Source organism: Mesocricetus auratus, unplaced genomic scaffold, assembly GCF_017639785.1.
Source record: "Mesocricetus auratus isolate SY011 unplaced genomic scaffold, BCM_Maur_2.0 Super-Scaffold_100024, whole genome shotgun sequence".
NCBI classification, from domain to species: domain Eukaryota; kingdom Metazoa; phylum Chordata; class Mammalia; order Rodentia; family Cricetidae; genus Mesocricetus; species Mesocricetus auratus.
In genome coordinates, this window is record NW_024429205.1 from 20037821 (window position 1) to 20309966 (window position 272146).

Below are 272146 nucleotides of genomic sequence, written 5' to 3' on the forward strand. Positions count from 1 at the left end.
AGCTCTTTGGTAGCCTCAATAATTTTTACTGTATGCAAAGGGTCCTAAGGCCAGAATGCCTAGGAAATGCTGCATTAGGAAAAACTACTTCTCTCTATATATCTCTGTCTCTGTCTCTCTCTCTCTCAAGTATGCACACTCAGTCTTACATTTTTTTTACTGTTGTCTCTAGAATGTTCTCACAGACATAGGTGTGTCTCCTAGGTGACTCGGAATCCAGTTGACAACATAGACTAATCATCTTGCGTACCTCAAAGCTAAAGCTTCTCGATAATCCATGAAACATAAAACCATAAACACAGCACATAAAAAATGAGCACAATATCTAACTGTAAAATTATCTTAATAATTTATGTCAGTATTCTATGTCATTCGGTATTAAGTAATCCATGGTTATTAATTAACACTTAGATTTTTGTCAAGGGTTTTAAACTACCCAAATATTGTGGTAAAACTATTCAAGATAATATCTACAGAATTCAGTTGCTGTTGCTGTAAAAGCTTCTAGATATTCCTGACTCACAAGCATGTATGGTACCTGGAACAGCTGTTGTGGCAGACCAAGAGCACAAGTAGGGGCTGGCATGTAGCTCAGGCAGAGAACACTTACCTTGAATGCACCAGTCTCTGGTACTACCTTATTGATCGGTCGGTTGGTTGGTGATTGCACGTGGGACAGGAGATAGAACCCAGGACCTTGCACATACGAGGTAGGTACTCTACCACTGAGTTCCAATTCCAGCCCAATGCAGCAGTCTCTGAGTTCCATCCCTAGAATCTCTCTCTCTCTCTCTCTCTCTCTCTCTCTCTCTCTCTCTCTCTCTCTCTCTCTCTCTCTCTCTCTCTCTCTCTCTCTCTCTCTCTCTCTCTCTCTCTCTCTCTCTCTCTCTCTCTCTCTCTCTCTCTCTCTCTCTCTCACACACACACACACACACACACACACACAAACTGTACCTAACAATGAGTAAACCCAAAATCTACCGGTTCTGAGGTCAGACGTGTTTTTCTTCCAGTGAGCGTGATTGTCTCAATTGATTTGTGCCGCAAATAGTCACACAAACAAGAAGAAATTCTGTCACCTTTCAACAGCAGAATACAATACAATCGCTATCATCCCTCTATGGGGATTCTCAAACACTCAAGCTGTAAACGCACAATTGCAGCCATTGTTGTCCCCCGAGAATAACACTGGTCTGGTGGGCATGAGAAGCAAAAGAAAAACAGAATCTGTAAAGAGGGTGATGAAGGAGAAGCCACTCCCATTTGCGCTTGGGAGTGTGTTGACCTGAAGTAGACATGTTTCCACAGGCTCCTGTGTTTAACACTTGGTCTCCAGCCCGTAGCTCTGTCTGATGGGATTCTGAAACCTGTGGGACATGGGGCCTCGCTGGGAGATGTAAGCTCCTGGGGACAGCGTTTGAGGAGTATACCTACCTCTGATCCCAGACTAAAGTCCCCTACTTCCTGATCTACCACGATGTGAAAGGCCGCTGCCTCACGGTCCCACCACCGTGGAGAGAGCTGTCCTGGCCACCTCACCCTCCTCATCGTGGAGGTTGTGCCCTTTAAACCATTAGCCCTGGGAAATCTCTCATAAGTTGTCTCTGCCAGGTATTTGGTCCAACAACAAGAAAAGTAACTGGATATAGAGACAGACTGTACTGGCAGCCCTTAGGTGAGCTCCTCTGGACTTCACTGGACACCTTGGAACGACCTCCCACAGCCATTGAAGAACAATGGCTAACATACACTTTTTAAATGACAAAATTGTGACTCATGATTGGTTCGTAATATATCAGGAACACATGGGCTATAGAGAGATGGTTCAGCAGTTAAGAGTGTTGTGCCCAAATTCTGAACCCCCAAATCACCAAGAGGCCCATTTCGATGCAAAAGTAAAGAGTCCTTTATATTAGTTATTTAACAAGCTAACCCCATTAGCTCGGGCCCTTCTCCTGCCACCATGGCGGATGGCTGGAGAAAAACCCCAAGCAACCTCGAGGCAGCGTAAGGGGAGTGTCTAGGGGTATGAAACAGTCTCAGGATTGGTGCACTTCCAGGTTTGGGTGACCCGCCCTGTGTTGATTGGTCAACTGGCTGTTATGGCCCATAGGCCCTCCCGGGGCAGTTGCTATGTTCTGCAGGTCACTGTTGTGCACTGTCTGTGAAGCACACCCAGAGCCATAAAGCACAGCCCTGCCAGCTAACTTCTGATTGGCTCCTTGCCACGAGGAGGGCATCTGATCTTAGTGACCAGGACAGGAGCCGCAAGGTCATGCAAGCACATGGTAGCCTGTCATGGCTGCTAAAACAGGGAGGCTGGTCACTACAAGAGCACTGGTTGCTCTTCTAGAGGTCCTGAGTTCAATTCCCAGCAGCCACATGGTGGCTCACAACCATCTGTAATGAGATCTAGTGCCCTCTTTTGGCCTTCAGGCAGACATGTAGACAGAACTCTGTACACATAATAAATGAATAAATCTTTAAAAATGTTTTTAGCCAGGCGGTGGTGGCACACGCCTTTAATCCCAGTACTCGGGAGGCAGGCGGATCTCTGTGAGTTCGAGGCTGGGCTGGACCGACAGCTTCCAAAACAATACAGAGAAACCCTGTCTCGTAAAAACCAAAAAAAATGTTTTTAAAAAATATATAACAGGAACACATATCAAAGACGTACATAACTGATGGATGAGGTGGGGCCCTGCTGCAGACTGGTGTTTGTGAGACTACAGTTGGGACCAGTCCCAGGTCTGCTCCTGAGTGGGGGAGGGGAGTGGATGAGGGAAAGGCTAGCTAAGAGAGTTAAGAGTCAGAGACACAGAACAGCTTTCAGGAGGGCAGTTTCAGTCCATACTGAATGCACCTCAGTTTACTCATACACCATCTTAAGTAACCAACTAAAGGTGGGGACTGTGGCAGAAGACTTCTATTATCATGTATAACGGGCAAGTAGCAACTACTTCCCCTAATCCTAAAGACACTAGGTACTGCTAGGCTTCAGGCGCCTCATAGCTGCACTATCACCAGCCTTCAGGGTGAGAGTAAACCCCCCTGGGCCCAACTCTATTGTCATTAGATAGCCGGTCACCCCTGAGGCCCGGGCATCCTGTAGCCATTAAGCTAATGTCTTAGAGACAATAGAAGCAAGTTGAGCTATCTGAACTTGTGGTAGGACGGAATGGATTTCCAAATAGTGTCCCCACAGAAACCCATAACTTATACAAATTGGGTCAGAGAGATCCAAAAGACAGAAAGCTGGAAATACTGAAGAGAATTTGCTAACGGAGGCCAGACTGGCTTCTTCCAGGAACGGAGGTCGGTGTCGTCTTTTCCGGGAAACACTCTTTTGCTACAGACAGGCTTCTCACAATGTCTTCCCTTGCAGAGCTGCCAAGTCTCCAAAGACAAAGAACAGGGCAGGCTCCTAAGAATGGAGGCCTAGGTAGGGTCTTCTAGAAACCTAAGAGCTGTGTTTTTAAAACTCAAAAGACATCAATTAACTTTAAGAGCACAGTGTGTTGAGCCCAAGCATTCCAATGCGGAATCTCTAATGATTTATCGTATGTTGGGGTGGGGAGTGGAGCACTTTTGACCTGTCTCTGTAATTCAGTGTGTATCAGACTTGTCATATTTCAAGTTATCATTGCGGCTAGCCGCCTGATGACAAGTACCATGAGACAATGTCTCATCCCAACAGAAGGATCCCCAGTCATCATTTGCATAGTCAAAAGCCATTCAGATTTTTTTTTATGGAAAAAAATGAGTTAAGACAGAAAGGTTTTTTTTGTTTTTTGTTTTGAGGCTAAACAAGTGCCATTTAAAATATAATCTCAAACCGGGCGTTGGTGGCGCACGCCTTTAATCCCAGCACTCGGGAGGCAGAGGCAGGCGGATCTCTGTGAGTTCGAGGCCAGCCTGGTCTACAGAGTGAGTTCCAGGACAGCCTCCAAAGCCACAGAGAAATCCTGTCTCGAAAAACCAAAAAAAAAAAAAAAATTAAAATATAATCTCATTTTTAATGAGAAAAAAATTATGCTAAGAGAATAGAGAAATAAGTTAGACAAGGTGGCTCACACTTAATTCCAGCCCTTGGAAGTCTGCATAGGAGGATCAGGGGTTCAAGTTCAGCCTTTCTAGGGCATTTAAGACCAGCCTGGGCTACATGGGACCCTGTTTGTAAAAAAACAAAAACAACAACAAAAATAAGAGCACTGGGAGAGAAATGCGATGCCAAAATCTTTGTTGTGATTCTCTCTGAAGGAGGGAACTGTAGGTGTGGAATTTTCCTTTTTTTTTTTTTTTAACATCCTCTATAATGTTCCCATAACAAACAAACCTGCTTCTACAATAAAAAGAAATCAATAAAATGCAATTTTGAAAAGACTACATTTTAAAGCTGCCAGACTGGGGCTTTATTTACTATGAGCAAATTGTAATGCAATATCAGGCCACAAGCTCCCAAGCCATTTATGTTTCTTGAACATTCTTTGGGAGTTATTCTTAAACCTGGGACCCTATGAGAAAAAAGTCTCCACAAATGATGAAGCCTGGTTCTTTGCATGAAAACAGAACACTCAGGAAGAGCCGGGACCTACAGCAACATGGATAAATGCTGCTTTCCTTCCTTCTTCCTGCTTTTGACCACACACAGGACACGTAGCCTTTGAAGGCCAATGTCCCATTCTTGACCATCTTCACCCATGGGTAAGCCATTGAAACACGAATAGCAAAAACCCAGAGACAGATATTGGAGTTCGAACTGAAGACCAGAGAAGCAAAGCAGCCAACCACTAGAGGGTTCTCATCTTTACCAATGCTCAGACAGAAGGGGTGATCCACTGAACTCAGATGGCATCTCCAGATTGCACTGCTCTCCACCAGCCTCAGAATCCTAGACTGCTTTTTGAGACTGCACTGAGCTCCTTATATTCTCTCCTGTGCTGGGATTAAAGGCGTGCGCTCTGTTTCTCTTTTAGACTGATTCACACTTGTGTAGCCCTGGGTGGCCTTGGACTCACAGAGATCCATCTGCCTCTGTCTCCTGAGTCCTGGGATTAAAGGTGTGTGCACCACTGCTCAGTTTCTATGGATATAGCTAGCTTTGCATTCTGATCCTGCAGGCAAGCTTTATTAAATCATAAATAATCTATCACCCCAGGCTATTCTGGTCTGGGACCTGACCTCTAACCTCACATGGACCTCTTCAAGTGTTAAACATTCACTCTGGGATTTATTTTATCCCCCAGTATTCTGTCCTGTGAGCTAAGGGAATAAGGGGCCCTCCTATTGTCCCCCACAGAATCCTGGACCCAGAGCAATTCCTTTCTCACAGAGAATTGGCCCTCAAGACAGAGATCAGGGTTACGGTGCACGCTGAGCACATCACAAACGACTATGAATACTTGTTGGGATCTGGACCTGATGGAGCACACCTATAATCCCAACACTCAGGGGACCAGCCTGGGCTACATAGTGAGATCACATCTCAAAACAAACAGCTTCCTGGTGAGTCCTGGTATCAGCCCCCACCTCTCTCCCACTAGCCAGCTGGTAAGAATATCTCTCCTACCAATGGTAAAAACAGTTCTTTTCCAGCCTCGTGTTCTCTTTGACCACATTAAGTCAATGCAGGGCTGTGTGGGACAGAGCTTGGCACACACAAAGATGCCCTTGGGTTGGCTGCTTGTGTTATTTGTACACAAGAACCCTCTCTATCAAAAGAGGTGTCGAAAGGGGAGTCTTATGTTTTCCTATGAAGAATGGCACCTGGCCTTCTCCAGTCGTCATCAGAGAGGCTTGGGTGCGGAGACCCGCAGCCAGACAGTATGTGGAGAGAGAGTCTAAATTGGAGGTTGCCGTCGGGTCCTTCCCTTATTGCTCAGGGAACCCTGCAGAAGTGGGGTGGAGATTGGAGTCAGAGGGGTGGACACTAGGAGAACACAGCTCACTGAATCAACTAAGCAGGGCTTACACGGGTTCACAGAGACTGAAGCAGTAAGCACAGGGCCTGCAAGGGGCTGCGCCGAGTCCTCTGCATATGTTATACCTGTTAGCTTGGTGTTTGGTTTTTGTGGGACCCTAACAGCGGGGCGGGCTTTTGTCTGGCTCTTTTGTCTGCTGTTAGGACTCTATTACTCCTATCTGTTGCCTTGGAAGTCTGGGGGAGGGGGTCCTGGGAAGAGTGTAGGGAGGGGAAACTGTGATTAGAACTTTTGTATGAGAGAATCTATTTTCTATTAAAAAAAAAAAGGTTGGCACTTGTGGTTGGTTAATATGAGTTTGAATATTTCTGGACAAAGCAAGGTCAATGACATCCTTGACAGCAGAGTCACACTTGGCACCACCATCAGCCCCTGCCTGGAGCGCAGTTTCTGAGTCAGGGGAGAGGTGTTCTTCCCCCAGGACACCAGAAAAAGAAAGTGAAGCCACACAGGTTTAAGAAACTCATCTCTAGCAAGAAGGAAAGGTAACTCAACATAAGATGGACAGACAGACCACACTCATGCAAGAAAAATAAAACATTATACCTATAACATATATTGACTCAAAAATGGACCAGAAAAGCCAGGTGCAGTGGTATATGCCGGCAGAGGCAGGCAGATCTATGTGAATTGAGGCCAGCCTGGTCTACATAGTGAGTTCCGGGACAGCCAGGGCTATAGAGAGAGACTCACACTAAAACAAACAAACAAAAAACCACAAACAGATAAACAAAACAAGAAGGACCAGTGATATAACTGTACAGTGTAAAGATAAAGAACCACAAAGTCACATAGAATATTTAGGTGACTATGGGTGAGTGTGAGTGAACTAGTTATTGTGATGTTACAAAACACCCAACAGACACAAATTAAGGAAAGAAAGTGTTTATTTTGCCTCCCAGCTTGAAAATGCAGTAAGCTGCAGAAGGAGATGGCTAATCACATTGCTGGGCTGACTTCTTCATTACTGTCCTCACTGCTGTAGCAAAATACCTGAAGCATGCAATGGGAGGCAGGGAGTTTACGTGGGCTCTCGGCTTGAGCCCTTTGCAGGGAGGCAGGGGCATCAAGAGCAGCTCCGGCCGCAGTCACACTGCTCCACACCTTACACTTCGTCTACACTGCACCCACACTTTGTCCACTCTGCACCCACACTTGGTCCGCACGGTATCCATGGGGAGAAAAACCCCTGCAAACCTCTTCCCTGCCACAGAATGGCACTTCCCACATTCAAGACAGGTCTTCCCGCCTGAGTTAAAACCTTTCAGCAAACACTCTAGGTGTGCTTCCAACATGACTCTGGAAGCATTCAAACTGACAGTGAAGATTAACCATTGCAGAGCATTAAACTAACCATGTAGTAATAGTTTCTTGACTACTTTAAAAAAATAAAATTTTATAAACTAATCAAGAGCAGAGGCCGGCTTTCCAATGTCCTCAGCCCCCAGGGGGCTAATGAGGCAGTGTGCTGTGGGTGGGACAGATGGAGGACAAAAAGGTGATTAAAGATCTGCCTCAAGCTCCCTGTTCTCTGATGTGATCCTAAGAGTTGCTTTCTCGCCCTCATTATTATTCTTGCTTAGTACACAAGCAAATTTTGTTGAGGGAGAAAAGAGTGGAAAACAAAGCTTCATTATCCTCATCTGTATAACGTTGGCATTGTAAGAGCCAGCGATTTCTTGGTTCCTTCCGACTCCAAGACTCTCTGTGTACGTGAAAGAAATACAAGTTTTGAGTTGTGGATTTCAAATACCGGGCTAGACCATCTAGAATGACCCTGCGATTCTTCCGTGATGTGGGTTGCAACATTCTGATTGGAAAAGAGGATGAGCTTTTATTTTAAGTTTGCAATTGAAAAACTATGGTAAATAAAATCACACCACAGGCTAGAAGGCCTTTAGTTTCTGGAGTGTTCTCAGCCTTTCAGACAGTGATGACACACTAGAACTAACTTTAATGTTTTCATTAAACACCCACCTCCAGCCCCTCTGGGTCCTCTCTCCTATGTCTCCTGTGTCAGGCTGCATGGCCTGAGTCTCATTTCCCACTGTCCTGATTATGTATCCGATTGTTTGCTATGTGGCAATTGAACACAGGACTTGCTCTTACTAGATGAGAGCTCAACCCTGACACTGCCCATCTCACCCCTGCCACATCTCGTACAGACCTTTATGCCTTCTCTTCGTGCTTCCTGTGTCCTATCTTCCTCTCTCGAGTTTCGTTTTTTTCTGTTTTCTTGTCCCTGTTTTGGCTCCCGCTCTGTGACAATGACCTAGATACAGAGGTTTTGGTTCTCTGCTCACAGTTATTTTAATTGCTAGATAGAATTGAAAGTGTTCTGCACATAGGGTTGTTGCTGAGAAATGTGTGGGAACAGAAGTTGACAACAGCAGGAGATGAAGAACCTTTTCCTGGAGTGGGATTGAAACAGGGTCTTTGTGTGTAGTCCTGGCTGTCCACCTCACCAGGAACCAGGCTGCCCTCAAACGCAGAGATTCACCTTCCTCTGCCTCCTGAGTGCTGGGGTTGAAGGTGTGCCCAGCAGAAGAATCTTAGCACAGCTTCTCACTGTCCTGGAGACCCCTTTCCCAGAAGCCAGAAGAGAAACAGAAGGGGATAGACTTGTTTGCAGCTAGAGGAATGTCAATAAGCCATCCAGGAATCATGTACTGTTTACTCTGGAGAGTCAGCCTCCCGGGTGGGAGGGGGAGGAAGCTGCAAGAGCAGAGACTGGTTTTCCATCAAGCAGAAGTCCTTTGGAATTATCCTTCTGCTCCTCACAACAGCGTAACTTTCGGGGCGTCTCAGAGTAAGCTGACCCGGTAAGAAATGAGTGCCTTTACCTCACTGTGTGGAACTCTAGGACAGAAGGATGTGCGGTATACTGACTGACGCAGCTCGTAGCCAGAGTTTAAGTCCTTCCTCCTTTTATGACAGCCCCCAACGTGTTCCTTGTTCTCATTTGTTGTAAGGTTATTTCAAACCCAGTGCATGTGGACTTGAAACACCTAGTACCCTTGGTTTGTGGGTCTGGCCCCAATCTTTGCCTATTTACTTCTCTCCCACCACCTCCACTCATGGATGGTCTTGACTTCCATGCGGAGGTCCTCGACTTTCTCCCAAACACCCCTAGGTTCCTCCATCCACAAGCTCATACTGCATCATCCTGGACTCTCAGAGCCCTGCTCAGAACCACCCATCAACTCAACAGCCACATAAAACATGGCTCCTCCATTCCATAGCGATGGGTTCAGAACCGGCTTCTCCTCACCTGATTTCATCTGCTTTATCTGACCTTACATAAAGAGTGCTACATACAGTACGTCGGTCACACCAAACTGACAGTTGTGGCTATTCCTGTAGAAGAGACATGTGTTTTTATATTCCTCACATTGTTCCACAACTTCGAATAAATAGTTACATTCGTGAGTACTCACTCTGTGTGCCAGACGGTGGGCTATGCCCTTTATACAAATCCCCTCATGAAATGCATGTTGTCTCTGGGATGCATACAAAGAAGCTAAGGCTCAGGATGGGCTCCTCTGCCAAAGTCAAGTATTCAAATCCAGAGAAAGGCGATTCTGCGCTCAAATTAAATAAAAGAGAATAAATTAATCAAAAAATGAAATAGCTAAAAATCAGGTACTGAGACTACCTGAAACCTCAGGTTTGGGTAAGATTTTTTATCAGTCTTGTAGGCCAGCTAGCAGTCTGAGAAAGCAAGCATTCAAATAGAGCCCAGCTAAGCTGCAGAAAATGCTTACTGCCACTAGGGAGCTCCCTCCACCTTAGGCAACGGGTGATTAGAGGCCCTTGATGCTCTGAACTAGCTGGGTGATTAACTACACTTTCCAGAGGCTCAATGCATTTTGCAAAAATTTCCTGGGACAGTTGGGGAGACCATAGGCAGGGCCCCAAGCTGGAGCAATTTTCTCAGACACATCCCAGGCCCTCTAAGGTTAGAGGGGTTTTGAGGATCACCCTAAACTTGACTGGAAGTTCTTTGCTCAAGCTTACTACCAGCACATATAAGAGAGAAGGCAGGAAAAAAAATTCCTCTCAGAATTGGAGAGCAAGTGGAACAACCCCGCATCTCCTAGACCAGCGGTTCTCATTCTCAACCCAGGGGTCAAAGGCAGATGTTTACATTATGATTCATAACTAGAGAAATTACAGATATGAAGTATAATCATTTTATGGTTGGGGGGTCACCACTCACGAGGAACTGTATTAAAGGGTCGCAGCATTAGAAAGTTGAGAACCGCTGCTCTAGATGCAAGCCTATGTGGCCCTAAACTCATCCAGAATGGATCGCCCACTGGGACCCCACAGTTTGGAGGACTGGGGTTTCGTGAGCTGTTGCGCATTTTGTTAAAATTCAGTGGATCCGGCTCCCTCCAACCGAAGTTACAAAGTACGATTTTCTCTGAAAATCAGAGAAAAACAACCCAGGAAGGCAACCGGGGGATTTATACCCACATCCCCACCCGCGGAACCAAGGGGAGACTGCAAGGAACCCTCTTCTTCAACAGCAGTGGGAGATCCCCAGGAATCCAGAGCAGGGGTGAGGGGCAGGATCGATGCTGCATTTCAACACGGTTTTGCAACATCTTTGGGGTGACATCAAATTCTGAAGCCATATTTAAGCTCCCACCTCAACTGGGGACTAACAAGGAGTTCGGGGAAATGCTTGGGTGTGGTAGGTTAGTTAAAGGAGAGGGGTTCCGCTGGCCCCTTTTACGGGATTGGTTTTGTTTGTTTGTTTGTTTTTTGTCAAATCAAGTGTATACAAAGGTGAAACTGGGCAGGGTGAGGTGGCGTACTTCTGTAATCCCTTCACCAGGAAGACAGAGACAGGGGGATCACTGCAAGTTCTAGGCTAGCGGGGGCTACAGAACAAGACCGTTAAAACAACAGGAAATAAAACAAGGAGAGGTGACGCTGAAATGAACTGAGTTTAAAACACAAACGCACGCGCACGCATGCATACACACACACACACACACACACACACACACACACTCCAGAGATTTCACTATCTTCTAGAGGAGATGTCAAAAATAGTATAGGCATCTTGAACCTGGCCGCTGTGCAGGACAAAACTGTACACATCCAGAGAACGAGCTGTGGGTTCGAGACCTCAGATCCGGCAGGTGCGAACCGAGGCGACCCAGAGTGACCTTTCTGGTGGTCTAGAACAGTTTTCCTGTACCAATCGGCCACCCGCTCTCTCCAGCCTGCAATCCCGCCGGCGTCAGACCCGGTAGCGCGCTAACCCGGTGGCGCAAGTGGGGACCCGCAGCTTCGGAGAGCCGCCGCCGCCGCCGCCGCATTGTTTCAGCCCCTCGGGTGGGGTTTTGCAGGGGAAGGGGAGGCGGTGTGTCCTCGGGAGCCGCCCCAGACTCTCCCAGGGGACCCGTACATCTGCGCGCCTTAGCGCCGGGGCTTTGTGGAGTGTAACTAGTTACCATGGGACCCGAAAGGAACGCGGAGAATGGCGCTGGGAGGGCTGGGGGCTGTAGAGGTTCTGGGGCCGTGCCCTCTGTCCCCTCTCAGACCCCGGTCCTGCAACGGGGACTGTCGGGATATGTAGTCCCAAAGGCGGCAGCCGCTCGAAGGATGCGGGACGCTGCTGGTCCCGCCTCCCCCTAACCTGCTAGTGTGAGGTGGCGAGCGCTGGGGCGGAGCCCTCGGATCCGTGATTGGCCCAGGCGGCTCCCAGCCCCCACCCTCCTCCCCACCCCCGCTCGCCACTCCGGACTCCAGCTCCAGGCGCGCAAGGCGGCCACCGAGCGAGCGCGCTAGCAGCCGCTCCAGCCCCGTGCATCCGCAGCTACCCCGCCGCGGCGAGACCCGGAGACCGACCGTCGGACGGACCCGCGTAGTCGCAGCATCCTGGAGGAGTGGGTGATGGCGAGAGGAGGGTGGTGGGCTTAACCTTCCCGGGCTGGAGCATCCATCCCGCTGTCTCTGTTTCTCCACGAAGCGCACAAAAGGGAGGGAACTGGGATGCGCCTAGGCTCCCCGGGCCGCGGAGAGAGATGTTTAGGCTTGGGGTAGCCATTCGGACTAAGGTGGGGCACTAGTCCGGTTCTTTGTACGCCCACCGAGCTCGGCTTGATGCCTTGCGTCGCCTTAAGGCGTTGAATGTGTGCTGGGGAGATTTGCAAATAACTAGGGTGAGGAGGCGGCCAAGTTGAAGGGATTCACGCCGAGCACCCAGTAGTCGCGCTGCCGTTGCTGGTCGACGTACGGTAAATGGCTAAAAGGGTGGGACTACGGGGGCGGGGAGCGTTTCATTAGTGGCCAACCTGCCCTTCGGGATGTCCCTGGATCGCCACTGTCCCCGGTTCCCACCCACCGCCCAGATACACCTCCTTGGTTCCTTTCGCCTCCGGGTTGAGATCTGCCCAACCTGGACCAAACCCGGACCGTCTGTATCTTCTGTCCCGCTCGCAGCAGAGCGGAGGCCTTCGAGGCACCTGCGGGAACCACAAAGGCCTCTTGCATCTGCCCAGCCCCTAGCGGCGCGGCCCTAGGTCCCTCCGCGGGAGCCCCGTCGCCAAGTCCGCCGCGCAGCATCGATCTTGGTGGGCGAGGGACGTCGACGCCCCGGGGCCTGGGGAGCTGGCTGGAGGCTAACTGCGAAGGGGACAAACGGGGGGGCGGAGGCCTGAATTGGAGCAAAAGAAAACCGGGGAGCTGGGTGGGGACAGGTGATCGAATCCGAGGGAGGAGGCGGCCGTGGCTCGGGAAGGGCTGAGAGAGGTGGGTGGGGGGTGGGTCTGAAGCTCCGCGCAGGTGGCGCGAGGCGAGGCTGGTCTGAAGAATGAAGAGGGGTGGAGAGATGAGGGAGGGTGGAGACCTCCCGGGTTTGAGGAGAGTAGACAGGCGTGGGGAGGGGGCTGAGGTTGAGCGGGGGAGGGGTCCCCCTGAAGGAGGGGCGAGTCTTTGCCTGAAGACCCTCAGCTCTAGGCCAGTCGCCGTGGGGCCTGAGATGCTGGCTGGGCGTGGTCCCTGGACTGGGAAGGGAGCTCCGGTGGCGGGTCCCCGACGGGGCTGGGCTGGCTCGGCTAGGAGCTTTGTTTCTAAGCTTGGAACAACCCATGGGGACTCGTTTAGTATTTTATGATAATCCGCAGCGCCCCCCGGCACACCCTGTTCGCGCTTAGCTGAAAGGCTTTGCCCAGTGGCAGATGCTGCCCGGGAGGCGGATGGGGGGGCGGCGTCTCCCGCCCCGGAGACCCCGAGAACAATAGCCTGTGTAGTGTCCTCCCGTCGTCGAAGCAAAGACCCCCGCCCCATAATTCAAGTGTGAGGTGTTCTGGTGCAGAAAACGCTCGCCGAGAAACCTCGGAGCACGTGCTGCCTCTGGGGTTTGCCTTAGGGCACCTGGTACCCCTGGGAATTCTGAATGGGGGTCGCATGTTTCCCCCCGGCTATGGAGCCCGGGGACAGTGTGCCCCCCCCACCGCGGCTTCTAGTGTCGCTTGGGCTGCTGCGTGTCTCTGTCCCCGCTGTACGAGATTGACGAGTTCAGATAGTGGCGCGGAGCAGTATGGCAGCGAGGCAAGTCCCAGAGGCCGAAGGTCTCCTTGGTGCAAAATAGGCTTTGTCTGCCCAGACCGCCTGAGCCCAAGTCTGGGGGCTGCTATGCTTCCTAAATGAGTCCTCAGGGCTGGTGAGGTTTGGGGTAAATTAGGTAAACCTCAGTGGTGGGGATTACACGACATGGGTGCGGCTCTTGAGTTTTAGAATTTGCATCTGGGGACTCAGTGCTTCCTTTTGCCCGTGACCACACCCAAGCGAGAGCTTCTTTTGCAGATTTCACCCATATTGTCTGTTGACCTAAGGGTGAGTTGGCTATCATATAGGTAGAGGCTCTTTGCCCATAGGAAGACTGATGAACACAGAGTAAACACGCTTCAGTCTGAGCGCCCTCTCAATTGCTGGCTGGCTAAGCACCTTGTGTGTCAGCTGTAGCGCCCTGACATGCGAACGAACAGTCAGAAACCTGAATTCTGTTTTGTTTGTTTTTTGTTGTTGTTGTTTTCATTGTTGTTATTTTAATTCTATGACTAAGTTAAAGGTGAATCTTAGGCACAAAGTTCAAATTATCACCGATTTGCAAAAGACAAAGAGCAAATCAGACATGTTTTTACTGCAGCGTGAAAGACTAAATGCCAAAACATCATATAACTGACATTATTTAGGTTTGCCGTCAGAATAACCCATGAGCCTTTTGGCCCTCCTAACCCTGCCTTGAAACCTGGGGGTTTTCATTCCTAGCCAGTCTGTGAATTAAAATGTGATATGTCAGTGGAGGTAGATGGTCATCACCTCCAGACCACCGCTCCAAGGACCTAACTACAGGAAATCAGTCAGAGCTCTATGGTTTTAGAAGCTGATGGTTTGAGGTGGTGCATCTCGGAATTTACAAGTCTCCAAAGGCTAGCTGGAATGCTGCTCACTGGATGTTTTTTTTACTATAGTTTTACTAAATCTTAACACACACACACACACATATCCACATGTATTCATATCTGAATACGTTTAATCCTGGAATATGAAAAACTAAAATTTTATCATTGCAAAATTAGAAATCTGACAAGACAAAGCTTTTCTTGTGAAAGAAACACTCTTCCCCCCTTTTCTCAAAAGGAAAAAAATGTGAGAGGAACCCTTTTATTATTGGTTTGCTCTTTTTGTAACAAACCTGTGAATATGGTGGTGTGTTTTGGTTGGGGTTTCTGAGGCAGTTCAGCTCAAACTGGCTTCAAACTTGCAGCATTTCTTCCTCAGACTCCCCAGCGACAAACCATAAGCATGAGTCACCCGTGTTGGCCAATCCTGTGGATTTCTCAAGAAGGTTTGGTCCTATGAGGGGGCTCTGTGAACATCCAGCACAGCCCTCAGGAAGAGAGTCCGTGGATGGGGGCGCTGGTGTGTCCAGCTGGCTTCTGCAAGGAGGAGGGAGAGAAAGCAGCCCTCATGCGCATGCGCACGCGTAAACACACACACACACACACACACACACACACACACACACACCACACCACACCACCTACTTCTGCTAAGGCTGCTCCTATGAAACCCCTAGGACATAGACCCCAGGAAGGACAGAGACAGGAGGTCTGTCCCGAAAAGGACTTCCCAGGTGCCATTCTTAACTCTCATTTCCATGAAACCAGGAACTTCAGTCAGGTACACAATTTTGTAGTTGGTCCAGGGACCCCAGGAGTTTTCAGCATGGCCTCTAGGCGACTGTTGCTTGATCTCCGTGAGCTGCACCTGTCTATCCCTGGTAACAGTTCACACAGCAAGGCGGAGTTACACACCTGCATCTGTGATGTCTCTGGTCTCTCCATCTCCACCCTCCTCCTGCCTCCACTTGGCTCGTCTGAGAAGGATTCAGATGCTAGGTGCCTTAGGCAAGTCTCCAAGGCAAAGGCAAACTATGCTCACTGATATCTTTCTTTTCAAGTAGAACTTACAAAAGTAATAGGGGGTGGCATGTTGGAATTTTAAGAGTAGAGTATCTGAGACCCAGTCTGTCTTTTTCTTTTTCTTTCTTTCTTTCTTTCTTTTTTTTTTTTTCGAGACAGGGTTTCTCTGTATTGTTTTGGAGCCTGTCCTGGAACTAGCTCTTGTAGACCAGGCTGGCCGCGAACTCACGAAGATCCGCCTGCCTCTGCCTCCCGAGTGCTGGGATTAAAGGCGTGCGCCACCAACGCCTGGCTCCAGTCTGTCTTTTTCATATAAAAGTAATTTCCAAGGTTCTGATAGGATCTGTATCTCCTCTTCCTTTTCAGAAATGAATGAGTTCATGGGGGCCTATAACCGTCACACAGAACGCTCTGTCAATGTGAAGCGCTGTAGGAAGAAATTGGTACCGTTTGATAGCAAATAACCACAAGTGCGTTTCATTACCTTTTCTTAAAGAAATCAGATGTTTGATTTATTGCACTGCTCGTGGGTAAATAAGAACTCATTTAAGATTGCTTCAAAAATTTTATAGGAAGACAAAAGGCTGAAATGCTAAGGTGTGAATTTTATGAACTTTGCTATGTATGTATGAAAGTTGCTGTCAATTTAGCAGAATAAATTCAGGAAGGTATGGTTATTATTTGTTCCATTTCAGTCTTTGGCACTTGTTTTATTTAAAATAAATTGGCTAACCCTTAGCGTCCCTTGTGCCCATGAAGGATGGTTGTCAATCACTGGTTCCCTTATTCCTTCCACACAGGCCTGTACTTATAATCCAGGCTCAGAGATAGTGTCATTGTGGGAAAGCAGACTCTTAGCCACCGCTGCTATTTCCTGTCTGTCTAGCCTTAGGTGAGTTGTCTTTCAGATACAGTAAATGTAGTTGTGTACCAGAGGATGAGATGACGTAATAGGTGTATGGACCTGAGAGCAGAGTCTGATACCTAACAAGTGGCCCATAAAGATGATGTCACCACCACCACCATCACACTCTCCCCCATAACCCGTGCCCACGACATAACATTCGGAGTCCTCATTTGGTCTTTTATTCCCCAGACAGGCTTCTGCCTAGTGATTTCACTAGTGGGAATGCAGAGGTCAGGGAGGACTCCTGAAGCCCCGCCCTTGCAAATGCTGGGAATAGCGTGACTTTAACACACAGCTGTTTTGAGCAGTTGAGAACATGGAGAGTTTAAGAAGGCTCCAGGGGTGCACTGACCCCAGGTTTGATGAATCACCCCATGTAAGGGGTCAGCCTTCTGTCATGCCCTCCCAAACCATCCAAAGGAGCAATCAAGCCCCTGAAGGGTGATGTCCCCAGGCTGTTTTGTCCTGGGAGGTGGGAAGAGTGACCATGCTTAGTTAATGGTAAAATGTTGGGAATAGCTCTAGTTTTCCAGCTAAGCAATATCTATCCTGGGGCTGAGGAGATGGTAAAGTGTCTTCTAGGCAAGCATGAAGGCCATATTTGGAATCCATATGGTGGCGCACGCCTTTAATCCCAGCACTCGGGAGGCAGAGGCAGGCGGATCTCTGTGAGTTCCAGGCCAGCCTGGTCTACAGAGTGAGTTCCAGGACAGGCTCCAAAGCTATAGAAAAACCCTGTCTCAAAAACAAACAAGCAAACAAAAAACAAAAAGCAATGAGCCAGATCTAATTTGTAATCTGAGGAGACAGAGACAGGTTGGCTCTCATTGACCGCCCATGTTCAGTGTGACTCTGTCTCAGAAAATAAGACAGAAAGTCATTGAAGATACTCAACATTGGCCTCTGGCCTCCCCTGAACGCCCACCCCCATGCGTTTCACCCAAAGTGTATGTGTGCACATCCTCACAAATATGTACATACACACACAAGCATACCCCATGTAAAGAAATAAAGATCTCGGACTTGCAAACACAGTCAAAGCATTTTCTCTATATAGACTAGATCCCATGGTTTTTTACCAGCTTACCAATGAGGCCACAGAAATAAGAAGGAAGTGGTGGTCTCTGCTCAAACCCCAGGAGTCTACGTAAGAGTTTGTGCTGTCAGATTGGCTTGGGAGCTTGCACATCTGGTCATTTGTAGGGCAGGCTGACCAGGCTGAGGGTCCAATTGTACGCTAAAATCGCTTCTTGGTTTTCCTTGGGAATGTCAGACTGTTTTTCTCTTTATTCAGCTGATCAGATGAGCATTGTTCACACTGTTGGGGAAAGTCTCCTTTGCTTCTAACTGGTAGCAGATGAGCACACCCTCAGCATCCATTCTGGGTAACTAAGGTGATGAACTCAATATGTGGACATGGTAGCCTAACCAGGTGACATGAAATCTGCACATTCCCTGCTCTTAAACACTGCCCCAAGCTTAAAAAAAAAAGTACTAGTTTGGTATAAGGTTTATAGTAAACTAAAGAGTTTTCACAGGCACTGTGACACACACTTGTAATCTCAGCACTTAGTAGGTAGAGATAGGAAAATTGGGAGTCAAGGCAGTATATCAAATTCAGGGCTAGCCTCAGCTACGTGAGACCTTGTCTCGAAAACAAACAAAAAAAAACAAAACAAAAAACAGGGCCTGGAGAGATTGCTAGTGGTTAAAAATGCTCGTTGTCCTTGCAGAGAAGTGGAGGTTGGTCCTGAGCACCCACATTAGGCCGATTACAATTCCATGTCCCTCCAGCTCTAGGGGATGCCCTTGCTTGGCTCCTGAGGCCATCTGAGTGCACACACATACAAATAAAAATAAAATAGATTTTTAGAGAAATCCAAAAACAGATGTAATAAATTGAGTGGTGGACCCTGACATTGCACAGACGTATACGTCGCCACATCTAAAATGGGATTTGTTTTCAGCACAAAGTACCGTTCAGACTTAAGCACTTAGTGGGTGATCCTGGGACAGCAACCAGCTGACTGAGCTGAGTTAGATAATATTTCAGGGAATTTTCCCAGCCATTGAGACCTCTGGCTCCTCATTTAAATTTGCAATCATTTGAGCTAAATGAAGTTAAGGTTTTGTGAATGGCCAGTTTCTCTTAGGGAGGAAAAAAAGAGAGCATTTCTGCATCCTGGGTCGAGCATTGTCACTTCCCGCCCCCTGACATCTGTCCGTTTTCGTTGGCTTGGCACAGTGTTTTGGGTCTGTCCCTGCATCAACTGTGTGTAAATGTGTGTCTCCCACGTATTAGCAGCGTCCAGCACTCGGTCACCCCAGGGCCCATTTCCAGGCTGCCCCTTTGTTGATTTCAAACCCGCCATTGGCTTGCAGGAATTTCTCAGGCCTGGGGTCTTTATTCCCTCTCCTATTGTCTGGTCCTGTCTTTCCCTTTGTCCTTCTGCAGCGCAAGGCCCTCTATTGATTCAGAAGCTGCCTCCTTTCTCATTTTTACTAATTTAGATCTCCGTCCGCATGGATTGATTTTGCCTGTTCTGTTATACAACCCAAGTGCCACCACGGATTTTAAAATCAACTGCCTGTTTCTAGCATGTGCAGAATCTGTCCCATCAGAGAGATGTTATATAGATAGACTGGCTTAAGTTTGCCATGTCACCACATGGCAAAGCACATACATAAAACGGCAACTTTGGGAGAGATAGGCAGAGTGGCTGAGAATGTATCTGAAATACATTACAGCCCGATGGTGAGTGCCTGTCCCACATACAAAAGGCTCTGGTTTAAGCCTTAGCACCACCCCCAAACAGTTTTCAAATGGCTTGTGGACCATTGAGGTGACCCAGCAGCTGACTTGCCAGCACTTGCTGCCAAGACTGACAACCTGAATTCAACCTCTAGAACCCACACAGTGATGCGTGCGCGCCACCCCCCCCAATAAAGCTCAAAAAATAAAAAATATGTATGCTTGCTTATGTTTGTAGACATTTTGATTCCAGGGATTAAGCCCAGGGCCTTTCGAATGCTTTGCAAAGTGCTTTACCACTGAGCTATACTTGCAGGCGCACACACACACACACGCACGCACACACACACACACACACACACACACACACACCACACAATGCAATAGATACCAAAAAAAAACCACATAAGTGTATAGTTTGATTTTTTTCTAGCTTAAACATAACAACATACAATAACCATCTTCAAAAGGTCAGATGACCAAAAATTCAAAAAACCCTGCTTCCAATTATTAACATTTCTTCCAAGGCTGATACTCTCCTTTTGTTGTTGTTATTTTGTTTTGATTTTTTTTTTTTTTGGCTTTTCGAGACAAGGTTTCTCTGTGGCTTTGGAGGCTGTCCTGGCACTCACTCTGTAGACCAGGCTGGCCTCGAACTCACAGAGATCCGCCTGCCTCTGCCTCCCGAGTGCTGGGATTAAAGGCGTGTGCCACCAACGCCCGGCTTGTTTTGAACTTTTTAAAGTGTGTGTGTGTGTGTGTGTGTGTGTGTGTGTGTGGAGGTGCGGACAACTTTGGGGAGTGGCTTTCTTAGCCTTCCACCCTAGGCAGGGCCTAGTTTCTTTTTTAGATATTTATTATGAATAGAGTGTGCAGGCCAGAAGAGGGCACCAGGCACCAGGTCTCATTACAAATGGTTGTGAGCCACCCAGTGGTTGCTGGGAATTCAACTCAGGACCTTTGGAAGAACAGTCAGTGCTTTAACCTCTGAGCCATCTGTCCAGCTCAAGGCAGGGTCTGGTTTCTGCTGCTCTGTTTCCACCTCTCATCTCACCTGGGATTCCTAGTGACCGCCACCACATCAGGATTTTGACATGGGTTCTGCGAAGGCACTTAGCTTGCCATACTTGAAAAGCTAGACTTTTACTCACTGAGCCATCTATCTCCCTGCCATCTCCCAATTCACAGCCCAGGTCAGCTTCACCTGTTACTGAACTTTCCCAAGGGGAATCTTACAGTGGACACCTTCCTGAGCGCCTCAAAGTATTGTGACATACCGCCTACTGCCACTGTTTAATTTCCTCGGGTTCTTGCTGTGTTGTATAAATGTGGGAACACCTGTAGTTTATCCACACGTTGTTAATGACTGTCTGGGTAGCTTTTAGTTTTGGGGATACCGTGAACACTCAAGTATGTGTTATCATGTGTGTCTCTCTTGAGTGTATGCTGAAAAGTGGAATTGTTGGGTCAAGGGCATGCTTATGCTGTTGTAGTAAATTGTGTCAAATTAAGATAAATGGTGAGAGGGAGGAAGGAGGGAAAAAAAGATAAATGGTGAGCATTTTTTAAAAAGATTATTACATTTTATTCTGTGTGTGTGTTTGTGTGTGTGTGTGTGTATGTGTACATGTACATGTAAGATGACAATTCACAGAGTTGGTTCTCTCCTTCCACTTTGTGGTTCCCTGGGACAGACCTCTGGTTGTCAGCCTTGGTGCCAAGGACCTTTATGCCATTAATCATCTTCACTGGCCCCAAACTCTTTATCTCTAAGCAAAAAGTAACACCTTAAACTGTGTCTCTTGAGTTCACAGTAGCCTATCAGGAGGTACCATTTCATCCATAGTAATTGATAGGGTTTTTCTTTTTGTTTTAAGATGGGACATCTTTATGTATCCCTGGATGGTCTGGAGCTCACTGTATAGTACAGGCTGGCCTTGAACCCAGAGATCCATCTGCCTTCGCCTCCTAAGTGCCAGGATTAAAGGCATGTGCCCCTGGGCCTGGCTATTATTCTTAAATATGGGAATTTACAAGTACATGTTAGTTTCTTGACTCGATCAACTTCACAAACCTGTTGACTAGAGATTTTTCTTTTCAGTGCTAGACAGGGAGCCCCATGCTTTGTACATGGTTGGCCAGGGCTCTGTCCCTGAACTTCCTCCTCAGAGACTGCATCCCAGACAGCCTGGTTGGCAAGTTGGTCATCAAAGAGCTTGTGAGAAAGTTGGCATACAGTTGTCTGAGGTGGTGCTGAAGAGATGGCTCAGTGGTTAAGAACACTGGCTGCTCTTCCAGAGGACCCAGGTTCAATTCCCAGCACTCACATGGCAGCTCATAGTTGTCTGTGACTCCAGTTCCAGGGGATCTTATTCTCTCTTCTGGCCTCCACAGGTACTTCATCCGGGTGATACGCAGACATAACATGTAGGTAAAACACCCACATGCATAAAAATAATAAAACTTTAAAAAAATTTGTTTGAGGTAATCAGTCAAGATCTACAATAAGAATTTGGAAGGCAAAGGACCGGAGTAAAAAACGCTGATTTTTGTCAGTAAGTTCTATCTAGTGATGCTGTCTCTTATTAGCAGGTAGCACCTAGAACTGGCCACTGTGAGAGAAATGAGACGACCTCCCTTCTGTGGAGAGAGGAGACAGTTCTGGAGCGTTAGGTACATTCACAGTGTCCGAGAACGCCATAGTCAGGAGCAGGACTGAATGCTGGCACAGCCTGGCGAGTTAAGCTTGCTGTAGTTCAACGTTCTCGTCTGACTTTCTTGGACTGCCAACCCTAAATAGTGACACGGAGACTTATTAATTATGAAATAATTATGCTTATTCCCAGCTAGCTCTTATAATTAAGTTAACCTGTGTCTATTAATCTACATTCTGCCACCTGGCTCGGCTACCTCTCCCCTCTCTACCGAATGTCTGACGTCCTCAGTGTCTCACTGGTGTCTCCCGGGCCTGAATTCATTCCGAGTTCCTCTCTCTCCACAGAAGTCCCAGCTGTTCTCTCTTGCCTAGCCATTGGCCCTTCAGCTCTTTATTAAACCAGTCAGAGTGACGCATCCTCACGCCATGTAAGCTTAGTAACCAGGCACTTGAATGAGAACCTGACTGTCCTCAGAGCTAATGTCTGAAACGGACTTGAGCTTCCTCTCTCAGGATGGCCTCTAGTGCTGAGTGCCTGCAGCAGTCTCTCATCCCCAGGAAGGAGCTAGCGCGTGGGGAAGAGAAATGGGGCCTGCTTTTTCATCTCCCTAAGCCTAAGCCTTGGTGAACTGAGGGCTTGTTAATGTCTTCATGGGTTTGTTAGGGGGCTAATGGGATGAGATACTCAGAGCCAGAGTGGTGTTGTAAGTGTTGGCAAGTGGGGGGGTAAGTTGGGGACTTTGGGCAGAGATGTAGGCGCACAATGAGAGGCTTGGGGTGGAGCTGGAGAAAGGCGCCCATTAGAAGCATGATGACGGCCCGGTGGTGGCTGCACACGCCTTTAATTCCAGAACTCGGAAGGCAGAGGCAGGTGGATTTCTGTCAGTTTGAGGCCAGCCAGGTCTACAGAGTGAGTTCCAGGACAGGCTCCAAAGCTACAGAGAAACCCTGTCTCAAAAACAAAACAAGCATGGTGACCATGGTATCGCCCTTTTCACAATGCACAACCCATCCTGGTTCATCCAGTCCCACGAGGCTCTTGCTGTGTTTTGCTGAGTGAGCTTGAGGGATCCTAAGTCGTCCTTTTGGAAAAGGCCCCTGAGCCATCTGACCCATGGTTTTGAGGTTTCTCTCCTGTGCTACACGAGGAGGAAGGCGCCGAGTGTTCACCCCACGCCTCTAACCGAGTCAGCCCGTTGTGTGCTCCAGTGTCAGCTCTGCTCTGTCCCATCCCTGTGCCTCAACTAAGTGTGGGCTCTGGATTAACCCCATGAAACAGCTCTTGGCTCTGGGCACTGTGCCCCATCTCAGTGTTGCTGCTCGGTCCCTGGCCAGGAACAGTGTCGACCGACAGCCTTGACACTCACTGACCCCAGTCCTCTTTCTTGGTGCCCTCCTGAAAGCCTGACCCTCCTCCCTCTTCACTCTTCCACGGAGAGTGAGACCCCTGAGAACCCATTTTCTTGACTTGTCCAGGCCAGCCTGGAATTTCAATACTTTCCTTTTACTGCTTAAAGTCTGCCCTGGGTAGGCAAGAAAAAGCCCAGCCCTAGGAGCCAAGGCCTGGCCTGGAGCAGCGTGTGAATATCATAAAATTGTTCTGTGTGCAATCCCGCGGGGTTCAGTGCGTTCGCAGAGAGGCACGAACACCACCATGTTGTAATATTAGACTGCTTTCATTGCCCAGGAAGAAACCTGAGGCCCAATAGCAGTCGCTCCGCATTTTCCCCCATGCATCTCCTCTCTGCCTCTTTGCCCCCCAGTATAACAAGCATTCTTCCCACCAGCCTGGTCCCAGAGCTGTGTCAGTCCCAAATGAACATGCAGGACTCTGTGTTAATTATGAAGCTGTTGGCTATGGTTTCTTGTCAGCTAGCTCTGACTTAATTATTAACCCATAACTGCTAATCTGAGTATTTCCATGTGGTCTTCTCTTACTGGAGAAAGGATCCAGACATCCTACTTCTCTCTTGTCCTACATGGTGACTGATTGTGCCTCTGTCTCCCAGAATCATCCTCCTCCCCTAGTCCCACCTATCTTGCTTCCCTATTGGACAATAGTGCTTTACTTATCAACCAATAAGACAAACATAAACACAGAAGGACTTCCTCCATCACCCTAGCAACCATCCCTAGCAACCATCCAGCTACTGTTTGTGTGATTTACCCATCCTGGGTATTTCATACAAATGGTACCCGATAGTACTTGGCCTTTTGTGACCATTGCGATGTCTTCACAATATCTTCTTCTTCTTCTTCTTCTTCTTTTTTTTGCTTTAATATAAAGATTAAACACATTTGGGAAAGTGCACACTGTTAAATAGTTGCCCATCAAGCACGATAAGGCTACAATGTTTGTAGCTCAGTGGTCAAGAGGACTTACCTGTCATGTGTGAGGCCCAGGGTACAATCCAGAGAAGAGGAAGAAGAGCCTGGTTATCTGGTGCAGCACTCTGAAAAGGACAACTCATAGGACATCTAGATCTCTTTCTGTCCAGAGCAGGAATAAAGTAGATGGGGACGGTGACCGACATCTAAGTAGCTCACAAAGGAAAAGGTGATTTGTTGCCTGTCAGGCGTGGGTTCACATGGGCCTGTGGAAGTAAGACACAAAGACACTGTAAGGATGAATTTTTAGGGCTGGTGGGGGGCGGGGAGGAGGGGAGGGAGAGGGATCTGGGATTGACATATGAAGCAGGCTTGTTTCTAATTTAAATTAAAAAAAACTTTGAAAAAGGATGAATTTTAGACTTTTCCAGCTGCAGAGGCCTCAGTCTTTGGTGGGTTTTTTTTGTTTGTTTGTTTTGTTTTTTTAGTTTTTGGGGGGGGACTTTTGTTTTTAAATTGTTGTCCAATTCACACCTTTAGCAAGTTAATTTCCATATACCAAAACCTCTTATCTGAGTTCCCATAGGGACAATGGCAGATGCAAGTTCTCAGTTAAGGAGCACCTCAGTTTGCCTGGTTCTCCTCCAACAAAGTTTTACATAGGCTTTATATCTTTAGGAAACTCTGAGACAAGATTTACATATTTCAAAGGGAAGGTACAAACGGAGACAAAAGGCAGATTAAAGCTAGGTGCTAACACTCTGGGAGCAAACCACCAGCAGAACTCTGCAGGAGCTCTCCCTACAGAGACTGTGGTGTGTTTCCATCACTGTGATTGGAGGGGGAAGGGTTTGCCTTGGGTCATGCTTTCAGAGGGTTCATGGTGGGCTGGCTTCAGTGTTGAGGCAGAATATCATGGCAGCAGGAAATCATGGCAGGGGAATCTACTCATCTCAGCAGAGCGGCAAAGAACACGGGAAGGGCATGGACAAGAGAGTCAGTCCATCAAGGGCATGCTCCCACTGACCCTCTTACTCCAACCAGGCCCACCTACTCATCTCAACCCCCACCAATAATGCCATCAGGTTATGACCCCCCCTCCCGTGCATGGGTGGATCCACCGATGTACAGTCACTTCTCCGAATCCCAAAATCTTCAACAAATGAGCCTCTGCAGAGATGACTTCATATCCAAACTATAGCAAAGTGGGTGTGGAGGTGCCAGCTGGAGGGAGCTCAGCCACCTTCTGGGCAGAGACTGGCAGTATGTGGCGGCAGATGACCAAGGGCTGCCACTAAGGACCGTGCTTGCCTGCAGGGATCCAGCCCACAGCTTCACTGAACTGGTGTTGGGATGGTTTGGTAGGGAAAGGGCTCCAGGTAGAGGGATAGATGTGCCATGCCCACAGAATGAGGGGCTGGTGGGACCCATATGGCTGGGAAAGGGGGCTTGAGCAGCAGAGACGGAAGCAGACAAGAGCGGTTTCTTGGCTCTTCCTTGCTGGCATCTGTCGGCTTTCCAGAATCCAAGGCTGCTAGGCCTGAGGGGTGGCCTCGAGACGTGGGACATTAGCAGCGCTTGGCTTCATCTACATTAATTTAGATGAAATTATTTAATTGACATTAAAGCCTGGTCATTGCCCTGAGTCTCTAGACTGTCTTCAGAAAGTGCCTGCCTTTTCCTGTGAATTAAACTCAATGACAATGCCTGGACAAGTTTGGAAAATATCTCCAGTGCCTGTGTGTGTTTTAAAAAAGTTCTGTGCATGCGTGCAATGTGATTATTTCCTGTGGACTTGGATTAAAATAACATCACACATTTCTCTTCCCCTTGGGAACCTTCATTAGGTCTTTTGTGCTTCAAATAGCACGAAGCAGTGGTCTCTGCTGACCGTAGAATCCTGGTCCAGTTAAGATGTAGTAATTCTGTGTTTTACATTTAGGCTGACCTTGGGGTCATCATTTTATGATATATGAATTATATCATAATGGGTATGAATCACAAGAAAGACCCTGTGTGGAAAAAGAGTTCAGAGCCTGGGAATGTAGGTTTCTTGTGTTCGAAGCTAAGCAGTCATCGATGATGGAATGTTTACAAGGACCCAGTGCCAAGTGTTAGCACCCATGTAATCACTGAGATTTCTGTAGCACAGTCCTCTGCCCCTCCAGTCACCACAGACTGAAATGCTGGCAGTCATGATATTCTTGAAGGCAGGGATCCGATAGTACCCATTTTGAGCCTTGTCATCAAGGATGTGGAGGGCCGCCATGTGTGTCCTCCTGCTTAGGTCCCGCCTTTGCCATGTTTGGTCATCGTGTGTGCGCTATGGGTCAAGCCCCTTAACCTTTCTGAACATGATGGGCCTCACTGGTTGCAGCAGGGTCGCTGTGAGAACTAGAAATTAGGTATAGTTAATCCTTCATAGTGCCAGGCTCTGCATCCTGAGATTCAACCAAGTGCAGACCGGAAAATATTTGAGAAAAAAAAATTGTATCTGTATTCAACATGTGCAGACTTCACTGTAATTTCCTACAACATAGCAACTACCTAGATGTTAAAATTATATTAAAAGAATTGTAAGTAGGGTTGGAGAGATGGCTCAGCAGTTAAGAGCTCTGGCTGTTCTTCCAGGGGACCCGGGTTCAATTCCCAGCACCCACATGGCAGCTCACAACTGTCTGTAACTACAGCTCCAGGGGATCTGACACCTTCACACAGACCTATAAGCATGTGAAACACCAATGCATATAAAATAAAAATAAATTATTTTAAAAAGAATTAGAAGTACTCTAGAGAACACTTCCTCTATGTGTATGTACTTGTTTCGTGTTGAGGGTGAGGGTGTTGGTGTGCCTACAGAGGTCAGAGGACAGCTTGCAGGACTGGTCTCTCCCTCCACCTGGCCTTGGCAGCCAGCACCTTCCCCACCGAGTCGTCTGGCCAGCCTGAGGATGTCTAAAGTATACAGGAGAATGCGTAAACACCCTACAGAAGTGTATGCCATTTGTTAGTAAGCTACTTGAGCATCTTCAGATTTTAGCAACTTAGAAAAAGGGTCCCTAGAACCAGCCCTTTTCAGAGATGACCGGATGACTGCATATAAAACATACAATTTGTGCTTGGCGTGTAATAGTGCTGAGCAAACAAACAAACAAACAAACAAAACAAAACAAAACAAAAAACGCTTTAAAGGGTGAGTAGGGGAAACTGTCAAACATGATGTAAGAAAAGACAGCAAGAAGGGAGTGAACTGCCCTTGGATAACCACTGCCAGCAGTGTGCTGACCATCTTTGATGTACCCATTATACAGATGCACACATACACGGTCCATTCTAGTTCTTATTTTAAGATTTATTTTTAAATTATGTGTATATACCTGTGTTTGTGCACAGGTGTCAGTGGAGGCCAGAAGAGGATATTGGATCCCCTAGAGCTGGAATTACAAGTGGTTGTGAGTCACCTAATGTGGATGCTGGGACCAAACTCAGGTCTTCTACAAAGCTCAGTACATGCTCTTAACTGCTGAGCCATCTCATCTTTCTTTAAAAAGAAAGTCTTCTCTTTTTCTTAAACATTAGCACCCACCCTGCCACCCTGAAGTGGTGTCTCAGTCCCTGTCTGTACCATGCACTTGCCAATGTGTATACACATAGATGTGGAGGCAGATGATTTTTGTCACTGTCCACGTGTGAAAATGAACAGTTTGCTTCTGTGCACAGATATCGTAAGTGCCTGCATTGGTTTCCATTTTAGTGACATACACGTCTGCAGTTTGCCTGGCCTGGTGCAGATCTTGTTTACACGTCTAACATTCAAAGGGATGGAGACCGCTGCGGTTTATGCAGCCACTGCCCACTGATGGGCACCCCACCTGATCCAGTTGTCTGTGTTTGACTACAGCAGTGTTCCTGCGGCCGTCCCTGGGGCTGTCTCCTCAGGTTCCAGTGTCTTTATTTCTGTGCTTAAATACTAACAGCACAGCCATGTGCTTCCAGAAATCTTAGCAGAGATCTCCGTCAGCTAAGTCTGTCCTCATGCCAAACCCACACTCATCGCCTGCCAATGTCAGGAATCACCTCAAGGGTGCTTCTACTCGCGTGCCCCTGGCTGCTGCCAAGGTCGGACTGCACAGGTTTAGACTTGCTGCGCTGGGTAGAGCTTCCCAGCCTTCCTCCTGTTTCCACACAGTGTTCCCATCAGTATTTAAGAGCCCAGAGCCGTCACACGGACAGCACGTGTCTTCCCAGGCCACTTAACTGTTTGGTGACTTATTTCTGTGGCACTGTCTCAGTTTCTTTTCCCATGGCTGTGATGGGGGAAACAGTTCATTTTATCTTTTCACAGTTCGAGGAAGGGAAGTCAAAGTTGCCGGAGCTTGAAGCAGCTGGTTGCAACCCAGCTGCAGTCAGAAGTGAGCAATAAAGCTGTGTGTGCTGTTCCATTTCTTTCGCCGTTTGTACAGCCCAGCGTCCCCACCCAGGGAAATGGAGCCACCTGCAAAGAGAACGGGTTCTCCTGCCTCAGTCAGTGCAGTCAGGGTAACTAACCCTCCACAGGCCCATTTCCCAGGTGATTCTAGACCAGCTGTTCTCAACCTGTGGATCACAACCCCTTGGTGGGTGGGGGTCAAACGACTCTTTCACGCAGATACCCTGCCTACCAGATGTTTACATTACAATTCATGACAGTAGCAAAATGGCAGTTATAGAGTAGCAGCGAAAACGATTTTATGGTTGGGGTCACCACAACACGAGGAACTGTACTGAAGGGTCGAAGTACTAGGAAGGTTGAGAACCACTGCTCTAGATTGTCAGATTGACAGTTGATATTATCAGAGGCTTCTTTTACTTCATCAAGTTAATTGTATGGTATCAGGAAGCTGCCCTGTCTTCGGTGGCTTAGGTTTCCAACTCAGAAAGTCTCCTCTGTTCCTTTTTTTGGGTGTGTCATTTCATGAATCATCCTCCTAGAATCTATATTGTTTAGTGTTTTACATTGAGATAAATCCCAGATAGATGACCGACTCGCTGTGTACTGTAAGTTGGGATGCATATTTAATATCCTTCCTGCACAATACCAGGTATGCCATCATTGATTGCATGAGTCATTTAAATGTGCGTGTATGCATAGCTCACAGCACAATCCACGTATCTGCCACCCAAGTGCTGGGATTATAGGCATGTGTCACCAGGCCTATTGTAGTGCCTGCTTTTCTCACCCTGGGCATTGTTCCTTTTCCTCTGTGCCTTTATGACAGGTGTAAAATGTAAGCTCATCTTGATTTGCATTTCTTTGAATATTAATAAAGGTGAGCATCTTTTCATTTTCTTATTAGCTGTCTATGTTCCCGTCTCCCAATAGCTTGCGGCTCTTATTCTGCTTTCTCTATTGGAGTATTTCTTTTCCTCTGGTGATGTATAAACACCCCTGTATATTGCAAGTGTTAATCCTTGATTATATGTTGGAAATATGTCAGAACCAGTGTTTATTTATTTTTATGGAAAGCAGTTTGTAGTACCTTTTGCAGTATTACAGTTTCCCAGTATCATAGCTAAATCAATCTTGTTTTTTCTGGTTTTGGATTCCATTGCAGAAATCTCAATTAAGTTGAAAAGTACTGCTATGTTTTCTTCCAGTCTGCTCTATTTACTTAATTTTTTTTAACGTAAAGTGTAAATCTAATGATGACACTCATTAGCTCAAGGCATTGGCAAACCTTCCCGTTGCTCAGAGTGTTGACCCTACTCTGAGGGTGTGTCTCAAGCCTTGGGGGATGGGCCCTGCCCTTTAGGTTCTCACACATGATATGCACCAGTTGTTGGATGCTCAGTGCCAGATGGCCTCTGGGGCTCCCGTCTGAAATTCCCTTGGTTGGCCTCTCCCATACCCCGGGGAGCTAAACAACCATCAAGTTTCAGGTCAGAAGCATATCCGAGAGGGGGTCCTGTACTCCAGTCAGAGTTAAGTTTGTCCCCACTTTTCTCAGTGCCCGCCTAGCTCATCTGGCTTCCGTCTCATACTGGAGATGTTTGACTATGCATTTCTTCCTACTGTAAATTTCTGATTCATTGATTGTTAATGCTATCTGTCACCTTGTACAATGCCGTCATATGGTGACCTTGTTTGCTTGGCTTTTTTTTTTGTCGTGTGTGTGTGTGTGTGTGTGTGTGTGTGTGTGTGTGTGTGTGTCCTGGCTATGATAAAATACCCAAACGAAACAATCCGAAGGAAAATTTATTTGGCTCACAGCTTGAGAAGACGGCACGTGGCATGAGGGGAAGGGTGTAGTGGAGTCTGTGGCAGGGGAGCATCAGGCTACAGGCTACTTGCTCACATCTCACACATCAGGAAGCAGAGGGCTCAGACCTTAAGCAGGTGACTGTCACCCTCAAGGCTCACCTCACAGTGACCCACTCCTCTGGCCAAGTTCCACCTCCTAAAGGTCCTACAACCTTCCAGAACAGTGCCACCAGCCAGGGGCCATGTATTGAAACACATGGTGCAGAAAAGGGGTCCCCATCAAACTCTGCCCTCCCTGTCTCTGAAATCTGGATTGCAGTTTAGCAGGCTCAATACCAGCGCAGTGGAGAGATCCACATACCAATTGGAGTATTCATGTAATAGCAATGTCATACTTCAGGTAAGCAGTAAGGGTCTGGCTTGAGCACAGGGGGACAGACGAAAACCATTTGTTTAGTAGGCAGTAATGAGCGTAAAGTACTTGAGTACCACGCTGGGTTTGAGGTGCCTCCTAAATGGTCCACATGAGAAAGCATCCATGTGTCAGCCCATTAGCACCGTCCAGACCTTTGATTACTATACAATTGTTTAGAATTACTCCCGCTCTTGCCCCTTTTCACAAAGTGTGTGACCTTGCCTGGTCATTATCTGTGGAGTGAAATTAGCATCACCCACGGCCGGCTGTGACTTGTGCGCCCTGAAGTACCATGCACTAGAACCGTGCACAGGGCCAGCTCTCGGCTCTCTGCCGCCCCTTACCAGTACAGGTTAGTTGCCATCTCCTGACGGAGTTAAGGGATCTCAAGAAAGAAAGTAATAGTTAACTTTTAAAGTTGTCTTTATTTATTTAACTTTCTAGACAGACCCTGGCTATGTTTCAAGATGTCCCCCTCCCCTCTTTCCATGAAAACATTTGATCCCTTCCTAGCTCTGTCCCTTCCTTTCCTGTTCTGTGGGCCACCTAATTAACTCTGCGCCCTCAGGCCTGACTGCCATAGACATGGCTTTTCCGCCTCCAGGCAGCCGGAGCCAGCCAGCTGACCATCCTAAGACCAGTCTCCCTTCACATTTTTATCCATGGCCGTACACCGGCTGCCGCTGACACCCCGTGGGCTATGAGTCTCTCAGAGCCTCTGTTGCTGGTTCTGCACTCCTAGACTTTACCCCGTGTCTTGAAGTAGCTTCCTCATCCCAGACCCACTTCTAAGCCCACCTCCCCCAGACTATGAATGTGCTTGCCACTCCAGCTTCTTCAAAAGAAAGGAGAGCATGCCTGCGGTGGTCCTCTCCCAAGTCCTTGGCCCACCACTACTCAGAACTCTCAATGAGAAGCTTCTTGACCATTTCTGTTGGCCATTCTTATGGCCAGCCCTTGATGCATGCAAAGCCCTATCACGCTGGCTTATCCATCCTTCAGCCAGGGTTTAGTGAGCCCCTTCATTACTCTCAGTAGGATGAGGTGAATTCAGCAAGGCTCCACCGTCAAGGGACTGCAAGCCTGGCTCGACCTTCCTCAGCCACGGCAAGAGTCACCACGATTACCTCAGAGGGCTCTTGTGAGACTTACTGAGGCTGACAATGCAAAGATGTTCAAGAGTTGCGACGTGCTGCTTTTGCTGATGTCACTTGACGGCCACAGAGAAATGTTCAGAGGGCTGAAATCAAGCCGGACGCTCCTGGCTCTGCCTCATGCTGAAACCTCTCCATTTCCTCACACGCCCTCAGAAGCCTGGGACTCTTCACTCTCTCCCTCTTTGTGTCGGGACCCATCCTCATTTTAAATGTTTAATGAATTGTGTATAAGAATTCATTTAACAGGCCAGCCTGGTCTACAGAGGGAGTTCCAGGACAGCCTCGAAAACAATACAGAGAAACCCTGTCTCGAAAAAAAAAAAAAGAATTCATTTAACAATTTGAAGACTAACTCAAAGCCGATGTCCGTGTCTCTCACACCCAGGTGTGTGGTGAGAGGTCTTGAACCCACCACCATGTTCCAGTTCCATCTGAGTCTAGATTGTTTTGTAAGGTAGTCCAGGCTTATGGTATTTTTGTAGTTAGGAAAACTTGGGTTTGGTTTTTTGTTTGTTTGTTTGTTTTGATTTTTTAATGATTTATTTACTTTTTGTGAGCATTGGTGTTTGCCTGCATGTATATCTGTGTGAGGGTGTCAGATCCCTGGGAACTGGAGTTACAGACAGTTGTGAGCTGTCATGTGGGTGCTGGGAATTGAACCTGGGTCCTCTGGAAGAGTATCCAGTGCTCTTAACCACTGAGCCATCTCTCCAGCACTGGGTTTTTTGGTTATTGTTGTTTCCTGCTTGTGACTGTCAATCTCAGAACCTAGGTCTCAACTTGAGAAGAATCCTTTGCCTGTCCCTCCTAGCTTGTGACATCTGGCCCTCCATGTGGCGGCTGGCTTTTGGGAAGCAGCCACTTTGGAGGTCTATGAGCTGCAGCTGCTTCCTTCAGATGGTGCGGGTGAAATTCTTTCTGGGTCTGGAGACAGCTGGCGGGGGCCCTGGGTAGCTCAGCAAAGCTGAAGAATCTGCCAGGGATCTGGGAGGGGACTTGGTTGGAAGTGACTGCTGCTCCCTGGTGTTGGGTGTTCTCTGGCTAAAGCCTCAGTCAGGGGACTAGAGTACTTGTCCCTCATGCATGCATACCTCTGTCATCCCCAGAGGACCAGGAATATGGGGTGTCATCATACTTATATTTCTTCACAATACTTGACCTCTAGACATTTAGAAGGAGCCAGGGTCTGCCTATGTGTTCATGGCAGGACCCAAGGATGTACAAAATGCCCATGGGTATCAACATACAGTGAAGTCAACCTGTCCCAACCTAACCCACCCCCAGTACACACACACGCACACACTCACATACACTCTCATATGCACTCACACACACTCACACACTTTCAGGCACACACACACACACACACACCCGTTGGACTCTGGCTTTTGACAGCTGCCGGTTTCTTCCCGGGCCTTACAGCAAAGTTAACCTTGCTGCACAAGTGCCCTGTGATCCGCTTCTTCCCACCCTCTCACAGCTAATCCCTGGGAATGTGGCTCCTGTCCTTTTCACACTGCTGCTCCTAGCTCATCAGGGCCAGCCGCACTGATCCAGGCCAATCCAGATGAACCCATGGGATTAAAACCTCTTACTTGATCTTAGCCTGTTAAGGACTCCGTGCCCTTGGGTTTGCGACTTGTTCCTTTATCTCCTCCCTAGCCTGGGTGGACGGGAGGAGGCAGCTGCTCTTGGGTGAGGTTCGCAGCAGCTCCTTTGCCTTGAGTTCGCTTTTAAACTTTTTCAAAAGCTAAATACCTGGCCCAGCCATCACACAGGCATCCTAGGAGCAGGGGGTTCTCTTCCTTCAAAGCCTCTTAGGGTGCTGGCTCTAATCCCCATCACCTTGGGCCCCTCCTACTTTCTTGGTAGTACAGTGACTCAGGAGGGACAGTACTACAGATAGAAATGCTTTGTGGTCCCCACTTTCCAACACCCTGTGCCATTCCTCCCCCTGAATGATACACACCGTCTGTAGGGCTGATGCTGCCCAGCCTCCAGGTTACAGAAAGAGGTCCCAGGGACATTATGAGCGCTCTTTATTAGCCAGTCTGAACTATAAATATCTTTGTGGGTACAAAGAACCCAAGATGATGTCACATACTGAATGTAAAATTTGCCGCAACTTCTTTCTAGTTGTTGTGTCCAGGTATCCCTTGTCTATGTGGTCTTTCTTTATGTCCAGATCCCTGGTGTCCAGGTCCCCAACTAGTCTTTGGAGGTCCCAGACAAAATATAAAAGAGCTGCCCTTTGATTGGTCCTTCCAGTTCCCCTCCCCGTGGTGAGGTTCTAGTTGCAGAATCCCTCAAAACATTTTACATGGGCCTCCCAGCTGACCCAAATCAGGCCTGTCACTCAAACCAACTCTCTTGGGTAGACTCTGGCTTGGGGCTCCTGGAAAAGCCCAGTTATCTGAGAAAATTAACAGAATAATAAAATTTGTTTCAGACAAGATGTGTCCCTACTGCCTGTGGGACAATCCAGAACAGTATGGTGGGTACCTGGATAATAAGAAAATGAGCTCTCATTGACATGGAATGGGATTTGGGTCCCTGCTTGTTTAAGAAAGGAAGAAGAAAGAAAAGAGGACCAGGGTTGGTGAAAAACTCAGTCTAGGGCAGGTGGAGTCTGTGGAACATCAGGGAAAAGAAGACATAGGAGCGGAGTCAGCTGTGGCTTTCTCCTTCTTCTGTGATCACCTAGTTGCCACTGACACTAAGGAGTACTTACCTCTGAAAAGGAGCCTCCAGGACTCGTCGATGACAGTGCTGAGCCTGCAGGTCCTCCTGTCATTACCTGTACGCCTTACTTGTGTGTCATCAGCTTTATTCTACACGGTTTTAGTTTGACGCTGGAGATTGGCCCCGGGGCCTCCCACGTGTTAAGTGCATTTTCTACCACTGAGCTATACCCCAACCCCATAAATATCATTTAAAATCTACTCAACTGTTGACTAAAATTATTAGGAGTTAATTACAAATCTTACTGTGTTTTATATTAGTTAAATACTATATGTATATATATATATATATTGCTTTCTAGATTTAGAAATCAATTTCCTTAAAAATAATTGGGGCTGAAGAAACAGTTCAGTTGTGAAGAGCACTGGCTGCTCTTGAGAGGACCCAGGTTCAGTTCCCACCACGCACATGGCAGCTCACAACCAGGGGATCTGATGTCTTGTTCTAATGTTCATAGGCATCAGTCATGTACATGATACACAGACATACAAGCAAGCAAAACACCCATACATGTAAAATGATTTGACATTTTTAATTTTTTAACTCAGCGTTCCCCATTTACCTCTAAGTTCCTCTCTGGTTTTCATGATCTTTCAATTTGTTTTTGTTTTGTTTATTTTTTATTTTTCCGAGACAGGGTTTCTCTGTGTTACTTTGGAGCCTGTCCTGGAACTAGCTCTTGTAGACGAGAGATGCGCCTGCCTCTGCCTCCCAAGTGTCAGGATCAAACCAAGGGTCTCACATACTAGGCAAGCTCTACCGCTGAGCCGAACCCCAATCCTCACACCCTTTGAGGATGACTCTTCCAGGGAGAAAGCTACTAAATGCCATCTCACTGTTGCTTTCTTTTGTGCTGATTAGAAGGAAAAAAATAACTGCAGGTTTTCTGTTCATGTTATTCCGAAACAACTGTGTCGTCCTTTGATCCTGTGGCAACTTAGCACCGCACCAGCCAGCTCATGTTGGCTTCCAATCGAGCTTAAATCCCACAGGAACTTCTTGCCTTCTTTCTTTTCCTTTCTTCCTTCCTTTCTTCGTCCTTTTTTTTTTTTTATGTCTTAAGGGCAAGTTATATGGCAAACCACATTCACTCTCCCCCCTCACTTTGCAAAACAGAAGCTTTATTAAGAATCATTACAGAAAAGTGGAGAAAACAAGCGAAAGAGACACACCCCAGAGTGGGCAGGGTTCCCAGGGGAAGAAAAATGTCCCCACACACTTTCGTGTGGAATCTCTCAAAAGAGGAAATGTGAGCCAGCCAATGCCTGTTAAAAATAGGAATCTATGTGTTAAAAACCAGTGCCAAGTTCGCGTTGAGGCCCTTGTGCGGGAAGGAGCCCCGCTGAACCCGTGTGCAGCCTCCAGCTGAACTGCTGCGGTATGGGGGCGGGGTGCTGTGCGGGGCAGACGGTGCAGGCTTCCCTTGTCTGGCGCCTCCCCACAGGCACAGGGAGCTGGAGAAGGTGATGACAGAAGCAGACAATTCCAAAATGCAGGCTTAGGGTCGGCATTTCCTTGCTGAGCACTGCCGCCTTCGAGGAGTCCAGGGTGTGTGCATTTCGTGGCTGCTGCATTTAACCTTGACTGTTTCTGCCGGCAAGATGTTGCCAGCGCTGCTTCTGCTTTAGGAACGCCCACCGCCCACCCGCAGTTTCCAAGAGGCGGAGCTTCTGCTGTTCAGCAAGACTGTTGCTGGATAGCGGTAAGGGTTGCTATTTTGAACCCACCCTGAAGAGGCTCTCTCTGAAAGACTTCCTGCCCGGATCCCAGCATGACATGTCCCCTTAGCACTAACCCAGGACTGACTGAAGAAATGCAGATGCCACAGAACCGGGGAATCTGGGGATGCAAGCTGTGTGCAGTTAGATAAGTCTTGGCACATCAACATATGCGCCATCTTGCTGTTGAAGGCCTCACTGCCTCTGAATAAATTTAGAATTTTTCAGATGCCTCCACTTGCAGAGGACACTACCATGTCCCTCCTGGTGAATCCTTCTTTGTTGATAAAAGTCCAGAGACTGGAGGGGAAGTCACACCAAACCGGACAATAGGTGCAGTTCCAGAATGCCACGCCGTATTCTTTCTAACAGCTGTAACTATCAGGCATTTTTATCATTTCTGCCTGAGGCAGACATGTGTTCTAAATTCTTTTGCCTGAATAGACAAATAAAATTTGTGTTGTTGTTAAATGCACGGGCCAGGAGCCTCTAAATGAGGTGACATTTATTTCAAGGCCCAGTCGTCCCTTAATGGTGATTAAATTATAATGCTCATTTCTGCCTAACATGTTATTTAGTCTCTTCAGACTGACAGAATGGAAAAAGGTGGAGTTGGTGATTTGACAGTTCTGAAGCCTGGGGGTGCTGAGGTCGAGGTACCCACTGATTTGGTGTTTGATGAGGGCTCTATTCCTGGCTCCTGGGAACAGATGTGTTTATGCTGTGTCCTCACCTGGAGGAAAGTGAGAATGAGATGCTGGTCTCCTGTTTCTTCTAATAAACAAGCTAATCCCATCTATAGGGGTTTCATCTTGTAACCTCACTGCCTCCCAGAGGCTGCGTCTTTAAGTGCCATCCCCAGCCCAGGGCACCCAGGTTTCCAGCCTGGGACGGAGCACACAGCGTGCACTGTATAGCATGGTGAGCCAGACGTGGGCTCTGTCTGTGCTGTTGCGGTGTGATTGGGGAGTAAGCTGGTGATCCGGTAAAAATCAATGCTACGTTCTGTAGTTTCTGTGTTCTTTTGGTCGGAACCCTCTGACTAGAATGCTGCCTGGATCAGGTGGCTCCCCCAGAGCAGAGGGACAGGATAGCCAGGGACATTGATGGCACTGAGGAGCATTATTACAATGGCCTTCGAATCGCTCCCTTTTGGGGACCCTCCAAAAGGGTCCATTCAGTCCCAAACCTTTCCTCATGCAGATGATTGGTAAAGCTGTGGAGAGATGCCAGGAACGAACGAACGTGCTTCATGTTTAGCTTAGCAGGGCCGAGCCAGGCAAGCTGCTGGAACAGGTGCTAATGAGGTTATGGAGGAGGTGAGGAGCCTAATGAATGTCAACAGCCAGCAGCCAGCGGGAAATAGAACGGCAACACTGACTTGAACATGTAGAAACCTGTGGGTGGATACTGACACAAGTCACGAGGCTTTCCGGCCATCAAAGACAGCTGGTCTCACCCTGGCAGACTGGAAAAGGCACCCAGTTTAAACCAGTATCTGTCAGTGTGTATCTCTTTACCTCTCAGTGCCTCTGTGAAGTGGTTACCCGTGTCTCCCTCCTAAAGTAGGCTGGATTTCTTCAGAGCAGGTCATGGGTCTTTTCCATAGTTGTATCCAGGAAAAAAAATGATTAAAGAAATCGTCTCCGGATGCTTGAGCAGGGGAAATGTGTTAAACAAACTTGCCTTGGTAGTATCTGAACAAGGCAGGGCAGGTTGAGGGTGTTCCGGGATAATGCACCTCCTGCAGCTCCTGGCGCTGGGTCCAATCCTGCCTCAAGGCTAGTCTGTGGGTAATGCCTTAGGGGCTCCACTGGACAGCTGTAGATTTAGGGACTAGGTCATCCCACTTCAGTAGGTAGCATAGTTTAAGGCTTAGAGTGTGTGCATTTACATTTGTGTGCCAGGGATGCTGTAACAAAATGTCACAGACTGGGTGGAGCAAACAATAAAAACTTAACTCGCTTCTAGTTCTGAGGCTGGAAGCCTGTAATTTGGAGAGGGCCTACTTGATAGATGGCTACCTTCTCACTGTGTTTTCATATGAGACTTTTCATGTTTATTTTTTCTAACATCCTTAGAAAGAAAAAGAAAAAAAGACCATCTGTTCTCTCCTCTTACAAGGGCACAAATCCCATCAGGTCAGGGTTCCTTAATCCTATTTATAACCTCATTTCATTTTAAAGATTCATGTCTAGATACAGACATCTGCCCTTGGGGGATAAGGCTTCAGCGTATACATTTGAGGGTAGGGAGACTTGGGGGGGGCAGACAGATGAAATCCTGAGTAAATATGTATTGTTGATACCAAGATGGCCATGTCAAGGACCCCAGTGCCTCAGACTCACGGAAATGGCAAGGTCTCCCCACAGTCTGTGTGCGAATGTTGGCAGTATGCAGTAAGTGTCAATCCTAGCTCCATCCTCCTGTGGGTAAGTAATGAGTGGAGGAATTTCCCCTCGGTGGTTCTAAGTGCAGTCCAGCCCGACTATCCAAGACTTGCCCAGCCTTGTAGGACTGGTGTCGCCAGGCCATGGAAAATGTTGGATTGCCTGCTATCCTTCAGGGGAGCTGTCAGGGCTACATTTGCCTTCAGGGATTTCCAGCTGGGAAGTAGGGAAAGAACACGTGTTTAGACAGTGGCAGCCCAGAGAGAAGGTCAGGGAGCACTAGAGTCCTGTGCACAGCACTTCTGCTCTTCTGAGAAAGGATGGCATGCACTGAATTCCGCCAGCTAGCCTGATCAGCTTACATTGGTGCAAGCCTTTAGTCTCTGGAGGCAGAGGTGAATGCGTCTCTGAGAGTTCAAAGCCAACTCAGTCTACACAGGAAGTTCCAATTCAGCCAGAGCTACATAGAGAGACCCTTTCTCAAAACAACAACAAAAGCCCAAACAACAACAACAAAAAACAAAGCAAACATATGAACATTCAGATTATAAAAGCAACACAAGTTTATTGATTATAAAACATTTTGAAAATAGTGGGCCCATGACGAATATCATAATCACCTGGGCGTCCAGGGCTGAGTTCCCGCTACTAACTTCCCTTCTGCTTGCCCATCCTGAAGCTGAAGTGCACCCCTTCCCCTGGGGTGTGTGTGACCTTCAACAGGCCCCCATGGCCCGTCCCTCCAAAACTCCGGTTTCCTCCTGTTCACTGAGGCTGGCACTTCCTGCTGCGTTCGCTCTTCACAGGGTAGCACAGAAAGTGCTGGGCTCTGACAGTCACTGCTACTATTGCCCTCCCAGATAGTGCTCTTGGCAGAACTCAGAGCAGAATCCCCTGTAAGCTGTCCCTGCCTCGTCCTTCCGGTTTCCTGCCCCACACATGCGCTGTGAGCACCAAGGCAAACCAGTATTGTCCTCTAGAACAGGAATGTGAGGATGGAGCAGCGTCCCAGCATACGGGAGCCTTAAAACTGCTTGGAAAGGCAAGGGATGTGTATCTGCACCTCCCCCCCCCCTGCCACCATCATTTTGTCACAAAGACCAGTCTCTTTGTCACAACTGAGCTTGGCTCTGAAATGAGAGAGAAGGGAAGAAGGCAAAAGAAATTTTGACCTGAGTACTTTTCCCATCACCTGAAAACCAAAACCATTTTCAGATTTTTGTTTTTCGAGACAGGGTTTCTCTATAGCTTTGGAGACTATCCTGGAATTCACTCTGTAGACCAGTCTGGGCTTGAGCTCACAGAGATCCACCTGCCTCTGCCTCCCGAGTGCTGGGATTAAAGGCGGGGGCCACTACTGCCTGGCCATTTTCAGAATTTTACTTACAAAGTTAAGACTCCAGTTTTCAGAGAGTGGGACAAAAGAGCCCTTGAAATGTGTCTGGCCTCGACAACAGGGCTTGTTGTTCCCCCCCATCTTCTCCAGTCTCTCCATTGCAGCTCCTCCGTAGCCTGTTTGTCAGTACCTCCCACACTGGGGAGCAAGGTCTCCCCCAGGGTCAGAGGTCAGAGTGATACCTCGTAGGGGCACAGCTGTTACTCCCAGCCACCTGTCTATGTCCCAGCATGCCCCTGGGTAACAACCCGAGTGCCAGTTTCTCCCCAACAGTTCAGGAGCGCCTGGTGGCTAGATTTAGAGGGTACTGGATTCTCTCCTGGGGTTGTTTCCACAAATGCAAGCATAGGCAGTTGACAAAAACATGAGACGTCTGCTCTAACCAACCACATACAGGAGAACAAGCCAAACACTCCGGGTTGCTGTTGAGTCTTCTTGCAAAGAGATGTTTCTTCCACAGATCCAAGACCTGATGAGAGAAAATACGTCTCTTCTTTTACTCTGTTCACCTCACTTTGCTATGTTAGGAGCATGATCTGGTGTCCAAGACCGCCAGATGTTCCAGAACCTTCTGACACTGGCCTGTCCTGATCATGCCGTCAGTAGCTGAGGTCTTTTGTCACTTAGTCACTGGTTTCACATGTTGTCATGGTGAGCTTCAGTTATCTCCGTGACATACCTGGAAAGAGGGAACCTCGGCTGAGGGATTGTCTCCATCAGACTGGCATGCAAGCATGTCTATAGGGCATTTTCTGAATTGCCGATTCTGCAGGGGACCCAGTCCATCTGGGGTGGGGCTGTCCCTGGGCAAGTGGACCTGGGGCGTATAAAAAGGAAGCCATGGGGGCCAGTTCGTGGCGCTCCTCCATACTCTCTGCTCCAGATCCTGCCTCCGGATCCCTGCCTGGAGCTCTTGCCTTGACTTCATAGTGGGCTGTAACCTAAAGCTAAAATAAACCCTTTCCTTCCATTTGCTTTTGGCCATGATACTTATCACAGCAACATAAGCCAAGAAAATTCATGTACCCTCTACTAGATCCTGGGGAAGAGCAGAGCTGAGGACAAAGGGGACTGTGGGATTCTGCTGTGAAGCCTTAGACTATATGTTGGCGTAGAATCCAATTCCATGGAGCACTTGAGTCTGTAGAAGATGCAGGGAGAGTCAGAGGAAGTGTCTTCATAGAGAGGACAGTAGGATGGAGTCCTGAAGGATGAGACATTTACCATGTATGAAAGTGGACTTCAAGCTGTGTATAGTACACTCAGTAGGCAGAGGCAGATGAACTCTGTAAGTTCTAGTCTAAAGAGTGAGTTCCAGGGCATTCAAGGCTGCATAGTGAGACAATGCCTATAAATACATACATACATACATACATACATACATACATACATACATACATGTTTCATTTGAGTTCTAAGTCTCTGGGGTTGGATGTTTGGCCATAGGTGGTTTTTCAACACTTCAACAAGTTTACTACACATTATCAGCCAGTTACCAAGGCTTCAAGGGTAGTAGACTTTTAAGGACTCTCCAGGGGCATGAAGGCCACTGACTCTATATGAACACTGTCATGAGTTAGACAGTCATGGGGGTTTGGAGACCTTGGCTCTCTGAGACATGCCCCAGGAGCCTTCTATACCATGGAGGTCTATAGAGATACTGGTCATATAAGCCAGATTGGTTGACCTGGCTGTTTGGTAGTCACAAATTCTTTAGAAATTTCATCTTTCTCACCTGTAAAATGTGACTCTGAGTGAAATTTTGGGAATAGAATCAAATAGTAGGTATGAAGTTTTAAACTGGCACAGGGTTACATACTTGAAACTCCAGTACTTGGGAAGTAGATTGGAGGGAACAAAAGTTCAAAGCCAGCCAGGACAAAAGAGGGATGTATATATTCAGATAGCATTCTGGAAAGGTAAGAAGGGATGTCTTGGGGGCTGGGGAAATGACTTGGACAATAAAGTACTTGCTCACAATCATGGGGGCCTGAGTTCAGTCCCCAGCACCCATGCGGAAAGCTGGGTGTGGTGGTACACCCTGGGGATTCCAGAGCTGGACAGCAGGGACAGGAGAATCCTGGGACCTGCTGACCAGCCAGCCTACCATAATTGGAAAGCTCCGAGTCCAGGTCAAAGATCCTTTCTCAAGAAACACCGCAAACAGGGTTGGAGAGATGGCTCAGCTGTTAAAAGTCCTAGCTGTTCTTCAAGAGGGCTGGGGTTGATTCCCAGAATCCATATGGTGTTTCACAACTATCCTTAACCCAAGTTCCATGAGATTCCTACAACCCTCTTCTGACCTCCTTGGGCACCAGGCACACACATGGCACACATACATATATTCATACACATAATAAAAAAACCTGTAGGGCCGTGGTGGAGCACACCTTTAATCCCAGCACTCGGGAGGCAGAGGCAGGAGGATCTCTGTGAGTTCGAGACCAGCCTGGTCTACAGAGTAAGTTCCAGGACAGCCTCCAAAGCCACAGAGAAACCCTGTCTCGAAAAACCTAAATAAATGAATAAATAAATAAACCTAAAAAGATTCTTTTTAGAAAGGAAAGACAGTGAGCAGTGCCTAAGGCATGACACCTAAGGTTGACCTCTGACCTCCACACGTGTTTACACCCATGCATGTGTACTCCTACACACTCGTCCATACCTTATATAGCCCAGTCCTCCCAACTTCTGTATTAATGCCGTTGGGTCATGATTCCCAATGAAAACCCGCAATGAGATGGGGGAAAGGCTTGTGATTGAAGCTTCCTGTGGGACCAGTTTTTTGTTTTTTTCAGGCTCTCCATCTCTATTCCCAGGCTGTGAAACCGAGCTCCCAGAGAAAGGGGTGGGCTTCGGTGACTGTGAAGCCTCACTAACCAGAGTCCACTTACCTTCCCTAGGAACATGCTTGCCAATTCAGCCAGTGTGCGGATCCTCATCAAGGGGGGCAAGGTTGTGAACGATGACTGTACCCACGAGGCAGATGTCTACATTGAGAATGGCATCATCCAGCAGGTGGGCCGTGAGCTCATGATACCTGGAGGAGCCAAGGTGATCGACGCCACTGGGAAGTTGGTGATCCCCGGAGGGATTGACACCAGCACCCACTTCCACCAGACCTTCATGAACGCCACGTGCGTGGACGACTTCTACCACGGGACCAAGGTAATCCTCCTCTGTGCCCAAAGTGACTTTCTCCTTCCTGGGACTGCTCCAGATAAGCCACACATGAACCAATACTTCCCAGGGCTGGAGAGGTGGCTCAGTTTACAGCACTGGCTGCTCTTCCAGAGGTCCTGAGTTCAATTCCCAGCAGCCACATGGTGGCTCCCAACCGTCTGTAATGAGATCTGGTGCCCTCTTTCTGGCCTGCAGGCAGAAATGCAGACAGAACACTATGTATATATAATAAATAAGTAAATCTTTTAAAAAAAGTTTCTCTAGGAATCGATTCGGGGGCAATTAGACTAGGGGTTTCAGCGAAATATCCTGGATCATTTAAAAGGAAGAATTTAGTTCTGCTTAGTTGATTGAATTACCCATGGACCAAGACAGAAGCTGACTTTACTTTTATATTGTTGTGTCACAGAACACAGACCTAGGAGGAAGATGAGAATCAGCTAGTGTTTGTTCTGTGCACGTCAATTGGTAGACTTGTTTATGCATGGTAAACTAGATTAAGTCACCAATGTCTGTGACAGACTGTAAAGTCACCTCTAGTTGTTTTAAATAACAGAGAATATGAACGATTCATAGCTATCTTCTGTAACCCTCTCCTAGTTTGTTTGTCTGTGTTTGAGACAGGGTCTTACTACCTAACCCTGGCTAGCCTGGAGCTCACTCTGTACACCATGCCCTGTGTTTGAGACAGGGTCTTACTACCTAACCCTGGCTAGCCTGGAGCTCACTCTGTACACCATGCCCTTTGCTTCTTTTTGTTTTTTGAGACAGGGTCTAGCTCTATAGCTTAAGCTGGCCTCTAACTCAAGACAATCCTCCTGCCTCAGCTTCTTTGAGTCAGCTTAGATAGTAGTAGTGAGTTCTCTTTTTCCTTGTGAGTATCTCAGGCACAGTTTATCACCTGAACAGCTGTGTGTAAGCTACCATGCATTCCCAAACACAAAACCTAGAAATCCAGACTTGAGAGACAGGTAAGTCAAAAGAAAACTACATTTTAAAGAAGAAGAAGAAGAAGAAGAAGAAAAAAAAAAGATCCCCAAGTGGGTGGAGCCCTGGTCATTGCTGCTATTCCTCATCTTTGTAATGAACTGTCTGTCACATGCCAGCCTCTCCCTAGACTTCAGATCATGGTCTAGCAGAGGGCAGGGCCTTTTTGGACTCCTCTGCTCCTCTGTGCCTGTAGATATTTGCCTAGTGAGTAAGTGAGCATTGCTTAGTGATGTGGGTCTTTAGCAGGTGTCAGAATCACAGTAGTGCGGTTTTAAAATGCAAAGCTGAATCAATCCCCTGGGACACACGTCCCCTGTCATGGCTGCCATTCCCTTGGAGGGCCTGACCTATGGAGGACTCACCTCTAATGCATGCTGCCTGAGGAAAGGGGTTGACCAGCTTCTGGCCCTGTGCCTGCGGTTCCATGTCCTACGCGGGCCTGCAGCCTCAAATCCACCGTGGTCCTGACCCTGAATCCCCCAAGCTCAGGACTCTCCCTGAGAGATTCATTTTCGGGGGGGGGGGCTCAGATGTTCCTGCTGTTAAGCAGTGACTGACAGGTCCCTCAAGCCCACCCTGAGGATTCTAGCTGGGGCTTTAGGGACAGGAGAGGCTGGGCTCTGTCTATAGGTTTGTCTATTCAAGGCAAGTGGCCTAGAGGTCTCCCTGGGGTGAAGACATACCCATTTCCAAACCCAGACACTGCAGAGTAGATGCTTGGAAGGGGTCACATTGTGACAGATCACAAGCCCAGCCTCTGTGCTGTGATAAGTAAGATTTTTCCTGGCTCTGAGAACTATCACAGTCTGAGGAAGAAAAGGCAGTGGTCACGCTGCCTTCTCCTCTAATTCCCCCTGCCTTCTGCAGGTGATATTTCACTTGTGAGATAGGAAATCCCATCCTCATAAACCTGGGGTCTTTTTGCAGGCTGCTGTGGAGGCACTCGGGACTTTATTCTTAAAGTCAGTAAATATATCTGGTCACCACCCTGAGCACCAAGGCCAGGTCTATTTTGTTTGTGGTTATTTTCTTTCTTTTCAGTTTTTCAAGGCAAGGTCTCTCTGGGTAGCTCTGGTTGTCCTGGAACTCTCTCTGTAGACCAGGCTGGCCTTGAACTCAGAGATCTACCTGCTTCTTCCTCCTGAGTTCTGGGATTAAAGGTGTGTGCCACCACCCGGCTGTTTGTGGTTATTTTCATTACTAATTTTATTAAGGCACAATGTACACACAGAGGTGTACGTGGACACCCGGAGTCGTCACACCTGAACATGCTCTTGTCACAAGCTCCTTTTCAATGAACCAAGACCCAGAAGCCCTGCCCAGTCTCCATCAATGGTAACTACTATCCTGACTTCAAATACTACAGATTTTTTGATATAACAGTGAGGTATTATTCACAAATCATATAATTCACTATTTAAAGAATACAAGGGGGTGGGGACACATCTGTAATGCCCGAACTTGAGAGACTGAAGTGGGAGAATTGTTGCAAACTTGAGGCCAGACTGGGCTGCACAGAATTGGGTCAGCCAGGGCTACATAGGAAATGTCTCAGAGCGAATTAAAAAAGGTAGATAAAACCAAAGCAGTTGAGCCAGTGGATTTTAGTACATTTGTTACAGATTGGTTTTAAGTGTTTGCCTGAGGCTCTTTATGTAAATGAAATCCAAAACTTCTTACAAGTTGTTGCATGTTATTGTCTGTTGGGTGTCCTGGCTTTGTGGCATCGCACATAGAACATCTGGTCCTCCAGTACTGTTGCTCTGGGTGTTTCTGTGGCTGTCTTTTGGCAGGCGTATGTGTACACAGTGCTGCATGTCCCTGGGGATGTAGCTGCCAGGTCATGGTGTGTTTCACAGGCGTGTTCAGCACTTGTAGATACTGCCCAACAGCTTCCAAACTGGTTAGGCCAACTTCAACCCTAGCAGGTAGTGCAGAAGGCACAGTGATTAACATGACTGATAAGCAGCCCAGTCAGTCTTAGGGCCCATTCTGAACTATGCTCAGGTCTTGAGCCAAGAGCTATAGCTTGCTGGTTGCTGCCTCTGCCTCTGGGAGACCTTCAGTGCTGAGCCGGATGCCACGCTGTCACTGGGCTTTCTCCCAGCCTCACAGAGGTCACAGTGCCCGTCTTTGTCCTCTTTTCCGCGTTGCCTATGGCCAGGGCCTCATTAGCCAGGAGTGACAGGCTTTCCCCTGAGAGCCTCCAACTCTTTATAACTGATCAAGAGCTCTTTGCGTGGCTGTCTGGGCCAGGTGGAAGGGAACCCTTGATCTTTTCCAGGCTACTCATCCATTAGGACAGAGAATACCAGGGAACATCCAAAGGCCCCTGTGGGATTAAAGGCCCCTCGTTCTGCAGGTGTGGGCTGCTGCAAACACCCCCATTCTGTGTAATGCAGTGTTGGAACTTAAATGGAAGATATTCCTCCACCAAGCCATCCTGGTTCCGTGTGCGTGCGTGCGTGCGTGTGTGTGTGTGTGTGTGTGTGTGTGTGTGTGTATGTGTGTGTGTTTTGTTTCTGTGTGTGGTATGCATGTAGGGGTAAGAGGACAACTTGGTGTAATTGGTTCTCTCCGTCACATGGGTTCAAGGGAGGGTACTTATGTTGCCAGGATTGCTTGGCAAATACCTTCCCCTGCTGACCCATCTCACTAGCCTCTAAATGAATTTTTTTGATCCATCTCCTAAGCAAGCCTTCTATGCCTCAGTGTTGCTGTAGTTTTTTGTCCTGCCAGGTCCTGCCGCCACTTCAGCTCCAAATAAACACACAGAGACATTATATTAGTTATTAAATGTTGGCTGATGGCTAGGGCTTCTTACTGGCTAGCTCTGTCTTAATTATTAACCCATTTTTATAAATCTATGGATTTCCACATGGTATTGACTTATCAGAGAATGCCTGGACCTGTTACTCCTTTGTTGGCTACATGGCATCTCCTTGAGGTGTTGCTCTGCCTCTTTTTCCAGAATTCTCCTCATCTCCTAGTCCCACCTATCTTCCTGCGTCTACTGGCCAAACAGTATTTTATTCACCAACAAATAAGAGAAGCACATATACAGAAGGACATCCTCCACCAACCCCAGCCTTCCTATTGTCCACCATTTAGATAACAAAGCCCTTGACCTCCTCAGAAGCTCTGTCTCAAGTCTCCCAAGAAGGGACTACTTCCCTGCCGTCTCCTTCAGTGACCCCCACATCTCCCCTCCAGCTGCTGCTCCTACAGCAAACCTTCTGATTCCCTGTCTCAACTAGACCCTGGTAGGAGAGCTGCTTCCCTGTTGACACTGACTGCTGGGGGTGGGGTGGAGGACTGTGGGTTTAATTATGCCAACTTGGCCTTCATGAAAAGGTTGTACTCCGAATGAATGGCCACCGATCTGCTTAGCTTGACCAGGAAAGACTCATTGACTCTAAGGATGTGGGTTTATAATAGAATCGCAGTCCAGAGGAAAAGCTGTGAGATTGGCCAACGGAGCAGGAGGGATCAAGTCGGCTCTTTTCCTGCCGGTTTGGCAGACCTACTTGGGTCTTGAACCCACCCCCGGTGCATGGCCTTCTCAAAGTTTCCATGCTTAATGTTTGGAGACCAGCCATCAGGCCTGGGAGAGAAAAATAGTTGAAAGCCTGTCTTTGCCAGGAGCATCTGGGAGTCCATTGTGCTGAGTCTGAAGGGAACTCTCTCCAGCACTGCAGCAAGCCGGTGGCAGGCTCTGCCTTGCTCTCCTGCCCATAGCTGCATCGCATGATCCACTATTGTCCTGCCTGCCCCAGGCCCCGCCTCCCCCACGCCACTCCAACCTACAGGCTTCCCCTCAAGCAGGACCAACCACCTGCAATAACCCAGGTTCCATTCCTGAAGCTGTTTCACACTGTGGGGAGGCAGATGTAGGGAGAGAAACATCCAGTGACGCAGTTGTGTACGTAGGAGTGTCCTCTCTGTGGGTACCTCCTGTTGTGCCACCAAGGACAGTCATATGGATGCCTGTCAGTCAGTGGTTCTCATGGCCAGGTGAAATAATCAGTATCAGTTACCTTTTTTTTTCTTGGTTGTGAGCCAAGCCTTTAACAGCTAAGCCATCTCTCCAGCCCAAGTTACCTTATTTTTTTTTAAAAATGTGCGTGCATGTATGTGTGTGTGTGTGTGTGTGTGTGTGTGTGTGTGTGTGTGTTGCCTACATGCATATCTGTGGGTCCTTTGGAACAAGAGTTAAAAGATGGTTGTGGGCTGTCGTGTGGGTACTAGGAATTGAACTTGGGTCCTCTGGAAGAGCATCCCATGCTCTTAATTCCCCAGTCCAAAATCCGTTTTTTAAAACTACAGTCGCCAGCTTTGCCACTAGCATGCTGACAGAGGGGCAAATGTGCGCCTCTCAGAAGTTTCCTGTGTGCTCTCATGCTTCCTACAAAACTATCGTAAGAACCACGGCCTAGGCAGGCTGACGGTCGTCAGTCCATGGAAGCAGCCTCCATTGGAACCATTTGGAGAATATGTTTGTTGGTTGGTTTTTCGAGGCAGAGTTTCTCTGTGTAGCTTTAGAGTCTATCCTGGCACTTGCTCTGTAGACCAGGCTAGCCTCTAACTCACAGAGATCCACCTGCCCCTGCCTCTCGAGTGCTGGGATTAAAGGTGTGTGCCACCAACACCACCGCCCGGCTGAGAACCATTCGGGGAGTTTTTAACAGACACCAGGTATCAGGTAGTAGCCCAGACCGATTAAGTCAGGTCTGCCCCTCCCTCATTTGAATTTTATCAAGGTACCCTGGTGACTCTAACCACTGGCAGGAAGACTGTTTGGGGACTTTCTTGGCTGTTTGGAATGGCGTGTGTCTTGGCTGTGCTATGTTGCCCATCTGACTGGCCCTGCCCTAAGTGCCAAGGCTGACAGCTGAATTCCATTTGATAGCATAGCCTGCCTGCCAATCTTCTTTGCATCTGCTTTTCCACTCACATTCCAGGCTCCTACACATGGGCCCCTAACCTAAGCCTGCCACCCCTATACTTTCTGAGTGCCCCAGACACAGTATTTTACTTCTCTATATTCTCTCTGCAGAAATCGTCATAGAGAAGTGGGCAGCTGGCTAGAGTAGTCATCAAACAGAATGCTGGCCGAGACTCACCCACTTCTTGGAGGTTCCAGAGACAATCTCCTTCCTGTGCCAAGGGCTGTCTGGTCACAGAGACCATCTCCCATGCAAAAGTCAGCATCTACAGGGTTTTTATAGTCAGCCTATGGGGGAAGAGTGCTTGTTGGGTATGGGATAGGCCTGGGGGCTGTTAAGTGGCATAGACATGGACTGTCATATTCTGTCCCTGATGGAGGGTCCTCACTCTCCCTTTCCATCCACTATGGAGGAGCCTATCTGGCAGAGTCCTGAGATACGCCAGGCTCTAATGTGTAAGTGAACTCCCTTAGGTGTTCAGCCTTACCAACATCCTTCCCAAGGAAACCATTTACCTTGGGCAGGCTGGTGTTGCCTCTGAAGTTTCCTCTTGTGAAAGTAAACCTTTTAAATGGCTGCTTATTTCCTTTCTTCTTTTGCCTCGACTCCAAGTTTCTGGCTAATTCTGGCTAAAATAACGTTTCTAATCTGTAAGTACCACAGTAACCTTCCTGCCTGTGAGAATCCAGACTCACGTGGTCTTTATTAATTGATGTTCCTAAGTTCACATATTTCCTCATTCCCATACAAGCTGGGAGAGATCTTGGAAGTCATGTAAGTCCGTTCCCCATTGACCTGGAGACTGAGAAAGGAGAAATACATTTCCTCCCCACACACCTGCCCAATCCCAAAGCTAACTGGATCAGAACACAGATTTCTGAGAATTAGGGTTTTTTTGTTTGTTGTTGTCTGTTTTGAGACAGGGTCTCACTATGTAACCCTGGCTGTCTTGGAACTCATTATGTAGACCAGGCTGGCCTCGAACTCACAGAGATCCACCTGCCTGTGCCTCCTGAGTGCTGGTATTAAAGGCGTGCACCACCACATCTGGTCTTTTAGGTCCTTTTTTCACTAACTCTCAGGAATTCCTTAAACCAGTGGTTCTCAGCCTTGGGTTGTGACCCCTTTGGAGTCAAACTACTTTTTCACAGGGGTTACATGTCAGTTATCCTGCATATCAGATATCTACATTACTATTCATAACAGTAGCAACATTACAGCTATGAAGTAGCAATGAAGCAATTTTATGGTTGGAGGCCACCACAACATGAGAAACTGTGTTAGGTGCAGCCTTAGGAAGGTTGAGAACCACTGCATTAAACAGTCACCTATTCGTACAACCTCATGACCTCTTAGTTGACCACACACAAATAATTTTTTGGCACTTCGTGCATTTTAAGTTGTCTGGACCAGACAAGATGTCACAGAATTGGCACACCAGACAGAAGCTGTTGAGTCCTCCACACACCCTAGATGGCAGCCTAATCTATCTCTGTATAGACAGTCAATGCAGATGTCAGCACTTTGGGGCAGGAGTGTTCGCACCATTATAAGTGGTGCTTTGGGGATGTTAATGAGATGGTACACAATACGTCAGCGTTTGACATCCTCCAGGTAGGGTCTGCTACTTCAACCCTAGGCCATCTTCCAGAGTCTTTGGTTCCTTGAGGAAAGATCCATTCACTTTGGCTTCACTATGGAAGTGTTCTATTATCTCTAAAGATTTATTCTGTGTATATGTGTGTCTGTGTGTGTATATGCACGTGTGTGGTGCTCACCAAGGCTAAATGAGAACACAGAACCCCCTGAACTGGAGTGACGGGTAGTCGTAAGCCACTGGATGTGGGTGCTGGACACTGAGTGCACCCTCTGCTAGTGGGCAAGCACTCTTAACGGCTGAGCCGTCTCTCCGGCCCCTCTTCTGCCCTTCTGAATACCCTTTCCGCCTGTGCCTCCAGCTCTGCCACTCTGGTGCCTTCACCAGCCTCCTTTGGGCATCATCCCTTATTTCTCAGCTCGTTTGCCTGGTTCAGCCATGCCATGCTGCCCTCCTGGCTGCCTGCCACCTCGCTAGCCTGGCTGCGCTGTTTGGGGTCAGCGTAGCTCAGCCCCTCTTTCTACTTTGCTCTCTAGGTCACCCACAGTCGAATACAGAGAGTTCTGTGAGTGCTTCATGATCCGACTCTCCCTTCTTAGGCACCTGGAAGAAATTCCTTCCCCCTCCCCAGTGGTGCCCAGTCTACTTGCAAGGAGTATGTTAATTCTCTGTGTAACTAATTATTGTATTCATTGTAATTCACAATAGTCATTTGTTAACTGTTTAGTGGGTTGAGATGTGGGCACAGGTCCTCTGCCACCCACAGTCTCACAAGCTATCATCAAGGTGTCACTGGAGTGTAGGGTGCTCTTATGCTAGTGGTAGAATTCCACTTTGTGCAGTTAGAGAAGGCTGGGGTCCCTGTCCTTGTTGGCTCTTAGCCAAAGGCTGATCTCGGTTCCTCAGAGCCTTCCCGCAATGCCTTGCCTCATGCTCCCATCCATCTTTGAAGCCACTCTGGTCTTAAATCCCCTCCGCCATCAGGATAAGCCCTGACCTGGGATAGGTTCACCTCGTGAGCTGACATCCACTTCCTGTCTGTGCTGTCTTTTCCCGGAGTCCCTTCCTTCTCTGCAGAAGGGTGTGTGTGTGTGTGTGCCGGGGGGGGGGGGGGTGTCACCGTGAGTTCAGTTAGAACTTTTCCCGCCACAAGGCATTACACACTCAGTCACAGCCGTCCTATTGTCTCTGCTGCCCGCCACTCACCGCTTTTGTTAACTACTTCAACTTTTTAAGATCCTACCCCTGGGCTGGGGAGATGGCAAGTATGAGGACCTGACTTTGATCCTCTCTCTACACCCACATGAAACCTTGGGGTTGGTCAAATGGACACTGAGAGATTGCTGGCCAGCCAGTCTATCCAAAACAGCGAGTTTCAGGTTCAGTGAGAGCCCCTGCCTCAAAAAAATGGTGTAAAGAGCGATGAAGGCAGGCACTCAGGATCAGCCTCTGGCGCTGGTACATACACTAGTGTGCACATGCGTACGACACACAGAAGTAAGATAAAATATTGCACAAATATATTGTCAATTCTGGGTCTTTTGGCTAGGATCAAGTGCAGATTCATTCATGTTTTTATGTGTGAGGGTTTTGCCTGTATGTTTGAGCACTGTGTGCATGCCTAGTGCCCTAGGAGGTCACTGAATCCCCTGGAACTAGAGTTGCAGATGGTTGTGAGCTACCAGGTGAGTGCTGGGAATAGAACTCCCATCCTCTGCAAAAGAGAGCAGGGCATTTAACTACTGAGCCAGCTCTCCAGCCCCTAATATATACATTCATTAAACCAGAAGTCACCACAGCCCCCTTTACCAGCAGCCCTCCCTCCCCGCTGACCACACCCCAGCTTCAACTACTACTGTAGCTCAACTGCTGCTGTGGCTGCCCTCTTATCTAAAGCCTTGAGTTTCGAATTCTAGATCTTTGCTTGGAACACCACACATCTGACCATGTCCTGGCTGTCCACCCTTCGTGGCCAAGCTGTTCCCTGCCCGTCTGTGGCACCCTTCCTCAGTACCCCAGTGTCACGATTCCTACGGTGAACTCCATCCCAATCTTGCTATCCTGGGCTTTGACATTGCTCCTGAGTTAAGTTTGTCTCTCAGGCAGCTGGAGGACTCTGAGGACCAGAGAGCATGGTTTATGTTTGGTCTGTGATTGCCCAAAGACTCACACAGCTCTCCTCACACAGCAGACACTCACACAACAGTTGTCAATCAGTGCAGTCGTTAGGAGCGGAACAGGCGCACTGCCCAAGCCTGAACGTCAGCCCCACCTTTCACAGACTGTGTGATTTACACAAGTTAATGTCTCCTGCTCGTTCGATTTCTTACCTGGAGAACGGAGATTAATGGCCCTTCATTTACCTTTATTGACTTATTATTGTGAAGAACTTAAAACAGCACTTGATGCTTATTAAGCACTAAATAAGCATTTGTTAAATGCATATATTGATCATGTTGACTGAAGGCAGAGCCTTGAAAGGCTGGGCAGTGGTGATGCACACCTTTAATCCCAGCACTCGGCTGGGAGGCAGAGGCAGGAGGATCTCTGAGTTTGAAGCCAGCATGGTCTACGGAGTGAGTTCCAGTGACAACCAGGGCTACATAGTGAGACTGTGTCTCAAAAGCGGTGGTGGCGCACGCCTTTAATCCCAGCACTCGGGAGGCAGAGTCAGGCGGATCTCTGTGAGTTTGAGGCCGGGCTGCACCGATAGCCTCCAAAACAATACAGAGAAACCCTGTCTCGTAAAAAACCAAAAAAAAAAAAAAAAAACCAAAAAAAAAAAATGGAAAAAAAAAGAAAATCCACTTGGGAGGCAAAGGCAGGTGGATCCCTATGAGTTCGAGGCCAACCTGGCCTACAAAACAAGTTGCAGGACAGCCAGGACTTTTACACAGAGAAACCTTGTCCTAAGAGGGGGGAAAAAAAGGAAGAAAGAAAGAAAAAAGAAACCAAGTTTGTTAATAAATATTATATATTTACGAATATGCAATAAACTACATATTTTACTTTAATATTTTGAAATTAAAATGCATTACTTTTCCTTTTCCCTTTCCTTCTATTAACTCTTCCCCTGTATTCTCCGCCTTACTCTCTCTCAAATTTATAGCCTCCTTTTCTATAATTGTTGCTGTGTGTGTGTGTGTATATATCCCTAAATATATAAATCCAACCTACTCGGTCCTTGTAATATTACTTGTATGCATATAGTTTTAGAGCTGACCATTCAGTATAGGATAACCAAATGAAAGACACACATTAAAAAAATATTTAGTTTTATGTTTACAGTGTTCTGTCTGCATGTTTGCCTGGATGCCAGAAAAGGGACCACATCTCATTACAGATGGTTGTGAGCCACCATGTGGTTGTTGTGAACTCAGAACATCTGGAAGAGCGGTCATTGCTCTTAAACTCGGAGCCACCTCTCCAGCCCCAAAGCTACACATTTTAAAACATACAGTTTAGTACCTTTTGATATATTTGTATACTGGCAGGACACCCCAGTTAATATAAGAAACATGTCTGTCATCCCCTCCTGGAGCTTCTTTGTATCGTTGTAGTTTTTCCAACTACTTCTGACCTCTGCGGCCCCAGGTCACCTTTCTCCTGTAGATAAGTGTTAGTTTGTATTTCCCAGCATGATGATGAAACATGTATCCTTACTTGCCTCTTTTTTTACCTTCTTTCTGACTTCGTACTGTTAAGTTTGTGGCTATTGCAGAAGATGCTACTGTGAGCATCTGCATCTATGTGTTCATATGGACATGAGCTAACATTTCCCTTTGGAAAGTACTGAGCAGTGAATGTCTCAGTCACACTGTGGGTGTATGTTTGGCTTTTTAGGAACTCATCAAACTGGTGCCCACGCTGATTGCAACAGTTTATGTTCCTCCCAGCAGATGCTCTGTCTCTTTGCAGTCACTCATTATGGTCCGTTTGTTGAATTTTAGCCATTCTAATGTGTGGTTCGACTTGTTGTACTATTAATTTGCATTTCCCTAATGATTGTGACTGAATATTTTTCCATGCTCATCTGCCTGCACTTATGTTTGGTGAAGTGTCTGATGCCTTTTGCAAGTTTTTTTTTTCTTTTTTCTTTTTCGAGACAGGGTTTCTCTGTGGCTTTGGAGGCTGTCCTGAAACTAGCTCTTGTAGACCAGGCTGGTCTTGAACTCTCAGAGATCCGCCTGCCTCTGCCTCCCAAGTACTGGGATTAAAGGTGTGTGCCACCACCTCCTGGCCTTTTGCAAGTTTTTATTTCGTTATTGGAGCATGATTCTTAACAGGCTCCAAGAGATGTTTATGTGGTACAGTCCTTTGTTGGATATATAGTCTGTAAATATTTTCCTCCAATTGCTTACTTAATTTTAACAATGGTTTTCACTTATTTATTGTGCATGTGTAAATGCAAGCATACAATCACCACAACACTCACATGGAGGCCAGAGGACAACCTTGGGTGGTTTCCATCCTTGCCTTCTATCTTGTTTGAGACAATCTCACTTGTAGCCCTGACTTGGCTCCAACTCACTAGATAGACCAGATTGGCTTGGAACTCACAGAGGTCCACCTGTAGGCATTTTGGACGGATTGGATGGGACAGGTATCCTGGAGCTCGGGAGCCACAGAATACTGAGTGCTACACAGCTCAGATGGAAAGGTATCCTGGAGCTCGGGAGCCAAGGACTACCACAGGCCGCAGTAAGCATAGCAACTTACAGCCCAGAGTGTAACAACTCCGCTCTGCCAGGGGTAGGTTTCCCCGGCAAAAGTGTTACAGCCCTGCTTGCTCTTCTGCAAAAGAAGGTCTTCACTCGAAGCTCATTGAAGGGGTTTATTGGGAGGGAAGAATCCAGGAGAGGGGCTGCCCTCCACCAGAGTGGCAGAGGACAGCAAGGTAGCATGAACAGCCTAAAGCAGAACAGACACAGGGTTTATATAGGGCTTCCGGGGTGGGGATTGGTCATATTTCAATTCTGAGCTCAGATTGGCTAGAGCTCCTGCTCAGGGATTGATTAGTTTTCTGCACAGGGTTAGGGTCAGATTTGGCTCTGGTTTCAGGGCCAAAGTGTGTTTCTTTCTCTGGTCCTTTTTAGTCTTTTGGCTCTAGTTTTAGGACCAGGGTGTATTTCTTTCACTGGCTCCAATTCCAGGAACAAAGTGTGTTTCTTTGGCACTGGTTTCAGGGTCAGGGTACATTTCTTTGTTCTAGTTGCAGGGCCAAAGTGTGTTTCTTTGGCTCTGCTCAGGGTGTGTTTCTTTGGCTGGTCTCTTTTCCCTGCACCACCTACCTCAGCCTTCCAGATGCCCGGGGTTAAAGGTGTGCCACCACAGCTGGATGACAAGAGTTTCTTTTGTTTCTGCTGCATTCACTGAGCAGCTGGCCCTGGACTCCTGAGGAGTCGCCTCCCATTTTCTCTGTGGGTCCTGGGGATTCAAACTCAGTCCCTCATGCTTGCACATGCATTTTCTCCTCACTGAGCCATCTTCCAGGCCCCTCAACAATGACTTTTAAAGAGCAAAAGCTATCAAGATGCCCCAGCACCATTTAGGTAAAAGATTATGGATATGGGGGGGCTATTTCTGGGGGGGGTGTTTTGTTTGTTTTTGGTCTGTTCCTTCATGAATTTGTGTTTCTGCACCAGAACCACACATTTACTTATTGCAGCTTTACATAAGTTCTTTAGAGCAGACAGCACTAAACCGTCCAACTCTGACCCTCTTTGCCTATCCACGTACACACAAGCCACCATTTTTAGAGTGGTCTCGCAACCTTTAAGAACCAGGAGCTGAGAGTATGGGCCAGGCACTCGACAAACATTCCTGGTCCCCAGCACAGTTCCTTCCCAGGGAGATAAAAGTTAATAACTTTAATTCTTTTGGAGACAAGGTCTTCTCCTGTAGCCCAGGCTAGCCTTGAACTCACTGCGTACCTGAGGGTGACCTTGATCTTCTGAGCATTCTGCTTGCATGGCCCAGGTGCGAGGATTCAGGCACGTGCCACCACGCTTGTTTCTCCTGGTGCTGGCCATTGAACCCAGGGCTTTGTGACGTGCCAGGTAAGCTCTCCATCGTCCGCTACTACCCCAGGCCCTTTTACGTTCCTTATGTTACTCAAAGGGAAATAATAATAATAAATAATAGTCTGATTATAGATATCGATGTAAATGTATGTATGACCTTTATATAACCTGGTTCCCGTTTGAAGTTTGAAAATATGAGGGCAACATGGAAGACAGTTCATTCTGCTCCCTGTGTCCTGCATTCAGGGTCCATGGGTCAGCTAGAGGATCCTGAGTCAAGGGTAACTTTTCCTAGACTGAAAAGTCAAAGCACTGTCGGGCTCCCGGCTTCTTTGTGATCCATTTCCCATCAGGTCTGGGTAGACTTCTCTCTTCATGCTCACTTGCTGGACTGTCCCTTTGTCAGATGTAACACACACTGGGATTGTAATCTCTAAGCCCCAGTCAGACTCAGTGGCCCCGAGGTAGCCTGTTATCCCTGCCATGTAAAAGACACAGAGTTCGAAATGGAGCATATTCCACGCCCAACAGGCTAGGGATCCCAGACCCCTGCTAGCACCTGGAAGCATGTAGCTCCCCACCAGGACCTGAAGCTTTCTCCCTGAGCCCCCTTGTTTTGATAGCACACCTCCTGACCCCCTGTCTGAGCCATTGGGCGGTGACTTGCTGTTCAGAACTCCCCTCTGTCCATCAGGCACCTGATTTGGCCCTCAGAAACCAGCTCAGGCAGACCTTGCGATCTGCTCTTCCTGGGTGAGAGGCTGGGTCTCAGAGAGTACGTCACTTACCAGGTTAATAAATGCAGGGCAGGCCTTAACAGCTTCATGACATTGTTACCACTTAGCCATGGGACTAAGTGAAGGTCCCGGTGTCATTGAAACAGACGATGCACCGAGAACAGGCAGGGTTACTTGCACTTCATTCTGGATGGCTGGCCAACCCTCTTCTCCGGCATCTGTGGACAGCCTGGGCTTTTACTCAGCATCCGTGTGGCCTGCTGGTCTGCAAACTTTCCCACCTTGCGATTAGGCGGAGCAGGGTGACAAAGGGTCTCTCTGTGCCGCTACTTTAGAGCCACAAGCCCCTTGGCTTCTTGAGCGCTGGCAGCCACATTCCTTCTGCCACGCAGCTCCCTTTGAGGATCATCTCCAGTCTCCATGGTAACCGCATGTCGGGAGACAGTCTGTGCGGTGCTGGGGCTTTGTATTAAACACAATGAATTTAAATTGGGTGCTCGGCTGTGAAGATAATCATTCTGGATCGGAGAGAGGCCCCAGGCCCCTCATTTCATAATTGTAAATGTTGGTACAATTCTCAGTGTTAGCCCTGTAATTCAAGCCCCAGCCACACCCTCCCTTCTATGTCGGCTACCGCTCACTTCCCTTGCAGTCTTTTCCATTCCTTGAAGTTTGGAAGTGGGGAGCCCCTCGGCATGCAGGACCAGCCGGAGCTGAGGGGTGACTAAACTAGAAGGAGGCTGGAGCTGTGGTCAGGTGGGCTCCCATTCAGTTTGCCTGTGTGGTGTCCTCTAAGCCCCGATGTAAAATGAGAGGAGCAACCCCTCGTCTACAGTAAGCCTTTGAAATTATGTTGGCAAACGTATCTAACATAAATTTCCCCACTTTAGCCGTGTGTAGGTATATCATTCTGTGGGATTTAGACACGTTCATTTGGACACATGGCCACCAATGGGTCCACAGCTTTTTGTCTTACTTGCAGCTGCACACCCCTAAATGCCAACCCCTGTTCCCTCTCTCCTCCTTGTAACACCATCAGTCTTCTTTCTGTCCCCGTGAGGGTGGCCACTGAAGTCCTGCGTTTGAGTGGAATTACACAGTGCTTGTCCACAGTGGCTACTTCTTTCCCTGAGCGTAATGCCTTCAAGGTTCATCCATGTTGTGCCGTGGCAGAATACTCCATTGTGTGCATAGACCACGTGTTCTTTTATTTTGTTTTGTTTTTGCTTTTCGAGACAGGGTTTGTTTGTGTAGCCTTGCAGCCTGTCCTGGAACTCGCTCTGTAGACCAGGCTGGCCTCGATAGATCCGCCTGCCTCTGCCTCCTGAGTGCTGGGATTAAAGGTGTGTGCCACCACCGCCCGGCAACCATATGTTCTTATCCACTCATATGTGACGTGGATGGAGTCGGGTGTTACCTCCTTTTGTTGTGAGTATTATGGACATGGGTGTGCACATGTCTGTTCAAGTTCCCACTTGTAATTACAGAGCATTTTTCATTGTTGTTGAGACAAGGTCTCACTCTGCAGCCCTGGCTAGCCTAGAATGCACTATTTCAGGACAAAATTTTCCCTGGGGTGGTGGAAACACTTTTACTCACCTCAGTTAGGCATCCCATGAGAAACAGTATGGATACCACCAAAGCCCTGGAGCACACTGCGCAGCCTGCAGGCAGTGCAATCGGCTAGAGTGCCATTTCCAGGGCCTGGCTTGGTTTGAACCTCCTCCAGGTAGCACAGCTTGTTTCGTTTTATTTTGGGCAGCTGGTCTGGCCTCAAGAGAAGCAGCTTGGCTTGTCTGGGTATCTTCTTTGTAGCTTTTATTGCCTATTCTGGAAGGGCGGGGCCTAGTGAATCTGGTCAGTTTCAGGTACTTCCTGAAGCAATGAGTTGTTTGTCTTCTAGGTTAAAGAGCCTCCCTGCAGGATGGAATGTTACAACCCCCCAGGAAACTGTTACATAACAACTATGTAGACCAGGCTGGCCTCTAACTCACAGGGACCCACTTCTGTAGGAACATGCACTCTTCTGTTCCCAGCTTAAAGAACCTTAAAAAAAAACACATATCTTTTATTTATCTCTGGCAATTTCATACATGTACACAATGTATCATGGTCACACTCACCCCAACTCCTCCCTCCTGCCCCCTCCACTCCTCTCAACATAGCCCCCTCCCACCTTGGTGACTAATTTTTTAGCTATCATTAGGTCCAGATGGTGCCACCTGCTGGAATGTTGGCTAAGCATGTTGGCTTGAAGCATGTGTAGGTCACCAAAGCCACAGTGAGCTCGTGCATGCAACAGCCACATTGTCACCAGAAGACAGCATTTTCCAGCACCCCTCCCCATCTTCCAACTCTTTCTCTCTTTCCATACTCTCTTCCAGTGTTCCTTGAGCCTTGAGGGGGTTGACTCAGGTGTCCTGCTTAGGGCTGAGCATTCAACAGTCTCTTATTTTCGGGACTTTGGCTGGCTATGAGTATGGGGCCACTTTGAGGATCAAAAACAATAGTGAACAATAATATGCTGCCCACAGTAGGCTATCAGTATTTATTCCTGTTGTTACTATTTTGCTGAAGTTAAACCTAGTAATTACTGTCATAGTAGGCTGATGATGACTTCAGCAAGTATGATGATGTCATGCTGAGTTAGTGACAGGCTGTGTCTGTCTCCCTGGCCAGCCTTGTGGAAATCCATTCATTCTGGGACTTAAAGGGACTGTCTTAACCATGGGAATGTGTGTCATGCCTTGTCATAAAAAGCGATACATGCTTTTATATTTCTCCCATCAATTGATATTCATGAATTCCCAACTTCCAACATGAAAAAAAGTGAAGACTGTACACTTCCCTATTAGCAGTCTATTTTAAGCACACACACACCCAAACCCTGTAGCTCGGATGGGACAGCTTGAGGCACATCACCTGTTAGCACTGGAGATCGTGGGCTTCAGAGTACAAATGCCTAGACTGCAGCCTGGCTGGCCTCTGAAAATCCGGGATGGCGGCAATGTCTGCCACATTCGGGTGCAACTGTGAAGACTAAAGGGAGGACCCACCCCTGGATCCGTTCATGTGCGAAGCAATACAGGAGCGAATGGTTTGGAGTCTAATTTCACCAAGCCTGTAGAAACTGCTCTCTTGCTGCTCTGGACCATCCAAGCATGGGACCCTCAGACAGACCTTGGAACCAACCATCTTTCCCTGTGGGATCTGCCGTGAGCCTTACCAGGCTCCTGCCAATCATCCTAATGCCAGCTGACCCCACTGCACGCAACAGCCCCGCTAGAGGCGGCTCCCTTTGTGTAGTGGGATTCGTGTCGGAGGGGGGAGGAGAATAGGAGCCCTTGGCCAGCCTCCTCCTGACCAGTGCGGGGCCTGGACGCCCTCACAGCTCTCTTTATTAGAAGATGAAAGGAGAGGAAAACCTTGGATTGCACAGCCGAGTCATAGCATTCGCTGCGGCTGCGGCTGCGGCTGTGCACCCGCTGAGCTGGAGCCAGGACTGCTGAACAGATAAGATGAGTTCACTAGAAGGCCCTGCTCCTTACCCTCTGGACTCCCCTGGAAGCCAGTGAGTCCAGGAGTGTCGATGTCTGGCTGCTGTAGCTTCATGCCAGTGGGGACCCCTCAGGAACCCCTTGCTAGTCTCCCTCCCGTTCTCGTCTGCAATTTAACCCAACACTGTTTGGCTGCCTCTTGGGTCTAAACCCAGACTGTGTTTCCTCTGAGCCCTAATCTAATTTCCCAGGAAATTTGTAACCAAGGACTCCTCTGTTAACATCAGCTCAGGTGCCCTCGAAACCAAGCAAGCGCCTCACTTCTAGCAACAGCCCTTCCTCCGCCAGGAATGCCTCCTTCAGAGAATGGTACCGCATCCACCCGGCCTGTGGCTTCCTTACCCAGTGTTTTACTGTTCTATTGCACCATGACCACGGCAACTCTTGGAAGGGAAAGCATGTAATTGGAGCCGGTTTACAGTTCAGAGGTTTAGTCCGTTATCTCATAGCGGGAACCATGGAGACACGCGGGCAGACATGGCACTGGAGAAGTAAATGACAGCTCTGCATCTGGATCCATAGGCAGCAGGAAGAGAGAGAGAGCCACTGGGCCTGGCTTGAGCTTCTAAAGCCTCAAAGCCCACCCCTGGTGGCACACTTCCTCCAACAAGGCCACACCTACTCCAATAATGCCACGCCCTGTGAGTCTACGGAGGCAATATTCTTTTTTCTTTCTTTATAAGCGTTAGTGTTTTACCATGGGTTCTGGGTCCCCTGGAACTGAAGTGCTGGGAATTGAACCTGGATCCTCTGGATGAGCAGTCAGTGCTCTTTATGCCATCTCTCCAGCCCACATGGGAGCTTTTTTCATTCAGACCCCATACCCAGGATCAGAGGACACTTCACTGCCACAACTGAAAGTCTAGCTCAGACCAGCCAGCCTGAAGTTGCACCGGCTGCATCATTGCCTCCAGCCCCATGCATCACCATTGCGCTGCATTTCTAGAAAAGTCAAGAGCACAGAGGGGTCTAGGGGTATGACCCGGTGGTAGCGGCTGCCTAGCAGGTACGAGGCCCTGAGTCCAATCCTCAACACTGCTTAAACCACGTGGGGTGGTATATGCCTGTCTGGAGAGGTAGAGGCAGACGGTTCAAAGGTCAAGGTCACCTTCAACTATTTGCACAAGTTTGTGGCTAGCCTGGGCTGTAGTGGCTGGGAAAAAAAAGTTCAAAGGACACCTTCAACCCAAACAAAGCTTACCCTGCCCCAGGACCGCTCTTCATTTTGTGCCTGTGCTAGATTTCTGCCTGGCTCCTAGACCCCTTTGTTAGTCATCCCTGGCTCTCCCCACTGAGCTACCTCAGCCCGCCTTCTCCTGCCCAGCTCCCGGCTTTGGGTGAGCCCCAGTGAATTTTCATGTGCTTTTCTTGAACCTCATCCTGGATCACACCAGCTTTTGGGGAGTTTGGCCTCACTTCCTGTTCTGCTAAGAAGTCTGGGGCCAAGAGTTTGCTACCTCATCCCTCCCCATCATGGTCTCTGGTGGTCTCCTCCCGTGTCCACCCCCGCACCAAGAGGATGGCACGTAACAGGTGTGAATAGCCGCTTACCTTCCTCATCTGGCCGATGGAGATAGTGTACCTTTTTCATAGGCTGTTGTCAGAAACAAACAAGTATACAGTAAGTGTTCAATTATGCTAATAACAGCAATTTTCATCTCCACTTGAATGTCCCTTAGTCATCTCTATCCCATTTTATCTAAAACCTCCCTCCGCCTGCATATTTGACTCCCCCACCCCCCCGCCCGGTACTATTTTTCAACCACTCAGTCCATGCAGCCTCTACTTATTTGTCCAAACTTTGCTTCTTCGGGAAGCACGCTTCGCATACACCCTTCCCTCTGGAACTGGGATTTAAGCCTCCATCTGCACCCCCACCCCAAGTCTGATTCATGTCCCAGTAATTTTGCCTCTGGGTTTAGCGGTGGCGTCCCTGAAGTGACAGGCGCACGCGTGAGAAAGTGTTTTCCCTGAAGTGTGTTGTGAGCTGAATGCTGCCTGTTTGCTCTGACGAAAGCTGAACAGATAGGTGTTGAGTTTTAGGCAGGGGGGGGGGGGGACGACACTCCGGATGTGCACACTAAAAGGCCATGACACAGCCTACATAGTGAGTTCCATAGTAGAGCTACTATGCAGACAGACTGTGTCTCAAAAGCATACAAACAAAACAAATACAGCACTGTGAACGTGAAGAGTGTTTCCCGGGCAGCCACAGAGCCGGCGGCGATCTTTTTCAGTACTTAGAAAGAGTGTGCAATTTTTTAAAAAATGGAAGGTGATTTTATATTTATTTATCTGATTTTTTTTCAAGACAGGGTTTCTCTGTGTGGCTTTGTAGACCAGGCTGGCCTCGAACTGACAGAGATCCGCCTGCCTCTGCTTCCTGAGTGCTGGGATTAAAGGCTTGCACCACCACCGCCTGGCAAGTTATTGTTCAATGATTCTCGAGAAGCAGATCCACGTAAACAAGCGATAGCTTCAGCCACTGAGTGAAGATGCATTTACATAGCAGAGCTGCTCTGGTCTGTTTTATGTTGCTGTAAATGAAATGCTACCGGCTTATGCTGACTTATGCTCAAAAAGGGCTTAGTTTGCATTGTGATTCCGCTCTCCCTGGCAGGACGTGGGTTGCTGAAGGTCTGCAGGCTCCATAACTTTGCACTTTCACTTCCTGCCAGTGTGTACACATTGGAGTGTGGGCTCTGCTAACACGTGCATAAGCGTGTTCAAGCAGGAGGTGAAGCAGTTAATGATCACGGAAACAAATTGCCAAAGGACATGGACAACTTGGTAGCATCATGTACTAACTAAACACAGAGAAGGTAATGATGGAGATCATTAGGTATATCAGAATTAATATTTCATTTAGAAAGTACCTTAGGCTGGAGAGACACTCAGCAAATAAGTCACTTGGTCATAGCACGAAGACTGGACTTCAGGTACCCAGAACCACACAAAAGGCCAGGTGGGTGTGTCAGCTCTCCTATAATCCCAGCATTTGGGAAGCTCAGTGACAGGGGGACCCTGGGACAAGCTGGCTAGGTTGACTAGTCAAATCTGCGAGTCTTGGGCTCAGTGAGAGAGAGATTCTGCCTCAGTAAATGTGGTGGAGAGCAACTAAGATGCCTAACTGATGTCAATCTTTGGCCTCCACATGCAGGCATACATATACAAATGTACATCTGAACACGCACATGCACACATGAGGATACACACATGCACACATATACAAATGTACATCTGAACACACACATGCACACGTGAGGATGCACACATGCACACACAAACACACATGCAAATGCACACATCTGAACACGAAGATACAAACATGAGAATGCACACATGCACACACACATGCAAATGTACCCATGAGAATGCACACATACAAACAAGCCACACATGTACATACTACAGACACACCCATAACCAAATATAAAAAGAAAAAAACTCATCTGGGGGTGTATCTCAGTGGCAAAGCAAGAGTTTAACATATGAGACCCAGATTCAACCTCTCATACTGTCTGCCCAAAATGGTATTTTTAATAAAATTTAAAGTTTAAAATATCTGAAGCAAGAGTTATAAAATATTATCTGATAAATGTGTGTGGGCACATTTTCCATCTCCTGTGCCTTTAGTCTGCATCTGAAGTATCTCATAACTGTGACATCTTTTACACATAGCTAATTAAATTTAGTTTTAAATTCTTCCAAGTGGGTTTGTATAGTGAATATTATAAACACGACATTACTTTTAGTATATGTTGTAAAATTAGTATATCCCTTTAAATAAATATTAGAAAAGAAAAAACAAATTACTCAGGATCAATCACCCAAAAACAGCCGTCATTAATGCACTTGGCATGTGTCCTCCCTGTTTCTTGTGTGTGATTTAACGTAGAGCATCTTGTGGGCACACTGAATCCGCTCTTCACCACAGCATTGCCCTTTTATGTTTTTACTTAACTTCTGTGCTGGCTAGTGTTTTGTTTCCTTGACACAAGCTAGTGTCATTTTGGGAAGAGGGATCTGACTGAGAAAATGCCCCCACCAGATTGGCCTATGGGCTTTTTTTTTTTAATTGGGAGGCCCATTCTGCTGTGGGAGGCACCACCTCTGGGCTGGTGGGCTTAGGGATGTATTAGAAGCAGGTTGAGCAAGCTGTGACAAGCAAGCCATGGCCTCTGCATCAGCTCTGCCTTGAGTTGCTGCCTAGACTTCCTTTGATGGGGGACCCCGATGTGGGACTCTTTCCTGCCCAAGGTGCTTTTGTGTATGGTGTTTCATCACAGCAATAGAATCCCTAAGACGGCATCCGTGAGCGTCATCTTACTGCCTTTCGCTAAGTTTCATCCACAGCTCACCTACGCAACGGGTTTTGTGTGAGTAGTCATGACATGTGACAGGCCCACAGCCAAGTATCCTCAGACACATCCTTCCAAAAGCATCAAGAACAGGACAGTGCCTTGCTCTCTGCGAGGCCTTTAAGTGGGGTGACAATAAAAAGGTCTGTCACATCTGTGAACATGGAGCCCAAGGCATTCAACCTGGACATCAAGACTGTGCCTGCTTGAAGGGTCAGCTCTGTGAGTGTGTGTGTGTGTGTGTATGTGTGTGTGTGTGTGTGTGTGTGAATGTGTGTGTGTTGCCTGTGAGGGAATGTATCCCTCCCAGTGTCAGGTAAGCCCCAAGTCCACAGCTGAGCCCGTGAACTCTGCTTTGGAGGCCCACAGGAGCACTGGTAGTAACAGTGACATTACAGAGTACCCTTCTAAGCCTCCCAGAGCTGCTGCCCTGCAGGCGGGCACACCCATGTGTGTGGCTGTGTGTGCAGGTGCAGAGGGGGCTCCTGGCTGCTCCAGATAACATCCAGTAGGCGGAGAAGTCATTACCACCACCCCGCATGCTTTCCAGACTCTTCGTTAGACTCCAGAGGATGCTGCTTGGGGCAACTTGTACTCCTTTCCCACAGGGCTCAGAGGCTGTCTGCCTAGAGCCGTCTAACCCACACCCACACCGTCGCTGGTCTAACCCACACCCACACCGTCGCTGGTCTAACCCACACCCACACCGTCGCTGGTCTAACCCACACCATCACTGGTCTAACCCACACCATCGCTGGTCTAACCCACACCCACACTGTCGCTGGTCTAACCCACACCATCGCTGGTCTAACCCACACCCACACTGTCGCTGGTCTAACCCACACCATCGCTGGTCTAACCCACATCCACACCATCGCTGGTCGCTGGAACTCCCTGACTAAAGACCAGCCCTTCCAGGATCCACACAAGCCTGAACCTCTCTTCTTGGGGATCACAACACAAATATGTGCACCCTAGGTCCAAGGGTGGCATTTTGCAGCAATGGACAGAGTCTAGACCTGTGTGCTCAGCATGTACGCAGGATGGACGTTTTCGAGTAGGCTCCAGGGGAAGTCAATTTCTCTGCGTTGTAGCTCAGTTTGTGAGGATGTATTTGTTATGGTAGGTGGGTATTGGTTTATTAGCCTGACCTGTACTGTCTTGTATTTGAAAATTTGCAAATGAAATTGCATTTTCTACCCTTGCCTGGCGGGGGGCTGTCCCAACTCCTTCATCTCTGTGCTCACCAAGGGCCCCTTTTTTTCCCATCCACGGCCAGCCGCTGCTGTGCTGAAGGGGCACAAAAAGACAGCACCAAAGACCCAGAGAAGAACAAAACAATTTAAGGTACACAATGCTAGTGTACCAGATCCCTCCCCCTACCCATGTGTACGTGGACAGCAAGAAATGCAAGGCCGGCCAAAACAGAGTACATCCACCTGCTGTGAGGATGAATCAGCCTGGCGGTGGGATCCAGCAGAGCCAGGAACGGAAGCCAGCTTGTAAACCACAATCTGGGCTCCGTCCCCCTTGCCCCACCCCCAACCTCCCCACCACCACCCCAGTACTCCATTACTACACAGAGCTGCCGCCCTCTGTTGGTTGCTTTGAGCAGTGCAAGAAGTTGTGATTTTTCATTCTTAATTGTTTTTTGGCTGCTAGATTTTTTTTCTCTGTGCCTTAGTCTCCAGCAGTGTCCCCTGTTTGTTACAGAGAAGACAGCTTCATCGGGCCTTTCACCCCTTTGAAAAATAATGTAATTAGGATAATTAACACACCCATCGTGATGGCACTTTACCATTCCATGGGGGTATTTGACTTTCTCTCCCAGCTGTCCACCCAGGAAGCTTGTTCTCAGCGCACCCTGAGCACCGTGTCTCACCCTGATAGTGACATGAGTGCGGGCAGAGCCATGACAAGACTGTCTTTCCTCTCGTTCCTTCAGGCGGCACTCGTTGGAGGCACCACCATGATCATTGGCCATGTCCTTCCTGACAAGGAGACCTCCCTCGTGGAAGCCTATGAGAAGTGCAGGGGTCTGGCTGACCCCAAAGTCTGCTGCGACTATGCCCTCCATGTGGGGATCACCTGGTGGGCACCCAAGGTAACAGTGCTGATGGAAACCCCAAAGAAGGCACCAGTGGTCAGGAGCACAGAAGGGCGTGTGGCTGAGCCGGCTGGCGCCTGGTGCTTTTCTGTGTGTACAAACATCTCCCACCACCACTCTGGCTTCCCTGTGTGCCAAGCAAAATATTTAGGAGTCTGTAAGGATGTGTTGGGGAGGAGGACCGTCCTGCCTAACCTAAAGAAGCCATTTTCCAGCATTCACGGTGAGATCAGGTTGCAGCAGAGTCCAAGGCCGTGGGCCAACCTCAGGAGCACTGGCTCCCTGCACTGACTGACGGCCGGGGTCAGTACATCCTTGCAGGGTCCTCCCTGCAGGTAGAGCGGGGGAAGGGCCTGTCCAGCTGGTCTCTTCCCGGGACTGAGTGGGATGGTGTGTGTCGACGACTCAGACCCTCCCCCCATTAGTTACCGGGGAGAAAAACCACACTGAGTCGGGAGTCCATTGAAGCAGGATCTCAATTTATTCCAACAGGCAGGAACTTATATAGGGCTGAGGTAGGGGATGGGAATGTTAGGATAGGGTGAGGTAAGTTAAGGGCCGATAGTATTCCACCAAGCAGGCAGGTAGCTAGGCAGGGGGCAATCTTGCATCAGGTGTGACTGAGTCACCCCCCCACGCGGAGGTTACAGGTTAGAGACAGGTCGCCATACTCTAGTCAGGCTCAGGAACTTATACTGGGCCTCACATCTGAGCCTTTCTTAGGCCCAACATATCCTGGTGTGTGTACAAGGTCCCATGAGCATCTAACGGGGGCGGGGGGGTCTACTGAATGTGTGTACAAGGTCCCGTGAGCATCTAACGGGGGAGCGGGGGGACTGCTGAATGTGTGTACAAGGTCCCGTGAGCATCTAACGGGAGGGCTGCTGACTGGCGGGCTCAGGCTCAGAGGGCCGTGTCCCGTGTGTGCTGGAGTTAGTCACAGCCCCTCTCGGCGCTTCCTAGGCACTGACTTCGTGTTTTGCTCTCCAGGTGAAGGCAGAAATGGAGACGCTAGTGCGGGAGAAGGGGGTCAACTCCTTCCAGATGTTCATGACCTACAAGGACTTGTACATGCTTCGAGACAGTGAGCTGTACCAAGTGTTTCATGCCTGCAGGGACATTGGGGCGATCCCCCGGGTCCACGCTGAAAACGGGGAGCTCGTGGCTGAGGCAAGTCATCGACAGAGGTTGTCGGGTGGGGTGGGCCCAGCAGACACAGTGTTCAGGGACCCCCTGGTCACTTGTCCCTGCCCTTCAAGGTTCACAGAGGTCAGGTAATTAGATGATGTGAGATGTGAACCTCTGGGGTGCCAAACCGTGGTCTGAAGTCCAAACTTTTAAAGTATGTATGTGTATATGTAAAGATACGTGTGCTAAATGTATATATTAAAATCTCTCTTTATATTCCAAGAGGATTCTTAAGTCTTAGGTAATAATTTAGTGTGAATGTTATGATATTTAAATTCCACTACAGCAAAATAATTTAGAACATCTCTTGGGAATAATTTTTGAGATACAACATGTAAAAATAAACATCAACACTCCTTTTTCCTATACCTCTCCATCAGAACTGTTACATCATGAGAGTCTGTTCTCTGGTACAAAGGGTGGACCCCTTGGTTCTCCTAATTCCTGGGGTAGAGCTGATCTAGGAGTTGCTGATACCAAAGGCATTTGTTGAGATTCCCAGAGAGACAGCTCAAACTTTTAAATCAATTACTGGTGTTTGTCTTTGGTATCTCTGGCTGTTGTTTAGCAACTGGGCTGTATTTTTTAAGAATAAAAGATATTGTCCAGACATTAAAAAGTGAAGAGAGAACCAGAAGTTTACCGCATTCAGTCCCCTGGTTTATTCTTTGGAAAATGTACACTGCATAAGGAAGATGTGTCCCTTGGGTTTGGTAGTTTCTTATGTCTCTCTGATTGTTGTCTTTCTCTTGCTGTTATTCAGGGTGCTAAGGAGGCTCTAGATTTGGGTATCACAGGCCCAGAAGGAATTGAGATCAGCCGTCCAGAGGAGGTAGGAGAAAATTCCTGTGTCTATGGTCAATTTTTTTTATGCAGATTTCCTATGTCATTAGCTTTCTGTCACTGAAAATAAGCCTGTGGGAAAACTTTATCATTATTACTGTTGTTGTTATCGTTATCATCATCATCATCATCATTATTCAGAGAATTCAGTGGATGTTTCCACTTGAATAGAATGTCATGGCAACAGGAACGGGTGGCAAAGGAGAGAGCTCTTCACTTCAGGTCAGCCGGAAGCAGAGAGTGAAACAGGAAGTGGCCAGGGAACCAGCAGGGAAGGACCCATCCCTATGACCTCCTTCCTGTCCTACAGCTCAGCCTTGCCTCGTGGTCCTGGAAATGCTACCACTACCTAGGGACCAAGAGTTCTTTTTTTTTTAAGATTTTATTTATTAAGTATATGGTGTTCTGCCTGCAGGCCAGAAGAGGGCACCACATCTTGTTACAGATGGTTGTAAACCACCATGTGGTTGCTGGGAATTGAACTCAGGACTTCTGGAAGAACAGCCAGTGCTCTTAACCTCTGAGCCATCTCTCCAGCCCCAGGACCAAGAGTTCTTATCATGAGACAGTGGGAAACAGTAATACCCATGCAGTCTTTTAGAAGAAATGTCACAAATACGTTACTTAGCAAGTTTGAAGCCAGCTTGGGCTACACGAGACCTCTCTCAGAAAATGAATAAAGGAAAATAAAATTATGTCATTTGCAGAGCGGAAATATATGTTACATACCCCCCCCATGAGATTCCCATCAGGGAAAAACCTTGACCTTCCTTGGAAGAACAGGATAAACCCAATCATGCCCCATTTAATTCTAACCTCAAGGCTTTGGGGAGGCCATTCCAGGGGTCACTTGATCCAGAATTGTGGGCAGCGACAAAAGAGACAGACAGGGCCTTCGTGTGTTAGAAGGAAAGAAGCTCGCGGCCAGGGCCCTGCATTCTGGAGATGCCAGTGTCACCAAGGAAGACCTTGAGTCAGAAATACAGCACACACCTGTCCCCCTCTCTCACTCTTTCCTTCTAGCCAGGGTGGGAAGGAAAGCCCCTGCGGTCCCTTGCCTGTACCGGTGTGCACTTTCGTAGGGCACTGGCTTGGATATCCAGTGGTCGGCTGCGGAGCGATTTGGCTCCAGTGGAAGCACGGCAGATAATTAATGCCTTCTTGTGCCGGTACCCTATTAGACATGTTCACCACTTGCAGTAGAAAGCACCTTCTCCTTTCTCCAAAGTCTAAAATGCAGAGTAATGGGAGGGTGATGTAGGATCTGTATTCCCAGCTCTAGCGAGGCTGAGGCAGAAAGGGCTCAGGTTCCAGGCGGACCTGGGCTACATAGAGAAAGCCTATCTCAGTCAATCAATCAAATATAATGGGACAGTGGTTAGAGCCCAGGAGACCCTGGGTATGATCCTGCCATCACCCACGAGCCAACTTTACTTGCCTTCTTCCCGCCTTGGTCCTGTCCCTATCGGTCCCTGGTTTAAATGTAAGCCCTGCTTGGGCACCTCAGAACCTGTAGAGAAATTTGAAGCCGAGCTGGGAATGTAGCTCATTTGGTAGCTGTTTGCCTGGCATGCATGAAGTCCTGGATCTCTACACAACACCACATATGACCGAAAGTGTCGAATACACCCACAGTTCTCGCACTTGAGAGGAGAAAGAGAACCAAGAAGTTCCAGGACATCCTCTGCCATGCTGTGAGTGTAAGACCAGCCTAGGTTCCTAGGGACTTGGAGCACTTGATTCACAGGGTGGATCTGTGACCACAAGGTTGACGAAGAGACGGCAGACTTGGGCTTTAGCTGTCTGTGCCTGGTGCCAAGAGGAAAAGCAAGGCACCCACTGCTTAGAAAGAAGCGACCTGGGTCTGAGCCAGGGCAGATTGACCGTCCAGAAAACACTTGAGTGTCCAGAGATGTTTTTAGTTGTCCCAGCAGGAAGGGTGGGTAGAATGATGCTGACATCTGATGGATAAAGTTGGGATACTGCAAACGTCCTGCGGCATGCAAACAATCCCAACCCACACAGTTGAGTAATGCTCCAGTGTGAGTATTGCTAGGGTACGGAAACCCTGCTCTAGGCTAATCTCCATCGTGATGTATGTGACTGCGTTTCTGAGGTAGCCATGGAGTGCATGAGCTAGCAGACAGGGAGATGTGAGGCTGTACATTGTTTATATCCTCTCATCGCCTTCAGACTTTTTAAACAGTTTATCATTACTTTGTGTATGGCAGAAGGGCCCCATGGTATACTTGTGGCAGTCACAGGACAGCTCTGTCAGTTCCCAGCAGCAGTTGTATGTCACCTGGCTTACCAAGCAAGCTCCTTTCTAAACCCTGAGTGGCATCCACCAAGGTGCACCTGGTATCTTAAATCCTGGGGCTCTTTGCATGGAAGTCCCATGGTTGAGGCTTGGTGCTCCTGCCAGAGTCTTGCCTCAATCGGCAGCCTGTCCCCGTGGGTGCTGCCAACCCCTCTGCTGTGTCAGCTGCTCCAGCACTTTCTGTATAGAGTGCTCTCAGGCTGGTGCAGCTGGCTGGAAGGAGATGTGAAGGCTCGTTCCTTATTGCCCCTTGTTTTTAACAGCTGGAGGCAGAAGCCACTCACCGAGTCATCACCATTGCAAACAGGGTAAGTAGCTCCCCCCCCACCTCCACACTGGGACCTTGGCTTGAACTCATTCTTGTCTGGCAGCCAATGCCACAAGCGGCTCTCAGGACCCCAGCTGAATGGCCATGTTAGCCTCAGAGTTCTGCTGCGCCGCTGGCCCCAGCGCTCTGCCCCACCCCTTTGTGCTCCGCCCCACCCCTTTGCGCTCCGTGAAGGACTGAAGTTGCGGAGGCTGAGATTCGTGGCTCAAGTATAAATGGCTTGGGCAGTTATCTTTTAACCCTATGCTGCTGGGGCCTTTGTTTTCCAGCTTCTTTCCCGGGTTTGATTCAGGAAAAACCCTTAACAAGGCACCGATGGAGCTTAATGGGAACCAGCCAGAGTCGGTTCCGAAACTGGAGCCTTGCTCTTATCTAAGGAATACATGCTTTCAACCACCGGTACCCCATGCCCTCCTCTGATCCGCCAACTCTTACTGAAATCAGAGTGATAGCATCACTTACTCTGGACATCTGCTGGGGCTAAACCAAAGCAAGGGAGAGAGTTCTTGGTGCCATGGAAAGGCTACCTTTCCTTCAGGATGTCGGGGGTCGGAGGGGTTTGATTTGCTCTGATAATCTGAACTGTGGGCTCTAGAAGGATGGGTTTCCAGTGGCATGGTTCCTGGATGGCAAAATCAGCGCCATGTGTCAGAATTACACACTCAGATAAATAAGCTCCAGAGAGACCCAGTCAATCAGAAACTGGGATAGTACCCAGCATTCTGTATTAAGTTTGTTCATTTCCCCCAATCCTGTGGTTCTAATGAGGGCTCCTGTTTGAGACCTTCCCCTCTGGAATGGCCTGGGCTGCCCAGAAGGATGTAAACACAGAGTGCGGTCTTAGGAATATAGAGGACAGAGAGGCTGCCTGTCAGCCTACCCTAGGATTGATCAGGTCATGCCAGGCACCTCAAAGCCGGTCTCCTAACTTGATAACCAGTGAAGGCACAGACTGACATCTCAGAAGGTTTCCTGTTAGCTCCTTAAAGGGCTGGACCTTGTTATGTTGCCATGACAACAGTTACCTTACCAGATTCTTCCTGATGGATACCCAGGCCACAACCATCAGCTCCTTGGTTCTTAGCGCAAATGTACCCAAAGAAATTAGGCCGCGGGCTGTGTTTGCACAGTTCTGTAGAATAGCTGATGCATATGACAGTCCAGATGTTTACAAGATCAGTTTTGTCCAGCCTAGACTCTGAGCCTTGTTTTTCTCCTGGATACACTCTGTCTGTTGATAACACCTCCCTCAGACCGCAGGCATCAAAATGTCAGGTATAGGATGTAAAACATGACTGTTTCTGGGTCATCATGTTTATGAACAGGAAAAAAGCGTAAGATCAGAGAAAATCGGAGGTTTAGACTCATCAGCTACAACCCGAGGTCACCTCCGGGGTTGGTGGTCCCCAGCGCTGGCTTCCGCTGCTTCTGCCTTGCTCCACACAGCCCTGCAGCCTGTTTTGCAGGTGCTCAGACCGCCAGCCCTGCATCCCGAGCATGAACTTCCGTTGTGTTGGTGCAGGGCTGCTGGAGGGTGGCTTGGGTGCGTGGCAGCTCTCTGAGGCAGGCACTGCCACTTCCTGATGTCTCTTGCCTTTAGACCCACTGTCCCATCTACCTGGTCAATGTGTCCAGCATCTCAGCTGGTGACGTGATCGCAGCTGCTAAAATGCAAGGTGAGTCCTTGTCCTTTGTGCTGCGGGCTCCGAGCAGGACAGGGCCCATTCGCTCACATCCTGCCGGGCGTGGCCGCTGAGACCAGGGGTAGCCTGCCCTTCTCATTTCTTCACAACTGTCTGCCTCAGTGCGCTGAGCTAGCCTGGGCTCGGTGTATGAGAACCAGCCCTTCTCTTCACGTGTGTATGCACAGGAGCTTTCCAGAAATGTCTATGACCCTGACCAGGTCAAGTAAAATTAAAGTCTTAAATTGATGCATTAATTGATGTCTCTTTGGTCTGTTATGTTGAACTAACAGTTACCTTGGCAACCAAAAAAAAAAAAAAACGGTAGACCAGTTCTGGTGGGCATGTCGGGTGTGGGGGCAGGGTGGAAGTCGCTGGTGAAGTGACAGCATGTGGGTCCAGCTTCCCTTTCTCACCACCTTGGACTCTGTTTCTGACCCTCCAGGGGGATTTGTGTGACTCCCAGTGCAACCCCTCCTCTCTCCCCCATAGTACTGAACCCTGTAGCTTGGAGTGCTGGTGAGGGATACTGGTACCAGGAGAAAGAGTCGGGGTAGAATTCTGTGGGTGTAAGCCACAAGCGTGGGTGCCACAGCCTTCATAACATTGTGGCATCTGGGCCTCCAGTCTGCCTCTCCTTCAGCAGAGGTCCCAACTGGACTGTAGGCCCTTCTTGCTGGATGAACCCCTCTCCTGACTTTCCAGCTTCTAATCTGCTCTGAATTCTGCCCCCAGCAGCTCCCCCTGCCTGCCCAGAGAACAGCCTGGACTGCCCACTAGGCCTGGCAATGCATGCATGCCCGACTATCACCCTGGCTTACTCCCCACAGCCAGGCCACACTAGACTTCTCAGAATTCTCTTCTGTGCTCCCTGGCCTCAGGATCCATGCCTGTCTCTGCCCAGGGTCAACAGAGTAAGAAAGCCCCTGGGCTTTTACATGCCTCAGCAAGCTGGAGCAAGCCTCCTCCTGCTTGCTTTCAGCTCCTTTACTGTGTAGTGAGCTGTGCGGCCCAACCACCTCGTAGACCAGGGCCTTCCTGGTTATGCTTTCGACTCTTCTTCCAGGGAAAGTGGTGCTGGCTGAGACCACCAACGCACACGCCACACTCACGGGCTTGCACTACTACCATCAGGACTGGTCCCATGCCGCCGCCTACGTCACAGTGCCGCCTCTGAGACTGGACACCAACACTTCCACCTACCTCATGAGCCTGCTGGCCAAGTAAGGTGTTGGAGTCAGACAGCACTCCACGTGGTGGGGGGCAGGGAGCGCTATAGGTCTTTTTTTTTTTTTTTAGTTTTACAAGACAGGGTTTCCCTGTGGCTTTGGAGACTGTCCTGGAACTCACTACGGAGACCAGGCTGGCCTCGAACTCACATAGATCCACCTGCCTCTGCCTCCCGGGAGCTGGGATTAAAGGCGTGCGCCACCAACGCCCGGCGCGCTATAGGTCTTTAAGGTGACGTCCTCCAGCTCTAGAAACGAAACCTAACCTGGGTTTGGTTCTGTTGGGCGAGCCAAATCACAGGGTGATTTGCTTGAACACATTTGTCCAGCGCCCAACTGTCCCTTGCTGTCTGTTGAGCATCTCTGACAACTTGATTTCGAGTGAGAGCATTGACCAGCATTTCAGTGGGGAGCTGGGGGATAGGACCTGGCATCTTTCCACATGTGTGGTCCTCTCTCTTCCTGACTGCATTACTTACTTTGTAACTGCAACAAAGTACCCGAGGGAGCAACTTTCAAGAGAAGAAAGCCTATTTTAACTCTGGAGAGGGCAAGAAGCACACTTAACTAAGCTATACCAGTCAAGGCGTGGTCTTGCCCATCATTGACCCATCATTGTCTAGCTCCATTCTCTCTTCAAAGGATAGTCTGGCAAGCTGTCAGATCTGTGTGAAATCTCTCTGCAGAGAGACAAGCTTTTTCTCTTTCTCACCAAACTTCCATCTGTTCTCTCAACATGAAGGTTTCTGGGGAAACTCTAATTGCTTGGGGTCCTTTGTTTCCAGAGTCTGATAGCCAAATGGAGGTGCCCAAGTGACCCAAGAAAGTTGAGAGCTACTGTGGAAGACACTTGATGGCAGGGTTGGACCTCTGCATGCATGCATGCACACATGTGCACCCACACACATGAAAACACGCACAGACCCATATACACATATTAAAAATAATACTATACTAAAAATTTGGTTCAAAGTCAGGAAGTCCTTTGAAATATCCTACTTGCTACAAGCAAATTTACCACAGGAACAAAAAAACAGTAAACATCCAGCCTACCCATACTCAAATAAACAGGAAAAGGAAACATTATTCATTGAATAATTTTTTATATAGCCTGTTTTCCATTTACTTTAATTATTTAAATAAATTCTCGTGTAAGAATTATGATTTCACGCGGTAGAGAAATAGTCTTACTTCATTTTTAATCAGTGCACATAGTAAATGTGTGCTATTTTATAGGATTCATGGCACGGTTTTAACTATTTATAGGGATTTATGATTACTCTAATTTTCCCCTATAACATGTTATTGGTATAATTTATGTGATGCAGAATGCCGGCTGGAAACCCCAGACATCAGTCCCCTTTCCCACAAGAGAGCCTGATTTGCTCCCCCATCATTTCCTTTTGGTGTAATTTCTTAGGTTACGCATAAATGAAAATTTGTCCTTTATTTTAAAGTCTGTTTCCTGGGCAGGTGAGATGTCACAGCAGATAAAGGCAATCGCTACCAAACCTGACAACCTGGGTTTAATACCCAGAGCCCACATGTTAGCAGGAAAGTTGTCCTGTGATCTCCATGCTCATGCACGCGCATACACACACACACACACACAAATAATAAATTTAAAATTTTATCACCGTTCAGTCACACTTGCTGAGTGGTACCTTCTAGTCTAGAAATCTCTGAATGGGGATGGGGATGGGGGCGTCTGTCTGTCTGCCTCCCTCTTTGCCCGAGAGCAGGCTACAGCATGCCTCTCTCACTGCCTTCCCTTAGGCACTCCTACCCCTCACCGTCTGAAGACCTTGTCATGGATGGCACTGGTGACATTGTCATCAACTTGCAAATGGTAGCTTGTTAATAAGTCTTGGCATGCTTTCTCTTGAGTGCTGTAGCTACTGGTCACTTAACAAGGTAACACTGATGTTGGGAAAGCTTTGTCAAACACGTACTATGTCTGTCCTTCTGGGACAGTGCAGGGCACTCGAGCTGTTGAGTTGGCATATGAGCCCTGTACATTCCACCTCTACCAACTCACCTCAGCCAAGCCTTAAAGGATGGGTAAGTTGTTCTCTACCCACTATGGTAACAATCACCAACTCATGCATTTGCTGGGGTCTCTTGGAAATGCTCCGCACATATGCCAATTCTGTAGCTAGATTAACTGTTCACTTAAATGAAAGAAATAAACCATTAAAGGTCACCCAGCAAGTAAGCAGCGGAATCCGATGGGAAATGGATTTTCTAGGTCCCCAAGCCCAGGCTGGCTTCCCCCACAACTTGTCCCCACCCACTGGGGCATCAGCCTCCTGTCCCCTCACTGGTCTCTTCTCTCTCCCCAGTGACACTCTGAATATTGTGGCATCAGATCACCGGCCATTCACCACCAAGCAGAAAGCCATGGGCAAGGAAGACTTCACCAAAATCCCACATGGCGTGAGCGGCGTGCAGGATCGGATGAGCGTGATCTGGGAGAGGGGTGTGGTAGGTGTCTGCAGCCTTGCCTCACTGAAGTTCCCAGCAGAGCCCACTCTTCAGGGGTGTGTTAGTCGGGGTTCTCTACAGGAACAGAGCTGATAGAATGAACATACACAAAGGGAAACTCTAAGAGTGGCTTACAGGCTGGCCCAACAACGTCTGTCCCCCAACAGAAAGTCCAAGAATCCAATAGTCATTCAGTTCATGAGGCTGGATGTCTCAACTGGTGTTAAGTATATGTTGGAATTCCAATGAAGGAGGCTCTAATATCAAGTGAAGGAATGCATCAACTGCAGTGCATATGAACTCACCAGTGAGCGTCAGGACAAGCCAGCAAAGAGAATAGGCTTTCCGTGTGTGTGTGTGTGTGTGTGTGTGTGTGTGTGTGTGTGTGTGTGTGTGTGTGTGCCCAGAGCTTCCCAGTGTGGCACACACCTTTAATCCCAGCACTCAGGAGGCAGAGGCAGATCTCTGTGAGTTCGCGGCCAGCCTGGTCTGCAGGGTGAGTTCCAGGACAGCCTCTGAGAGAGAGAGAGAGAGAGAGAGAGAGAGAGAGAGAGAGAGAGAGAGAGAGAGAGAGAGAGAGAGAGAGATTTAGGATGGACCTTCCAACCTCAAATGATGAGAGAGAGAGAGAGAGAGATTTAGGATGGACCTTCCAACTTCAAATGATCCAATCAAGAAAAGAAAAATCTCACAGGTGTGCCTAGCTGCCTGTTTTCTGTTTGTTTGTTTGGTTTTTCAAGACAGGGTTTTCTCTGTATTGCTTTTGAGGCTCTCCTGGAACTAGCTCATATGTTGGGGTGGGGCTCACCACATTCATCAGAAAGTGATAGGACCTGTTAGCAAAATGTGAAAAGTTCAAAAAAGCATAAGGAAAAAATCCGTACAATTCAGTACCTACACCTTTAGCATTTCAGTGTACTTCTAGTTCAGTGCATGTATTGGATTTTTTTCTTCGGTTTCTGAGGCAGGGTCTTGCTCTGTCAACGTGTTTGGCCTTGAACGTTTGGCGGTCTTCCTGCTTCATCCTCCCAAGTGCCAGGATTTGAGGTGTAAGCCACTGTGCCTGGCTACATACATTATTTTAGTAACTGGATTCATCTTTTTTTTCCTTCATATTTTAAGTTATTTTGAGTGTCTTCCTAGAGCTCTACAAATTTGTGGGTTTTTTTAAAACTGGTTTTTGGTACTTATGAACTAGCTCATCTTTTCATGCACGCTAGGCCGGAATCCTACCACTACCTACGTCCCTAGGCTCAAAGCACCTTTTTAAAATTGCTATGCAATACTCCCTCCAATGGAAATGCTATATTTAGTTCTTTCTTTGAAACTTTTGGCTGTTTCCAGTCTTCACACTTCAAATGCTGCTGTAGAGGAGTCCCTGTTTGTGAAGGTCACCATTTCTAATTACTTCCTTAAGACAGATTTCTGGAAGGGGATCTTTGGGTCAAGGGATATGAATATAAAGTCCTGGTTATATTTTATCAAATTGAATTTTGGAAGAGATAGGGGCTGGAATTTTCAATTGAACATCACCTGTTCTGCCCATGGATTGTTTAGCAGTTTTGGTCGTGGTCTGTCGTGGAGAACTCTCAACACTCAGTATGAGCTTCAAAGACTTGAGGTCCTAAACACTAAGCCATCTGCCCAGGGTGAGGCTGGGACTTAGATCAGGATGTGTCCCTTGAGGAGGGGCACACAGCTGTCTGTGGCAGAGCAGGCCGTTCTTCCAGAACACACAATATACTGTAGCCCCCCCTCCTCCCCCCCCCCCCCCCGTAGCTATAGCCTCAGGTCGTCCCAGTACACACACAAAAAAACATTAAGTGGAAAATTCTAAAAATAGTTCACAAGTTTGGGGGAGTTGTTTGTTTAAGACAGGGTTTCACACTGTACCCAAGGCTGGCCTGGAACACATTATATACCCCAGGCTGGCCTTTAACTTAAACAAGAGTCCTACTTTTGCTCACAAAAGTCCTCAGCTTCCCCAGAGCTAAAATTACAGGCATGAACTACCACATCCTATACTGCAATAATTTTTGCTAATATATAATGCTAAATTATTCTACTGTATTAGTTATTGTTAGCTTCCTGCTGTGCCTAACTTTTGAGTTAACTTGATTGTAGGTGTACATGTATGAACAGGGTTCAGTTTTCGGTAGCTTCGTGAATCCTGTGTAGGGTTGGAAGGGACATAAGCTTTTACACATGAGGGGAAGCCCCTTAGTCATCCCAAGTGAAGCTCATGTGCATTCGAGTGCATTTGCCCCAGGCAAGCAGCCTTTGGCACAAGTTACCAGGGTGGCTGGGTGAGGAATAAAGGAGCAAGCAGGCTCTCAAGCTCGGCCAGTTGACTCATACTGGGACAGTGCCTGTAGCACTGTTTGCCTGAGGGCTACAGTTGTGTGGTCCTCTGAACTAAAAGACCGAAGGCTGGGTAGTAAGGGGGGAGGCACACATCCAGATGGGGGCTGATTCGACACTTTCCCACATTCCAGGTTGGAGGGAAGATGGATGAGAACCGTTTTGTTGCTGTAACCAGTTCCAACGCAGCCAAGATTCTCAACCTGTATCCTCGCAAGGGCCGCATCATCCCTGGAGCCGACGCCGACGTGGTGGTGTGGGACCCGGAAGCCACAAAGTAAAGCTTTGCCACTAGTCTCTTGGGACTAGGAGGACTCGGGATTTTTAAGAACTTGTATTACAGAACTGCAAGGGCGAACTATCTTTACAGCATTTCGAGTGTAGAGGAGTATGGCAGTGACATGCTGATGATGGTCTGCCTCCCATGTTCACATGTACCCCCATTCCTTTGTATACCCATGTCCAATGTCTCTGTCACACCCTCTTCTAAGGGCACCAGTCAGATAGGAAAGGTACACACTTTTGTTTTGTTCTGTTTTTTTCTAGACAGGGTTTCTCTGTGTAACCTTGGAGTCTGTCCTGGAACTCACTCTGTAGACCAGGCTGACCTCAAACTCACAGAGATCCGCCTGCCTCTGCCTCCCGAGTGCTGGGATTAAAGGCGTGCGCCACCAACTCCCGGCCTGACCCACAGTTCTTATATACAAAAGTATATAACCTCCTTTTGCTTTAATTATCTAAAGGATCTGTGTCCAAATACGGTCCTATTCTGAGATGCTGGGGGTGAAGATTTCAACACAAGAATCATGAGGGGATGCAATTAAGCCCGTATCAGATGGCTCTGGGTACCATTCCTTCCCACCGGGCAGCATCTCTTTGCATCAAGCTGTCCTGTCTTTACCTGTGCTCAGATCTTTCCCCACCGTCATCTCCCACCAGGACCATCTCAGCCAGCACCCAGGTGCAGGGTGGAGACTTCAATCTGTATGAGAACATGCGCTGCCACGGCGTACCGCTGGTCACCATCAGCAGGGGACGTGTCGTGTATGAGAATGGCGTCTTCATGTGTGCAGAGGGCACTGGCAAGTTCTGTCCCCTGAGGTCTTTCCCAGACATTGTCTATAAGAAGCTGGTGCAGAGAGAGAAGGTAAGATGGGGCGGAAGGGAGATGTGTGGGATGAGGTCCGAGCCCCTGCTGGGGGCATCTTCACTTTCCTCCACTAACTCTCAGATACTGTGGTGCTGTACGCCGTTTCTGCATCAGTGTGACCCGAACACCTTAAGAGAGGAAAGGGTTAACTGGGCTCACAATTTCAGAAGCTTTAATGTGACCTGGTGCAGTCCATGATGATGGGAGTGTATACAGCAGTGGTTCTCAACCTGTGGGTCGCGACCCCCCTCAGAGGTCACATATCAGATATTTACATTATGACTCATTAACAGCAAAATGACAGTTATGAAGTAGCAATTAAGTAATTTTACGATTGGGGGGTCACCACAACATAAGGAACTGTATTGAAAGGTCGCAGCATCAGGCAGGGTGAGAACCACTGGTAGACTTACTGCACATGCAGCAGGCAGGGCAGAAGCCAGAAGCCAGAACCAGAGGCCAGCTAGCAGCCTTCAAAGGCCCACCCCAGTGACCTACTCCTGCCAGCCAAGTACCTTCTCCTGAAGACTTCAGGGCCCCCAGCCAGGGAATAAGCATTCAAATTGTGGGTGTGAGCCTGGGGTGGGGGACACATTTCAGATTCAAGCCCTAACACACTATTTCCTCTGGATGCTGTCTGTCACCATCTCTCCAGGGGAGCATGTGGCGGGGGGGGGCAAGAAGGATGGTGGAGTTGGAAAATGCTGGTTTCCACTTCCCATTTTGCATAAATCTTACCGTTGTTTTTGATGTGTGCATATATGTTGGTATGTGTATGTATGTATGTATGTATGCACATGTGAGTAAGCGTGCCCGTGGAGGCCAGAGGGTTCAGATGCCCCTGGAGCTAAAGTTATTGGTGGCTGTGAGTCACCTCACATGGGTACTGGGAATTTAACTCATGGCCTCTGCAAAGAGCAGTACACACTTTTAACCTCTGAGCCGTCTCTACAGTCTCAATAGATGAAATGTAAATGGACAAGCAGATAGGCAGTCTGGTGGGTATGTTCATGACCAGTGAGCTCCTCCTGATACACAGTTCATTGCTCAGTCCCTGTCCTCTCTTGCTAATGCCAAGGATGCCTTCAAAAGTCCCCCATACCTGTTGCTTCTCTCAATAAGACAGGACAGGCAGCATGCAACACTGCAATTGAGATTCCCTCCCAAAGGATACAGTGCTCACATCTGGGCTGCTGCTGCTGCTTCCTCAGCCACCTGCACAGACTCCAACACTGTCTCCCCATCACAGTAGCACTATTAATACATTAATATAGTGAGTCTCCATAACCGACGTAGGCCAGGACGGCTCTAAGTGACAGAGCTGAGGTTGGTTTGGTTTGTGCAAGTACACTCCTAACCCTTTAGTTAGTTAGTACACTCCTAACCCTTTAGTTAGTTAGTACACTCCTAACCCTTTAGTTAGTTAGTGCACTCCTAACCCTTTAGTTAGTTAATATACTCCTAACCCTTAGTTAGTTAGTGCACTCCTAACCCTTTAGTTAGTTAGTACACTCCTAACCCTTTAGTTAGTTAGTATACTCCTAACCCTTTAGTTAGTTAGTACACTCCTAACCCTTTAGTTAGTTAGTATACTCCTAACCCTTTAGTTAGTTAGTATACTCCTAACCCTTTAGTTAGTTAGTACACTCCTAACCCTTTAGTTAGTTAGTACACTCCTAACCCTTAGTTAGTCAGTACACTCCTAACCCTTTAGTTAGTTAGTGCACTCCTAACCCTTTAGTTAGTTAATATACTCCTAACCCTTTAGTTAGTTAGTGCACTCCTAACCCTTTAGTTAGTTAGTACACTCCTAACCCTTTAGTTAGTTAGTATACTCCTAACCCTTTAGTTAGTTAGTATACTCCTAACCCTTTAGTTAGTTAGTATACTCCTAACCCTTTAGTTAGTTAGTACACTCCTAACCCTTTAGTTAGTTAGTATACTCCTAACCCTTTAGTTAGTTAGTGCACTCCTAACCCTTTAGTTAGTTAGTGCACTCCTAACCCTTTAGTTAGTTAGTATACTCCTAACCCTTTAGTTAGTTAGTGCACTCCTAACCCTTTAGTTAGTTAGTGCACTCCTAACCCTTTAGTTAGTTAGTATACTCCTAACCCTTTAGTTAGTTAGTGCACTCCTAACCCTTTAGTTAGTTAGTATACTCCTAACCCTTTAGTTAGTTAGTGCACTCCTAACCCTTTAGTTAGTTAGTACACTCCTAACCCTTTAGTTAGTATCGCTTCCGGCAGTGCCCCATGTCCAAACCAACTGTGTCTAGTCGCTGCATTGTCGGGCCACAGAGAAAGGTCTGGCCTTGTCAGGGCACTGCTGCATGTCCCAGAGTGTTCACAGTGGAAGGGTTCCTCCACTGCGTCCCTGCCAAACTCCCTTGGGGGGGTTCCAGAGACGCAGGCACTTCCTGCACATGCGCACTTGTGCATGAGTGCACACACTCATCGTGTGTGGAAGCTAGAAAAGCATTCTGCAGCACTTGGACTACAGAAACAAGAAGCCTGCCTCCTGTGTGTCTTGATTTCTGTGCGGTCGTTGCAGGAGTCGGTGGAGGAGGCTGCAGCTGTGAGCTCCGGCTCTGACGTCCCTGTCTTTTCTTTTCACTAGACCGTAAAAGTGAGGGGAGTGGACCGCACTCCCTACCTAGGGGACGTCGCTGTTGTTGTCCACCCTGGGAAAAAGGAGATGGGAACACCACTGGCAGACACCCCCACACGGCCAGTCACCCGGCACGGGGGCATGCGGGATCTTCATGAGTCCAGTTTCAGCCTTTCTGGTAAGGGTGAGGGTGTGGCGGGAACTGGCAGGCAGAAGAGAGGCCTGGGCAGTGGGCTGCAGCCTTAGGTCCTCTGCAGGGCCATGAGGATGTGCAGCTGTGCTGTTAGACACACACAGGCTAATAGGCTGGGAGGGCCAGGAGAGCCACCAGCTGCTACAGGGGCCACGGGCCACAAGATGCTCTCCCTGGAGATATTTTCACCCCTTGAAACACTTTGAAGACATTGCACACAGGGTACCTCAGAGACGTCCAGGGCTCAGATGGGCAGCCCTCCCTGCTGTCATACCTCTTTGTCCCCTCCCCTGCCAGCCTCACTGTTACTCTCTTTACTCATCTCTGCCCTCAGGCCTCCACATGTCATCCTCACCTTCAGTTTTTAAACCAGGAATTGTATTATATGTTTCACTAACTTTAAGAAAAACGTTTCTTTCTTTTGACTCTGACTCCTGGCTCCTCACCCTATTTCCATGCCCTGGTTCTGGTCTATCTACAGAATACCTAGGTCTCTCAGTCGTGTTCCGTCCCATGTTTAATACCATGCCCTTCCAGCGACACCAAAAGCAAGCCTCTGTCCACCTAGGTCATGCTGTCTATGCAATCATTCCTCACATTACCTCAGATATCCTGAGATCCTTGGATGGGCCTCACAGGTGATGAGATATTCTCAATGGAGAGCAGACTGTAAGGAATGTTAGTCCTTCATGAAGCTTTTGTGGGATCCATCCCAGCACTTGAGAGGGCGGCAACCCAGCCTCCCTAGCCCCAGAACCAGCCAGAGAGAATCTATTCGTCAAGGGATGTCTCTGTCTGGGGAAGGAAAGCAAGATGAACAAGGGCATGAGTCCATTCAGAGACAGAAAAGATCAAACACAAGCCATCCTGGGATGAGAAGCCAAAGGGCAGTTAGGGCGCGCCAGCCGAGGGCCATCCCTAAGTGCCCAGCTGTGTGATAAGAGTAGCTTATGCCAGGGACCTGTGGTTCTCACTAGGGGTGCTGGTGGCCCGTGAGGAGGTAACTTCCAAAAACACCCTCCCAAAGGACTAGTCACTTCCACGGTGGGGCATGAATGCTGGCTGCTGTTTCTTGTGCACTGTCCAAACACCCTGAAGCTTTGCCAGTCCAGGATGTTACCTGTGTAAATCACAGCCTTACATCATCGGTAGGACCCTGGGGCTCTGGGACCTGACTAGCCAGTGGCCTCTTCTGCTCCAGTCCAAGAGCCATGACCGGACAGAGCAGGCCTCAAGATGCCTGTCATCTCTCTTCCAGCCCCAAATCTTAACCTGTTGGAGATGGGCAACACTGAATGATGCCCCCACTGTGATCTCTGGGACACCAGACCCTTCTTTCTGAGTCTCAGAATTCCAGAGGGCGGGGCCTCTGGGATACCAGTTTCCTGTTTTAGTATCTGGTCTGCTCACTGAGCTAATCCGTTGGTCTGACAGCACAAGTCTGTTGCTCGTGGGAGTGAGTGGGAAAACTCATAGAGTAGGCTCTGAGTCAGGAAAACCTGGGTGGACATTATATAATGCCCCTACACCCTAATTCTTTCATCTGGATAATGGAACAGAGTCATGAGAGTTAAATGCCTGAATACCTGGGGCTGGGTCAGTGACTCAGTCAGTAAAGCACTTGTCTTGCAAACACAAGGACCTGAGTTCAGTTCCAAGAACCCATGTTGAAAAAGCCAGGCATGGGGCCAGAGAGATAGCTCAGCAGTTAAGAGCATGCACTGCTTCTCATCAAGGACCTGTGTTCAGGTCCCAGATTTCCCAGCACTCACTGCTGTCCCGCAGCTCCGCGCCCCTCCTCGGGCACAAGCACAAACCAACACACAGCTCCAGGCCTGTCCTAATATAGGTGGACAGCATTCTCTTAAGTGAGGGGTGGGAGAGGTCCGAGCTTCAGTGGTGGCAGGGGGCCAGGCAGCATCAGCGTGGTTGACTATATACTGCCTGCTTCCTTCCTGCAGGTTCTCAGATCGATGACCATGTTCCAAAGCGGGCCTCAGCGCGGATCCTCGCGCCCCCTGGAGGCAGGTCGAGCGGTATTTGGTAAAGGCTCTAACCAGCGCCAAGTGAATATGCTCCACCGCCACCCGCCTGCACACCTTCCGGCCACAGCTGCAGGGGGTGGGAGAGGCTGGGCAGGGCAGCGCACTACAGGTGGGGGCTCCGGGAAGCGGAGAGCCCTCCCCTTGTCTGAACATGATTCACGGGGCTTTGACCCACCCCTAACAAGGCACTTTGAGCTGTCCTCCTGCTCTGCTCCTTCCTTCCTTCATGGGCCCTGGGGTTTCTCTGGGCCCCAGAGACCACACTATGCACAGCACCCAACGCATAGCGCCTGGCCCCGCCCCTCCTCTCACCACAACCTCCATGCTGGCTCTGGGAAGGCCCGGACTTGAGTGCCCTGCCCTGCTGCCCACCCAGACAGGTGTCCAGAGCACTTTAGCAGATGTGTTTTATAAGTAAGGACCTTCCCCCCTCACCCCTTAGGTCCCATGGTGACATTTCCCAAATCAGACAGGTGTCCCATCTCTCCCGACTCACCCTGGGGACACCCTGGATGTGGCTGTGATTGGGACACCCTGTGCCCTTGGCTAGCCTCTAACCACTCCCTACCCACACCCTCTGGGAGCTCCAGGCCCCAGAAGGGTAGCTGGGTGGGCATGGGGCTGGTGCCAGGCGCGTGTAAATGGTTTTGTTTTGCACGTTTGGTTTGCGCAGTGGTTTGGTTTGATTTGTTTGTGCACCCCGTGGAAAATAACGGTGCTTCGTGTCACTAGCATAGCATAGAATCAGGAGTAGATTCGGTTCTTAGGAGATGCTGCACTCACCACCAACCAGACAGTACAGGGCAGAGGTGGGGGCAGGCTGTCCCCATGGCCCCTTTCCCTCCAACCCAGGGTCCTTCTGCTACCAGAAGCCCTGGATCATGCCTCCCCGCCCCACATCCCTCCCTGTTACCACCCTGTCTTATTTTCCTACATCCAAATGGTCCTGGATTGAAACCTCCAGGCAGCAAGGTGGCCCCTCTCTCCTCTCTGCTCCTGGTCACTCCCAGCACTAACCCCACATCCATACCCTCATTCCCCTACACAGCTTCCTAAAACTTGCCCCTGCTGGACAAGGCCTAGCTACTCCTGTGTGACTAGCAAGAAGCCTCACACCTGCCGAAAAGGGGGAGTAGGGGAGGGTTGGCCGGCCAGCCACCGAGGGAGAGGCTTCAACACACAAGGCCTAGCTGTAGAATCCACGCCAGGGCACAAGTGCTACGGGATTCTGCGCTCAACACCAAGCTCTTGCTGACTACTGCAGGCCCGCCCTGTCTCACAAGCTCCTCGGAGGTTCTCACAGTCTGAGAATGCCCCAGCTGTCTGCCTTCGATAAGCCTCGTTTCCCCGCCTTGGGAAGTGCTCTCACTTTTGTTTGAGCTCCCCAAACTTGCCAGCGGTCCCAGAGATCTTGGCACTCATCCCTGCGCCCTCCCTGGTGCTGCGGGTGCATCTAAGCTCTTCCCGGCATCCGCTTGCACTCCTCCTAATGGTGGAATCTTACCACGCCCCCCCATCTTACAGGTTAAAACAATAAACCCGAGGCCCCAAAAGGTCAGGCCAGCAGGCCCCAGAAGTGTCCATGGCTGCCCTTATGACCTTGACTGTCTAACCCAGTTGTAGGGTGACATCAGGCCCAGGAGGAGTTTAACCAGATAGAATGCGTTCTCCCTGGGGATGCCTTCTGCTTTGCTTTGCACAAGTCGATTTTATCTTTATTGTGAGCAGACTGATGGAGACTCTTGGTTTGAGCCTGGACAAGACAAGTTTGGGAACTTGTGTGTGGTTTTAGTCCTCACTTCCTCCTCATTGTCCTCACTTAGGAGCTGAAATGATAACCCGGAGAACTGAGGTAGCCATGGGAACAGTAGGTAATGACCCTGGAAAAGCCTTCATGGGGAATGAAGACAGTGACACTGACCCCTGGTACAGTCTTAGTCCTCCTCCTCCTTCTCCTCCTCCTCCTCCTCTTCCTCCTCTTTTTGAGACAAAGTCTTGCCTATGTAGCCTGGCCTTGAGCTCACAGCAATCCTGCCTCAGTTTCCCAAGTACTGGAATTAGAGGCACAAGCTACCACACCTAGCTATACATCATCTTTGTCTATTTCTGCCCTTGCTGGGTCATGGGCCTTGGGCAGATGCCAAAGATCCGAGGGGTGGTAGGGCCAGTGAGGCAGGGCGCCCTGCTTGGGCCAGGAGAGCTTTCCCTGAGTGCCTCCCCCCGAGAAGTGCATGTCCCGGGATGGTAGGAGAGTGTGTTCAAGGAGCCGCTGTAGGCTTTCCACTTCCCCCACCTCAGGCCCCCGTACCCAAGTCCACCCTTCCATAGACTGTGCTCGCTCACCCAGGAGCTTCTGGATGCAAAGAGAAAGATGCTCAAGGAGCCAAACAAACCATCACCCCCCCCCCCCCAGTGTCCACTCCCTGCCCCGTGCAGAGCTCCAGCCAGCCCCATCACAGGTCCAGTGGCTGCTGGCTGGAAGGAAAAGGGTCTCTGGTTGCACCGAATGCAGCTCTCAACCTGGTCTTGTACTTGCTGAATAAATACTGTTGTTCTTGCCTTAGCTACTCTCTAGGTTTGTGGGGTTAACTCACCAGAAAATTGTGCTACTGTGTGTGCGTGCCTGTGTGTGTGTATGTGTGTGTGTGTGTGTGTAGTGCCAGCAGCCCACAGTAGGTCTCTTGTCAAGCCAATGCCGTGATGAGGGCATGTCTTATACTGACCCGGAAACCACAGAACCACGCGGAAAGCCAAACCCCTCCAGCTGCTGAGGTGGCAGGCACAGCCTGGGGTCAGAATGGATCTGCCAACAGCACCCCAGCACCAAGGGACTTCCTCACTCCTCTGTAAATGTCATGGTGCTAAGCTCGTGTCAATCCCAAGATGACACATGGTCCTGTGCTTTGGCCACCGTTTGAGGCAAAACCAAACAGCCCAACACGTTGTGTTCTGGTGCAGGTTTGTATTAAACTGTAGCTACTTCTCACTCGGCCTCTGTTGTGTTTATTCAAGAAGTAGCCTGGCAGAGACCCTCCTCTACAGTGTCTGTGTGGCACTTCCGTCGCTAGAACAGCCTTGATCCATCACTCTGATCCAGTGGTAGCTAACCGGGGGAGGTCCGGGCAAGGTCTAGAGATATAAAAATAAAAGGTTTAAAAATAAAGATTTGTTTTAAGGGCCACCCCTCTCCCAAGAGCCCAGAGTCTCTGATGGTGGAAAATGAAAACTTCAGCCAGATTTCCTGGGACAGTTGGCACGCTATCTGAAATAGGATCTAGACACCCCCCCAACCTTTGGCACTTGTTCTCCTGGCTACTATTCTGGAAGCCTACAACCCCATTCCATTCAGCAGAAGCTGACAGACGAAATCCACATAAAGACATTCAACAAAGTCATCCCAGGCTCCAGTGTGTCTTTGAAGGGCCTTTGCCTGCTCGAGAGATTTCTAGAAACCCACCTTTGCATCTGGACACTGGGCCCTCAAAGCCCTTGGATATTGGGAGGATCATCCGGTTACACACACTAAGAGGAGTGAGGTACAAGCTGTATTGCAGTGCTTGGGAGGGTGAGGCAGGCAGATCCTGAGTATGACGCCAGCCTGGGTGTCACATATAAGTAGACCCTGTCTCAAAGGGTGAGTATATTTTAGTACTGTGGGGTACCTGGCTCTGGTTTCTTAACCTCCAAAGTCACAACTCTAATGAGAGAATTCTAGATAGTGGAGAAAACCTGCACAGCACACTGGGAAGCAGAGTCGATTTTACCAAACTGTCCCAAACCTACAATAAATACATGGGTTGGGATAAGACACAACCTTTAGTCCCAGCACTCGGGAGGCAAAGGCAGGCAGAGCTACAGAGTAAGACAGTGTTTCAACCAACACAAAGGAAAGAAAAGGCACTGTCACATGTGATAGGTCGTTTGCATGGCATGAGGCATGTACAGACACATACTTAGGAAGACCCGGGACACCTTAAGATGTGCATAGTTGATAAAGGACCACAAGTCTGAACTTGAAAATTAGAATCAGAGTGGAGAATCAACTCCAGCCAGCAGCTATGCAGCCAGCAACCATGATTTCTTAACTTGGAGTTACAGGTTGACTCACATGCAGGAGTGAGTGCCATTAAGAAGAAACACTATGATACCAGGGAAGGGTAGACATTGTCATCCTAAATGACAAAAAGACTTATTTTCTTTCTTTTTTTGTTTTGTTTTTGAGACAGGATCTCACTATGTAGCCCAGGCAGGCCTGGGACCATGTAGACCAGGCTGGCCTTGAACCCACAGGGACTAAAGGCAGGCACCACTACACCTGGCAATAAGAAGCTTTCACACAACACTGTGAACTTAATGTGTTGCTAAAAGTTTGCTTTAAAAACACCTTGATCATCTCAGTGTCCACCTTTAGAGCGATATCCACATCCTGACATGGATGCATTGGAAATTGCATCCTTGAAATGCGAAATTTTTCACTTTTTTTATTAGAAGGAAGCCATCCTAAGTCCCTCTGAGAGGAAACTTCCCGTAAATCCAAGGTCACTGACCTGAAAACTTCGGCATGCTGCTCTGCGTGCTTTGGGGACACCATCTAGCCAGTGCCTCTGTGTTGCTGGAATCCTTCATTGTACACCGGCCTGAGTTTGGCAGGATTGATGACCCTGGAGTTCCTCCCTTTTGATCAGCCCCCATGCCACACTTCAAGGCACTTGAGCGGTTAACTTCACTAACAGACTTCTCAAGAAAGGCTTTGACCCCTCATTCCTGAGGGAACTGAGCCACTGGAAACAACTCCCAAGAGGACTGGATGTGTTTTGAGTCCCAAGGACAAGACGCTTCAGTGGTAACGCCTTACAGACTTGCTCCTGTGGCAGTGGTCATCTGAAAGAATTCCTAGTGGCCTGGAAGAGGAACATGTGGCCCATCGTGGGTGTCTTAGGAAGAGTTGCTATGTGGGGGCTGCTGACATTTATTGAGATGTTCAACAGGTCTCCGTGAGTAAATCATCTGTGATGTGGCCCAATAGTGTCTTTCCTTTGTAATTCCTCCTTGATGCCCGTGCAGTGACTGTGAAACTCTCCGAAAATGGTACCAGAGGCAAAAGAAGAGGAGGAGGAGGAGGAGGAGGAGGAGGAGGAGGAGGAAGAAGAAGAAGAAGAAGAAGAAGAAGAAGAAGAAGAAGAAGAAGAAGAAGAAGAAGCAGCAAAAGAAGAGGAGGAGGAGGAGGAAGAAGAAGAAGAAGAAGAAGAAGAAGAAGAAGAAGAAGAAGAAGAAGAAGAAGAAGAAGAAGAAGAAGAAGAAGAAGAAGAAGAAGAAGAAGAAGAAGGCTGTCTTCCATCTGTAATTCTGTTCAGACACAGACCGTCCAGCTGGCACCATGGTCATGAGAACTGGTACCCCAGTTCCATTCACCAAGCAAAGCCATACTTTGGAGATCTCCTGGCTCACCTGCTATGTGCAGAATGGAGGGCTCCCTTCTAGACCCTGGGACTGAAGTTGCTTATCCAGACCAGTGGCTCTCAGCCAGGGGCAGTTTTGTCCTCCAGGAGGTAAGAGTCGGGAATATTTGGACATCCTTTTGGCTGCCACAACTTAAGAGACAAGGGCTACTGGAATCTGTGGACACTGCTCCAGAACCCTGCTGAGCATCGTACTCAGGGCAGCCACCACAATAAGGAATTGTCCAACCCGAAATGTCAATAGCACTGAGATGGAGAAACTCTGGTCTAGCTTAAAGATGAAATGAGATCCTTACTTCAAAATATTGTGTGAGGAAATTTAAGAAGAAGGAGAGGGAGTCAGAGTTAAGTTATGATGCAACTCTGTATGGCAAGACATTGTGGACAAAAAAAAAAAAAACACCAAACAAACAAAGCATCTTGAACAGAGCTGGGCCACAGCATCCCAGTAGCAATCAGAAGTGGGACCCCAAGGAGTCTTAACCATGTTCTTTCCCATGGCTCTACTTGTTAATCCTCTGCCACCAAGATCAGGTTACACAAGGTCCTGCTTGACCACCATGCAGAGCTACACGTGCAGATCGGGGGGGGGGAGGGATTCTAAATGCAGAGAGGTGACACCGCAAGCGGCAGCTTGATGGCTGTCACATCCCAATTCCTTAACCATCACATGTACAGACTTTCTTTCACACCTGAGTGTAACCCTTCTGTAATCAAGGATGCTTGGGAGGGGAAGTGGGCATTATGGCTAGAGCAAAATTCAAAGAGTGTGTGGAAGAGAGCACACTGTGCATCGTGTATCCAGTAGAATCTTGCCTGTTTCCTCGACGTCTTTTTCTCGAATGTTTGGATATAAGGCACACAGACAACTTCCAAGATCTAAGCATCCGGCTTGATCAGTCTGGATAAAGGAATGTGCAGGTGGAGACAGAGCATTGCCAGGGCCTGAGACGCCTGCTATGTGAGCCATTCCTGTCATATCAGTGTCATTGCTGCCCCCCTGCCACACACCCCCACCCACCCTCCCCACCCCACCCCACCCCACCCCCGCCCATGGATAACTTCTTCCCTGGCAAATGAGTGTTGTCTAGCTTTGAACGCTGATTAATGGAGTCATATAATGCATACTCTTTGTCCTGGTTCTGTTTCTCCACGTTGCATTTTTAAGATGTGAAGGACACATTATGTGCGATTGTCTGAGATGGAGGGGCTGACTTTGTTAGCAATGTGTACACACACAGGAACTCACATACAGGGTGAGAGCATATGTACATGTGAAGCATGTATGCAGAGTGCTTTCCTGCTGGTGAAGAATGAGACTTGTGCAACTCAAAAGTGAAATTAAGAAAGCAATTCCAGTTATAGTAGCATCAAAAAGAATAACGTGAGGGCCGGAGAGCTGACTCAGCGGTATTTACTTCTCTTGAGAGGATCCAGATTAGGGTCCCAGAACCCACGTGGCAGCTTGAAACCAGCTGTAACTGCAGTCAGAGGGGATCCCACACCCTTCTTCTAACTGCCTGAGGCTCTCACACATACATGCACATACATACACTCAGACATACAGACATACACATAAAGGAAATGTTTTGGGGGGTTGTTTTTTGTTTTTGCTTTGGTTTTCCAAGATAGAGTCTCTCTGTGTAACAGCCCTAGCTGTCCTAGAACTTGTTCTGTAGACCAGGCTGGCCTCGAACTCACAGAGGTCTGCCTGCCTCTGCCTCCCAAGTGCTGGGATTACACACAAGCACCACCACCGCCCGGCAAAGTAAACTTTTTAAGTTAAAAAGAACAGAGTGTTTAACAATAAATTTAGTAAGCCAATTTAATAATTGTACTCTGGAAACCATAAAACTTTAAAATGTTTTCAAGCTCTAAATAAATGAAAGTAATTCTGTGGTCAGGAGCCAGAGGATTCCACATCATTAAGGTGGTCATAGTCTAAAAGTGGATCCCCAGATTCTACATAACACCTGCCAGAATCCCAGCTATAAACGTGGATATCTCGTTTTAAAATTCAGTTGAAACTGCAAAGGACTTGGAAGAGTAGGGTAAGGAAAATCCCGAAGGAGCTGGTGAACTCGTCATTAGCCCACTCATGAAGACGGAGCCCCCAGTCACCTAATTTCAGAGGTCTTCCCTCTTAAATATTCCTCCAATCAACCCTGCCACACTGAGGACCAAGCTTCCAACACAACAGCCTTGGGGAGGTACATTAAACCACAGCAAGCACATACCCAACATGGCAGGAGTGACGATATTCTCCAGACACACACGATCCCCTTCAGCTGTCAGACTACTGAGACAACGGGATCTAAGGAACTGACATTTCCCTCAGGAGTCTCATTCTGGGGGAGGAAAAGCCTGAGACCTTGGCATCAGCCAGGGGGGACTTGTCTCCTGGAAAGAGACTGCACAGTGTGCTGATGATGCAGGACAGACTGACAGCCAGCAGCAGGTGGTCACTATGGGCGGGACCACCTCTTGACCAGAAATGCCCAGCTATGGATTCCTCTTGCCCTCATATCAGTCCTCCAAGAGGGACTTAGGGCATCACTGGTTCTCCTTATTTGTTCTTCCCAGTATGGATGCATAGAGTATATCTTTTTCTGCTTGTTACTCTTATTCACCTGCTAATTGGCCTGTTGAGGATGGTGCCCCATCCTTGCTTGTTAGAGCTGCCAGGGGCCAGGCTCAGAGCCTAATGACTCCAGTAGCAATATCAAGATGGGGAGTGGAGAAAAACAGTATTCTTAACAAATTGTGCTTAGACACCTGGATACTGACATGCAAAAAATTGGAATTGGAATTCTGCCTCGCAATATGCAAAACTCAGTCAAAATGGACCAAATATTTACAGCTAAGAGCTATAGCTACAAAACTTTAAGGAAAAAAAGCACAGAGGTAAATCTTTATGGCTTTCATTCAGTATCAGATCCATGACACAGAAAGCACACTATATGTGTGTATGTGTGTATACATATATGATTTCAGTGGAATCTAAAATTTTATATGTCAAATGAGACTCTGTCACACACACACAATCTTACTTCGTGCCTTGGAAGATGTAGAGAACAACTAGAAAAGCAGAGGATTCTGGGATATGAAAGCCCTTGGTATTAACCTCCATTGGCATGCCTTCAGCCTTATCTGGAGCAGCAGCTGCCAGAAAGGTCTATCTTCTCAGTGGGACTCCTGAGCTCTTCCAGGCTGGACTCCAGCCATTGTACTACCCGGAAAGACCTCCAGATGGCGCCTTAATCTCATCAGTGACTACTTTTATTTCAGCAACAGGCCACTAGGTAGTGAACCCGTAAGAAGGCTCAAGGAAAAATAGCCAGATTATTTGCTTGGTCCTGGACCCCCAGAGGGGCTTAAGGAGATGCAGCCAGCACATGAATGAGGTACCATAGCAGTTTTTCCCATTTCTTGACAGTTTTCTAGATAGCTGCGCTCTTTGGAGGCAGGCAGATCTCTGTGAGTTTGAGGCCAGTGTGGTCTACAGAGTGAGTTCTAGGACAGGCTCTAAAGCTACACAGAAAAAAAGAAAGATGTATGTCACAAATAGTGTTTGTGACTAAACCAAAAAGAAAAAAGATAAGAAAGAAAAAATCAGGAATTCACATTTAATTAAGATGTCATATAGTCATCTAGAAACTTATGTTTGGCTTCCTGAATGTTCCCCCTTCCATTAGTAAGTGTCTATGAATCATCTCCTGGGCCTCGCTTGGTAGTACAAAAGTGAACCAAGGACAGCTTTTGCACTTAGAAGTGAGTTGGGGACAAGATGTATTGACAAATGGCTATAGTCAGAAAATAAAGCAAGCATGGGACAGAGGGGAAAGTGTAAATTTTGTGTTGGCTGTAAATTGAGAACCTACGTCTGATATTCATTAGTCATGTGATCTTAGGCAAGTTATAAATTACTAACCTCTCTGGGCCTTTGATGTGAAAACGAGAGTGTTACCACTATTGGGAGGTGCCCAGGGAGCGGAGGAGAAAACATTAAAACCAGTCTTGAGCAATGGGTAGATGTTTACCTGAGGAGAGGCCACCCCATAGCTTAAGTTTCTGCCATGAAACAGTTGTTTGATCATGCAATTCCAAGTAGTAATTTTCATACGTGTCCAGCAGCATTGACATGGGAGGGACATAGAAAGAGTGGACAGTAAGTAAAAATGATTGCTAGGGACCAAATCATGTGTCTACTATATGAATGAGCCTGAGCTTTTATCTTTAAGACAGTGTTTCCCAAACTTCATTAAAGTACCCCTAAAGACAGGGGCAGTATCGTATGCACAACATGTGTGCCAGAGCCCCAGATTTCCTCAAAAGTCTCATCTTCAAAACCCATGAGGCTTTTGCATTATACTTCATATGTTATTTCAATGTAAAAGATATTACGAGGCAGCGGCGCACACCATTAACCCAGCACTCGGGAGACAGAGACAGGTGGATCCCTCTGAGTTCGAGGCCAACCTCGTCTATGGATTTCTAGGACATCCAGGGATACACGAGAATCCCCGTCTCGAAAACAAACAAACAAAAATATATTGTAGTCCTTACTCTCTAAACAAAAACAAAACCTGGAGAATGGGTATCTGTTCTATAGCTCTTTCACCCTATGTAATTATATGAATTTCCCATAAGCCAGTTAGTGAGGGAAAGCCATGGTGATTCAGACCTAGGGTTATGTGAAAGGCTTTAGTTTGTACAAACAACCCTAAAGCAATAGTGTTGAGGGTAGATCAGAAACAGAGAGACTGACGGACAGACAGACATGAGATAATATAATATCCTAGGTTGGAGATGGTCATGGTGAGGGAGATAAAGGGGGAAACAGATGTCAGCAACATTTCAGAAGCAGAACTATCATAGAAAATCGACCTGAGGTTGGGGAGAAGGGGTGGATTGGGATCACTTCCAGGTTTTCTGACACCATCAACATTAGGACTATAGAATGAGTATCAGTTGATAAATGCCTGCCACAGGAGCATGGGGATCTGGGTTTGATCTCCAGTACCCAGGTAAAAGCTGGGCATGATGGTATGAGTCTGTAATTCCAGTGCTGGGAGTGGTGGAGACGTGGATCCCTGAAGCTCATTGGACAATTAGTTTAGCCAATCAGTGAGGTCCAGTGGGGCCAGTGAGAGATGAAGAAAGGTGGAGGCTGGGTGTGGTGGTTCAAACCTTTTCTGTTTGTTTGTTTGTTTGGTTTTGGTTTTGTTTTGTTTTGTGTAGCTTTGGAGACTGTCCTGGAACTAGTTCTTGTAGTCCAGGCTGGTCTCGAACTCACAGAGATCCGCCTGCCTCTGCCTCCCAAGTGCTGGGATTAAAGGCGTGCGCCACCACCACATGGCTTAATAATTATTTTTTTGTTCTTTTGTTTTTCAAGACAGGGTTTCTCTGTAGCTTTGGAGTCTGTCCTGAAACTTAATCTGTTGACCAAGCTGGACTCTAACTCACAAAGCTCCACCTATCTCTGCCTCCTGAGTGCTCGGATTAAAGGCGTGTGGCACCATCGCCTGGTGTAGTTCAAACCTTTATTTAATCCCAGTACTTGGGAGCAGAGACAAGTAGATCTCTATACATTTGAGGTCACCCTGATCTACATAGTAAATTCTAGACTAGTCAGGGCTACATAGTGAGACCATCTCAAATAAATAGTAAGGAAGGAGGGAAGGAAGGAATTAAAGAAGACAACTCAGGTTTACATACACACACACATATGCACATACAAAAATTCACATGAATACATACCATAAAAAAGTTCTATTTGCTATATAACTTTGACCTTTCTCCCATTGAGACATGGGATCTATGCTCCCTGCCTTGCAACTGTGTTTTTGGTTTTTTTATTTGTTTCTTTTTGTTTTTAAACCAATCGGACATAGCTCAAGAATAGGATTTTGAAACTAGGTTATAAAAAGGGATTTTGCTTTTCCATCCATTTGAACCTCTACCCCCGGAACCTTCAACTTCCATGTGAATAGTCCAGTTGCCCTGAAGCTACCAGATGGTAGGAGAGCCAAAGCTAGCTAAGAGAGACCATGAAGGCAGGAGGCTGTCCAGAAAGCCCCTGATGCTCAACTCCAGCCACCATCTGACTCCAGAATCATCCAAACGAGTTTGTCCTAAACTCCTAGAAATTAAGATAATAAAATGATTGTTTACACCATAGCACTTATGGTGATTCACTAAGTAAAAACAGGTAAACAAGCAAACCTTCAAATGTTAACAGAGAGAGAATCTGGGAGCTGGGATAAGTAGATCCTCCTGCCTCCCATGTGATGAGAGCTGATGATTCAAAATGTACAACCTTTCATCTGAGGATGACTCAGGAGCTGTCTACACCACCCAGGTCTACACCTGCAAACACAGTTAGAACAAGGAAGAAAAGCAAACGGAGCCTGAAATCTCACCCTTGTTTTTGTAGCAGCCAGACACCTCAGAGGGGTAGTCAGGAACCACTTCCAGTACCCAGTTCTGTGGCTGGGGGCAATGCAACCTGGTACCTACATTTTTAACAGAGCTTTTTCCTGAAAAACTGCATTAGATGGGAGGGGCAGGGGGGAATTGGTTCACTACATGCCAGGTTTTTTGTTGTTTTGTTTGTTTGTGTTTTTCCTTACTTTCTAATCCACTACCTCTTTTCCCTAAGAAAACGGACCTATTGGGGGTGCTTTGGCATGTTCTTGGGTAGTCCTAAGGTGGGATTCATGTGTGCAAGGCAGGGAGACTTGGAGGAGAAAATTAGACCTTGAAAACTGACTTTAAGTGACTTAAAGAGAACCGAACATCTCTGGCATGCCAGCATATCCGAAAGAATCCATGCTGCTCACTGAAGGAGTATAATCAGACATGCTTGTGTTCATTCAGAGGGTGACTAAAGTCAAGGAAGGGAAGGAGGGTGTCTTCCTTCCGCCAGTATGGACATACACCTCACCGGAAATATTTGTGACTGTAGAAGGGAGGATTGCAAAAAAATGAGAATTCAGGCCAGGTGGTGGTAGTGCATGCCTTTAATCCCAGCACTCAGGAGGCAGAGACAGGTGGATCTCTTTGAGTTCAAGGCCAGCCTGGTCTACACAGCAAGTTCTAGGACAGGCTCCAAAGCTATAGAGAAGCCCTGTCTTGTAAAAAAAAAAAAAAAGTGAGGATCAGGATATAGAAAATGAGTCTTAGTTAATAGATGATTAGAGCCTTGGCACTAGGATCAAAAGGTAAGGGTGTGGGCCAGATAAAATGGTAGCAGCAGTAGCTAACAAAATATGTGCATAGGCAATGAGGAAGACGTGGACTGAGAGTCAGAGAGTTAGGTCAGAGAAAGGGAGGAAAAATGAAACCTTTGTCTTGAGTCGATTACATACACATTTAGTGGGAGTCTTCCATGTGTCACATCTATGGGAGATGCTGAGAAGGCTGAGGAGTAGTCCTGCCCACCAGGACACATAGTCTGACTAGGGAGACAGAGTGTACACAAAGGATGCTACTGTAAGAGGTATGTAACAAAGAAGGTGTGTACAGAGTTGTTTCGGAGGCGACAAGACATCCATGGGAGTCAACACTGGGTGAGAGAGAGACAGAAGCCACCTGCACAAAGAGAACCAAGCCAATGACGTCTCAATGGCGTTGGGCATAACAAAGCCCAGGCGGGAACAGCCTGGGCCAAGGGCGGCGGGAGGAAGAAGATCCAAAACTGAGGCTATCCACCAAAGCAGACTGGAGCAAGGAATTTGGGAACGTGATTGGGTACGCCAAAGAAGGACCTGTTGTGAAGAATGAATCTACACCAGCTAGTGGGCCAGGGGGAGGAACAACAGCTGTCAGCACGGGGACTACATGGTTGGTAACTCTCCGGGGATGCCCGATCAAAGACGGTGAGTTAACGGCCACCAGGCCACAGAAAAGAGCCTGCCTTTCGTTTTTGTCCTGTTGTTGTTGAGAGTGAATGTCACTCTGTAGCCCAGGAAGGGCCTTGAACTTTTGGCAATCCTCCTGCCTCCACCTCCCAAGTTCTAGAATTATAGGTGTGAGCCTGTAATTTACCAGGCTGGGAGGACCTGTCTCAAAACTACAACGGCAAATAAACTCCTCGAATATGTGTATAAATGCTATTCTATTACTCCACTTCGAAGTAAAGGCGCAGGCTTCCTCGTGGGAGGCTAAAAGGGACGACTGACTCAGGTAGGGGAAAAAACTTCACGCCTTTGAAGATTAGCGTAACAGACGGCAATTGGAATCCAGAAAGCAAGGAAGGTCATCACACCTGGCTTCAGTCCTCCGATGTCAGCGCAAGAGAAGTAACAGTCTCTTCTGCCTTTGCTGAAGCGGTAAAAAAGACCCCCACCATCCCGCTGCTACAGGATCAGAAGTAAAGGCTTCTTCCTTCCTTGGCTAGACAGGGTGGAGGAATTGTTACCCTGTTGCTAAGGAAAAAGGAAGGGGCTGTTCCCAGTTGCCATGGTAACAAGGTAAGAGCGTTCCCTCGGTACCGCCGTCCGTTTACCAGGCGGTTTCTTCTCCTCGTCGCTATGGCGATCTAGAGTGATTGTTCTCGTCTCCCGCACCTCCCGCCGCCGTTGCTAGGACGAGGTAGAGGTAGGGGTTGTGCGCCTCTCGCCGCCCGGTTGCCGTGGAGACGGCGGGTGCCCTGGCCCCGCCCCGCTCGGGCTGACAGCGGCGGCCGCATCGCGCCTGCGCAGTACTCCTGTCCCCCCGCAGTCTCTGTGCGTTGAAGCCGGAGACCGCGGCGGCCTCTGCTAGGACCCTCCGTCCCGGAGCCTCCTGCCGGAGCCGCAGCCTCTGCCGCAGCGTCCCCGCCGCCCGTCCCCTCCCCTGTCGCCTCCGCCGGAGCCGCCTCGCGCACTGTGAGTCGGGGCCGAGGCCGCGGTCGCCGTGGGGCTGAGTCAGCGGGAGGCCCGGGCCGGGCTGGGGGAGGGGAACCGGGCTCCCCATCTCGGCCGCCCCCACCCCCGCTCGTGTCCCATTCCGCCGGTCTCCGGCGCTCGGTGACCTCCCCAGTGGACTCGGGGGCCAGGCCTCCCCAGCCACTCCTACTCTTCCCTCCTCCCTCTCTCGCTCTCCCTCCGGACCCACCGGGGGTTCGTCCCCTCTAGATGTGGCGCTGTCGCACCTCTGCCCGTGGCGTTGTATTTCCCACCCCCCAAACTCCCTCCTGCCTGCCCTTGTCCCTGGTCCCTTCTCTTTACTCCGGGGCCTGACATCTCCCGGCCCCCTTTCCCCAAGTGATATGCAGAAAAAGAGTGACGAGGGAGAGAGCCAGTGGAGACCTGGGGGAGGGGGACATTGTATCTGTCCAAACCTTGAGACCCTAGGGACCAATTCTCCCACCCTCTCCTGACCCACTACTGACCCTCTCCTCCGGGATTGATTTAGGAAAGCAGGCCTGGATAGTTCTAAGTAGCTGCGGAGAGCCGGCGCGGCTTTCCGAGTAGGTTTTTGCTGAGAGGGGTCAAGCTACGTTGTGATCAGCTACTGTTGGGTGTACAGGGCTCGTGCATGGTGGCCTACTAGTGTGCCGAGCTACTGCCCTGGCCACAGGGAAGCGTAGGGGGTGGAGGGAGGGGGGACGTGGTTGGTTTGGGAGCTTAAGTTCATGTGCTTCCGGTTCGTTTTTGTGACTAAGCAACCTGCAGGACTCTTTAAATGTCTTTAAAGAGGCACATTACGTCCTTGGCATATGCGAAGTTTGAAGACCGACCTGTAATGTCTATAGCAACTGCTTACTGTTTCTATAAGGGGCTTTGGCAGGATTTGATCGCCGATACCCGTAAATTGAAGTAACCAACCAGGCAATAGTGGGTTTTGACGGCATGAGCAAAGTGGAGGAGGAGGGGCGGCTGAGAGTCCTCATGGAGTAGCTTGGAGACCTGTATCCCTGCCTCCTGCGGCTCTGAGTCTTGGCGGGGGGCCGTTGCCTAGTGCGAGCCGTTTCCTGGTAGGATTCCCAGGATTACCTTTTCTAGGCAGTCGCTTAACCATCTTGCCATGCCTAGTGTTGAAACAGTGTCCCAAGCTATTCTCTCTCTCTCTCTTTTTTTTTTCCCAGCAAGAAACTCAGCTGAAGTTAGTTTTTGCTGGTAGCCAGAAAGTTCTTCATAGACATGCCTCAACTCGAGGGCTCCTAACTACTGTGTGTACCTCATTGCCGGCTTCCTTTGATTAGTTTTTTTTCCTCCCAGATTTCAATGTGGCGTTTGAAAATATGTGTAAATATAAGACAGCCCTAATGAATGAAAGGCTCTGGACTTCCTTTCTTTTTTTAGCTACAGACTACCAAGGGCATGGTCCACTCCTAAAACTCATGGTGAAAGACCCCGCTTGTCAGGATCTTCTGGGGTTGCAAACATCGATTTTGCTGCTAGGCTTTGCTCACTCATGGCCTATTGGCAGCCTCCTCGGGGCCACTCCCTGCCCCCATGGCCATCAGATTCGTTTACAGCAGCAAACGCGGCTGTCGCCCTAGTTTTAAACATAGAGATGGAGTTCAAGAAAATGACAGCCCCCATTCAACCGTGGAGTTTGTTCTGTTTCGGATGCCAGTCTGGGGTTTGGCGGGATGCACCTGCCTGTGGTGCAGCGGGAACTCTGGGGCCCGAGAGCTACATTCCTTCTTCTGGTCCCTCTCTGTGTCGCATAGCTTGCCCAAATACCCGAGGAGGGCAGGAGGGGACAGCTGTGCTGGAGAGCAGCTCTTCCTGGACTGAGTGTATTTTGGGAATCAGTGTTATTACTGGGGTAGATGGGGATGAATTAAGCAAGAAAATGTGTCAAGACTAGAGAGATCAGGGGAGTGTTCCCTTTGCAGTCTGCTATGGGACAGAACCTCTTCAGAACATCAGAGTGGCTTTCATATGGGCTAATTTGCCTTTGAAATCCAGAGCAGTGTTTTATGAGATAATGATTGAAAGCCTTATAAACTGACCCTCTTAAGAAACATGACTGAGCCCTCTCTCATACGCCTATCCAGCTGCCATTGAAGGTAATTGTTAAGATCAGGGAGGGGGGCATGATTTGGGCCAAGTCAGACCTAAAGCTGTGTGACAGATGTTATATGGTTTTATAGGAATGTATTTCCTTGATCTTGAGACAAACCTGTAATTTACCGACATCTTTTAGGTAAAGTTAGTGTGTGTGTGTGTGTTTCAAAAGCAGGAATTAGCAAGCCTCGAAGGAGATATTTGTGCATCTTAGAGTGAGAATGATGCTTCATTTCTTTAAGGATGCCAGGACTGCCCCACCTAAGAGCCCATTCATTGTCAAGGTGGGTTTAGACGATTAACCAGACTTAGGCATGCTAGTAACTACTGAACAAAACAAAGTTCCCATGTGGGAGTCCAACTCAGGGTCATAATATGCTACTCTCCAGAAATTTATCAAACAGCCCTGCATATAGGCAAGTAGTGCTTTTCAGAAGCTGAGTAGAAAATATGAAAGTTCAGACCAAACTGCATGTGCTCCAGTTCATTTATAGACATGTTTGTGAGGGTCCCAGACACATGTTCCTCTCCCTGTAGTGCATTATAACTGGACAGGACATAAGATGTCATAATGTTCTTATTTCCAGGTTTTGACGTGAGACACCAAGAGTTAAGTGATTTGCCCCACGGTGACTCAACTAATGTAGAAAGTATGTGAAGACACTCAACTGTGTACAATGTGCAAATGACTATTAGTGTCTGAGTCAGGATTAGAACTCACATTTCCAGACATGCTATTCTATACCACCTTACTGGTGCATGTGTCACACTTAATCGTACAAAGGGCTTAATAAAAATAATTTAGTAGTCTCTAATTAGCCCTGTAGACAAAGACTTCTTTTATTGTCTGAGATGATGTTGCAAGGCCAGGCAAAATGTCCAAGTGTCTAATTAAATATTTATTCTTGCCACCTTAAAAGTAATTTTTCCCCACACGTTCCTACTTTGAGAGGTCTTCTTTTTTAAAATATGCATCACTTAACAGAAAGCAAATGTGAAGTTTGGTGTTGAAGTCTTCTCAGCTCATCTGTGAGGCTGCTGCAGTCTGGAAAAGAAGGAAGAGTGAGCAGAAACGGTGCTGAGAGTGGGAGCGATCGTGAGGGATAGCTCCAGGGCTTCCTTCCAGCTCTCAAATGTGACATTCCATAGGTGCTGGGAGTCATGTGGTTTCTCATCCCCTTCCTTTGGAAACTGAGTTAATCTGGCCTCTCAAAACAGACATATCTGGGCACAAATCCTAGTCCTTCTACTTCCTGACTGTGTGACATTGGGCATTATATAACTGCTGGGTGTTAGTTTTCTCGCCTGTAAACCTGGGTGATGGTTGTTCCACAGTCCTCATCTGTAAGCCTGGGTGACGGCTGTCCCAGGGAACTGTTAGAGGATGCTAGTAATCAAAGCTTGTAGAGTAGCTCCTTGGTAGCAAGTAGCAATCATTATTTACATTTACTGGTGCCTTAAGTTTAAAAATAATGCCTCCAAGTCTGTCATGACAAGTCCATCCTGAACTAATGCTAAAGCCCCCGTCCCTCGGGAGCCTTCCTGATGTGTTCAATGGAAGCAAAGTCTTGTCCCATTAAAATCTGAGTGAGACTTGCAGTGTTATTGCAACTGTCAAATGAGAGAGTGTGTATGTGAAATGGTCCTTTGTCCCATGCATTCAGCTGACTTGGTTGTCTGACAAAATAGCCAGGCATGAGCAGTTGGCTGGAGCAGAGCACAGGCTTGGTGTGCTGTGGACTTGCTCAGCCCTTGTCCTGGGGGGCCAGTCTGAAGAATGCTGTTAATTTGAAATGGAAAGCTGTGGAGTGCTGGCTTACTAGAAACCCTCACATGGCCCTCATTCACTTACCCTACCCTTAGAGGTGCCCCTTGAGCCGTGACTCTGCTCAGGAGGGGAACCTCCTTCCTGAGTGACAAGAGGAAAGGGGAGGTCATTCTGGAAGGAGCAGTTACAGAAAGGCTCAAGGCCTTTACCAGGGAAAGTCAGTCATGTGGCCAAGCACAGACAGATCTAAATCCCTAGATGAAGTTCATGTCCACCTACAGGCTCTGAAGACCAGCTCCATGGTGGGTAGAGTGGTTCCCTAGCATGTGAAGTCTCGGGTGTCATCCCCAGCATTGCAAAGAAACTTGGGAAATACCTACCTGTAGGAAGCACGATTTGGGTGCAGGAAGGACACTTAAGGGGGATCTTTTGCTTCCTCTGCTCAGTATTTGACCTGTTAGAAGACACACTGTTGTGTAACTTAAAGAAGATCAAATAGGATTGATAGTGCACGTAGCTCAGTGAACACATTTTAATATAAAACCCCAGTTGGAGCGTTCAGTGATGGAGCAGATAACACTAAATTGCTTCCTTCCATAGTCCAAGCCAGTGTCCAAACCAGGCTCTTGAGGCAGGGCCCTCTGAAGTGACTGCTTCCCTGGCAGCCCAGAATACTTAATGAAGCACTCACCTCATCCGCTCCTTGTCCCTTCATGCCCCCTTTTGAGCACGGTCTCCTCTTCTTGACCATCGAAGCAACCATTACTTCCTAATAAGCTAAATTTAATTTCAGCTATTGACAAAGGTGGCATCTGCCCATGTGACCTGTACAACAAGTCTGTGAGGGGCACATAGTGCCACACATGGAATCCCAGCATTTGGGATAACCTGGGCTACATGGTGAATCTGAGTCTCAGATAATGACAGCATAGTAAATCCTGTGCTTCTTACATCAAAGGAGCTGGAAGCTTAAGGGACCGACCTGAAGTATGGGTACACTCTGTGATGGTAGCTGCAGTCTAAGCCAGGCCTGGCTGGTTCTTCTACACCATATTAACAGATTCTGTGAGAAATGACTAATAAGGGGCTGGGAAGATGGCTCAGTACTTAAGAGCACTTGCTGTTCCTGTACAGGACCCGGGTTCAGTTCCTGGCACCCACGTGTTGGCTCACAGTCTTCTGTGGGCACTCATGGGGCGCACATACATGCAGGCAAAGCACTCAAGCACAAAAAAGAAGTGCATCTAAAAGAAAGAAGGAATGAGCAGTGAGTGTGGTAAGAAGTCACTAAGCGGCGTTGAATTTTTAATTCTGTCATCAGTTGGCCAGTGGCCTCTTTTAGCCAGGTGCCCTGTTGATTACAGAAAGGTGGCACACTTACCAGCTGAGCTTTGGGTACTTACCCAGAAGTAACATGGGTCATGCTAGATAATTTACAATCCATCACCCAGTCTTTCATTTGGCTAAGAGTACAAATCTGCACGGTAGCTGGCCAGGGTTGGTGAGACACCTACAGCCAAGGGTGGCTTTTCCCCAGTGTGGAGTTGGCTGGCCAGTGCTTGGCACACACTAGATCGTGTTTTCACTAGCGCCATGCCCTGCCAACTTTGCTGAGCTGACTAGATGTTGTTTCCCAACTCCTTATCATAGCATCGATGTCCTAAGCGCTGGACGCGCCTCACCTCCCTCAAGTAAATAAGGACTTAGCCCATGTGAAATGTTTTGACTCCACCCAAAGTGATGTTTTCCATGTAACTATTTCCTATATATAGGAAATCCTTACCACTTATATGACATGATTAAAATAGCTGAGCAAGAAGCACAACTCCAAATCTGCCTAGTAGTTCAGACTGTGTGTGTGAGTGTACATATAGCCTTAAAAGGACACACATCTTTAGACCATAAATTGCCATTTTCAGACTACTTAGGTTAAAAGTGTAATTTAAAATACATAGATTTTTATTAATGCGCTATTAGTAATGTAAAATATTTAAAATAGCCAGTATTTGTTGGGCCAGAAGCTCTGGGCATGGTGGCTCACACCTTTAATCCCAACATTTGGGAAACAGAGTCAGGCAGATCTCTGTGAGTTCAAGGCCTGCTTGGTCTATGTATTGGTCTATACATAGTTCCAGGCTAGCCAGGAGTGCAATGTGAGACCTTGCCTCAATATCTCCCACCCCCAAATTTAAATAAAACAACAGGAAGTGTTAGACACTGAGGACTGGTGAGGTTCACAGAAATAAAATACTGCATAGGCATTAAAAAACCCTTGCCTAATAGTATTAGTGAAGCCAGCAACAATGGCACACATCTATAACCCTAGCACTCAAGAGCCTCAGGCAGGAAGAGCCAAGTACAAGACCAGCCTGAGCTGTACATCAAGTCCCTGTCACACACACACACACACACACACACACACACACACACACACCTCTCATTGACATCAGAACTTCTTATATGGTCAGTGGGGCAAAAAGCTATTAAATAATATGTCAAAGATGTCATTTTATTAACATATGAAATATGAAAAGATTCTAGAAAAATATCTACCAATTGTAAATACTTATCATTATGTATTGCTGCTTTTTGTTTGTTTGATTTTCAGAGACAGGATTTCTCTGTGTAGCTTTGTACACTAGACTGGCTGGCCTGGAACTCACAGAGATCCGCCTGCCTCTGACTCCCAAGTGCTGGGATTAAAGGCGTGTGCCACCAGTACCCAGCTGCATTGCTGTTTTTCCTTAATGTTTTTTCAAGCTTTTCTGCATTACACATTAGCAACTTTTTACATTTTAAAGCTGTGACATACAGTTTCCAAGTAATAGAGAAATCCATAAAAAGATCACAGTGTGTTTGGTTTGTAAAATGTTTGACATTTGTTTATCGCAGGGTGTGCACATACTGTGAGGACGGTTCATACAAGAGGCTCCTCTGTTCTTTCCTTAGTCCTTGGAGACTAAGCTCAGATCCGCAGACTCAGCAGAAAAGTTCTGTTACTCTCTGAGCTGTCACACCCCAACTCCCACCCCCAGTCAGGGTATTTAGGTTGTGTATATTTTGAGGCAGGGTCTTCTGTGTCCCAGGCTGACTTTGAACTTGCTACCTCTTGGGGGATAACCTTACGTTTCTTATCCTTATGCCCCTATGGTAATATGATCATGGTAATGTGCTGCTGTGCCCACATTTATGAGTTGCTGGGGTTCATACATGCTCGGCAAGCACTCTGTCTGTTGAGCTACATCCCTGGTCTGGTGTTTAGTGCTTTAATGTCTATTCGGTTTCATTGTCACCATGGTTACTATACACTTCTCAGAAAGTTTCTTTAGGTAGCCTCTTCACTTATCCTTTGAGAGAACACAGCATGTTGGATGAATGTGTCTTAAAAACAGACAAACATCGTGAGTCTATCCACAAATTGAAACGATTGCTCTTGATGAAATAAGATGTAGAATAATTGTGACGAGAAGGTGAGAGTTGGCTGGGAAAATGGCTCATTGGTTAAGAGCACCAGCTGCTCTTGCAGAAGACCCAGGCCTCTCAGCACCCACATGACAGCTCACCGTCTGGAACTCCAGTTCCAGCACGCCCTCTTCTGGTCTCCTTGGGCACTGCATATATGTGGAACATACACATGCATCATGCAGACAAGGCACACCACAAAATAAAAAATAAACCTTTCTTTTTAAGAGGGTCTTAAAATAGCCTAATTTGCCTCTTAACGTTTTCTGTTCAAATTTATCAGCTGGCATAGCCCAGGAATAAAAAAATAAACCTTTCTTTTTAAGAGGGTCTTAAAATAGCCTAATTTGCCTCTTAAGGTTTTCTGTTTAAACTTATCAGCTGGCATAGCCCAGGACTCTGGTTTTGATGGTCTGCCTTCCTCCCAGGCCTTCCAGATTACCTGAATTGCCAGATCCCCAGTGCTCTGGGGCCTTCCTGTAGGCCGTACCTCATGTTGGGTGTACATATTCCTGACTGAAGTGCTGTCAGTCTATGCTCCGGCCTTCATAGATACCTTCTTCTCTCTGTCCCTGGTCCCATTTTGTTTGGTCACTAGCTAGAGATCCTTTTTCTTCCAGGGATGGACGTGGTTGTCTAGGTTAGGCTTTTGCTGGTAGAGGTGTCTGTTCAACTTGAAATGTTAGGGAAGGGGCACTTGTAACCTCCTCCTGGGGATCCAGGGCCCAGGTGGAGCTGAGGGACATAGAACCCAGCACACAGCACACAGATTCTGACTGCCCAGACACTCATCCCTTATGGGGCAGAGTGAGCAAGTCTTTGGTTATGTCTGGCTGAAAAGGCTCTACTACCAAGTGATTGTTGGGCAAGCAGTCACCTTATCTTGAGAGCATTGTTGTCCTGGTCACCTTGTAACATGATATAATTATTATATAATATCCTGGTGACCTTTGTAGCAGTGTTTCTTGGCTGGTAAGAAGTGACATCTTAGCTGCTTTTGAGTCAGCAAGATCATAGTTGGGGTTGATGTGTGTGTGTTGCTGTGTGGAAGCGGCAGGTCTCAGACCCCTAGATGAAATTCAATTCCTTCCTGTATGAGCAGGGTTACGCTGAGGGCTTCTCTCCAGGGGTGTAAATGTAGCTTGTAACAGACTCCCTGCAGCACTAGGCTCTTGGCCACACCTTGTCCCCTTCCTTGCGGATTATTGCCATTTGTCAAGGACTCAGATTTTTGTCTCTGATTTGTTCTGATTTTAGATAGGTGGAGTTCACAGCTGAAAGCTCCCACTTTGGGCATCATATTAACACCCGTAAGTGACAGGACCACTGCTAAGTGCAGGGAGGCAATGTACCGGCCCCAAAATAGCAAGCTTCTGTGTTCTGAGACAGCTCGATAAGACTTGTATTCCCCAGGAAGTAGAGTTTCCAGGTTTATAGGTTATTCTCACCAATGTGCATGTTGTCTTCATGAGGCCTTGTTGTCAGCAGAGTCAGAAAGTACTTGCCCAGAGTCTTCTCTGTCTTGTATACGTGATTGCTATGTATTGATGGTGACCCAGCTGGCTTTTAGTTAGAGTTTACTATTGCAGTGATTCCGAAGAGGTCTTCACATATTTCATGACATAAAGAGAGGAGCTAGAGCCAGCCCTCCATATGTGTGGATTTAACCAACCAAAAAGCAAAACGTGAATTCGCATGTGCTGAGAGTGCTGTGCTGAGTCTGTGTGAGGACGTGTAGTCATTGCGTTAGGTATTACAGATAATCCTCTTGTGTCTCCCTCGTCATCCACTCGACCCTGACCCTGATTTAAAGTGTGAAGGAGGCTGTACCTAAGCTGTGTGCAGGCCCTAGCTGTCTTACAGGAGAATTGAGCACAAGAAGACTTTAGCATCCACTGGAAGACCGTGGAGCCAAACTTGAAGGGAGAGTTGTATTTGGAGACAGTCATTCCGTGCAAAGGAGAAAGGGGCAGAAAAGAACTGTCTGTGCAATGGCAGGGAAGGGGTGCTCTCACAGACAAGGGCTCTTCTCCCTCTGAGACTGGTGGGAGAAGAGAGTGGCTCTTTCTAACCAATGGGTAAGGTTCAGGAAGATGGCAGACTTCCTGTAAGAAATGACCTTCACTTCTTCCGAAACAGCCAAGTCTGCCTGCTGAGGGAGAGTGAGGGTGGTGGTAGGGTCGGGGATTGAGGTCTTCAAGACCTGAATTAACACAGTGAGGAACTAGCTTGGGTATTTGGAGATGAATAAAAGTCTTATTGTTCAGGGGCAAGGGCCTGTTTGGGCGTATGAATTCATAATGGGCCAGGTCTCTGTGCTGGCCCAGAGACACAGCAAGTGGGAGGGGACACCAGAATTGGGGTTGTGACATTTTCTAGGCAGGGATTCCGAGGAGGCAGAGTTTAGAATGCGTTTGGAGCAGTGGGCCCTAAGGTCAGGAGTGAAAGCAGCATCCCAGCTTTAAGGGAAGCTGGCTGCTCACCAGAATGAGGGGGCAGAGTAATTAGGGGCCCCAGAAGACAGGTTTGGAATGAGGGATGAGCCACAAGGTGAGAGGCGGGGGAGGTCTTCACCGTGTCTGCCTTTACCTTTGTTTACCTCTGTTTGTGCTTGGAATTGTTTTAAGTGGATACACATAGCGAGCCACATCTCTAATAGCTAAAATCTCAAGAGAAGAGCTGCAAATCTGTGGTGCAGCTTTGACCCTGAGGAGGGAGGCAGAAGCAGGTGTGGCTCCACAGGTTGTTGGAAGTGGGAGGAGCCTCTGCTTGTCAGCCAGTTGTTCTGTGATCCCAGCTTGTCACCACTCCCGAGGTGCCCAGCGGCTAGCCCTTGTCTGCAGCACATAGAGTTTAAACTTGAGGCGCTGACTGCCTGGAGGTCCAGAGCTGTATATTAGAAGGGCAGTTGTGTGGGTCAGGCTTCTTCCCAACCTCTGCCCGCATGCCCTTCCTGGCCTTTGTCAGGGAAGGGGGCCGCTTGCTACAAGTGCAGTTTTGTGAGTTCTCCTCCCTGACCCCCCCCCCCAGCTGAGTGTTTTGTGCAGTGTGTAAACTGTACAACTGTAAGTAGCAAGCCTTTTCTTCTCACTTGGTTACAAGCCTGGCCCAAGGCCCTTGCCTCCACTGACCCCTCTGTCCTGATGTCCTCCTAAATCATCTACTTTGACCCTGTCCCTGACTGACACCCTTGCTTGTGGCCTTTCACCTGCTAGATTCAAATTGCTCTCATGCTGGACAACTGAAGGTGTTTGCCCAGCTAATGCTACAAAGTAGTCACAGGGCTGATGACCCTGAACACACAGGCTGGAAACCTGAGGGAGGTCAGGTACCAAGTGTGGGAGCTGGGAAAGCAGGGTTGCCTCCATTCCTGGACCCTAACCCTACCCTAACCCTAACTGGATGTTGTGTGCGTGTCCCTTCCTGAAAGCCAGGGCCCAAGCAGGAGCCTGGCTCCCAGCCAGTCCCCACAGGAAGGAACAAACAGCCGGCCTCAAGCCAGGTGGGGTAGAGCAGGGGCTCATTGTTTTACATGGAGAATCAAATGGGCTCTTTGTAAACAGCCTGGTGCCCATCTTCTTCCCATTCCTCCCTCCCTGCCTGGGAGAGAATCATTAGTGCTCTGCCCATGATTGGGTAAAATGATTGGGTAAAATCCAGGGGAAGACTGCAGCTAATGACTGCAGTAGAGAACCTCGAACTGGAATTGAGAGATTTGGGCTTGGAGTGAGGAGACTTTGAGAAATCCGTATCTCTTTGAACTCAGTTTCCCTTCCCGGAACATGAGGGCAAGCTGTGCGTCTGGACCCTCTACACACAGCATCTTCCCTGACTGTTTTAACCTTCCTGTCTTGGCCTCACTTCTGGTCCCCCAGCAAAGCACCGCATGACCTCCACCCTGCCCCATGGTAGTTCAGGGCTCCCGTGTTACCTCTCTGTCACTGCGACAGAGCGCCTGTGCAGATCAGCTTAGAAGCCGGAAAGATGCGTTTGACTCGTGGCTTCCACGAGTTTTGGTCTATTGTCTGCTGTCTTTGTTGCCATGGGGCTGCGGTAGCATAGGGGGCAGGTACATGGCAGAGCAGAGCTGCTCACCCTGTGGTGGCTGGGAAGATGGGGGAGAGGGAGGGATGGGGAGGGAAGGATGGGGGAAGGGAGGAGAGAGATTATAACCCCAGTGACCTAACCTCCTCCTGATAGACCCCACCACCTAAAGGGTTCCACCACCTCCCAACAGGACCATAGTTTGGCAACCAAGCCTTTAATATGTGGGACTTTGGGGGAGATCCCATATCCAAACTATAGTAGCCTCCAGATTTTTCCAGACTGTGGATCACAGTTAACAAGCTGAGAGCAGTAATTGGGTTGTAGTCATTGCTGTTAAAAATGAACAAGCCAGGCACTGGGGATAGAACCCAACTGAGAATGCTCAAGTCCTGGGTTCCATCCCAGCAGCAGGTAAGCTGGGCATGGTGACACCTGCCTGTCATCCTAACGCTGAGGAGGTGGAGAGGCAGGAGGATCAGAAGTTTACAGTCATCCTTGGCTGAGGCGAGCATGGGCTATGTGTGACATGGTCCCCACTTCTCCTAAGAAGGAACAGATCAGAAAATACAGCAATTGCTTATGATACGGATGAGAATGCTTTAATGAGTCATTTGTTATTGCGTACATCTCTGTATGTTTGTACATACGTTATATTATAAAATGTATTTTATAAGTAGATTAAAGGCCTCTGCTTTAGAAATCTTCTTTCCCAGTGTTTGTCCTTTGTAATATTTAATGTGCTACAGCAGCTTATAATTACCTATAGTTATGGGTATGATGTATACATATCTAGCAGGCTCCTTGAGGCAAGGAGCAAGACTGACTCACTCATCCGTGTAAGAATTGATGGTAATTTGGATGTGTCCTTATTTTGTGTGTGTGTGTAAGTGTGTGCATGAGTATATGTGTGGTCCACATGAACATGGTGTGTACACATCTGAATATATATGTGCAGGGCCAGAGGAGCACGGCAGCCTCCTCCTTTGTTGCTCTTGGCCTTCTTCCCTTTAGACAGGCTCTCTCACTGAACCTGGAACCAGACAGGCACCAGCAAGCCGCACTGACCCTCCTATCTCTGCCTGACACAGTGTGGGGGCTCTGGGGGTTCAAACCCAGGACCGTATACTTCACAGCAAGGACTCCCATGCCCCCCATGGTAGGTTAGGATCTGCATGTCATTGCCTCTGGCTTTTGGGGATATGCTGGGCTGTCATTCCTAGTCCTATGCAGTGTCCCTGGAGTGAGCTAACAGTGATGTGATGAGGAGAGGAAAACCTCACTGTGAACAGTTCCTGGGAATCTTGTGCATTTTCTGAGTTCCCCGGGTACGAGATGTGAGTGTGGTGTACACACACACACACACACACACACACACACACACACTTGAAAGCAAACACTCAAACACATAAAAATAAATATTTAAATAAAGAAGCAAACAGAGATCTTACTGATTTTCATTTACAGAAAAATTGAGCGTGAAAAGAGTGGTGAAAGAGGTAAGTTTACTTAGGCTGGGGGTCATCCCAACATTTAAGAAGCTGAGGCTAGAGAATTGTGACCTAGACCAGACTAGGTTACACAAGGTCATGTGAAAGAAAGTAAAATAAAAGCCTTTTGCCGGGTGGTGTTGGTGCACGTCTTTAATCCCAGCACTTGGGAGGCAGAGCCAGGTGAATCTCTGTGAGTTCAAGGCCGGGCTGGTCTACAGATCGAGGACCAGGACAGCCTCCAAAGCTACACAGAGAAACCCTATCTCGCAAAAAAAAAACAAAAACAAAAAAAACAACAAAAAAAAAACTTGTTTAAGTGGGCTTCGGCACTACCCAGTCTCTTCAAGCAGTCCTAAATAGACATAACAATACAGGTGTGTGTGTGTGTGTGTGCGCGCTGCTTGTGCAGTTTCAGGTCTCTCCAGGTGACCCTCCACAAACCCCTACTACAGAACACTTTTCGCCTCTGAGCTGTTTACCACGGTAAACATGGGACACATTTTCTTGCATGTCCTCTAACTAAATTAGAATAATCGGGCCCTAGGGTTCCCAGCAGTCACGTTCCAGTCCCAGGGTAGAGTCCTACGGGAAGCACAGACTGTTGCTCCCACAGCATTATTTCAAACAGGCAGAAATAACATATCAGGAACTTTGCTCTGCATTCACTCTGGGTCCTGGTCAGGGTTACTGAAAGGAAAGGGTTTATTTGGCTTACACTGCCATATCACAGTTCATCATCAAAGGAAGTCAGGACAGGAACTCAAACAGGACAGGAACCTGGAGGCAGGAGCTGATGCAGAGGCCATGAAGGAGTCCTGCTTACTGCCTTGCTCCTCATGGTGTGCTCAACATGCATTATAGAACCCAGGACCACCAGCCCAGGGATGGACCCACCCCCAATGAATTGGATCCTCCCCCATTAATTACTGATTAAGAAAATGCCATACACGCTTGCCTACAGACTAATCTGGGAGAAGCATTTTCTCAAGTTTTCCCTCCTCATAGATGATGACTTCTGCTTGTGTCAATCTGGGATAGAACTATCCAGCACCCTCAGAGGGGCTTCAGATGTGCTCACTGAAGAGCTAAACGCATAAGGCAATCAGTGGCTTGCTCTGTGCTAGCTGGACTTACCTGTGGGTGTCAGAACACAAAGGAATGGGGACTTCCTGGGTCCTGGCTTCATTCTTTTTGCCTGGACACCAGTTTCTTCATGCCACCTGCTGCTTTGAGAAAGGCTGTTAAAGACATGTGCTGCTCAATGACTTTCTCTGCTTTTGTGGGAGGTCATTGTCTCCTGGGTGTCGCCTGGCCATGCTCCCAGCCACTGAGGTACCACATGACACCCTTGCCCACAGTATTTCACAAGGTCCTCTTCCATGCAGTTTCTCCATGAGCACACACCTTTCCAGAGGGACTTCTGAGAGTCAGGCTGAGCAGGTGATGAAGCTATTCCTTTAGATGGAGCATGGCAGACACAGGCTCTGGGGAGCCACCACACCAGACCAGTGCCAGCCACAGCCAGTGGGGCAGTCATCGTAACCAAAGCAAGCTCTACAGGGCCTGACAACAGAGAGGTGAAGGGATTTAATGAAAGGAGCCTGAGCCACAATCACAGAGGTTGGAGTGATGTGTCTATAAACCAAGGGATGCTGGAACCACCAGGAGCTAGAAGAGAAGCCAGGAGCCTTTGGAAGGGGGTGCAGCTAGGCCAGCACTTTGTTCTAGGGTTTCTGTCTCCTGGATAGTAAAGAAATAAATGTGCTTCATTTTAGCCACCCAGGTTGTGACAGTTTGGTGTTGTAGCCATAAGACGCTGGTCAAAGTCCACATGTTAGCAGGGTGTTTCTTCTAGAAGCCATAGGTGAAATTGTGTTTCCTTGCCCTCCTTAGCTTGTGGACCTGAGTCACTCTGCTTCTGTCACCACTCCCCTGACCCTCCTGCTTTCCTTGACCCCACCGGGTTCATCTAGATAATCCAGAAAAGCCCCTCCCTCCCAGGTGCTCAACCTCACCACAGTGCAAAGTCCTCCCTGCCACTTAAAATGCCAGATTCAAAGGTTCCTGGCAGGAGGGCATGGATACTTGGGGGCGGGGTTAGCACAGTCTAAGGTCCTAGGGGTGTGGGGAGGAAAGGTGGGTCTATTTACCACATCCTGGGTGTTCCTGGGAGAAGTTATTCCTTAAAGCCTGAGAAAGGCCCAATCGGGAAAGAGCTAGTGCTGTGTGCACCGCATTACCCTCCCAGTTCCCTTAGGCAGAGAAACGTAGACAGGTCTAGATGAGCAGTGATTACAAATGTGAGGGTCTGGGGCTGGCTGTGTGGCTCACTAGGTAGAGGCACTTGTACACTGGCCAGATGGCATGAATTCAGTGCCCGGGTTCTATAAGAGAGAACCACTCCCAAGAGTTGTCTGACCTCCATGTGCATGCCATGGCACACATAACACCTGCACACACACCCAAACAATAAAACTAAAATGGCAGATGAGGGTGTGGCTGTGACCTGGCCCGGATGAAATTTCCTGAAGTTTCCGAGGTGGCAGTGGAGCAGGGGTTGTCTCCCTCAGCACTCACCTTGGTGCACAAGGCAGACTAAGCTCAGGGACCTTTGGCCTAGCCCCGTGAGGATGCTTTGTGCAGCCACCAGTTACAAAGCTAGTGTGAGATATTGCCCACCCGACACGTCACAAGAAGTGAGCATAGTGTGAGGGCTGACACAGCAGGCCCTGTGGCAGATGCTGAGGCTCTCATGGCAGAAGGTGGAGCTCGCCCATGGGGAGAGTGAAGAACTGAGGAGCCGCGCGTGAAGCGCTTCCACCTAGAGGGACCACAGCTTGGGACCAAGTGGCCGTGTGACATTGCTGCTAAGCAGGTGGTGTTTGAGGCCATTTGAAAATGTATCAGCCATCAAAAGCAGAGTCCCCATTCTGTCCCCAACTGTTTCTCCAGCTCTGAAAAGTAATGGCTTCTTCCTCAGAAGTAAATAAAACTTCCTACTTGGAGAGGATGAGAAGGCATTCATTATTAATGTTTATTTTCACATTTGCAGATGAAAGGCATACTGACTTCAAAGCGGTAAATTGGGGCTGGGAAAGAGGATTAATTCTTGACATTAAAATTATCTGCTCGAAAACACTCATACCTGTTTTGAATAAGTTTCTCATGATTGAATGTAAAGTTGAGAATTTCAAAAAGAGATTTGACAACCAATAAAAAGGATGAGGAAACAATTTATTAGGACAGAAATGTTTGAGTTCCTAGGCTTCCAAACTCACTTCTAGGACAAGGGTGACCGTAGGCAGCCACGTCAGGCATGCTGGGGACAGTGAGAGGCTCTGACCAGTCCTCACAGGCTCTCTGCTGTACCACCCCACTAATGGAAGGTCTCACTGTGTAGCCCTGGCTGTCCTGGAACTCACTCAGTAGACCAGGCTGGCCTCGAACTCACAGAGATCCGCCTGCCTCTGCCTCCCCAGTGCTGGGATTAAAGGCGTGCGCCACCATGTCTGACCCATCAGCTTCTACTTCAGCTCCTCTGTCCTAACACAGAGGTTTGGGATTCTAATTGATGGATTTCCCTTTTAAAAAGAGTGTTTTGAATACTTGCTGTGGTTTAGAACACAAACTTTAAAACAGTGGTTCTCAACCTTGCTAATGCTGTGACATTAAATACAGTTCTTCATGTTGTGATGACCCCCGACATTTGTTACTACTTTATAACTAATTTTGCTACTGTTATGGAATTGTAATGTAAATATCTGATATGCAGGGTATCTGATATGTGACCCCAAAGGGGTTGCAACCCACAGGCTGAGGACCAATGTTTAAGGTGAAAGATACTAAAAGGACCCGCCCTGCAACCACCTTTGCACAGACACTGCCACCTGACACACAGTCCCCGCAGTCTGGTGGAGGCTGGCCTAGAATGTACTGTGTAGCCAAGAGTAGTGGTTACACCTCCTAGTGCTGGATCACAGCGTGCACACCACACGTGTTTATGCTGCATGGATCAAGCCCAGGGCTTTGTGCATGATAGAAAAGCACTCTGCAATCAGTGTTCCCAGCCGCCAGGTGTACCACCTAACCCACCGCCTGTGCCACAATAATGTGGCACTGATGTCACCAATGGTCCAGCTTCCTGACTTAATGGTAGAGGTGTTCCTTGATGGCTTTTCAGTCCAAGGTCATTCCCCCATCTCAGTATTCTGTGATGGTGCAAGATAATATTTATCCTCTTACCTTTTAAAATTTACATATCTGATCAAGAAAGAACAGCGCATACATTATTTGCATTAGAACTGTTGGCAGAAGAAGCCAATCAGCTAATAGCCATGACCTGTAACCCCCAATCATTGACAGGATTTTGGTTTTCGTTTTGGGGTGATTTTTTTACATCTATATAAGAAGGCAGTACTTTTTTTTCTTTTCTTTTAACTTTTTGCTTCTCACATTGCATCTATCCCATCACAACATTTTGGAACCCAAGAAAAAATACTGAGGCTTCTGGAGATAAGGGAACATCAGCGTAAAACACCATGTCTTGCAGTGACTCAGCTGTTTACTGGCCAGGCTGCTGGCTGACCAGCAGTGACAGGACCGGGGCCAGTAGCTGGGGACTTTGCGTGTGTTCTCTGGAGCTGATCTTCTCAGACATAGTCCTACCACTGAGTCACCAGGCAAGCCTGTCAAAACGCAGCCCCGATCCCTAGCCTACACAACTCCTCCTCTGCTGGCCTTAGGGTCTACAGTAGCAATAATCCAGCCCATCCCTCCATACTATAAGCTCTGAGGACTCTGCCCTGTGGAGATTTCCTTCTCAAGGTCAGCCTTGGCCTGAAGAGCTTCACCCAAAGCCAAAAGGGATCCTGCCAGGCCTTCTCAGACAGAGGATCCTGTGTGTGTGTGTGTGTGTGTGTGTGTGTGTGTGTGTGTGTGTGTGTGTGTGTGAGAGAGGGGGGGGGGACACTTTGACCCAGGAGAAAGCTGTACACTGACTCAGCATTATCTGCAGGGAAGCCCTGGCTTATCACTCACTGCCACTCAGCTCCTCCTAAGTAGCCTGTAATGCTGCCATTTTGTGTTCCAGCTGATACAGAAGCCAAGTGTTGGGATATCATTGCCTTCTCCTCTTTCATTGCATGAGGGCATTCTTGAGGTTTTCTTTACCCCCTAAGAAGAAAAACCTTTCTGGTTTGTTGGACATCAGGCAACATCCTCTAGTCCCCAGAGCCCCCAGGAAGCCCCTCTTTGGTCTGGTTCAAGAGAGAAATGGGTGTTTTGCTGAGCTGGGCACCGTGCAGAAAGCTCTGCGCACACCTTAATAAATAATGAACGTTGTCCTTCATTGTGTAATCCAGGGGAAGGACAGTAATATGAACAGAATGACAGGCGGGCTGACTATGCCCTCGGTTTCAGTGTCGTTGGCTCCCCGTGCCTCTGCATAGCCTAGAAAAAGAAAACGAGGTTACTGTCTGTTCCCATTGCCTGTTCGTGAGACAGCATTGAGAAGACTGAATTTTTACATGAAAGATGATGTGAAATCCGAACTGAGAGCTGGCTGCAGGACAAGGTGCTGGCTGGCTGCGGAGGAGGCTACACAGAACACAGCTGCAGCATGTCCGAGTCCCTCTCTGCCATGGGGGCTCTGGGGACATCTGTCCCATGCCCATCCAATCAAAGATAGGAACACACAGTGTCACAAGGAGAGGCAGCCTGGTGGAGTGGCAAAACCTTGGGATCTAAATCAGAATTATTGGGCATGTAGGCAGAGCACATTCCTAAGACGACTGATATACCTCACCAGTATGCATTTCCACACTTCCCCAAACACACACACACACACACACACACACATACGCACGCATGCTCACATATGCACGCACGAACGCTCACACACGCTCACATATGCACCATCCCCCTTTGCTGCTCACTCCCTTCTGTGCAAGCATCTCACTCATCACACATAAATCAGGTGGCTCACTGCTGATGAACCAACTCTACCTTCAAGGCTAACTCACACATCACCCTTCACCCAAGCTTTTCAGGCTGAATTACTCTCCAAAATAACACACAACCAGGAGAGAGTGGAGAGCTTGTCCATACCTACACAGAAACATGAATGTGATGTTTTTAGAGGGAAAAGATCACTCTGTATTCTGATTCTCTGCTCTCTAAATAGTGATTGCTTAACTTACATAAAGATTCGAAGAAAATGTGTACCTACTAACAGAGTAGTTCTGTGCTATTTATTTAAGCTTCCATACTATTTATGTAATTTCAAGCTTAATAACAGACTAATAATAACTATGCTTGCATAGTTACCAGGGAAGAATCAGTTGTCTTTATAGTCCTTGTATAGTGTGTCATCTTTGTGCTTGTCACTTTCACTGTTCCCCGATGAGCTCTGTAATGACAGGGCCCTGTGCTGTGTGTCTGCCTGTCACCAGTGCTCAGCACTGTCCCTGATACTTCGTGGATGTGGAATACGTATGTATTGGACTTTAAAGATCTAAACAGCTGGGCCTGTCGTTGAATGCCTATAATCCCAGCGTGCAGAAAGCTGAACCAGGAGGAGTGTGAGGCTGAAACCAACCTTGGTGTCTCTCGAAGAGAGAGAGGGAAAGAGGAGACTCTAAAACATGTTCTGAGCCTCAGATGGTCATCCTTGGGAGGGGTCAGGTCAGCACTGATAAGCAGCGATGTTTAACCCTTGTAGGACACTAGCAGGAAGGAAGCGGTGTGTGGACTGCTATTTCCCCTCAACAAAGAAAGAGCTTGGCAATGGTGGGAGAAAGAAGAGGACTTGAGGGTGCTACACATGGCTTGTGTGGGTTTCCACCACTGGCTTTTAGAGGCATGACTCCTCGGTTCTCCACCCCGCGTCTGCCCAAGAAGACACAATAGAACACACTGTTCCATTGTGGGCGTGAGGAAATGGACTCGTCTTCAACAGTGCCCTTAGTATTTTCATTCTTTCCCTGTCCAGATCCTCCACCCTGAAGTTGCCTGGGTGGTCTCTCTGGAGGACCGCCTTCTGCATCCCCTCGAATCACGCTCACAGTGGGTTTCTCAGACTCTAACTGCAAAACATTATCAACAGGTGCCACCGCCCTCGTGCCTTCCATTCTGAAGCAGCTGTCATGCTGGCCAAGCTAGGTTCCTCACTTTGAGCCCTTCAGCCACCCACAGGAGAACTGAGTTCCCGCCCTTCACCACCGAAACCAGACACCTTCTTTGTGCCCCCTTACTAGTAGAAATTGGATGCGTCAGAGTTTTCAATCTTGCCGGGCAGTGGTGGCGCACGCCTTTAGTCTCAGCACTCGGAAGGCAGAGGCAGGTGGATCTCTGTGAGTATGAGGCCAGCCTGGTCTACAAATCTACACAGAGAAACCCTGTCTGGAAAAAAATTGTCCTTAGGTGATTTTTTAAAATATTGACTTATTGTAAGAGTTGAAATGGTGTATGGAGGGAGAGAATATAGGTCACCCAATAAACATTACAAATTGACTTGGATCATTTATTAAAATGAAAAGACAAATTTTAGGCAATCCTACCTCTGTTCCTGTCATTGAATCCATGCTTTGGTTTTAATATACCCTGCCATAATCTTACATAATTATCCAAACTGGAACTGAATGGAAACTGATTGACGTTACTCATCGACAGCTTTGTTAAGACACTGTGTGGGCCACAAGTAGGAAGGTGGCATGAAGCCCTCCCTTCCCTGTGTGGAGGCTGAGTCTGCAAACCATGTCACTTCTGCCTACGAAAGCCGGTCTCCTGCTTTACCCCTGCACACTGTGCCTTCGCGACCTTTGTACCCCGTTCCATCTTCCCTGGTGGGGCTAACCTCAGAGCAGCTGTGGGAACTGCACAGCGCCTACGGAACTTTCTCTGGAGACACGGTGCATGTTGCAATGGCAGACCCGGCCAAGTGCGGTGTTAGCAACTGGTCCACTGTACTGCATTCTTGGCCCCCTTTTAAGCCAACTGTGTGAGTCACTTTAGTCTGTCTGGCGTCAGATTGGCTGAGCATCCCACCAGATTACACCAGTTTCTCTAGGCACAACCTACGTCCCTCTCTAAGATACAAGTTGTTCCCAGGGACGGGAGATCTTTGTCTAATGGGAAAGTGCTGGGGTGATCAGGAGAGCGTGGTCCTGCCTGGCTTAGTGTAGCTTGCTGACATATTGTAAGAGCTGGGAGTGGTGTATCAGGGGAAGGAAGGCAGACTCAGCAGCAAACATTATGCTTCTGCCTGGAGTGTGTGTTAGAACTGAAAGATCACTGGGATAGGAGATGCTACCAACGTACAAAGCCACTGTGGGTGCTGACCCGGATCTTAGTGTATGAATGTGACTTGCTTTGTGGGTCTGCTAGGTGAAGGCCAGCTGAGGAACCCTCTGCGCCATTCCCAGCCTTACCAACACTGATGCTTGCTGGGTTCAGGAAACAGTTCTGATCCTTGATCCTTCTACTAGTGATAGCGCCAGCTTGGTGGTGACCACTGGTTAAATTTAAGTTTTTATTTGCCTGGAAAGCCAAGGTCACTTAAAACTATAGTGACCCACCCTTTGCTGAACGGGACAGACTAACAACAGACTTAAGGAATAGCTCCAGACAGGTGGGAGCTGTCCAGCGTTTCAGCCTACTGTTGTATCTCCCCGCTGGAGGGAAACAGAATGCACTCTGGCCGCCTTGACCGCTTCAGGGTCAGCAAGATGACTCAGTGGGTAAAGGCATCTGCAACTGTCTTAGTTACTGTTTCTATTGCTGTGACAAAAACACCATGACCAAAAGGCAAGTTGGGAAGGAAAGGGTTTATTTGGCTTACACTGCCATATCGCTGTTCAACCTTGAAGGAAGTCAGGACAGGAGCTCAAACAGGACAGGAACCTGGAAACAGGAGTTGATGCAGAGGCCATGGAGGAGTGCTGCTAACTGGCTTGCACCTCATGGCTTGCTCAGCCTTTTATTTTTTGTTAATGAAAAATATTTTTCTTTTAAGACTTATTATGTGTACAGTGCTCTTAAGATTTATTTGTTATGTATACCGTGTTCTTTTTGTTTTTGTTTTTCAAGACAGGGTTTCTCTGTATTGTTTTGGAGGCTATCCTGGAACTAGCTCTGTAGACCAGGCTGGTCTCAAACTCACAGAGATCCACCTGCCTCTGCCTCCCAAGTGTTGGGATTAAAGGCGTGCGCCACCAACGCCCGGCTCCGTGTTCTTTTTTTAAATTATTTTTTAAATTTAAGTTAGAAACAATCTTGTTTCACATGTCAATCCCAGCTCCCTCTCCCTCCCCTCCTCCCCCGCCCTCCCCACCAGGTCCCCCAGTCCCCCAGGGAGGGTGAAGCCCTCCATGGTGGATCTCCAGTGACTGTCATTTCATCCAGGGCAGAGCCTAGGCCCTCCCCCCCAGGAGTCCCGGCTGAGAGAGCCTCCCATGTTGTGGCATGGGCACTCAAAGTCTATTTGTACGCCAGGGATAAATACTACCCAAGGCCCCATAGATTACCTAGGCCTCCTCACTGACACCCACATTCAGGGGGTCTGGGTCAGTCCCATGCTTTCCACACAGCCATCAATCTGGGGTCCAAGAGCTCCTCCTTGTTCAGGTCAACTGTTTCTGTGGGTTAAACCAGCCCAGTCTTAACTCCTTTGTAGACCAGGGTGGCCTCAAATCGCAGCAGTCCTGTCCCCGCCCCCCCAGTGCTGGGATTACAGGTTGTATGCTCACATACCCCACTCATAAGTCTTTTCTGCATCTCATCTTAGTCCTCAGTCAGGAACATCCCAACTTGTCCAGATATGCTTGTACCTGGGATCTGGCCTAATTTGAAATATCTGTCCCCACATCCTATCATGGCACCCCAAGAAGGTGACCTGACAAGTTTCTGACATTGTTTGTGACAGAGAAGTGGGTGTAGCTCAGTGGGAAACTTACGTTTTGTGTGTGTAAAACAAGTAGGGCAGTGGGGGTGGCTGGCTGAGGGAACAGACACTGTAGCCTCCTTATTCTAGACGGAAGGCTGAGAAGATGGTGTCAGATTGTGTTGTGACAGGCTGCAGTTTCCTGGGAAGTAGTCAAAAGAGCAAGTTCCTCCAGGCATCACCGCTGTTCAAAATGCTTATTAACTAGTGTGCTCTCAGCTTCTGTGTAGTCCTCCAGTGAGGCATCAGCCACCCCATGCTGTAATGCCTTGGCGTGCGGCTCATGGTGGAATCACTACGCACACAGCTACTCAAAAATGTTCACACCTGTAGTCAGCATCATCTGACTGCATGTCAGCACAGAAGTAGGGAGCCAAGCAAGGTAGCTAGGTCACACACCAGCACCATACCGAAGCACCCCTCTAAAACAAGGAACATTCCAGAATCCTGATATGGAGGAGGAGATGACAAGGATTCCATTTTAGTGGTCCTTCAGGACCCTACCCAGATCTAAGGGGAACCCCAGAGTGCGAGGGGCACTGTCTTACGTCACATGGTGTGGTTTTACTCCTTGCTCATTATCACCACCACTGGAGAAGAAGTCTGCTGCAAACCCAGGCAAAGCCAGGACTCGGCGTCGTGTCCTGTCACTGCTGTCTTGACTCCCGGCTCATGGCTTCTTCCCAGATCTCTCACAGCCTCCGCCATTGAATACTGTTTCACACCACACACGCCTTTGACTGTCACAGCCCCCAGTCTCCTCCTCCCTACATAAGTAGCCCATTCCTGGCCCTTGTTAGGCTTCCTGAAGTTCTCTTGCAGTTAGAATTGCATTAACAACCTCTGACTTGTAACCATTACTAGCCCAGACTGGCCAAAGTCAAGTCCTGTACTCCAAAGAACTATGATTACAAGAGTTGTCACCATTTGTAACTTGTAGTTTAATGAATCGTGTGTGTGTGTGTGTGTGTGTGTGTGTGTGTGTGTGTGTGTGTGTGAATGATTGGTTTTAATTGTCAACTTCACACAGTCTAGAATTATCTTGGAAGGTAATCCCTCTCAGTGGAGGATTATCTACATGGAGTTGGCCTGTGGGTATGTTTGTGGTGGGTTATCTTGATTACCTACAGGTGGCAAGACCCACCCACAGTGGGTGGCATCATTCCCTAGGATCTTGAACTGTCTGAAAGAAATCAGGCTGAGGACAAGCATGTCTGCATCCATCCAGTTCCCGCTCTTGACTGTGGATGTAACTAGCGGTTTCCAGTTCCTGGGGCCGTGACTTCCCTGTAGTGTTAGGCTATGACCTGCAACTATGAGCCAAGCCATTCATTCTTTCAGTTGCTTTTGCCAAGGTATTTTATCACAGCAACAGGGAACAACACTACAACACTAAGATAACATAACAAATGTCTACTTCCTGGGGTTTTCTAGTAATGATCATATAGCATGTTACTGGAGGAAGCTAGGGGAATCAGATGAGGACAGCTGAGAACTCATTTTTATTTGAATCTTGAGTCTCAAGTCACTTTAAAATGAAAAACTTGAGAAAATTGGAGCAGTGCTGTCTTATGCAGTAGCTCTTCAGTATTTCATAGAAAAGATAATGTCAAGTAAGAGCTCTGAAAGTTGTTGAATTGAGTTTTTCTTTTTTTTTCTTTCTTTTTCTTTTTCTTTTTTTTTTTTTTTTTTTTTTTTGGTTTTTTGAGATAGGGTTTCTCTGTGTATCCCTGGCTGTCCTGGAACTCGCTCTGTAGACCAGGCTGGCCTTGAACTCACAGAGATCTGACTGCCTCTGCCTTCTGAGTGCTTGGATTGAAGGCATGTGCTACCACCACCCGGCTGAATTAAGTTTCTAAATGCTGTGATTCATAATAACTTCAATTTAGAAATGGCACTGCTGTTTTAACTATGTATTGTTACCAGTACTTTTGTATTGTTGCAAACATATTGTGTTCACAAGAAAAAAAAAAATTGGTTTTTCAAGACAGGATTTCTTTGTGTATCCCTGGTTGTCCTGGAACTCACTTGTAGACCAGGCTGGCCCTGAACTCAGAGATCTGCCTGCCTCTGCCTCCTGAGTGCTGGAACTCAAGGTTGCACTAACACCACCTGTTGAAAAAAATTCATTAGAGACTTTCCCTTTGATCATGGCATCCAGAGCTGCTGGTGACGTGGCCTTTGCTTCTCTTCAGTCCTGGCTTTTTCTACACGTGCATTCTGGGTAGACTCGCTGTCCCTTCCCCTTAACTCCCAATTTGAACTCTGCTTTTTCTACAAAGCCTCCTCAGCTCCTAGAAGAAAAAGCAGATCAGCTTAATCAGCCGAGTGTGACACCTCTGGTCATGTCTCTCGCTGTCTAGCTCCTGCCTTTACCTTGGTGTCCTCCAGCAGCAGGCTGGGTATCGTGGCTTCCTGTGGCCACATGCGCTGCACAGTGATGGGCTTGCAGTCCTGCGTGTGGAGCAATGCTTCGGTTGTGGTGAGCGGAGCGGATAAGTGAGGAGCGTGGCAGAGGATAAGTGAGTGTGCCTGGCAATCCTTGTTTCTTGTCTTACATTAATTTTCCTTAAAACGAAAGGCCACAAGGACTTCTAATGAACCACACAACTAAACACTAAATTAATACTGAAATCATTCTTTTTTGGGCTGCAGAGATGGCTCAGTGGTGAGGAATGCTTGACAACCCTGGTTTGTTTCCCAGAACCTATCAGGTGGTTCGTAGCCACCTATAGCTGCAACTCCAGGCCATCTGACACCCTCCTCAGACCTCCCCAGGCACGAATCTGCACAGGCAGCACACACAACACTCACAGATAAAAAACTAAATGATTAAATAATTAAAAAAAGAAAAAATAAATGACTAAAAACATTCTTTCCTAAATATTTGATTTCATGTAGGTTTTATTAACATTTCCCCTCATTCTTTGGGGATATTGGCAATTAAACCCAGGGCCTTACCCAGCTAAGCTGGCCCTGTAGCTGAGCTGTATCCTTAGCCCTGTTCATTCCTCCTTTTTTTTTTTTTTTTTTTTTGGTCTTTGAAGACAGGGTTTCTCTGTATTGTTTTGGAGCCTGTCCTGGAACTCATTCTGTAGACCAGGCTGGTCTCAAACTCACAGAGATCCTCCTGCCTCTGCCTCCCAAGTGCTGGGATTAAAGGGGTGTGCCACCACTGCCCAGCTTTTTTTTTTTTTTTGGTCTTCTTTTTCTTATTTTGAGACAGAGTCTTACTAGGTTGCCTAGGCAGGGCTTGAACTTGTGACCCTTCCACCTCTTCCTTTTTTTTTTTGGTCTTTAAAGACAGGGTTTCTCTGTATTGTTTTAGAGGCTGTCCTGGAACTCACTCTGTAGACCAGGCTTGGCCTCGAACTCACAGAGATCCACCTACCTCTGCCTCCCTAGTGCTGGGATTAAAGGCGTGCGCCACCAACGCCCAGCTTCTTCCTTTCTTTCTTGATCCAGTGTTTTAAGCATGGGGTGTGCTCCCACTCCTGAGACTCCTGACAGGTAAGATCTAGAGCTCACTTGGGCGGGTAGACCATGAGTTCTGAAGGAATGTGGGGACTATGGAGCCACAGAGCACAAGTCTTTGTTTAATCTATATTGCACTTGAGATTTTAATTCACAGAGCCAGGCGGTGGTGGCGCACACCTTTAATCCCAGCACTTGGGAGGCAGAGGCAGGTGGATCTCTGTGAGTTCGAGGCCGGGCTGGACCGACAGCCTCCAAAACAATACAGAGAAACCCTGTCTCATAAAAAAACCAAAAGAGAGAGAGAGATTTTAACTCACGGAATCTACAGGCTACCATTCCTTTGTCTGCCACAGACACAACGGCCTTGATGACAAACTCCTGAATTCCTTCCTTAGCATTCTTGTAGCTGGACTCCCCAGTCAGTTGCAGGTCTAGCTTCTGTCCCCACACTCCAGCAAAATGGCTCAGGGCTCCTTCATTCCTTCTTGTTTATTCTGCTGACTGCTCATAAGTTCCGCCACCCTCCTCCTGGAACCAGTCCCTCCCTTGGCTCCTGAGACCTACCCACCTGGCCCAGCCCCCTCTTCTTTGATGGCACACCCTAACATTCCTCTAGGACTTAGTCACAGGTTTCATGCTCACTTGGTCAAATAAAAGTGACAGTAAACACGCTTCCCGTACTCCAAGTTTCCTGTTTTCACTGCTCTCTGTCATCCCGTCATCTTTACAGGCCCAATTCAGGGACTACCTTCCCCCAGAATTAGCTGCCTACTGAGGCCCCACTCAGCTTTTCTGGGCCATTGGGTACCTGAGAGCCAGATGTGCTGTTCTAGTGACGGGGCCCCTGGCTCATTTACGAATGACTTTGTCTTCAGTCAAACAAAAGATCCCTTAAAGAGAAGACCAGGCCTTAAAGTGATGCTGGGGCTACAAGGTGCCTCACTGGGTTGACCACATGAGTCAGTGGTCAGCAAATGCTTGATAGTTGAAAGTAAGGCTGATTGAGGAGCTGGAGAGATGGCTCAGAGGTTACAAGCAAGGGCTGCTCTTCTGGATGTCCTGATTCCCAGCAATCGAACTCAGGTGGCTCACAACCATCTGTAATGAGATCTGATGCCCTCTTCTGGCATGCCACATATAATATATAAATAAATGTAAATAATAGCATAATATAAATATGAATACTTAATAAATTTTAAAAAAGAAAGTAAGAATGATTGAAACAGTAGAGAGAGGGACAGACAGACAGACAGATGGAACCTCTAGAATTCCTTCCCTCCTCTTCTTACAGGATGAAAGTGTAGCATTCTGCACTGCAACTATGCAACCTCAACCCTCTCTTCCAGCCAGTGTGATTGTGCTGGAAGGAGCTGACAGGGGTCAGGAGGCCAGTGACTGACCAGGGACATGGGCTCTTGAATCCAGGGCCTTCATTTCCTCATATGCAGAGCTGAGTTGGTGATTAAAGCCTTCAGGGGAGAAATGCTCTGACCTACCTACATGAGTGATGCTCCCAGTAGACATTTCAGGCCTGTGATAGGCCAGAAGAGAGGCTACAGGAAGGTAGGCAGGCCTTCTGGGACCTCACCAGTGTGCATCCTTAAGGTGAGAGCTATCTCCATCTGGGATTAATCCTGTAAAGTGACCAGGGAGGGTGGAGTGCTGAGTTCAAGGCCTGGCTGGAGGACAGAGAATCAGACAACACTGTACTCTGTCAAAAGGGCAAGGGGATAAAACGGGGAGGATGCTAAGGGGAACTGAATGGGGCAAGGGAGAAAACAGAAAGGGTTGGGCCTAGGGCCAGAGGAAACACAGTAATCAATTCATAAAATCCAGCACTTTGGAGAAGGCCAAGAACTTAACACTGTCCTACATGACCACAATAAGCTTCAGAAGAGATGTAGATCTGCTTTCTGTGTGTGTGTGTGTGTGTGTGTGTGTGTGTGTGTTCATGCACACGTGTGCCATGGTGTATATGTAGAAATCAGAGGATAATTTGGAAGAAGTAGTTCTCTCCTTCTACCATGTGGGTCCCAGGTATTGAACTCAGGTCATCAGGCTTTGCTGCAATCACCTTGACTCACTTAGCCATGTTGGAAGCCCAAATGTAGTTTTAAAGGAACATAAAGTAACATGGCTTGTGTCTGTCCCCAGAGACATGGACAGGCTTAGGGAGCATGGAGGGCCACATAGGAGATGCCAGACCCAATAGCACTCTGGAAACAGGAATGTTCTCCAACATGTCCCAGAAGCTCCTGCAGCCCCATTCCCTGTCCTCAGCCAGCCACAATGGGCCAGCTATCTGTCCCCCTGAAGATGCTAGGGGGAAAGATGCTCCAGGAATGTGTCCGGGTCCTTCTCTGGACCCATCCTGACATCCTTCTCTGAGTAACCTGAGAAAAGGGTTAAGTCTATGCTGAGAATCCCAAGGCTCTGTAGTGTGTGTAGCCATATACCAAGCTGGCATTTCCTCTCTCCTGTAGCCAGCAGCACTTCCTTAGAGTGAACACAAAAACAAGAACAAAAACCATCTTTCTGTGCTCCTTCCTCCTCTGCCGGCTGAACCCTGTATCCTGGTCATACTTCTCTTACCACTTAGCACAGTCGCACTTAGCAGCTGTTGCATCCAGGATCCTAGGCCCACATAAGCTGAAGGAACAGAAGGGTACCCAGATCCCAAGACACCCCTCTGTCTTCCTGCTGAAAGCCTTGGCAGCCAGGCAGCAAAGAACCGAAAGCCAAGCCCATCCTGCCTTCTGCCTGCTCAGGACACTGAGTCAGGAAAGGAGAAAAGAGTTGAAGATGTTGACTATTCCGAGTTGCTCAGCCCCCAAGGTGAGGCAGCCTTTGGTCCTCACAGCAGTGTCTCCTCCTTTGCCTCCAGCCATCCCCACACTCAGTGTTGTCACAAGTCTGGTTCTTCAGTCATGAAAACTGAGCCTCTTGCCCTGGCTGTCCAGGCAGGAAGATGCGTTTCTTGGTACACACATCCTCACTGCATCACATCCTCACTGCACACATCCTCACTGCACACATCCTCACTGCACACATCCTCACTGCACACATCCTCACTGCACACATCCTCACTGCACACATCCTCACTGCACACATCCTCACTGCACACATCCTCACTGCACACAACCTCATTCCACCACATCCTCACTGCACCACATCCTCACTGCACCACATCCTCACTGCACCACATCCTCACTGCATCACATCCTCACTGCACCACATCCTCACTGCACCACATCCTCACTGCACACATCCTCACTGCACCACATCCTCACTGCACCACATCCTCACTGCATCACATCCTCACTGCACCACATCCTCACTGCACCACATCCTCACTGCACCACATCCTCACTGTAACACATCCTCACTTCACACATCCTCACTGCACACATCCTCACTGCACCACATCCTCACTGCACACATCCCCACTGCTCACATCCTCACTGCACCACATCCTCACTGCACCACATCCTCACTGCACACATCCTCACTGCTCACATCCTCACTGCTCACAGCCTCACTGCTCACATCCTCACTGCACACATCCTCACTGTAACACATCCTCACTGTAACACATCCTCACTTCACACATCCTCACTGCACACATCCTCACTGCACACATCCCCACTGCTCACATCCTCACTGCACCACATCCTCACTGCACACATCCTCACTGCACCACATCCTCACTGCTCACAGCCTCACTGCACCACATCCTCACTGTAACACATCCTCACTTCACACATCCTCACTGCTCACATCCTCACTGCTCACAGCCTCACTGCACACATCCTCACTGCACCACATCCTCACTGCACACATCCCCACTGCTCACATCCTCACTGCACACATCCTCACTGTAACACATCCTCACTGTAACACATCCTCACTGTAACACATCCTCACTTCACACATCCTCACTGCACCACATCCTCACTGCTCACAGCCTCACTGCTCACATCCTCACTGCACACATCCTCACTGCACACATCCTCACTGCACCACATCCTCACTGCACCACATCCTCACTGCACCACATCCTCACTGCTCACATCCTCACTGCATCACATCCTCACTGCACACATCCTCACTGCACACATCCTCACTGCACACATCCTCACTGCACACATCCTCACTGCTCACATCCTCACTGCTCACAGCCTCACTGCTCACATCCTCACTGCATCACATCCTCACTGCACCACATCCTCACAGCTCACGTCCTCACTGTGCCATATCCTCACTGCACCACATCCTCACTGCACCACATCCTCACTGCACCACATCCTCACTGCACACATCCTCACAATACCACATCCTCACTGTACACATATTCCCTACATTCTCACTGCACCACATCCTCACTGCACCACATCCTCACTGCACACATTCTCACTGCACCACATCCTCACTGCACCACATCCTCACTGTACCACATACCCACTGAACACATTCTCACTATACCACATGTTCACTGCACAATTCTCACTGCACCATATCTACACTGCACATCCTCACTGCACCACATCCTCACTGCACACATTCTCACTGTACCACAGCCTCCAGGAGTCTTGGTTTAATGATGGTTCCATGGAGTTTTGTTGGCTTAAAAAGTGTTAATGGGGCTGGAGAGATGGCTCAGTGATTAAGAGCATTTTCTGCTCTTACTAAGGACCCCAGTTCAGTTTCCAGAACTGATATGATGACTTACAACAGACTGTATCTCTAGTTCCAAGGAAACCGACACCGTCTTCTGGTCTCCTCTAGCACCGGGCATGCACATAGTACACAGATTTACACACAGGCAAAACATTCATCCACATAAAATTTAAGAAGACCTAGTCCCAAAAAAATAAAGTGGCCTGGTGTGGTGATGTACACCTCTAATGCATTTAATCCCGGCACTCCAGAAGCAGAGACAGGAGGATCTCTGAATTCCAGGCCAGGCTGGTCTATAGAGCAAGTTCCAGGACAGCCAGAGCTCCACAGAGAAACCCTGTCTCAGAAAAAAAAAAAGCTATCCAGGGAAGGCCTTTAGAAGAAATGGTTGTCTGTAGGAGTGAACCCCACAAAGCTATCCGCCCATGAGGGTGGGGACATGTAAACTGACACAGGTAGATATAAAAGAAAGTGAAAGAAAAAGGAACCTCCCTTTTCTCCTGGAAGCCAGCCACGCTTCTAACTCCTGGTTTGTGCTACTCTCTCTCTCTCTCTGCTAAATAAATATATTGTTTTCCTATAGCATTGACTATCATTAATAGTTGTCTTTCTCCCTGCCCACCAAATGGGCCTCACTAAAAGGGCTCCCTTAGCAATGAGAGCTGTCTCTGCATGCCTAACTCTCCCTTAACCCTTTGAGTTATGGTCAGATAGAGCAGACTCTGTGACTGCCCCAAAGACACCTGTCCCTTGGCAGTGGCCAGCCGATGGAAACCTCTGTAGGAATTCAAATCCCATTTGTCATGACAGACCCATTGCCCAGCACGGAGACCTCAGCCCTCAGCAGGGCCCACAGGAGGGAAGAGCCCCTCTATTTAGGAGAGCTGTGGGGACAGACTCCTGAAGACGTCCAGCTGCCTGTGTGCTCTGCCACCATCCAGATCCTGTGCTGGACCCAGCAGAGTGGGTGCGTGTGTGTCCCCTGGCAGAGCCTTTAGCCACTCACCTTCCCGCCTCTGCCTTAGCTAGTGCAGTTTTCTGCCACTGGGCCTCTCTGTGAGTCAGATCTTGGCTCAGCCGTGAGAAGAAGGTGATTGGCTAGCTGTGTCAGGGCTTTGTGACCCGCTGGCAGAACCCTCTGTCTCCACCAGCCCCTCAGAGCCCATCCCTGCTGTCCCATATGGCCTCTCTGTATCCCCAGAATAGCATGAGTGTATGAGCCACACTGGGAAGGAACAGCAGTTCTGTAGTGATTCCTGACAGACGACTTCAGCCCCCCTGGGCCTGGCAGGAAGAGGTAGCCCAGGGACAATGGGCATAGCCCCATGTCAGGAGTGGAGACATTTTGGCAGGATCCACAGAGTTCTCTCTTCTCAGGTCTCACAGCCTCTGTTCCAGTTTTCCTTCAAGGTAGGATACCCTCAGAAAGCAGATATGTGGAGCTGGGCCTGGTGGCGCACACCTTTGATCCCAGCACTCGGGAGGCAGAGGCAAGAGGATCTCTGTGAGTTCAAAGCCAGCCTGATCTACATAGTGAGTTCCAGGCCAGCCCGGGCTATATAGTGAGACCCTGTCTCAGCAACAGGGACAAAAGGCAGCTATGTGGGGCAGTTTGGGAAGGGATCATGTCAGAGGCCCTGGTGGCAGAAGAACAGGACAGTTTTGAGATCTTCTGAAGCACCTTTGACAGTAGCTGTGTGCCGAGTGTGAGCGCTCTTGGACTCTTGTCTTCCTAGCAGTGCCGGTGATGCTTAGCAAACACTGGGCAGTACTAGGTAGGTACATAGGTCACTTAGCCCTCAACAGCTCCATCTGGTGGAACCACCCATTTTAAGAATAAGGAAAAGTGAGGCCTAAAATAGAATAGGACACAAAAGAGACAGATTTGAACCTGGGTGGTCTGACTAAAGAGCCAGGAGTCTTTCAACCAAGTTTTTGAAGCTGACATGATGGCATGTCAGTCAAAGACTGTGATGTAGAGGCTGTGTGTAGTTCATAGCTACATTGAGCAGAGGTCATGGTGGGGCCTGCAGTGAATTCTCCAGAACCATCCAGAGCAAGACTAAACCTGAGAAAAAGGAATCCCTAGAGATTAGAGAAGACTGGAGGCCCTCGATTGTCTTAAAGCCATGCGTAGGTGAATGTCCACTAAAGATTTAAAAATGGCCAAAATGAAGCATAGTTAGCATGGTGATAAGGCAATTAAACATTAAAAAGTGAGACCTCAGAGTCTTCAGACATACTGACTGTCTATACAATTTAGGAGTAGAAGTGCCAGCAAGGGAGACCAGGGTATTTGAGAAGGAACTAGGGATCTGTAGAAACCCTTAAAAGAATTATTTATTTGTGTGTGCATGCATATGTGAATTGTGTGCCTGTGTGTGTGTGTGTGTGTGTGTATGGGTGCACTACAGTCGGTGTGTGAAAGTCGGAGACAGCGTCACTTCTTTCGACCATGTAGGTCCCAGGGATCAATAAAACTCAGGTTATCAGGCATGGCAGTAAGGGCCTTCACCCACTGAACCGTCTCACCAGGCCTCCAGAAACTCTTCTGACCACATGATATCAAGATTTGCTCTTGGCCAGGCAGTGGTGGCGCACGCCTTTAATCCCAGCACTCGGGAGGCAGAGGCAGGCGGATCTCTGTGAGTTCGAGGCCAGACTGGTCCGACAGCCTCCAAAACAATACAGAGAAACCCTGTCTCATTAAAACAAACAAACAAACAAACAAACAAACAAACAAAGGTTTGCTCTTGGAGGCCAGGAAGTTCAAGACCAGCCTGGTCTGCAGAGCAAGTTCCTTTTGTACAGGGAAACCCTCTCTCGGGGGTGGGGAGGGGAGAAGTTTTGCTCTTGGTAGCCATGTTTCAAGGCCTTGGCCAGCAGAATAAACAGCAGCTCCCCTCCTCTCCAGAGCTGTGGGCACCCAGACCCTGAGGACCCTGGCTCAGGCAATGACTTAGCTAAGTCACCTCGTCACACATCCTAGCTCTTTCTTTCCTGACTAGAGCTGGTAGCAGAGTCAAGGCCCCGGAAAGTGGGTGTTTCCCAAGACCACATCTGGATCTGAACCTAGAGTCCCTAGGTAACCTGGAAGGAAACGTTGTTACTTGATCAGAGGATGTATCTCGGGACAGTCACCTTGTGACCAGAATGGTGGCAGAAAGATGAGGACATTAGAAGATCCCGCTGGTGTAGTGCCTGGGGAGGTTCCCTACCCTCCTCTCCAGGGAATAAAAACGCTCTTGGTGACAAGTGTGTTACCATTACAAATGTTTGCAGACTGTGACTCTGCTACCTTTTCGGCAACCGCTCCAGGGGAAGCCAAATGTTTGCCATGAGGCTTTAGGAGAAGGGAAGTCACTCCAGAACCTCAGAGTGTGACCCATGCCTAGGCCACTTCAGCTGACCTGGCTCTGAGGGGATAGGTGTCCCACTCTAACCCCATCCATGATGTCACCAGCTTTGTATGGAAATTGGCTTCTTTAGGGGGAGGGGAAGCTCAGATCCAAGTTACAGGATCTCTCTCTCTCTCTCTCTCTCTCTCTCTCTCTCTCTCTCTCTCTCTCTCTCTCTCTCTCTCTCTCTCTCTCTCTCTCTCTCTCTCTCTCGGGCCTTGGCTGGGAAAGGCAGTTCACAGACCTGGGTGCCACCTGCTGGCATGTCTGTTTCCATGCGCAGGGCCAGAGTCAGGACAGAAAACTCAAAGGGCGTTTGCCCCCCTCTTCCCATGCATCCAGCCGGACAAGGGCTAGAAAGGCTGGCTTCTTTATGGCACTACAGGAGGTGTGTAGTAGATCCTCACTAACCCATCAGATGAGTCCTCCTGAACCAAGATGCATCCAGTCAGGGCAGAGAGTGCCCCACCTGCAAGAACCACTCTGGTTCTGGTATTGGCTGCTCTCCTACAAAGGCCAATGGGGGAAATGGCATGATTGGTTACTCGGCCCTTAAAGGAGCCTGGTTTTTTTATTTGTTTTGTTTTTTCAACCCTCTCCTTACAAGTACCGTTGCCTCTCGAGGACCCTGATTCAGATTCCTGAGAAGTATAGGAAGTGCCCCACCCATCTCTGGGCACTGACAGTTGGGGAGGTGTCTGGACAAGCTGAGGAGACCTGGGCATTTTAAAAGTAGTCATGTAGCTCTTGGTGACTCCTGAGAACATTTGTATCCTAAACTCTAAGGAAACTGGAGATTTTTCTTGATACCAGGGAGGTCAGGTACAGGGCAGCGGGCTCAAACTCAGTCAAAATTATCCTGGGAATCCTCTGAAATTGCCAGGTCCTGAGTCGTTAGAAAGTCCCAAAATAATAATTTTTGGGTTCTTTTGGCTTCTGAGCCACACTTGGGCTCCCTTTCCCCAGACAATGAAGGACAAGGCTTGTTTAAAAAAGAAAGAGAGGGGCGGGGAGAACTAGAAATAAATTACAGGATTTTCTATAGTGGTTTTTATGCCAAAAGAAAAGTTCATGTAAGTCAAAGATGCATGTCATAAGCTTCCATTAGATCTCATGCTTAGGGTCAGGGATGGAAGCGTGAGGGGAGCCAGCCCAGACAAGGCTGACTGAGCCCTGTTCTACAGTAGGACTTGTCACATCTGCCTGGCCTAGAGTGAGTGACTCGATCAAAGTCAGACTCTGACTGAGCAGGTCTAGCTGGGTCTAGCTAGTGAAGAGGATTCTTCCAGGGTTAGTGTGAAGAAAGGACACCAGGTCACATGCGACCACATGTGTCTTTATGCAGCTCCACCTAGGCAGACACGCCCCCATCTGACTGGCTCTGGAAATGCTATCTTAGTGAGGCCTCTCTACTGCTTATGCTTCTCCTAAGCATAAGTCTGTCTGTCCAACCTTCTCAGTTCTCCCAGCTAGCAGCCAGGGTATCTCTGTCCGCATCCTTCTTTGGCAGTCTGCCCCCAGTCCCGAAGTCCATTCATTTACTCTCCGACGGTTCACTAAACGTCATCCCTCCCCGCAGCACTGGGCTATGTGGACACCATCTCATTAGAAATGAGTCCTTAGCCGGGCGGTGGTGATGTATGCCTTTAATCCCAGCACTCGGGAGGCAGAGGCAGGCGGATCTCTGTGAGTTCGAGACCAGCCTGGTCTACAAGAGCTAGTTCCAGGATAGCCTCCAAAGCCACAGAGAAACCCTGTCTCGAAAAACACAGCACTGCGTATCAAGTTGGGGGTCGTGGTGGGAGGGGGTGGCTGCCTACAGGGTACTAGGAATCAGGACAGTGTAATCTTCCTTCACAAAGATTCTGCACATTAAACCTAGAAACATAGCCGGGGATGGTGGCGCACACCTCTAATTCCAACACTCAGGAGGCAGAGGCAGGTGGATCTCTGTGAGTTTGAGGCCAGCCTGGTCAATAGAACTAGTTCCAGGACAGCCAGGGCTACACAGAGAAACCCTGTCTCAAAAAACTAACTAACAAAGAAGCCTGGAAAAATACTTTCACTCTAGAAATAGGAGCTCTTGAGTTCTTGGGACACATAGTGCTTTTATGTCACTTGTTTCTCCGTTTCCAATAAAGGCCAAAGTATAAGAAATTCTTCCCTCTTCTCTTAGCAATGACAGAGCACAACAGACACCTGACTTGTGGGGGGGGGGTAGTGAGGGGCTCATCCTGCCTCCTGGAGGGGCCTGAACGCCCTGCTCAGCACCATCTGTATGAATGGAGAAACGTTTTGGCTCAGAGTGGCCGAAAAAAAAATCTTCAGGAATACCAAGTAGTCTATGCAAAGCATCCTAGCCTTTAAATATTGAGCATTAATGCACAGATGTTTCCAATATTTCCACTGCTGAACAGTTCAAGTTTGCAAGACAAATACATCCCTGGGTGCCTTATTTACCACCTCTGGCTTGAAGTTGGGGTGTGGGTGTCCAGGCCTGCTGTTAGATAAATTCAGGGGTGTTGGAATGGATGTGGGAGAAAGGCTGGAGGCCAGAAGGCTTAGTGGGAGGTTTCCAAGAGCTGTGGCTGCCAGAAACTGAGAAAAGTTGGAGGGAGGGAAGAGGCTGGACCACTGAGGAGGGGGAGCTAAGGGATGAGACAGAAGAGAGAGTTGGTGGGCTAGGAAATCTCACAGGCTTTGAGGAGACTGATTCGGAGCTGGTGTTTGTATTCTCTGAAACTATAAATATTCAAAGAGACAGTTCTGGAGACTAGGAGCTTAGCTGCCTGTGGGTCATCCAGCAGACCACTCAGTGGTCAGGAGAACAGGAAATGTAAAAGCAGGGGGAAGCAATGGTTAATTGGCTTCAGGACATAAATCTGGTCAGGTTACTGTCTGTTTAAAATCTCCTGGTGACTTCACATTGACCAAATAGAATTTCCCTAGGGGTAAACAAAACTTCCAGATCTGTCCCTGCTAATCTCATTGCATCATGCCTCAACACGGAAACCTATGCCCCAAGCCTGCTTAGCAACTCAGAGCTCTTGAAATGAGCCATGCCTTTGTTCTGGCCAGTTCTTGGGCCCCTTCACCCCGTTCCTTGTTCTGTCCAGAAAATCTCTACTCTTCCCATCTCTGCTCTGAGCCTTCACAACCCTGCCCAGTCAAAGAGATCACACACATACAGACACACTCACACACACTCACACACACCCTTTTTTTCCATCCTTGAACGTCATGTGTTCATCAGCTGCTCCTCTTGCTGTGCTTAGGTTTGCCTGTCTCTTGAAGTAGAAACTTAGTAAACTTTGTATCACTCACTGACTCCTGGAGTGTCTATATATATAACATATACTAGTGTGCCTCGCTATAATAGACACTAGTTAACATGTCTACAGATTGAACATAAGCCCATTCTCTACTGGAATTGCAAGACTGGTATAAAGGGAATGCTTATGCCCCCAGGGCCCAACCAGGCTGGAGAACAGCTCCAAGCCCTCGTGCTGATGTCTCTTTTCTTTCTTTGTAGCTGGGGTATGGCCGTCAATGTGTACTCCACATCTGTGACCAGTGAGAATCTGAGTCGCCATGATATGCTTGCGTGGGTCAATGACTCCCTGCACCTCAACTATACCAAGATCGAACAGCTCTGTTCAGGTAGGTAGCTACAACAGGGGGTAGGTGGCCTGAGGGAAAGGAGGGAAAGGCTCACGTGACTTGTAATTAACACAGAGAGAAAGAACATGCGATACCTACCATGCTCAGGGTTGAAATCAGGAAACAGGCTGGAAAAGTGGAGAGCAGGTGGGGCGTTCCTGGGAAACCAGAGCCAGGACAGACAGTGAAGCCGTGAGCTAACAGCACGGAGTCCCATGGAGCCACTCTGGGTCCAACCCTCTGCCCTTGTGGGTGCCAGTTTTCCCTTCCAGTCAGAGGGATGCTATCACCTGTCTATGTCGGCTGACAAAGGAAAAGGGACCAGGCTTTGGGGAGCAGAACAGCAGGGGCGTGGGTGGTGGCTGAGTGATGCCCCTCAGCAGCCATGACTCTTCACAGGGGCAGCCTACTGCCAGTTCATGGACATGCTCTTCCCTGGCTGTGTGCACTTGAGGAAGGTCAAGTTCCAGGCCAAACTAGAGCACGAATACATCCACAACTTCAAGGTGCTGCAAGCAGCTTTCAAGAAGATGGGTGTCGACAAAGTAGGTGTCTGTACCCCTGGGGTCCATGAGGAGCTGTGTATCCCTGGGGAAGAAGATGACCCACCAGCCAGGGTGACAAGGGCTGCTCGGTTCATTCCACCCCTGACACCCAAATGAATATTGTCCACCCACCCAGCTCAAGACACGGGGAATGCTCTTAACCCCCTAGATCCCACTGAGAAACACTTTCCTTTCTTCTCCATGGACCCACTCCACTCCAGATGCTGAGGCTCTGTGTATCACCCCTGCCGTATCTCTTCAGAGGCCCCCACAGTTTAACTACCCTGCCTGTGTGGATCCTGGGCCTCCAGTTCATGCACAGGCGGCAGGGTCACCTCCCACACAATTTTTCCTGTGCCTATAGGAAAGGAATGTCCCTGAGTTCCTCCCTGGTGGGGCCTGCCAGCCTCCTTGTCTCCTCTGGTGCCATGGGAGGGGGTGCAGATGGAGAAGGGAGATGATGTTGTGGCCTAGGGGCTGGCTTTCCTGCACTGACAGCAGAAGGCAGCCCTACACAGCAGGTGGTTAAAAATGATCTGCTTATGTGGTCTATTTCAGATCATTCCTGTAGAGAAATTAGTGAAAGGAAAATTCCAAGATAATTTTGAGTTTATTCAGTGGTTTAAGAAATTCTTTGACGCAAACTATGATGGAAAGGATTACAACCCTCTGCTGGCGCGGCAGGGCCAGGACGTAGCACCACCTCCTAACCCAGGTGATCAGATCTTCAACAAATCCAAGAAACTCATTGGCACAGCAGGTAACATGCCCAAGCTGGTAGAGGGAGTTTGGGGGGCTGGGCCGGCAGGGCTATCCAGCCAGGAGTGCCCCCTGGGCCACCGGCCCAGCCCTGCCAGCCTGGAGGAGACTGTTATCACGGAGTTCAGATGACATCACCTGCTGCTTACCTAGGTGGGGAGTCCCATTTTGGGGTGACAGGGCTGCAAAAGTTGTTCTAAGAGGGGAGCCACCTGCACCAGGTATAGTGGCAGCTCGCTGAGACCCAGGATGCTTTGTGGCATAATGTGGTCTATCGTGTGTGCCTCAAGTTGGATGGGGCATGGCTCCACTCTGGCTCCATCAGGCTGAGCGCCTGCAGCCTGTATCCAAGCCCCGTATGTATCCCTGCCCACTGGATACCCAAAAGCAGGAGTTTGCCAAGCTCAATCCTGCCTTTACCTGTTCCAGAATCCCATAGCCCAGAGATAAGTTTCCAGAACTGATACCTTGCTGGGTTGCTGGGAGCAGTGTGAGAGGAGCAGTAAGGCCTGTGGTGACAGCAAGGGTGTGGCAAGAAAGAGGGGAGCAGCTCCCACCCTCATCTGACCCGTCATAGCAGAGCCACCTCCTCCGTTTGCGCTGCTGTCCTGCCTGGGCCTGCCCATGCTTGCTTTGCATTAGGAGCAGCCCCTGTCTAGGGAGGTGCAGTCTCTAAAGAGCTAGAAGCCACAGCATGCAGGCAGTGCTAGGGAGGAGCCTGAGTCCTCCACCACTGTGCAGATGCAGGTCCAGCCCAGCAGGGGGAGACAGAGCCCAAACTGACAGGCAGCTGGAGGGGTGGGGCTGATTTTCACTGAGGGTGGCTTTGGCTTCTGCTAGGACAGACTGCATCAACAGCTCTCCTGGGTCTCGTCTGTCAGTACAGAAGGCCCTGAACCCTCCCAGCTCCACTTCATCAAATGCACCATCCCGGGTCCTGCATCCCTCCCTCAGGCGCCAGCTCTCTTCAGGTCCCAATACTGAGATGACCTTAGCTTCCTGTGGCGCTTCCACTCCCAGGCTTGCCAAAGGGCTGTGCAGTGGCTGCCGTGTCACATGTGGCCGAGGCTTGAGGCCTAGCTGTAGATGCTCTTCCCGAGGGAGAGTGCCTGCCTGCTGCTGCATGGTCCTCATGCCAGGCTCTCATGCGCTCTGCCCCTCATCTGACTCTTGTCCTCTGGACAGTTCCGCAGAGGACGTCCCCCACAGGCCCCAAGAACATGCAGACCACTGGCCGACTCAGCAATGTGGCTCCACCCTGCATCCTCCGGAAGAATCCCCCATCAGCCCGAAACGGTGGTCATGAGGCTGATGCCCAGATTCTTGAGCTCAACCAGCAAGTGAGCAGGATGGGCAAGGGTGGTTGGTACTGGGGCAAGAGGAAGGCGGGCAGAAGCGCCAGAGGCAGGAACATCTGGCACAAACATTTCTTTCTGCCCAAGCAGCTGCTGGACTTGAAGCTGACGGTGGATGGGCTGGAGAAAGAAAGAGACTTCTATTTCAGCAAATTGCGTGACATCGAGCTGATCTGCCAGGAACATGAAAGCGAAAATAGCCCTGTCATCTCGGGCATCATTGGCATTCTCTATGCCACCGAGGTGAGCCCCTCCTCAACTCCCTTCCATGGCTCTGCCAAGACTGGAAAGCAGCTAGACCTCTGAACCCGTGACCACTTAGACCGCGTGTGGAACCTGATCCCTCAGCTTGGCCAGCTGGCTCACTGTTTCTCTCTCCCCACCTCCAGGAGGGATTTGCACCCCCTGAGGACGATGAGATTGAAGAACACCAACAGGAAGACCAGGACGAGTACTGAGGGCAGCGCCAGCCCTGACTGACTGTGGCTTCCCTGCCCCCACCCCATGCCCACCCCACATTATAAGTCCTTTCCTTACAGCCAGTCAGCCCGCGGGGTGCTTTGTATCAGTGCCGTAGCACTGGGAGCCGGCAGGTGGGGCCCGGGGGGTTGGGCAGGTGAGAGGACAAGGCCCTGACTGGGTCCCTCACGTGGCACTGGCCCAGGGGACTTCCAGGACCCCGTCCACTCCCCACTCCTATTTATTTCCGTTGTCTCTACGCTGTGTTGGCCAACACTTTCCAGGGTGCTGCTGTCACCCACAAGCCAGCCACCTGCCCCCTGACAGCCAGCAGCTGTATATTTGACAAAGTCATTGGTATATTTTTACTCACTGGATTCTCCTTGCACTTTACCTGTTCTTTCCCAGGGCTGACAGCAGGGCTCGGGGCAGTCTTCCTGGCCTGGCTCCCTTACCTCTAGCCAAGACTGGGGCAGGACTCATCAATTCTTATTTATGTTGTCTCTTGACTTCTCTCGGTAGTCGAGGGGAAAGCTAGTATGAGGACAGGGATGGGGGCTGAGGAGGCAGTGCTGTGAGTCCAGGGAGAGAGGGGACATTGTGAGGGGTAGAAATGGCCTTGTGGCACTGGCTCCACCCACCCAAGGCCCCGCCTCAGCACCAAAGCCCAGCACTGCCCCGAGGCTTCCTCCCCACTCCCTCCTGCAGCCTGGTTACACCACACAGACTCTGCCTGGCCCCCATTTTCTGTCTGTCCCCCATCCTCCACCCCCCACCTTTGCCCCTTGGGCACTAGCCTGCGTATGTGTTCACTTTTATTTAAATAAATTTGTGTGGTAAAAGTTCTTTCCATGTTTCCCTTGACCGAGCCACAGCCAGGATTCGGAGCACATTACCATCTTCCTCTTCTCTCTCTTGAGGGGACAGTCATGCAGCACAGCCTCACATTATTAGAAGCCACCACTGGCACAAGCTCTGACCTAGACCCAACTCCCAAGGCTGCTGACTGCTCTTGAAGCATATTTTATGTGATTTTTTCAGGGAGATTTAAGACTGCCCCCAAAATGGGATGGCACCAATAGACCTAGAAATGACTTGTTCAAGGTGATGGGTAATGTGAGTTTTATCGTACATATTATTATACTCATATTGTCTTGATGCATACTGTGAGTTTGTCAGGGATGCCTTACAGGCCAGTGGATGACAAAGGTACCTCTCTACACACTCCTGCCATGCAGTTTTATACAATTCTTATGTCTAGAGCAGAACTGACACAGCCTGGGCTCAGAGCACTACTTAGTGTTAAAGCCCCAAAGGTGACTAATGCCCAGACAGCGTAAGGCACAGACAAAACTAGACAATGAGAGAACTGTGTTCGTATGTACTCAACCCTTGTCCTTGCCAGGAACTGAGCCAGTTCCAGAAAACACTGTCCAGTTGAAGTAATGGCTGCAGCAAAGCTTGTCTTGTCTTGCTGCTGTAAGGCACACAGACCCACCAGATGGTGCCTTGCTACAAGACGGTTATTCCAGCTAGGATTTGGAGTGGTCTCACCATAACGGAACCCATGGGAGGAAGGAGAAAGTCTGCAGCTGTGGTTGTAAGATGGCCTTGGGGTGATGGGGATATCCTTGGCCAAGCAATGTTTCGTTCCAGTCTCCTGTAGGCTGGACTAAATGATAGCCCTCAACTGCTTGTCAGAGCATTCATGCCTCCAAGCAACCTTGCAGCAAACAAGCCCGGGCCCAGAGGACAGCAGTGTCTGCTGTATGGCTCCTCTTTTCCTTTATACTTGTGCATGTGTGTGCAAGTGTGTACATGGGGGGTGAAGGCCAGAGCAAGTACACAGGCACTCAGGTTACACCCCAGCCCCCAGAGCACAGCCAGATGTGATGGGAAGGAGTACTCAGAAACACTTCCATGTCATCCACACAGCCCCACACTCCTGGAGCCTGTTTGCCAAAGAGCCATGACAGCCAAGGCCCTGGAAGCCCAACAAAGACCAAGAATACAGAGGTGAATGTGAGCCCCTCGGGAGTCGCTGAGACCAGCGGTTCTCAACTTGTGGGTCATGACCCCTTTGGGGGTCAAATGACCCTTCCCCAGGATCACCTAAGATCATCAGAAAACAGATGTTTACATTTTGATTCATGATGGCAAAATTACAGTTAAGGAGTAGTTTAATTTTATGGTTGAGGAGTCACAACATGAGGAACTGTATTCAAGGCCACAGCATTGGGAAGGTTGAGAACCACTGACCTAGATCATGGATAAGAAGGCTTGCTCAAGGTGGTAGAAACCTTGGTTAGAATTCATTCTTTTTCAAATAGTATTTTTATTTATGTATGTGTATGTGTGAGTATGTGCACACATGTGTGGATGCTCTCTGATGTCAGAAGAGAGCATCAGATCACCTGAAGTTGCCGTGGGAAAACCAGTTCTGTCTCTCTTCCCAAAATAGGGCCTCTTCTGTGACCATACATGTGACAGCAGGGACTGAACAAAAGGAGCATTGTTGGTGTCTGAGGTAACCGGTGATCTGAGAAACGAACAGAGAATCCCATCTCAGAGCCCCCTGAGACAGTCAGCCATGCTCAGGCCTAAAGGATGGAGGACCCACAAGGAGGCTGCAAGCATTGGCCACCCCCACCTGCTGTCTCTCTGTGCGGCCCATCATTCACACATTCCACGCTCTGTCTTTTTAAGGGCCATGCCACCTTTCCACTGTTTTCGGAGGTCTACAGAATAAAGTCCAGATTTGGCAACCAAGATCCTTTCCCAGTCTTATCAAGTCCCATCATGCTGAATTCTAGTTTTCCCACCCTAGACCTTTGCCTAAATTAATGAAGCCGTACAAGTGAAGTGGTCCCCACTGGCTGTGACCTCCAACCAATGAAAATTCTTCCTTCCTAGGAGCCATCTCAACTGCCACTGTTTCAGGAACCCTTCCCTCATCCTCGGGCTTCATTCCTCCCACAGCTGAACTTCATGTCCTGTAAGAATGTGTTTAATCCCAGCACTAGGGAGGCAGAGGGAGGTGGACCTCTGAGTTCGAGGCTAACCTGGTCTATAGAGAGAGTTCTAGGACAGCCAGAGCTGCACGGAGAAAGCCTGTCTCGAAAAACCCAAAGGAGAGGGAGGAGGGTGGACAAGACAAGAAAAACGGGACTAATCCCATCTTCAAACTGCACAGAGCAGAGCCCACGCCGCAGGTTGCAGCAGAGGGATTTTTACGCCGCAGGGGCGGGGTCTGGCCGCCACCGCCATTCCCCAGACTCGCCGCGCGGTGGCGCGGACGGACTACGAGTCCCAGGCTGCCTTGCGGCGGCGGCAGCGGCGACGTGGCACCGCGCGAAGGCCGCGCGACTGGAAAGCCGGGAGGTGGCGGAGCCGAAGTCATGGCGGCCAGGGCAGCGGGCAGCGGGGGCTGGGAGGTGGTGAAGAAGGGCAGGCGACCTGGAACAAGCGGCGGTGGTCGAGGCGGCGGCGGCGGCGGCGACCGCCGAGCGCTCGGGGAGGCAAACGGAGTGTGGAAATACGACCTGAGCTGTGAGTACCCGCCGCCGCCCACCTGGGCCTGTGGGGCAGGGGCGCGGCAGAGCGTCGGTGAAAGCGGAGAGCGGATCCGCGGGACCCCGGCCACCACGGCTGATAGCGCAGGGAGAGGTGGCCATCCCCGCTGCATGGGTCAGGAAGAGGAGGCCCAGCGAAGCAGACTCTGAGTCGGAAGAGAATGGAATTCCGATCTCCATCTGTTCAGGCCTTTGCACACAACCCGCTCAGCTGTCCCGGCCCTCGTTGGCCAGGTGTCTGAGCGGCTGGGCAGAGGCATCCGGGATCCCACACAGGGCCTCTTCTAAAGTAACCAGCAGGTCTGGGGGGGAGGGGTGGATGAGAAGCCCAACACTGGGAGGAATGATCCGACATACACTCCAGCCAGGAGGTAATCGCAGTGTCACCTGTCCCACAGTCTCCAGAGGAGGGGGGAAAGCTTGCCACTTGTTATTTCAGAACCAACAAGAATTGGGAGTGGGAACGTGCTGGAAAAATCACAGACTAGCAACCAGAACCATCGAAGCCCACCCTCGGCACCCGAGTCAGGCTCGAAGCCCACCCTCGGTACCCGAGTCAGGCCCAGCTCCCGCATACCTTGACTTATCTGATAAGGAACTGGAAGAGCCAGGGACCTGCTGGTGGTTTCTGAAGTCAGCCACCAGGAGAGCTCTCTGCTGTGCTCTTTAAGCTGCTCCCAAGGGAGGAGGAGCTTGGGACCGCTGTGCTGGGTCCTGGGATATTAAGGGTCGCTGTTTTCTGTCTTCTTTCCAGCTCCAATCCAGACCACAAGCACTCTCTATGAGCGGGGCTTTGAGAAAATCATGAAGCGCCAGAATAAAGAACAAGTCCCACCCCCTGCTGTGGAGCCTAAGAAACCAGCGAACAAGAAGCAACCAAAGAAGGCGACCGCTGTCACTAGCCAAAACCAGAAGCAGGGCCCATTCCGAAGCCTGGAGGAGGCACTGAAAGCTGTAAGTGAGCCTCGGCTTGGGGTGGGGAGGAGATGTAGGGCTCTCGGGTGGGAGGAGTCCAGGAAAGATGGAAATGCCAAGGGACGGAGTGTTTGCACTTGGGATAGAAAGGAAGTGGGTGACGCGGTGGTAGAAACCCCAAGAACAAGATGGAGGTGACGGGAAAGCCGGCTTGGGTTCTCTGTCCCCAGAAGAGTGGCCTTTCGCTTCCCATCCTGCCCTCTGTTCTTGCCCTGACCATGTCAGGGGCCTACAAGTGTGTGGCATTAGCATCAGCATTCCCGGCTGTCCGCCTCATACTTTCTTAGGTGTGCCAAACAAAATCATAGCGTCCACATTCACAGACCTCCTTCAGCCACTTCCCTTCCCCTTACGACTCACCGTACAAGTCTCTCCCTCACAGCTGGATGTGGCAGCTCTGCACAAGGAACTGGACAAGAGCCAGAGCGTGTTCACTGGGAACCCCTCTGTGTGGCTGAAGGACCTGGCCAGCTATCTCAACTACAAGCTCCAGACTCCGCGGATAGAGCCCACTCTGAGCCAGTATCCACATGGTAAGTTCCCCACCCCTCAGCTCAGATAAGGCTGAGGACATTCCGAAAGGGTGGATGTTCCCAGAGCCCGTGCCTCTGCTGTCCTGATTCAGGCATGTGGCTGTGCGGGTGGCTGGGGGTCTCCTTGGGAAAGAGAAAGCCAGCCTTGATGCAAAGGCACCTCGTCCTAGCACTCACAGAGGCCAATGGCCCCAGATTATCCCTTCAGCCTCGTGAGCCCAGAGCTGCGTGGGATCATCAGAGAGCTCCTGACCAAAGCTGCAGGGTCTATGGAGCTCTTTTTCGATCACTGTCTGTTCACCATGCTGCAAGAGTTGGATAAGACACCAGGTAAGAGAGCCCTGTGAAGGATGGCTGTCTGGAGAGCCCATTCCCTTAACAAGAAATGTGCTAATCTCCAAAAAACATTTTTGGGACAGGAGGGAGGAAGAGGAAACTAGGGCTTAGGCTCACAGGTGAAAAAAAAGTGTGGGGTGCCAAGTCTTATGAGTGGGCTTGAGAACATACATATGTCTCTCTAGGGGAGTCGCTACATGGGTACCGCATCTGTATTCAGGCCATTCTGCAAGACAAGCCCAAGATTGTCACCTCAAACCTGGGCAAGGTGAGCCCTGGGAGGTACTGGGGACTCCAGGGGTAGGACTAGGGAAACCAGACAGAATCTACATTGTTAGGCTTGGCTGTCAACTATGTGTCTCTGTTTAAGGATGACCCAGACATTCATTGTATTTCAGACTGGCTGGGCCATAGAGAGATTCCATAGCTTTCCTAGAACTGGTCAGCCAGTTTGAGGAGAGTAGGGAAAGTGTCACTGGCATCATGGTGCCATACCGCCACAGGGCTCCACTGTTCTTGGCACCTTCCCTATAATCTTCCCACTAGGATCTGTAGTGCTGGTATGCTGCCCTATAACCTGCCTTTTCTACCCGTCTCCTCAGTTCCTAGAGCTTCTGAGGTCCCACCAGAGCCGACCAGCAAAGTGCCTGACCATCATGTGGGCCCTGGGGCAAGCAGGTTTTGCCAACCTCACCGAGGGATTGAAAGGTAACAGACAGAGAAGGATGGATTGGTCTCCTCTCTGATGGCCCCTGTGCATGAGCCTGAGACTTGCTGCCTTTGACTCTACAGTGTGGCTGGGGATCATGCTGCCTGTGCTGGGCATCAAGTCTTTGTCTCCCTTTGCCATCGCATACCTGGACCGGCTGCTCCTGTGAGTAATGGGGGGACAGCGAGGGGAAGGCCCAGGGTGTCCACAAGAGGCTGTTTCGGCAAAATGGGATGCCGTGATCCTGGTCTCCATAGATGCGAGGAAAATCAGGACCAGCTCCTCCCACCTCCAAGCGTGATGGTGAGGAAGGAAAGGGAGGAGCCATTGAGGGCTGGGGCTGGGGTAGAGTCTACGCCCTTCTCCTGTACACTGGGGCTGGGGTAGAGTCTACGCCCTTCTTCTGTACACTGGCTGAGCCGGGTTCGTGTTTGGAGTATCAGAGTGGCTTCCAACAAGCCTGCATCTTCTTTCCTAGGATGCATCCTAACCTCACCAAAGGCTTTGGCATGATTGGTCCCAAGGACTTCTTCCCGCTTCTAGACTTTGCCTATATGCCCAACAACTCCCTGACCCCCAGGTAGGACTGCTTTGGAGAATGCATACGGGGCAGAGTTCCCAGCACAACATCGAGCCACAACAGGGCATTTATATCCCCTGTCCTCTGAAGCCCTAGATTCACAACTGGACATTTGGACAGGAGATTTCAAGGGGCCTGTGAGGTCCAGAAATTATATATGTCTTTGAATGTGACAGTTTTTCTTTTTAGTGTAACGGGCAGTCTTTAGGGAGACAAACTTTGCAAGGTGATTCTGTGTACAAAGATTCAGAACCATCACAAGACAGTGACTGTGCCTTCAAGCCAGGGATGAGCTCAAGTATCACAGGTCCGTTTACAGCCTGAGCCGGACCCTCCTCCCCTAGCCTGCAGGGACAGCTGTGCCAGCTCTTCCCCCGACTGAAGGTGCTGGCGTTTGGGGCCAAGCCAGAATCCACCCTGCACACCTACTTCCCCTCGTTCCTGTCCAGAGCCACCCCTAGTTGTCCTGCTGAGATGAAGAGAGAGGTAAGAAGTCTTTCCTTGCTGGGAGCTCAGCTCTCTCCCACGGCCATCTGCCCCACTCACTTGGGCTTTCCCACGGGAGTTTGGGCCTGAGAGGAGGGGAGGGTGGTCAGTGGTGGACTGTCATTTGTAGACAAGACTGCAGCTCAGTAACCACACCTACTCCATGACATCGTCTCAGGCGTCTTGACCATATTTCTCCCCCTTCGTGGTAGACATGTTATTTCCAGAAGTCCCAGCACCCTCCTTTGACCACCCTGAAGCCCCAGCATTCTCTCTTTTGTCCTGGGCAGCTCCTGGGCAGCCTGACTCAGTGCCTGACTGTGGACCCCCTCAGCGCCAGCGTCTGGAGACAGCTGTATCCCAAGCACCTGTCACAGTCCAGGCAGGTGGGGGTAGGGATCACCTGCTCTGATGAACACAGAGAAGCCGCCTAGTGCACGCTTTCCAGACTAGGGCTGGTGTGTCAGAGCAGAAACACTGGTCAGTGTTCTCCAGGCTCACACATGTCCGTTTGAGCAAGGACACGGCTGGGGTGGCCTTTGAGGAACGACCGTGGGTGGAGATCTTTGAGCACTGAGAACCCAGGATCTTGGTAGGCAGAGAGGGGGAAGCAGGCCCGGTGGGCTGCTGACTGAAACAAGCGCGCTTCTCCACAGCCTGCTGCTGGGACACTTGCTCAAGTCCTGGGAGCGGATCCCCAAGAAGGTGAGCAGCCAAGAGGATGTGGGAGGCCAGGGCTTGCCTGGTTCTCGCTTTGTGCCCTTGCCCTCTATCCTCCCTTTCCTGTGCCTTTGACACTGAGCATGAAGAAGATGGAGGCTCAGGATCCCGTCACAGGCCAGGGCTCACATTCTCAACTCATCTCTTGGCATTCTGTAGGCACGCAAGTCTTTGCAAGAAACCATTCAGTCCTTCGAGCTTGCCAACCAGGAACTTCTAAAGAAGGGCAGTGGTAGCAATGAGCATGTTGTCACCTGCGATGCAGCCTGCAAGGTGTGGTACCCAACCTCCCAGCCCATGCCCTGTCCCACGTCTGTCTTGGTACACCCTGGGTTGGGCTTGGGTCACACCCCTGTCCCGCCTATCTGTGGACCCCCCCCCACCTCAAGCATATGTGGAGGCCTACCTTGGGACTTGCACTAGGAAGCAGAGACCAGGCCTTCTACCGCTGACCACTGTCCTCTTTCTGCTGCCAGGGCTTGTTGGAACGGGCACGGGGTCCTCGGCCACCCTGGGCCCGGCTACTCCTGTTGCTTCTGGTCTTTGCAGTCGGACTCCTGGGCCATGACTTTCGGTCACATGGCTCCTTCCAGGGTGAGTAGTGGTTGGTGGTCTGGGAAGAGAGCATGGGGGGCGGCGGCACAGAGTTATGTGTAGTACCTCCAAACCCCACCTTGTCCTGATGCGTTCTCAGTGCCACAGTACAACCATTTTCACCTCCGTGTTCTATGCAGACTGGACATTCCCTTCAGATTGGAGTGACACTCTGCAGGAGAGACGTGGTTACAAATTTACAGCACCTAAACACATTTTCTCCTTTTGACTCCTAAGGACCAAGAAAGATGTAGCTACAGATTAAGATCATAGCTAGCAGGAACAGAAAGATAACTTAAGTGGTCCCACGGGCTTGCTACCAAGTATGACACATGGTAGAAATCAACACAAGTCCTGCACATGCATGCCGTGGCATATGTACATACAAGCACTGAGTAAATTAGTAAATGTAATTTAAAAAAAGATGGCAGCTATTAAAAGGCAGATAGTCAACCTGAGGTTTTCTGACCTCTAAGTCCAAGACTCCACTCCATGTCCCATTCTTCCTGTTTTTGACCCAGCAGAAGGTACTTAGCCCCTCCGGCCTACAAATCTCCCTCCAAACCTGTCTAGTTAGACTCGAGAGCACACACAAACCACCCCACTGCCTCCCTGTGCCTGCCCCAGGACGTGGAATGTCTCTTCCAAGTCCTTACCCCTGCTCTCCAGCTCACCAGAGGCTTCCTTTGCAGCCTCCCTCACTGGCCGGTTGCTGCGATCATCTGGTCTCTTGCCTGTTGGCCAGCACGTGTGTGCCAAGCTCTACTCCTACAGCCTGCAGAGCTACAGGTGAGCTGCTCCCAAAGAGGGCAGGGTGGTGCTGGTGGTCAGGGCAGGCTTGAACAGTGGGGAGTACGTAATATCCCTGTTCTCCCTTTTTTGGTGAGCAAGTTGTCCTGGGGACGCTCAGTGTGCCTCTGTGCTTCACTTTCCCTATAGCTGGCTGCAGGAGACATTGCCAGTCTGTGGCTCCCACCTGCTTGCTGTGGTACAGCCCGGTTTGCAGCTGGCCTGGACGCACACCATTGCCACAGTCAGCTTCCTTTCTGCCCACTGTGCCTCCTACCTTGCCTACTTTGGTGACAACCTTGCTGGCTTCTTGCAGAGGGTAAGCTGGAGATCGGGAGTCAGAAAAGAACCCACCCTCCCAGAGTCAGGGTTCTCGGGAGGGAGCAGTCCTGCATGGGTGGAATCCCACCAGCCACTCTGTGGTCCTGCTGCAGGTCCAGTTCCCGGAGGCCCTGCACCAGCTCCTGCGCTCCTTGAAGGAGCTGCTGCTCCTCGTCTACCACAGTGTGCTGCTGCCAGTGTGGCACCTGCTGCTTGAGGCCCTGGCCCGAGCCCAGGAGCACTGCCACGAGGCCTGCAGGTAAGACCATCTCTCCAGACTCCAGGCTCCCCGGTGAGCCCACTTCTGGCCCCTGGGGACAAGGGTACATACACCATTCATTTTGTCACAGCCACTCTAGGATGAGCTGCAGCCCTGTGAGGGAGGTGACACAGTCCCACACATGCCTTCCAACCCTCTCAAATGCTCTGCTTTTCCCACAGAGGAGAAGTGACCTGGGACTGCATTAAGACACAGTTGGGGGAAGCTGCCCGATGGACCTGGCTCTGCCTACAGGACGTCACAGTAGCTTTCTTGGACTGGGCCCTCGCCATGATATCCCAGCAATAGACCCTGCCTGCCTGGCCACTGGTTTCTGTGGGACAAGCTATCAGAGACTGCTGGGGGTAGAGAAGACAGCGCTCTCTCTCTTCACATGGTGCCTGAGCTCTGCCCGAGGCGAGGGGCCTGATGCCTCTGCCTCCTTCTCCCATCTTTAGGGACTGGGCGGGATCTCGGGCCCAGCTGCACAGCTTCCAGCCTCCTTTGGGCTGTCCCCTTCTCTGCTTCTCTCACCCGTCCCTCCAGCTCAGCTCTTAAGCCCCACAGCCCCTCCAAAGGAGGGAGGTGGCCTTCTTTCCCCATTCCTCATCATCACTTAAGCCACAGCTGAAAAAGGGAAGGACTTAAGGGCCAGCAGTGCAGTGGATGACAGCAGCGTCACTCCCACCAGCGGCCTGAGGAGCCATCCCGACACGCAGGCCACAGGGGATGTCTGTCACATCACAACACCCACAACAAGCAAGCCTGCTGAGGCCACTTGGGTCTGCTCTGTCAGCGTCCTGGCTCCTCAGTGCTGTCCCCTCAGTGGCAGAGCCCGGTCTCACGCCTCAGTCAGATCTGCCCACAGCTCCATCCACCTGGACAGCAGCGCCCGGCCATCACCTGCCAAAGGCTGTCAGCGTGTGCTCCTGGTGAAATAAAGGACAGAGACTGGATTTCTACCTTTACTTTCTTTGAATCTTCATTTGGGAATTCCCATAATTTGGGGTTAGAACCACAGTCTTGTGCCTCTGCCCTGAGTATTGCATTGATAATTGGCCCGGCAGAGAAGTCCATCTCTGTCACTCAAAAGGACGTTTCCATTGATTCAGTTAGCTCTACTGATTTTGTCTGGCTTGTCAATGATTCCTATACAAAATTTTGCCTCCATGTGATTGAGAAAACAGGCAGAGCTGGATGATCTCCCAATCCTTCATTTATTAATTGTTCATTTTATGATACAATAGTTTAGAACTCCAAAACATAAAACCAGGGTGTATTACCAGTCTTTTCATTCTGGTTTGAGACAACTCATTGCCAGTGTTGTTAGTTCTGTCCCTTAGGCTCTTTAGGTCTAGCAAGTGCTGTTCCCGAGGCAGCTTTGCTTCCCCCAGAAGAACCACAGATCGGCAGGAGTGGCAGTCACTTCCTTTCCATCCCTCTCCTGTGGCACATAGAGACCACTCTGCCCCTTCCCCCAAGTGAAATTAAGGTAGCAAGTTTGGAAACATCTTGACCCAAGCTATATGCGCAGCCTCTGGCTTTTGGTACTTGTTTTAGGAAGTAAACAGCCACAGCTAGCCTCTCCTTGCTGCCTTACTGGCAGTTAACGGTGACCAATGTTCCCAGTGAAAAAAAGCCCTTTCTGTTCAAGGACCAAATGTGACCTGCCAGGCCAAATTGTCCAAGTGTCCCACAGAGCATGTTCTGTTTATTCTTGTCCATCAGCCACAAACAGTTCGGCCCTACCTCATGAGTTGGAGAGGACTTGTGGAGTAGCACAAGAAGAGTTAAGAAATTACTAGCCTGGTTGTGTTGTGTTTGTTTTTTCCCAATCCAGTATATTGAGCATGTCATGATTCTGTGTTGACATTTACTCTGGTGATTTAACTTGGGTTCATAATTTCTAGTATTAAAATCCTTAAATGTCCAGGTGCACACCTTTAACCCTAGCACTCAGGAGGCAGAGACAGGTAGATCTCTGTGAGTTCGAGACCAGCCTAGTCTACAGAGTTTCAGGACAGGCTCCAAAGCTAAACACAGAAACCCTGTCTGGATAGAAAAAGGAAAAAAAAAAGTGGGACTTCTTAAAGTGATCCATTCTTTTTACAATATATATAATAGTTTCTCATCATTCAGGATATGGATGAATATTTAATATGTGTGGGAGTTTTTTTGTTTTGTTTTTTTGAAACACGGTTTCTCTGTGTAGCTTTTGGAGGCTGTCCTGGAACTCACTCTGTAGGCTAGGCTAGCCTCAAACTCAAGAGATCTGCCTGTCTCTGTCTCTTGAGTGCTGGGATTAAAGATGTATGTCAACACTGATGTCACAAATCTTGCCCCTTAACAACTAATGTATTGAGCCGGGTGTGGTGGTGCACCTCCTTTAATCCCAGAACTTGGTAAGCAAAGAAAGGTAGATCTCTTGAGTTCTAGGCCAACCTGATCCACAGAGTGAATTTCAAGTCAACTAGGGCTACACAAAGAAACCGTCTCCAAAAACAAGACCTAATGTGCTATAATATAATATCAGTAAGTGATGTTAGCACAGTTAAAAAGTTTTTGAGTGAGCCGGGCGTTGGTGGCGCACGCCTTTAATCCCAGCACTCGGGAGGCAGAGGCAGGCGGATCTCTGTGAGTTCGAGGCCAGCCTGGTCTACGGAGCAGAGTTCCAGGACAGCCTCCAAAGCCACAGAGAAACCCTGTCTCGAAAAACCAAAAAAAAAAAAAAAAAAAAAAAAGTTTTTGAGTGGTATTTTAGAGCAATTTCAGGTTCATGTCAGGCAAAACTAGAGGCTTGTCCTTACCACCACAGGCACACAGCTCCCCCCCCCCCATCCAACTCCTTGACCAGTGCACATGTTACAGTCTGACCCTACACTGACTCGGCTACCACCCAAGGTCTGTACCTGAGATGAGAGCTTCCTTCCAAATCAGTGGGTTACATGAAATTCCTACACTGTACCTCGGGGAGATGACTCAGCACCCACGTCCACGCCCAGCACTCATACTAGAAGTTCACAACCATAACTCCAGCTCAGATCCCTGATGCCTTTGGTGTCTACAGGCACCTGCACTCATGTACATACATACGTAAAATTAAAAGTCCAGCAAGTCTTAAGTGCCTGATGGCACTCGTCCACCACTCTGCAGACATGTAAGTTTCACCGACCTGGAATTGCCCTGGCTTCCCATTATGCTTCCCAAGAGCCACTGGAGGTCACCGATCTTGACAGTCTCCAGATTTTTGCCTCCTTTCCCACACTGCCATGGCATTGATTACCGCACATATATATATATATTTTTTTTTTGGTTTTTCGAGACAGGGTTTCTCTGTGGCTTTAGAGGCTGTCCTGGAACTCGCTCTGTAGATCAGGCTGGCCTTGAACTCACAGAGATCCGCCTGCCTCTGCCTCCCGAGTGCTGGGATTAAAGGCGTGCGCCACCAACGCCCGGCTACCGCACATATTTTAAGTTATAATCCCTCCCGCCACAGAGAAAAGCTTCTGTTCCCCCGAACAGCCAAGGGCAGTTCAAATGAGGTAGAATCCTTAACTGGCCTTTGAGCATCAGCCAGCCGAGCTAACAACCTGAGAAGGAAGACAAAGCCATTTCAGCGAGTGGTTTCTGTTACATTCACAATGTTCCTATTAAACCCCACATTCTAAACTTTCTGGGTCATAGCCACATCCTGGTGGTTTAGCTCTGCACACTGCCAGACCACCTGGCATCACAGAGTGTTACACAGGGACCGAGTGCTGCCATGAAAGACCATCACAGGAAGGAGTTGAAAATGACCTGGGGGGGAGGGCTCGGGAGGAAGGGAGGGAACGGGAGAGGGACCTGGAACTGACTTGTGAAGCAACCTTGTTTTTTATCCAAATTTAAACTGGAAAATAAAATTAAAAAAAAAGTATTCTTAAAAAAAAATGACCTAGAAATGTCTTTCTAGAGGTGTCTTGAGATCCCAGAAGCAAAGTCATATTTGATACTTTTGAGAGCGAATGCATTAACCTTGCTACTACAGAAGAAAGTGGTGTGTGGTCTTCCCACTCAGTTAGCTGTCATACTGCTGTCCTCATGGGGTTGGTGGAGGAAGTGCCGTTGTCCACACAATTTAGGATGGGAGAAAGGACTCACACAAATCCCAGTATTATGGCAGTGTGTGGTATCTGAGGTCAGTGGAAAGCAGTTAAAATTTCTCTCCATACCTCCTGAATAGACAATTTATCTAAGTGTATCTAACACCAAGTCAGGGCCATCGCCTCACCGACATCACTGACCTCACTGAAGCTAAGCATCTGGGCCTATAAGAAGATGTGAACTTGGACAGGCCTGCAACAGCTACCGTCACTAAACACGAAGAGTCAAACACGAGGCACTTAGTGAGGGAGGCAAGAGGTTCACATGTCAAAGTCATCAGCCTGCTCTGAGACACCATTTCAAAGAAAAAAGAGAGAGAATCTCAGCCCTGAAGAGGCAGAGGCAGGTGAATCTCTGAGTTCAAGGCCAGCCTGGTCTACACAGTGAGTTCTGGACAGCCTGGGATATGTAGAAAGACCCTGTGTCCAAAAAAGCAAGAAACCAAAAAGGAGTGAACATCCAAGTTCTGAAAGTATGGTCAGAAATCCTCTAGAACCTCCTAGAGGTTCTAAGAACTCAAGATTGTCTTCATAATAATGCTAAGATGTCATTTGCCTTTGTGAGTGATATGAGTACAGCTGGAGTTAAACATAAGAAAAACTGATTGGGCATCAGCAGGAGTCCAGGCAGTGCTGTTCAAGTATTAGTCCTCGTACAGCCTTTCGCTGAAGCGTGTCCTTGGTGGAGTGGTTCATGAGCAGTGACCAGAGCTCATGAACCCACTAAAAAGACAGCTTCAACTAATACAGAAAAAAAAAAAAAAAGCAATAGAGGATTCCTTTTGGAGTTCGCTGTGTGAAAAGTAAAGCAGCAACTAATAAAAGTGCAGCGTTTACCCAGGCCATCTTTTTAAAAAGATTTTTCAAGATGGGTGGTGGTGGTGCATCCCTTTAATCCCAGCACTCGGAAGTTCAAGGCCAGCCTGGTCCACAGCTACAGAGAAACCCTGTCTCGACAAACCAAAAACCCCAAAAGAAACAAAAAGGATTACAGGTTCCATTTATGATAAAAGATCATTGGAATTTTAGAGGGGATTGCACTGGATTTATAGCTTTTTCTAAGTTGGGCTGCTATTTAAACAATATTAAACCTTCCAAACCAACTGGCGTGTTTCCTCTTATTTAAAGCCTCCAGTTTATTATTGTGAAGGGGCATGCATGTGGCCAGACCAAGCTGGGGTGGGGGGCTGGCGCTCTGCTTCCACTGTGGGGTCCTGGGGCTTGAACTCGGGTCACCAGAAACTTACTTTCACACAATGGAGGGCTCCTTCTGCTTTTAGATCAGTGTTCATTGTTCTTTACATATCTGATAGAATTCACATTACGTTCTCTGCGTCTGAATTTCTGCTGGATGTTTCTGATTATTGAAATCCTCTTATTTCAACTTTTTCCACATCTTTTTGAGTCACTCTAGAGAATTTGTGTGTTTCTAGGGATTTGTCATCTGTATGTAGATTACCTATTTTGTTATATAATTATTTACAGTACTTATTTTTTAATTCTTTCACTTTATGTGCTTCTCTTTACAAAGTACATGTTATGTGTATCTGTGTACATATGTGTGTTTGTTGCAACATCTGTGTGTGTGTGTGTGATGAGAGGACAATTTGCAAAAGTTGGTTCTTGCTGCACCTGCTGTGCGCGCAGCCTATGTCCGAGAATGTGCGGAGGGTGTCGGGGGATTGACAACACAGAGACTCGTTCAACGGTGTAAAGAAAACTTTAAGCAGGCCCCAAAAAGGCTCAAGAAAACTTCCCAAGAAAGGCTCCCTCCAGAGAAGCTTCTGCTCTCTCCTTACCCCTGGCTGGTTCTGCTCTGACACCAGAAACTGACTTGGGTGTGTCAGAAGAGGCGGTTAGTCTTTGGAAAAGGTCGAGGTCAGAACTTATTGCCCCGGGCATTGTATTGTTTTTAGTAAACATGTTTTTAGTAAACATTGTCTTACAGCTGCCTACTCCCAGGCTGATGGGGAAGTGGGTCTCTGAACAAGGTCTGGTGTTCCCACAGGTTTTCCCCTCCACCACATGGGTCCAGGGGATCAAACTCAGGTCCCTCAGGCTTGACAGCAAATGTCTTCACTGCTAAGCTTTCCCTGAAGGATTCTTTAATACTTAGACCAATGAATGCTATGATAGAATTTTGTATATTTCTAGGAAGTGAATTGGCAACTTTTATCAAAAGGAAGGAAAGTCTCATACTGTTTGACCAAACAAGTACACTCCTAAAAATCTTCAAGATGAGTAAGCAGAAATGTGGGCAAATATTTTTAAGAATGTGCAGGGGCCAAATACTGAGATCCTGTCACAAACACAGACATGCAGATCAAAGGGTGGTGGTGCGTGTCTGTGATCCCCAGCACGTGGGTCGGACCAGCCTCCAAAATCTTTCTTGAAAGGAAAGGTAAGAGACTGGAAGCCGATTAGTGAGCGGTTGCTAGGGAATGAAAGGACGCCGTGGCAGGAGTCATTACCTGATGAGTAAAGGATGTTCCTTCTAGTGTCTTCAAAAAAAAAGGTTTGCTTAGACGTGATGCCGCACGCTTTTTTTTTTTTTTTTTTTTTTTTTTTTTGGTTTTTCGACACAGGGTTTCTCTGTGGCTTTGGAGGCTGTCCTGGAACTCACTCTGTAGACCAGGCTGGCCTCGAACTCACAGAGATCCGCCTGCCTCTGCCTCCGGAGTGCTGGGATTAAAGGCGTGCGCCACCAACGCCCGGCGTGCCGCACGCTTTTATCTTAGCATTCTGGATGCGGAGGCCTGCGAAAGTCGAGGCCACATCCGTCCCAGGCTCGAGCCCGAACACCAAAACAAGAAAAACCAAAAACTCCCAAAAAGCCTCTAGTAGAGAGGTAGTGACATTTGTACAGCATTGTGATTGCATTAAATGTCACTGAATGGCTCACTCACCGAACCGCTCTGATCTAAACAGTGTTGAGCCTGGTTAGTCCTTAGGTGGAAGACCCCCTTCGGGAATACTTTGTACGGTAGGCTTGAGAAACAAATAGATAAGTATGTTTTGTGAACCTCAAATGAATTTTAAAGGCTTCACAAATACAGCGAGGGAGGGAGGGAAAGGGGGCGGGAGAGACTGGGGGGGCAGTAATAATGAGAAGGGGGAGGGAGGAGAGGAGGAAAGAGAAATATGAATTACTTAGAAATGCTAAACATGCGCCCTGAAAACTCTCCACGGCTGGAGTTAGGTCATGGTGGCAGCAACCCCCCCCCCCCCAGCAGAATGAAGTCGAACCAGATTTCAAACCATCACTCCACCTGGCAGGATGTTTCAGAACTGGAACTGGAGGCCAGGTCTCCGGACACACCCACTCCGACAGACAGGGCGAGCGCATGGAGGTGGTGGGGTCGGGGGGGGGTCGAGGCGTCGAGACAGGGATTCTCGGTGTAGTCCTGGCTGTCCTGGAACAGAACAGATCCGCCTGCCTCTGCCTCCCGAGTGCTGGTAACTTTCTGTGAACCAATAGTGGGCTGGCCCTGTGAGGAAGAGCAACAGATAAGGGGCAGCCAGATAAGGGGCAGCGGTGGGGTAGACACCGGGTCGAGCCATCACCAGACCGCGGCAAGAAGTGAACTTGTCCAATTAGCGCTGGGCACTGCGGGGCTGGGCAGGTCGGGGACCGCACCCCGCCGGTCCCAGGGCACTTGGGAGCAGGAACCCGCGTCCCCCGCCGCATCCCAGCTTCCAGGGCACTGGGATCGCTCGCCTCCCGCGGCTCGGCGTTTCCTTCTGGCGAGGGCCTGGGTGAATGGACCCGGTACCTTAGCTGGACGGAGCGAGTGTCGTTCGCGCCATCAGGAGTGCATGCTTTTTACTAGCACCACGCCGGAACCAAAGGAAACCTGGAGCTGAAGCAGCGAGCACGAGTCGAAGTCCCCACACCCCGGGACTAGTGTCTGCACAGCAAGAGGAACGCCACCTAGCTCGGCCCTGAGGCGGATCGCAGCGCGCTCCCGCCCCGGCGTGCGAGCCGGCAAGCCCGGCGCCCGCCTCGGTCGTCGTTCCTGGGCCGCCCCGGCTCCCTTGGCTCGCCAAGAAACATGCGAGAAGGTTAAAAAAAAAAAAAAAAAATTCGCGTTAAGCATTAGAGGCAAAACGGCAACCCACGGGAGCAGCGGGGCCTTCGATAGCTCAGTTGGTAGAGCGGAGGACTGTAGTGGATGAGCAATGGCAATCCTTAGGTCGCTGGTTCGATTCCGGCTCGAAGGACTTCGTGTACTATTTTTAGCTCAGTCACTCCGCGTGGGGAAAACCATAATTAGGAGTTGGGTGGTGGTCGACCTTAGGTGGGACACGTAGGCAGTTAAGTAGTCTGAGGACAGTGCGTCTTGTTCGTGCCTTAGGTGTAAAGATATATACAGCAAGAAAAGTCTTATTGCTTTTGTGTTTATTACATGGCTCAGTTTTAAGACCTTGCTGAGGGAGGGTTCCAGCGTACTTTACAGATACTCTGAATCAGAACTTTTCCGGCCAGTGGAACGCCTGGAAAAACTTGTAAAGGGAACAGGAAAAGCTATGCTAGTAGCTGGGGGATTAGCTCAAATGGTAGAGCGCTCGCTTAGCATGCGAGAGGTAGCGGGATCGATGCCCGCATCCTCCACTTCCGTTTTTTGCACTCGACAGCTTTCGTTAACACTAAACACCTGCGGGCTCAGGAACTGTTGTGGGCATTTTACTAGACAGTAGAGCGAGGGGCATGGTAAGCAAGGATCGGCTTCGCACGGCGTCTTCTTATTCGCAGGTGAGTCTTTTCCTGTTTCCCGCCCCCCGTCTTGTCTTTCCCGCCTCGGGGAGGCAGGCCGTTAACCGCCTGCAGAGGAGACGCTGCCGGAGCCGCCGACCGCGCTGGCCCGCGGGAAGCCCCCAAACGGCCCCCTCACAGGTACCTGCCAACGTGCTCGGAACCCTGAGCGCCGACCAATGGCAGCGCGCTTTACTGGGCGGGTAGCCAGCTGCGGCTGCGGCCAATAGGCAGGAGACTTGTTGTTTCCTGGCAGAGCGGGGTCCCGGCACCGCGGCTCTCTGGTTTTGTGTGGGTCCTGGGTGGAGGGCCCGGGTGCCGGGGCCCGAGGTGCCGCCTCGCTAGCGGGAGAGGGAGCGGGAGCAGCGGCCCGGAGAGAGGTGAGGGGCTCTGCGAGGACTGCGGCCCCGCCCCCCTCAGCCCGCTCCGCCCGAGCCCCGTCGAATGCCACCCCGCCCCCCGGCCCGGCGCGGCCGGCCGACCCCGCCTCCGGTTGACCACCTCCGTTCCCCCGGCCTCACCTCTGACCCCTAGGACCAGCCTTCCCGTCCTCCAGTGTATCTGTCTCGACCCCTCCCACGCTTCCAAACCCTACCCTGCCCTGGACGAGCCAGTCAGTGCGAGGGTCCTCGCGAATCCAGGAGCTGCTTGCTGCTTCCTAGCGGGATTCTACTGGCCCAGCCTTCCTTAGGGTGCTTAGAACACCCGTTACCCCCATCTTGAGGGTAGCTTTTGCTCGGGCTCCAGTGTCTACAGGGCGGGAGGATGGAAACATCCTAATTGGAACTGAGGTTCAGGGCAGGTGAGCAAGTGGCTTTGGCCAGGCACAGCCATGTTCTTGTAGTATAGGCAGCGGGTGGCAACAACAGAAACAGCTCTTCAAACAACGGGGCATGATTCTAGCCAGGGCTTGTCAAGACAAAGGGGTAAAGAAAGGAAGCCACCATTTACACTTAGAACTGGGTTCTTGCTGCCCTGGGCTGCACAGTACAAAGCCAATCTGGGGAATTTTAAAAATGGCCCCTCCCTCAGAGAGTCGGTTTCTGAGAAGCATGAGAGTCTAATGTTGGGCTACGGAAGCCATTGAGCATTTGATTTGGCAATAGCTGCATTATAGTAAAATGGGGTCCTCTAGGTTACTCATAACCCTCGGGTGTTTAGGGACAGAGTTCTGCTTTCTCGATCTTGCTGGAAGGCTACTTCCATGTTTTCTGAGAAAAGGAGTGTTTTGCTTCCTAGAGTACTAAAAGCATTTCTCATTTATCCAGATACCCAAAAACATTGTTGCATGTTCCTCCCCGCTCCTCCCTACACTACCTTTGTTTTTTCCCCAGCTCTCAGGGCCTGTGTGGGGCAAGAGGATGCTTTCCCAGCCCCACCATGGAGCTGCGCTGTGGGGGATTGGTGTTCAGTTCTCGCTTTGATTCAGGAAACCTAGCCCATGTGGAAAAGGTGGAAACTGTGCCTAGTGATGGGGAAGGAGTAGGAGGCGGGGCATCAGCCCCCACCAGTAGCGTTGCTTCTTCCCCTGACTATGAGTTCAACGTGTGGACCCGGCCAGACTGTGCTGAAACGGAATTTGAGAACGGGAACAGGTATGAGGACTGAGGGGGGGGGGGGGTGGGATGTCTGAGGGCCCGGATGCAGAGTGTAGGCAGTCCTTTGACTTTGTACATGCTACCACAATATCTTGTTCCCAAGCCCTCCTCTCTTTCCTTCTTACTAAGCAGCTCTCTGCTGTTTTGACTTGATCCAGCTTTCCCTACACATCTAACCCTCCTACATCCAACAGCTAGTCTCTCTTTTGGTTCTCAGGTCATGGTTCTACTTCAGTGTCCGGGGAGGAATACCAGGGAAACTTATCAAGATCAACATTATGAACATGAACAAGCAAAGCAAGCTGTACTCTCAGGGCATGGCCCCCTTTGTGCGCACACTGCCTTCCCGGCCACGCTGGGAACGCATCAGAGACCGGCCCACCTTCGAGGTAAGTTCCTCATAGGAAGAAAGGCTGCGTGCTAGGGGAGGAAACAAGTTCTTTTTTTTTTTTTTTTTTTTGGTTTTTTCGAGACAGGGTTTCTCTGCATTGTTTTGGAGGCTGTCCTGGAACTCACTCGGTAGACCGGGGTGGCCTCGAACTCACAGAGATCCTCCTGCCTCTGCCTCCCGAGTGCTGGGATTAAAGGCGTGCGCCACCAACGCCCGGCGAAACAAGTTCTTGATAGAGAGTACTAGGCAGGTAAAACCCCTAAGTTTTAGTATCTTCTTTCTTCCACCCCTAGCTGGGGTTCAAGACGAGCCCCTACTTCAGCAAGCCTGAGGGAGCTGGCTATCATACGGAAAGGGTCAGAGGGCGGCGGGGTAAAGGTGAGAAAGCAAGAGATCAGTCTGGTGTCCCCAGCAGGAGGAGATCAGTTCTGACACAGATGACTGTTCCCTCGTCTTCCTCCTCTGCTCCCCAGATGACAGAGACGCAGTTTGTGCTATCATTTGTTCACCGTTTCGTAGAGGGCCGGGGAGCCACCACCTTCTTCGCCTTCTGCTACCCCTTCTCCTACAGTGACTGCCAGGATTTGCTAAGCCAGCTAGACCAGCGCTTTCCAGAGAATCACTCTACCCATAGCAGGTGCTAACCCATCCTTACCCTGCCACAGTCTTAGATCCTACAGCACCTCTGCAGCTTCTGGCATTGGTCCTAACAGCTCTTAGCCTGAACTTCACCAGTCTTTCCCCTACGTAGTGTAGCATTTTGAAAACGGTGTCCTTTGCAACCATGATGAGCATGCCACCGCATACACTCCGTTCCCCGAATGCCCAGCTCATGCCCGCTCCAGTTGTCAGAAGTTAGCCAGCACTGTGGCTGCTCAGCATACCTTCATCTGCCTCTACTGATGACAACTGCTGTATACACAAATCAAATTACCCTGATGTCCTAGGAAACAAACTAGGAAATCAAACAAAAAGTACACCCAAATAAAAAGGATGCAGGAACGACAGCAAGATGACTCAGTGGATAAAGAAGGGTGCCTGAATTCATTCCCAGACTGGTATGACAGAGGAAGAGAACCAACATGTGCAAGTTGTATTCTTACCTCCATACATACTGCGTGCACGCACATGTGCACACACATACACACACTTCAGTCCTGTATTCTGTGTCTGGTGTGCAGGCCCACAGATAATCCTTAGTCTCACCAGTTCAGCGGATTAAGAGGCCCTGAAGGTTATGGTGAGGGACCAGATAACACAAGTCTTGAGCTGATGCTGCTGCCCACCTCCTGCTAGGACTTTAGCAACTTATGACTAATGATTTTATCCCCACAGTCCTCTGGATAGTATTTATTACCACCGGGAGCTTCTCTGCTATTCTCTGGATGGACTTCGGGTAGATCTGCTAACAGTCACTTCCTGCCATGGGCTCCGAGAAGATCGGGAGCCCCGTCTAGAGCAGCTGTTTCCTGATCTTAGCACTCCCCGACCATTCCGCTTCACAGGCAAAAGGGTGAGTGGGGAGAACATAAAACCAGTACTCTTGGGAGACAGAGATGAGATGTCTCAGTGTTTAAGAGCACGTGATACTCTTAGAGAGGACCCTTGTATGGATCCCAGACCCACACTGTGTGTGGTTGCCTTTAACTCCTGCTCCAGGGATGGAACGACTCCCAGCCTCCACAGGCACCCATAGACAGACACGTAGCAGACACATAAATAAAGTGCAGCAGTCCTCTTGCCTTGTTCTAGCCCTAGCAGCTGTGGATAATTTGTTGTCATCTCTACACATCCTAGGCCCAGCTTAGCTTGTAGCCAGGGCAGAGGACTGACTGTTCTGTGCCTCTGGCAAGCCGCAAGCTAGAGTCTTACATGCCGTCGCCGCAGCCACCATTCGCCTTATGTCTGCCTTCTTCCCTCTCAGATATTCTTCTTGAGCAGCAGGGTACACCCTGGAGAGACTCCATCTAGCTTTGTCTTCAATGGCTTTTTGGACTTCATCCTTCGACCTGATGACCCCCGGGCGCAAACCCTACGTCGACTCTTTGTCTTTAAGTTGATTCCCATGTTAAACCCTGATGGTGTGGTTCGGGGCCACTACCGGTAAGTAGCCTAAGCAGCCTTTCTGGATATTCACTGTTTCTCTAATGTCAGCCAGCCTTCCACCTTGTTTGTACTTTTAGTCCTCTCGCACCCTAACAAGGACAAGTCCCTCTGATCTTCCAGTGAGCTGAGAGGGAATGTGACTGCATCTAAATGCCCTCCTGGGTGGGAGCAAAAATAGGATGGGTGAAGACTTACTTGGGTAGAGGGAACTGTCCTTGGATGTCTATGGTAGGGCGACAGCAAGTGGAGGGTCATGTCCACCTTTCTTTGCCTGCGTAATTTAAGCCTTTCATTTGACAAGTCTTCCCGTCTCCTTGTCACCTACTCTGGTGTCTCTTTGTGGCCCAGACACTAGACCCTGTTCAGTCCTGTCTTCCTACAGCACAGACTCACGTGGCGTGAATCTGAACCGCCAGTACCTGAAGCCTGACGCCATTCTGCACCCAGCCATCTACGGCGCGAAGGCCGTGCTGCTCTACCATCACGTGCACTCCCGCCTCAACTCCAAGAGCCCCTGCAGCCAGCAGCCCAGTCTCCATCTCCCTCCCGAGACTCCTCTTTCTGACCTCGAGAAAGCCAATAACCTCCACAATGAAGCTCACCTTGGGCAGTCATCTGATGGAGAAAGCCCCGATACCTGGACTGAGACAGAGTCAGCCGAAGAGAAGACTGACACTGTGTGGATTACACCACAACAGTCACCTGAACTGGAGGAGCCAGCCCCTGAAACCATCCCCCCAAAAGAGAGTGGTGTTGCTTACTATGTGGACTTGCATGGACATGCTTCCAAAAGGGGCTGTTTCATGTATGGAAACAGCTTTAGTGATGAGAGCACCCAGGTAGGACCTAGCTACTGTGTGGCAGTAAGTACTGCAGGTTAGGAGATAAGGGTTGGGTTACAGGCAAGGTGGGGAGGTGGCCTGCAGAAGCAGGAAGGCCTGTGCACACGGTCTCTGCACAAGCTCCAAAGGGCCATAGGTGGCACTAGGGCCTTGCATCTTAGCCATTATATCATGTCCGAGTGAAGAGCAAGCTACCAGCATCCCAGTCTTCCATAGAGCTTTGAGACCCAGAGCAGAAGGAAAACCTGGAGAGGAATCTATGAGCTTAAAAGAAATAATGTTCAAGAAACATTGATTACTGATGATGGTTATAGTGGTATATGCGACATAGTCACATGACTCTCTGCCTTATTTTCCTTGTCCCTTCTTTCTGTGTCGTCTTCTGAGTTGCTTTTTCCTACTCCCAAACAGGTGGAAAACATGCTATATCCAAAGCTCATCTCCTTGAATTCAGCCCACTTTGACTTCCAGGGCTGCAATTTCTCAGAGAAGAACATGTATGCCCGAGACCGTAGAGATGGCCAGTCCAAAGAGGGAAGCGGCCGTGTTGCAATCTACAAAGCCTCAGGGATAATACACAGGTTGGAAGGAAACTGGTGTAGATGAGAAAGTAACTTCTTCAAAGAAAAAAAAAAAATACTTATTCTAGGGTATTGGAGGGGTTGGAACCACACAAGTCTTCTAAAAAAAAAAAAGAGTCAATTAGAACGGTTGGCATTAATCTGGGAGTCTTATAATTGGAGAACTTCCTGGGCATACATTCAGTCGTTAGTTGGGAATTGTTAGCACTCTTTCTTGGCCTTTACTTGTGTTCCAAGTGATTACCTTCTTAAGCAATCTACACTGTCCATCACTATTCTGTCCTGACACCTGTTCAGGCAGGACACTGATGAAGGTCTCTGTGTCTTAGCTACACACTTGAATGCAACTACAACACTGGACGCTCGGTCAACAGCATCCCTGCTGCCTGCCATGACAATGGGCGTGCCAGCCCCCCTCCCCCGCCGGCTTTTCCCTCCAGATACACTGTGGAACTATTTGAGCAGGTATGAGTCCATAGACTAAGAGGGAAGATGGGAACCCCCAAATCTGGGAATAGTTGATGCCCAAATCTAAGGTGGTCTGCAGGGTTGTGTTTGTGTTCTTCAGTTAACTGTCATGGTTTCTGTCCCCAACCACAGGCAGTACCCTGGCACAGCTAAGTAAATCGCCTGGTCTGAGCTGATCTCTTCTTCCTCATGGGTTTATTCCCTCCTAGGTTCAAAAGCTTCCATTGTAGTTTACATGTGTCTGTTTCTAGGCACCTAAGAGAAAGAGAACCTCAGGTTGTTTTTTTTTTTTTTTTTATTGGTTTTTCGAGACAGGGTTTCTCTGTGGCTTTGGAGGCTGTCTTGGAACTCGCTTGGTAGACCAGGCTGGTCTCGAACTCATAGAGATCCGCCTGCCTCTGCCTCCCAAGTGCTGGGATTAAAGGCGTGTGCCACCAACACCCGGTGAGAACCTCAGGTTGTAAAAGATAGACTCTTTCTTTTTTAAGATTTATTTATTTATTACATATACACCAGATTGAATTGTAGATGGTTGTGAGCCACCATGTGGTTGCTGGGAATTGAACCCGGGTCACTGCTCTTAACCTCTGAGCCATCTTTCCAGCCCCCGTAAAAGATAGACTCTTATGGGAAATTATTCATAGTGCTAACTAAAAGCACAGCAGCCCCTGCTCAGAACAGGAAGCTGTAAATAGACTTGAGATGAAGAACCTGGGCACAAAATCCAGGATTCCCACTGTTACATCTAGGCTTTTCTCTCCTGCTGTGCTGTGTATCACACTCCCAAGCATCAGCTACATTAGAGGACAGAGATACTGAAGCAAACTGAACTCCCAACAGGTGGGACGAGCTATGGCCATCGCAGCTCTGGATATGGCAGAGTGTAACCCATGGCCCCGAATTGTGCTGTCAGAACACAACAGCCTCACTAACTTGCGGGCCTGGATGCTAAAACATGTACGCAACAGCAGAGGTCTGACCAGCACTGCCAGCGTGGGTGTGAGCAAGAAGAGAGGAGCTCGAACCCCTCCCAAAAGTAACAAGTAAGACCCCAGCGTGGGGAGGAAGGTGCAGGAAGGTTGGCAGCTCTGGGGGTAGGGGTGGGTGCCTCATGTGGGGCAGTGCCACATGGAATGTTCTGGTTAAATGAAAACTGGCGAGTTTTTGAGAATGGGAGCCTCGCCCCTTTCCTCTAGAGCTCCATCTAAGGGACCTGAAAATCAAGTCAAGGGACTAGTAGATCCAGAGCAGTGCACAAGACACATTGTCTTTGTGGCGAGGGAATGGCAGGTCACCAATGGAGTAAGGGAGAAATTCTTTGTGAAATAGAGCTACTTAGGATGATTCCCTCCCAAGATTCCCCATCCATGGGCATGCATTCCCTCCTTCCTTCTGGGAATGGGTTCCTATGTCCTTTAACCCAGGCAGTGCATTTTAATTACTATGTCTTAAGGAAGCCTTAGGACACTTCTTCCCAGGCCCAGGGTTGACTAGTGTCTGCTTCTTTGCAGTGGACCGCCCATTTCCTGCTCTGAAAATGCCTTGAGCCGGGCTAGAAGTTTTAGTACTGGCACAAGTGGTGGTGGTAGCAGCAGCAGCCAACAAAGCTCTGCACAGATGAAGAGCTCTCCCAGCTTCCCTTTTCATGGCAGTCGGCCTGCGGGGCTGCCAGGCCTGAGCTCTAGCACCCAAAAGGTCAACCATCGGGTGCTGGGCCCTGTCAGAGGTAAGCCAGTCTGGGAGCCCCTGCAGCAGGTATTCGGTTGTTTGGGGCATTGCTGGGGGAAAAGAGCTTGAAGACATACAAGGGGTGAATCAATAAAACTAGTCTATAGCAGAAGATTCGACAGCTTGTCTGCGACCTCGTTCCCTGCGGCACGACTTCAGAGCAATACTGAATGGCTGGCCACAGGAAGAAGTCCTGGGGATTGTAGCTTCAGCACATGCTAGGAGCCAGGGATATCTCCAAGAACAAAACAGTAGCTAAAGCAGTGCCCAGCACAGACGTGGAACTTCCATATCAAGGACAATGTCACAGTGTCTTCTTGTTGGCAGTAGGAGGAAATTCAGACTGTAGCACTGTAGAATGAAGAGCACTGTACACGGCCTCTGTGGGCTGAAACTTCCTGGCTTGACAGCTTTTCAGATAGTAATATCAAGATTCCAATTCTCCCAAGGAAAAATAGAACTGAAGCAGCTTCTATTCTAGACTTACAGACCAGCAGTCTATCCTTTTCATCAGTGTGCACAACTGTACAACTAGGCATTATTAAGTATTAGGTCTCGCCGGGCGTTGGTGGCGCACGCCTTTAATCCCAGCACTTGGGAGGCAGAGGCAGGCGGATCTCTGTGAGTTCGAGGCCAGCATGGTCTACAAGAGCTAGTTCCAGGACAGCCTCCAAAGCCATAGAGAAACCCTGTCTCAAAAAACAAAAACAAAAAAAAAAGTATTAGGTCTCACCTGATAAGAGATTCTGGGTCAGAAGTTTATAACCAAATCATGGGCTTGCAGGGTGGGGATGGGGGCAGGGAACAAAAATTGTCGGGAGCTGGGTTGTGGTGGGGGAATTTTGTAGTGTTCTAGAAATTAACATCACAAATCAGTACTGTTGATGTCTTCTAGGCTATAGAAATCTTGTTAAAACATGGAGGCTTGTAAACTAGAATTGAGAGCTTTGTATTTCTATGAGCATGTCTGTGCTGTTCAGTTTGTGCCTGGCTTTTGAATGGCCCGGATATGCATCGGTCAGTAACTGTCAATCTGACTGCTAGTCGGAGAAGCTGACGAGGAAGCCCAGCTTCTGATACAAAACCTGGTTCTGTTTATACTCCAAACCCCCTTTGAGAGTCTAACTTGGGAATAAATACGTACATGCATTGTGTTTTAACATTAAGTTAGTAACAATAATGCTTCATATTTAGATAGCATTTAATAATGAATGAGACAATATCATAAATAGCTTCACTTAATAACCAGGTCCTGTAGGATAGATGCTGCTCCCGTTTTTCTGATGTGAAAACGTGGATTGCTTTAGGACAGCTCGTCCAGCTGGGTGTGTGGCACGTCCCTATAACCTGGCCTGGTAGGCTGAAGCAGATTACAGTTGGAAGCCAACCTGGGCACTTCTCATGGGGAAGTGGTGAAGAGTGGTGTATCCCTTACGGGGCAGTTTCCCAGCTTTGTCTTTCAAGCTCCAGTATACCTAGTCTCCCATGATAAATCTGAATGAAGTTTTTCTTTTGTCAGCCTTTCTTAGGTTATAGCTCATAATTTTTTAATTTATTTATTTACTATGTATAAAGTGTTCTGTCCTCAAGTTTGTCTGCAGGCCAGAAGAGGGCACCAGATCTCACTACAGATGGTTGTGAGCCACCATGTGTTTGCTGGGAATTGAACTCAGGACCTCAGGTAGAGCAGCCAGTGCTCTTAACCTCTGAGCCATCTCATAATTTCTTTATCAGCATTATAAGTCTTCCCTCCTTGACCACAAAGGGCCTTCTCGGTATCATTACATGAGGACTCAAGGCCATTCTTTTGTTCTTTCGAGGCAGGGTCTTGCTCTATAGCCTAGATTGGCTTAGGGTCCTCCTGCTTTAGCTCACCCAGTGCTGGGTCACAGGCAGGCTCTCATCCCCAACCATAGGCAGCTTTTAATCAGTATTATAGCGACATCCTCCAGTCTCACTTCCTGATGCAGAATTTTGCATTGAAATCCTTGATGTGAGGGCCTTGTAATCTTTCTCTGTTACTTTTCCAGAGAACTAATAGAAAATATGCAGCCTAAGTAGTAAGTAATTCTTGGTTGATTGACTTGAGGCTTAACAGAGGAAACAAGATAGTAAATACACATAAAAAAGTACATGCACATTATAAACAAATAGGGCACTTGGGGAGCTACTGTGGTAGGTCATGAGTAATTAAGCAAAGAATGTTCAGTTGAGAAATGACTTTGAAAAACAAACAGTATGTGGCTTCACAAAAACATCCCAGAAATGAGAAATGACAGCCATGATCAGAAACACAGCTCCTGGGTGGGCAGCAAAAGCATGGGTGCTTAGCTGGCACCCACAGAATCTGGTGCGGAGACGCGGGAGTGGAAGTGTTTTGAAGACAAGGATGTTCAGTTGAATGAGGCAGATGGTAGCAACTATATGTTCTGAGGAAAAATGGGAGCAGAGACTGCTGTACATCTGGACAGGGAGGGGAGGCTTGCAACCATTTACACATGAGCTACTGGAGCCTGGGCCAAGGCCTGCAACAGAACAAAAGCGGCAGGATTCAATAATGGTAAAAGACAGACGCAGGAGGCTTCAAAAGTCATAGCCGGAGGAGAGCTATGGTGACATTGTGACATTGAGACACGGTTGGAAAAACAGTGGGAAACTATTACAGACATGCCTAGGTTCCTTAGGTTATCTGTGGAGATGCCTTGTAAAGGCAAGTGGAGGGTTGAAGATCTAAGTCACCACATAGAAGTGCCAGTAATGCCAAGTGTGAAGGCACATTCCCTCAGGTGAATGAGCTTGGGAGAGAAAGAGCTGGCTAGAGAATAGATGCCCCAAGTCTTGTGTAAATATTTGTGAAAGTGGGAAACTATGGCTTTGAAGCCAAGGGGTCAAGATGAAAGTTACTATCAAAATAGACACCATAAGATGTTAACAAATGAGGTCCTAAGAATCTGAAGTGTTTCACTGGGCATTTACTGGCACTGGTCTTTGAAGACCCCAAGGAAGGGAGTACGGTTCTGATTGTAGATAGGGCTGCAATGCAGACTAACATGTAGACATGGCATCTTCAGTCAACCCTTGAGAAAACTTGTCTAGGGGATCTGTCTTACCATGCTACATGTGTGTCACTTTTCTCCACACCTCTGGCTCTCTGACCTCTACCACAGCAAGCTGTATGGTTTATTTATTTACATTGGGGTGTGTGTGTGTGTGTGTGTGTGTGTGTGTGTGTGGTCAGCGGGCAAGGGTGCGTGCATGGCACTGTGTGGAGGTAAGCAGACATCTGATGGGAGCACTCCTTCCCTTCCCACCGTGAGGGTCTTGGGACTCAACAGCCTGTCAGGTGTAGTGTCTGTTGACTCATCCATCCTGGCTGGCCTGTTGTCAAGCTAGAAGAAATAACCCCAAGTCTCAGAAATTTTAATTGTAAGTGAGCTACTTTCCAATCCTAACATTTGGACTGTGTTTTGACAATTTTGTTGTTTTGACTTGTGGATTTATTTATAAAATTTCTATGTCACGTATGGTGGTATATTCCTGTAATCCCAGCACTTGGGAGATAAAGAAAAGGTCATCTCTCAGCCACATAGTGAGTTTGAGGCTCTACCCATCCACTCTCCATAAAAAATTTCAATTACTGTATCATATTTAATTATTCAGTTTATTGGTTTTATTGACTAGGAAGTTTTCTCAGGAGAGATCTGGGCATCTCGGCTAGCAGCTTAAGGCAGGCAGGGAACTGGTTTGAAAGGCCCCATCTCCAGCTGGGAGATTGCACTGTAGAAGGCCGGTGAATCCCAACTTCAGACAAACAGCAAAGCTCTCACCATAGGAGGCCAGACAGTTCTCAGTCAGTCTTAATTCCCAGTGCCCAACCTTAGGGCCAGACTCTGCCTAACACCCCAGCTGCAAAACATGCTCCATGTAGCCTCCCAGATGTGTAGCACAGCTGTAATCTTACCGTCAAACACCAGTAACACTATCTGTAACTGATGTGTGTGGCTTTAGGGGACAGGTCAGTGAATTGAGAAATGTCAGAGACATAAAATACTGCACAGGCAGAGGTAAACAACTCAAGAGGACCAGGGTGACAAGGCAGTGTCTCCTCTCTTATGCACCAGGACACACAATTCCATAATCACATAGCAGTCCCCTTCAGTTTTGCATCTAGGTTTCTCACTTGCATGATTCTAGTCTTGGCCCTTCAGCCTATCCAGCCAAATATGGATGTTTTGAAAGATGAGCCTTTCACTGTCATGCTGTCGCCAGCACCTCTCCCATCAGACTCCCCGCTCTGTCCCTTGAACTCTTTCCTGGTACAGTCAATGCTCTGGCTCAGCTAACAGACAACTTTTGGTGGAGCAGCTAATGTCCAGCTCTCCGTGGCAGTTCCTCGAGTGAGTCAAAAAGACTTGCCGTCTCTATCACCACTGCCAGCTTTACTTTTCTACTGCAAACCAGTATCAGGACTAAAGGGACGCGGTCGGCCTTAGGAGACAATTGCAGTACTTTTTTTTTTTTTGGGTTTTCAAGACGGTTTCTCTGTGTAGCCTTGGCTATCCTTGAACTCACTTTGTACACCAGGCTGCCCTTAAACTCACAGATTGACCTGCTTCTGCCTCCTGAGTGCTGGTTTTAAAGGCCTGCACCACCACTACCCGCCTAGTATCCACATTTTTAATCAAAATCACCAGGTCTGTACACTTGAATCAGAGGTCACTGAGGGAGGGTGTCTAAAGTTTCAGGTTGATGTGACCACAAGTCTCTCCAATTTCTGCTGTCATATCAGTATTTCTACTAACTCTCACCAGCCCCCTAAGGTCTGGTTGTTTTGTACTCTTAAACTATCCACCGTAGACTCTTAATTGGTATCCAGTTCAATGTCACATAGCCAGAAAGGCTTCCATCCTAAGAGTGATCAGAAATATTCTTTGGAACAGGGTCTCATTATGAAGCACATGATAGCCTAGAACTTGTGATCACCCTGCCACAACCTTCTGCATGTTGAGACTGCAGGTTTATACTGTTACATACATGCCTGACACTGCCTGCTAAAACAAGATGGCGTTACTGCCAATGACTTCCAGAGTTAGAGGCTTTTCCTACCTGTAGCTTGTATTAGAGGACATCTAGAATATTGACAATAAATCTGGCACCTGCTAATCTGCAAGTCCCCTTTCCCATCCACCGACCATCTGTCTCTCTGGGACCCCACCCTCAGAACCTGTAGTAGTCAAGTTCCAGCCAAAGAAGTACATCAGAGTACTACTCCTAGAGGTTAAGAATGCCCTCAAACTTTACAACTAGCCTTGTGAAAGGTGTGGGGGGGGGGCTCTGAGAACTAATTCTGCCTGTAAATGGCCAATGTAATATTTCCAGGGAGCTGACATTTGAGACAGAACATTTTAGGTACTCCCTAAAAAGAGAAGCAGAAATTTCAAAGGAACCACACATCTAGCAGCATCTAACAGCTGAGGTATGAGTGATCAAGCCAGCATCCTAATGATAGGTGGCCAGGAAACGCAGCAGACAGGACTGAATGTAAAGGTTTAGAGTAAACTTTAACACATGTAGTGGTGTGTGCATACAATCCAAGCACCTAGGAAGGTGTGGCAGGAAGATCGAGAGTTCAGGGCTAGCTTATGTTACATATGGTGAGGGCATCTGGGCCACACAGTGAGGATCTATCTGCAAATAAACCATTTCTTCCTTACCCAAGCCATGGTGTTGTTTTTAAATCAGGCTTCTGTTTTAGGATTAATAACTTGGTGGCACCTATGTAAAGGATGAATAATTTTTTAAAAATCAAGCTAAGAGAGAAAGAACAGCGAGAGTGAAAAAACCTGTATCTAATACTGGTGATGGCTAAGCAAACAAATGTAAGGGAGGAATAGAAAAATGAAGTAAGCTTTCTAGTAGACAGGAAAAAGGAGGATTGGGACCAGGCGTTGGTAGCATACGCCTTTAATCCTAGCACTTGGGAGGCAGAGGCAGGTGGATCTCTGTGAGTTCGAGACCAGCCTGGTCTACAAGAGCTATTCCAGGACAGACTCCAAAGCCACAGAGAAACCTTGTACTGAAAAACCAAAAAAAAAAAAAAAAAAAAAAAAAAAAGGATTGGGGAGAAGACAGTGAGATTGGCTTTGGTAATTAGGGACTTAATGCATTTGGGGGAGGAAAAGGTCTTAGAACTCTCAGGATTTAAGAGAAGACAAAACTCAGATGGCTGGGAACACTGGTCCTTAAGTGACAGGAAGAAACGTTAGAGATGAGAGAAAAGTCCAGCAAAGCTGTGTTTTAGAAGCCATAACTCTTCACCAAAATAAACTGGCAGGATGAGAGATGGCCGAGATTTAGATGGCTGGGGTAAATATTAAACGCCTTCATCTCACAGTTGCTTTACAGCAGGGCAGTTGGCTGCTTTGCTGACAAACTTGGAAGCAGGCATCTTCTGGCCATGCCGACCAAGGGAAGTGAGCAGGTCAGTGAAGCGTATCAGTCTCCCACTAACTTTCTCTTTTACCTGTGTCCTTTCCACTCAGAGCCCCGATGCCCAGACAGAAGACGGCGGCAGCAGGCACTGAACCATCGCCCTACCACAGGCAGCCTGGCCCCATCCCCAACTCTTGGTAGTTCTGGCCCAGCCTCCTCACGAAGCCTGGGCTCCTGCCTACTGCCCAACTCACTGAGCTTATCAGGTCTGTACTCACTGCCCCTGAAATCTGAGTACCCAGCTTTTCTCCTTCCCTGCTACCCCGGGCTTAGACAGCCTACAAACTAAGCGTCAAGAAACCCCTTCAGCCATCCTGCCAATCTGGACTCCTCCTTGACCTGATATATACAGGTCGCTTCAGAGCAGGTGCAAGGTATTTTCCTGGTACCCTATACTAACGTATGTGGCTTTGTACAGGAGTTTGGAATTCATTTGAATTTGTAAAATAAAGTAACAGTTTACATTTCTTGAACATTCACTCTGTGCAGGAACTGCTCTACACTATCTAGTCCTCACTTGCAGTTCAAGGATCTGAGGACTTTTTCTACCTGCAAAGTGCTACTTACCCAGTTGTCTAATGGCAAGAACTAGGAGTGGGATACAATTGAAACATCTGAAAGAACAGGCATCTCACCTATGGGATTATAAATGGCATCCAGTGTTCTAACTAAACTTAAAGCCGCCACCTACTCTTTTAAGTTAGAGGCCCAGTGATAAAAGGAACTAAATAAGATTGTTTTCTTTCTTTTTCTTTTGAGACAGGGCCTCTCTTTGTAGTCCTGGCTGCCCTGGAACTCTTTGTAGACCAGGCTGGCCCCAAACCTACAGAGACCTACCTAACTCTGCCTGCTGAGTGCTGGAATTAAAGGCGTACACCATCATGCCCAGCAGGACCCTTTTCTATGATTGACTCCAACACATACCATGCCAACCTGTCAATTTTTAATCAAGCTAGTCCTCATTCCAGTTGTACATAATGGACTCCCACTCCCCCTTGAGACAAGGTCTATGTAGCCATGGCTGTCCTGGAACTAATTATATAGACCAGTTGGCCTTTCAGTTCTGCTCTGGAATGCTGGGGTTAAAGGTGTGGCCACTATGCCCAGCTGGACTTTATTCCTAAATACCTAAACATACAACTGGAGTGGGCTGTAAGCTTTACACATTGAGTCATTAAACTTGAGGGTTTAATTTGAACCCAAAGTGGCAGCTTCACTCCTCAGATCAGATTAGGACCTCTCAGAAGCAATTTTTGCCACCCAGGGAACATAGGACAATATCCAAAGAGGTTCTGGTTATTACATTGGGGAAGGACCTAGAGAGGAAACAGCACAGACAGTAGTTTAAGATAGGGATGTTGATAAACAGCCTACTAAGTACAAAATCACTGCAACAACTAATGATTGTACTGCCAATTTCTCAATGAGGAAGGGCTGCTGGTATAGCCCAGTGGCTGAACACCAGTTTAACATGAAATCCAAGGTTTAATCCCCAGCACCAAGGAAAACAAGGTCGAGAAACTGATGTAAATGAAGTTGCCTTCCCTTCCAGTCCTACCTTGATGATCAGTTTCCTCTATTCTCTAGGGAGCAGCTGCTCATTCTCTTCTTCAGGGGACAAGCCAGAGGCTGTCATGGTGATTGGGAAAAGTCTGCTAGGGGCTGGTGCTCGGATCCCCTGCATTAGGACTCGTTTGCAGGTAAAATTTTGGGGTCTGTCTACGTCCTTAGGTTAGCATAACCCAGGAGGACACTATTCTCCTGAGCACTGGGAGGGAAGATGCTCAGTCCTGCTTTAAAGCCATTCATCACCAGCCTATCAGAGCTGTCATGGTACCTAACCTACCCAGTCCCAATTAGCCAGCTATCTTGTTTGCTTCAGACTCCATTGTCCCTGCCAGATGCACCCCAACTACAGCCTGCTAGCTTTGGCTTTCCCTACCCGTCCTTAGCTTCTCCTCTCTTTCTGACCAGACATGCCCGAGGAGAGTTTCCGCCAGGAGGGGTCCCGGATTCCCCAGGTAACACTTCTGGTTACTGCTCCTGGTAACAGCCTTACCATCACCTCCAACTCAGACAGCTCCTCTTCCTAGTTGAACTATAGTTGGGTAGAGGCAGAAGCTGACTGGACGGGTGAAGTTTAAGCTGCTCTGGCAGGGGCGGAGCTCAGAAAGCTGAGGGAGGTCTGCAGTCCTTCCCAGTGCTTCTCCATTCAGCCAGCTCTCACATGCAGCACCCATGGAGGTAAATGCTAGGTCCTGTAAGACCTGGCTCCTTGTCATATATTCAATCTGAGAGTTCGCTAGCTGCCACCCCGCCTCATCCTCTCAGCTAGGAGCAGTGCCCAGGACTTCAAGGTCCTAGCACCTCTGTTGATTACTGTGCTAGATTCTTATGCATGGAAACTCTAGAAACTGAAAAGTCTCATGGAGGAAGCCAACCTCTTAGACTACCCCTGTCCACACAGGCTAGGCCCAGGTTGGGCCGGAGCTCACCGCCGACTCGCAGAGGGATGAGAGGCTCTTCAAGTCCCACATCCCCTCTCCCCCAGACCAGAGAAAGCAGTGAGCTGGAGCCGGGACCCCACTCTGCCACACCAGGGTGAGCACCGGAGTCCAGTCCTTCATCCACCCCACCTCTTCTATCCCTTCCCCCATCTCCACCATTCAGGATAAGTTTCTCCTTTACCAAACACTAAATGCACTTTCATTAATAATCTAGTCCCTGATTTTCATTCCACATGGCCTCAGTCTTGACTCCAAAGGATAACGCGTAGTGAGGCTCTTAAGGCCTAGGCACTAGCTAGCTGTAGTATTAGTCTTGTGCGCAGTAACAAACCCGCCTTCCCATCTTCACATTTCCCTGTTCACCTCACAGCCCCTGGCTAACAGACCAGGAAAGGGGCTGTGTCCACAACCCTGATCTCCTCTCTCTTCTCTGTTGCAGGCTGCCTCAGGCCGGCCCCCCACGGCCCTGCTCTGCCCCTGCCTTTTCTCCTATTTCCTGTACTCTATCTGACTCCCCAACCCGGATTTTTTACAGCAGGGGGCCCTTGAACCAATGTGAGGTTTGTTTTGTCCCTAAATCTCCATCACTCACTATTTCTCCCAGGATCTGACAATGCGTTTACCTCCATGCCCAGGGTATAGCCCTAAGGTGAGGGAACACAGTGAAAGATATGTTAGTCCCGCCTTCCAGCTGCTGATACCATGTGACAGCCATAACTCCTTGGGAGATGGCCACACTGTCCGAGGCCTTGCATAACATCACCTTGAGACAGAACAAAACAGGGATCTGCCACCCCTTCCCTCCCTCCACAGCACAAGATTTTGGGACCACAAAAAATATATATATATCTATTTTTGTATTGGGGGAGGGAGTAGAAAAGAAAGCAGCCCCTATACTGGCTCCTATTCAATGGCAGCTTCTTGTTCCATAGGGTTAAGGAAGACTTTGAGGAAATAAAAGTTGTTTGGAAAAATCCAGGTGTAGTTGCTTTGTATGCTGTGATGGGTAGGAGAGATGAAAGTGTGAAGGCCCCTCACACCCTCCATCTTGCCTCAGACTATGTCCTGGAACCCTAGAAAAAAAGGGGAAAAACCTGAAATAAGGAAAATGCTGCAGCTTTCCTGTGGGGGAATCCTTCAGGAGCCAACCCCCTTAACATTAAAAGCACACTTGGTTTCCAGACTCTGCCCCCTCCCTTTTTTCTCGATGGTTTGTTTGGAGTTAACCCATGGCTTCAGAACATGGAAATAAGTCTACATCTTTCACTACCGTGCCCCTGCCCAGAACCCGCCCAGGCTCCGGGGAAAGTGAAGCTGTTAAGGACCTGATGCCCCATACCTGGATGGCACAGTTACTGCCTTAGTACTGGTGTCAACGCCTCCTTGGAACCACAGTTTGTAACTATCTTATCTCCTGGGAAGCTCAAAATGGAGCTTGAGGAGGATCCGGAAACCCACCCTCACTGTAGTAGGAAGCCGTTTAGGGCAAGAAGCAGTACTGCATGGCACTGTACAGAGTGCGAACAAGGGGGCCCGGAGCTGGACTACCAAGCTTGGCTCGACACTTTGACTTGAAGTTCCTAAGCCCGCAGGTGTGGCGCGGCCTCACCACTCAGCTCTCCCGGGCCTGGGCACCACCGCCCGGACCGTTACCTGGGGCGGAGAGAGAGCTACTTTCATTCCTGCTTCTTGGGATTGTTGACTGCCACGTAGTGATAGAGAACCACAAGCAAGAAAAGCGACACGCCCAGCATGTTGGCGAAGATGGCGAGCTGCACGTCCGTGATCATCCTGCGGACAAGGGAGGGACTGAGCCTCGGGGCGCGCTCTGGTTGCCCTCGCCACCACGGTCCAGCCTCCGCCGGCCTCGCGTGGGAGACGGCGCCTGCGAGCCTCTCACCTGACCAGCTCCACTCGCTCCGACGCCACCGCTGGAGAAGCTCGAGGAAGGAGACCGGAGTCGGAAGTTCGTAGCGCCAGCCGGGGAACAGCGAGGCACTTCCGGCTTCTCTACCCCGCCGACTCGTGTGCTCCGACGGCGCGCGCACACAGAGTGGGTCGTGGGCGGAGCCTCGGGGGAGGGGCACCTGGCTGCAGGGAGCGGGCCGGGCCAGGGCTGGGCAGAGCCGGGGTTTCACAGCTGGCCTCAGCTGGCGCGGCGGGATCGCTGTTGGCTAACGCCGCTGTGGTGACAGCCTCCCTGGAGCCGAGGAGTGGGCTAGGGCGAGGGTGCGGCAGGCGGGAGGCTGGGCCTGACCCGCGGACTCCGACCCACGTTCCTGCATGGGCCACTCTTCGCTTCCCTACCCGACCCAGCCAGGTGCTTCCTTTGGGTCCTGCCCTCCCGGTCCCCTCCCAGGCTCGCAGGCAGTGGGGATGGAGTGAAAGATGATGCAGAATGGACAGGACTGAGGATGCTGGTTCCCTCACGCGTGCTAATCTTTCTGAAACCACGTCCTGCCAAACGGGCGGATCATTGGCTATTTGACCAGTACCAGTCTCTGGCGAGCTCCTTGCCCCCATCCCACTCCCGGTGGTGGGCGTCGAAATTAGGGCGGACCCTATCATAATCAAAAACCAAACGTGGGACCTAGGCCAAGTGGGAAATCACCCCACGGATGTGAAGGAGGGGGTAGGAAAGGAAGGGCTGGGACAAGCCAGAGGGGCCGTGGGTTTGTGGTGAAGAAGAGAGTTGGCTGCAATAGACATCCAGACATCCGAGGGTCACTGGTGAGGGGAGCAGCACCCTGAATCTCTACAATCCTCTACCCAGCTAGAAACGGGTTTTCCCCCTTGCTTTCTCTAAGCTTCACCATAAAAGGGAATGATATGGAGCCAGACAGGGCCGGGGGCTGGACCGTGGCTCTGGAGCTGTCAGGGTAATGGAAGCCAGTTGCTTTGCGGTAGAGGGGGGCCGGAGCTCGGGGGAGGCCTCTGCTTCTCTGAGCCAAAGAAAACTGTACAGGAGCTGCTATAGGGCTGAAACAGCTGGGACAGGGGACCAAACTGCCGCCTCTGTGCACAGTGAGCTTGGTTTGCACTATTCCGATGTCTCAGACCATCAGTGCTTTGTCCAAAACTCAGTACTTGCCTTCAGTAGTTAGTTTATAGCTTTCCACGCCTCCCACCTCTTGCCCCAGCCCCCCCCCGCACTGTTTCCCAGAAGTTTCATATTTAGAAATCCCAGGCCTGCGTGCCCTCCACATAACATGGGTGAAAACCCAGACGTGTTTCCCCAGGCATTCCTCCCCGAGCTGGTGAGTCCCCCAGCTCCGCCCCGAAAGAATGATGTCTAGATTTTAGGATTACACATTATAATGCTTCATGTCTCCTGGAAAATTGGAGCAGATCCAAGTTCAACCACTTAGGTATGCTATTGAATCAGAATTAAACTGTAGTTTTCAAAGAAGCTGTATCTCAAGAGAAGGCCCAGGAAACTGCTTAAGTTTTAAAATCAGCTGAGCCAGGCACGTAGCATCAGAGACAACCACAAATGAAAAGCACCTCCATGATTTGTCATTGTCATTTTATTTATTTCCTAGTAAAGAAGGAAATAAGCCCAGAATGTGATCTAGCAAGGTACGACAGCCGGCTAAAGACCCTGTCACCTGTGCTTCCTACCCTCCCCCACAGCAGATAGGCTCAGGAGGTTGTCCAAAGGTCAGGAACAAGTGGGAAAAGATTTATTTTAGAATTACCCAGAAACATCCTTTGCCTCCCTTCCCTTCCTGTGCCTAGGTCACTGAGTCTTTATCAGCCTTCAATGGGTCATTTGGCCTAGTGCCTAAGGGAACTGAAATAAAAACTGGCCTCAGAACTGAACTAGACTCAGCTAAGAAATGACAAAGCTTGATAAAAACCCTGGGTGGAAAAGTATGTGGGAAGTGAGTCAGGCTAAACCCCATCCTGGCAGGATTTGGGGAAAGTGGTGGGAAGGTACTTACAGAAGTTAATCTAATTATATGATGGCTTTGTTGTTGCAACTTAAATAGGACTTCACTATGTAGCCCAGGCTAGCTTCAAACTCGGGATTCTCCTGCCTTTGCTCCCTGGTGTGAGCAAAGACAGGACATGAGGCCAGGGTCAGATTTGAGAGTCAGAAAGCCGTACGGCTTGGGAAAGGAGGGGGCTGGCCCCCGAGTCCCAGGGTGGTCAGCACCTAAAGTATTATACCTGGAGAAAGACGTAGAAGGCGCGCGCGTGCACACACACACACACACACACACACACACACACACACACACACAGTGCTTGCATTGAGCAGCCATGAAGTCTGGCTTAAGACTTCTCAAGAGCTTAAATTCCCATCTGTGTTGGCATGACACAAGGTCCAATTCACATGACTCCCCTTCTTCCTGCCCAGCATTTAGTTCTTTAACAGACGGCTTTAGACACAAAATTATCCTTATTTCTGGAGTCTGCTGCTATCCTGACTCTGGGAACTTCAGTTCATTGCTAAGTCAGTGATAGCTGAATGAATTAATTGCTAGTATGGCCAAGATTTCCCACAGGCACTAGGTCATTGAAAATCCCCCATGTTACAGATGTTACAAAATAGACTATGACTTACTACAGGGACTTAGCTTTTTTTTTTTTTTGTGAGCAATTCTGGCTAAATACTTTGGGAATTTGTGGCTGTCTGTCAATACTACCACAGCAATGCTGCTGTAACCATTACTACCACCAATGCATCCTAGCCAACGCTGGTCGACATTGCAGCTCGCTTGCTGACCCTGAGGCCAGCAATGGGAATTTTCTTTGCCAGTGAATGGTGAGTTGGAGATTTCAAAAACATTCATGTCAGATCCTAGGCCTTGGCTCCTAATTACAAGGCAAAGTGAAATGCAGCCTCCTGCAATGACTTTTCAAAGCCAGCTATCTTTTACTCAACACATCGGAACTGTACAGCAGGGTTTCAGACACAAGAGCACAGGAGAGGGACTGTGTGGCAACTGGGCCGTAACAACACGGCTAGGCTGGTTTTCTGTTTGGTGCGGTTTCTCAAGACAGGGTGTCTCTGTGGAGGCTGTCCTGGAACTCACTCTGTAGACCAGGCTGGCCTCAAACTTCACAGAGATCTGCCTGCCTCTGCCTCCCGAGTGCTGGGATTAAAGGTGTGCAACACCACCACTTAGCTTGGCTGGTTTTTTTTTTTAAACATATGTATTTTTATTTATTTATTTATTATGAATACAATATCCTGCCTCTGTATGTCTGCAAGCCAGGAGAAGGCACCAGATCTCATTACGGATGGTTGTAAGCCACCATGTGGTTGCTGGGAATTGAACTCAGGACATCTGGAAGATCAGTCAGTGCTCTTAACCTCTGAGCCATCTCTCCAGCCCTGGTTTTTTTTTTTTTTTAAGGTTGTCAGTGGTCCCATGAAAGGAGAAGAAAAATAGAAGACTTTAGTGGCAACCAGGGCAATCTGGAGGGGGAGTGGGTTGGTTGCTGCCAGGGCCAGGGCCTACAGGGGATGCAAAGACCCGGAGACTGGGCTCCCACCTCCCACTGGCAGATCCCTGAAACCATGGCCACCTGTGAACACTTCCTTCAAGTCTTCCCATGGTCTGGTCCCCAGCCCCCAAGAGCAAACATATTGCGACTTCTATTGGTTCTGAACTGTTTTTTTTTTTTTTCAACACCTTGGCCTGCATCAGTATTGCTTCTAGCCACCAAGGTTACACGCTAGGTCTGTGGCTCTCAGAAGCACAGGCAGACCACACAGAGTCATGGAAGGAGTTGGTGACATTCATTCTCATGGCTTGCAATTATGGTTCCCAGAATGCAGGTCTGCATTTGAACTATTTTCTAGACAGTTATTTCTACTACAGTGTATTACTCTATTTTTTTCTAGTACGTTCAGACTGAAATAGACTTTCTTCCCTCCAGACCTACTCTTTCCAACCTCATTTTAGCTCTAGCTCTGGAACATTCTGTGGTGTTTCCCTTTATCTTCAGTCACCGAGCAGGCATAACCTTTATTTCTTTCCATGGCCATGAACACCAGCACAACCCCTCTGGATCACTTTACAATGTAGAGTTGGAAGAGGCCCTTGTGAGTAAACAGACTCCCAGTGGTGGTATGGAATGTATTCAAAGTTACAAACTCCTGAAATTGAAACTAACGTCCTTGTGACCTCACTCTGGGTTCATTGCTCTTAGTCCAAACCTTGCAATCCAACAGTCTTACCAACCATGGAAGCCTCTCTCTCACTGGTCCATAATCTACCTCTTTTTACTTCTGCCCTGCTCCTTCCTGGCAATTAATAGCTAACAGATGTGGAGTGTATTAATATCAGCACTCAGGAGGCTGAGGCAGGAGGATTACCACAAGTTCCAATCTTAAAGAAGAAGCTGGGTGTTGGTGGCCTTTAATCCCAGCACTCAGAGGGCAGAGGCAGGCAGATCTCTGTGAGTTTGAGGCCAGCCTGGTCTACAGAACGAGATTCAGGACAGCCTCCAAAACAATACAGAGAAACCCTGTCTCGAAAAACAAAAAACAACAACAAAAAAAGAGTTAATAAACACTAAGTTATGGGCACTATTTAATTATATTAATCCTTACAAGCCTAAAATGGATGAAGTTACATTATCCCTGTTACTCCTCACAAGCCTAAGATGGATGCCGTTATATCATCCCTGTGTTTGAGGAAGAAACTGAGGCAGACCATACTGGCTGAGCCTGAACTCTCTGCCCGCCCCTTGTCTTGTCTGTCACTCCTTCCTCCTGCCCACACTGTTCAAGCTCTGCCTTTTCCAGCAGTTCTTCCTCCTACCCCCAGCAGCCAGCTGTCTCTCCCCTCCTCTTAGCCAGAACACACATCATCCTTTGTCCTGGCCTCTTGGCAATTGGTCTGTCCTGCCTCTGTGGCTGTCTGTCTGGGGGCCCTGTTCCTTTCCCCAACAACCCGAGTTGTTCCTTAATAGACAGTGAGAGACTTTTAGGCCTGTCTTTGCAACCCGGGCACCTCTCCAGTGCCTGGCACACAGCAACCTCTCATAGTCGTTGTCTGGTGTTTCAGCTTCCCCCTTCTATTCCCCCGGGAGATGCAGGTCCAGAACATGACACGGAGAAGGCAAAGGCATCTCACCAAGAGCTTTCTGCAGGCAACAGAGAGGTGGTTGGCCTCCAAACCAGAGAGCAACCAAGTCTTACCTCTCCCATCACCGTAACCACCCCTCATGGTTCTAGCCCGACCTTCTCCAATGGCAGGCAGGAAGGAGGTGCCTTCTCCTCTGTCTCCTCCATTGTGTGAGAAAACACAGCTCTTTGTTTTCTGATTCCTCCCTCTTCTCTCCCTCTTAGTTGTCCCTTGTCACCATGGAGTTCTTTCCCCCACACCCCCACCTCCTTTTTTTTCCTGAGTCACTAAGGTCGTCTAAAGTCTAATCTCTGCCATGTTATTGCCTTGCTGTGTCACCTTGGACAAATGAACTACCGTCCCACTGTGAGCCTGGAGAAGGAGGCAGAAGGACCCACTGGTGAGGAGGTCCTGCTGAGCTCCCCACGTGTGCTACCCCCTGCACAGCCCTGCCTTCCTGCTGTCCTCAGGGCTCCCTCTCTCTTAATCTTCTCCCAAGGGTCCTGTTCTCACCTACCCAGGGGAGCCGGGACTCTGGCCCTGGTTCCTGGTCCTAGCCACCAGCTCTGGGCCTCCTATCCAGATTTGGCCCCGGCTCCATGTGGCCTGTCTAAGAGGCTGGCCTCAAGCCCGGCGGCAACTCCACATTTCTCTGTTTTTCCTTTTTTTTTTTTTTTTTTTTTTTTTTTTTGCCCCCTCTTTCCCGGAGTTAACAAGAAGCAGATGTGGCGCCCGATGGTTGGAGAGGTGGGGGAGGGAGGGGGAGGCTGGACCGCCCGCCAGCCAGACAGGGGGAAGGGAGGAGAGAGAAGGGAGGGGAGGGAGGAGGCTGGCCCGCCCCGTGGTCACTTTTGTGCCTCTCCACAGCCACAGGGGCAAAGCTCTGTCATCCTTAGGATCAGTCACCAGGGAACAGAACAGGGAGACCAGAAGAGGGCCAGCTGGAGCCAGGGGGTGGAGGCTCAGGAAACAGCCTCTGAGAGGGGCAGGGACCAGGCACAGTAGGCCAGGGGCCCAGAGAACAGACTCCCCTAAGAAGAGCAGAAGAGGAGAGCGGAAGGAACTGAGGGAGGGACAGACAGGAGCCTGAGGAGGAAAGAGGAGGGGGAGAGAGGGGTCAGGCCCAGCAGCCAAGGAGGAGGCGTGTGGCTGGGGGCCCGCAAGCAGGAAGCTGGGGACTGAACTAGCTTAGCAGGCTGTCCCCCGAAGCAGCGGTGTCCCCTGGAGGCGCGGGTCTAGGCACCAGTGGTCAAGTCGGGATGTGTCTCTAAGGGCGGCGAGGCACACCTCACCATGGCCCCCAGCATGCTCTGGAGCTGCTGTCTCTGCTATCTGCTGACCGTGGCCACGGAGGCTGCCAGCTACCCTCCTCGAGGTTACAGCCTCTACACAGGGGGCAGTTCGGCCCTCAGTCCCGGGGGATCCCAGACCCAGAACTCACCAAGGCCTGCCAGCCGCCACAGGTAAGAAAGAGTCTGTGTTCCCAGCCAGGGCTGGAGGCTGTGACGGGAAAGTCCTCAGAAGTGGGCAACAGGCTATACCTCTAACGAGGGGAGAGTGAGGGCTCCTACCCATCAATGGCCCTCGCGTCTGCACCTTCCTACAGGACTTTCTCTGGGGCTTTGGTGGCCTAAAGGGATCAGCTCACACCCCTCTTCCCTATGAAGGCCTGCAGTTGGGTGCCCAGGGAGACTGCACTGAGGGGCATGGACCAGACCTTCCTGCCAGCTGTGTGCCAGCCAGCTGTGGGTCAGGCCGTCCTTTTGTCCTCCTCTAGGGCTTCCTTAGTCCCACCCGCGAATGTATAACGCCTCCTGCTCTGCTCCCTCTGGCTCCGCAGCAGCCCACAGATTAGAAGCCGGTGTGAACGGGGCCAAGAGGGCAGCACCACAAACCCCAGGGGCACAGACTCTGTCAGCGGCTTATTCTCTGCCTAACCATAGGCGGGACATCTGCCTGCCCCTGCTCTCCTCCTCGAGGGGGGGGGCACCCTGTGCAGGCGATTATTTCCAGTACCCCAGTTGTTTGGGGGGCTTGAGACAGGCCCAAGGAAGGGCAGATGGGGCTGTGAATTCCCAGGGGCCTAGGACCCCACAGTCATGAGGACTGACTTCTCTTTGTTTGTCTCCCCATCTTGAAAAGTCTTTATCTGCTGTGACAGGAAAGGCTGTGGCACAAGAGGTGGACCAGGGGCTGCCCTTGCAAACCCCTGACTTCCACTGGTCCTCAAGGCCCCTCCATCTTTTGACCCTCCTTCAGCCTCTGGGCCCACTGGGGCTGGTGTCTTTGGTCCTTTGGCCCAGGTAGGGTTGTACCTACAGGAACTGGTGTGCCTACGTGGTAACTCGGACAGTGAGCTGCGTCCTTGAGGATGGAGTGGAGACCTTTGTCAAGCCAGACTATCAACCCTGTGGCTGGGGCCAGTCCCAGTGTCCCCGAAGCATCATGTGAGTCCGCTGACACAAGCGATTGGGTACTCAGTGGGAGCTGGGCAAGGGCAGACAGGTGGTAGCCACTCGGGGTCTCTGTACAAAGCAGGGGCGGGGGGCAGGGGGCAGGGGGCAGGGGGCAGGACAAGACCTCAGTCAGAGCTGTCTTGAGAGGGTATTAGGGTCCTGGCTCAGCTGGCGAGCTGCTGCAAGCATCCTTCCCTTGTCTGCAACCTTCAGGCCTTCTGTTGGACAGGTCGTCCTCACAGCAATGAACTCTGGTTCCAGCACAGGGAAAGGGGAGGAAGAGCCAGGGTCTAGCTAAAAAGCTGATAGCTGTCAAGTGAGGGAGGCCACACACATACTGGTCAGAGAGTGGGAGCAGCCTGAAGAACAAGGTGACTGGCAGAGCCAGAACCGAGGGAATACAAAGGCTTCCTTTCCTCTGGCCAGGTACCGGAGCTTCCTTCGCCCTCGCTACCGGGTGGCCTACAAGACGGTAACCGACATGGAGTGGCGGTGCTGTCAGGGGTATGGGGGCGATGACTGTGGAGAGGGTCCTGCTTCCGCTCAGGGCCCTGCACCCTCCACGCCACACCCCCGGCCCAGGCCTGCTCGCCCCAACCTGTCTGGCTCCAGTGCAGGCAGCCACCTCAGTGGCCTAGGGGGAGAAGGTGAGTCCACACGTTACCAGGGATGGGGAGATCTGGGGCGGTAAAGCTCTGTGCTCTCAATTGGAGGGAGGCAGACAGAAAGGAAGTAATGGTGTGTCTGAGATTCCGCATGTGTTTATGCTCTCGTGGTTTGAGTGTGTGTGTGTTGGGGGGGGGTGAGGCAGGAGTGAGGGTAGAGTGAAAGACCTGGAAACCTAGAGCCGAATAAGAAGGCTGAGACAGATTTGCTCACATCCGCCCTCTCGCGGCCAAGGCCCTTCCTAGTAGGAAAGGCTGTGGGAGAAGTGGTGAATTCCTTTGAGAAAGAAGCGCTGTCTGTCCTCATTGAAGACGGCTAAGACTACAAATCCTAGCATGCTTTGCACCTGACTACAGGTCCCAGGCCCCATTCTGGCCCCTGGAGACTGCAGGTCCCAGAATGCAATAGTCCCTGTTGCATTTTCTTTCCTCCTGTGTGTTTGTGCTAGGCACACCGGATGCATGCTCTTTTCCTGCCAAAGAGATAACTGAACTATAATTATGGAAACAGGAACTTCTGGCTGACTGGCTACCAGCCAGCACCCCCAGCAGGCTTCTTGTTTGTCCCCGTGGTGCCATTAGGGAAATGCCCAATCATTGCTTCAGTGGTATGTGAAGTACTCCACATTCCCATTTTCTACTGTTTGACAGCCCTAAGAGGGAGGACACATGGTGTCATTCTCATTTCCCAGATAAGGCAACAGTTTCCAAGCAGTCAAGAAGTCCTAAGGACAAGTGGAAACGATGTGGGTAGGTTTGGTGGCCAGATGATCTGGAGTTGAAGTATGACATGGCCAGATGTTAAACTTTTTTCTCTTGCCCAAATCGGCCAAAGGAGTACCTCTGACTCTTTTTTTTGGGGGGGGGTTTACGAGACAGGGTTTCTCTGTATTGTTTTCGAGGCTGTCGGTCCAGCCCAGCCTCGAACTCACAGAGATCCGCCTGCCTCTTCCTCCCGAGTGCTGGGATTAAAGGCGTGCGCCACCACCGCCCGGCTACCTCTGACTCTTGCTGGGGCTACCTGCCTGATGGCTCTGCTTCTCAGTTTCCCATGCCATCAAATGGCAAGAGCATCTGCCCAGCAGAAGTTTTAAGAGCTGTGGTTCAAATCTGGGCTAAGGGCATCCAGTGAATGCTATTTCCTTTCTTTTTTTCTCTTGCCCAAATCATCCAAAGGAGCGCCCCTGACTCTTGCTGGAGTTGGGGTAAGCAGGGCCTGGCCTGCAGCCGTCAGCTGTTCTCTCTCTTCAGGTCCTGGGGAGTCAGAGAAGGTGCAGCAGCTGGAGCAGCAGGTACAGAGCCTGACCAAGGAGTTGCAAGGCCTCCGAGGTGTCCTGCAGGGAATAAATGGGCGCCTGGCAGAAGATGTACAGAGGGCTGTGGAGACGGCCTTTAATGGGAGGCAGCAGCCAGCAGATGCAGCTGCGCGTCCTGGCGTGCACGAGACCCTCAGCGAGATCCAGCATCAGCTGCAGCTCTTGGACAACCGGGTCTCCACCCATGACCAGGAGCTGGGCCACCTTAACAACCATCATAATGGAGGCCCTGGTGGAGGGAGCAGGGCCCCAGCCCCTGTCGCCGTCCCTTCTGGCCTCAGTGAGGAGGTGTTGAGGCAGCTGGAACGGCAGCTCCAGGAGTCTTGCTCAGTGTGCCTAGTAGGGCTGGATGGCTTCCGCCAGCAGCAGCAAGAGGACAGGGAGCGGCTGCGGACGCTGGAGAAGCTACTGTCTTCCATGGAGGAGCGGCAGCAGCAGCTCGTGGGACCCGCCATGGCCAGGAGACCCCCGCAGGAATGCTGCCCCCCAGAGCTGGGCCGGCGGCTGTCAGAGCTAGAGCGGAGGCTGGATGTAGTGGCCGGCTCAGTGACAGTGCTGAGCGGACGCAGAGGCTCTGAGCTGGGAGGGGCAGCTGGGCAGGGAGGCTACCCCCCAGGCTACACCAGCCTGGCCTCCCGCCTGTCTCGCCTGGAGGACCGCTTCAACTCTACTCTGGGTCCCTCAGAGGAGCAAGAGAAGAACCGGCCTGGGGGACCAGGGAGGCTGGGCCACTGGTTGCCTGATGCTCTAGGACGGCTAGAAAAGCTGGAGGAGCTACTGGCCAACGTGAGCAGGGGACTGGGTGGCCGCCTAGATCTGCTGGCAGAGCAGGTGACAGGAGCCGTGCAGGCTTGTGGACAGCTCTGCTCTGGGGGCCCCGGGGAACAGGATTCTCAGGTCAGTGAGATCCTCAGTGCCTTGGAGCGCAGGGTGCTGGACAGCGAGGGCCAGCTCCGGCTGGTGGGCTCGGGCTTGCACAAAGTTGGAGCAGCAGGGGAGGCCCAGCAGGCCATGTTGGAGGGACTCCGAGGGACGGTGGGCCGGCTGCAGGAGCGCATGGATGCCCAGGAGGAGACAGCAGCAGAGCTCTCTCTGCGCCTCAACCTTACAGCAGCCCAGCTAAGCCAACTGCAGGGTCTGCTGCAAGCCCGTGGAGATGAGGGCTGTGGGGCCTGTGGTGGCGTCCAGGAGGAGCTGGGCCGTCTGAGGGATGGTGTGGAGCGTTGTTCCTGCCCACTATTACCTCCACGGGGCCCTGGAGCTGGTCCGGGTGTTGGGGGACCAAACCGCGGGCCTCTGGACGGCTTCAGTGTGTTCGGGGGCAGCTCAGGTTCAGCCCTCCAGGCCCTTCAAGGAGAACTCTCTGAGGTCATCCTCACCTTCAGCTCCCTCAATGACTCACTGCACGAGCTCCAGACCACGGTGGAGGGCCAAGGTGCTGATCTGGCTGACCTGGGGGCCACCAAGGACAGCATCATCTCCGAGATCAACAGGCTACAACAGGAGGCCACGGAGCACATTACAGAGAGTGAGGAGCGCTTCCGAGGCCTGGAGGAGGGCCAGGCACAGGCGGGCCAGTGCCCTAGCTTAGAGGGACGATTAGGCCGTCTTGAGGGAGTCTGTGAGCGACTGGATACTGTGGCTGGGGGACTACAAGGCTTGCGTGAAGGCCTTTCTAGACACGTGGCTGGGCTCTGGGCGGCACTTCGGGAAAGCAACAGCACCAGCCTCACACAGGCCGCCCTGCTGGAGAAGCTGCTGGGGGGCCAAGCAGGCCTGGGCAGACGGCTGGGCGCCCTCAACAGTTCCCTGCTGCTCCTGGAAGACCGTCTGCAGCAGTTTAGCCAGAAGGACTTCACTGGTGAGGACAAACTAAAAAGATTAATTAGATTCACACTTCGTGAGGGGATTCCCCCTTCAAGCCCTTTCTTGTTCCCTTCCCCCCTCCAACAGCCAGCAAGGAGGCCTAGTCCACCAGCCTCCTCTGCTCCGCCTCCATGGTAGCCCTTACTGCTGCTCTGGGAGGCTGAAGTGTCTGCAGGGGTGTGTCTAGTTCCCTGCCATCCCTCTGGTTGCCTGGATGGGCCTGTGAGTGGAGCTGGCATGTGGCTCGTGCCTGACGGTCAGGCATCACCTGGGGCCCCAAGTCTCCATCAGGTCCTCCAAGCCCATCTGTTTCACCCATCTCTCTACGTGTGGATCCGCCTTTCCTATCAGTTGCAAACCCCCCTTACAGATCTCCTTCAACTTGGTTTTATCACCATAGGACCTTCAGGCAAGGCTGGGCCCCCTGGGCCCCCTGGGCTACAGGGACCTCCAGGCCCCGCAGGACCTCCGGGACCTCCTGGCAAGGATGGACAGAAGGGCCCCATTGGACCACCAGGTATGTTGGCCGAGACCCTTGCTACGAGCCAGGGTTGCCGCTATCCTGGCAGCCCCGGCATAGCATCCCACGTGGGGCTTGGCTGAGAAGTGAAAGAGTTGAGGAAGCGGAGGCCCCCAGAGCCCAACAGCGAACGGAGAAGCAAGTGACTAGCAGCTGAGATGGCCATTGGCTGCTGGGTATCTGTGCCACACTGCCGATGAATGCTTAGTCTACAAGGGCCATCTGGGGTAGGAACAGCGCAGGGCTAAGGCTTTGGGCCACAGATTCGACCTCACTCACGCTCCTCTTGCTACCTCACTCCTGCTTGGAAACACCTAAAGACAGCAGACGTTTGATGAGTGGCATAGTGAGCTACGCGCTACTCACTGTGGTCTTTTTCTCTTCTCCCAGGTCCTCAAGGCGAACAGGGTAAGTTCTTCTCATTAGACTCTGGAAGCGGAAATGACTTGGGGCTGGAGGAGGCAGCCTGGGCATCGGGAAGGGGGCTGGGATCACCCATTCTAACTCTACCCCTGTTCAGGAGTGGAGGGAGCGCCAGCAGCCCCCGTGCCTAGAGTGGCATTTTCAGCTGCCCTGAGCTTGCCTCGGTCGGAACCTGGCACAGTCCCCTTCGACAGAGTCCTGCTCAATGATGGAGGCTACTATGACCCAGAGACAGGTAACGTAGCCGGGCTGGGTTGAGCAGTTGAGGAAATGGGTGAGGTTGCCTCATTCATGCCTCGGTAGACAGGTACATCTTTTCTTCTTGTAATTTAGGCTTTTATTCCCCCCATGCATTTTCACCACAGTTGGGCAAGGGGAGGAGAAATTCACACCACAGATTTTTGTAGGGACGTCAAAGCGGATCCTCTACAGTGTGAGGTCCAGTGGACACGCTGTGAAAGGATCCGTGGGCCTTTCCACAGTCCGGGAGTACTGGACCCCCTCCCTCCCTCCGTGAGAAACCGTCCTTGTCCCAGACACTGTCTCCTCTCCTGACCGTCATCCCTGTCCCCAGGTGTATTCACTGCCCCGCTGGCTGGCCGCTACTTGCTGAGCGCTGTGCTAACTGGGCACCGGCACGAGAAAGTGGAGGCCGTACTGTCGCGCTCCAACCTGGGCGTGGCCCGCATAGACTCGGGAGGCTACGAGCCGGAGGGACTGGAAAATAAGCCTGTGGCGGAAAGTCAGCCCAGCCCCGGCGCTCTGGGCGTCTTCAGCCTCATCCTGCCGCTGCAGGTCGGAGACACTGTCTGCATCGACCTGGTCATGGGGCAGCTGGCACACTCGGAGGAGCCGCTCACCATCTTCAGCGGAGTCTTGCTCTACGAGGACACAGATCTTGATCAGGTGTAGACAGGGTGGGCCGGACCACCAAACTTTTATCTACAGAGGCCGCAGAGCCACCTGGATCACGGCTCCCCACCAAGGCCGGGGTGGGGCAAGGCTGGGGACCACGCCCCACTGCGGTTCAGGCGTCCAGAGGGCCGCTCCTCACTTCGTGGTCTCTGGGACCTAAGCGTCTCCTCTTGACTTTTGGCCTCACTGCCGTCCCCACCAGAGCCCTCTCCGGAACCCGGGCTGCGGAAGAGGAACCTTCCCTCGCACCCCTTGCTTCCGCAATCCTCGGGGTCCAGGGCTTTCCCGAGCCCGCACCGCCGTACTAAACTATTCAGGAATAAAGACACTTGGTTTTTTTTTTTTTCTACAAAAACTAGCTATTCTGCTCTGGTACATGTTCAGGGGTAGATAAGGTTCAGGACGGGAGGAGACAGAGTCCTACGGAGGAAACCCTGGCTGGCGGTCCCCAGGTGCGCTCTCTGCTAAGGGCGCCAGCAGCCGCAGCCGCAGTCTCGGCCGCCGTTGCCCCCCAATGACCGCCAGGGGGCGCAGGGCCGGCACACCACACTCGCTGGCAGCGTTCTCCGGTCACGTGATGCCCGCTAGTCTGGCTGGGGCGGGGCTTCGACTGGGAAGAGTGTGCCACAGCCGCGGGACGGGGGGAGGAGCGTGTGCTTCGATGCTCCTCCTGCGAAAGAGGGGTTTCGGCTGCCAGACCCAGCTCCTCCCGGTGGTCCAGGGGCTGGAGTCAGCTGCAGGTGCAGAGGGACCGGAAAGGTGTTACATTATTAGTGCGTTTCCGCTTTGCATTAGTGGGACTGCCTGGCCGGACTCAGTCTAACAACTGAGCCGGAGAAGTGAGAGGTTCTGCCATTGGTCGGGTTAGGTAACCCTCCTCGCAGCTGCAGGAGGAGCTCGGCATGCGGAGGAGGAACCAGGGCAGCCCCTGAAGCTGGGACACCCTCCTTCAGTAGATAAGAGGCAGAGCCAGTAGGAATCCCCTCCGCTTGCGGGAAGGAAGCTTGGGGAGCAGCCTCATGGAAGAGAAGCAGATCCTGTGCGTGGGGCTGGTGGTGCTGGACATCATCAATGTGGTGGACAAGTATCCAGAGGAGGACACGGATCGCAGGTAGGGGCGCCCAGGCCCCTCGGAGACCCCAGGGCCGCAGTAGCCCTGTTTTGTGCCTGTCACTGCTAATTGGCTGCTAAGCGAGGGATATCACCCTCCCCGTGCATTGAGGCATGAGTCCGGCCTGGAGTGCCGGGGTTCTCTGCCAGGGGAGCCTAGGGGCTCTCAGCGGGAGTGAAGACAGCAGACTGGTGGCCACTAAAAATAAGACCAAGGGGTTTTGTTGTTTTGTTTTGACGGGGTCTTGCTGTGTAGCCCAAGCTGTCCTAAACTCCTCTGGAATTAACTAGAGTGCAACACTGCACTTGGATCATGACTGTTATGGCTGGTTCCCATCTCAATCCTAAAACTGTGCGGATTGTCAGAATCTTTGGTTTAGACACTGGACCGAAATTATGTTTCCCTCCCAAGGGCACACAGCTGACAGGGTGCCAGACTTTCTTAAGTACTCTGCCCACAACCCCAAGCCTATGCACTTCTAACTTACTTAATAAAACACGAGCTAGCTAGCAGTGAGTGGCATGTGCAAGTAAATCACTCACAAACATTGAAAAGCCTGGCGTTTCAGCCTTGCCTAACTCAGGGCTGGCTGGCAGTGTAAGCAAATCTGGAGCCGTTCCGGGTTGCATAGGGAGAACCTGACTCAATTTTTTTCCTGGTGCTAAGTGTCAAAAGGAGTCTACCAGACAGAAGTCTTTATACAAAGATGGGCGAACATCTTAGTGGGTGTTCTCAGAACATTCACCAGTTGTCTGGTGCTAGCTGAAGTGTCCTTTGACAGTTTTATCTCTGCTGGTGATAAGGGCCACTCCATTGTGCTGCCATGCCCTGAAGGCATGACTATGGAGTGAAACACTGACTTTCTCTTGGTGCTCGAGGTCTGGTGCGCTGAGCAATGCAGATTGTCTCTTGGCGTCTGTTGTCTCAGCAAAGAGTTGGATAAAAGCAAGTTCAAGGCTGACCTCTGGCAAGACACTAGAGCGCTGACAGCAATAAGCTTACAGAGGTGGGAAGGCCGGGTGCTCTGGGTTTTGGATCCACAGAGAACTTGTCCCCTGTGCTGTTTCATGCTCCCTGGGATCTGTGAAAGCACCATTCCGACCTTTCCTTAGATGAGGAAGCTGAAGATTTGGAAGAGCCGAAGTGCGTCTATCAGGCTACATACTTAGCAGGTGTCAGGGCCGTGGTCACAGCTCGTGTGTCCAAGTTCAGTGTGCCGCTCCAGCGCCTCTGCCTTACTCCTCCTGTTTCTACCGCTCCTGGAGGTTAGCCTTTGCTCCGAGTTCCTTTGTTTGTCAGAGGTTACAGCTCTTGTCAGGAGCACAGGGTAGTTAGTTGTGTAGACCCAAGCTGCTTACCAAGGTAGAGCCGTCCCTACAACTTGGCTCTCAGTGAAGAAATCAGGCTCTCTTTAAAACAGATTTTTGTTGTTGTTGTTTTTTTTCAAGACAGGGTTTCTCTGTATTGTTTTGGAGGCTGTTCTGGAGCTCGATCTGTAGACCACGCTGGCCTCGAACTCACAGAGATCCGCCTGCCTCTGCCTCCGAGTGCTGGGATTAAAGGCGTGAGCCACCAACGCCCGGCTAAAACAGATTTTTTAAAATGTATGTGAATGTTCTGCTCACATGTGTGCCTGCAGAGGTCAGAAGAGGGAACTGAATCCCTAGAACTGGAGTCACAGATGGTTGTGGGCCACCATGTGGGTGCTGGGAGTTGATCCTGGCTCCTCTTCAAAAACAAGTGCTCCTGGCCGGGCGTTGGTGGCGCACGCCTTTAATCCCAGCACTCGGGAGGCAGAGGCAGGCGGATCTCTGTGAGTTCGAGGCTGGGCTGGTCTACAGAGCTAGTTCCAGGACAGCCTCCAAAGCTACACAGGGAAACCCTGTCTCGAAAAACCAAACCAAAACAAAACAAAACAAAAAAAACAAAACAAAAAAAAAAAACAAGTGCTCCTAACCACGGAGCCGCCTCTCCAGTCCTAGACTTTTTCTTATTACAGGAGAACATGGGTATTTCAGACTCCCAGTTCTCCAGAGATTGTATTTGACTTACTTGTTTTGTTTTATGTGCACTGGTGTTTTGCCTGCATCTATATATGTGTGAGGGTGTCAGATTCCCCTGGAACTGTTATGATTGCCATGTGGGTGCTGGGAATTGAGCCAGGTCCTCTGGTAGAGCAGACAGTGCCCTTAACTGCTGAGCCATCTCTCTAGCTCCATACGTCAGATTTATTCATGTGTATGAGTATTTGTCTGCATGTATGCATCTGCACCAGGCACCTTCAGAGGCGAGAAGAGGACTTTGGAAGCCCTGGAGTTATGGATGGTTGTGAGCCACTTTGTGGGTACTGGGAATTGAACCCTGGCCCTCTGCAAAAACAAGCACTCTTAACCACTGAGCCATCTCTCCGGCCCTAGACTTTTTCTTATTACAGGAGAACATGGGTATTTCAGACTCCCAGTTCTCCAGAGATTGTATTTGAACCACATTTTGCTAGAACTGAATACCCCATTCCCTTGAGCTAGTTTAAAGACTAAGAGAAGGGAAACCCTTTTGCTGATAGAACAGGTTCCATTTGGAAGGTGGATACTACTGGAGGCACCTCTGGAAGAGCTCCCTCCCTTGTTTGTCAGGTGCCTGCCCTCAGGTGTACCCCACTCTGCGACCTGTGGTGGGTGCTGCATAGCATCCTTGCTTCAGGACTCTGTTGAATCTCCCAGAAGAACAAGACTGAGTGGGACCCAATCCTTCCTGACATCTCTGCCCCTGCTGACCCAGGGTCTCTCCGAACTTGGGGTTCATAGTCAGAGTTGACCTGAGAAATGCCTCCTGCTTCTAGAGCACATGCTGAGGAGAACCTTCTAAAAGAACAAAACAAAACAAAACCCCCCATGCTGAGCAGTTCTGCATAGCTTGAAGCTTCAGTAGGACTTTGAAGGTTTCACTGTGACATCTCATTGTGACTAAGGAGAGATGACCCAGAGTTAAGGGAGCCCTCCAGTTGAGCTCACTAAAAACAGGTAGCTGCAACTGCACACTTGAATACAGACCCAGATCCCAGTCCCTTCCCATGAACGAGTCTCAGCAGTTCCAGTTACAAAGTTAGCTGAGACAGATTCATCCCAGCTCTTGCATTCTGTGGATTCCTGCAGAGGGGGCTGAGGTCGGTCCTGCTTCCCCCAGGACCAGTCTGCTGAGGCTGCAGGGACGCGCCTTGTGCTTTCCAGGTGCCTGTCCCAGAGATGGCAACGTGGAGGCAACGCATCCAACTCCTGCACGGTCCTTTCCTTACTTGGAGCCCGCTGTGCCTTCATGGGCTCATTAGCCCCTGGCCATGTTGCCGAGTAAGTTTAGGAGGGTGTACCTGTTGGGGGGATGCTTGCCTGCAGGGTACAGGGAGAGGAGAGTTGTCTGAACCCTGGGTGGGCACGATAGAAGAATGGTTGGAGGGTGGCGACCCACAGGAGAGTTGCAGAGTCCCTGGTCACCCTGGGGTGGTCTGTAAGCTGTCCAGTTACTAACCCCACTCCTGTGAGGGTTCTCTTTCCACAGCTTGCTACAGAGCCTGCTTAGGCTGCCCACCCCCTCCTTCCTTGCTTCCTATAGACTCTGCCTTTGCCCTTCTCATGGCCTGTATCCTTGCTGTGTTTGATGTAAAAGTCAATTAGGAACATGCTGTATGTACCCTTCCCTGCCTCAGGGGCATCCAGCATCCGTGGTCACAGGATGAAGGCCCACAGTTGAGGACTAGGGCCACTGCTCGTGTCCTCATTGTAAGTACTGAATGTACATTGCTAGGACATCCTGAGGTCACATACTAACACTGGACCCCAAACCCGTTTGCCATGGAGGCTGCGGTCCATGCGCCTTCTCCATGCCAACTACAGCAAGGACCCAAGAGCCCTTTGACTCCTGGTACTGTCAACTCAGCACACACTTATCGGGAGGCGTGTCCATACTTTGCCCACTGTGGGCACGGGGGCAGACTGCCAGGCTTCTGAACAGTAAAGCACAGCCCTTTGATCCCTGGTTTGAGGAGGGTGTTGCCAGTCAAATTCCCGGTCTAGGAACTGGAACAAAGCTAATAGAGTGGGAGACCCTACCCTGGAGACGGGGCTGTGGCTCCTTCCTAGGTGGAAGCAAGACTCTGGTTCTTGCTTGGGATGGTGGACTCCCCTTCTTGGAGCAGTCATATCGGTGGGTGAGCCATTCCGAATTCTCTATGTACTCGGTAAACATTTAATGAGCACCTACCATATGCCAGGCGCTAAAAGTCAGTTAGCACACCAAACCGTATTTCTAGTGCTTTGGGGGAAACTATTAAGGGACCCTTACATGGTCAAGTGAAGAGATGATCCACTGTGTGGGTCCTACAACTCTGTCCGGGTCAGCTGCTACTGAAAGGGAGGTCTTCTCGCAGTGAGAAAGCCCAGGACGGCTGGCTCACCGGGCACAGCTGCTTGCTCTGGGGCTCCCTGGAAGGAGTGGGATCAGCCTCCCTGCTGTCATGCTGGGCAGGTCTTGAAGTGATATCTCTAAGCTCATTCTAGCTGGAGGGCATTATGTGAAATGGTCCTGGACCAGGTGCCCATTTACAGGCCTCTCACAATTGCACCAATTCATAGGGTGGGCCCAGCTTTGAGAAGCCAGCAGTGAACAGGTCCCTTAGGCAGCACCACTTCCTGGGTGCTGTGCCTGGTGAAGTGTAAGATAGATGAGGCACCATGACAAGGTGGGAAGGGACCCCAGAAAGCGCCGTGCCACCAGGATGAGCACGCAGGGGCAGCTGGAGGAGTGCAAAGTGTCGCCCTGGTGATTAATGATTAATTCTGCCTGGGTCTTACATGAACCAGGCCACAGGACTAACACACAGTTCGTTCGATACAGGCTCCAGGCCCCAAACCTCCCCCTGTCTAGCTTTAAGGGTGGGGGTACAGATTCCCAGGGTGAACTGAACTGAAACTGACCTGGAATGTTCTTGCCTACTTCTCTGGTGTCGGGTTCTGCAGCCTGCCCCTCCTGCCCCTGGCCACCATCACCTGTGTCCGAGACTGAGATTGCCGGTTCCCTCCTCCTTCCTCTGCTCATCGCCTTGCCTTTCAGGGTCCCCCCGGGGGCCCTTCCTTCTAGTCCCCCAAACTCTTGCCAAACTGCCCTTCCGGGTTACTCCGCCCTGGCAGTTTTGTCCTGGATGATCTCCGCCGCCATTCTGTGGACCTGCAATACGCGGTCCTTCAGACGGAGGGCTCCATCCCCACGTCCACAGTCATCATCAATGAGGCCAGCGGGAGCCGCACCATCCTGCACGCCTACAGGTTTGTACACCCGTCTGCGCTTTGCCAGCCGCCGCCGCCGCCGCCGCCGCCACTACACTGAACGCTCAGGACAGGACACTCTTTCAGAGGCCGGTGTGTCCCACTCCCGGGGGAGGCCTAGGCTGTGCATAGCTCTAACCTGTGTCTCCTTGCCCTCTCCCTGGCTCGGGCCCCTCCCCCAAAGCTTCCTGGTGGCCGACTTCAGGCGGAGGGGTGTGGATGTGTCTCAAGTGGCCTGGCAGAGCCAGGGAGATACCCCTTGCTCTTGCTGCATCGTCAACAACTCCAATGGCTCCCGTACCATTATACTCTACGACACGTAAGGGCCCCTTGGCCTTGCTCTACCACAACCCACCAATCAGGGCCCTTTCTTACCGCTGGGCAAACCAACTGCTTTCCATCTGTGGCTTCCCTACACCGGAAATTGCCCCCGTGCCAAACTGTTTGGTAATTTTTGAATTGTTTTCAATTAAGGGAAAAGAGAGGTGGGAAGGGGTTGGCTCTGCCCTGCTTGGTAATTCGCCCTTGACCAGCACAAGGGTGGGTAAGCAGGCAGACCTGTAAAAAAAAAAGTAATTGACGATGTGATTGCTTCATAATTAGCCAATCAGCAGCTTGGATCTGGGAGCACAGAGTTGGGAGAAAAACCCATGAAAAGCCTTGAAGGGCTGAGGGACCCACAGGGATCTCTAGGGTCAGTCCCAGAGTTTTTGAGCCTGCAGCATGGCATCAAGGAGCTGAGGTTTGGGCCCCTCCAAAGGCCCTGGGATGGTGAAACCAAACTTCACACAGTATTGGTAGCCACTGCTGAAGGAAGGAAGGAGAGCATCAGATCAGCGGTTAGGACTGCCCGATGGAGGCAAAGTACACCGAGGAGCATCCCTCCAGGTCCTGTATCCCAGGTGCCTCCTGATAAACTCAGATTCAGTTTGCCAAGAGCCCAGTAATGGCAGGAGGACTTGCAGAGGGGACAAGGCTAGGGACCCCGGGGTTCATGCTGTCTTACTACCTGGCATGACCACTGGACCTAGGTGGGCCATGTGTGTCTCAAAAGTGACTTTCAGACTAGGCAATCTTCGTCATCTACCTGTTAAGCAAGGGATGATTGACAGCAACTCTGCTCAAGGACACACATGGTACTCTCAGGCAGGGAGAGGAAGAGCCAAAGAAAAACGTTTATTGCCTTCTGGCCTGGGTCCAGACATATGCACATACACAGCTCCAAATGCAGCAGGCCCAGGAGGCCAAGGGCTTTCAGTCCTACGTACGGATGGGAAAGCAGCCCCGGGAAGGCCCACATCCTACAGACAGTACATAGGCTGTGCGGCCAGGGAGCATGGTGGCCAACACTTTCCTGGGTCTCCACACCTAGACCAGTCAAACAAGAACTCTTCCCCTCAGATTGCCAACTTTGACCTTAGGGATGAAGTGGAAAGCCCAACTCAGAACAAGGTGTTCTGTCACTGGCAAGCTCCCAGCTAGAGGACGTCATTAAATAGAGCTCCTGGCAGGACGGCCTTGGACTTTGCAACTCACAGGGCCATTGTAGGCTGGGAGCTGGTACTCCAGCGAGTGGCCTTCTGGGAAATGTAGTCCATGCTGGGGGAGGTGGTTTCCGAGAGACACGGGGCGTGGGGGGGGGTGATCACAGGTTGCAGTTGTTTTTATCCTTAGATAACATCAAAGCTCCCAACTCAGAAAGGGCACCTTAACCAAATGGGACAGGGCTCAGGCTAGGCCTCAGAGCGCTGAGCTTCCCAGCTTCCTGCCATGCTGCTGGTATCGCTCCTGGGCACAGGGTCCCCAGCCGGCAGAGATCCTGACCCTGGCTGACCTCACCACACTCTTGCCTGTCTTGGGATGTAGGAACCTGCCGGATGTGTCTGCTAAGGACTTTGAGAAGGTTGATCTGACCCGGTTCAAGTGGATCCACATTGAGGCAAGCCCTGCCCCACCTGTGTTTATAGGGCTCAGCCCGCCAGACCCTTGTGCATGGCCAGCCTGTTCCGTGACTTGTCTGGACCATGAAGGACGGCGGGACACTGCCCAGCCCTCCCCCGTTCCTCTCTTGTGTTTTCCCATGAGGGAACTGAGATGCAGAAAGATCAGGAGCCGCAGCACTTGTAGGCAAGGCCCCCTTTGTGTTAAGGCCGCCTCCCCCGGCACGGGCCTCCACTGGCTGCTTAGGAGTTGACTTCTTTTGCTTCTGAGGAAACAGGAAGGAGAGGGCCTGACGGGAATTAGAACTTCCTTTCTAAGGGAGACTTTTTTGGGGGACCTAGGTGAGAGGAAGCCTCGGGAAGCCCAGGGTTGTTGTTTGACTTGATTAGGTTCTCCAGGTGTGTTTCCCCCTCCCCTCTCCATCTCCTCCTCACATTCCCTCCCCCTTTCCCTTCTCACCTCCTCCCTCTCTGCTCTCTGCCTCTCCTCTTGCTCCCTGTCTCTGTTGTTTGTTTGGTTTGGGTTTTTTGGTTTTACGAGACAGGGTTTCTCTGTATCGTTTTTTGGAGGCTGTCGGTCCAGCCCGGCCTCGAACTCACAGAGATCCGCCTGCCTCTGCCTCCCAAGTGCTGGGATTAAAGGCGTGCGCCACCACCGCCTGGCTTGTTTTGTTTTTTGAGACAGGATCTGACTATGTAGACCAGGCTGGTCTTGAACTCAGAGAGACTGGACTGACTCAGTGTCTGAATGCTGGGATTAGAGGTGTGCCCCACTACACCCAGCTTCTCTTTGCTGTTTTGGTTTTTTTTCCCCCGCCATTTTAGGATCTTACTATGTAGGTCAGGTTGGCCGGGAATTCACACTTCCTGCTTCGGTCTCCTGAATGCTATGGTCACAGGTGTGCAATGTCCAGCATCTTTTTTTGTTTTTGTTTTTGTTTTTTCAAGACAGGGTCTCTCTTATAGCTTGGGAGCCTGTTCTCAGACTCACTCTGTAGGCCAGGCTGGCCTCGAACTCACAGAGATACGCCTGCCTCTGCCTCCTGAGTGCTGGGATTAAAGGCATGCGCCACCACCACCGCCTGGCTGGCATCTTTTATTCTTTAGTCTCGTTTTCGAAATGAAAAATTTCGCTGATGAGGTCTCCAAGGCCCATGACAGTCCCAGAATCATGCAGCTCCAATAGGGTTCTTCCAACCCAGCTCCCTCCAACCCCTCTCCCGCCTCACCCAGAGTCCCGTCGGGGGGGTGGGGGTGGGAGAAGGAACTCTTAGCAGCTGGCTCTGAGCCGCCCTGCCCCGCCCCAGGGCCGGAATGCATCGGAGCAGGTGAAGATGCTGCAGCGGATACAGCAGTACAACTCCGAGCAGCCTCTGCCTGCGAGAATCCGGGTGTCCGTGGAGATAGAGAAGCCTCGGGAAGAGCTCTTCCAGCTGTTCGGCTATGGTGAGGTGGTAAGTGCCCTGTGGCTACTCCAGCACACTGGGTTCTTGAGAGAACTAAAGAGGACCCTAGTCCTGCCTACCAGGCTCTGAGCGACAGCTTGGCAGCTCCCGGTAGGTCACAGCTCCTGGGTTATGGTAGTTGCAGGTAGTCCAGAAGTATAATTTTTCTGCTCAGGTGAATGCAATGAGAAGAGGGTGGGGAGGAGACTTTACAAGGAAGATTTATTCAGGCCTAGTGTGTAAAGGGAATTTAGGCGATAATCCTGGCATCGTAGCTAAACCTCGTTGGACACTGTCCAGATGCTGTTTGTTGGCCTTGGTGCACAATTAAAAAATACAGCAGGCTGAGCCCCACTGTCCCAGAGCTATCTCCAGGGACTCTGATGTGAAAGCACCGTGGAGAGAGCCCGAGAGCCCTGGCTGCCTCATTTTGCAGATGAAGAAACCCACTCTGAAGGGTTTGGCTGTGGGGGGAGCAGACAAAACAGAGTCCACTCTTGAGAGCCAGCCTGGTTTGATTTCACCTCAAGATGGCGCTCCAGGCTCTTTTTGGGTTTTGAATTCCTGCAAACCATACTAAAAACACCAGGGCCACAGTGTCACAATTCACAAAGCTGTATTTGGCACAGCTCACACAAGCATGAAATGCGTTCCTGTGGGATGAGTCCCTGTGAGATGCTATGCTAGGCGTTTACGTGGCTAAGTTAGAAGAGCTGTGCTGTAACCTGGAGGCAACACGGGCCGGCAGTAGTGAGGGACTCGTTAGAGGTGTCTGCCAGCCTCTCTCTCACTGCCCACAGGTGTTCGTCAGCAAAGATGTGGCCAAGCACCTGGGGTTCCAGTCAGCCGCAGAGGCCCTGAGAGGCTTGTATGGCCGTGTGAAGAAAGGGTGAGGAGAGGGGATGCCAAGAAGGGCCTGAGGGGTCTGGGGGTAAAGTGGATTAACACCCACCTGAGTGGGTCTTGCAGGGCTACGCTCATCTGTGCCTGGGCTGAGGAGGGCGCAGACGCCTTGGGCCCTGATGGCCAGCTACTACATTCAGATGCCTTCTCACCGCCCCGAGTAGTAGACACGCTGGGGGCTGGAGACACCTTCAATGCCTCTGTCATCTTCAGCCTCTCTAAGGGTGAGTCCCTCAGCGTGCGATCAGGGCAGGGCTGGGCCTGTCACTGTCCCCAACCCCAGGCTGACCCTGCTACTTGTCCCTTCTCCAGGAAACAGCATGCAGGAGGCACTGAGATTTGGCTGCCAGGTGGCCGGCAGGAAGTGTGGCCTGCAGGGGTTTGAAGGCCTTGTGTGAGAGGTGGTAAGAGGCACCAGCGCAACATCCCAGAAGCTGGCACCATTGCCCACCATTGCCTTGTCCACTTCACCCAGCCTGGCACCCAGATGCCCTGCTCCCTGGGCAGGTGTGGGCTGTAGGAAGAACGCCGTCTCTGTTCATATTCCTGTATACCTCCAACTCCATTCTGCAGATACTCGGAGCAAATAAATCTTCCCCTAAGTCAGCGTTGTCTGTCTGTGCGAGTGGTTTTGTTATTGCTGTTATTACTGTTATTTTCTATATGAGATAGGGTCTGGCCATGCAGCCCACCGTTGGTCATGAAATTGAAGTCCTCCCGTCCCAGCCTTCCTGTGCTGAAAGCAGAGGCCCAGCCCGTTTGTTCTTCTTGATACTCAGGCATTCCTGAGGCTTTGACACACAGTCCTCCATCTTTTTATTTTTACTTTTCTTCACTCTTCAAATTAGCCCCACCCACCTAGACCCAGAAGAGAGGCTACACTGGCTAAAGCGGTGGGCATACTCCAGCCACGCTGTCCTCAGGGGAATTTCAGACAGCCCATCTCTCTCTAGAACAAAGCAATGGAAAAAGAGCTCTCCAGGCCCTCAAGCTATGTGAGAGCCTTCTTTCTGGGTCCATGGGGCTTTTATTTTTTGTCCAACTGTCCCAAGTCTCATATTAGAATCCAATCCTGACATGTCACCTGGATCTGACCTCCTCACGAGACAGCAGCGTTCTGTGTCAGGTTATATTTGTGGCTGAAGAACCAAATTGACTCAAGGTAAGCGCTCTGAGGACTTTGAGGCTCCGGGGAAGCCCACAGAGAAAGGCAGTTTTGGACAGAGGGGCCCATGGACCCAGAAAGCAGGCTCCCTGCCCCCTGTGGCTATCACATAGCTTGAGGGCCTGGGAGAGGAGGAGGAAAATGGAGGAGAGGAATGGGGGGGTAGTTAATGCCATCACTAGGAATGGGGAATGGCACCGGTGTAAGGGCTCAGGCACTGTGCTGGCCCGCCCCTGTCACCTGACAGATGCACTCAGGCAGTACCTTGGTCAGCCCAGGGTTCCATGGTTGCATAGTCTGCACGCAGGGAAGACTCCTGCCCACTTAAACTCTTTCCCTCTCTCTTTTCTGCTGTTCCCCTGGGGCAGACAGGACTTTTCCTGTCTCCCTCTTCTTTTCTGTCGTCTCTCTGTCTCTGTGTGTCTCCCCCCCCAACCCACTAAGCTCTGTCTGCCTGTCCCTCCGCCTTGATCAGACTCACCCACCATGGAATCTGCCAAGGCTCCCCATGCACTTTATCCTAACAACTGGGGAGTGGGGACCATCTGATCTGTCTGCTTTGAGTGACAGGAATCACAGAGGTCTGAACAGCAAGTCAAGAGGGAACTTCAGGAGAGTGTTGTTGCTCTCAGAATAGACTGAGCTTACTTCCTGCGCTTGTCGGTAGCTAGCTGTGGCTAGTGGCTCAGCACCCCTGACTATAAATCCTGGGAAAGCTGAATGTCCATCCCTTCATGAAGCTTGTCCAGTCCCCAAATTCTTGTGTTCTGAGGGGAAGGAGCTGGGCGGGCTAGACCAAAGACACATGGCTGTGGAGATTAATTCATTCTGTTCTTTATTGGTTGTTCGGAGCCTGGCAGCTGCCTCTCAGGCTAGGGTCTCCCCGAGCTGCACAGAAAGTCCTGCTTCCTTCTGAGGCCAGAACGGAGACGTAGGAGTGCTTCCCCCCATCAAGACAGGTTCTTACTAAGAAGTCCTGCCTAGCCTCCAACTAGCTGTATGGCCTGGGCTAGCCTGGCCCTCTCAATCCTGCTATGGTCTTCCAAGTTCTAGGATTACTAGCTTGTGCCACCATACCCATGTGAGAGGTGGCTCTTATCCCAACACAACACTCCACCCTTCATGCTTCTGCCCTGCACTGAGGTTTTAAGGGATATGAGCCGTGTCATCGAGTTTATATCTCATCATTCTCCAGTTGGATACTGTGAGTCTCCACCTCATTTGGAGTGTTCCCGGCATCCAGTGTTTCCCCTGGCTGCTCTCTGTCTTCCCCCTCATTGTCCTTGTTCCCCACCTGTCCCTCAGCATCCTCTCTGGGACTCGGGACATCTCCTTCAGCCTCTGCCTGTCTCCTAACCTCCCCTTCAGGACTGACGGTATCTACTTCAGCCTCTGTCTGATGTCCAGCCTTCTGCACAGGTTCCAAAGACTCCCCTTGGGCCTCCACCTGGCCCCTAGCTTCCAGGGATTGCTGGGCTTCTGGTTGCAATGGACCGTTAGCTAAATGCGACTGCCTCCCAGCAGGCTGTGGCTCCAGGAGAGCTGGAGGAAGGGACTCTGCATGCTTGGGGACCTCTCCTGGGAAGTTGACGAGCTCTGCAGGAGTCATGAGCCCATCTCCATCCAGGTCTTGGGTCTCAAGCACCTGGTCTACTACCAGGATCACCTGTGGAAACAGTTACCATAGATATTTTCAGGAACCCAGGCCCTCCCCCAACCGCCCCATCCCTGCTGCATAGGGTGTGAGCTTCCTTTTTTTCAGGGAGTCTACCAAAGGACCAAAGCTCCAAGGCACTAGCCCCTCAGCTCCCAGCCGCGTTTACCGGGTTGATGGGAAAGTGTGCAGCTCCAGGGGCCAGAGCTGCCGTCAGCATGGACAGCAGCTCCAGGCCGTCCAGCTGTCCATTCTGGTCATAGTCGTGGAGAGCAAAGAGGTAGAGCAGGACTAGGGAAGAGAATCTGGGTTAGGGGAGGCAGGAACCCACAGTGCCGCCAGTACTCAGCCCCGGCTCTGTCCCCAGGAGCCTCCTAGGGCCGGTGCCAAGCACCAGCCCCTCACCTTGCTCCCGGTTCATATGTTCCGGATCCTCCTCCATCTTCTCCAGTCCCTTGAGGTAATTCCGCAGATGTCTGTTGAAAAAGTGGCAACTCGGTCAGGTGAATCCTGCCAGTGACCCAAGGCTTGACCAGTTACTATGTACTGAAGGCCCCAGCTTACTCACTGGAGCTGCTCAGGGCCTGGCTGGAAGGGGTTGGACATGAGCTGCTGTTGCACTTCAGGGTCCGTCCTAGAACAGGGAGAAAAGCATCAGCCAAGGCCTAGCATGACAGATTTCCCCAGACCAAAGGGACTTGTCACTCCAAATTCCCAGCAAAGGGAAAACACTCTTCCAATGTCACTGGAAATAGAACCTTACCTTCTAAGACTGTTTTTGCAGCTCCGGTGCCTTAATTAATGTTAGAAAATCCAAAGAAGGGACTGGAGAGATGGCTCAGTGGCCAAGAGCACGGGCTGCTCTTCCAGAGGACCCAAGTTCACCCAGTACCCATATTGGGTGGCTCACAGTTACCCATAACTTCAGCTTGAGGAGACCTAGCCCCTTGTTCTAGATTCTGCACCCCCCCCACTCATGCACACACAGACACATACATGCAAAGAAAATGCCTGGTGAGGTTGAGGCCACCATAGCAGACACACAGTGGAGGCCCCATGAGACAGTCCAGCGAGTGTCAAGACACAGTGTCTTATTGTGGTCTTGCTTCTTCAATGCCAGGATCCAAGGAGCAGATGTCAAGCTAAGGCTGGTAGGGATGCCCAGGTATCCACATACCCAGTCTGCCCCACGACAAGTCACTGCACCTTCCTTTTTCAAGCAGAGGCCATGGGTGTCAGCCCGGACTTTACATCTGCCCAGGGGCTCAGAATGTGTCCCTACTTCTGCACAGGCTACTGTGTGCCCACATCAGCCTGGAGTGGCAGAACTGTCAGGAGCTGATGCAGCCACTCTGGCCACTGTTCCAGCCCTCCAAGGCTCTTCCAGCATCGCTCCCCTCATACCCTCAATCCTATTGCATATACTGAGTCTAAGAAAGCCGTTCTGGGAAGTCAGAAATGTTGTTAACGATCCCTATTTCCTTGGTATTCCCAATGTCAGATTCACAGATTGCAGACCCTGTCCCAGTTTCTAGCTTCCTCCTGATGCTTTACACAGGACTGGGACCAAACTCTTGACTGCAAAGTGATCCACAAGCATGGACTAATCCCTACTTGTGACACTCTGATAATCAAAGGGCAGGAGGTTGGGGTGTGAACACAGGATTGAAGGAGGCTCTATTTCAGCAGGCTCCTTGTGCCTCAGAGGAGTCCCTAGATCTTTCCAGAGACTCTCCCTAGCCCAGCCCAGGGCCCTGTCCCCCTCCTAACCCTCTTACCTTGCAGCTCCATCCTTGGGAGCGGCATGACCCAAAGGTAGCAGCAGCAATAGTGGCAGCATCAACACTTGCATCAGACACTGGAACATCCTTCTGGAGACTGGAGCTGGGGACACAATCAAAGAGTCAGGGGAGGGGTGTCTGCCACAGTGTTGGGGGTCACATGAATCACACATGTGGAAACACGTGGCACAGGAAAAAGGATGCCTGCTCAGGGGGAACTATATATGCACACCAACAACCGTCCATGGACCTTAGTGCGCGCACGCGCGCACGCGCACACACACACACACACACACACACACACACACACACACACACACACACACACACACACGGAAGCCAGGGGTCAACACTGGGGATCTTCCTCAATCGCTGTCCACCTCACTTTTTGAGACGAGTCTCACAGAACCTGAGGCTCTCCAACTCAGGTAGACTGGCTATTTGGCAAGCCCCACGGATCTTCCTGTCTCCACCTCCCAGCACCGAGATTCCGGGTCACACTGCTGTGCCTGGTGTGTGTGTGTGTGTGTGTGTGTGTGTGTGTGTGTGTGTACATGTTAATATAGTTGTGCACGTGCATGTGGGGGTCAGAAGTTGACGTTGAATATCTTTCTTTTATCACTACCCTTGATCACAAGCAGCTTTAATTAATGTAAAATATATTATTATTATTTATTGTGAGCGATGTGAAGTGGGAACGTGTGCCATTGTGTACGTGTGGGGGTCAGAGGATAACTTTATGGAGTCCAAACCTTCATAGATTCCAAGGCTTAAATTCGGGTCCCCAGGCTTGCACAGTCAGTATCTTTAGCTGCCAAACCACCTTCATCTTTTGACACAGAATCTCTTACTGAACTTCACGCTTTCAGTTCAGCTAAACTGGCTGCCCAATAAGCTTCAAGCATACACCTGTTTCTATCCCCCATTCCCACCCCCAGCCCTGTGGTTGGAGGCACACACTACCGTGCTTGGCTTTTTACATGAATTCTGGGGCTCTGAACTGAGGTCCTCAGTAGACATGTTACAAGCGGACACCTCCAGCCTGAGCCTGAGCCTGGCTTTTGTTTTTAAACATGGGTGCCGAAGCTTGAGATGAGGTTCTGGCGTCCTCACTGCGCATGCTCACTGGTCTGTGCACGTGACCCTCATTGCGCATGCTCACTGGTCTGCACACGTGACTGGACCTGGACGCTACAGTGAGTAAACGAAACTCTTTGATCTCTGTATGCCCCAGCGGCCAAAGGGATGTTGAAGCCACCACTGCCTGAAAGGTGTCTGTAGCATTAATTGCTACATTTTCCCTAAGTAGCCTGTGCCACCCTCCATTCCTCTGCCTCTGCCTCTCGAGTTCTAGGGTTACAGATGTGAGCCATGGTGTCTGGCTGTTCGTTTCTTTGTTTTTCAGTGCTGGGAAGCCAAGCCCAAGTCTTCACCCATGCAAGTCAAGTGCCCTACAACTGAAGTGCACTGTCAGACTATTTTTAAAATGTGTATTAGACGTGTGTGTGTGTGTGTGTGTGTGTGTGTGTGTGTGTGTGTGTTTTGTCTGCATGTATGTATGTGTACCACGTCAGTGCCTGGTGCCCAGAGAGATCAGAAGAGGGCATCCGATCCCCTAGAACGGGAATTACAGGAGGTTGTGAGCCACCATGTGGATGCTGAGAACCAAACCTGGGTCTTCTGCAAGAACCACAGCAGGCGCTCGCTCTACACACCGAGTCATCCCCAGCCAGTTTCTTTACTGTTTCTTAAATTCCTTCTTAGAAACGAGGTGCTCTCTTATCAGTAAGTTGAAGGTGTACGATCAAACTGCTTATTTTCCTCCTTAAGCCTTGCAAAATTACATAATCAGGAAAAGATACACATTTAAACAATGAACAGAAGTGAGTGGCACATACCTATAATCCCAGCTCCCTGAGAGGCTGAGTTATGACAGTCATGAGTTCGAGGCCAGCCTCCCAAGGACAGAGATTATAGTCATGTACCACCACACCTAGCTCTGGTTGTTTTTATGAAACAGGGTCTCCCTAGGTGGCCTCCTGCCGAGTGCTGCTTACAGGCATGTGCTCCCATAGCTGGCTCTTACAGACTGCTTCTTAACCTATGGGGGATTCCCATAGCCTAGTCAGGACTGAAGCATCAGTGTGTAATCTAGTCTGCCTAGGAACAAGGTGAGCGCTGGAGCTGCTCCTGACCAGAGCTGTACGGCAGGGTGCAGCGTGCCTTTTGCTGGGAAGCCTGAGACCATTTGCAAGCACCTGCCGTGTATGGAGCCCTTCTGAAGGCCTGGAGGGATTCTGAAGTACCCAGGGGCTCTCCTCTGTCTTCAAACCCTAACCACTTCCATTCTGAGTGGCTTGTTAAGTAATCCTAATAAACCAAACACCAGCCCTGTAAGCGCTGACTTTCTAGCTCTTCCTAGGTGTGGGGCCTACTTAGCCCCGCAGGCCTTGCTGTCTGCTGCTCTTCTGTAGCTGTCTTGAAAGTCTCAACCGCCTTTGTGCCGTGCTCTATAAGTCATGGGCAGATTCTGAGCCTTCCCTATGTACATCAGTGTCACCGTCCTCTTCTCTGACCTGTGAGTCCCTCCCATTTGTAACTATTTAGTGTGTGTAGTGGACAGAAACAAGGCCCACTTTCATGGGATTGCGGAAAACAGTAAGAGGATAGTGAATTCCTTCTGTCACACAGTCAGCCTCTTACTGATGTCCCAGTCTGTGGTACTGTCTTTACACCCACATCAGATACGTCTCCCTTTACTAGAGCGCCATTGCTCCCGAGACATTTTACTGTTTATTTTATTACTGTGTATATGCGTGCATGAGTGTAGGCCAGCGTGTGCCAGCTGCACCTGTGGAAGTCAGAGGGCAACTCTTGGGAACTGGCTCTCTCCTGCCACCTTGTGGTACATGGGGTTTGAACTTGGGTCCTCAGGCTTGCTTGCAAGTACTTCAGCCCATTTTGCTGGTCCATTCAAAACCTTTTTAAAAACAAACAAACAAAAACAACAGGGGCTGGAAAGATGGCTCAGCTGTTAAGAGCACTGGCTCGTTCTCAGCACCCTATATTAACTAACAACTCTCTGAAATCCAGCTCCAGAGGGCCTATGTCCTCCTCTGTCCTCCTCTGTCCTCCTCTATCCTCTGAGGGCACTGCACACAAGAGGCACACAAACATACATGCAGGCCAAACACCCACTCACACAAAAACCGTAAAGGCCAGGGTGCTGGCACACACGTTTAATCCCAATACTTGAGAGGCGGGAGGACTCTGTGAGTTCCAGGCCAGTCTGGCCTGAAAAGGGAGTTCCAGAACATCTAAGGCTACAGAAAGACCCTGTTTCAAATAACCAATGAATTTAAAAAATCCCACAGTGTCTCATGAAAGTAGCCCAGGCTGGCCCACAACTCATCATGTAGCCGAGGGTAACCTTGAACTCCTGATCCAAGCGCTAGGGTTACTGGTGTGCACCACCACACCTGGCAGCTCCAACCCCAAGACCTTCAATGGCTCCTTGTTTTTCTCACAGTGCAGTCCTTACTTGGGCGGCCAATGTCACGTCATCTCTACCTCATCCTCCAGTGACCCATGACAGCTTCAAGCAACGGCATGCTGGATTTTCTCCTGTTTTAGTCTTCGTCCAAACCTGTTCCACCTTCAGCCTGGACCCTCTTGATAGCCTTAGCATTCAGTTACAGCCTACCTCAGAAGCGAAAAGCACCACGTGTGGACTTTGAGTCTAATGTTCTGCTGATGCTTCCAGCCGTTGTTTACGAGACTCATGCGAGGTGTACCGAGGCTGACGTAAGACGACTTGTTCGTACTCAACAGTTTTAAGCCCTTGTGAGAGCTTTTGTAAGTAACAGAAATAGAGTGGTCATTGATCAACTGCTTGTAAAATAAAAAATGATCCTAGCCATTTCCTAGAATTATATCATGCATAAATTGAACTACCTTAACAAACACTTGAAAGTCGCCGAAACTGCTAGTTAACAGTTGAGCTATAATTCAGTGAAGTTACTCAAGTCACACACACACACACACACACACACACACACACACACACACACACACACTAATCTTCTGCCTCCAATTTCTTTAGGACTTTGCTCTAGTTCACAGGAGACCTTTGGCCTTGAGGTTGGACCTTTGGTCATATCTTGCCTCTGCACTGTTATGTGGTCCAGGCTGGTGTCTTAACCTCTCTTAGCCCTGGGGTCTCTATTATTAAGATGAGGGTGTTTCATAGGGACTTCGGGAGGTTTAAGCTAGGGCCAACAGATGCTCCACAATGTGGGGGGGGGGTCTTTGGAGACTTAGCTCATATGGCTTCCCATCTGTTGGATACATTTCTTTGACAGTAGCCCTGTCAAATAGCCATAATCTCTCTCTTGAACCTTCTCAGGACAAGAGCTGGTACCATGAAGGGCACCCATGTCATTTCTGAACAACTCTGACCGTGGAGAAGTTATGTGAATATAGCCATCTTCCTGGATTTTTGCCCCCTAGTGTCCGGATCTAGGGAGGGGAGTCCTAAATGACTGCAGCTATGCAGCCAGAGGGGTACTCACCTGAGCTAGAGCTCAGCCACCTACGATTGGATGACGATCGGCAGCGAGCGTCCTTCCAATCATCTCCATCTACTGAATGAGGAACCCTAGCTAGCTCCTCGAAATCCTACCGGCTAGGGCTGTTAGACCTGTCATCAAACCCAGGGGCCTCGGGGAGCGCTGTGCACCCTTCCCCTATCTGCTCTCAGGGATGACCTCTTCCAGCGGCAATAGGAGGCCAGAGCGCCCCCCATTCCGCTCCCCCAGCCGAGTCCAAGCCACAGGGGATGCGGAGGACTGCGCTCTCGGCATCCTGAGGCATCCTGACCGCTGGCAGGTCTCCACCCACATCCCCAAGGAGCCCGGTATCCCCACCGCTCGCTGAGCCCCAGCCCCTCCCCGAGTCCGACCCACCTGCTGCGGTGGCGCTGCACGCGACTGGGGCTCCGGCTTCGTGCGCGCTATAGGCACCGCGCCGCCCTCGACTGGCTGCCCGCAGCTGGCCCTCCCCCGGGCGGCTCCACGTGGCCTTTCCACGTCGCCCTCCAGCCTGCAGCCGCCGCCCAGGCCCGGGCAGAGTCCGGAGCGAGCGACAGCCACGGGAGAGCCACCGCCCCGCCCTGCCCAGACCTGTCTTGCAGCGCCTCCGCCTGGCCTTGTTCCATGCGGGTCCTCGGTGCGTGTCACTAGGACCCAGATGGAGGCAGACTGGTTTGCGTTTTTGAGTGTGACAGACTGGTGAGGCACCGGAGAGGATTTGTGAGGGTGTTTGTGTGGGCGGCTGGTGAGGCATGTATACGAGGCGTGTATTCAAGAGCCGGAGTCAGAGTGGTGAGTCTGGTTTGTGTATAAGGCAGTCACTGAATATTGAGACTGGTGTGTTACACACGGAGAAATAGTGGCGAGGCGAGGCCTCTATGTGACAGAAATAGACACAACTGGACAAATATGAGGCTGGTGTTCATTTAAAATATCTTTGACTGTGATTACGCTGTGGCAACACAGGCTTTATCTGAGAAACCTGTTTGCGACCAATAGAACATGACTTGCTGTTAGTATGTGCGATTGCGGCCTTCGGTGGGAAGAGCGGTGTGGCCAACTCACGGTCAGTTGTCTCGGAGTGTGACTGCCGGGTTGTCTCGAGGCATCTGCAGAAGCTCTTCTCGAGTTGTTAAAGCTCAGGTTCCAGGGAAGGCGAGCACCGTGAGCATGCCCGAGGGGAGAGGCCGATGGGGCTGGGTGTCAGGAGGAACCTCTGCAGCTGGCACAGCAGTTTGCCAACACAGGAGTCGGAGCTCTACGGCCACAGCTTATAGGTCAAAATGGGGTGTCACCTACTTTTACCCCTGTGGCCAGTCCTTCCACCCCAGCTCGGGGCTACGTCTCATCCACTGACCCAGGAACTTAGTTTTTTGTATAATCTCATGCCTCAGAATCTTCAGCTCCTCCGGGTTCATCAGAACCTCCAGTCCGTAGCCCTCACAGCCACAAGCCACCCAGACTACCCTGCCTGTGGGGGGTGCTGCTGGGCATGGGTGGCCTGGAACCCTGTCCACCGCCTCCACCACGCTACTCCTCCCTGTCCGGTCAGTTAGTTGGTCTCAGTTCTCAGCATGCACCGGTGTTCTTTGGGATTCCTTCCTCACTCTCTGTTTGCTCATGTGGTCATCAGTTGGCATAACTTCCATCGTCGTCTGTCAGGGGTTCACTTGTGTTTTCCAAATGCGGACCTCCAGAACTTCCGGGTTCCATCATACTGGAAACAGGGTAACTAAATGGCAGATGAGATTAGTTTAGATGAAGTCAGACTGGAGTATATAATTCCATATGAATGGTGTGTAGGGGAAAAGGGCCAGCCAAAGAAACACACCCTGACAGAGCCAAAGAAACACACCCTGACAGAGCCAAAGAAACACACTTTGGTCCTGGAATCAGAGCCAGTGAAAGAAAGAATTGCACCAGGCCCTAAAATGAGAGCCAAAAGGCTAAAAAGGACCAGTGAAGGAAACACACTTTGGTCGGGTGGTAGTGGTGCACGCCTTTAATCCCAGCACTTGAGAGGCAGAGGCAGGCAGATCTCTGTGAGTTCGAGACCAGCCTGGTCTACAAGAGTTAGTTCCAGGACAGCCTCCAAAGCCACAGAGAAACCCTGTCTTGAAAAACAAAAACAAACAAACAAAAAAAAGGAAATACATTTTGACCCTGAAACAAGAGCCAAATACAACCCTAAACCGTGCAGAAAACCAACCAATCACTGAACAGGATATCTAGCCATTCTGAGCTCAGGGATTGAAATCTGACCAGTCCCCACCCTGGAAATCTCCCTGGAAAAACTCCGCCCCCTAAGAAGCTCTATATAAACCCTGTGCCTGTTTAGTTTCTGGCTGTTCTGGCTGCCCAGCTGTCCTCTGCCATTCTGGCAGAAGGCAGTCACTCTCCTGGATTCTTCCTTCCCGATAGAATTCTTGAGTGAGGTTTGAGTGAGACCTTCCTTCCTCAGAGCAGAGATGACCCTGGGACCCTGGGCAGAGTGGAGCAGAGCAGGGCTGTAGCACTTTTTGATGGGGAAACCTTCCCTGGAGAAGCAAGCAAACACTGCTCTTCAGGGGACTGGAGTCATACTGTAACGAGTTCACCTGGGAAACCCTCCCCTGCCCGAGCAGAGCTGATGCACTGGGGAAGCCTTTCCCTGAGGCAGGGCTGTAAGCTGCTATGCTTACCGTGACCGGTGCTATTCCTTGGCTTCCGACTGCCAGAATTCCTTTCCATCCAAGCTGTAACACTCAGTATTCTTTGACTCCTGAGTGCCAGAATCCATCATCAGATCTGTCGAAATGCTTACATGGTGTCCATAGCTAAAGAGGAACTCTGAACACACCAGGAATAACACTGCTGAGGCCTGAAGTGTCTCCCAAAATTAACATCTTGGGCTCACCCTCTGCTGTGGTGTGAAGGGGCTCTTGAGACAGGGTTAAGTCAAGGCTCTGCCCTGCACGTGGAACAATGCCTTATGGGAGAAGCTGCAGCTCATACGTGCCCTTTGTACTCTTGCCCTCCTGTTCTTTCCACCACGTAAGGACACGTGAACGGCATCGTTTAATGAAGAACACATCATGACCGACACTAAGCCCTGTTTTGTTTTTTTTTTTACTAAGCCCTATTTATAAGGATTCAGGCATTATGCTGGCCCGCCCCTGTCACTTGGCAGAATGCACTCAGGCAGCACCCTGGTCAGCCCAGGGTTCCATGAGTACTAACTAGTCTGCACGCAGGTGCAAAGGACCCCTTAAAAGACAGATCCCAGTCCACTTACTTTCTCTTTCTGCTCTTTCCTCTCTTCCTGGCTCCTCTGTTCTCACTCTCCTTCTTTCTGCTCCTGTCTCCCTCTTCTCTTCTGTCCTCCCTCAGTGTGGGGACACCAGACCTTGAACAGAGACCCACTTCCCCTTCGGCCTGGGAGCAGGCAGCTGTGAGATAATGTTTACTGAAAACAATTCAGTGCTATAAAGCTCTTGATAGGGCTCAGATAAGGGCTCACTCACTGAAACACCATGACTTTGACACCCCCTACAGCTAGATGCTTCTTCCTGTTCCCCCTGCTGTTTCTCCCCCGATTCTGGGGCGGAGATTAAACCACCAGCCAAGAGGGTGAGAAGTCTGGGAGAGTTTTTGGAGAATTGTATGTAGATGGATGGCAGAAGTCCTTAAAAAGGGAAGCGTTTTTTTTTCTTGGGGAGCTCTCCTCCTAAGCTGAGTTGGGAAGCATAAAGTTTTTCTTAAAGCAACCGACCGGTCTCTGTGTCATCTATCCCGACCACCTCGCTACATTCTCCGATGCAGGCTGTGCAAACAGGTGTGACACCTCAGTGTCTCTTTACCTCTTTTCTCTTTCCTTCTCTCCCCCTCCTGTTGGGAAAAGGGGCCAGTCAAAGAAACACACCTTGAGCAGAGCCAAAGAAACACACTTTGGTCCTGCAACCAGAACCAAAGAAATGTACCCTGACCCTGAAACCAGTGCCAAAGGAACACACTTTGTCCCTGGAATCAGAATCAGTGAAAGAAATGCACCCTGGTCCTAAAACTAGAGCCAAAAGGCTAAAAAGGACCAGAGAAAGAAACACACTTTGGCTTTGAAACCAGAGCCAAATCTGACCCTAATCCTGTGCAGAAAACTAACCAATTCCTGAGCAGAGCTCTAGCCAATCTGAGCTCAGCACTAAAGTCTGACCAATCCCCATCCTGGAAGCCCTATATAAATGTCTGTTCTGTGTGTTCTGTTCAGCTTGTGGCTGTTCTCACTATCCTCTGTCACTCTGGCAGAGGGCAGCCACTCTCCTGGATTCTTCCTTCCCAATAAATCCCTTGGATGAGCTTTGGGTGAAGATCTTTTGCAACGGCGACCCTGGGCAGAGCAGAGCGAGCAGGGCTGTAACACTTGCCCGGGAAACCTTCCCTTGGCAGAGTGGAGTTGTTACACTCCACTCTCTGATACTCGCTCTCCGGGAGCAGAGCTGAACTGTAGCAACTTCCCCCGAAAAACCTCCTGCCGAGCAAAACTGCTACATTAGGCAAACATCCCCAGCTGGAAGACCCTGTCCTGCCTGAGCAGAGCCAATACACTGGGGAAGCCTTTCCCTGAGGCAAGGCTGTAAGGGGCTAAACTTACTACAACCTGTGGTAGTCCTTGGCTCCCAAGCTCCAGGATACCTTTCCACCTGAGCTGTGTAACACTGAGTATTCTGTGACTTCTGAGTGCCAGAATACCTGACCCACTCCTGTTCCATTCCCATCTGACCGAAATGCCAACACCTCCCCTTTCTAATAAAACTTATCAAGCTCTGTCTGCCTGGCGTATTTGTCCCCCTCCTAGGCCACCCTTGAATGCCATGGAATCTGCCATGGTTCCCCTCGCAGGACCTCCTTCCAGCTTTATCCTACCCTTTGAAGCAAAAGAACAATATCATTAGTATCTGATCTTGGACGTTTCACACTTCAAAACTGTGAGCGACAGATTTTATTGCTTATCACTTGTCCAGTGTAGGGCTGGAGAAAATGGGGTAACCAGTTGATTGAGCATCGTGTGCTCTTGCAGAAGATCCAGGTTTGGTTCCCAGCACTCATGTCAGGTGTCTCCCCACCACCTGCAATTCCAGCTCCAGGGGACCTAATGCCCTCCTTTAATGTCCTGGGGAGCTGTACTCACACACACGGCCCCCGAACACACATGTACAAACACAGAGAAAAAGATAAATCTTCAAAAATTTTCCAGTCAGTAGTATTTTATTAATGGGATCACCATGTGAAGATAGACACAGAGATCAGAACCAACCAACCCTCAGAAGCAATGGGAAATACACACACAGATCACCAAGGGACCCACACTGATGACATCTTGAATCTTGTGTCCAGACTAGGAGAACACATTTCTATTAGAACATCCATTGCAGTACTTTTTAAAACTCAACAACAAATACACTCATCACCTAAAGGTTAACAAGCCAAGTAGGATGGCTTATACTTGTAACCCCAGCATTTAGGCAGAGACAGGAGAATCGCTTCAAGTTCAAGGCCAGCCTGGTCTACATAGCAGTTACTGGGCCACTCAGGGATGCACAGTGAGACCCTGTCTCAAAAGCAAAATAAAAAAGAACAAAAAGCCACCCACCCCAACTAAATGGCAATGACTCCAAGATCTCTAATTGTAGTCTACAAGGTCCAGACCTCAGGAATCAAACATCCTACTGACTTGTGCCTGGGTCTGGGTTTTGTGGCTGGGTACTGACACTGAAGGGGCCAAATGTTTTTAAAGAAAAGTTTAATGGTCTTCAGTTCTTGGAGACAAGGGGGGAGAAGCACCATTGTCCTTTGGAAGGGAGACAGGAGCAAAGGGCAGGCATAACCATAGCCTAACCCTGAGGGAAAGACAGGCAGGGGCAGGGCTAGGATTAACCAGATTCAATAATTTGGGAGAGCTCTGGAGCATCGAGGCTGCTTGAGAGAATGGGCTCTGGGTTTCAGGGGAAATGTTAAGAGTCTGAGAAAAAAGTACCAGCATTCTACCCAGTGTCTCTGTATCTGAATGCATTGTCTTCCTCTTCTAACCTTTCCCTCCTCTGGTCTCCCCACCCCGGGGATTGACTCTGTGCAGTGAGGAACCTGAGAGCCATTCCTATTCCTCCTCTGCCTCATCACCACACCGAAGAGTCTGCCAACTCTGCCTTCTACCCTGAAGATCTTCATTCTTCTCCCTGCTGGTGCCCAGTGTTCAGAGTGCTCTTAACAGTGTCCAGTTGGCACCTTTGCTTCGGTCATTATTCCCCTCCTTTTCTAAGTAGCCCAAGGGTTTCTTCTAAAGCATATCTTTCTGACCTCTCTCTCTTCCTGCGCCCTGGGGAAGCTCAGCGCCTGCTCCTGGATCACCCACACGCTCAGCCACGCCTTTCTTTTGGCTCCAGGTTTTCACTTATCCTGGAGCAGGCACTCTTGCCTCCCACCTGCCTGGGAAACTCCCACTCGTTTTCTGCCTTTCCCCATTGCAAGCTGGGCATCATTCTAACCTGCTCCCACACAGCAGCAGGGGGGCATTCCCTTTTTCTAGTACCGTTTCCTAAGAGTTCAACTGTCCTAAGAGTTCAACATTTGCCGGGCGCACGCCTTTAATCCCAGCACCCGGGAGGCAGAGGCAGACGGATCTCTGTGAGTTCCAGACCAGCCTGGTCTACAGAGTGAGTTCCAGAAGAGGTTCCAAAGCCACAGAGAAACTGTCTCGATTAAAAAAAAGGAAAAAAAGTTCAACATTCAAATCTCATGGACAGATTTTGCATTGCATACACTGATCTATATCCCTAGACCAGGATGGTACAACTCGCGGATGATTCCAGTCTACAGTGGGAAGCCAAGGTTCCACCGCAGTCCCTATTCAAACACACTAATGAAAACAGACAGGCTCCAACGCCGGGAATAGAGTTGATGAGCAAATCATCTGTTGCAACCTTTCTGTTAGCGGGGATCATAAGAGACGAGGAGTAGAATATCACCACTGAGCCGCTGAAACCTGAGTATGTAACAACTTGTCGGGCAGTGCTTGTGCCCAGTGTGTGAGGGTCACGGTGGTGAATGGCTGCGCCCTGTGACTGGACAGAATATTCTCACAGGAGCGGCTGTAGAACCTTCCCAGGCTGCCCGATTCAGCCCTCGCCGTCCAGAGATGGCACTCACCAAGACGGCAGCTGCGGGGGCGCTGCTTGCCCTGGGGGACCCCGCTTTTCACCACCAAGGGGAAGCAGGAGCGGAGGCGCGTGGGAGACCGAGTTAGTACCGCTTGTATTTGCCAAACGCCGCCCTTCGCCTCGGGACCGGCGGTGGGCGGGGCCAACTGCAGAAGCCTGCCAATGGCGTGCAAGAGGCGGGCCCACGACAGCCCGCAAGCGGAAGAGTCAAAGTTCAGGAGCTAGAGCCGGCCGGGAGCCTGGGAAATGGAATACCCCTTCGTAACCAAGATGCTGAGTTCGTCCCTGAGCCCGCAGAACGGCACCTGGTCAGACACCGTCTCTCTGCTCTTGGCTCTCGGCGTTGCTCTCTACTTGGGTTACTACTGGGCATGTGTGCCCCAGGTGGGTGAGGGCTGAGCTCTGACCGGCGTGCTTGGGTACCTAGTGTATGGGGGTAGTCTCCAGTCCTTTCTGAAAGCGCGGATAGTTGGTTCTCTCTTTTGACCTACTGGAGAGCCGGTTCTGCCTCTTTAGATTCCTCTGCTAGGTGGGTTTTTAAGTACAGGAAGGGTGCGCCCCCAGACTGTTGACTAACCTTTGGATAAAGGTGGAGTGGAGGGTATCCTCAAGTGTCAGAGATTGCGTTTTCTGCTTTCCTTTTTTAGGTGGCCTAACTAAAATATGCAGATTATGTTCGCTAGCTGCACAGAATAATAGGACGGATGCCTGTGTGTGTGTGGCACCAGTTCACCAACTTAGCGGGGCCTGATTTCCCTTGAGGACTGGCTGGGGTTCTTGCCAAGCTTAGGGCAGATGGATAATTCTACCCCTGCACACTCAGCCGTTTTAAGTTCTAGACTCTTTGTGTGTACCATGCTGAGGAAGTCTTAACAGGTTTTTTTTTTTTCTTTTATCAATTTGGAGATTTCTTTGAACCGAGACGTAGGTAAAATACACAATCTACATATCCATGAAAGCTAACGTTTTTGATCTCATTAAAATCTATTTAGGTAAGAGTCTAATAAGAAACCTATTGATTCAGCTTCTTTAGAAAGATCTATAGGAATTAAACGCTTATTCCTGGCTACTGGGAAGGCTGAGACAGGAAGATCACTTGAGCCTAAGAGTTTTCAGCCATCTTGAGCAACAGGCAACACAGAAAAAAAAAAAGAAGAAAAAGAAAAAAGAACCGTTGTGGCCCCTGGCAAATGGAAGTACGTTAGGAGTAAAAGGGTGTTTCAGTGGTTAAGGGCACCCAGGTTCGGTCCTCGTCCCTAACAGCACTTCCAGTTCACAACTGCCCGTAACCCTCTCTGGCTTCCAGGGGCACCTGGCATATAGGTAGTGCACGTTGGCAAACACTCACACATGTTAAATAAGTCTAAAATATAAATAGTAAAAAATAAACGTTTTAAAAATCACATAAAATGCTTATTAGTACAATACCTGGAATGAAATGAGTATTCAACAATTTTACCTACAAGTTATTATTATTGATGTCATAACTGTTAATTCTGCTTTGTCCTTGTTTGCTCTATCTTTGGGCAGACCAATTAACCTATAAGAGTTATAACTTCTTTACTTCTATCTTATCGAATAAGGTTGGGATTAGTTGGCTTTATAGCAGTGATTTCATTTTTGTTATTTCCAGGGTTAAGGACCAGGGTCAAGTTATGGTATCAGCTGGGCCTCTTTAGTGTATCATCTGCCTAGCCCCTTTACGGTATCAGGACTGTAGATAAAACAGGATCTGATTAAAGTTACTTAGAAATGCCATTTATGATTTAAAAAATTACTTCCCCGATGCTGGAGATTGAACATAGGGCCAACCTTCGATTTCAGTCTTAAGCTGGAGTCCTGGTTTTGTTCAGCACACCCTCCTGAAGTCTATGAGGCTAGGCCCGCCCTCTCCTTTACTTCATGGCTATGCAGAGCCAAGCAAAGAGGCAGAGTCAGGGCTTCGTTCCCACTGACCTCATTAGCTCCCATTATCCCATCTCTGTTCCCTTTCCCCCAGTTGGCATGAAGAAAGGAAATATTTGTTCATGTTACCCTAAGAACTGGGGCTCTACAAGAGAGTATGAGGTGCCCTTGTAAAAGAGCCTTTCAGCACTGAGCACACACATTAGGACAGGCACAAGTATACAGACAGTGGGGCACAGGAAGAGCCAGACTGAGCAGAGCAATCTTCAGGAAGCTGCGTTTGGACAATTCAGTTGCAATGTGAAGGCCACAGGTGCTGACATTTCTTGGCCTGGTCAAGAATCCCAACCCAAGACAGAGGCAGGAAGATTTTGATGAGTTCAAGGCCAGCCTGGGCATAGTACAACTTTGTCTCAAAAAACCAACCCCCCTGGGCTGGAGATGTCTCAGCCCTGAAGAGCATGTACTGCCCCTGCAGATCAGTTTGTTTTCCAGCATCCGTGTTATGGCACTCTGAACTGCCTGCAACTCCAGCTCCAGAGGATCTGACACCCCCTTCTGGACTCCACAGGCAAGATCTGCACCTGTGTACACATACCCACAAACAGAGGCACACAATTAAAATAAAATCAAATCCTAAAAAAAGACCCAAATTCCAACTAACCAATGAGAGGACCACACCCTTACTGTAGGGGATCAACTGAGTAGTTTATAGTATCTGCTCTCCCACAAATGGATTGAGGGGACAGGCTGAGGAAGTCAGTACCCAGCCAACTGCAAGGGTTCCCCCTTCTGGGTCACTTCTGGAGGTGGCACGTTAGGCCTGGAGTTACTTGGGGAGCACTAGCTGACTGTTATTATTTAAGGAGGCCCAGCCATTCTAGTCTCAATTTTGCTGGGTCCTTTGCTGTGTCAAAGCACTGTCCTTAAGGCTGGACTTCAGGGGAGAGCTCACTCACCCTCCAGTGTCTGGAACCAAAAAAAAAGAGGCGAATTGTGTTATGTGGTTACAGAGGCCTCGTCTGGTGGCTGGGCCCCAGTTTCTGGCCTTCCTGGAGCAACACTGTCCAGTCACTGTGGAGACTTTCTACCCCACACTGTGGTGTTTTGAGGGACGGCTACAAACCATCTTTCGAGTCCTCCTGCAGTCTCAGCCTGAAGTCTGTTACCAGAGGTAAGGACGGTCAGCACACGGTTCCTAGGGGAGACTGATCCACTCTTTAAATGAAGGCCATCTGTGCCCTCTGTGTTGAGCACGAGACTGGGCACTTACACAAGCTTAATAGCTTATCTATCCATTCTACATGGCCAGCATTATTGCTTTGTATAAAGCATGCCTTCAAATGCCCATGACAAACTGAGAGCTTGGGGTGAGTCAGCCAGTACACCTTTGAAGTCCAATTCCTGATGGTGTCTTTGTATACCCATCTCTCTTAAACGCCAGTGAAGTCCTCCAGACCCCAGATGGAGGCCAATTCCTTCTAGACTGGGCTGAGCAGCCTAAGAGCAGTCACTACCCGGACCCTACCACCCAGCCCATAGTACTGTTGCTTCCAGGCATCAGCGGCAGTAGCCAGGAGTCATACATCTTACACCTAGTTAACCAAGCTTTGAAAGATGGCTATAGGTAAGGATGGGGCACAGAACTTGGGAAGGGAAAAGTGGATCTAGGTACTTTGGTAGAGGCCTGACAACTACCAAAGGGGCGGGTCTTCTTGGGGGTTTTGCCTCACATACCTGTGTTGCCCCAGGGCTGTTGTGTTTAATAACCGTGGCTGCCGAGGGGAAGAACTGCTGGTGAGTACCCTGCTTCCTCGTGGTGGCCCCGCGCCTGCTCCTGGTAGAGCTCACTGGCCCCAGGGCCCTGCCGACTTCCCTACCCTTCCGCACCACCTCCGAGCCTTTCCATTCGGTTGCCTTCTGGTAAGGGCCTCCCTCCCTAGCCAATGGCCCATTTGCCCCAGACTCACAGGGCTTACTGTGCCAGCAACACCGAGGATCTGGAGACAGCTGTGAAGCACATAAAGCACCGCTACTCCCAGGCCCCACTGCTGGCTGTGGGCATCTCTTTTGGAGGGTAATAGTTGCCTGGGTTTACTCCAAAGGCCCACTGTCCATCTTGTCTCTTCCTTCTCTTCTCAGGCCCCAATTCCATGGCCTTTTCATCCAATCTTACAGGATACTGGTGCTCAACTACCTGGCACGGACAGGGAAGGCTGGAGGACTGGTAGCAGGCCTGACAATGTCTGCATGCTGGGATTCCTTTGAGACCGTTGACTCTTTGGAGACCCCACTCAACTCACTGCTCTTCAATCAGCCCCTCACTGCTGGACTCTGCCGGCTCGTGGCCAGGTAGGACAGAGTGCACACCAAGCTCTGCTAGTGCTTGAAGGCTCAGGCCCACATGGGGCTTTCTTGATGAAGTAAGAAAACAGAAGCTGTGAACTCTGAGTTAGAAGCAGGAAGGAGTCCAGACAAACCCTGATATGTTCTCTTCCAGAAACAGAAAGACGATTGAAAAGGTGTTGGATGTCGACTTCGCGATAAAGGTATTTCTCAACTATGCCCTCAACCAGTGCTGGTCTCCTGTTGTCTCCTATTTTATGACATCACAGCTGCAGTACCTCCACCACACAGGCCCGCACAATCCGCCAGCTGGATGAGCGCTACACATCTGTGGCTTTTGGGTATAAAGACTGTGCGGCCTACTACCAGGCCTCAAGCCCAAGAACCAAGGTAGATGCCATCCATACCCCCGTCCTTTGCCTCAATGCAGCAGACGATCCCTTCTCCCCAGTCCATGGTGAGTGGCTTCAACAATGGAGCCTTGACCCCCAGGCCAGTGAGCCACAGATGTGGGGTGTGCCTGAGGTGTAAGCCAGGGTTCTCATTGCCGGGCAGCTTCCTGACCTCCTCCTGACTCCCTCCCAGCCTTGCCTCTGCAGGCCGCTCAGAAGTCTCCCTATGTCGCACTGCTCATCACAGCTCGGGGGGGCCACATTGGCTTCCTGGAAGGACTACTGCCCCAGCAGCACTGCTACATGAACCGTGTCCTCCATCAGTATGCCCAAGCCATCTTCCAGCACTCCACGGAGTTGCCTGCCCTTGGGGCACTCGCTTCTGAAGATGGAAAGAGCTGACAAGAGAGCTGTTGGGGGTCTCGGTTCAATCTTTCTTTGTTTATTAAATATCTTCTCTTCCCACCTAACGAGCCAAGGGTCACTTTCCCCTTCCTCAGGCCCGAGCAGACCATCCAGGAGCTTACGTACATGTGGCCTTAGGCTTGGTGCTACCCACTAAGCCCACAGACCACTGCTACCTGAGTCTTCCTTTACCTCTTCCTGCCCTAACAGCAAGTGCCAGTCCAGACTTTGTCTCAACAAAAGTCAAGGACCTCGATAATAGCCATAAGGGGAGGAGGGGACACAGTTTCTGTAAGAAGGATGGCAATGCCTCCAGGCTCTTGGGCATCTTCACATATTTCTAGAGAAGGAAGAGCTCAACTCTGGAGCCCTGGGAGGCAGAGGGAACGAGGCAGGTAGTGTGCCTGGGCTTCAGACTACACTGTCCTAAATGGATCCACAGGTGATGAATGTAGGGCCCCCAAGATCCACAGTGATGTGGGGCCACAGGCAAGCTTTGGCTGAGGGACACGCAGTACCCATCAGTCTCGTTGTGGGCAGCCTCAGCTGTGGACCTCAATGATTCTGCTCTGGGAGGTGGCAGTGTCCAAGCCGGATTCCCATTGGTCAGGGAGGCTAAAGAAACCCTGGAAAGGCACTCTGGAGCAGCAGGATGGTCACAATAATAAGGCCGACACACAGCAGCAGCAGTAGCCATACTGGAACACTCCCTGAGGGTGTGACAAGGGAAGACGGGAGTGAGCCAAGGAGGCTCAGAGCTTCAAGACCAGAACCCTTAACCAACCCCCTTCACTCAAGGAGGGGCGGGCGAGCGGATGCAAACAGTCCACTTCCCAGGGGTCACTTTTCACTCTGGCTAAGGATGAAGTGGTACCCAACACACAATGCAACAGTGACTCACGCCGGGAGGGCAGCAGGTGCAACTGACAACGGCTATCCACAGCCACAGAGAAAAGGGCAGTTTCATGGGGCCCAAGGAGCTCGGGGCCACAGCCCTTCTCAGGTAGAAAGGCTACATCCGTCACCACAATGCCATGGGCCTCCTTCACATAGTAGAGGCGCTGGAGAAGCAGAAAACGGGAAGAAGCCTCGTTGGAAAGCGTGCTCCACAGCCCCGGGCAGGCCTCCCCGAGGACTGGGCCAGCCTCCTCCCTGCACTCAGGGAAGAGTAAGCCTGCAGCCCTCCCGTACGGTTCGTGCCAACCTCGACCCGTTACCTGGAGAGAGAAGGCGATGTAGATGGCGACAGAGCCAGTGACCGTGCCTAGGCCTAGGAAGGTACCCGATTCGCTGCAACGTACAACAGAGCGTTCGTTGTTCTGGGAGCTGGTGCAGAAGCCCTCTCACCCCACAGTGGCCCCCAAGAGGCTGCGTCAGGACGCACTCCCGAGCTCCCTCAAGTGCCCTCCTTTCCAGCTAAGCAGCAACTTCTCACACCTGACGCTGAGGCAGGAGATGACTTCATGGCCACAGGGCCTGGTCCGAAGCGGCAAGAAGGTGGAACTGTCCCAGGCTGTGAGGTAGCAGGGTGGGGGCTGACGCAGGCGCTTGTGGGGGATCTGCACTGTGAAGAGTCGCAGCCCTCCAGGCTGATCTGGAACCTTCCCAAACCTGGAAAGCAGGCGAAAGGTTTGTGCCTTCCTGTGCCCTGGTCACACCCCCAGCACGGCGACAGTCTCTTCCCCTTGCCCACTGCAGCCGCCCTCTGTGACCCTCACACCTGCAGGACTGGTAGCGGTATGGTGTGCTACAAGGGGTGGACCCATCCTCCTGCCACTGGAGCTGCGTCACTAGTTGGTCCTTCTGCCACACAGAGGCCTTCAAGTCCCAGCCTACAGTAACCAACTGGGCGGGGATAAAAATTCCAAAGATGGACAGTTAGGACACTTACTTACTAGGCAAGCAGCACCAGAGCCCCCCTTTTCTGCACCGGTATCCCACACCCCCACCTCCTCACCTTTCCATCGGGACCCAAAGCCAAATCTCCAATCTCCCCTTCATGTGCTTTGAAATCCAGAACTTTCTCCAGACTAGGTACCTACAGGCAAGCCAGTATCACGATTCAGACCAGACACAGCAAGAAAACTACCAACCCCATCCCTCTTACTCTAATGGCCACTCACAAGTTTCCAGAATGCATATTCAGAGTCTCATAGTTTTGGTGCTATTGCAACTGACATCCCTCGCCCTTGGCCCCGGAAAAGCATACCTTCCAGACACGAACATGGCCATCAGCCCCTCCAGTGGCAAGCAGGGTATTATCATGGTTGAAGCACACAACTTTCTGCAGTGGCTCAGTGCTAAAGTCTGTCTGCACTGCCTCCAAATTCTTTACTTTGAGTTCAACCCCTTCAGGGTGAACTTCCGCTCCAGATTTCTTCTCCGATGGAGCTGCCCCCTTCCGTTGTCGAGGTCCCTGTTCCTTAGAACCTGCAACACAAACAATTTTCCAGGGTCCAGACTTGTTTTGTTTTTCAACCCAGGGTCTCTCTTTGTAACAACCCTGGCTATCCTGGAACTTGCTTTGTAGACCAGGCTGACCTCAAATTCACAGAGAACTGCCTGCCTCTGCCTCCCAGGTGCTGACTTCTTTGTTTTTGTTTTTTGTTTTGTTTTGTTTGTTATCATCGTGGTTGTTGTTTCTTAAAGACAGGGACTTACTATGTACCCCAGGCTAGCTCCTCTTGCCTCCACTCCTAAGAACGGAGATTGCACCACCACAACCAAGCAGAACCCAGGCTTAACTGCTACTAGCCCTTCTGTACTGACGGTACAGAGAGCATTTTGGCGATACCGAGACCCCACACCTAATCTCTCCTCTTTAGAGACCACGATTAGAGTGACTTTTCCAAAGCTCCTCACCTGCCCTCTCTGCTTTACTGCTCTTCTGTTGGTGGACCTGAAATCGTAGAAGCTGACATCGGGCATCCTGTCCTGCAGCAAGGATGTCACCAGCCAGGGCCAAGTTCATAGTGGCCCGAGTCTCTGTGTCATGAGAGTGCAGCAAGGAGGCGCTCAGGCAGCCATTGATTTGCTCTAGCTGCAGAAAGTGCTGGGAGGGAACCAAGGTGGTCAAAGTTCAGGTGAGCCCGGAAGTCACATCAAGCCCTACTCTTAGACGTTTAAGTCCTGTCTTAGCTGTATCCCTTTGCTTCCCGCATCCATCTCAGGGGGTTTGTCGCTGTTGTTAGAGCTTTTTTTTTCTTATTGGAGCTCCCCAATTAGTACAGCACGTAGGGCTTAGATTTCTAAATCCGGTTTACAGAAAGCAAGGAATCCTGGCTCGAGCTGCTTGAAGGCACATAAGACATTGTGTCTTTCTGGAAAAGGGCAGAAAAGGAGCCCTGGGCCAGCTCCCGCGGTCCTGCGTGGGTGAGCAGCCCAGCCTTCACAGTCCCGCACAGCTTCCAGCCTGTTTGCTGGACGCTTCAACCACTCTTCTAAGGTGAAACCAGCACCCAGGCGTCTACGCCAGGGTTTCCCACTAGAAACAGGCAGGGCCTAACGCAGGGGTACGACTCAGCCCTGCATCACCCCCGCCCGCGCCCGGTCACCCCGGAATCGCCCCCGGGCACCGCACATTCCCAGTAGCCCTGCGTTCTCACCACGCCATTCTTTATGCCAGTCTTGGCGGCTCCTCCTCCGCCCGCAGCGATGAGCAGCCCGGTCTTGGGGTCCACCCGGAGCGCGTACAACGGGAACGGGGCCCGGTACAGCTCCACACCCCGGCGCCGGCCCATCCCGCACGCGCGTTCACTGCCAGCCCCGCGGAACCCACGACATGCCGCGCCCTGCCTTCGACCGCTGCCGAACTTGATACCGCCGTCGCCGGGAAGCCTGAGGACCCCTCTCAGCCCCGCGGGCTCGCCACCCCTCAAACCACCGCAGGTTCGCGCGACCGTCCGGCTGGCGCTCGCCGGCGCGCAGTGCGCACGCGCCGCGCTCCTCGGCTCTCTCCGCGCAAGCGCAGGACGCCGGGTCCGCGTCAGCACTAGCGGGACGCGCTGCCACGGAACCCTGGCATCGGATCCGGGTCTCAGCCCCGAATGACGGCCGACCTGCCATCTTTGTGTGGGGCGTGGGGCTGGAAGAGATTACCGAAGATCAGTTGGGACGGTCCCCACCTCCGGAGATGTTGCACGGACTCGTAGAAGCGAGCACCTTCGTGTGTTACTCCAGAGAGGAAGTGATTTATTTCTCCCAGGGTACAGCGAGGGCAGGGACTCCAAAACAAAGCTGGCTTCAAATCAGATTCACCGCTTCCTAGTATGAAGAAATCACTCCCTACTTGACAGTATCCTCCGCGAGTTAACACCCAGTTCTGGAACAGAGAAGTCGGGTGGCAGTTGCTCCCCGACAGGTGACTTGTGTGTTGTTCTGTGCCTGGTACCTCATCCCCATCCCTTTTAAAAATTATTCCCTTCCCTCCTACCCCCCACCCCCGCTCTCCTCTCCTGCGTGCGTGCTTCTTGCAGGTGCCCACTGGAACTGGGGTTAACAGTTGTGAGCTGCCATGTGGGTGCTGAGAATTGAACCCGAATCCGTTGGAAGAGCAGCCAGTGCTTCCGCCCTCTCTCCAGCTCCTCGCCCGTGCCCGCTGTTATGGTGGAGGTTCCACCCCAGCCCCCTTCCCTATCTCTCTCCAAACCTTATCTCAGAAAGCCCGCCAAATGATGACCTCCCCCTCCCCCCAGAAGTTCAAGACCACTCCCACGGGGTATTTAAACTGTCCCCAGGAAAAAAGACCCGTGATTTTCCGGGTCTCTCTCCCGTCTCCTCTTGGGACAGGGCGTGGGGAGGTGGGGGGGGGGCTGTATCCATTAAACATGGGCTTTTGCTAATTCGGTTTATTTGGTCTGATTTGGATTGCTGCATCCGCGGACAGGCTTATCAGGGTGCAGAAACTTTTCATCCTTCTGAGGGAGCCTTCTGGTCTGTGCGTGAGAGTTCGCCTGCGGATGACTTGCTAGCAGTGTCTTTCCCTAAGAGGAAAATGGTCTGCTGTGTGTCAACTGACTGTCCCCTGAGGAATGGGCCCAGTAGCCTAATCTCTGATTCCAATTATCTGTCAACAGACCTGAATTAAACCTGAGGAGGGCCTTACAGGGTAGATGGCACTTTGTTGTCTTTGACCTTTCTTTCCCTGCAGCCTTGTCCAGGACCGGCCTTATCCCAGAGCCATCGATTCCACGATGTGGGCGCAGGACACAAACCCAAAATTCTCAGGGTTAGGCTTTATTGGATACACTGAAGGCTGAATGGGGCCCTGGGTGCCTCTGGTCCTCTTCAACCAGGGGAGAGCAGACTCCACAAGGGGTTCCCAGGGTTCAGGGCTGGAGAGCACACCTGGCCTCCTGCCAGCCAGCCCTTCAAGGTGTTTCTGTGGCTTCCCAAGGTCTGAGAAGACCTGATGGGGAGGGTGGGGTTTGGAGGGGGTGTTCCAGAAGGTCTGCGCTGCTCTGGAATTAAGATGGCGACTTTCGAAGAATAGATTCTGGAGACACCTACATCTTTGGGGCAGGAGAAGGCCTGGGCTTTGGGGAGGCAGTGGGCTGTCTTGGTGCCTGAGGTGGAGGCATGGAAAACTGGTTGGGTTTTGGTGGTTGGAGGCCTGCAGACCTGAAGCTCCCGGCTTGGGAGAGCGTCCCTGTGACTTGAGCTGCTGGTGCCTGGGTTGCTGGAGTTTGACTCCGGAGGACCTCTCCCTGAGGTCTTGCTTCCTGCTGCCTTTTTTCTGGCAGCAAATGCAAGGCCTTGGCCTGTCCCCGAGGCAAGCGGAGGCCGAAGCCGATGCCTATGCGGAGAGGCCCCGAATCCTGGCCCTGGGTACAAGGCATTAGCAGTTGAGGGAAAGCCACCAGCCTTGGCCCTGTCTTGTACTTGGGAATGGGGCAAGATGGGGTGCGGGGCTGGAGGCACACTAGACAGACGGGGTACTCTACCACCGGGGCCTGGTGGGTGGGGCCTAGCCACAGGCGCTGCAGAAACAGCAACTGCAGGTCTCGTGCAATTCTGCGATGCCCCACATGGACGACTAGGGCTCGGGCGAGGGCCCCTGGGTCCTTGAATTCTGCAGGGTCCACCTTGCTTGCCACGCATCCCCCTGCCTCCCCAGGGGACCTGGTGTTTGTGGACTGAGGCCACTGCCATGTTTGTTTGTTACTGGGAATCCCTCGAGGCAGTGAGCTGGGGCTGGGGGAAGTGATCGTGGAGCTATTAGCTTCCTGGATCGTGGGGCTGTTAACGTCCTGGAGCTGGGCAGGAGACTGGCAAGAGCCAGAAGGGAAATTTTGTGCCTGGGAAAAGGAGGAGGAGTGGGTAAGAGGAGGGGAGAGGCACAGCTGGTAGTTCGGGGGAGAGGATGAGTGTGGAGAGGGAAGGCAAGTGTAGTTTTGGTTAAAAAAAGTGGGGGAGCTTGGGAGAGAGGAAGAGTATGGGAGAGGAACAAAGTCCGAATTGGAGTCAGAAGAGAAGAAGTGAGACCCGGGAGAGTGGGACTGTGGCAGAGGAGAGAAGGGGAAACAGGCCTGTGTGGGAGAGGGCAAAGGAAGGTGGGAGGCAGGGAGGGACTGGTGGGGAGAGAGAGATGCTAAGTTGGATAGAGGGGCGTTCACAAACTGTGAGAGGACCTGAGGGGGACCCCCTGGCGGCACTGTGTTCCGTAGCAGCGCCTGGTCCTTGTTTTGAGGCAACATTGCCTTGAATACAGGGGAAAAGTGGGTGGGGCAACAAGACCAGTGATTGGAAACCTAACAAGTCAGCGTGGGGAGTCTCTGAGGCCAGTTGCGGCTGGTAATCAAGACTTCCTCCTGCCCTGGCCTGGCTGCTGCCTGGTTTTGCCACAGGCGTCAGCAGCAGGCCAAGGGGACGCGAAGCCTCTTCTACTTGACTCTGGCGTGCTCAGTCCAGAGCTTCCATCTAATCTTGTCTCTTCACGGTTCTTAGGCGTTCGCTAGGGATGTACAGAAACGGGGAATGAGAGCTGTCCCTGGGAGCCGAGGGATGACTGCAGCTATGTGGGTGGAACCCGGAGGAAGACACAGGCTGTAGGACCTGCAGAGAAAAAGACAGAGGTCAAGGTGTTGGAATGACCGGTCCACTTCTGAACTCTGTTTCGGGCTTTCTGTTCCAGTGTGAGCTCATCGAGACCCCGGATGTGAGGTCTTCGGAGGACTGCTTGCCTAGCATGCATGGAGTCCTGGTGTTGATCCCCAACTGCACAGAAACGGGACGTGCTGGCACACCCCTGTATCCCAGCAGGGACACAGGAGATCAAGGCCAGCCTGGGTTGCATGAGTCTGCCTCAAAATGACAAAGTCACTAGCTGTTTGTCACCTTTGAGGTCAGAAAACCTGGCAAGATGCTCTAGAGTAGGCAAAAGAGTGAAGTGGATAGGATAGGACAGAGTCAAAAGAGGCAGCTCAGGGCGTATTGAATAGGACAGAGTCAAAAGAGGCAGCTCAGGGCGTAGGGGCCAAGGTGGGGTTTTACCAATGTGGATTCCTTCCGCTGTTTCGCAAGACACGTCATCAAAAAGGGGACCTGGGAGAGAGAGCAGAGTCACAAGACAGTCTATCAACCAGGCCCCTCTGCCTCCAGCCTCTGACCTCCTCAACAGACCCTGACCCAGAATTCCAGTCTGAGAGGTGTGCTCCGTCCGTTTTCAACCGGAGAACTTGTGTGGCTCAGGCTTTTGCCTTTCTATCCTGACACACAGATTTTGTAGCCATCCTGATTTCCTGGCATACTGGCTTCCCCTAAGCTCTTGTCACCCTTCACACTGGTGTCCCTCTCACGCAGCCTGGCCTTGGCTGGGATGATTATCAGACACAGTGGCAGCGGCAGTAGAGTGAGCTCCAAGAGATAGAGGCTTTGCCTAAGGGGCGGCAGTGCCGCCCCCAGTGGGAGCTGAGGGGCTCTTTCCCTGGAAGCAGCTCTCTCCAACATCAAAAACCTATGTCACAGAGGTCATAATGACATCATGGGTTCTGTCCCCCCACCCCACCCCCTCAACGCTCTGGATCTTTCTCTCAGGGACCGTGTGTGCAAAGGCTGTTTTGGTAAAATTGTCAGGTAGACAGAATTGTTGGATGTATACCCACAAACCTAGCTCTGCCTCTTCCTCTGATCACTCCCCAGGGGACTCGCTTTCCAGGAAAGTAGCTGTGTTCCATACCCTGTCGTCCTTGGAATATTACTGTATGTTTTAATAGCTGTTTTTAAAGATGTTGTTTATTTAGATGTATGTGTTTGTGTCTGTGTAAGTGTATGTCGTATGTGTTCAAGTGCTCCTGAAAGCCTAAAGAGGGTGTTGGATCTCCTGGAGCTAGAGTTTTAGCTGGACAGCAGGAGTGAGTGGCGAGATACAGGTGCTGGGAACTGAATTCCAGTCCCCTGCAAGAGCCCCCAATGCTCCATCTCTCCAGCCTTGCTTTTGTTCATTTACTCATTGTATGTGCATGGGCACTCACATGACACAGCACGCATGTGGGAGTCAGGGGACAGTTGGTCCCCTCCTTCCACCATGTAGGTCCTGGGAATTAACAGATGCTTTTATCTGCTGAGCCGCCTTGCTGGCCCCAATGGGTATTTTTTTATTGTCTCTCTCTCTTTTTTTTTTTGGTGCCCGGAAGCATTGTCACACCAAATAATTCACCATAATAAAATTAGGAGTGAGTAAGAGGCGTGGCTTGTGTAAATCTGGGGAAGGTGAAGCTGGCGAGATAGCAAAGTGCTTGTGCAAGCATGAACTGGGATCCCACATTAAACCTGGACGCCTGTGCAAGCATGAACTGGGATCCCACATTAAACCTGGACGCTTGTGCAAGCATGAGCTGGGATCCCACATTAAACCTGGACGCCTGTGCAAGCATGAACTGGGATCCCACATTAAACCTGGACGCTTGTGCAAGCATGAGCTGGGATCCCACATTAAACCTGGACGCCTGTGCAAGCATGAACTGGGATCCCACATTAAACCTGGACACTTGTGCAAGCATGAACTGGGATCCCACATTAAACCTGGACGCTTGTGCAAGCATGAGCTGGGATCCCACATTAAACCTGGACGCTTGTGCAAGCATGAACTGGGATCCCACATTAAACCTGGACGCTTGTGCAAGCATGAGCTGGGATCCCACATTAAACCTGGACGCTTGTGCAAGCATGAACTGGGATCCCACATTAAACCTGGACGCTTGTGCAAGCATGAGCTGGGATCCCACATTAAACCTGGACGCTTGTGCAAGCATGAACTGGGATCCCACATTAAACCTGGACGCTTGTGCAAGCATGAACTGGGATCCCACATTAAACCTGGACGCTTATACAAGCATGAACTGGGATCCCACATTAAACCTGGACGCTTGTGCAAGCATGAACTGGGATCCCACATTAAACCTGGACACGGAGGCTCACATCTCTAAGTCCCCAGCACTCAGGGACAGGGACAGGTGAATACTGGAGGCTTGTTGGCCAGCCACCCTAGCTGAAATGGTGAATTCCAGGTTTAGTAAGAAACTCCATAAATAGAAATAAGGAGGACTGCAATATATAGACACACCGGACACTGACCTCTGAGCTCTGCACACACACAAGGGTACACGTAGCCTCTCCTCCATACTCCTCCCCTGTACGCGCACGCACACACACACACACACACACACACACACACACACACACAATGGGTGAAGGGTGGTTTTCAAAGGGGATGTAGTAGAAATGGCAAGCTATTAAAAACTACAGCCATATCGGTTTTAGGAAGGAAGGAAGATAGAGGTTGAGGCCTCACCACCAGGACTAAGACTTGACTTTCGGCACACAGACCCACAAAATACCAGATAAACTGGGCTATTTGGTCACTCCACTATTTAAGATGTTTTGGAAAGTGTTCATGTTCTAGGGATATGAGGACCATAATTTGAAGATTGTTCTTATAATATTTGCTCTCTTTTAATATTCATAATGAACCCCAGTCATGAATTTATGCTACCAGGGACCCAGAGTCAGCATAACAATGGGAACTTATATTCAGAAGATCAAACCAGGTGATTAGAAGGACACAAATTTCAGCCCTATTTACTGACCTTGAGGGAGGAGAGAGGAACTCGACTCTGAATTAAGTCACCAATGACCAATAGTGTAATCACTGTGCCTGTATGATGGAATCTTCACTAAAATAAAAAACCCTAAACAATAGGGTTCAATGAAAACTTCTGTGTTGGTGATCTCATGGAGGTGCTGGATGGATGGATGGTGTGCCAGAGAGGGCAAGGAAGCTTGGCATCCCTCCTGTTACCTCGCCCTCCACCTCTCTTCCCTTTGCCTGTTCCTGGGTTCTATACTTTATGACAAAAGAGAAACTCTAAGGAAGCTGGAAGCCCGAGTTCTGTGAGATGCTCTGTCAGATGGACAGAGGAAGCCATGGGAACTTCTGATTGACAGGCGGTTATTTAGAAGTGCAGGTTGCCCATGACTCAAAGCTGTAATCTGACAATCCCTTGGGATCTGTCCCTTTGATCTATGGGTGCATGGTCCTGGAATTTCCCTGAATTGTTGGACACCCAGTTGGTGTCTGGAGAATTGGAGAATCTGTGTCAGAAAACACCCCACATTTGGTTTCAGAAACGTCAGAAGAAACAGAACTTCTCACTGGGAGAATGAAGAATGACTAGGGAAACTCAGTTCACACTGCCTCGAATTCACAGTGACCCCACTTCTCTTATTTTGTGTTATAATTACTGTTATTAAAATATTATTGAGGCCGGGCGGTGGTGGCTCACGCCGTTAATCCCAGCACTCGGGAGGCCGAGGCAGGCGGATCTCTAAGAGTTCGAGGCCAGGCTGCACCGACAGCCTCCAAAACAATACAGAGAAACCCTGTCTTGTAAAAAAAATAATATTGAGTATGGTGGGCAGTAGTGGTGCACGCCTTTAATCCCAGCACTCAGGAGGCAGCGGCAGGTGGATCTCTGTGAGTTCATGGCCAGCCTGGCCTACAGAGCTAGTTCCAGGACAGCCAAGGCTTCATAGAGAAACCCTGTCTTGAAAAAAAAATTGCTGAGCAAGTGAAAGGAAGTTCCCTAAGCATTTGGCATCCAGGTTGTAATGCAGTTGTTTTGGTTCGATGGTCATTTCCTGTTGTAGATATTATCTGCCACATACTCTTCCCACCCAAATTCCTCCAACTCCAGGCTTGAGAACATCATGTTCTATTTCTTTTAAACGTTCTACTCTGAAACCTGCAGAGAGTTATTGAGAGGATGGATGAATAAGCTAATTGTAGTTGGCCAAGAGAGTTTGACCTGTCACCCTTGCTTCCCTTTTATGTCTTGTTTTTATGTGTGTGAGAGGGAGAGTGAGGCGCACGTGTGGTCAGAGGACAGCTTCGAGGAGTCCCAGTCACTTTCCACCCCTTACTACTGAGCACAGTCAACTCACTGTTTTTTTGTTTGTTTGTTTTGTTTTTCAAAATAGGCTTTCTCTGTATTGCTTTGGAGCCTGTCCTGGAGCTCACTCTGTAGACCAGGCTGGCTTCAAACTCACAGAGATCCACCTGCCTCTGCCTCCCGAGTGCTGGGATTAAAGGCGTGCGCCACCGATGCCCGGCTTGGGGAAAAGATTCTTAGGCTGTCCTGAAACACACTATATAGCTCAGGCTGCCCCCAAATTGAGGCAATCTTCTGCTTGCCCTTTTCTTTCTTTCTGTCTGTCTTCCTTCTTTCCCTTCTTTAAACAGAGCCTCACACTCTATAGCCCAGGCTGGCCCCAAACTTGAGGTGATCCTGTCTTAGCCTCCCAAGTGTCTTCCTGTCTCTGTTTTCTATCTCTCTGCTCTGCCCACCTGTGTGTCTCGATCGGCCTCTCTCTCTGTGTTCTCTCTTTGTCTTTGTGTGTATGTGTTCTCTCTGTGTCTGTGTGCTCTCCTCTCTTTCTCTGTTGTGTGTTCTATTTCTTACCATGTATGATCTCTCTCTCTGAGTGCATGTGTCTGTGTGTCTGTATGCGTGTGTGTCTGTGTGTGAGTGTGTGCATATGTGAGTGTGTGTGTGCTCGAGTGTGTGTCTCTGTGTTTGTGTCTGTCTGTGTGTGAGTGTGTGTGTGAGTGTGTGTCTCTGTGTGCTGGGAATCATACTCAAGACCTCAAGCACTCTCAGCAAACACTGCCACATTGCACATCTCCTCAGCCTCAGCCTGTGACACTGCTTGTCACTGGGTAGCTCCTCCACTGAGGGTGTGTCTCTGAGGTAGGAGTCTGAGAGGCTGCAGGTTGCATGACTATGACTTTGTAGCCCTCCCAAGGGGTTGGCACTGACAGTATGGAAGCCTTTTGGAGGTATTCAGGTCACCTGACTCCAACAACATACTTAGGTACAGTCTCTCTCCATGCTGCTATCGTGTGGCTTTAGTACTGTTTTCTTCCTACACTGTGTCCTTAAAGTCTATGGATTCTACCAGGATTGGCAAAGTCAGGGTGAGACCTTTCTCCTTCCCTAATGAGTGAGCTCCCAAGGAGAGAAAGGACTCCTGTGTGCTCAGGGCTGTTGTGGTATCTCTGTAAATCTAGCCTCCGCTCTGGCCAGATCCAGCTTCTAAAGGGCTCTGCATGGATGCTTCTGGAAGAAGGCCCTTCTGGGAAAGAGAAGCTTGCACTGAAAGCTAAGAACTTTCCCTTCAACCCACGAGCACCTCTAGCCTCACTACCTCCTAGATTTGGCATTGTCCTGTAATCCCAGCAGCAAGCGGGAGATGAGGCAGGACAGCTGTGTGTTCAAGGCCAGCCTGGGCTATGTAACAAGTTTCTGGCCATCGTAACATTGTCTCAAACAAAGCAAAGCAAAGACAGTCAAGTTATTTCGTCCCCCCACATTGCAGTTTCCCCCATCAGAAGCAAGCATTGTTTTCAGAAGGCTTTCTGAAACTTCACGGGCAAGCTGGCCCAGCCTAATCAGCAAGCCCAGGTCCCAGTGAGAGGCTCTGTCTGAGAATGTGTGTGGGGAAGTGATGTGATTATATTTTAATTAAAAATGTTTAAATGAAGTCGGGCGTTGGTGGTGCACGCCTTTAATCCCAGCACTCGGGAGGCAGAGGCAGGCGGATCTCTGTGAGTTCGAGACCAGCCTGGTCTACCGAGTGAGTTCCAGGACAGCCTCCAAAACAATACAGAGAAACTCTGTCTCGGAAAACCAAAAGAAAAAAAAAAGTTTAAATGAGGTAGACAGCACCTGAGGAAAAACACTTGAAGTTGACTTCTTGCCTCCACATGCTTGTGCACAGGTACACACACACACACACACACACACACACACACACACAATCTCTTTTCTTTATGGTTGCTCTGGAGAAAAAATAAGATATTCATATAAAGTGCAGATGCACAGTGTGCTAGGAACATCAAAGTGTTACTAGGATACTAGCCAGGTTGTGGTCCTGCCAATCAAACAGGGATGCAGGTTGATGGTGGGGCAGGATAGAGCCCTAAAGATGGCATCATTCTCCTGGAATCTTGAAAACAAAGCACCAAGTTGGAATTGGGAAGCATGCTTGGGGGGTGGGGAGTAGCGCCTTGTCACAGGTTTTTGGTGGGAGGAAGAAAGCCCATTGCGAGACACATGAGACACATGTTGACCGTTTCTGACTCAGGGGCTGGAGACCCAGAGCCCCAAACCTGAAGCGGTAGGTCAGTACTGTGTTAGGGTCAGTCATGGCGTGGAAGGGCACTCTCCTCTTGCCCCTCGTCCGGCCTTCTTGGCATGGGTCTTTTCCTGGGGCTCAGTCACTCCCGGCATGCCTCACCCCCACCTCTCGGCTGGGATGGGAGGCAGGCAGAGGCTGTTTGCGGGGGCTGTGCCGGGTGGGCAGTTTTCCCAGAGAGAGGAGTGAAGGATTGAGTTGGCGCCGGCTTCTTCAGATTCAGACCCTGCAGGCTGGATGGCCAGCCTGTCCAGGCCAGCTTGAGCCCGAGGACTCCCTCAGGCTCTGGATTACTGCTCTAGGGGCTATAGCCCCAGACCTCAAGAGAGTGGCATGTCACAGGAGGCCACAGGGGTACCAGCCATGCCAAGAGCGGGGCATGGCCAGACTAAGGCCAAAGCAGGGTTGCTTCTAGGCACTGACAGGAAGGGGAGCCGCCTCAGCAGGACAAGGCAGGAGCTGTGGGACAACACCAGGTGGAATGATCACAGGTCGAGCAGAGCCACCGCTGCCCCTCGAGGGACCAGAGCTAAGGGAACAGCTCATGGCAGGGTAAGGACACGATGGACTAGAGGAGGGAGCTGGGGAAGGAAGGGTTTGCAGGGCAGTGAGACACCATCTCTGCCATCTCTGAGGGCAAAAGCCTGGTTGGTATTTGATGGTTCCGCCCAAGAGCAGGGTTCTGGCTCCTTAGACCCATGGTGCCACGCTGAGGTGAGCAGGACAGGTCAGAGCTCCATCGAGCACAGCTCAGAGGGTTGATCTAAGTAATTTCTACTGAGAAACTCAGGCCCTGAAGAGGGATGTGAATTGCCTAGTATCCCTGGCCAGCCGCCATCGGCAGAGGACCTAGACTGAGTTTTGTTGTTGTTGTTGTTACTTATTTGTTTGTTTATTTATTTTTGAGGCAGTCTCATGTAGCCTAGGCTGGCCTCAAACTTCCTCTGTAGCCTAGAATTTGGACATCTTAACCTTTTGCCTCCACATTCCAAGTGCCAAGCACCCCTAGTGTGTCAGCACTCCTGGTTTATACCGTGATAGAGACTGAACTCTGGGCCTCATGCATGCTAAACAAACAGTCCAATTGAGCTACATCCCCAGCCCAGGACTGTGTGTTTTGACTCTTAGTGCAGAGTCCTTCTCTCTTTACCATGGCAACCTCTTCACCTCAGGATCAAAAGTTGGGTCACAAGTCAGCTAAGCAGGAGGCATGGGGCTCTGTGCTCCCTGTGGCCCCCAGGGAACCCTGATAAGCAGGAGCCAGACTTGGCAGTGGAACAGATATTGATGGAATAGTAGCTGGGACTCTTGGGGGTCTGAGCCCAGTGTTGCCACCTTCCTGTCATCTGACCCCAACCCAGGCTCCCTTCATTTCTATTATGGGGCATGGCTTAAAACCAGGGAATCCCATTAGCTCCAGAAGATGACATGGCACTAATGGGCCCCAAAAGTCAGGGCCAACTAGGCATGGTGGTGTACCCCTACCGTCCCAGCTCTTGAGAAATAGACGCAGGAGGATTCCAAATTCAAGGTCATCCTGGGCTACACAGGGAGTTCAAGCCCAGCCTGGGCTGCATGAGACTGTCCCAACAACAGCAACAGTAACAAGAGACCAGGCTTAGATGGGACTCCCCTTGTGCAGAGTGAAGCCGAGGCCAGGCTTAGATGGGACTCCCCTTGTGCAGAGTGAAGCCGAGGCCAGGCTTAGATGGGACTCCCTTCTGCAGAGTGAGTGAAGCCAGCCCTGGGCCTCCCCTTCTGCAGAGTGAAGTCAGCCCTGAGAATGCAGCTCGGGAACGGAGCCGGGTGAGGACGCTGCGCCAGGCCTTCTTGGCCCTGCAGGCTGCTTTGCCCGCCGTGCCACCTGACACCAAGCTTTCCAAGCTGGACGTGCTGGTGCTGGCCACGAGCTACATAGCCCACCTCACCCAAACCCTCGGCCACGAGCTGCCCGGCCCTGCCTGGCCGCCCTTCCTGCGTGGACTCCGGTACTTACATCCCCTCAAGGTAGGTCACTGGCCTAGGGACTTGGTGGGGAACCTCGCAGAGGGGAATGGGAGTTGGGGTCATTTTCTTCCTGTTCTCTCAGGAGAAGGACCGAGGCTGGCTCATGGGAGTGTGATTGCTTCAGGAGGAGGGGGACACTCTGAGATTCTTGGTGTCGGGGGAAGAGAGGAGCGGGTTCCTGGAGAACCCAGGAGAGTCCTCTATCTCCGAGCAGCTTTATCCTCTCGAGTGACACCTGCCTTTCTGCTCTGAGTACTGCTGCTGCAGACATCTGCTGTTTGGGAGAACTACACCCTAAAACCACAGTGCTCTTGAGGCTCCCAGATTGGAGGGCTTCCGGTATGCACCATACCAAGCCCATACCCAGTTTTCCTGCACTGCAGGAAGCAAGGAAGGAGCCGACCATCTCTACTGGAGTACAAAATGAATGAAAAGTATTGTTAATAATAATTATGAATGAAAAGGATAATTAGCAATGGCCACCCGGCAGTAACAGTCATTGTGACTGGATGCTAAAGATAAGCTGGAGGCTGAGACAGAGCTTTAGAGCATTCCTATCTCTTGGCCCTGCAGGAACCAAAGGAATGTTTACAGACGAGGAGACCCAAGGGCAGGAGACCCAAGGGAGGGAGGGCAATGGGCCCGGGTCAGTTTGAACCTGGGCATCTGACCGCTGGCCTCTCCTCGGCCACCACGAAAGGCCCCAAGGTGCTTCAAAGGGCCCCGTGTAGAGTGTGTACTGTGAGGCAGGTATGGTGAGCCACACTCGTAGTCCCAGTACTCAGGAAACTGAGGCAGAGGGATTGCAAGTTCCAGTCTGGCAATGTAGCAAGACTGTATTAAAATTAAAAAAGACCTTGCAGTATCATAAAGGAATAAGGGCAGCCTTTGTCCTCTAAAGAAATCACTTTTTTTTAAAGACACGATGTCATATATTCCAAGCTGGCCTCAAACTTGGTATGTAGCCAGTGATCGCCTTGAACTTCTGTTCCTCCTGCCTCCACCTTCCTGAGGGCTCAGATTGCAGACCTGTGCAACCACACTCGGTTTACACAGGCAGGGGACTGAACCCAGGACTTGGAGCATTCTGGCCAAGCACTCTGCCAACTAAGCCACATGGCCACTCTATTTGTTATGATGGACACTTTTTATCGTCTCTTCCTCATACATACTCTTCTCCTGAAGTGTCTTGAAACTTAAGTGTTTGTTTCTTGAGAACATAGCTGAAATACAAACTTCTGAGATTAAATGGGGTCAGTCTAAAATGCTAAAGTTAGCTCTGGGCACAGGGCCATAGGGTAACACAGCAAGGTTCCTATGTGTAAAATGGTGGTGAATATAGAGCCCTTATGAGTAGTAGATGAGCAAACAGGAGGGGGAGGGGAGCGGGTGGGGAGGGGAAGGGAGGGCGAGGGAAGGGGAGAAGGAGAGAAGAGAGCCTAGGTCTAGAACTCTGCAGATTACTGGAGGGGCACCAAGCCCCCAAGAGGGATTTGATAGAGAAGACAGACTGAGCAGAGTAATCCTTGCCTGTTCATTCATTCATTCATTCATTCACTCATTCATTTTTCAAGACAAGGTTTCTCTGTGTGTAGCCCTGGCTATCCTGGAACTCACTCTGTAGACTGGGCTGGCGTCAAACTCACAGAGATCCGCTTGCCTCTGCCTCCCGAGTGCTGGGATTAAAGGTGTGCGCCACCACTGCCCAGCTATCCCTGCATTTTCTAAAACCTCCCTTGTTCCCTAAAGGGAGACCTTGAAATCCTCACAGGATGTGAGCTGAAGAGCCCCGTCCTCACCCCCTGCTACCTCTCCTACCGCTTGGCGCAGAGCGCCTGCCTACCTATTCCCCCACCAAGTCCGGCTCCTCTTGAGGTCCCCACTGCCCTGGGCGGGCTCCTCCTGTGCCTCTGCCAGGGAGTGGGGAGACTGTCTAAAACGGTGATAATCGAGGGACATGCCAAACGGGGGGGGGGGGGGTGCCAGACCTGAGATCGTAATGGTTCTGGGCTACTCAGAGTCGCAGTAGCTGTGTTAACAACTTCCCGTTTATGTCTTTTCAGAAGTGGCCCATGCGATCCCGTCTTTATGCAGGAGGCTTGGGCTGCTCCAGCCTGGATTCCACTCCAGCCACCGCTGCCAGCCAGAGAACCAGGGACGAACAGGTGGGGGCCCAGGTCTCTGTAGACACAGATATCCTCCTCCTCTCTGACCCGGGTAGCAAATGACCAGCGCGCTCTCAAGACTGTGAGTCTCGCTGAAGGACCTGTCTTCCCCCCTGATTCTCGGCCTTGACTCGGGGCTCAGCTCTCAAGCCCAGGCTCTGCTTCCTTCCGGCAGGCAGAAGAAGCAATGGTGACGTCAGTGGTAGAGAGGACGGAGGGGACCCAGGATGAAGACCTCCACCTTTGACTCTTGGAAGGGGACATTCCTGGCACTTCTACGGTGGTGACAGGAAGTGAAAGAGCGAAGTGCGTGGCGTGGTTCTAAGCTAGGGAATCACCCTCCCCTGTCTTTCCTAGGCCTCTTCACCCAGCAGAAAGACAGAAATTACTCGGCTGGCGCGGGCGGGGGAGGCTGGAAAGCGGCAGCCCCAGGTGCTCTGTGGGTATCTTGAGAACATGAAGGGCTTTTGGTAGCAGTAAGTGTGAACGTCTCCAGGTCACACGGTAACAAACCCAGAGAGGAGGCTGAAGAATGGGGGGTGATTTTTTTTTAATTGCCCTACAAGATGCTTACTCAACATCAAAGAGGCAGAATTTAGGGTCCTTGTCCCTGGGTTATGGTTATGGTCTCTCCAGCTGCCCCCCATCACCACGTCCCCCACCGGGGCCCTGCACCCTTTCATTTTTCCCTAGCACGAGTTCTGTCTAGAGATGAAGCCATCACACTTACATGGCTGACATTCCATGGGAACTTAGCTGGTCCTGGCTGTCTGGGGGGAGATCATTTTATCCCAAAGGCATCTCTACTTTCACTCAAAGAGGCAGCCACTCACAGCCCTGCCTACAAAGGGTGTCACCGATGCTCAGCTATCGCCTTGAAGGGCCTGAAACAGAGCATGCATGTCTTTCTCGTGGGACCACAGCCACAATGTTCATTTCTGTTGTTAGAAACCTCACCTCAAGGGAATACGAGACAAGGTGGGCTTTAGCGTGCTTTCTATGCTGTCATGGATTGGGGCTTCGTTTGGTTTGGTATAATCTACACAGTTCTAGAAATCAGTTACCAAGGCCAACTTCTCACCAATGCTTTGACATCCCAGGCTCACCCAGAGTCCTAGTACAGGGTGTCAAAAATTTGCTATAGCTTTAGCAACGATTGTCCTTGGCCCTGACAAAATAATTGGAGGACAAAGCATGCAATGAGATGGGTCTTCCAAGTCAGATGTCGTCAGATTGGCCCCTGAGGTCTAGACATGGAAGAACAGCCTTCCTGTCAAACTTCAGTATCCGAGGCCAACTAGAGTCCCAACAGGGCGATCGGAGTTGGGTGGAGGCTTGGGCAGGCTGGAAGGGACTGGGTCTGCTCCTCCAAAGGGCTGACCAGGACATCCGGGGAAAGGGGGTTGGGGGGTGTGTGACTCAGAGAGCTGTGGTGGAGCTGGAAGACACAGAACGTCCCATTCTGAGCTGCATGGATGGGGAGAACAGCTGGGCTGTGGCTGGGAGCCACTGCAGAAGGCCTCAGCCAAGGCCAAACGCATAAATCTGCCTGGTCCCACATTTCTGCTAAGAGACCCTGAGAACTTGCACGGAGCTGATGCGGGCAGCTGGACGGGGCCAGGCAGGGGCAAGGACCAGGTGTGGGAGGGCAAGAGCAGCATTCTTCACAAGACCATAAAAGTCCAGCCTGGGGGTTCTATTTTTAAAACCAAATCGCAGCATCTCCCCGGGTGAGTTGGAGGGGTAAAAAGGTCATAATTCCCTCCCAGCCACTGGTCTCTGGACAGGCAGGGACTTGGCTTTGGCATGTGCCGGGAGTCCCCTCAGAGCCTAGAGCATCTCTCAGTGAATGAGCAGAGTTTGATTTAGAACTATCCGTGTCCACCCTGTCTAGACTCAAGCTGTTGCCTCACCTTGACAGACCCCGCAGGGCTGGACACATAACAGTACCTGGTGGAAAAGACAGGATGAAACTGGCAGAGGATTGAGTGAAGAAGAGCAAGCCCATCAGGAGGTTTTGGGCTTTTGTTTTGTTTTTGGCATGGCTCACCATGTAGCCCAGGCTGGCTTTGAAGTTGAAATTCTTTTGCCTTAGCAGGGATGAAGGCACAGTCAGCCTGGGAGTTAGAGGGGCTGGCAATGGGAGTCAAAGGAAAGCCCAGGACATGACTGGGGCCTCACCCGCCACAGGGTCTCTCGTTGGCCTGAAGCTCACCAAACGGGTTAGACTGGCTGGCCCCCAGCATGCCTCTCTGCCTCCTTAGCCCTGGAACTGCCAAGCATGCATCTCTGTGCAGTTGGCCTCATTTACATGGGTCCTGGGGTTTGAACTTGGGTCTTTATGCTTACAATGCAAGCACTTCTCAGAGTGAGCTGTCTCCTCAGCCCCCTCTTTTTCTTTTTCTATTTTTTTTTTGTAAGACTGGGTCTCATGTAGCCCAGACTGACCTTCAAATCACTATGTAGCCAAAGGCAGCCTTAAAGCCCAGACCGTCATCCTTATACCTCGTTTGTCACCACGCCTGGATCAATACATGTCTTTGATTTGTTATATCTGTGTGAGCGTGTCTCAGGGCGGTGTGTGTGTATGCATGCTAGTGTATGAATGCACGTGTGCGTGAGAGTGCACATGTATGTGCGTGTGCGTGAGAGTGAGTGCACATGCATGCGCATGCTCATGAAGGCAAAGGGTGGCTTTTTCAGTTCTCCACATATGTTTTCAGTTTTATGCATTTTGCTTGCATGTATGTCTGTGCACCACCTGGGTGCAGTGTCTGCAGGGCCAGAAGAAGCCTCATAGCCCTTGGAACTGGAGTTATACACTGGAGTGAGCTGCCGTGTGGGTGCAGCCAGTGCTCCTAGCCGCTGAGCCACCATCTCTCCAGCCCCAGTAATAGTCTCTCACCGAACCTGGAGTTCAACCATTTGATCCTGGCTAACTGCAAAGGCTATAGGCATTTGCGCTTCCAGAACGGTGTAGGTAGGGCTGCACCCCAGGAGGTGAGGTCTCAGCTTCTTCTGTCTCTCTATCTTGTTGCACCCCAGTCCTCATCTGCTCCAGAAGCATACTGGAGACCCTGGAGGCATCCATCCTGGGGACACACAGAGCAGGGAGGAGCCGGTGAGGGTGGGCACGGGAGGCACATACCGAAGGAAGGAGAGGCCGCTTGAGTCTCTGCCAGGCCGGGCTGGTGTTGGGAGCAAGAGGCCGGGTGTGTACAGCAGGAGTGGGACCCCATCTCAAGTGAGGAGGGAAAACGGGACGGCAGGAGAGTGAGGACCTGTCAAGCAGGAGTGAAGCCCTAGCTTATCCCTAGCATCTCAAAAGAAAACACAGTGTGCCATTCTTGTAAAGACACATTCATTGCAGATTATTTGAGCAATGCAAAAAATTTGTCTTAAAACCCGGTGGTGATGATGCTTGTTTCCAATCCCAGCACCGCTTCAGGAGGATCATAACCAGTTCAACTCCAGTTCCAAGAGACCCATCCAATCCCTCTGGCCTCCATGGGCACCTACACACACACACACACACACACACACACACACACACACACACACACACACACAGGACTGAGGGCTGGGGATATAGCTTTTTTGATGCTACCCTGGGTCCAATCCCCAACATTCCAAGTCCAAAAACTGTACATGTGAGAGGGTGTGGGACTAAAGACATCAGAGACAGCTTTGACGTCCTCATTCACAACAGTCCACCTCTTCACCATTTCAGGGTTCCAACTGACAAATGCCAAAAGGGTCTGTAAGCTCCTACATACAAGTGTGGCTACTCAAGACTTCTGAAACAGTTATCTAATTATACTTTATCAATAAAAATTAGGAGTCAGATATCAGGGTAAGAACCTGAAAATCAGAGAAGAGGGGAGCAGTCAACAGTAACTTCCTCTTCTGTTCCTTCCTCCAAAACGGCTGAGATCCTCTCTCACTCCCTTCTTACCACTACCTGTCTCCTGTCTGTCCACAGTCCTCCAAAACTCTATGGTTACTTTAGGTTCCCTAGAGGTTAGCTCTGCCCTCTGGCTCAAAGCAAGCTTTATTTTCAGAATGAAATCCAAGCATCACACAACAGACTTTACTTCCACCCAGCACTGAAGAACACAAGGAACTTTCAGACTGAATTAAAAATCCCCACAGAGGAACTGGCAGGCCGGCTCAGTGCTTAAGAGTCTGGCTCTTTTGAGAGCCTGGGTTCAGTTCCCAGCACCCACAGGGTACCTCACAACTGAAACTCCATTTCCAGAGAGGTTGGCACCCCCTCCTGGCCTTCACAAGCATCAGATGTACACACTGTGCACACACATAAAAGTAAACGGATTAATTTTACATAGAAGAAACATTTCACAGAATAAACTGGCTAGAAATGTAATCAACCAAGAGCATTATAAAGAATACATCCACCAGGCAGTGATGGTACACACCTTTAACCCCAGCACTTGGGAGGCAGAAGCAGGCAGATCTGCCTCGAATATTAAAATAAGATAAAAATAGAAAGTCTTGATTTCATTAGCATCTAGAAAAACGCAGATAGAAACCAGCAGGTAGTGGGACACACCCACCAGAATTGCTGGTATCTGTGTCTTGGTTAGGGTTGCATTGCCGTGATGAAACACCATGACCAAGAGCAAACTGGGGAGGGAAGGGTTAATCTCACTCTAGGTTTCATATGACAGTCCATCATCAGAAGCAGTGAGGACAGGAACTCACGCAGGGCAGGAACAGGAGCTGTTGCAGAGGCCACGGAGGATGCTGCTTACTGCCTTGCTCAGCCTGGTTTCTTAGACATCCCAGGACCACCAGCCCAGGGATGGCCCTGCCCACAATGGGCTGGCTCTCCCCCCATCTATCATTAATTTTTAAAATGCTCTATAGGCCTGCCCACATCCTGATCTTATGGAGGAATTTTCTCAGTTGAGTCTCCCTCCTCAGATGACTACAGCCTGTGTCAAGTTGACATAAAACTAAGCAGCACAGTCTCTATCTGTAAATCCAGTAAGTCCACTCAAAAGTGATTTCACACGTTATTAAAAATGTCTGCAAGAGGGCTGGAGAGATGGCCCAGCGGTTAAGAGCACTGGCTGTTCTTCCAGAGGTCCTGAGTTCAATTCCCAGCAACCACATGGTGGCTCACAACCATCTGTAATGAGATCTGGTGCCCTCTTCTGGCCTGTCTGCATACATAATAAATAAAATAAAAAATCTTTAAAAAAAAGGTTTTTAAAAAAATGTCTACAAGAATGCTCCTAGCCAGGCAGTGGTGGCACACGCCTTTAACCTCAGCACTCGAGAGGCAGAGGCAGAAGGATCTCTGTGAGTTGGAGACCAGCCTGGTCTACAAAGACAGGCTCCAAAGCTACAGAGAAACCCTGTCTCAAAAAAAAAGTCTACAAGAATGCTTGACCTTCATTGTCAACTTGACACAACCTAGCGTCACCTAAAAAGAGTTAATAAGAGACTGCCTACTGCCTACTTGGGGCTGGCCTGTAGGCATGTTTATGGGGGTTGTGTACGTTTAGAGACAGTTTTATTTTGTATCCTTGGCTGGCCTGGAACTCGATGATATATAGATCAGGCTGGCCTCGAACTCACAGAGATCCGCCTGCCTCTGCCCCTGAGTGCTGGGATTAAAGGCATGCACACATTGTTGTCTTAAGTGAGTTGACTTGGGAACTCAGCCTACTGTGGGATACACCGTTCCCTAGGCAGGCTGTGTGAACTGTATAAGAGTGGAGAGATCCCGCCCAGAACAAACAAGCAGGCGGGCAAGCATTATGCGTTCATTTCTCTCTGATCTTGATGCAGATGTGATGTGACCAGATGTTTGACGTTCCTACCCTGACCTCTCCCTAATGGTGGACTGCAATCTGGAATTGCAAGATGACACAGACTCTCTTTCTCTCCTAAGATGCTTTTTGTCGCCGGGGTGTTTTTATCACAGTCCCAGAAATGAGACCGGGAAAGCCCCAAACTGAAAAAGGTTGGTTTTCTAGGTTCCTGAGGCTGTGGGACTCTGCAAATTAGATTTAACAGGCTTTACCAATAGAGGGCGCTAAGAGGAAGCCACAAGACTGGAGGAGGAAGGCAGATGTGCTGAACTGTCATGTGCTGATAGGTGTTTATCCCCAGCTGTCAGTGCTCATAAGGATGACTCCACTTCGTCTTGGGTTCAAGGGCAGAGAATTCAAAAATGTCCTCAGTGAGTCAGGAGACCCAAAGGTCAAAGGCGTGGCTACAGTACGATGTTCGATCTTGGCCTTGAGTGTCTAATCTAAATAACCACAGACCTGGTCTGATGTGTGATTTCTCTTGCCCCTCAAGGCCAGGTAAGGAGAAATTGAATCTAAGGTGTGGTTACTGAATCCTTGGAGAAATGAGGAAGAAAAAGTCTTTTTGTTCCGTATAGATGGCATCATGATCCCCTTTTTGGTTGAGGTATATCCGAGTGGTAAAAACAATGAAATAAACTCCCGTGGCATTTCAGTATTCACTGATTTGCCCTCTGTGTAACAGTCCTGCCTGTCCTGGAACTCGATTTGTAGACCAGGTTGGCCTTAAACTCGCTGACAGCCGCCTGCCTCTACCTCCCAGGCTTTTTTTTTTTTTAATTTGCTAGCACTTTTAAACAGGAAAACTGGCTGAGTGTGGTGGTACATGCTCTTAACCTCAGCACTCAGGAGGTAGAGGCAGGAGGATCTCTATGAGTTCAAGGACATCTTGGTCTATAAAGTCAGCTCCAGCCAGGGCTACATAGTGAGACCCTGTTAGAAACAAAACCAAACACAGAAGCAAGGGAAACAGAGCTGCAATGAACACGTAGATCCACACAGCTCTGGCCAGTCGATCATTCCCATGGTGTTGGCATGGTTACAGAAACAAACCCGGGTCCCTGGAAGCAGAGTGTCATGGGCGTGATTTCTGGCACAGAGATTACCAGAGGTTTGCCAGTCTGTACATACACTATCTGCCCAAGAGCTCCCCTCTCGCCTAGGAAGATACATGAAGAAAATGGCAGTCTGGCAGTGGTGGTGCCTGCCTTTAATCTCAGCACTCGGGAGGCAGAGGCAGGCGGATATCTGTGATTTCGAGCTACTTCCAGGATGGGCTCCAAAGCTACAAAGAAACCCTGTCTCAAAAAAACAAAAACAAAAAAGAAAGAAAAAGAAAAGAAAACGGCATTCTTCCTATAGTCTTCACAACCCTTCTAGGCTAGTAACTGAGAATGCCCAACACACAGGTGACTTGCTGTTGCTATGACCACCATTGTATGCATTTGATAAGCTGGGTTTTTTTGTTTTGTTTTGGTTTGGTTTGGTTTGGTTTCTGGTTTTCAGTTTTTGAGACAGGGTTTCTCTGTAAAAAGCTGATTCTTTAACCAGGATGTGATCATGTGTGTGGAGGTTGTCCCAGCCAACTTAGCAGAAAGTTATGCAATTTTCAGGGAAAATCATATACCATGAAAGACTATTTTAGAGGACGGGAGAGAGGACTGGCTGGCCTTCATGGTGGATAGCATATGATCTTCATGGTGGAGGGCGTATGATCTTCATGGTGGCCGGCATATGATCTTCCTCATCTGGTTAAGTACACCTCTCCAAACTCACCATCATAATCTGTGTCCAAATAAAGCAGGAGACAAACTGCTTATTTTAAAATCTATTTTTATCGTCACTCAGAGTCAAACAGTTTTCTTAAGATCCGCCTGAGGTATAAATAAAGCCTTGGCTGGACCAGTCTTTGGGTTCTGCTAGAGACACTAGACAGGGCAAAATGGGCAGATGTTTCCTTCATCTCACTTCAGATAGCATGCTTTTTTTTTGTTGTTTTGTTTTGTTTCTTTTGAAACAGGGTTTTTCTGTATTATTTTGGAGGCTGTCCTGGAGCTCACTCGGTAGACCAGGCTGGCCTCGAACTCACAGAGAATCGCCTGACTCTGCCTCCCGAGTGCTGTGATTAAAGGCACCACCAACGCCCGGCTTGTATGCTTTTTATTACTCAATTATATTCCAGGAGCCAGTCTTGATTTTTGAAAATGTAGGATGTTACAAAGATGGCTCAGTGGCTAAGAGTACAGGTTACTGATGGGGATGTCCTTCTGTGTATATGTTTCTCTTATTGGTTGATGAATAAAACACTGTGACCAATAGAGGCAGGGAGATAGGCGGGACTAGGAGATGAGGAATATTCTGGGTAGTGTAGGCAGACAGCTGACACCATATAAGACCGGGAAGGTGGGACATGCTGGACCCTTCTCTGGTAAGGTAAGACCACATGGAAATTCATAGATTAATAGTAATGGGTTAGTAATTAAGACAGAACCAGCCAAAAGAAGCCCTAGCCACCAGCCAACAATTTTATAACTAATAGAGCATCCATGTGTTTATTTGGGGCTGACAAGGGCAGTGGGATCCTGCCAGGCCAGAAACTTTCCATCAACAAAAATGTTAAAGCAGAGCTATTCAATGAGAAGCCCTAGTCATTGGTCAACAACTTTATAATTAATATATAAGTCTTGTGTGTTTATTTGGAGCAAGGTAGCTGCAGAATAGGGCAGGAAATCCTGTAACAGGCTACTCTTTCCAGAGGACCCTGGTTCCTTTCTCATTACTCACAAAGCAGCTCCTAACTGCCTATAACTCTAGTTCCAGGGGACCTGACCTTCTGTCCTCCATAGGCACCAGACACGCATGTGCTACACAGAGATATATGCAGGCAAAATATCCATCCACATACAATAAAAATAAAATTGTTTTGAATTACCCAGGCAGTGGTGGTGCACACCTCTAATCCCAGCAGTCAGGAGGCAGAGGTAAGTAAATCTCTGTAAGTTCAAAGCCACCATGGTGTACATGGTGAGCTCCAGGACAACCAGGGCTACACAAAGAAATCCTGTCTTGAAAAACAAACAAAAAAATCAATTTAAGCGAGGCAGTGGTGGTGAACACCTTTAATCCCAGCACTTGGGAGGCAGAGGCAGGCAGATCTCTGTGAGTTTGAGACCAGCCTGGTCTACAAGAGCTAGTTCAAGGACAGCCTCCAAAGCAACAGAGAAACCATGTCTTGAAAAACCAAAAATAGATAAATAAATAAATAACTCAATTTAAAATAAATGCAAAATGTGGGGTCCACCAGGCTTCTTTTTCGAGACAGGGTTTCTCTGTGGCTTTGGAGCCTGTCCTGGTCACTATGTAACCAGGCTGGTCTTGAACTCACAGAGATCCACCTGCCTCCGCCTCCTGTGTGCTGGGATTAAAGGCATGCGCCACCAACGCCCAGTGCCCACCAGGCTTCTTAAAGGCCCGTATTCACACTGGAGACCAATGCCCAAACGTAAAACTTTTCTCAGGAGTTTTAAAGTTTGTGTTGTCTGATTTGTCCTCCAGTAGCCTCTGGTGTTAGAGGTTTATATTAGTCTCATCCATGAACCATACCCCCCCTTTTTTTTTTTTGTTTTTTTTTTTTTTTTGTTTTACGAGACAGGGTTTCTCTGTATTGTTTTGGAGGCTGTCGGTCCAGCCCAGCCTCGAACTCACAGAGATCCACCTGCTTCTGCCTCCCGAGTGCTGGGATTAAAGGCGTGAGCCACCACCGCTCGGCCATTCCCCCCTCTTTTATTTAAAGTGATTTATTGCTTCGGGACACAAGACAAATGTGTGCGGCTGGAGGAGAGGCTGTGGATGGCTCAGATTTCCATCTGGGTGGGAGGACACAACACGAGCAGTCTCAAAATAACAAGCCAATCGGAGAAGGCGGCTCTACCAGGACCAGATGGGATTCAACCTTCTTCTCCTTTCTGTTCCTCTCAAGACGCTGTGGACAGTGACTGCTTTCTTCTCTAAACGGTACCAATCCTCAGGGAGATGGGGCAAGGCCTTTGGACTTAGGGATTCCCAAGATTTTATCACTAATCACAAAACGGATTTGTACAGCACCATATGAGCCCCTTGGGATCACAATGATACAGGAGGGAGTCAGCCTTTCTTGGCTAGTTTGAAATAGCAACTTCAGCCAGGTGGGAAGGTGTTGACAGGAGGACAGTGCTGACTCTCCTGGGAGTGTTTATGAGATCCACGATGTGGGCAGTCCACAGCCATTCCATGGCTATTGGTGAAGCGTTTCCCACTCCGCTGTTCCCACCACATCTTTTGTTATATATACACTTCATTTGGTGTGTGTGTGTGTGTGTGTGTGTGTGTGTGTGTGTGTGTGTGTGTGTGTGTGTGTGTGTGCCGCGCCCACTGCGCAGCCTGTGTCCGAGAATGTGCGGAGGGTGTCGGGGATTGACAACACAGAGACTCGTTCAACGGTGTAAAGAAAACTTTAAGCAGGCCCCAAAAAGGCTCAAGAAAACTTCCCAAGAAAGGCTCCCTCCAGAGAAGCTTCTGCCCCTCCTCTCCTTATTCTTGTCACCATTTGGTTAATTTTGACATTTAAATGTTGATTTATCCAACACCACAATTCTTGCTTCTGGCCTCCTGAAATGAAATTTCCTATACCCATCCCCCCCCCCACATTTTTAGCTACCCTTCTCCTGGTCACATCCTTTGCTTTATAATGGCCAATAGCTGCACCATTTTCAAACGATTTTTTATTGTGTTTTGTTTTGGTTGGTGTGTTTATTTATTTATTTATTTTTATTTTCTGAGACAGGGCTTCTCTGTGAAATAGCCCTGGCTGTCCTGGAACTCACTGAGATCGACCTACCTCTGCCTCCGGAGCATGCTGGGATTAAAGGCGTGCGCCACCACTGCCTGCAAAGCGTCTGTTTCAAGCATTGTGACTTGTGTTGGTCCCTGCCTCTCAGCCTCCTGCCTGGATGAGGGCAGCACTCTGCTGCCCAGTATTTCCTGCCCTGTATCCATCGCAGAGCCCATGATCGCTGTGGCAGTTGCTCCTTTGAAAATCTCGTATCCCTTATACGGCTTCCACCATGGTGCACAAACTCCCGGCACGTACATCCTCTCTCACCACACCGCATCTGAATACTCAACTGTGTCTCTTTGACGCCACTGAAATTCTCAGTCTAAAAATATCAAGCAAGGCTCACCACCTTTTGGCAGTTACCTGATATTTTTTTCCTAAATTCAAACATATAAGGTACAGCGAGTTGGAGGAAAATACCCAAAGTTGATCTCTGGCCTCTACTTGGACAGGTACATACATACACAAGAACTTGCACTTACATGCATTCACAAGCCCAAACAAATACCACACACACACACACACACACACACACACACACACACACACACACACACACGAACATGGCCTGGGTACGATGATGCCCCACCGCAATACATATGTATATATGCACATATCCACAAAAAGAAATACATAAACCACACACATGTACAACAGAGGCTGGCCTCTAGCCCTAACACTCTGGTGATAGAAACAAGAGGACCAAGAGTTCAAAGCCAGCCTCAACTATATAGTGAGTCTAAGGCCATCCTTGACATGAGACTCAGTCTTAAAAAAGTCAATAAAGCCATGTATATTGGTACACCCCTTTATTCCAAGGACTCAGGAGGCAGAGGCAGGCAAATCCAAGTTCAAGCCCAGTCTGGTCTAACACTGATTTCCTGGCCGTCCAGGGTTACATAGTGAGGCTCTGTCTAAGAAAAAAAATTCAGTAAGTATAAAAATAAATAAAATGAACCAGGCAATGAAACCATCACTGTTGCTCTGCCTGCAGGGCGGGGGAGCACAGGACCACTGTAAACACGATGGGCCTGCCTGGGGTACCAGCTGGGCAGTTCCAGCTGAGGGCAGGGTGGTGTACAGCGGCCTACAGCTCACACGGGCCCTGCCCCACACGCTGCCCAACTGCACGATCACCTGACTGAGCAACAACAAGATACTCGAGATGAAGAACGGTTCATTTTCTGGGTTAAGTCTCCTTGAAAGACCTCTGTGGTCGGTGCTGCCACCAGAAGCCATGTTGAGGTGCATACTTTGTTTTGTTTTAGGCTTGGCTGGCCTTGAACTTCTGATCTTCCTGTCTCTGTCCTCTGAACACTGGGTCAGCCTCTTTACTTTCTCACACAAGCTCTGCTTTAGTCTACTTCACAAACACGGTTTAGGGGCCACATGCCATTTCCTCATAAGCAAATAGAGAAAGGTTGCCTGTGGAGCCAGCTTTTGGGCCCGTCTCAGAAAATAAAGAAGTTTGCCATTAGACTCTTCTCTGTCCCCAGGGTGACATGTTTCAAGTCGAGTTGTCACGTGGTTTCCCATCAGGCAACCAGAATTCCCAGTGTTGCATGGGCTGTGGGCCAGAGTTCATGGGGTCTGACAAACAAGTGGTTTTTCCCCTGCCCCTCCCAGGGCTGTGGCTGTATGTATGGGCTGCTCGCTAACAGCGAGTGGTAAGGTGACGGCTTGACAAAGGAATTTGGTGTGCATCTGCCCATGAGTGGCACACCAGCGTTCAGGATTCAGTCTGTAATCAGCACCTGCATGCTAATTATCTCCTCATTTTTTTAAAGATTTATTTATTTATTATGTATACAGTGTTCTGTCTGCGTGCATGCTTGCAGGCCAGACAAGGGCATCAGATCTCATTATAGACGGTTGTGAGCCGCCATGTGGGTGCTGGGATTTGAACCTGGTCCTCTGGAAGAGCATCCAGTGCTCTTAACCGCTGAGCCATCTCTCCAGCCCTAATTATCTCCTTATTTAAAAAAAAAAAGTGCCAGGCATTGGTGGCGCACGCCTTTATCCCAGCACTCAGGAGGCAGAGGCAGGCGGATCTCTGTGAGTTCGAGACCAGCCTGGTCTACAAGAGCGAGCTCCAAGACAGGCTCCAAAGCTACACAGGGAAACCCTGTCTCAAAAAAACAAAAACAAAAAACAAAAAAACCAAAAACAAATGTGTTGAAGCGGCACCAGCTCCCACAGAAAACATTCCCTACTCCTTCATCTCCCATCTTGTGGGCTTGGAAGAGAACACGCAGTTATAGGGAGAGGTCCACAGTGAGGTGGCTGGGTCCCTCACTCGCCACAGCTGTGGCAAAGCAGAAGACACTGAGTGATGATGACTTTCAGAGCTTTAGATCACACAGTGAAAGCTGCGATGTACTGTGCCCTGCACTCAGCTTATTTTTAAAAACTGTCACTGTGCGTTGTCACCAGCTGGCCCTGAGAATGAGTTTTGTCCTGTGATATAAAACTGTGATCTTGGCTAAATGTCACAGCTCATGCATGGGATCCCAGCACTTGGATCCCACGTGGGATCCCACAGCTGAGGGTTTGCAGCTAACCAGGTCTACATAGTGAATCCCAGGCCAGCCTGGGCTCTAGAGTGAGACCCTCCCTTTAAAAAAATGTGATTTCGGATCTCTCCTCAATCTCTAACTCTGTCTCTGTCTCTGTCTCTCTCCTGGCCACCTCTATGCTCATGGAAACGGGCTCTGTAGGCCAGAGTTTTCCCTTTTTAAAATTACAATTATTTATTAACTCTGTGTATATGCGTTTGTGTTGAAAGACCCCTACCGAGGACCCCCTAGAAAAAGAAAAGCAAGGCCAGGCAGTTGCCTAATGAAAAAAACCCAGACCAGGTGCCTTGCCCAGCTGGCAGGATGTCAAACAGGATCTGTGGTCACCAGAGCAGTCATGGGACCTGGATAATAATTGCTGAAGCGTGCCAGGGTCTTTTATGTGGCAATACCAGGACACCTAGTCCTTGGCAACTACCCTTGCCCCCAGTTGTGTCTATGATCACCATAGTAGTCATGGGTCCTGGATAATAATTGCTGAAGCGTGCCGGGGTCTTTCATGAAGTAATACCAGGAAACTTAGTCCGTGAGAACTACCCCTGCCCCCAAGATGAGCAATGAAATGCCTGATACTTATGTAACCATTAAAACTCTATAAATATTGTGCTCCCTGCAAGCCCGGTATGCTCTGCACCCGAGTTACAGTAGCATCCGCAGGCGCCTGTGTACTCAATAAATCACCTCTTGCATTTGCAGCCAGTGGTCTGGCCCCGGTTCTTGGGCAGAGGGTTCGGTTCAGTGCCCGGCGCTTTGATGCCGAGGTCTTTCAGTGTCGTGTGTGTGTGTGTGTGTGTGTGTGTGTGTGTGTGTGTGTGTGTGTGTGTGTACTTGCCACAGCACATGTGTGGAGGTCAGAGGTCAGCTTGTAGGAATCTGTTCTCTTCGTCCCCCTGTGGATCCTGGGGATTGAACTCAGTTTTGATGGATGTTGTTTTTACCCACCAAGCTATCTGGCTATCGCTAAGCACAGCTTTCTTCACTGACTATTTGGAAAGTCTTGCTGTTGTGCCCAAGTTGCAAAGTCTCCAGAGACCACCAGGGAGACAGACCCACTAAACTGTAAAAGCAGGGTTTTTTTTTTTTTTTTTTTTGGTTTTTACGAGACAGGGTTTCTCTGTATTGTTTTGGAGGCTATTGGTCCAGCCCAATACCTCTGCCTCCCGAGTGCTGGGATTAAAGGCGTGCGCCACCACCGCCCGGCTAAAAGCAAGGTTTTAATTGTAATGATTATTCATCCAACCATGACAGGGACCCCGTCTGGCTAGCTGTCACAGTAGCCTCCAAAGGGAGTGATGTTCCCTGTCGACTGCTAGGTTTTAAAGACAAAAGTTACAGGATTACATCAGTAGGTATGGGTTAGTTTCTGATGGTTGACATTTGGAACAATTAGGAGAATTTCTCAAAGTCATATTTTGGCATGAAATACATGTGTACCAATTATTCTCGCTGGTCAGTGCTGAGAGGGAACATTCTTTGGTTTCTATGGAATTGTCTTGTTACTTGCAGGTGGCCTGTTGTACATAGATACCAATAGTTTTAAGAACTATATCCTAGCCGGGCGTTGGTGGCGCACGCCTTTAATCCCAGCACTCGGGAGGCAGAGGCAGGTGGATCTCTGTGAGTTCGAGACCAGCCTAGTCTACAGAGCGAGTTCCAGGACAGCCTCCAAAGCCACAGAGAAACCCTGTCTCGAAAAACCAAAAAAAAAAAAAAAAAAAAAAAAACTATATCCTAGAGACTATAGGGGAGGTTTTGGTCTCCCCTGGAGTTTCTTTTGTGACCAAACAGTTTCCAGAAACCAAGTATCTAGGAGGCTGGGGGAGAGGGGGTCTGGAGTTTCTTTGTGTTCAGTTTTGGCCCTAGGCTTTGTGAGGTCAGAGGATCTGGAGTTTCCTTGTGTCAGAGGCCTACGTGTCTTTTCTGTAGCCTGTCATGGCTGCTAAAGCAGGGGGCTGAGTGAGGGTCTGGTCCCTTTATTTCTAAATTATTAGAAGTGAAGCCTTTGGCCAGGCGGTGGTGGGCACGCCTTTAATCCCAGCACTCAGGAGGCAGAGGCAGGCAGATCTCTGTGAGTTCAACATCAGCCTATGAAACATAGAAAAACCCTGTCAGACAAGGGGAGAGAAGAGGAGGGGGAGAAAAAAAGGGAAGAGGAGGGGAGGGGAGGGAAGGGGAATGGGGGGAGGGAGGGAACTAGTCCTCAGGCGCTAAGAATGGACTATGAACAAGTCAAAGTGAGAACCCTCACCTCTTGTCAGGCATAGATCTGGGCTGTGGGCATGTAACACAGATCTGGCTTGCTGAAGCTGAGGAGACGGCCGCTGGGGGCTTCTGGGAAAGATTTTTCTCCTGATTAAAGTCAGAATGAAAGAGGAAAAGTGCATTGTGGGAAGTGCTGGGGCATTCTGCTTCTGCAACCTCATGTGAAGCTGTGGTCTCAGGTACGGAGGAAACCTTCCTGTCACGAGGAAGAGAAAAGCCTCCTGAGGGAGTCAGTGAGAGCTAGCCAGGTGCCAGGTGTCCATCTGTCAGAGCCGGGGGCAGCAGTTCTGAAATTCTCTTCCCAGACACTTGGTTCTGAGACATAATGAGTGTCCTCACTGTGGGAACCACTCGCTGTTGGATGTTCTGTTCACGAGGCTGGCAGCATCCTAAGTGATTCAGCTGACAGGAAACGGAGATGGCTGCGGTGAGGAGGCTCTGAACCTGCCAAAGAACCTTCCCGTAGTCTTTCGAAACTCCTCACACTTTACAAGTGACAGAAACTCTTCACAGACTGTGTGGTACACACACACACACACACACACACACACACACGGGGGGGGGTCCTCACTTTCATTTACCTGCATATATGTTTGTGTGAGGTGTCAGAAACCCTGGAACGGGAGTTAAGGACAGGCATGAGCTGCCGTGTGGGTGCTGGGACTTGAACCCAGGTCCTCTGGTAGAACAGCCAGTGCTCTCAACCACTGATCCATCTCTCCCGCCCCTGCGTTAGTTATTTGTGTCCTCAAGGTTGCTGGCAGCTTTAGAGTGCAGAAGTGACTGTGCCAGGGAGTGCTGGCGGAGCAAGCCAGTGTTATGGACAGATAGATGCTATTGAACAATTGTGGGTACACAGAGGGGAACCTTTAACCTAGAAGTTGGGGATGGTGGCCCTGATCTAGCATTATTGTCTGTGGCATCTGGGCCGTCACTTTTGATCACTGTGGTACCCACTGCTTGGCGGGCTTTCTCCTAAACATTCTAAGCATAATTAGATGTGGTCAGATGTTTAATAAAACAACGTTGATGTTTGTCTAGTGTTTTTACTTTAATGTGCTTGCCATGGTTACATACACATTTGCAGACTTCAAATCAGTAGTTCCATCTTTGTCTGCTTTCTCTGAAGCAACCATGAGTTATCAGTTCCTTGTGTGAGCCTCCAGAGTTTTCTAGGCCTCGGAAAGCATGTACGCATGCACGGCTTTTCTTAAATGTTGTTGTGTTTTAAGTGCTGGAGATGAAACCCAGGGCCTGATACATACTAGGTAGGTGAATTATATTCCTAGCCCTATAATTTTATTACTTTTTTCTGGGGTGAGTGAGGTGTGAGATGGATGTATGAACATTTTTAAAATTTATTTATTTGTGTGTGTGTGTGTGTGTGCACGTGGGCACTGAGGCCACAGAGCATGTGTGGAGGTCAGAGGGCAACTTGTGGATATTGGTTCTCTCCTTCCAGCATTAGGTTCCAGGAACTGAACTCAGATTTTCTGGCTTTGTAACATCTCCCTTTCCTGCTGAAAAGTGTCCCCAGCCTGAGATACACAGTATGTTACTGAATGGCTGTGCAGAAGTCTATAGGCCAGGCCTGGAGAGATGGCCAGCACCTAAGAGCTCTCGCTGTTCTTCTAAAGGACTTGGGTTTGGTTCCCATGTTGGCTCACAACCACCTGCAACTCTAGTCCCAGGAGAACTGGAGCCCTCTTCTGACCTCCCCAGGCTCCTGCACACATGGAGCGCATATAACTGACACAGATAAACACACATGCAAATAAATAAAAGCAAATCTTTTTAAAAGCCTATTAATTAGCCAACTCCTTTGACAATGTAGTGCTCCTTGTAAACACTTCAAATGTTTTTTTAATTATTTATTATTTGTATTTTATTTACATTGATGTTTTGCCTGAATGTGTAAGGTCATCATATCTCCCAGAACAGGAATTATAAACGGCCGTGAGCTGCCATGTGGGTGCTGGGAATTGAACCCAGGTCCTCTGAAAGAGAAGCCAGTGCTCTTAACCGCTGAGCCATCTCTCCAGCCCCACTTCAAATGTTTTTGTTGTGTGTGTTTTTTGGGGGGAGGGTGGCGGGTATGGAGAGGTTGAGGCAGGATCTCTCTACATAGCCCTGGCTGCCCTGGAACTCTCTAAGTAGACTGGGCTGACCTTGAACTCACAGAGATCTGCCTGCTTCTGCCTCCTGAGTGCTGCGATTAAAGGTGTGTCCATGGCACCTGGTAGGAACACTCCAAACAATGGTGGGCCAACTATTGCGCCTGCCCACTGAGGCTCCACTGACCAGCCACACTCCGAGTTATTTGGAATCAGAAGCAGAGCCCAGCGGGGAAAGAGGCTCCAACGTTTTGGGGAAGAGTGGGGACTACAGTGAGTTCCTCTGCACAGAGACATCACTGGGACTGGCACCATTAAGAGTTGCAGCCGAGGGCTAGGATGCGGCTCAGCTGATATGCCTAGCATGTAGGAAGGCCTGGGTTTGAGGCCATGCGGCGCACACACCAGGTACGATGGCATATAGTCATAATCCTAGTGCCAGAAGGTGAAGACAGAATTAGGGAGCCGTTCAAGGCTATCCGTGGTAACAGTGAATTCAAGGCCAGCCCGGGTCTACAGGTCTCAAGTAAAAAAAAAAAAAAAAAAAAAAAAAAAAAGAGTTGCAGCCGCGTTCCTGGTATCTATGCTTATGAAAGCATGCAGTTCTTGGACCTGGGGCAATGTCCTGGACGTTTTGTTAATCAGGCTATTTCTGAACGCGGTTTATGGCTTTGTTTATGAGAGTTAGCACTGAGCCTGCTTTTCTGTCCTTCCAACAATTATCTCGATAATAAACAATGTTTAACTCTTGAACCAGTTACACCTGCTGCTTTCAACCAAGAGCCCTGTCTGAGACAGTCCTTTTCTTTTCCCGCTAATTTATGTTTATGGGCCGGGGGCGGGGGGGCGGCTTCCGACGATCATCCTAGCGTGTATAGCTCTGTGCCTCTGCGCGTAAATCTACATCATAAAATGCTTGGATTTGCGGCCAGAGAGACGGTTCAGAGACCATGAACCTGAGTTCTGTTCTTGGCCCCCAATCTATAAGACGGTTCAGAGACCATGAACCTGAGTTCTGTTCTTGGCCCCCATCTAGAGGTTCTCCACAGCGGCTGGGAGGAGCGCGATGGAGAAGAGGAAGAGAGAAAGCTCAGCGATGGTGGTCAGGGAGCAACTGGAGTGTGCTGAGTGCGGACCCGCGTGCTCGCCTCCCCTCCAGAGGCTCTGCATTCAGTAGTCACGAGGTGCAGCTCATGCCACCTGTAACTCCGGCCCCAGGGGATCCAGCGCCCTCTTCTGGCCTCTGTGGGCACTTGCACACACTCACTCAGACAAATGCACAAGACACAAACATAAAAATAAGTTTTATAATAATAATGCAAGTTAAACAAACGTTCCGAATCTGAGGCTGTTGCCTCCTGGAAGTTCCTAGCATACAAAGGAAGTCCTTTGTAAGTGCCATCCACGCTTTGGTATTGGGGACCCCTTGTGGACAATTCAGACAGAGCAAGGACTCTTAGAGACAGTCTGTCAGAACCCAACAGCAGAGTTCCCACAGAAGACAAGACTGAAAGCCGCTTGTGCCTGGTCCTGAGTCACCCAGGAAAGGCCGTTTCTTAGTTCTTTCGTATGTGTGCGCGTGCGTCTGCCTCATGTGAACAGGTGCCCAAGGAGGCCAGAAGAGGGCATTGGATCTCCTGGAACTGGAGTTAGGGGCAGTTATGAGATAATATAAGTGCTGGGAACCACCTTTGAAAGCAAATACTTGCCGGGCGGTGGTGGTGCATGCCTTTAATCCCAGCACTCGGGAGGCAGAGGCAGGTGGATCTCTGTGAGTTCAAGACCAGCTTGGTCTACAAGAGCAAGCGCAGGACAGCCTCCAAAGCCACAGAGAAACCCTGTCTCGGAAAAAAAAAATGGCTGAGTGTGGTGATACACGCCCTTTTTGTTGTTTTGTTTTCTGAGTCAGGTCTCACTATGTAGCCCTAGCTGGCCTTAAACTCACAGGGATCTGCTTGTGTCTCTGCCTCCCGGGGATTAATGCCACGAACCCCAAGTGGCACTTGTTTTTCATCTCATTATTCATTCAATAGGCAGAGGCAGGCAGAGCTCAGTGGGTTCAAGGCCAGTCTGGTTTAGATAGTGAGTTCCAGGTCAGTCAGGGCTACATAGTGAGATTCTGTCTCAAAAAAAAAAAAAAAAAAAAAAAAAAAGCAAGCTGGGAGGTGATGGCGCACACCGTTAATCCCAGCTCTCAGGAGGCAGTGGGTTCGAGGCCAGCCTCGTTTACAGAGAGAGTTCCAGGATGGTCTGGGCTACAAAGAGAAACAAACAATTTTTTTAAAATCTGAAAATAAAAAAAATGAGAATTTGCCCTGAAGAAGCTGTATGCTCTTGATGCAGAAACCAATTCCCAGCATCCACATGGCAGCTCACAACTGTCTGTAACTCCAGTTCCAGGGTATCTGACACCTTCACACAGACATCCATGCAGGCAGAAGACCAATGCACGTAAAATAAAAATAATATATATATCTTAAAAACAGTTTATTGCCGGGTGGTGGTGGCACACGTCTTTAATCCCAGCACTCGGGAGGCAGAAGCAGGCGGATCTCTGTGAGTTCGAGGCCGGGCTGGACTGATAGCCTCCAAAACAATACAGAGAAACCCTGTTTCGTAAAAACCAAAAAAAAAAAAAAAAAGTTTATTTATCCAGGTATTGTGGATAAACAAACTTCAAGGACATAAACACCAGTGAACCCACTGAAACTCTATCTATACCATAGCAATGGTTAAATCTCCCAGTGTGACTTTGGTCTTGAGAGATGGGTCAGTGAACAAACCTCTTGCTGTGAAAATGTGAGAACCTGAGTTGGAATTCCAGGAGCCACATGAAGCTAGAATGCATCATGATTCCAGCCCTCTTACTGAGAGGTAGAGACCCAGCATTGGGTGTTGTTTTTCCAAACAAGGCCTCCTGTTTACTAGGTTGGCCTCAAACTTCTTATATAGTTAAGGGTGAACTTGACCTTGATCCCTAAAAAGGAAGCAGGCAGTGAAGGCTTTTTTTTTTTTAGAGGAGAAGCCTGCTGGGGGGTCTCTGTAAGTATCAGAGTCAGGGGCTGGAAGACAGCTCAGAAGCTAGGAGAGTTTACTGCTTCTTCCGAGGACCTGGGTTCAGCTCCCAGCACCCACACCAGGGAGCTCACAGCTACCCATAATGTCAGTTCCGGGAGTCTGCAGCCCTCCAGCCGCTCGGGCACCTGCACACACATGATTCAAACAAGCTCACTTGGACGCACACAGATTCATGTAAATAAAATTCCTCTGGGGCCCAGCTTAGCCTTGCTAGGAATGACCGAAGAATGGCAAGCAGTGAGTAAGAGACCGTCAGGGGTCTGCCATGGGCAGTGGCAGGAATCTAGGGAAATCAATTATCCGAGTCCTGGAATGTTGGTGACAGTGGTTTTGGGAGTGTGTCACCATTCAGGAACTTTTAAAATGGATGTGGACATGACTGAGAGACAAAAACACCTGCTCCATTAGAGGGAAGGCGCTGCTTTTCTGGGTAGTTCAGAGGTTCTGTTCAGGGTTGAGCTCTCAGCACTCATTTCTTCTCAGCACCGGTTGAGGTGTAACTCAATGCATTTACTGCTGCTCACTGCAAAAGGGAGTTTCTCCGACCCATCAGCAGCACTAGTCTACAGGTATAAGCATATTCAGAAGGCGATGTGACACCATGTCCATTCAGTAGGTTCCCGCCAGGGCCTATGGCCTCCTGAGCTACAGGCTTTTGCTTAGATTTACAAAACCAACTGTGACGGAGGCCTCTGACCCACGCAGAAAGCGGTTGGTTACCCTGATGACGGTCATGCCACTATTACACCAGGGCACTTCTTGCCCCGGAAGTCGGTTTTTAGCATCCACATTCATCACTTGGTGATATCACTGATGACTTTCCTCCCCCAGTGGTCTACAGAGCGCCTTTGGCTCCAGGAAAGCCAACCAATAGGGAAGAAACTTTCAGGTCATTGAGCTACATTGGTGGGTGCTCTTTTTACATTCTAATTTTTATTTGTTTGCTTGACAGTGGCTCTAGGGATTAAATTCAGGCCTTCAGGCCTGTGAGGTAACCACTGTACTGAACAACCCCCTAGCCCTAACCACTGTACTGAACAACCCCCTAGCCCTAACCACTGTACTGAACAACCCCCTAGCCCTGTTTGGTTGTTGTTTTGAGACAGTCTGGCTGGCCTGGTACTTACTATGTAGCCCCTCCTGGCCTCTAATTTTTTTTTTTTTTTTTTTTGGTTTTTCGAGACAGGGTTTCTCTGTGGCTTTGGAGGCTGTCCTGGAACTAGCTCTTGTAGACCAGGCTGGCCTCGAACTCACAGAGATCCGCCTGCCTCTGCCTCCCGAGAGCTGGGATTAAAGGCGTGCGCCACCAACGCCCAGCCTGGCCTCTAATTTTTAAAACTCTCCTACCTCAGCTTCCAGAGTGCAGGGATTACAGATAGTTACCATTCTCTCTCTCTTTTTTAAAACTTCATATTGTTTCTTCACGTAGCCCAGGCTGGCTTTATACTACCTATGTAGTCCAGGATGACCTTGACCTTCTGTTCATCTTGCCTCTGCGGAGCTAGGACCACAGATATACACAGAAGTGTGTGTGTGTGTGTGTGTGTGTGTGTGTGTGTGTGTGTGTGTGTGTGTATTTTTTTTAAATTAAGGCTAGCATTGAACTCACTCTGAAGCCCGGGCAGACCTTGAATCTGATCTTTCTGCCTCCGTCTCCCAACCAGATAGAATTATAAGTCTGAACTGAAAGACCCCTACCCAAGGTCCCCTAGGAAAAGAAAAACAAGGCCAGGCTGTTGCCTAATGAAAAAACCCAGACCAAGTGCCTTGCCCAGCTGGCAGGATGTCAAACAGGATCTGTGGTCACCAGAGCAGTCACGGGACCCGGATAATAATTGCTGAAGCGTGCCAGGGTCTTTTATGTGGCAATACCAGGACACCTAGTCCTTGGCCACTACCCCTGCCCCCCAGTTGTGTCTATGATCACCATAATAGTCATGGGACCCGGATAATAATTGCTGAAGCGTGCTGGGGTCTTTCATGAGGTAATACCAGGAAACTTAGTCCGTGAGAACTACCCTTGCCCCCAAGATGAGCCAATGAAATGCCTGTTGCTATGCTGATACTTATGTAACCATTAAAACTCTATAAATATTGTGCTCCCTGCAAGCCCAGTATGCTCTGCACCCGAGTTGCAGTAGCATCCGCAGGCGCCTGTGTACTCAATAAATCACCTCTTGCATTTGCAGCCAGTGGTCTGGCCCCGGTTCTTGGGCAGAGGGTTCGGTTCAGTGCCCGGTGCTTTGATGCCGAGGTCTTTCAGAACTACCAGACCCAGCTTACCTTTTCTTAAGAAGATATTGAAATGAGGCCTATATGAATGCTCATCACAATATTAGTAGATTTACAATATCATATCACGTGAGGTGAGCCGAGGACATATAAAATGTACTCTAGCTGGGCCTGGTAGCCAAGGCCTATGATCCAGAAACTGGGCGGGGCTGGAGAGACTCCTCCCCCGCAAGACACTTTCCTGTTTTTTATCAAAGTCTCAGTCATTCGATTTGACCAATAAAGACTCGGGAGCCACATTCTGGGGTGAAAGTCTGCTAGTTCAGAGAGTCAGAGAAGGCACCCAGCTGACCCTCCTCCACCGTCACCCCCAAAGGACTGTTGTTGTTGGGCATTGGTGGTGCATGCATTTAATCCCAGCACTAGGGAGGCAGAGGCAGGTGGATCTCTGTGATTTCGAGGCCAGCCTGGTCTGGTCTACAGAGAGAGTTCCAGGACAGCCTCCAAAACAATACAGAGAAACCCTGTCTCGAAAAACCAAAAAAAAAAAAAAAAAAGACTGTTGTCCCCACTGTCTCAAACCAAAAACTCCTCAAACTCAGTGTCCCTCCCTTCCTCCTTCCTACTTCCTTCTCTGTCCTCCTGACTCCCTCTTACTTTCTGTGTTTTTTGTTAGTTAGTTTGTTTGTTTGTTTGTTTGTTTGAGACAGAGTTTCAGAGTCATGTCCTCCTGACTTTGTGGTTAATCACTTCTTTATATTTTTTAAACAGAGTCTCACTAGGTAGCCCTGGCTAGTCCCAAACTCCCAAAGATCTACCTGCCTCTCCCTCTCTAATGCTCAGACTAAAGGTGTGAGCCACCATGCCTGGTTTTTGTTTTGTTTTGTTTTGTTTTGTTTTTGAGATAGGGTTTCTCTGTGGCTTTAGAGGCTGTCCCGGAACTAGCTTTTGTAAACCAGGGTGGTCTTGAACTCACAGAGTGTTGGGATTAACGGCATGCACCACCAATTCACATTGGGCTTCTGATTTTAACTCTTTAACAAGCAGAGCAAACTACCCCAACCCAAGACCTGTAGAAGGTGACACTCTGGGGTGATAATCCGAGATTTCTTCTAAGACTCACTGGTCCATTAAGATCAATATATCCAAACTAAAACCCTGAAACAAGGGGACAACACGGTAGAATGAGGGAGAAGATGGCTGTTGAATTTATCGGGGTTTCTCCTCCATCCTGGGGTGGGGACACCCCATCCCACCTCCACCCCACCCCCGCAGTCAACTTCAGCACTGTGAAATGTAGGCTGTTAATTTTGTTTCTTTTCTCTGAGAAGGAGGGCCCCTTTGGAAGGATTTTAGTCCTCATGCTTACGTTTCAAAGAGCAAAATAATATTTTCTGATAGTGCTTTCCCACATTCTGTGCCGGCACTCCCCCCACGCCCAGAGGCTGAAGTCAAGGATCTCATGGAGTTAATTACTGACAGCGGGCTCCAGGAAGACATCATGAACTTTACTCCCCGAAGAGCCTGGATTTTCCTTCACCCCGCTGGTGGTGGGCTTCCCTAACTGGCAGGAGGATTCTGTCTGTGTCTCATCTTCCCACCCTGTGCCTGTCTCGCTTCTCTAAACCAAATGAAAGGGGGCCATCGACGCAGCACGTAAGAAATACACAAATGAAACGATTCGGTAATCGGTTCACCATTCTCCACCCGGCCTGTGAATAGAGACTCGCCTGCTCCCCCTACTGGCCTAAACTTGGTGTGACTCGAGGGAAAGTAAAATCGGAGAAAACTTCATGGGACCAATGGTCAAATCAGGCCCCAACGGAGGCCAGAGCCCCCTCTCTAGACTTAGGGCTCCGAGATCAATAAGTGAGCCTCTGTCAGCCTCTTCCTTTATTATTGTTTTAAACTTGAAGGTGCGGATAGAAACCTCCAAGTTCTTCCAGGCTCCCCAGCAGCTTGGCTCCTGAGCATCGGGAGCAAGCTAAACCCCCAGGTGCCCTGAAAGAAAATGGTTTTCTCAAGATTTTCTGCAAACCCCCTGGAGGATGACTGCAAATGGCCTGGGAGGGGACTTCAAGTATAACACTATCCTCCAATGACTCTTACATTGTAACAGGAAGGACAGTTCTCTGAAATACCCTATGATCAAAAATTTCCCCCTATAAGACCACCCAGAGTTCCCCCAAACCAGCAGAATTTTTGCCACAGTGTGCTCCAGTCCAGGGAGGGATGACATGGAAAGGGACAAAGAAGGAGAGAAACTCTCATCTGAGAAAACCCTATCAGTAAATAACCTCCATTCCGCCTGGGGATGTACCCCAGCCTCTGGACCCAGTACCCTGAATATCCTTGTCCTCTATCCAAAGGAGGAAGGAAGGACGAGCCACCCTACTCCCCTTCCCTGGGAGGAGAAACAGAGTCACAAATGTCCATATGTCCATTTCCCTGGCAGACCTGAGTGTTGCTAAGGGAGAGTTAGGATGCTGCACCAGCTCAGACACATGGATTAACCCGGGCCGTGCAATGGTCGTTAGAACAAACCCTAACCCCGTTAGACACGAAGAGAGTGCTGGATCCAGCTTCCAAAGTGGGCCGCACTTTCCTCACCGCCCATAGAGTAAAGGAGGACAGTGATTTCCCCATGGAGGGTGAGGTCATCCTCTCCTCCCCAATCCTCACCGAGATGCAAGTCCAGATGCCTGTGAAGAACAGAGGAGGACACACTTTGTTTATTGTGCCAAACAGGGTTTCAGGAAGGTAACTTCCCTGGCTGTCCCTGGTGTCCCTTATGCTTCAGGAAGAGAAGGAGAGCCCCCATTCTTTTTCTCAAAAGCTTACAAGAGGGACTTGAGTGTTCAGCAGTTAAAAGCACTGACTGCTCTTCCAGAGGACTAGGGTTCAATTCCGAGCAGCCATGTGGCAGCTAACAACTTTCTGTAATTCCAAGATCTGACATCCTTACACAGACATACATTCAGGTAAAACACCTATGCAAACAAAATAAAAATAAATAAATTACCATTATTAAAAAATTGTTAAAAAAAAAAGCTGGGCGGTGGTAGTACATACCCTCAACCCCTCTAATCCCAGAGTTTGGAAGGCAGAAGCAGGCAGATGGTGAGTTCAAGGCCAGCCTGGTCTACAGCATAAGTTCCTGGACAGCCAGGACTGTTACACAGAGAAATCCTGTCTCAAGAAAACTCAAACCCCAAAATAAATCAAAAATCAAAAAATAAAAAGTTTTTAGCCGGGGCAGTGGTGGCACACAAGGCCAGCATGGTCTACTGAGCAAGTTCTAAAATAGCCGCCAAAGCTATAGAGAAACCCTGTCTCAAACCCGCCCCCCCAAAAAAAAGAGAGAAAAAGAAAAGGTTCTCCTGCCTCCTGACACTCTGTATAGGCAGGCCTTCCCTCACTAATGACCCTGAAATCAGCCAAATTCCAACAGGTTTCATCAGAGCTCCAGTCAGGGAGCCCCGGAATTCCCAGGGAGCAGAAGGAACCTGCCCTCTTCTGTCCTGGGGACATTCTGTGTCTTAAGTCTTGCCCACCCACTGTGGGAGAACTCATACTTTGTTACACGCCCACCACAGTTCAAGTTGAAGGATTAGGTACCTGGATCTACCACACTCCTTTGAAACTACGACGGAGCCCTCAGAAACTCCAGACTCCAGCCACACCCGTGAGCCACCTGGGCTGCTCCTCAGATAAGTCGACCCACTGAGTCGTTCTGTGGAGACATTCCATCTCCCACTGCCTCTGTCACAGCTACTGACCTTGGATTGCCGGGTGTGGTATGGCATTGTCTCTGTGCCGTGTCCCTTGGTGATGCTCTGTCTCGAAGTTCTGATCGAACTCTCCATCACCCAGTGTCCTCCCCTGGAATCCAGATTTCTTTGAGCTGGACTCTGGACAAAGGCTTGATGAAAATGATGTTCATTGTAACCTCATGGAGTCTGACACTACCGGGACGTGGGTTGCAGGGCCAGTACCTGGTGAGGGGATCATACAGGTTCGACGCTTTCATCCTCACTCTTTGGGGGAGGGGGGTGCTGCTGTTCTGACATGCACCAGGACCACTCTAGACCTTCACAAAGGAGAGCCCTTCCGGGAATACTCCCCTATCTTGGCCCACACCCCAACAAGGCCACTCCACTCAACCCCTTCCTGGCTGATAAACCAAAACTGCCCGATCCCTGTGTGTTACTGTCAATATGATGAGTGCACCTGGCCAGGAATGGACACCCAGACAGGGTCATCTGTGTGTAAGGTCCACAAGCCTGACCAACTATGTAAGGTTCATTGCAACATAGAGCATTGTCCCCGCACCTCTCTGCCCCGCACTTGCGGGATCCTCACGGAGTTCCCTGATAAGCAGCCTCAGTTGTTAGGAGTGACTTGGTGGACCCCCCCCGCCTCAAAATACCAACTTCACTTTGCAGGCCACACTGAGTGTTACTAAATGGGCCCACAACCCCTCTACAAGCAACCTCAACTTGCGGGCTGGGCGGATCTGGGAATCTTTCTGGTACACCCAGACATTTGCTTACCTGGGAATAGCTCCAACTACACTCAGCCTTCGGTGGGATATTTCCAGATTCTGGCTCCATAACTTCTATCCTAACTGAACTCAGGCCACAGCCATTCAACAAGCCCAGTTCCTCTGGTGGCTGTCCCAAACTTGGCCTAAAGAAACTGCAGGTCAAGGGTTCCCCACAATTGTGGCCCTTCCTCACCATAGAAAGGTCCTACTTGGGGAGATTGTCACAGGCCTAAGGAATGCAAGGCGTTTAGAATGGGCCATTTTGGAGGAGAGGCATTCACCAGAAAAGGTCTCTGTACTGAAGATAGAATATAAATTTGGTTTATGAGTCTACGAGGAAGGGAGGGGCTGGAACCCCCGCGCTACAGAAGATGGGGGGTTAAAGGAATGCATGGCTTCCATAGAGCGGATCCTTCGGGAATACGCCTCCACCACAACCTGGGAAAGAGCTTGTATCCAGGACCAACAAGGTCTGCCACACAGCCTAATTCAAATGGGATCTGAACTGAATACAGGACAATGGCCTACACTCCTAAATCTGAAGCCAAATCTCACAGTATTTTTGCCACCTATGGTATGCCTCATCTCTGGGAAATGGTCTCTCATAACTGTAATGAGATATCCCATGCCCTCATCGCCCACGTTCCCCGGCTGAATGAAGCGGCCAGATACCCTGTTGTCAAATTAGCTGGGTTAGGAGAAATTATCCAAAACACCCGTATTATTGTGCCCATGGGACATTGCTGGGCAATCCTTTGGAACAAAACCCAGTGGGATTACATTTCCCTTTCAGATTGCTAATTAAAAAATGCTATCTGGCTCTTCCTCAACAAAAATGGGACTCAGATTTCACACAGACATGGCCTTTGGTACCCATCCCCACCAAGAATTCCATCTGGTATATGGGCAGGGGTATATGTTGTTGGGAGGCCATGGCTAACGACACCGTTGTTCTCATTGACTTCTCATGCCAGATTTCCAAACACTCCTCCCTTCCACAGGGCCCTGATGCACGGGTAAGCGGACTGTACAAGTGCATTTCGCTCTCTTAAACAAGAGTTACATAAACTACAATGTGGAAGAATTCTCATTAGCTTTCCCTCCTGGCATTCCTCATGAGGAGGTTGTGTTGGAAGAGATACAGTGGCCAACTTCTGACCTCTTGAATCAAACCAATGGTCTCTACAGTGTGCACTTTGCGGTGGACGGCAGCGGAAACCATATGATCAGCCTTGGTGACGCTGAGAATAGATCTTGCAAAGGTTTCTTTGGGTGGTATTCTTGTCTGTTGTCGTCCTGCAATAGGGGCAACATTGCCACGATTTTCTTCTTAACTATTGTCTCAGTAGGGTTTTTAGTTGCACTAATAGTCTCAGTTTTCCTACGTAACAGGTGCTGTCTCATAGCACACCCCAAGGAGGCACGCTGTCATCGAGTGGTTCTTCATCAATCTGGAGATCCGCCATCAACTGAGAGCTACCACGGCCGCTTTGCTCAATCCACTCTGGAGTCAGTCCTGCTGCTGACCCTCCCCACATCGCCCTCGTTGTCAGCAGGAAGCAGCCAGAGCAGTCTTCGCCCCCAAGTCCCAACAGCAGTTAATGTGACCTCTGAGACAGAACAATGAGGGAATTAGGGGTCAGATGGGCCCTGTTGAGTAGACATGTAAGACAAGAGGTCATAGGGAGACAAGATGGTGCGCTTCCAGCTTCTCTCAGAGCAAAGACTTGGTATGGTTGGTTCTTCCTGTCATGCCCTGCCCTACTTCCACTGATGTGCCTGGGCATATCCTCGGCAGACCCTGGACATTCTATGAAGCAATTAGTCCCCTCCTTTGTTTAGGTAGATCCATCCAAAATGAGGGGAAGGAAACCAGTTCTAGGCTACAAAAACAAAACAAATCAAAACAAAACAAAACCATGTGGAACTCCCAGTCTTCCAGAGGGAAAGATTTTGGTTTCCAGTTCTCTCCACCTCCCCATTTATGGGGAATCTACGGGGGTACTGTTGCTTTTTTTTTTTTTTTTTTTTTTTTTGGTTTTTCGAGATAGGGTTTCTCTGTGGCTTTGGAGGCTGTCCTGGAACTCACACTGTAGACCAGGCTGGCCTCGAACGCACAGAGATCCGCCTGCCTCTGGCTCCCGAGTGCTGGGATTAAAGGCGTGCGCCACCAACGCCCGGCTGGTACTCTTGCTTTTAATAAAATTTGTTTTACTTGCTGTGACTGTAATTTATTTTCTGCCTTTTAATTCTTTAATCATCAGAGAAGAGAAATCCAACTGTGGTTGGCCCCCAACTAATGGAACTCTTTGGGAAGGATTAGGAGGAGTGGCCTT

At 49.8% G+C, this 272146-nt stretch overlaps 12 protein-coding genes, 4 long non-coding RNA genes and 2 other non-coding genes across 36 annotated transcripts; 12 read left to right on the plus strand and 6 right to left on the minus strand.

Annotated features, from left to right (window-relative positions):
• Nucleotides 1-8252: 8252 nt before the first annotated feature.
• On the minus strand, nt 8253-11430 carry LOC121133839. The gene is made up of 4 exons (XR_005870849.1): nt 11062-11430; nt 9419-9562; nt 9253-9338; nt 8253-8840 (listed from the first exon to the last, which is right to left on the minus strand). It is a non-coding gene; the product is annotated as an uncharacterized LOC121133839 (long non-coding RNA).
• Nucleotides 11431-11714: 284 nt separating this feature from the next.
• On the plus strand, nt 11715-89046 carry Dpysl5 (dihydropyrimidinase like 5). Its single transcript, XM_005073518.3, has 13 exons — nt 11715-11884; nt 43033-43297; nt 67469-67627; nt 68621-68800; nt 69582-69650; nt 72245-72289; nt 73910-73985; nt 75058-75214; nt 77563-77704; nt 80200-80342; nt 81005-81212; nt 83832-84000; nt 85977-89046. The coding sequence occupies exons 2-13, from the start codon at nt 43037-43039 to the stop codon at nt 86060-86062; spliced, it is 1695 nt and encodes a 564-aa protein (XP_005073575.1). The 5' UTR covers nt 11715-11884; nt 43033-43036; the 3' UTR covers nt 86063-89046.
• An 11170-nt stretch (nt 89047-100216) lies between these two features.
• Mapre3 (microtubule associated protein RP/EB family member 3) lies at nt 100217-142401 on the plus strand. 2 transcript variants are annotated; one of them, XM_005073520.4, is made up of 7 exons: nt 100217-100389; nt 138311-138438; nt 138838-138983; nt 139542-139743; nt 140928-141082; nt 141188-141340; nt 141487-142401. In XM_005073520.4, exons 2-7 carry the CDS (start codon nt 138318-138320, stop codon nt 141553-141555), a joined length of 846 nt encoding a protein of 281 aa, XP_005073577.1. In that variant the 5' UTR covers nt 100217-100389; nt 138311-138317; the 3' UTR covers nt 141556-142401. The 2 variants fall into 2 exon arrangements, with proteins under 2 accessions (XP_005073577.1, XP_040586957.1); XM_040731023.1 differs by lacking the exon at nt 100217-100389 and adding an exon at nt 132538-132790.
• LOC121133867 lies at nt 139575-145883 on the minus strand. Its single transcript, XR_005870887.1, has 2 exons — nt 145706-145883; nt 139575-144095 (listed from the first exon to the last, which is right to left on the minus strand). It is a non-coding gene; the product is annotated as an uncharacterized LOC121133867 (long non-coding RNA).
• Tmem214 (transmembrane protein 214) lies at nt 144904-152386 on the plus strand. The gene is made up of 17 exons (XM_005073521.4): nt 144904-145105; nt 145883-146082; nt 146486-146636; nt 146832-146966; nt 147158-147240; nt 147575-147680; nt 147765-147846; nt 148160-148261; nt 148606-148747; nt 149038-149129; nt 149404-149452; nt 149627-149740; nt 149944-150061; nt 150754-150850; nt 151001-151169; nt 151285-151430; nt 151613-152386. Exons 1-17 carry the CDS (start codon nt 144955-144957, stop codon nt 151737-151739), a joined length of 2064 nt encoding a protein of 687 aa, XP_005073578.1. The 5' UTR covers nt 144904-144954; the 3' UTR covers nt 151740-152386.
• Nucleotides 152387-159704: 7318 nt separating this feature from the next.
• Nucleotides 159705-159793, plus strand: Trnay-gua. The gene is given in 2 exon segments: nt 159705-159741; nt 159758-159793. It is a non-coding gene; the product is annotated as a tRNA-Tyr (tRNA).
• A 318-nt stretch (nt 159794-160111) lies between these two features.
• On the plus strand, nt 160112-160184 carry Trnaa-agc. Its single transcript has one exon. It is a non-coding gene; the product is annotated as a tRNA-Ala (tRNA).
• Nucleotides 160185-160207: 23 nt separating this feature from the next.
• On the plus strand, nt 160208-178012 carry Agbl5 (AGBL carboxypeptidase 5). 7 transcript variants are annotated; one of them, XR_005870886.1, is made up of 16 exons: nt 160556-160705; nt 161660-161920; nt 162141-162312; nt 162788-162951; nt 163650-163827; nt 164239-164417; nt 164803-165259; nt 165674-165843; nt 166173-166308; nt 167152-167354; nt 167823-168037; nt 174582-174737; nt 176119-176231; nt 176506-176552; nt 176999-177132; nt 177478-177618. XR_005870886.1 is itself a non-coding variant. In XM_013115980.3 (15 exons), the coding sequence occupies exons 2-15, from the start codon at nt 161706-161708 to the stop codon at nt 177647-177649; spliced, it is 2664 nt and encodes an 887-aa protein (XP_012971434.1). In that variant the 5' UTR covers nt 160208-160325; nt 161660-161705; the 3' UTR covers nt 177650-178012. The 7 variants fall into 7 exon arrangements, 6 of the variants coding, with proteins under 6 accessions (XP_012971434.1, XP_040586955.1, XP_012971435.1 ...); XM_013115980.3 differs by lacking the exons at nt 160556-160705; nt 176506-176552 and adding an exon at nt 160208-160325 and having other exon boundaries at nt 177478-178012; XM_040731021.1 differs by lacking the exons at nt 160556-160705; nt 176506-176552 and adding an exon at nt 160350-160466 and having other exon boundaries at nt 177478-178012.
• On the minus strand, nt 177879-178946 carry Ost4 (oligosaccharyltransferase complex subunit 4, non-catalytic). The gene is made up of 3 exons (XM_005073524.4): nt 178939-178946; nt 178692-178829; nt 177879-178111 (listed from the first exon to the last, which is right to left on the minus strand). The coding sequence occupies exon 2, from the start codon at nt 178826-178828 to the stop codon at nt 178715-178717; it is 114 nt and encodes a 37-aa protein (XP_005073581.1). The 5' UTR covers nt 178829; nt 178939-178946; the 3' UTR covers nt 177879-178111; nt 178692-178714.
• Nucleotides 178947-184957: 6011 nt separating this feature from the next.
• On the plus strand, nt 184958-192608 carry Emilin1 (elastin microfibril interfacer 1). The gene is made up of 8 exons (XM_005073528.4): nt 184958-185586; nt 186445-186570; nt 187006-187226; nt 188496-190421; nt 190827-190943; nt 191337-191354; nt 191467-191604; nt 191944-192608. Exons 1-8 carry the CDS (start codon nt 185417-185419, stop codon nt 192279-192281), a joined length of 3054 nt encoding a protein of 1017 aa, XP_005073585.2. The 5' UTR covers nt 184958-185416; the 3' UTR covers nt 192282-192608.
• Nucleotides 192609-192831: 223 nt separating this feature from the next.
• Nucleotides 192832-203604, plus strand: Khk (ketohexokinase). Of its 5 annotated transcripts, XM_013115983.3 has the most exons (9): nt 192832-193395; nt 196623-196739; nt 198576-198710; nt 198895-199029; nt 200577-200649; nt 201958-202104; nt 202896-202984; nt 203065-203222; nt 203311-203604. In XM_013115983.3, the coding sequence occupies exons 1-9, from the start codon at nt 193304-193306 to the stop codon at nt 203394-203396; spliced, it is 1032 nt and encodes a 343-aa protein (XP_012971437.1). In that variant the 5' UTR covers nt 192832-193303; the 3' UTR covers nt 203397-203604. The 5 variants fall into 5 exon arrangements, with proteins under 5 accessions (XP_012971437.1, XP_021084891.1, XP_040586651.1 ...); XM_021229232.2 differs by lacking the exon at nt 198895-199029 and having other exon boundaries at nt 192836-193395; XM_040730717.1 differs by lacking the exon at nt 198576-198710 and having other exon boundaries at nt 192851-193395; nt 198874-199029.
• A 1377-nt stretch (nt 203605-204981) lies between these two features.
• Cgref1 (cell growth regulator with EF-hand domain 1) lies at nt 204982-212737 on the minus strand. 4 transcript variants are annotated; one of them, XM_021229234.2, is made up of 6 exons: nt 212563-212737; nt 207596-207701; nt 206386-206451; nt 206223-206293; nt 205987-206108; nt 204982-205829 (listed from the first exon to the last, which is right to left on the minus strand). In XM_021229234.2, the coding sequence occupies exons 2-6, from the start codon at nt 207682-207684 to the stop codon at nt 205338-205340; spliced, it is 840 nt and encodes a 279-aa protein (XP_021084893.2). In that variant the 5' UTR covers nt 207685-207701; nt 212563-212737; the 3' UTR covers nt 204982-205337. The 4 variants fall into 4 exon arrangements, with proteins under 4 accessions (XP_021084893.2, XP_012971383.2, XP_040586776.1 ...); XM_013115929.3 differs by lacking the exon at nt 212563-212737 and adding an exon at nt 211302-211457; XM_040730842.1 differs by lacking the exon at nt 212563-212737 and adding an exon at nt 208579-208686.
• Nucleotides 208778-211517, plus strand: LOC121133803. The gene is made up of 2 exons (XR_005870793.1): nt 208778-208869; nt 211128-211517. It is a non-coding gene; the product is annotated as an uncharacterized LOC121133803 (long non-coding RNA).
• A 6827-nt stretch (nt 212738-219564) lies between the features above and the next one.
• Nucleotides 219565-224485, plus strand: Abhd1 (abhydrolase domain containing 1). Its single transcript, XM_005073534.4, has 9 exons — nt 219565-219761; nt 222296-222456; nt 222727-222909; nt 223034-223079; nt 223247-223359; nt 223461-223634; nt 223783-223831; nt 223920-224085; nt 224214-224485. The coding sequence occupies exons 1-9, from the start codon at nt 219624-219626 to the stop codon at nt 224420-224422; spliced, it is 1239 nt and encodes a 412-aa protein (XP_005073591.1). The 5' UTR covers nt 219565-219623; the 3' UTR covers nt 224423-224485.
• On the minus strand, nt 224441-228320 carry Preb (prolactin regulatory element binding). Of its 2 annotated transcripts, XM_005073532.4 has the most exons (9): nt 228031-228320; nt 227288-227477; nt 226635-226855; nt 226383-226463; nt 226146-226270; nt 225863-226036; nt 225643-225715; nt 225327-225486; nt 224441-225135 (listed from the first exon to the last, which is right to left on the minus strand). In XM_005073532.4, exons 1-9 carry the CDS (start codon nt 228163-228165, stop codon nt 225041-225043), a joined length of 1254 nt encoding a protein of 417 aa, XP_005073589.1. In that variant the 5' UTR covers nt 228166-228320; the 3' UTR covers nt 224441-225040. The 2 variants fall into 2 exon arrangements, with proteins under 2 accessions (XP_005073589.1, XP_005073590.1); XM_005073533.4 differs by lacking the exon at nt 225327-225486.
• Nucleotides 228321-228439: 119 nt separating this feature from the next.
• LOC121133781 lies at nt 228440-229542 on the plus strand. The gene is made up of 2 exons (XR_005870756.1): nt 228440-228785; nt 228901-229542. It is a non-coding gene; the product is annotated as an uncharacterized LOC121133781 (long non-coding RNA).
• A 102-nt stretch (nt 229543-229644) lies between these two features.
• Prr30 (proline rich 30) lies at nt 229645-234738 on the minus strand. 3 transcript variants are annotated; one of them, XM_040730742.1, is made up of 3 exons: nt 234511-234738; nt 231917-231967; nt 229645-231478 (listed from the first exon to the last, which is right to left on the minus strand). In XM_040730742.1, the coding sequence occupies exon 3, from the start codon at nt 231118-231120 to the stop codon at nt 229930-229932; it is 1191 nt and encodes a 396-aa protein (XP_040586676.1). In that variant the 5' UTR covers nt 231121-231478; nt 231917-231967; nt 234511-234738; the 3' UTR covers nt 229645-229929. The 3 variants fall into 3 exon arrangements, with proteins under 3 accessions (XP_040586676.1, XP_040586675.1, XP_005139391.2); XM_040730741.1 differs by lacking the exon at nt 234511-234738 and adding an exon at nt 232052-232370; XM_005139334.3 differs by lacking the exon at nt 234511-234738 and adding an exon at nt 232046-232370.
• Nucleotides 234739-238354: 3616 nt separating this feature from the next.
• Tcf23 (transcription factor 23) lies at nt 238355-244840 on the plus strand. 2 transcript variants are annotated; one of them, XM_021229235.2, is made up of 4 exons: nt 238355-238669; nt 239882-240124; nt 242188-242289; nt 242465-244840. In XM_021229235.2, the coding sequence occupies exons 1-4, from the start codon at nt 238451-238453 to the stop codon at nt 242534-242536; spliced, it is 636 nt and encodes a 211-aa protein (XP_021084894.1). In that variant the 5' UTR covers nt 238355-238450; the 3' UTR covers nt 242537-244840. The 2 variants fall into 2 exon arrangements, with proteins under 2 accessions (XP_021084894.1, XP_005073691.1); XM_005073634.4 differs by having other exon boundaries at nt 242188-244840.
• The last annotated feature ends 27306 nt before the right edge of the window (nt 244841-272146 follow it).

Coding starts and splice junctions, on each gene's coding strand:
- Dpysl5 (XM_005073518.3), top strand. CDS start 43,037: ATGCTTGCCAATTCAGCCAGTGTGCGGATCCTCATCAAGGGGGGCAAG. Junction 69,651..72,244: donor AGATCAGCCGTCCAGAGGAG/GTAGGAGAAAAT, acceptor TGTTTTTAACAG/CTGGAGGCAGAAGCCACTCA. Junction 81,213..83,831: donor AGCTGGTGCAGAGAGAGAAG/GTAAGATGGGGC, acceptor TCTTTTCACTAG/ACCGTAAAAGTGAGGGGAGT.
- Mapre3 (XM_005073520.4), top strand. CDS start 138,318: ATGGCCGTCAATGTGTACTCCACATCTGTGACCAGTGAGAATCTGAGT. Junction 138,984..139,541: donor AGAAGATGGGTGTCGACAAA/GTAGGTGTCTGT, acceptor GGTCTATTTCAG/ATCATTCCTGTAGAGAAATT. Junction 141,083..141,187: donor TTCTTGAGCTCAACCAGCAA/GTGAGCAGGATG, acceptor CTGCCCAAGCAG/CTGCTGGACTTGAAGCTGAC.
- Tmem214 (XM_005073521.4), top strand. CDS start 144,955: ATGGCGGCCAGGGCAGCGGGCAGCGGGGGCTGGGAGGTGGTGAAGAAG. Junction 148,262..148,605: donor AACAACTCCCTGACCCCCAG/GTAGGACTGCTT, acceptor CTCCTCCCCTAG/CCTGCAGGGACAGCTGTGCC. Junction 151,170..151,284: donor TTGCTGGCTTCTTGCAGAGG/GTAAGCTGGAGA, acceptor GTCCTGCTGCAG/GTCCAGTTCCCGGAGGCCCT.
- Agbl5 (XM_013115980.3), top strand. CDS start 161,706: ATGGAGCTGCGCTGTGGGGGATTGGTGTTCAGTTCTCGCTTTGATTCA. Junction 168,038..174,581: donor GGTGCTGGGCCCTGTCAGAG/GTAAGCCAGTCT, acceptor CTTTCCACTCAG/AGCCCCGATGCCCAGACAGA. Junction 174,738..176,118: donor CAACTCACTGAGCTTATCAG/GTCTGTACTCAC, acceptor TCTATTCTCTAG/GGAGCAGCTGCTCATTCTCT.
- Ost4 (XM_005073524.4), bottom strand. CDS start 178,828: ATGATCACGGACGTGCAGCTCGCCATCTTCGCCAACATGCTGGGCGTG.
- Emilin1 (XM_005073528.4), top strand. CDS start 185,417: ATGGCCCCCAGCATGCTCTGGAGCTGCTGTCTCTGCTATCTGCTGACC. Junction 187,227..188,495: donor CAGTGGCCTAGGGGGAGAAG/GTGAGTCCACAC, acceptor CTCTCTCTTCAG/GTCCTGGGGAGTCAGAGAAG. Junction 190,422..190,826: donor TAGCCAGAAGGACTTCACTG/GTGAGGACAAAC, acceptor TTATCACCATAG/GACCTTCAGGCAAGGCTGGG.
- Khk (XM_013115983.3), top strand. CDS start 193,304: ATGGAAGAGAAGCAGATCCTGTGCGTGGGGCTGGTGGTGCTGGACATC. Junction 199,030..200,576: donor ACCATTATACTCTACGACAC/GTAAGGGCCCCT, acceptor CTTGGGATGTAG/GAACCTGCCGGATGTGTCTG. Junction 202,105..202,895: donor TGTTCGGCTATGGTGAGGTG/GTAAGTGCCCTG, acceptor CACTGCCCACAG/GTGTTCGTCAGCAAAGATGT.
- Cgref1 (XM_040730842.1), bottom strand. CDS start 208,618: ATGTCTACTGAGGACCTCAGTTCAGAGCCCCAGAATTCAT. Junction 206,294..206,385: donor CCAGGCCCTGAGCAGCTCCA/GTGAGTAAGCTG, acceptor CTTTTTCAACAG/ACATCTGCGGAATTACCTCA. Junction 206,109..206,222: donor ACATATGAACCGGGAGCAAG/GTGAGGGGCTGG, acceptor TCTCTTCCCTAG/TCCTGCTCTACCTCTTTGCT.
- Abhd1 (XM_005073534.4), top strand. CDS start 219,624: ATGGAATACCCCTTCGTAACCAAGATGCTGAGTTCGTCCCTGAGCCCG. Junction 223,080..223,246: donor GCCGAGGGGAAGAACTGCTG/GTGAGTACCCTG, acceptor CATTTGCCCCAG/ACTCACAGGGCTTACTGTGC. Junction 224,086..224,213: donor TCCCTTCTCCCCAGTCCATG/GTGAGTGGCTTC, acceptor ACTCCCTCCCAG/CCTTGCCTCTGCAGGCCGCT.
- Preb (XM_005073532.4), bottom strand. CDS start 228,165: ATGGGCCGGCGCCGGGGTGTGGAGCTGTACCGGGCCCCGTTCCCGTTG. Junction 226,464..226,634: donor GCCATGTTCGTGTCTGGAAG/GTATGCTTTTCC, acceptor GCTTGCCTGTAG/GTACCTAGTCTGGAGAAAGT. Junction 225,487..225,642: donor ACATCGCCTTCTCTCTCCAG/GTAACGGGTCGA, acceptor CTGCTTCTCCAG/CGCCTCTACTATGTGAAGGA.
- Prr30 (XM_040730742.1), bottom strand. CDS start 231,120: ATGTTGCCTCAAAACAAGGACCAGGCGCTGCTACGGAACACAGTGCCG.
- Tcf23 (XM_021229235.2), top strand. CDS start 238,451: ATGTCACAGGAGGCCACAGGGGTACCAGCCATGCCAAGAGCGGGGCAT. Junction 238,670..239,881: donor AGGGAACAGCTCATGGCAGG/GTAAGGACACGA, acceptor CCCCTTCTGCAG/AGTGAAGTCAGCCCTGAGAA. Junction 242,290..242,464: donor AGAGAACCAGGGACGAACAG/GTGGGGGCCCAG, acceptor TCCTTCCGGCAG/GCAGAAGAAGCAATGGTGAC.